Genomic DNA, 250,611 nt, shown 5'->3' with positions numbered 1-250,611 from the left:
CGGTGGGTAGCCTCCTGTCCCTGTCCTGCCAGTCTGTCCCGTACTTTGCCTCCCCCTCATCTGGGAAGGCGTGTTCTTCATCGTGTTCCCCCCCCTCCCCATTCTCCCCCTCCTCCCCATTCTCCCCCTCCTCCCCCTCCTCCCCATTCTCCCCCTCCTCCCCATTCTCCCCCTCCTCCCCATTCTCCCCCTCCTCCCCATTCTCCCCCTCCTCCCCATTCTCCCCCTCCTCCCCATTCTCCCCCTCCTCCCCATTCTCCCCCTCCTCCCCATTCTCCCCCTCCTCCCCATTCTCCCCCTCCTCCTCCTCCAGCACATCGCCCCTCTGCTGGGCTGTGTTGTGCAGGACGCAGCAGACCACAACGATGCAGCCGACCCTCTCCGACGGGTACTGGGGGGCACCTCCAGAGTGGTCCAGGCACCTGAAGCGCATCTTCAGCAGCCCAAAGCTCCTCTCTATCACACCCCTGGTCGCACAATAGGCATCGTTGTAGCGGTTCTCCGCGTCAGTCTGTGGCCTCCACATAGGTGTCATCAGCCTTGACCGCAATGGGTAACCCCTGTCACCCTAACCAGTCCCTCAGCTGGGGGTGGCGTCCCTCGAACATGGCGGGGATGAACAATTGTGCCAATACGAATGAGTCATGTACACTGCCCGGGTACCGGGTGCAGACGCGCAGGATCCTCATGCGGTGGTCGCAGACCACCTGTACGATGATGGAGTGGGTCCCCTTACTGTTCGTGAACACGGCCCTGTTACCCGCAGGTGGCCGCACGGCGACGTGCATCCCATCGATCGCCCCCTGGACCATGGGTATCCTGGCCATGGCAGCGAAGCCCACTGCCTGGGCACCCTGGCTGGCCCAGTCCACAGGGAACTGGATGTAGCGGTCACAATGTTGTACTGGGCGTCTGTCACTGCCCGGATGCACTGGTGCACCGATGCCTGCGAGATGCCGGACAGGTCCCCACTAGGTGACTGGAACGACCCCGTGGCGAAGAAGTTCAGGGCCACCGTCACCTTGGCGGCCTGTAGCCACCTGAGTTGGCCACTTCCCGACTTAAAATGGAGAACCGCAAAGGCTGAAGGGAAATTCAGCCAACACAGGCAAAGACTAGCAAATACAGGAATCATGTGTATTAAGACCTGTAAGGAACCAGACAGCACTGAAACCAGCAGCAATTTGCATAGTAATGTAGCAGCCATCTACATATTAATGAGCGATCCCCGGGAACAAGCGAAACATTTTAAGGTAAACAAAGCCAAGCCAGACTCCTCGGCGCCAGCAGGAGCCAACACAAAAGAGGTTAACGGACATTTAAAGACCGCCCATCGATCAGGGAACAGCTCCAGTATTGGAGAAATCGAACCAAGCGATTGGAACAAAGTCCAATCACCTAGAACCAGGTACGGGGTCCGCCCCGAGGGGCGGGAAGCCCCTGGGGACTATAAAGCAAAGCCCCCAAGTTCAAATCGTCCTTCTTGGCAGGGTCACTCAGCAGCGAATCAACCCTCGAGAGTGAACTGCCCAAGCTGCCTCCAAGCAAGTAAGTCTCAAGTCACCGCTCGCTATGGGATAGGCGCTCCTCGCTACCAGTCCATTCCAGCTTCGAATCCCGCAGACTCAGACCTGAACGAAAGGCCATTTGTTCCCCTGACCTGGTGGGCCAGTCCGAAGCTACGTATAGGCCTGTTAGTTATAGAGATAGTTTATTAAGTAGAGTTTATGCATGAGTAGCGATTTACTGTGTATAATAAATGTGTTTTGATTTGAATATTACGAATTGGGGTGTTGAGTTATTGATCATTACTTGAACTTGAACCTCGTGGCGGTATCATAAAGATACCTGGCGACGCTCGAGCAAAGGTTATAAAACAGAGCCAATTGAACCAACCAAAAGTTAGCAACAGGCCACGGGGAGAGGGTATCCTCCCCCAGTGCCACGCGGTGCCAGGTGCGCCATCAGGTGGCAGATATGGCTGACTGTTTCCCGGCTCCTCTGGAGTCTCCTCCTGCGTGCCCTGTCTGTTGGGGTCCTGGTGGGACATGCGGCGCCCTAACACACGGGGCCTCATCGAGCGTCTCCGTCGCCGTGGCACCAGCACCTCCTCCTCCTCATCGTCCTGTCGGGCGGGCGACTCTCCAGCCTGGGCAGCTGCCACCTGCGCCTCTGCGGCAGCCTCCCCTGCCTCCCTGGCACGCTCCTGCTCCAGCTCCCGCAGGGCTACATGCAGGACAGCGGCCCCCCGCCACGGCGGCCAACATCACTGGGTGATGCCCAAACATAACGGTCTGCAGGGGGTGGGGGTAGATGACATGTCATCATTGCCCATACCCCCCTCCGCAGCCCGGTGCCATGGGCTGCATGGTCGCCACTGTTGCCAGCTGGCACCTGGCCAGGCAAACCCCCCTTCCCCCCCCCCGACACTGCCCCCGACACCGCCTCGCACCCCTGGCCCTAGGTGGCCTCGGCCCCTCCAAACCCCCCCCCCCCCAGCTACGGCCGAGCCGTCTTGACATCTGTGGTGGTCCCCCCACGCCGACCCCTACCACCTCCTTCGTCGTAAAAAGGATGTTTGATTTACGCTGGTGTGAACTGCGGTCACGTTGCTGAGACCTTGGCCCAGGGACAACCACGTTGCACCGATTCTGACGATTCTGCGGCCCAATTCCCGTTGCCGTGGTTTTCCCCGGGTCGGAGTATCGGAGTCCCGGCGTCGGAGCGACTCCCCCCCCGCGGCGATTCTCTGACCCCGCGCGGCTCCGGAGAATCCCGGCCCATGTCTAACTTCAGCAATATCTGGGTTTTGTTTGTGTGAATGAGACGAGTGATTGAGATAGATTGCGTTTTAAACATCGAGAGCAAGTGTGTGCGAATAAATAACCGTCTTGATTTTTAAAATCACCACGAAGCCTGCTGAGGAATTTATTTTAAATGAAGTGAAATCACTCTGAGGGTCACCGAGCTCACACACAAACTCCCTGATTACTGTCTGCTAGGGACCACACACATTCTGATAAACAACGCGTCCACATTCTCAGAAACAAGCCCCAGGAACAAGCTGGCGAGTGACTTAGGATAAACACCCCCCTGTTAAGGTGAAAGGAAATCTCTGGTTGATCCCAGTCTGGCCCTCTGGGGAAACCCAGATCTGATAACACTTGCTGGTGAACTAGTTTCCTGCCCGGGGTCGACTCAATCACTGTGCCACACAGGGGCTGTTTAGCACAGGGCTAAATCGCTGGCTTTGAAAGCAGACCAAGGCAGGCCAGCAGCACGGTTCAATTCCCGTACCAGCCTCCCCAAACAGGCGCCGGAATGTGGCGACTAGGGGCTTTTCACAATTACTTCATTTGAAGCCTACTTGTGACAATAAGCGATATATTTTTTTAAATTGTCTCCTGCCATCATCTCTGCAACGTGCCATAAGTAATACTTCACCAGGAGGTAATTACTTGTATAGAATCCCTACAATGCAGAAGGAGGCCATTCAGCCCGTCAAGTCTGCAAAGACCTCTCTGAAAGATCACTCCTCCACAACCCCACCCAACCCTGGGCATCATCTGGGTGAGAACCTCCTTCTGCAACACAATCTTTCTAATCCATCCATCCACTCCCAAAGCTTACCACACTGCTCGTCAATCTCCGCTCCCTCCCTGCGGAAACCAATTGGCAATTACAAAACAACCGGGGACAAGATTGAAACTCCCTGCTTCAACATGTGGAAGCAACTGACTCAGTCTGAAACACAGACCACATTTTCAACACACCCTGCATTGCACTTCCAAGCCTGTTCCAATAGGACAACACCCTTGCAACAATTGAGAAGCAGCTTGGGGAGTTCAACACTCTGAATGATGGGAACTGCACTATCTCTGCGTGTTCAGACAGAGCCTTACTGAAGCAAACATATTGCCCAACAGTAACCTACTCACACTGTGGAAATACTGCACTGTCAGAGGGTCAGTGCTGAGGGAGTGCTGCACTATCAGAGGGTCAGTACTGAAGGAGTGCTGCACTGTCAGAGGGTCAGTACTGAGGGAGTGCTGCACTGTCAGAGGGTCAGTACTGAGGGAGGGCTGCACTGTCAGAGGGTCAGTACTGAGGGAGTGCCGCACTGTCAGAGGGTCAGTACTGAGGGAGTGCCGCACTGTCAGAGGGTCAGTACTGAGGGAGTGCCGCACTGTCAGAGGGTCAGTACTGAGGGAGTGCTGCACTGTCAGAGGGTCAGTACTGAGGGAGTGCCGCACTGTCAGAGGGTCAGTACTGAGGGAGTGCCGCACTGTCAGAGGGTCAGTACTGAGGGAGTGCTTCACTGTCAGAGGGTCAGTACTGAGGGAGTGCTGCACTGTCAGAGGGTCAGTACTGAGGGATGCTTCACTGTCAGAGGGTCAGTACTGAGGGAGTGCTGCACTGTCAGAGGGTCAGTACTGAGGGAGTGCCGCACTGTCAGAGGGTCAGTACTGAGGGAGTGCTGCACTGTCAGAGGGTCAGTACTGAGGGAGTGCTGCACTGTTAGAGGGTCAGTACTGAGAATTAAAAAATTTAGGGCAGCACGGTAGCCTTCTGGTTAGCACAATTGCTTCACAGCTCCAGGGTCCCAGGTTCGATTCCGGCTTGGGTCACTGTCTGTGCGGAGTCTGCACGTCCTCCCCGTGTGTGCGTGGGTTTCCTCTGGGTGCTCCGGTTTCCTCCCACAGTCCAAAGATGTGCAGGTTAGGTGGATTGGCCATGATAAATTGCCCTTAGTGTCCAAAATTGCCCTTGGTGTTGGGTGGGGTTACTGGGTTATGGGGATAGGGTAGAGGTGTTGACTTTGGGTAGGGTGCTCTTTCCAAGAGCCGGTGCAGACTCGATGGGCCGAATGGCCTCCTTCTGCACTGTAATTTCTATGAGGGAGTGCTGCACTGTCAGAGGGTCAGTACAGAGGGAGTGCTGCATTGTCAGAGGGTCAGTACTGAGGGAGTGCTGCACTGTCAGAGGGTCAGTACTGAGGGAGTGCTGCACTGTCAGAGGGTCAGTACTGAGGGAGTGCTGCACTGTCAGAGGGTCAGTACTGAGGGAGTGCTGCACTGTCAGAGGGTCAGTACTGAGGGACTGCTACACTGTCAGAGGGTCAGTACTGAGGGAGTGCTGCACTGTCAGAGGGTCAGTACTGAGGGAGTGCTGCACTGTCAGAGGGTCAGTGCTGAGGGAGTGCTGCACTGTCAGAGGGTCAGTACTGAGGGAGTGCCGCACTGTCAGAGGGTCAGTACTGAGGGAGTGCTGCACTGTTAGAGGGTCAGTACTGAGGGAGTGCTGCACTGTCAGAGGGTCAGTACTGAGGGAGTGCTGCACTGTCAGAGGGTCAGTACTGAGGGAGTGCTGCACTGTCAGAGGGTCAGTACTGAGGGAGTGCCGCACTGTTAGAGGGTCAGTACTGAGGGAGTGCCGCACTGTCAGAGGGTCAGTACTGAGGGAGTGCTGCACTGTCAGAGGGTCAGTACTGAGGGAGTGCTGCACTGTCAGAGTGTCAGTACTGAGGGAGTGCTGCACTGTCAGAGGGTCAGTACTGAGGGAGTGCCGCACTGTCAGAGGGTCAGTACTGAGGGAGTGCCGCACTGTCAGAGGGACAGTACTGAGGGAGTGTCACACTGTCAGAGGGTCAGTACTGAGGGAATGCCGCACTGTCAGAGAGTCAGTACTGAGGGAGTGCTGCACTGTCAGAGGGTCAGTACTGAGGGAGTGCTGCACTGTCAGAGGGTCAGTACTGAGGGAGTGCTGCACTGTCAGAGGGCCGGTACTGAGGGAGTGCTGCACTGTCAGAGGGCCGGTACTGAGGGAGTGCTGCACTGTCATAGGGTCAGTACTGAGGGAGTGCCGCACTGTCAGAGGGTCAGTGCTGAGGGAGTGCTGCACTGTCAGAGGGTCAGTACTGAGGGAGTGCTGCACTGTCAGAGGGTCAGTACTGAGGGAGTACCGCACTGTCAGAGGGTCAGTACTGAGGGAGTGCCGCACTGTCAGAGGGACAGTACTGAGGGAGTGCTGCACTGTCAGAGGGTCAGTACTGAGGGAATGCCGCACTGTCAGAGAGTCAGTACTGAGGGAGTGCTGCACTGTCAGAGGGCCGGTACTGAGGGAGTGCTGCACTGTCAGAGAGTCAGTCCTGAGGGAGTGCTGCACTGTCAGAGGGTCAGTACTGAGGGAGTGCCGCACTGTCAGAGGGTCAGTGCTGAGGGAGTGACGCACTGGTCTGCCATTCTGATATATGTTAAATGACTGTAACTATAATTTAAAAGTGGACTCCTGCCTTGTCATTTTATTTGCCTCCAATATTTCAATTGTAAATTATTGTACGAATTGCCGGCTGCGTCGCCCCGGATTTTTCAGGTGAGCTTGGAGGTCTCTATGAGGTGTTTGGGAAACGCCCATAAGTGATCCAAAGCCCTCAGGAAAATCAAGGGAATCACGGCAAACATTTATGTCGACCGTGAAGCGCAGCCTAAATATTTTTGGAACTGCCTGGTCGCCTGACCACTGCTGGCGAGGTTGAGGCAGAACTCAGCCGTCACGAGGGCCTCAGGATCATTCGGACTGTAAAATTTGTTGATTGGGCAGCACCAGTAGTCCCTGTCCTCAAACCAGATGAAACTGTTTGGCTTTGCAGCGATTGTAAATTGATGGTAAATAGGCCCTCTCCATTGGACTTGTGTGCAAAACTAGCTGGGGTTCATTCATTTACAAAGCTTGACATGAGTCATGCATATCTTCAGCTGGAGTTAGACCCTGAGCGCAGACAAAATGTGACCATAAATATCCAGAAGGGCCTGTATGAGTACACCAGATTGCCCTTTGGTGTAGTGTCGGCCTGCGCCATTTTCCAGTGTGTCATGGAACACACTGTGGGTGGCCTGTCATGTCTGGTGGTTTATTTGGATGACTTGTTGGTCATGGGTACAATGGAACGGGAACACGTATTGGTCAGGGGTACGATGGAATGTGAACACGTATTGATCATGGGTACGATGGAATGGGAACACGTATTGGTGATGGGTACGATGGAACGGGAACACTTATTGGTCATGGGTACGATGGAATGGGAACACGTATTGGTCATGGGTAAGATGGAATGGGAACATGTATTGGTCATGGGTAAGGTGGAATGGGAACACGTATTAGTCATGGTACGATGGAATGGGAACACGTATTGGTCATGGGTAAGATGGAATGGGAACATGTATTGGTCATGGGTAAGATGGAATGGGAACAGTATTGGTCATGGGTAAGATGGAATGGGAACATGTATTGGTTATGGGTACGATGGAATGGGAACACGTCTTGGTCATGGGTACGATGGAACGGGAACACTTATTGGTCATGGGTACGATGGAATGGGAACACGTATTGGTCATGGGTACGATGGAATGGGAACACGTATTGGTCATGGGTACGATGGAATGGGAACACGTATTGGTCATGGGTACGATGGAATGGGAACACGTATTGGTCATGGGTACGATGGAATGGGAACACGTATTGGTCATGGGTATGATGGAATGGGAACACGTATTGGTCATGGGTACGATGGAACGGGAATGTGTGAGCAACCTGGACAAAGTTCTCTGCCGCTTTTCAGAATTGGGTGTTTGTTTAAAAAGAGAGAATTGTGTTTCTCGCGCCAGGGAGGTCATTTACTTCGGGTACTGGGCAGACCGGGCTGGACTACCCCCGGTGAAAGAGAAGGTGCGAGCGATCCAACAGGCCCCCACACCAGAGAACACAACTGGGCTGTGTTTGTTCACTGGGCTCATGAATTATTCTGGAAAATTCATCCCTGGATCCGCTACCTCGCTCGGCCCCCCCTGCATGTCCGGCTGAAGAAAAAACACCACAGGAAGAGGCGTTTACTAAAGTGAAGACAAAACTAATGTCATTCGGCTTACTGACACACAACAATCCCGTCACACCACGAGTGATCACGTGCGATACCTCGCCACATGGTACTGCCGCCATTTTGTCACAATGCATGGACATCGGTCGGGAGCGGCCGATTGTCTTCGCCTCCGCTGACCACTGCGGAGAGGAATTACGCCCAAATTGAGAAGGAAAGATTGGCCGTGCTTTTCACAGTCAGAAAGGTCCATCATACATGTGTGGGTGTCGCTTTACAACACTGACGGACCATAAACCGCTGTTGGGGATTCTTCCAGGAGGATAAGCTGGCCCAGCTGTCACGTCAGTGCGTGTCCGGAGATGGGCCCTCTCGTTGGCTGGGTGTGAATATGCTTTCGAGCACCGGCCTGGCACGCAGAACGCGAATGCAGATGCGTTGAGTCGGCGCCAGCTGCGACATGCCCTCCAACTCCCCCCAGAGCCGCCACGTTAAACATCTTCGACATTGTCAGTCACGGCGGCCCAAACACGTGAGTGGACTGAAACAGATCGGTTATTATTTAAGGTCTGCCGTAGTGTGCAGGGGTGAACGTCGGAAAGTGCCCAACAAGGTTAACACTTTTTCGATGACAATATCTGAGTTTAGCAGGAAGGAGACATCCTTTATGCAGGACTGGCTTCCTGCTCCTGCACATTGGACAGCACTTTATATCACACAACCTGCACAATCGACACCCAGGCCTATCAGAAATGAAAAAGCTCACCCGAACCTCCACCTGGAGCTGTGAAGCAACAGTGCTAACCACTGTGCTACCGTGCCGCCCACAAGGCACCTTGTCAAAGGCTTCCTGAAGTCCATGTAAACAACATCCACCGCCCTCCCCTCATCAATCATCTTTGTCACCGCCTCAAAAAACTCAATCAAGTTAGTGAGACACGACCTCCCCTTCACAAAACCGTGCTGTCTATCGCTAATCAGTCCATTTGTTTCCAAATGGGTATAAATCCTGTCCCTGAGAATCCTCTCCAATAATTTACCTACTCCCAACGTGAGGCTCACCGGCCTATAGTTTCCAAGATTATCCCTGCTACCTTTCTTAAACAGCGGGACCACATTAGCTATTCTCCAGTCCTCTGGGATCTCACCTCTAGCCAATGAAGATACAAAGATATCAGTTAGAACTCCAGCAGGAGGGAACGGGTGTGTGAGGGCCCAGAAATCCAGCAGGAGGGAGCGGGAGTGTGAGGGCCCAGAACTCCAGCAGGAGCGAACGGGAGGGTGAGGGCCCCCAGCAGGACGGAACGGGAGTGTGAGGGCCCCCAGCAGGAGGGAACGGGAGTGTGAGTGCCCAGAACTCCAGCAGGAGGGAACGGGAGTGTGAGAGCCCAGAACTCCAGCAGGAGGGAACGGGAGGGTGTGGGCCCAGAACTCCAGTAGGGGGAAACGGGAGTGTGAGGGCCCAGAGCTCCAGCAGGATGGAACGGGAGTGTGAGGGCCCAGAACTCCAGTAGGAGGCAACGGGAGTGTGAGGGGCCAGTCCCCCAGCAGGAGGGAATGGGAGTATGAGGGCCCCCAGCAGGACGGAACGGGAGTGTGAGGGCCCAGAACTCCAGCAGGAGGGAACGGGAGTGTGAAGGCCCAGAACACCAGTAGGGGGGAACGGGAGTGTGAGGGCCCAGAGCTCCAGCAGGAGGACCGGAGGTGTGAGGGCCCAGAACTCCAGCAGGCGGGAACAGGAGTGTGAGGGCCCAGAAGTCCAGCAGGAGGGAACGGGAGTGTGAGGGCCCAGAAGTCCAGCAGGCGGGAACAGGAGTGTGAGGGCCCAGAACTCCAGCAGGAGGGAACGGGAGTGTGAGGGCCCAGAAGTCCAGCAGGAGGGAACGGGAGTGAGGGCCCAGAGCTCCAGCAGGAGGGAACGGGTGTGTGAGGGCCCAGAACTCCAGCAGGAGGGAACAGGAGTGTGAGGGCACAGAACTCTAGCCAGAGGGAACGTGAGTGTGAGGGGCCAGTCCCACAGCAGGAGGGAATGGGAGTATGAGGGCCCCCAGCAGGAGGGAATGGGAGTATGAGGGCCCCCAGCAGGAGGGAATAGGAGTGTGAGGGCCCCCAGCAGGAGGGAATGGGAGTATGAGGGCCCCCAGCAGGAGGGAACGGGAGTGTGAGGGCCCCCAGCAGGAGGGAACGGGAGTGTGAGTGCCCAGAACTCCAGCAGGACGGAACAGGAATGTGAGGGCCCAGAACTCCAGCAGGAGGGAACGGGAGTGTGAGGGCCCAGAACTCCAGCAGGAGGGAACGGTAGTGTGTGGGCCCAGAAATCCAGCAGGAGGGAACGAGAGTGTGAGGGCCCAGAATTCCAGCAGGAGGGAACGGGAGTGAGGGCCCAGAACTCCAGCAGGAGGGAACGGGAGTGTGAGGGTCCAGAACTCCAGCAGGAGGGAACAGGAGTGTGAGGGCCCAGAACTCCAGCAGGAGGGAACGGTAGTGTGTGGGCCCAGAAATCCAGCAGGAGGGAATGAGAGTGTGAGGGCCCAGAATTCCAGCAGGAGGGAACGGGAGTGAGGGCCCAGAACTCCAGCAGGAGGGAACGGGAGTGTGAGGGTCCAGAACTCCAGCAGGAGGGAACGGGAGTGAGGGTCCAGAACTCCAGCAGGAGGGAACGGGAGTGCGAGGGCCCAGAACTCCAGCACGAGGGAACGGGAGTGCGAGGGCCCAGAACTCCAGCACGAGGGAACGGGAGTGTGAGAGCCCCCAGCAGGGAGGGAATGGGAATGTGAGGGTCCAGAACTCCAGCAGGAGGGAACGGGATTGCGAGGGCCCAGAACTCCAGCAGGAGGGAACGGGGGGGCGAGCGCCCCCAGCAGGGGGGGAATGGGAATGTGAGGGCCCAGAACTCCAGCAGGAGGGAATGGGAGTGTGAGGGCCCCCAGCAGGGGGGGAACGGGAATGTTAGGGCACAGAACTCCAGCAGGGGGGAACGAGAGTGTGAGGGCCCAGAACTCCAGCAGGAGGGAACGGGGGTGTGAGGGCCCCCATCAGGAGGGAACGGGAGTGTGAGGGTCCAGAACTACAGCAGGAGGGAAGGGGTGTTCGAGGGCCCAGATCTCCAGCAGGTGGGAACGGAAGTGTGAGGACCCAGAACTCCAGCAGGAGGGGATGGGTGTGTGAGGGCCCAGAACTCCAGCAGGAGGGAGTGGGAGTGTGAGGGCCCAGAAATCCAGCAGGAGGGAACGGGAGTGTGAGGGCCCAGAACTCCAGCAGGAGGGAACGGGAGTGTCAGGGCCCCGATCTCCAGCAGGAGGAAATGGGAGTGTGAGGGCCCAGATCTCCAGCAGGTGGGAACGGGAGTGGGAGAGCCACCAGCAGGAGAGAACGGGAGTCTGATAGCCTAGAACTCCAGCAGGAGGGAACGGGAGTGAGGGCCCAGAACTCCAGCAGGAGGGAGCGGGAGTGTGGGAGTCCCCAGCAGGAGGGAACGGGAGTCTGAGAGCCTAGAACTCCAGCAGGAGGGAACGGGAGTGTGAAGGCCCAGACCTCCAGCAGGAGGGAGCGGGAGTGTGAGGGCCCAGAACTCCAGCAGGTGGGAACGGGAGTGTGGGAGCCCCCAGCAGGAGGGAACGGGAGTCTGAGAGCCTAGAACTCCAGCAGGAGGGAACGGGAGTGTGAAGGCCCAGACCTCCAGCAGGAGGGAGCGGGAGTTTGAGGGCCCAGAAATCCAGCAGGAGCGAACGGGAGTGTGAGGGCCCAGAACACCAGCATGAGGGAACGGGAGTGTGAGGGCCCCCAGCAGGAGGAAACAAGATTGTGAATGCCCAGAACTCCAGCAGGAGGGAACAGGAGTGCGAGGGCCCAGAACTGTAGCAGGAGGGAACGGGAGTGTGAGAGCCTCCAGCAGGAGGGAACGGGTATGTGAGGGCCCAGAACTCCAGCAGGAGGGAACGGGAGTGCGAGGGACCAGAACTCCAGCAGGAGGGAACGGGAGTGTGAGCGCCCCCAGCAGGGAGGGAACGGGAGTCTGTGGGCCCCCAGTACGGGGGGAACGGGAATGTGAGGGTCCAGAACTCCAGCAGGAGGGAACGGGAGTGCGAGGGCCCAGCACTCCAGCAGGAGGGAACGGGGGGGTGAGCGCCCCCAGCAGTGGGAGAACGGGAATGTGAGGGCCCAGAACTCCAGCAGGAGGGAATGGGAGTGTGAGGGACCACAGCAGGGGGGGAACGAGAATGTGAGGGCCCAGAACTCCAGCAGGACGGAACGAGAGTGTGAGGGCCCAGAACTCCAGCAGGAGGGAACGGGGGTGTGAGGGCCCCCAGCAGGAGGGAATGGGAGTGTGAGGGTCCAGAACTTCAGCAGGAGGGAAGGGGAGTTTGAGGGCCCCCAGCAGAAGGGAACCGGAGTGTGAGGGCCTTGAGCTCCAGCAGGAGGGAACGGGAGTGAGGGCCCAGAACTCCAGCAGGAAGGAACGGGAGTGTGAGAGCCCCCAGCAGGAGGGAACGGGAGTGTGAGGGTCCAGAACTCCAGCAGGGAACGGGAGTGAGGACCCTGTACTCCAGCAGGAGGGAACGGGAGTGTCAGGGCCCCGATCTCCAGCAGGAGGAAATGGGAGTGTGAGGGCCCAGATCTCCAGCAGGTGGGAACGGGAGTGGGAGAGCCACCAGCAGGAGAGAACGGGAGTCTGAGAGCCTAGAACTCCAGCAGGAGGGAACGGGAGTGTGAAGGCCCAGACCTCCAGCAGGAGGAAACGGGAGTGTGAGGGCCCAGAAATCCAGCAGGAGGGAACGGGAGTGTGAGGGCCCAGATCTCCAGCAGGTGGGAACGGGAGTGTGGGAGCCCCCAGCAGGAGGGAACGGGAGTGAGGGCCCAGACCTCCAGCAGGAGGGAACGGGAGTGAGGGCCCAGAACTCCAGCAGGAGGGAGCGGGAGTGTGGGAGCCCCCAGCAGGAGGGAACGGGAGTCTGAGAGCCTAGAACTCCAGCAGGAGGGAACGGGAGTGTGAAGGCCCAGACCTCCAGCAGGAGGGAACGGGAGTGTGAGGGCCCAGAAATCCAGCAGGAGCGAACGGGAGTGTGAGGGCTCAGAACACCAGCAGGAGGCAACGGGAGTTTGAGGGCCCCCAGCCGGAGGGGACGGGAGTGTGAGGGCCCAGATCTCCAGCAAGAGTGAACGGGAGTGTGAGGGCCCAGAACTCCAGCAGGAGGGAACGGGAGTGTGAGGGCCCCCAGCAGGAGGAAACAAGATTGTGAATGCCCAGAACTCCAGCAGGAGGGAACAGGAGTGCGAGGGCCCAGAACTGTAGCAGGAGGGAACGGGAGTGTGAGAGCCTCCAGCAGGAGGGAACGGGAGTGTGAGAGCCTCCAGCAGGAGGGAACAGGAGTGCGAGGGCCCAGAACTCCAGCAGGAGGGAACGGGAGTGTGAGAGCCCCCAGCAGGAGGGAACGGGTATGTGAGGGCCCAGAACGCCAGCAGGAGGGAACGGGAGTGTGAGAGCCCCCAGCAGGAGGGAACAGGTATGTGAGGGCCCAAAACTCCAGCAGGAGGGAACGGGAGTGTGAGAGCCCCCAGCAGGAGGGAACAGGTATGTGAGGGCCCAGAACTCCAGCAGGAGGGAACAGGAGTATGAGGGCCCCCAGCAGGAGGGAACGGGAGTGTGAGGGCCCCCAGCAGGAAGGAACGCGAGCGTGAGCGCCCAGAACTCCAGCAGGAGCGAATGGGAGTGTGAGGACCCACAGCAGGGGGGGAACGGGAGTGTGAGAGCCCAGAACTCCAGCAGGAGGGAACGGGAGTGTGAGGGCCCCCAGCAGGAGGGAACGGGAGTGTGAGGGCCCCCAGCAGGAGGGAACGGGAGTGTGAGGGCCCCCAGCAGGGGGGAACGGGAGTGTGAGTGCCCAGAACTCCAGCAGGAGGGAACGGGAGAGTGAGGGCCTAGAACTCCAGCAGGAGGGAACGGGAGTGTGAGAGCCCAGAACTCCAGCAGGAGGGAACGGGAGGGTGTGGGCCCAGAACTCCAGCCAGAGGGAATGGGAGTGTGAGGGGCCAGTCCCCCAGCAGGAGGGAACGGGAGTGTGAGGGCCCAGAACTCCAGCAGGCGGGAACTGAAGTGAGAGGGCCCAGAACTCCAGCAGGAGGGAACGGGTGTGTGAGGGACCAGAACTCCAGCAGGAGGGAACGGGAATGTGAGGGCCCAGAACTCCAGCAGGAAGGAACGGGAGTGTGAGAGCCCCCTGCAGGTGGGAACGGGAGTGTGAGGGCCCCCAGCTGGAGGGAACGTGGGCGTGAGTGCCCCCCGCAGGAGGGAACAGGAGTGTGAGGTCCCAGAACTCCAGCAGGATGGAACGGGAGTGTGAGAGTCCCCAGCAGATGGGAACGGGAGTGTGGGGGCCCCCATCTGGAGGGAACGCGAGTGTGAGGGCCCAGAACTCCAGCAGTAGGGAACGGGAGTGTGAGGGCCTTGAACTCCAGCAGGAGGGAACGGGAGTGTGAGAGCCCAGAACTCCAGCAGGAGGGAACGGGAGTGTGAGGGCCCAGAACTCCAGCAGGAGGGAGCGGGAGTGTGGGAGTCCCCAGCAGGAGGGAACGGGAGTCTGAGAGCCTAGAACTCCAGCAGGAGGGAACGGGAGTGTGAAGGCCCAGACCTCCAGCAGGAGGGAGCGGGAGTGTGAGGGCCCAGAACTCCAGCAGGTGGGAACGGGAGTGTGGGAGCCCCCAGCAGGAGGGAACGGGAGTCTGAGAGCCTAGAACTCCAGCAGGAGGGAACGGGAGTGTGAAGGCCCAGACCTCCAGCAGGAGGGAGCGGGAGTTTGAGGGCCCAGAAATCCAGCAGGAGCGAACGGGAGTGTGAGGGCCCAGAACACCAGCATGAGGGAACGGGAGTGTGAGGGCCCCCAGCAGGAGGAAACAAGATTGTGAATGCCCAGAACTCCAGCAGGAGGGAACAGGAGTGCGAGGGCCCAGAACTGTAGCAGGAGGGAACGGGAGTGTGAGAGCCTCCAGCAGGAGGGAACGGGTATGTGAGGGCCCAGAACTCCAGCAGGAGGGAACGGGAGTGCGAGGGACCAGAACTCCAGCAGGAGGGAACGGGAGTGTGAGCGCCCCCAGCAGGGAGGGAACGGGAGTCTGTGGGCCCCCAGTACGGGGGGAACGGGAATGTGAGGGTCCAGAACTCCAGCAGGAGGGAACGGGAGTGCGAGGGCCCAGCACTCCAGCAGGAGGGAACGGGGGGGTGAGCGCCCCCAGCAGTGGGAGAACGGGAATGTGAGGGCCCAGAACTCCAGCAGGAGGGAATGGGAGTGTGAGGGACCACAGCAGGGGGGGAACGAGAATGTGAGGGCCCAGAACTCCAGCAGGACGGAACGAGAGTGTGAGGGCCCAGAACTCCAGCAGGAGGGAACGGGGGTGTGAGGGCCCCCAGCAGGAGGGAATGGGAGTGTGAGGGTCCAGAACTTCAGCAGGAGGGAAGGGGAGTTTGAGGGCCCCCAGCAGAAGGGAACGGGAGTGTGAGGGCCTTGAGCTCCAGCAGGAGGGAACGGGAGTGAGGGCCCAGAACTCCAGCAGGAAGGAACGGGAGTGTGAGAGCCCCCAGCAGGAGGGAACGGGAGTGTGAGGGTCCAGAACTCCAGCAGGGAACGGGAGTGAGGACCCTGTACTCCAGCAGGAGCGAACGGGAGTGTCAGGGCCCCGATCTCCAGCAGGAGGAAATGGGAGTGTGAGGGCCCAGATCTCCAGCAGGTGGGAACGGGAGTGGGAGAGCCACCAGCAGGAGAGAACGGGAGTCTGAGAGCCTAGAACTCCAGCAGGAGGGAACGGGAGTGTGAAGGCCCAGAAATCCAGCAGGAGGGAACGGGAGTGTGAGGGCCCAGATCTCCAGCAGGTGGGAACGGGAGTGTGGGAGCCCCCAGCAGGAGGGAACGGGAGTGAGGGCCCAGACCTCCAGCAGGAGGGAACGGGAGTGAGGGCCCAGAACTCCAGCAGGAGGGAGCGGGAGTGTGGGAGCCCCCAGCAGGAGGGAACGGGAGTCTGAGAGCCTAGAACTCCAGCAGGAGGGAACGGGAGTGTGAAGGCCCAGACCTCCAGCAGGAGGGAACGGGAGTGTGAGGGCCCAGAAATCCAGCAGGAGCGAACGGGAGTGTGAGGGCTCAGAACACCAGCAGGAGGCAACGGGAGTTTGAGGGCCCCCAGCCGGAGGGGACGGGAGTGTGAGGGCCCAGATCTCCAGCAAGAGTGAACGGGAGTGTGAGGGCCCAGAACACCAGCATGAGGGAACGGGAGTGTGAGGGCCCCCAGCAGGAGGAAACAAGATTGTGAATGCCCAGAACTCCAGCAGGAGGGAACAGGAGTGCGAGGGCCCAGAACTGCAGCAGGAGGGAACGGGAGTGTGAGAGCCTCCAGCAGGAGGGAACGGGAGTGTGAGAGCCTCCAGCAGGAGGGAACAGGAGTGCGAGGGCCCAGAACTCCAGCAGGAGGGAACGGGAGTGTGAGAGCCCCCAGCAGGAGGGAACGGGTATGTGAGGGCCCAGAACGCCAGCAGGAGGGAACAGGAGTATGAGGGCCCCCAGCAGGAGGGAACAGGTATGTGAGGGCCCAGAACTCCAGCAGGAGGGAACAGGAGTATGAGGGCCCCCAGCAGGAAGGAACGCGAGCGTGAGTGCCCAGAACTCCAGCAGGAGCGAATGGGAGTGTGAGGACGCACAGCAGGGGGGGAACGGGAGTGAGAGAGCCCAGAACTCCAGCAGGAGGGAACGGGAGTGTGAGGGCCCCCAGCAGGAGGGAACGGGAGTGTGAGGGCCCCCAGCAGGAGGGAACGGGAGTGTGAGGGCCCCCAGCAGGGGGGAACAGGAGTGTGAGTGCCCAGAACTCCAGCAGGAGGGAACGGGAGAGTGAGGGCCTAGAACTCCAGCAGGAGGGAACGGGAGTGTGAGAGCCCAGAACTCCAGCAGGAGGGAACGGGAGGGTGTGGGCCCAGAACTCCAGCCAGAGGGAATGGGAGTGTGAGGGGCCAGTCCCCCAGCAGGAGGGAACGGGAGTGTGAGGGCCCAGAACTCCAGCAGGCGGGAACTGAAGTGAGAGGGCCCAGAACTCCAGCAGGAGGGAACGGGTGTGTGAGGGACCAGAACTCCAGCAGGAGGGAACGGGAATGTGAGGGCCCAGAACTCCAGCAGGAAGGAACGGGAGTGTGAGAGCCCCCTGCAGGTGGGAACGGGAGTGTGAGGGCCCCCAGCTGGAGGGAACGTGGGCGTGAGTGCCCCCCGCAGGAGGGAACAGGAGTGTGAGGTCCCAGAACTCCAGCAGGAGGAAACGGGAGTGTGAGGGCCCAGAAATCCAGCAGGAGGGAACGGGAGTGTGAGGGCCCAGATCTCCAGCAGGTGGGAACGGGAGTGTGGGAGCCCCCAGCAGGAGGGAACGGGAGTGAGGGCCCAGACCTCCAGCAGGAGGGAACGGGAGTGAGGGCCCAGAACTCCAGCAGGAGGGAGCGGGAGTGTGGGAGCCCCCAGCAGGAGGGAACGGGAGTCTGAGAGCCTAGAACTCCAGCAGGAGGGAACGGGAGTGTGAAGGCCCAGACCTCCAGCAGGAGGGAACGGGAGTGTGAGGGCCCAGAAATCCAGCAGGAAGGAACGGGAGTGTGAGAGCCCCAGCAGGTGGGAACGGGAGTGTGGGGGCCCCCATCTGGAGGGAACGCGAGTGTGAGGGCCCAGAACTCCAGCAGTAGGGAACGGGAGTGTGAGGGCCTTGAACTCCAGCAGGAGGGAACGGGAGTGTGAGAGCCCAGAACTCCAGCAGGAGGGAACGGGAGTGCGAGGGCCCAGAACTCCAGCAGGAGGGAACGGGAGTGTGAGGGCCCAGAACTCCAGCAGGAGGGAACGGGAGTGTGAGGGCCCAGGACTCCAGCAGGAGGGAACTGGAGTGTGAGGGCCCAGAACTCCAGCAGGAGGGAGCGGGAGTGTGGGAGTCCCCAGCAGGAGGGAACGGGAGTCTGAGAGCCTAGAACTCCAGCAGGAGGGAACGGGAGTGTGAAGGCCCAGACCTCCAGCAGGATGGGAGCGGGAGTGTGAGGGCCCAGAACTCCAGCAGGTGGGAACGGGAGTGTGGGAGCCCCCAGCAGGAGGGAACGGGAGTCTGAGAGCCTAGAACTCCAGCAGGAGGGAACGGGAGTGTGAAGGCCCAGACCTCCAGCAGGAGGGAGCGGGAGTTTGAGGGCCCAGAAATCCAGCAGGAGCGAACGGGAGTGTGAGGGCCCAGAACACCAGCATGAGGGAACGGGAGTGTGAGGGCCCCCAGCAGGAGGAAACAAGATTGTGAATGCCCAGAACTCCAGCAGGAGGGAACAGGAGTGCGAGGGCCCAGAACTGTAGCAGGAGGGAACGGGAGTGTGAGAGCCTCCAGCAGGAGGGAACGGGTATGTGAGGGCCCAGAACTCCAGCAGGAGGGAACGGGAGTGCGAGGGACCAGAACTCCAGCAGGAGGGAACGGGAGTGTGAGCGCCCCCAGCAGGGAGGGAACGGGAGTCTGTGGGCCCCCAGTACGGGGGGAACGGGAATGTGAGGGTCCAGAACTCCAGCAGGAGGGAACGGGAATGTGAGGGCCCAGAACTCCAGCAGGAGGGAATGGGAGTGTGAGGGACCACAGCAGGGGGGGAACGAGAATGTGAGGGCCCAGAACTCCAGCAGGACGGAACGAGAGTGTGAGGGCCCAGAACTCCAGCAGGAGGGAACGGGGGTGTGAGGGCCCCCAGCAGGAGGGAATGGGAGTGTGAGGGTCCAGAACTTCAGCAGGAGGGAAGGGGAGTTTGTGGGCCCCCAGCAGAAGGGAACGGGAGTGTGAGGGCCTTGAGCTCCAGCAGGAGGGAACGGGAGTGAGTGCCCAGAACTCCAGCAGGAAGGAACGGGAGTGTGAGAGCCCCCAGCAGGAGGGAACGGGAGTGTGAGGGTCCAGAACTCCAGCAGGGAACGGGAGTGAGGACCCTGTACTCCAGCAGGAGGGAACGGGAGTGTCAGGGCCCCGATCTCCAGCAGGAGGAAATGGGAGTGTGAGGGCCCAGATCTCCAGCAGGTGGGAACGGGAGTGGGAGAGCCACCAGCAGGAGAGAACGGGAGTCTGAGAGCCTAGAACTCCAGCAGGAGGGAACGGGAGTGTGAAGGCCCAGACCTCCAGCAGGAGGAAACGGGAGTGTGAGGGCCCAGAAATCCAGCAGGAGGGAACGGGAGTGTGAGGGCCCAGATCTCCAGCAGGTGGGAACGGGAGTGTGGGAGCCCCCAGCAGGAGGGAACGGGAGTGAGGGCCCAGACCTCCAGCAGGAGGGAACGGGAGTGAGGGCCCAGAACTCCAGCAGGAGGGAAGGGGAGTTTGTGGGCCCCCAGCAGGAGGGAACGGGAGTGAGGGCCCAGAACTTCAGCAGGAGGGAAGGGGAGTTTGTGGGCCCCCAGCAGAAGGGAACGGGAGTGTGAGGGCCTTGAGCTCCAGCAGGAGGGAACGGGAGTGAGTGCCCAGAACTCCAGCAGGAAGGAACGGGAGTGTGAGAGCCCCCAGCAGGAGGGAACGGGAGTGTGAGGGTCCAGAACTCCAGCAGGGAACGGGAGTGAGGACCCTGTACTCCAGCAGGAGGGAACGGGAGTGTCAGGGCCCCGATCTCCAGCAGGAGGAAATGGGAGTGTGAGGGCCCAGATCTCCAGCAGGTGGGAACGGGAGTGGGAGAGCCACCAGCAGGAGAGAACGGGAGTCTGAGAGCCTAGAACTCCAGCAGGAGGGAACGGGAGTGTGAAGGCCCAGACCTCCAGCAGGAGGAAACGGGAGTGTGAGGGCCCAGAAATCCAGCAGGAGGGAACGGGAGTGTGAGGGCCCAGATCTCCAGCAGGTGGGAACGGGAGTGTGGGAGCCCCCAGCAGGAGGGAACGGGAGTGAGGGCCCAGACCTCCAGCAGGAGGGAACGGGAGTGAGGGCCCAGAACTCCAGCAGGAGGGAGCGGGAGTGTGGGAGCCCCCAGCAGGAGGGAACGGGAGTCTGAGAGCCTAGAACTCCAGCAGGAGGGAACGGGAGTGTGAAGGCCCAGACCTCCAGCAGGAGGGAACGGGAGTGTGAGGGCCCAGAAATCCAGCAGGAGCGAACGGGAGTGTCAGGGCTCAGAACACCAGCAGGAGGCAACGGGAGTTTGAGGGCCCCCAGCCGGAGGGGACGGGAGTGTGAGGGCCCAGATCTCCAGCAAGAGTGAACGGGAGTGTGAGGGCCCAGAACACCAGCATGAGGGAACGGGAGTGTGAGGGCCCCCAGCAGGAGGAAACAAGATTGTGAATGCCCAGAACTCCAGCAGGAGGGAACAGGAGTGCGAGGGCCCAGAACTGTAGCAGGAGGGAACGGGAGTGTGAGAGCCTCCAGCAGGAGGGAACGGGAGTGTGAGAGCCTCCAGCAGGAGGGAACAGGAGTGCGAGGGCCCAGAACTCCAGCAGGAGGGAACGGGAGTGTGAGAGCCCCCAGCAGGAGGGAACGGGTATGTGAGGGCCCAGAACGCCAGCAGGAGGGAACGGGAGTGTGAGAGCCCCCAGCAGGAGGGAACAGGTATGTGAGGGCCCAAAACTCCAGCAGGAGGGAACGGGAGTGTGAGAGCCCCCAGCAGGAGGGAACAGGTATGTGAGGGCCCAGAACTCCAGCAGGAGGGAACAGGAGTATGAGGGCCCCCAGCAGGAGGGAACGGGAGTGTGAGGGCCCCCAGCAGGAAGGAACGCGAGCGTGAGTGCCCAGAACTCCAGCAGGAGCGAATGGGAGTGTGAGGACCCACAGCAGGGGGGAAACGGGAGTGTGAGAGCCCAGAACTCCAGCAGGAGGGAACGGGAGTGTGAGGGCCCCCAGCAGGAGGGAACGGGAGTGTGAGGGCCCCCAGCAGGAGGGAACGGGAGTGTGAGGGCCCCCAGCAGGGGGGAACAGGAGTGTGAGTGCCCAGAACTCCAGCAGGAGGGAACGGGAGAGTGAGGGCCTAGAACTCCAGCAGGAGGGAACGGGAGTGTGAGAGCCCAGAACTCCAGCAGGAGGGAACGGGAGCGTGTGGGCCCAGAACTCCAGCCAGAGGGAATGGGAGTGTGAGGGGCCAGTCCCCCAGCAGGAGGGAACGGGAGTGTGAGGGCCCAGAACTCCAGCAGGCGGGAACTGAAGTGAGAGGGCCCAGAACTCCAGCAGGAGGGAACGGGTGTGTGAGGGACCAGAACTCCAGCAGGAGGGAACGGGAATGTGATGGCCCAGAACTCCAGCAGGAAGGAACGGGAGTGTGAGAGCCCCCTGCAGGTGGGAACGGGAGTGTGAGGGCCCCCAGCTGGAGGGAACGTGGGCGTGAGTGCCCCCCGCAGGAGGGAACAGGAGTGTGAGGTCCCAGAACTCCAGCAGGAAGGAACGGGAGTGTGAGAGTCCCCAGCAGGTGGGAACGGGAGTGTGGGGGCCCCCATCTGGAGGGAACGCGAGTGTGAGGGCCCAGAACTCCAGCAGTAGGGAACGGGAGTGCGAGGGCCCAGAACTCCAGCAGGAGGGAACGGGAGTGTGAGGGCCCCCAGCAGGAGGGAACGGGAGTGTGAGGGCCCCCAGCAGGAAGGAACGCGAGCGTGAGCGCCCAGAACTCCAGCAGGAGCGAATGGGAGTGTGAGGACCCACAGCAGGGGGGAACGGGAGTGTGAGAGCCCAGAACTCCAGCAGGAGGGAACGGGAGTGTGAGGGCCCCCAGCAGGAGGGAACGGGAGTGTGAGGGGCCCCAGCAGGAGGGAACGGGAGTGTGAGGGCCCCCAGCAGGGGGGAACGGGAGTGTGAGTGCCCAGAACTCCAGCAGGAGGGAACGGGAGAGTGAGGGCCTAGAACTCCAGCAGGAGGGAACGGGAGGGTGTGGGCCCAGAACTCCAGCCAGAGGGAATGGGAGTGTGAGGGGCCAGTCCCCCAGCAGGAGGGAACGGGAGTGTGAGGGCCCAGAACTCCAGCAGGCGGGAACTGAAGTGAGAGGGCCCAGAACTCCAGCAGGAGGGAACGGGTGTGTGAGGGACCAGAACTCCAGCAGGAGGGAACGGGAATGTGAGGGCCCAGAACTCCAGCAGGAAGGAACGGGAGTGTGAGAGCCCCCTGCAGGTGGGAACAGGAGTGTGAGGGCCCCCAGCTGGAGGGAACGTGGGCGTGAGTGCCCCCCGCAGGAGGGAACAGGAGTGTGAGGTCCCAGAACTCCAGCAGGAAGGAACGGGAGTGTGAGAGTCCCCAGCAGGTGGGAACGGGAGTGTGGGGGCCCCCATCTGGAGGGAACGCGAGTGTGAGGGCCCAGCACTCCAGCAGTAGGGAACGGGAGTGTGAGGGCCTTGAACTCCAGCAGGAGGGAACGGGAGTGTGAGAGCCCAGAACTCCAGCAGGAGGGAACGGGAGTGCGAGGGCCCAGAACTCCAGCAGGAGGGAACGGGAGTGTGAGGGCCCAGAACTCCAGCAGGAGGGAACGGGAGTGTGAGGGCCCAGGACTCCAGCAGGAGGGAACGGGAGTCTGAGAGCCTAGAACTCCAGCAGGAGGGAACGGGAGTGTGAAGGCCCAGACCTCCAGCAGGAGGGAGCGGGAGTGTGAGGGCCCAGAACTCCAGCAGGTGGGAACGGGAGTGTGGGAGCCCCCAGCAGGAGGGAACGGGAGTCTGAGAGCCTAGAACTCCAGCAGGAGGGAACGGGAGTGTGAAGGCCCAGACCTCCAGCAGGAGGGAGCGGGAGTTTGAGGGCCCAGAAATCCAGCAGGAGCGAACGGGAGTGTGAGGGCCCAGAACACCAGCATGAGGGAACGGGAGTGTGAGGGCCCCCAGCAGGAGGAAACAAGATTGTGAATGCCCAGAACTCCAGCAGGAGGGAACAGGAGTGCGAGGGCCCAGAACTGTAGCAGGAGGGAACGGGAGTGTGAGAGCCTCCAGCAGGAGGGAACGGGTATGTGAGGGCCCAGAACTCCAGCAGGAGGGAACGGGAGTGCGAGGGACCAGAACTCCAGCAGGAGGGAACGGGAGTGTGAGCGCCCCCAGCAGGGAGGGAACGGGAGTCTGTGGGCCCCCAGTACGGGGGGAACGGGAATGTGAGGGTCCAGAACTCCAGCAGGAGGGAACGGGAGTGCGAGGGCCCAGCACTCCAGCAGGAGGGAACGGGGGGGGTGAGCGCCCCCAGCAGTGGGAGAACGGGAATGTGAGGGCCCAGAACTCCAGCAGGAGGGAATGGGAGTGTGAGGGACCACAGCAGGGGGGGAACGAGAATGTGAGGGCCCAGAACTCCAGCAGGACGGAACGAGAGTGTGAGGGCCCAGAACTCCAGCAGGAGGGAACGGGGGTGTGAGGGCCCCCAGCAGGAGGGAATGGGAGTGTGAGGGTCCAGAACTTCAGCAGGAGGGAAGGGGAGTTTGAGGGCCCCCAGCAGAAGGGAACGGGAGTGTGAGGGCCTTGAGCTCCAGCAGGAGGGAACGGGAGTGAGGGCCCAGAACTCCAGCAGGAAGGAACGGGAGTGTGAGAGCCCCCAGCAGGAGGGAACGGGAGTGTGAGGGTCCAGAACTCCAGCAGGGAACGGGAGTGAGGACCCTGTACTCCAGCAGGAGGGAACGGGAGTGTCAGGGCCCCGATCTCCAGCAGGAGGAAATGGGAGTGTGAGGGCCCAGATCTCCAGCAGGTGGGAACGGGAGTGGGAGAGCCACCAGCAGGAGAGAACGGGAGTCTGAGAGCCTAGAACTCCAGCAGGAGGGAACGGGAGTGTGAAGGCCCAGACCTCCAGCAGGAGGAAACGGGAGTGTGAGGGCCCAGAAATCCAGCAGGAGGGAACGGGAGTGTGAGGGCCCAGATCTCCAGCAGGTGGGAACGGGAGTGTGGGAGCCCCCAGTAGGAGGGAACGGGAGTGAGGGCCCAGACCTCCAGCAGGAGGGAACGGGAGTGAGGGCCCAGAACTCCAGCAGGAGGGAGCGGGAGTGTGGGAGCCCCCAGCAGGAGGGAACGGGAGTCTGAGAGCCTAGAACTCCAGCAGGAGGGAACGGGAGTGTGAAGGCCCAGACCTCCAGCAGGAGGGAACGGGAGTGTGAGGGCCCAGAAATCCAGCAGGAGCGAACGGGAGTGTCAGGGCTCAGAACACCAGCAGGAGGCAACGGGAGTTTGAGGGCCCCCAGCCGGAGGGGACGGGAGTGTGAGGGCCCAGATCTCCAGCAAGAGTGAACGGGAGTGTGAGGGCCCAGAACACCAGCATGAGGGAACGGGAGTGTGAGGGCCCCCAGCAGGAGGAAACAAGATTGTGAATGCCCAGAACTCCAGCAGGAGGGAACAGGAGTGCGAGGGCCCAGAACTGTAGCAGGAGGGAACGGGAGTGTGAGAGCCTCCAGCAGGAGGGAACGGGAGTGTGAGAGCCTCCAGCAGGAGGGAACAGGAGTGCGAGGGCCCAGAACTCCAGCAGGAGGGAACGGGAGTGTGAGAGCCCCCAGCAGGAGGGAACGGGTATGTGAGGGCCCAGAACGCCAGCAGGAGGGAACGGGAGTGTGAGAGCCCCCAGCAGGAGGGAACAGGTATGTGAGGGCCCAAAACTCCAGCAGGAGGGAACGGGAGTGTGAGAGCCCCCAGCAGGAGGGAACAGGTATGTGAGGGCCCAGAACTCCAGCAGGAGGGAACAGGAGTATGAGGGCCCCCAGCAGGAGGGAACGGGAGTGTGAGGGCCCCCAGCAGGAAGGAACGCGAGCGTGAGTGCCCAGAACTCCAGCAGGAGCGAATGGGAGTGTGAGGACCCACAGCAGGGGGGGAACGGGAGTGTGAGAGCCCAGAACTCCAGCAGGAGGGAACGGGAGTGTGAGGGCCCCCAGCAGGAGGGAACGGGAGTGTGAGGGCCCCCAGCAGGAGGGAACGGGAGTGTGAGGGCCCCCAGCAGGGGGGAACAGGAGTGTGAGTGCCCAGAACTCCAGCAGGAGGGAACGAGAGAGTGAGGGCCTAGAACTCCAGCAGGAGGGAACGGGAGTGTGAGAGCCCAGAACTCCAGCAGGAGGGAACGGGAGGGTGTGGGCCCAGAACTCCAGCCAGAGGGAATGGGAGTGTGAGGGGCCAGTCCCCCAGCAGGAGGGAACGGGAGTGTGAGGGCCCAGAACTCCAGCAGGCGGGAACTGAAGTGAGAGGGCCCAGAACTCCAGCAGGAGGGAACGGGTGTGTGAGGGGCAGCACGGTAGCATGGTGGTTAGCACAATTGCTTCACAGCTCCAGGGTCCCAGGTTCGATTCCGGCTTGGGTCACTGTCTGTGCGGAGTTTGCACATCCTCCCCGTGTGTGCGTGGGTTTCCTCCGGGTTCTCCGGTTTCCTCCCACAGTCCAAAGATGTGCGGGTTAGGTGGATTGGCCATGCTAAATTGCCCATAGTGTCCAAAATTGCCCGTAGGGTGGGGTTACTGGGTTATGGGGATTAGGTGGGGTTACTGGGGATAGGGTGGAGGTTTGGACCTTCGGTAGGGTGCTCTTTCCAAGAGCCGGTGCAGACTCGATGGGCCGAATGGCCTCCTTCTGCACTGTAAATTCTATGTCTATGTCTATGTCTAACTCCAGCAGGAGGGAACGGGAATGTGATGGCCCAGAACTCCAGCAGGAAGGAACGGGAGTGTGAGAGCCCCCTGCAGGTGGGAACGGGAGTGTGAGGGCCCCCAGCTGGAGGGAACGTGGGCGTGAGTGCCCCCCGCAGGAGGGAACAGGAGTGTGAGGTCCCAGAACTCCAGCAGGAAGGAACGGGAGTGTGAGAGTCCCCAGCAGGTGGGAACGGGAGTGTGGGGGCCCCCATCTGGAGGGAACGCGAGTGTGAGGGCCCAGAACTCCAGCAGTAGGGAACGGGAGTGCGAGGGCCCAGAACTCCAGCAGGAGGGAACGGGAGTGTGAGGGCCTAGAACTCCAGCAGGAGGGAACGGGAGTGTGAGGGCCCCCAGCAGGAGGGAACGGGAGTGTGAGGGCCCCCAGCAGGAGGGAACGGGAGTGTGAGGGCCCCCAGCAGGGGGGAACAGGAGTGTGAGTGCCCAGAACTCCAGCAGGAGGGAACGGGAGAGTGAGGGCCTAGAACTCCAGCAGGAGGGAACGGGAGTGTGAGAGCCCAGAACTCCAGCAGGAGGGAACGGGAGGGTGTGGGCCCAGAACTCCAGCCAGAGGGAATGGGAGTGTGAGGGGCCAGTCCCCCAGCAGGAGGGAACGGGAGTGTGAGGGCCCAGAACTCCAGCAGGCGGGAACTGAAGTGAGAGGGCCCAGAACTCCAGCAGGAGGGAACGGGTGTGTGAGGGACCAGAACTCCAGCAGGAGGGAACGGGAATGTGATGGCCCAGAACTCCAGCAGGAAGGAACGGGAGTGTGAGAGCCCCCTGCAGGTGGGAACGGGAGTGTGAGGGCCCCCAGCTGGAGGGAACGTGGGCGTGAGTGCCCCCCGCAGGAGGGAACAGGAGTGTGAGGTCCCAGAACTCCAGCAGGAAGGAACGGGAGTGTGAGAGTCCCCAGCAGGTGGGAACGGGAGTGTGGGGGCCCCCATCTGGAGGGAACGCGAGTGTGAGGGCCCAGAACTCCAGCAGTAGGGAACGGGAGTGCGAGGGCCCAGAACTCCAGCAGGAGGGAACGGGAGTGTGAGGGCCCAGGACTCCAGCAGGAGGGAACTGGAGTGTGAGGGCCCAGAACTCCAGCAGGGGGGAACGGGAGTGTGAGGGCCCAGAACTCCAGCAGGAGGGAACGGGAGTGTGAGGGCCCAGGACTCCAGCAGGAGGGAACGGGAGTGTGAGGACCCAGAACCCCAGCAGGAGGGAACGGGAGTGTGAGGGCCCAGAACTCCAGCAGGAGGGAACGGGAGTGTGAGGACCCAGAACTCCAGCAGGAGGGAACGGGAGTGTGAGGGCCCAGAACCCCAGCAGATGGGAACGGGAGTGTGAGGACCCAGAACCCCAGCAGGAGGGAACGGGAGTGTGAGGGCCCAGGACTCCAGCAGGAGGGAACGGGAGTGTGAGGGCCCAGAACTCCAGCAGGAAGGAACGGGAGTGTGAGAGCCCCCTGCAGGTGGGAACGGGAGTGTGAGGGCCCCCAGCTGGAGGGAACGTGGGCGTGAGTGCCCCCCGCAGGAGGGAACAGGAGTGTGAGGTCCCAGAACTCCAGCAGGAAGGAACGGGAGTGTGAGAGTCCCCAGCAGGTGGGAACGGGAGTGTGGGGGCCCCCATCTGGAGGGAACGCGAGTGTGAGGGCCCAGAACTCCAGCAGTAGGGAACGGGAGTGCGAGGGCCCAGAACTCCAGCAGGAGGGAACGGGAGTGTGAGGGCCCAGGACTCCAGCAGGAGGGAACTGGAGTGTGAGGGCCCAGAACTCCAGCAGGGGGGAACGGGAGTGTGAGGGCCCAGAACTCCAGCAGGAGGGAACGGGAGTGTGAGGGCCCAGGACTCCAGCAGGAGGGAACGGGAGTGTGAGGACCCAGAACCCCAGCAGGAGGGAACGGGAGTGTGAGGGCCCAGAACTCCAGCAGGAGGGAACGGGAGTGTGAGGACCCAGAACTCCAGCAGGAGGGAACGGGAGTGTGAGGGCCCAGAACCCCAGCAGATGGGAACGGGAGTGTGAGGACCCAGAACCCCAGCAGGAGGGAACGGGAGTGTGAGGGCCCAGGACTCCAGCAGGAGGGAACGGGAGTGTGAGGGCCCAGATCTCCAGCAGATGGGAACGGGAGTGCGAGGGCCCAGAACTCCAGCAGGAGGGAACGGGAGTGTGAGGGCCCAGAACTCCAGCAGGAGGGAACGGGAGTGTGAGGGCCCAGAACTCCAGCAGGAACAGCGTGCCGCCCTGTGCTACCGTGTTGCCCACGATACAGATACATGTGTCTGGCTCAGCAGGGTTGTGTTTGCGAGGGGCAGCAGACCCTCCCATCGCTGGGCCTCATCCCCCATGGCAATGGCCGGGCTGCCTCGAGCACAGCTTCGTGCCGATTTTGCCCCTCCCTCCCAGGCTCCATGTTCCCAGTTGTTGTGGATTCGGAGTAGCTGACCGTCCGGGACTGTGACCACTGCCCCAGAGAGAAACTGCAACTCTTGTTCACGACACAACCTCCTGTGAGTGTTGGTCACAGACAACAACCCACCTTTTCCCAGCGAAGCGTTCAGCCTTATGAAGGTAAACGGGGAGAGGCACATCCACACAGCCCCAAACCGCCCGGCTTCGAATGGGCCGCGTGAATGTTTAAAAGAGGCTCGAAGAAGCAGAGCTTGCACCTAGCCAGGTTTTTATTCTGTTACCGAACCACCCCACATGCCGCGGCTGGTCTTTTATTGGGCCAAAGACTCTGGACCTGCCTCAGCCTCGCGTTCCCAGGTATTGGCGGGAAAGGGGGCCGCAGTGAGGACCAGCCGGCCGGGGCTATGTCCTGACAGGCAGAATTGGACCAGACAGTTTGGACCCGGTGACATAGTTTACATTTGAACTTCGGAGGCTGTGCGTTCCAGGGACACTAATTGGACAAACACGGTGTAATATGTCCACGGAGGCAGAATTCCTTTTATTTACAAACCCAACAGCTGAACAGCCGTGACCATTCAGTCTGCTGTCTACACCGGGAGTGCATTCACTCTGCTGTCTACACCGGGAGTGCAGAGGATCTGACGCTCCCTGTTATACACAGAAAGGGGTTCCCTGATTGGGCCACTAATGAGGGAACTCGTATTCTAATTGGCCAATCTCAAAGGCCTGGCCTAAGGCATTACACACGGACAGTTTCAAACCAGGATCGAGCTCAGGACCGAGCGATGAAGCAGCACATTGACCACCTCAGACACAGACCAGCTCCCCACACAGCTCCTCCAGAGGTAGCAGCTTCCAGTCAGACAGCCACGGACCAATGAATACGCGGGTGTCGGCCCCTGGGGGGACCCGATGCAGAGATGTAGGAATCCGATATGAAGACCCAGACGTCGGTGAGCAGCCGCCAGTAGTGGCCTGACTGCAGCGACCGACAAGGAAGCGACGTTCGCCGTCCAAATGTGCGCCTTGTTACGGGCCAGGGTTTAGAGAACCCCAAAGTATATCATGGAGTTCACCTGACCCACAACTTTTAATAGATTGTGGTATGGGGAGCACACGGCCCACTCTACAGCAGAAATGGAAAAGTATTCTTTTAAGCAAAACAATGTTTATTCTATGAACTCAAGTTAACCTTTTTGAAACATCGTGAACATCTTAGCAACCATCAATTCAAATACAACCCCCAAAGAATACAACACTAAGTAATGCTTACGCTGTCCTCTTAACATTCAGAAGACTTACAAAAGAAACACCTTTTAACAGAACCACATTAGGTTAAAGTCACTACTGAAAACATTTATAATTCTGAATTCACCAAATGATCAAGAGATAGTCTTTTCATGGCAGAGAGATCAACAGTACACCTGCTCTGTCTGGCTTCAGCTCCCACACTGAAAACAAAACTAAAACACACCCTGCAGCAAACAGCCTAAAAGAAAAGTAAAAAGCTGACAGACAGCCCAGCTCCGCCCACTCTCTGACATCACTGCAGTAGTAAACACCCATTTCTTAAAGGTACTCTCACTACAGATATTTATATACATACCCATTTATAAACACCCATTTCTTAAAGGTACTCTCATATGACACCTCCCCCCAAGAAAAAAAAATAAACCATCAACTTCAAGATGGTTTCATTTTTCACCATTTCACTATCCTTAAAGAAATGCACACAGTAAATATACTTTTTAGTTTCAAAAAACAACACACGCAAACAGGTATAATAATATAGTCCATTTTTTTTCTTCTTCCTGCCACTGAAATCCTTCTCGATTGATAGTCTCTTTGAACAAGAAGGTCTCTGCATGATCCGTCCATTTCTCTACGTCTCGGCATTTCTCTTTAAAGCCAGATACTTTAGTTCAATCTGATCACAGAGTCCCTCGTAATTCTCCAACACAGGAGCATTGGTTATCACAGCTTTCAGGCAGTCAAATGCCTGTTGAAAGTCCGCTGTCCACTGAAATTTTCGACGTTTCTTCAGCAAGTCCATCAGTGGAGCAATCACGTTATAAAAATTTTTCACAAATGATCGATCAAATCCACTCATGCCAAGAACTCGCATTATTTCCCTTCATCTCGAGGGTATCGGAAACTCCTCAATAACTGTTGTTTTCACATCCCGTGTGACCATTCGACCCTGTCCGATTGTATGGCCAAGGAAAGTGACTTGGGCTTTTACAAATTCACTTTAGGCTAGGTTTATCACCAAACCCGCCACCTGAAGTCGATCGAATAACTCCATCAGATGCTTTAAATGTTCTTTCCAAGTCTCGCTAATAATTACCAGATCGTCGATGTACATCACACAATTGGGTAATCCTGAAACAACTTTGTTAGTTAACCGTTAAAATGTGGCTGGGGCGTTTTTCATGCCAAATGGCCTAACTTTGAATTGGTATATACCATCTGGAGTCACAAAAGCTGAAATCTCCTTCGCCTTTTCGGATAAAGGTACCTGCCAGTAACCTTTAATTAAATCCAGTTTGGAAATAAAAGCTGATTGTCCCACTTTCTCAATGCAATCCTCCAAACCTGGGATAGGTTAAGAGTCCATTCTTGTAACTGCATTAACCTTTCTATAGTCCACAGACAACCATTGGGTACCGTCTGGTTTAGGTACCATCACGATGGGTGAGCTCCATTGGCTGCAACCCACTTCAATTATGCCATTTTTCAGCATACTCTCAATCTCTTTGTTAACCTGTGCCAATTTTAAAGGATTAAGTCTGTATGGATGTTGTTTGATTGGAACATCATTTCCCACATCTACATCATGTATAGTCATTTTAGTACTTCCCAATTTATCTCTACAAACTTGCCCATGTGATATCAATAACTCTTTCAGGTCAGTTTGTTTTTCCTCTGGATGGTATCTCAACAATATATCCCAATTTTTAAGAACATCCTCATTTTCCAATTTAATTTGAGGTATGTCAAATTCACAGTCATCTGGATTTGGTTCATCACTTTGAGTTAGAATCATTAAAACGTCCTTTTTCTCTCCTTCCCTTTCAAAGTACCTTTTAAGCATATTCACATGACACACTCGGTGAGTCTTCCTTCTATCTGGTGTTTTCACCACATAATTCACCTCACTTAATTTCCTTTCAATCTGATACGGTCCACAAAACCTAGCTTTTAAAGGTTCACCTCCCACTGGTAACAATACTAAAACTTTATCTCGACAGGCAAAACTACGAACTTTGGATTTCTTGTCCGCTACCCGTTTCATCACATTTTGTGCAACTTTCAAATGTTGTCGAGCCAATTCACCTGCTCTATTTAATCGTTCCCTAAAATTTGACACGTAATCCAATAATGTAATTTCAGATTTCTCACCCACCAATTTTTCCTTAATCAATTTAAGTGGTCCTCTTACCTCATGACCAAAAATGAGTTCAAAAGGACTAAATTTGGTTGACTCATTAGGTGCATCCCTAATTGCAAACAGTACGAATGGAATTCCTTTATCCCAATCCACTGGATAATCTTGACAATAAGCCCTCAACATTGTCTTTAATGTCTGATGCCACCTTTCTAATGCTACCTGCGATTCTGGATGGTATGCAGTTGATTTAAATTGTTTTATTCCTAAGCTATCCATAACTTCTTTGAATAGCCTCAAGGTAAAATTTGATCCTTGATCCAATTGTATTTCTATGGGTAGTCCATATCTAGTAAAGAATTCAAGTAATTCCTCCACAATCTTTTTAGCTGTAATATTACGTACTGGAATGGCCTCTGGAAACCTAGTAGACACATCCATTACCGTCAAAAGATATTGATTCCCACTTTTTGTTTTAGGAAGCGGTCCTACGCAATCAATTAAGACCCTTGTAAAAGGTTCCTCAAATGCTGGAATGGGTATTAAGGGCGCTGGTTTTATCACTGCTTGAGGTTTCCCTATCACTTGACATGTGTGACATGATTGACAAAATTTAACTACATCTTTATGTAGTCCAGGCCAATAAAAATGTTTCTGGATTTTAGCTTGAGTTTTCCTTATTCCCAAATGACCTCCCACTGGTACCTCATGTGCAACTCGCAACACCTCCTTTCTATACCCTACCGGCAATACTACTTGATAAACTTCTGCCAACTTTTTATCCGCCTGCATATGTACAGGTTTCCATTTTCTCATCAAGACATCATTTTTACAGTAATAATACTCTGGTATACATTCAGATTCGTCTTCCGTATATGCTTTCTGATACATCCGTTTTATTTCTACATCTTTCTGTTGTAACTCCGCCAATTTTCCTGAACTAAAAATATCTGCCTCATCCTCCACCTGTTCTTGGTTGTTTTCAACCATCTGATCAAAAATCGTTTCTGATAATTGCACTTCAACTTCATCTTCACTCTTTGATTTCTCCTCTTGTCTTAACCTGTGACTTTGCGATCTTGTTACTACACAATCCGGAAAAATCTCAGGATATTCGTCCTTCAACACTTCAGTTGTCTGATTTTCCACTGGCTTATCAACCACAGTAGGCATCACTCCCACCTGCGATCCAGCTATATCATTACCCAAGACAAACTGTATTCCTGGACAAGATAATTTCTCTATTACTCCTACTACCACTTCACCACTCTTCACTGGACTTTCCAACCTTGCCTTCTCACCCTGAATTCCGCATATACCACCTTTTTTGGCAATATTCTTCCCAAACTACATTACTCCTCATCTCTTACCATTAAAGATTGACTAGCTCCTGTATCTCTTAAAATTGTGACTTCTTTACCTGCTCCTCCTGATACACATGAGTAAACTTTACCCACACAAGTAAATTCTTTAAAGACATCTGGCACCTTCTTATCAATCACCTCTTGATCAGGCTGTACAATTGTTTGCACCTCCTTCGCTTCACTTGGGCTTTCCTTTACCACTTTAACAAACCCCACTGTCTTATCCTGTTTTACCACATCAGCCTTCCCAGTGCTTTTCTTCAACCACCAACACTGACTTTACATGGCCTAGTTTATTACAGTGAAAACATTTGAAACTTTTCATTTCTTTTCCACCCTCCTGGATTTCTTTTTTAATCTGAGGCACACTCTCTTTATTGTCTCCCATCAGATCACCTTTCCCTTTACCACTTGAGTATTTCTCATGTCCCCAGTTTCTGTCCCTCACCGGCTGAAACTGATGTCGGAAACCAAGCTTTGATTTATGAACTAATTCATAATCATCTGCCATCTCTGCTGCTAATCTCGCAGTTTTAACCCTCTGCTCTTCCACGTGAGTTCTCACTACATCAGGAATTGAATTTTTAAACTCCTCCAAAAGTATAATTTCTCTGAGTGCTTCATAGGTTTGGTGTATTTTCAAAGCCCTTATCCACCTATAAAAATCACTCTGTTTGAGCCTTTCAAACTCCATGTATGTTTGACCAAATTCTTTCCTTAAATTTCTAAACCTTTGACTGTCGGCTTCAGGCACTAATTCAGATGCACCTAAGATGGATTTTTTCACCTCCTCATACGTTCCAGATACCTCCTCTGGTAGTGATGCAAACACTTCACTCGCTCTACCTACCAGCTTTGTTTGAATCAGTAATACCCACATGCCCTGTGGCCATTGCATTTGTTTAGCCACCTACTCAAATTAAATGAAAAAGGCTTCTACCTCCTTCTCATCAAACCTTGGCAATGCTTGGACATATTTAAATAGATCCCCACCAAGCATTCGACGCTTTCTCACTATCCTCATCAGTATCATCCAACTGTATGTTTCCCTTTACGTCTACCAATTTTAACTGACTGTCATGTTTCATGGCCATTTTCTGAAGTTCAAACTCTCTCTCTTTATCTTTTTCCCTGATCTGTATCGCCCTTTCTCTTTCTGTTTGTTCTGTTAGGGTTATTCTTTTCTGTTTTCCTTTCTTCTCTTTCTTTTTCCCCTCTCTCTCTTCCTCTTTCTCTTTCTTTTTCCTCTCGCTCTCTTTCGTATTCCAGCCGCTTCAATTCTTTCTCATGTTCCATTTGTTTAATTTGCAACTGAATTTTTGCTATTTTCAATGAGTCAAACTGTATCTCAGGCAACTTTAATGCTTAGCCACCACCATAATGACCTCACCTTTTTGCATTTTGTCAGGTAATGTTAACCTTTTGGCCAAATCTAACAGTCTGTTTTTAGTCTCTGTCCGTAAGGTACTGCGTGTGACCGTCTCCACCCACAAAAACTTCAGAGTCTCTGAAAGAGCCATTGTCCACAACACACTCCCCACTTAAACTGGAATACCACACCTGAACAGCAACCACAATATGCTCACCCCTCACTGTCTTTAGGTTTACTAAGCCAATCCGATAGATAGACTTTTATCCCGGATGAGCCCCAAATTTGTTATGGGCCAGGGCTTAGAGAACCCCAAAGTGTAGCATGGAGTTCACCTGACCCACAACTTTTACTAGATTGTGGTATGGGGAGCACACGGCCCACTCTACAGGTGTGGCACAGCAGAAATGGAAAAGTATTCTTTTAAGCAAAACAGTGTTTATTCTATGAACTCAAGTTAACCTTTTTGAAACATACAGTGAACATCTTAGCAACCATGAATTCAAATACAACCCCCAAAGAATACAACACTAAGTGCATTCAAATGGTCATTGGATAGACATATGGACGATAAGGGAATAGTGTAGATGGGCTTTAGAGTGGTTTCACAGGTCGGCGCAACATCGAGGGCCGAAGGGCCTGTACTGTGCTGTAATGTTCTATGTTCTAATGCTTACGCTGTCCTTTGAACATCCAGAAGACTTACAAAAGAAACACCTTTTAACAGAAGCACACCAGGTTAAAGTCACTTCTGAAAACATTTATAATTCCGAATTCACAAAATGATCAAGAGATAGTCTTTTCATGGCAGAGAGATCAACAGTACACCTGCTCTGTCTGGCTTCAGCTCCCACTATGAAAACAAAACTAAAACACACCCTGCAGCAAACAGTCTAAAAGAAAAGTAAAAAGCTGACAGACAGCCCAGCTCCACCCATTCTCTGACATCACTGCAGTAGTAAACACCCATTACTTAAAGGTACTCGCACAGGACAGCCTCCTGATCCAGCCACGTAGGCGCAAGACACTCAACCACGGTGAAAAAGAGCAGACATCTTCCTGCTCCATCTTCCCCTGATGGGTCATTGGACATTGGTGGGGGGGAGGGGGGGGGAATGTTACAACTTGCATGAGCTCCATGAGGATGAACCAATTATCCAATACAAGGTGGGGCCCATCAGCGAGTAATGGACTCTAACATAAAGGCTATGCCCAGGTGAGAGCAGAGCTGGAGTGTACGGTGTTTATAGGTGAGAGCGGAGTTGGAGTGCACGGTGTTTATAGGTGAGAGCGGAGTTGGAGTGTACGGTGTTTATAGGTGAGAGCGGAGTTGGAGTGTACGGTGTTTATAGGTGAGAGCGGAGTTGGAGTGTACGGTGTTTATAGGTGAGAGCGGAGTTGGAGTGTACGGTGTTTATAGGTGAGAGCAGAGCTGGAGTGTACGGTGTTTATAGTTGCGAGCGGAGCTGGAGTGTACGGTGTTTATAGGTGAGAGCGGAGTTGGAGTGTACGGTGTTTATAGGTGAGAGCGGAGCTGGAGTGTACGGTGTTTATAGGTGAGAGCAGAGTTGGAGTGTACGGTGTTTATAGGTGAGAGCGGAGTTGGAGTGTACGGTGTTTATAGGTGAGAGCGGAGCTGGAGTGTACGGTGTTTATAGGTGAGAGCGGAGTTGGAGTGTACGGTGTTTATAGGTGAGATCGGAGCTGGAGTGTACGGTGTTTATAGGTGAGAGCTGAGCAGGAGCGTACGGTGTTTATAGGTAAGAGCGGAGATGGAGTGTACGGTGTTTATAGGTGAGAGCGGTGCTGGAGTGTACGGTGTTTATAGGTGAGAGCGGAGTTGGAGTGTACGGTGTTTATAGGTGAGAGCGGAGTTGGAGTGTACGGTGTTTATAGGTGAGAGCGGTGCTGGAGTGTACGGTGTTTATAGGTGAGAGCGGAGTTGGAGTGTACGGTGTTTATAGGTAAGAGCTGAGTTGGAGTGTACGGTGTTTATAGGTGAGAGCGGTGCTGGAGTGTACGGTGTTTATAGGTGAGAGCGGAGATGGAGTGTACGGTGTTTGGAGGTGCGAGCGGAGCTGGAGTGTACGGTGTTTATAGGTGAGAGCGGTGCTGGAGTGTATGGGGTTTATAGGTGAGAGCTGAGTTGGAGTGTACGGTGTTTATAGTTGAGAGCGGAGCTGGAGTGTACGGTGTTTATAGGTAAGAGCAGAGTTGGAGTGTACGGTGTTTATAGGTGAGAGCGGAGCTGGAGTGTACGGTGTTTATAGGCGAGAGCGGAGTTGGAGTGTACGGTGTTTATAGGTGAGAGCTGAGTTGGAGTGTACAGTGTTTATAGGTGAGAGCGGAGCTGGAGTGTACAGTGTTTATAGGTGAGAGCGGAGCTGGAGTGTACGGTGTTTATAGGTGAGAGCGGAGTTGGAGTGTACGGTGTTTATAGGTGAGAGCGGAGTTGGAGTGTACGGTGTTTATAGGTGAGAGCTGAGTTGGAGTGTACGGTGTTTATAGGTGAGAGCGGAGCTGGAGTGTACGGTGTTTATAGGTGAGAGCGGAGTTGGAGTGTACGGTGTTTATAGGTGAGAGCGGAGCTGGAGTGTACGGTGTTTATTGGTGAGAGCGGAGTTGGAGTTTACGGTGTTTATAGGTGAGAGCGGAGTTGGAGTGTACGGTGTTTATTGGTGAGAGCTGAGTTGGAGTGTACGGTGTTTATAGGTGAGGGCTGAGTTGGAGTGTACGGTGTTTATAGGTGAGAGCTGAGTTGGAGTGTACAGTGTTTATAGGTGAGAGATGAGTTGGAGTGTACGGTGTTTATAGGTGAGAGCGGAGTTGGAGTGTACGGTGTTTATAGGTGAGAGCGGAGCTGGAGTGTACGGTGTTTATAGGTGAGAGCGGAGTTGGAGTGTACGGTGTTTATAGGTGAGAGCGGAGTTGGAGTGTACGGTGATTATAGGTGAGAGCGGAGTTGGAGTGTACGGTGTTTATAGGTGAGAGCGGAGCTGGAGTGTACGGTGTTTATAGGTGAGAGTGGAGCTGGAGTGTACGGTGTTTATAGGTGAGAGCGGAGTTGGAGTGTACGGTGTTTATAGGTGAGAGCGGAGTTGGAGTGTACGGTGTTTATAGGTGAGAGCGGAGTTGGAGTGTACGGTGTTTATAGGTGAGAGCTGAGTTGGAGTGTACGGTGTTTCTAGGTGAGAGCGGAGCTGGAGTGTACGGTGTTTATAGGTGAGAGCGGAGCTGGAGTGTACGGTGTTTATAGGTGAGAGCGGAGCTGGAGTGTACGGTGTTTATAGGTGAGAGCGGAGCTGGAGTGTACGGTGTTTATAGGTGAGAGTGGAGCTGGAGTGTACGGTGTTTATAGGTGAGAGCGGAGTTGGAGTGTACGGTGTTTATAGGTGAGAGCGGAGTTGGAGTGTACGGTGTTTATAGGTGAGAGCGGAGTTGGAGTGTACGGTGTTTATAGGTAAGAGCTGAGTTGGAGTGTACGGTGTTTATAGGTGAGAGCGGTGCTGGAGTGTACGGTGTTTATAGGTGAGAGCGGAGTTGGAGTGTACGGTGTTTATAGGTGAGAGCTGAGTTGGAGTGTACGGTGTTTATAGGTGAGAGCGGAGTTGGAGTGTACGGTGTTTATAGGTGAGAGCTGAGTTGGAGTGTACGGTGTTTGGAGGTGCGAGCGGAGCTGGAGTGTACGGTGTTTGTAGGTGAGAGCGGAGCTGGAGTGTACGGTGTTTATAGGTGAGAGCTGAGTTGGAGTGTACGGTGTTTATAGGTGAGAGCTGAGTTGGAGTGTACGGTGTTTGGAGGTGCGAGCGGAGTTGGAGTGTACGGTGTTTATAGGTGAGAGCTGAGTTGGAGTGTACGTTGTTTATAGGTGAGAGCTGAGTTGGAGTGTACGGTGTTTGGAGGTGAGAGCGGAGCTGGAGTGTACGGTGTTTATAGGTAAGAGCTGAGTTGGAGTGTACGGTGTTTATAGGTGAGAGCGGAGCTGGAGTGTACGGTGTTTATAGGTGAGAGCGGAGCTGGAGTGTACGGTGTTTATAGGTGAGAGCGGAGTTGGAGTGTACGGTGATTATAGGTGAGAGCTGAGTTGGAGTGTACGGTGTTTATAGGTGAGAGCGGAGTTGTAGTGTACGGTGTTTATCGGTGAGAGCGGAGTTGGAGTGTACGGTGTTTATAGGTGAGAGCGGAGTTGGAGTGTACGGTGTTTATAGGTGCGAGCGGAGCTGGAGTGTACGGTGTTTAGAGATGAGAGCGGAGTTGGAGTGTACGGTGTTTATAGGTAAGAGCGGAGTTGGAGTGTACGGTGTTTATAGGTGAGAGCGGAGTTGGAGTGTACGGTGTTTATAGGTGAGAGCTGAGTTGGAGTGTACGGTGTTTATAGGTAAGAGCGGAGTTGGAGTGTACGGTGTTTATAGGTGAGAGCGGAGCTGGAGTGTACGGTGTTTATAGGTGAGAGCGGAGTTGGAGTGTACGGTGTTTATAGGTGAGAGCGGAGCTGGAGTGTACGGTGTTTATAGGTGAGAGCTGAGCTGGAGCGTACGGTGTTTATAGGTAAGAGCGGAGATGGAGTGTACGGTGTTTATAGGTGAGAGCGGTGCTGGAGTGTACGGTGTTTATAGGTGAGAGCGGAGTTGGAGTGTACGGTGTTTATAGGTGAGAGCGGAATTGGAGTGTACGGTGTTTATAGGTGAGAGCGGTGCTGGAGTGTACGGTGTTTATAGGTGAGAGCGGAGTTGGAGTGTACGGTGTTTATAGGTAAGAGCTGAGTTGGAGTGTACGGTGTTTATAGGTGAGAGCGGTGCTGGAGTGTACGGTGTTTATAGGTGAGAGCGGAGATGGAGTGTACGGTGTTTGGAGGTGCGAGCGGAGCTGGAGTGTACGGTGTTTATAGGTGAGAGCGGTGCTGGAGTGTATGGGGTTTATAGGTGAGAGCTGAGTTGGAGTGTACGGTGTTTATAGGTGAGAGCGGAGTTGGAGTGTACGGTGTTTATAGGTGAGAGCGGAGTTGGAGTGTACGGTGTTTATAGGTGAGAGCTGAGTTGGAGTGTACGGTGTTTGGAGGTGAGAGCGGAGCTGGAGTGTACGGTGTTTATAGGTAAGAGCTGAGTTGGAGTGTACGGTGTTTATAGGTGAGAGCGGAGCTGGAGTGTACGGTGTTTATAGGTGAGAGCGGAGCTGGAGTGTACGGTGTTTATAGGTGAGAGCGGAGTTGGAGTGTACGGTGATTATAGGTGAGAGCTGAGTTGGAGTGTACGGTGTTTATAGGTGAGAGCGGAGTTGTAGTGTACGGTGTTTATAGGTGAGAGCGGAGTTGGAGTGTACGGTGTTTATAGGTGAGAGCGGAGTTGGAGTGTACGGTGTTTATAGGTGCGAGCGGAGCTGGAGTGTACGGTGTTTAGAGATGAGAGCGGAGTTGGAGTGTACGGTGTTTATAGGTAAGAGCGGAGTTGGAGTGTACGGTGTTTATAGGTGAGAGCGGAGTTGGAGTGTACGGTGTTTATAGGTGAGAGCTGAGTTGGAGTGTACGGTGTTTATAGGTGAGAGCGGAGCTGGAGTGTACGGTGTTTATAGGTGAGAGCGGAGCTGGAGTGTACGGTGTTTATAGGTGAGAGCGGAGTTGGAGTGTACGGTGATTATAGGTGAGAGCTGAGTTGGAGTGTACGGTGTTTATAGGTGAGAGCGGAGTTGTAGTGTACGGTGTTTATAGGTGAGAGCGGAGTTGGAGTGTACGGTGTTTATAGGTGAGAGCGGAGTTGGAGTGTACGGTGTTTATAGGTGCGAGCGGAGCTGGAGTGTACGGTGTTTAGAGATGAGAGCGGAGTTGGAGTGTACGGTGTTTATAGGTAAGAGCGGAGTTGGAGTGTACGGTGTTTATAGGTGAGAGCGGAGTTGGAGTGTACGGTGTTTATAGGTGATAGCTGAGTTGGAGTGTACGGTGTTTATAGGTGAGAGCGGAGCTGGAGTGTACGGTGTTTATAGGTGAGAGCGGAGTTGGAGTGTACGGTGTTTATAGGTGAGAGCGGAGTTGGAGTGTACGGTGTTTATAGGTGAGGGCAGAGCTGGAGTGTACGGTGTTTATAGTTGCGAGCGGAGCTGGAGTGTACGGTGTTTATAGGTGAGAGCGGAGTTGGAGTGTACGGTGTTTATAGGTGAGAGCGGAGCTGGAGTGTACGGTGTTTATAGGTGAGAGCAGAGTTGGAGTGTACGGTGTTTATAGGTGAGAGCGGAGTTGGAGTGTACGGTGTTTATAGGTGAGAGCGGAGCTGGAGTGTACGGTGTTTATAGGTGAGAGCGGAGTTGGAGTGTACGGTGTTTATAGGTGAGAGCGGAGCTGGAGTGTACGGTGTTTATAGGTGAGAGCAGAGCTGGAGCGTACGGTGTTTATAGGTAAGAGCGGAGATGGAGTGTACTGTGTTTATAGGTGAGAGCGGTGCTGGAGTGTACGGTGTTTATAGGTGAGAGCGGAGTTGGAGTGTACGGTGTTTATAGGTGAGAGCGGAATTGGAGTGTACGGTGTTTATAGGTGAGAGCGGTGCTGGAGTGTACGGTGTTTATAGGTGAGAGCGGTGTTGGAGTGTACGGTGTTAATAGGTAAGAGCTGAGTTGGAGTGTACGGTGTTTATAGGTGAGAGCGGTGCTGGAGTGTACGGTGTTTATAGGTGAGAGCGGAGATGGAGTGTACGGTGTTTGGAGGTGCGAGCGGAGCTGGAGTGTACGGTGTTTATAGGTGAGAGCGGTGCTGGAGTGTATGGGGTTTATAGGTGAGAGCTGAGTTGGAGTGTACGGTGTTTATAGTTGAGAGCGGAGCTGGAGTGTACGGTGTTTATAGGTGAGAGCGGAGTTGGAGTGTACGGTGTTTATAGGTGAGAGCGGAGTTGGAGTGTACGGTGTTTATAGGTAAGAGCTGAGTTGGAGTGTACGGTGTTTATTGGTGAGAGCTGAGTTGGAGTGTACGGTGTTTATAGGTGAGAGCGGAGTTGTAGTGTACGGTGTTTATAGGTGCGAGTGGAGCTGGTGTGTACGGTGTTTATAGGTGAGAGCGGAGTTGGAGTGTACGGTGTTTATAGGTGAGAGCGGAGTTGGAGTGTACGGTGTTTATAGGTAAGAGCTGAGTTGGAGTGTACGGTGTTTATTGCTGAGAGCTGAGTTGGAGTGTACGGTGTTTATAGGTGAGAGCGGAGTTGGAGTGTACGGTGTTTATAGGTGCGAGTGGAGCTGGTGTGTACGGTGTTTATAGGTGAGAGCGGAGCTGGAGTGTACGTTGTTTATAGGTGAGAGCAGAGTTGGAGTGTACAGTGTTTATAGGTGAGAGCGGAGTTGGAGTGTACGGTGTTTATAGGTGAGAGCGGAGTTTGAGTGTACAGTGTTTATAGGTGAGAGCTGAGTTGGAGTGTACGGTGTTTATAGGTGCGAGCGGAGCTGGAGTGTACGGTGTTTAGAGATGAGAGCGGAGTTGGAGTGTACGGTGTTTATAGGTAAGAGCTGAGTTGGAGTGTACGGTGTTTATAGGTGAGAGCGGAGTTGGAGTGTACGGTGTTTATAGGTGAGAGCGGAGTTGGAGTGTACGGTGTTTATAGGTGAGAGCGGAGTTGGAGTGTACGGTGTTTATAGGTGAGAGCGGAGTTGGAGTGTGCGGTGTTTATAGGTAAGAGCAGAATTGTAGTGTACGTTGTTTATAGGTGAGAGCGGAGTTGGAGTGTACGGTGTTTATAGGTGAGAGTGGAGTTGTCGTGTACGGTGTTTATAGGTGAGAGCGGAGTTGGAGTGTACGGTGTTTATAGGTGAGAGCGGAGTTGGAGTGTACAGTGTTTCTGGGTGAGAGCTGAGTTGGAGTGTACGTTGTTTATAGGTGCGAGCGGAGCTGGAGTGTACGGTGTTTATAGGTGTGAGCGGAGTTGGAGTGTACGGTGTTTAGAGATTGAAGCGGAGTTGGAGTGTATGGTGTTTATAGGTAAGAGCTGAGTTGGAGTGTACGGTGTTTATAGGTGTGAGCGGATTTGGATTGTACGGTGTTTATAGGTAAGAGCTGAGTGGGAGTGTACGGTGTTTGTAGGTGAGAGCGGAGCTGGAGTGTACAGTGTTTATAGGTGAGAGCGGAGCTGGAGTGTACGGTGTTTATAGGTGAGAGCGGAGTTGGAGTGTACGGTGTTTATAGGTGAGAGCGGAGTTGGAGTGTACGGTGTTTATAGGTGAGAGCTGAGTTGGAGTGTACGGTGTTTATAGGTGAGAGCGGAGCTGGAGTGTACGGTGTTTATAGGTGAGAGCGGAGTTGGAGTGTACGGTGTTTATAGGTGAGAGCGGAGCTGGAGTGTACGGTGTTTATTGGTGAGAGCGGAGTTGGAGTTTACGGTGTTTATAGGTGAGAGCGGAGTTGGAGTGTACGGTGTTTATTGGTGAGAGCTGAGTTGGAGTGTACGGTGTTTATAGGTGAGGGCTGAGTTGGAGTGTACGGTGTTTATAGGTGAGAGCTGAGTTGGAGTGTACAGTGTTTATAGGTGAGAGATGAGTTGGAGTGTACGGTGTTTATAGGTGAGAGCGGAGTTGGAGTGTACGGTGTTTATAGGTGAGAGCGGAGCTGGAGTGTACGGTGTTTATAGGTGAGAGCGGAGTTGGAGTGTACGGTGTTTATAGGTGAGAGCGGAGTTGGAGTGTACGGTGATTATAGGTGAGAGCGGAGTTGGAGTGTACGGTGTTTATAGGTGAGAGCGGAGCTGGAGTGTACGGTGTTTATAGGTGAGAGTGGAGCTGGAGTGTACGGTGTTTATAGGTGAGAGTGGAGCTGGAGTGTACGGTGTTTATAGGTGAGAGCGGAGTTGGAGTGTACGGTGTTTATAGGTGAGAGCGGAGTTGGAGTGTACGGTGTTTATAGGTGAGAGCGGAGTTGGAGTGTACGGTGTTTATAGGTAAGAGCTGAGTTGGAGTGTACGGTGTTTATAGGTGAGAGCGGTGCTGGAGTGTACGGTGTTTATAGGTGAGAGCGGAGTTGGAGTGTACGGTGTTTATAGGTGAGAGCTGAGTTGGAGTGTACGGTGTTTATAGGTGAGAGCGGAGTTGGAGTGTACGGTGGTTATAGGTGAGAGCTGAGTTGGAGTGTACGGTGTTTGGAGGTGCGAGCGGAGCTGGAGTGTACGGTGTTTGTAGGTGAGAGCGGAGCTGGAGTGTACGGTGTTTATAGGTGAGAGCTGAGTTGGAGTGTACGGTGTTTATAGGTGAGAGCTGAGTTGGAGTGTACGGTGTTTGGAGGTGCGAGCGGAGTTGGAGTGTACGGTGTTTATAGGTGAGAGCTGAGTTGGAGTGTACGGTGTTTATAGGTGAGAGCTGAGTTGGAGTGTACGGTGTTTGGAGGTGAGAGCGGAGCTGGAGTGTACGGTGTTTATAGGTAAGAGCTGAGTTGGAGTGTACGGTGTTTATAGGTGAGAGCGGAGCTGGAGTGTACGGTGTTTATAGGTGAGAGCGGAGCTGGAGTGTACGGTGTTTATAGGTGAGAGCGGAGTTGGAGTGTACGGTGATTATAGGTGAGAGCTGAGTTGGAGTGTACGGTGTTTATAGGTGAGAGCGGAGTTGTAGTGTACGGTGTTTATAGGTGAGAGCGGAGTTGGAGTGTACGGTGTTTATAGGTGAGAGCGGAGTTGGAGTGTACGGTGTTTATAGGTGCGAGCGGAGCTGGAGTGTACGGTGTTTAGAGATGAGAGCGGAGTTGGAGTGTACGGTGTTTATAGGTAAGAGCGGAGTTGGAGTGTACGGTGTTTATAGGTGAGAGCGGAGTTGGAGTGTACGGTGTTTATAGGTGAGAGCTGAGTTGGAGTGTACGGTGTTTATAGGTAAGAGCGGAGTTGGAGTGTACGGTGTTTATAGGTGAGAGCGGAGCTGGAGTGTACGGTGTTTATAGGTGAGAGCGGAGTTGGAGTGTACGGTGTTTATAGGTGAGAGCGGAGCTGGAGTGTACGGTGTTTATAGGTGAGAGCTGAGCTGGAGCGTACGGTGTTTATAGGTAAGAGCGGAGATGGAGTGTACGGTGTTTATAGGTGAGAGCGGTGCTGGAGTGTACGGTGTTTATAGGTGAGAGCGGAGTTGGAGTGTACGGTGTTTATAGGTGAGAGCGGAATTGGAGTGTACGGTGTTTATAGGTGAGAGCGGTGCTGGAGTGTACGGTGTTTATAGGTGAGAGCTGAGTTGGAGTGTACGGTGTTTCTAGGTGAGAGCGGAGCTGGAGTGTACGGTGTTTATAGGTGAGAGCGGAGCTGGAGTGTACGGTGTTTATAGGTGAGAGCGGAGCTGGAGTGTACGGTGTTTATAGGTGAGAGCGGAGCTGGAGTGTACGGTGTTTATAGGTGAGAGTGGAGCTGGAGTGTACGGTGTTTATAGGTGAGAGCGGAGTTGGAGTGTACGGTGTTTATAGGTGAGAGCGGAGTTGGAGTGTACGGTGTTTATAGGTGAGAGCGGAGTTGGAGTGTACGGTGTTTATAGGTAAGAGCTGAGTTGGAGTGTACGGTGTTTATAGGTGAGAGCGGTGCTGGAGTGTACGGTGTTTATAGGTGAGAGCGGAGTTGGAGTGTACGGTGTTTATAGGTGAGAGCTGAGTTGGAGTGTACGGTGTTTATAGGTGAGAGCGGAGTTGGAGTGTACGGTGGTTATAGGTGAGAGCTGAGTTGGAGTGTACGGTGTTTGGAGGTGCGAGCGGAGCTGGAGTGTACGGTGTTTGTAGGTGAGAGCGGAGCTGGAGTGTACGGTGTTTATAGGTGAGAGCTGAGTTGGAGTGTACGGTGTTTATAGGTGAGAGCTGAGTTGGAGTGTACGGTGTTTGGAGGTGCGAGCGGAGTTGGAGTGTACGGTGTTTATAGGTGAGAGCTGAGTTGGAGTGTACGGTGTTTATAGGTGAGAGCTGAGTTGGAGTGTACGGTGTTTGGAGGTGAGAGCGGAGCTGGAGTGTACGGTGTTTATAGGTAAGAGCTGAGTTGGAGTGTACGGTGTTTATAGGTGAGAGCGGAGCTGGAGTGTACGGTGTTTATAGGTGAGAGCGGAGCTGGAGTGTACGGTGTTTATAGGTGAGAGCGGAGTTGGAGTGTACGGTGATTATAGGTGAGAGCTGAGTTGGAGTGTACGGTGTTTATAGGTGAGAGCGGAGTTGTAGTGTACGGTGTTTATAGGTGAGAGCGGAGTTGGAGTGTACGGTGTTTATAGGTGAGAGCGGAGTTGGAGTGTACGGTGTTTATAGGTGCGAGCGGAGCTGGAGTGTACGGTGTTTAGAGATGAGAGCGGAGTTGGAGTGTACGGTGTTTATAGGTAAGAGCGGAGTTGGAGTGTACGGTGTTTATAGGTGAGAGCGGAGTTGGAGTGTACGGTGTTTATAGGTGAGAGCTGAGTTGGAGTGTACGGTGTTTATAGGTAAGAGCGGAGTTGGAGTGTACGGTGTTTATAGGTGAGAGCGGAGCTGGAGTGTACGGTGTTTATAGGTGAGAGCGGAGTTGGAGTGTACGGTGTTTATAGGTGAGAGCGGAGCTGGAGTGTACGGTGTTTATAGGTGAGAGCTGAGCTGGAGCGTACGGTGTTTATAGGTAAGAGCGGAGATGGAGTGTACGGTGTTTATAGGTGAGAGCGGTGCTGGAGTGTACGGTGTTTATAGGTGAGAGCGGAGTTGGAGTGTACGGTGTTTATAGGTGAGAGCGGAATTGGAGTGTACGGTGTTTATAGGTGAGAGCGGTGCTGGAGTGTACGGTGTTTATAGGTGAGAGCGGAGTTGGAGTGTCCGGTGTTTATAGGTAAGAGCTGAGTTGGAGTGTACGGTGTTTATAGGTGAGAGCGGTGCTGGAGTGTACGGTGTTTATAGGTGAGAGCGGAGATGGAGTGTACGGTGTTTGGAGGTGCGAGCGGAGCTGGAGTGTACGGTGTTTATAGGTGAGAGCGGTGCTGGAGTGTATGGGGTTTATAGGTGAGAGCTGAGTTGGAGTGTACGGTGTTTATAGGTGAGAGCGGAGTTGGAGTGTACGGTGTTTATAGGTGAGAGCGGAGTTGGAGTGTACGGTGTTTATAGGTGAGAGCTGAGTTGGAGTGTACGGTGTTTGGAGGTGAGAGCGGAGCTGGAGTGTACGGTGTTTATAGGTAAGAGCTGAGTTGGAGTGTACGGTGTTTATAGGTGAGAGCGGAGCTGGAGTGTACGGTGTTTATAGGTGAGAGCGGAGCTGGAGTGTACGGTGTTTATAGGTGAGAGCGGAGTTGGAGTGTACGGTGATTATAGGTGAGAGCTCAGTTGGAGTGTACGGTGTTTATAGGTGAGAGCGGAGTTGTAGTGTACGGTGTTTATAGGTGAGAGCGGAGTTGAAGTGTACGGTGTTTATAGGTGAGAGCGGAGTTGGAGTGTACGGTGTTTATAGGTGCGAGCGGAGCTGGAGTGTACGGTGTTTAGAGATGAGAGCGGAGTTGGAGTGTACGGTGTTTATAGGTAAGAGCGGAGTTGGAGTGTACGGTGTTTATAGGTGAGAGCGGAGTTGGAGTGTACGGTGTTTATAGGTGAGAGCTGAGTTGGAGTGTACGGTGTTTATAGGTAAGAGCGGAGTTGGAGTGCACGGTGTTTATAGGTGAGAGCGGAGCTGGAGTGTACGGTGTTTATAGGTGAGAGCGGAGTTGGAGTGTACGGTGTTTATAGGTGAGAGCGGAGTTGGAGTGTACGGTGTTTATAGGTGAGGGCAGAGCTGGAGTGTACGGTGTTTATAGTTGCGAGCGGAGCTGGAGTGTACGGTGTTTATAGGTGAGAGCGGAGTTGGAGTGTACGGTGTTTATAGGTGAGAGCGGAGCTGGAGTGTACGGTGTTTATAGGTGAGAGCAGAGTTGGAGTGTACGGTGTTTATAGGTGAGAGCGGAGTTGGAGTGTACGGTGTTTATAGGTGAGAGCGGAGCTGGAGTGTACGGTGTTTATAGGTGAGAGCGGAGTTGGAGTGTACGGTGTTTATAGGTGAGAGCGGAGCTGGAGTGTACGGTGTTTATAGGTGAGAGCTGAGCTGGAGCGTACGGTGTTTATAGGTAAGAGCGGAGATGGAGTGTACTGTGTTTATAGGTGAGAGCGGTGCTGGAGTGTACGGTGTTTATAGGTGAGAGCGGAGTTGGAGTGTACGGTGTTTATAGGTGAGAGCGGAATTGGAGTGTACGGTGTTTATAGGTGAGAGCGGTGCTGGAGTGTACGGTGTTTATAGGTGAGAGCGGAGTTGGAGTGTACGGTGTTAATAGGTAAGAGCTGAGTTGGAGTGTACGGTGTTTATAGGTGAGAGCGGTGCTGGAGTGTACGGTGTTTATAGGTGAGAGCGGAGATGGAGTGTACGGTGTTTGGAGGTGCGAGCGGAGCTGGAGTGTACGGTGTTTATAGGTGAGAGCGGTGCTGGAGTGTATGGGGTTTATAGGTGAGAGCTGAGTTGGAGTGTACGGTGTTTATAGTTGAGAGCGGAGCTGGAGTGTACGGTGTTTATAGGTGAGAGCGGAGTTGGAGTGTACGGTGTTTATAGGTGAGAGCGGAGTTGGAGTGTACGGTGTTTATAGGTAAGAGCTGAGTTGGAGTGTACGGTGTTTATTGGTGAGAGCTGAGTTGGAGTGTACGGTGTTTATAGGTGAGAGCGGAGTTGGAGTGTACGGTGTTTATAGGTGCGAGTGGAGCTGGTGTGTACGGTGTTTATAGGTGAGAGCGGAGTTGGAGTGTACGGTGTTTATAGGTGAGAGCGGAGTTGGAGTGTACGGTGTTTATAGGTAAGAGCTGAGTTGGAGTGTACGGTGTTTATTGCTGAGAGCTGAGTTGGAGTGTACGGTGTTTATAGGTGAGAGCGGAGTTGGAGTGTACGGTGTTTATAGGTGCGAGTGGAGCTGGTGTGTACGGTGTTTATAGGTGAGAGCGGAGCTGGAGTGTACGTTGTTTATAGGTGAGAGCGGAGTTGGAGTGTACGGTGTTTATAGGTGAGAGCGGAGTTGGAGTGTACGGTGTTTATAGGTGAGAGCGGAGTTTGAGTGTACAGTGTTTATAGGTGAGAGCTGAGTTGGAGTGTACGGTGTTTATAGGTGCGAGCGGAGCTGGAGTGTACGGTGTTTAGAGATGAGAGCGGAGTTGGAGTGTACGGTGTTTATAGGTAAGAGCTGAGTTGGAGTGTACGGTGTTTATAGGTGAGAGCGGAGTTGGAGTGTACGGTGTTTATAGGTGAGAGCGGAGTTGGAGTGTACGGTGTTTATAGGTGAGAGCGGAGTTGGAGTGTACGGTGTTTATAGGTGAGAGCGGAGTTGGAGTGTGCGGTGTTTATAGGTAAGAGCAGAATTGTAGTGTACGTTGTTTATAGGTGAGAGCGGAGTTGGAGTGTACGGTGTTTATAGGTGAGAGTGGAGTTGTCGTGTACGGTGTTTATAGGTGAGAGCGGAGTTGGAGTGTACGGTGTTTATAGGTGAGAGCGGAGTTGGAGTGTACAGTGTTTCTGGGTGAGAGCTGAGTTGGAGTGTACGTTGTTTATAGGTGCGAGCGGAGCTGGAGTGTACGGTGTTTATAGGTGTGAGCGGAGTTGGAGTGTACGGTGTTTAGAGATTGAAGCGGAGTTGGAGTGTATGGTGTTTATAGGTAAGAGCTGAGTTGGAGTGTACGGTGTTTATAGGTGTGAGCGGAGTTGGATTGTACGGTGTTTATAGGTAAGAGCTGAGTGGGAGTGTACGGTGTTTGTAGGTGAGAGCGGAGTTGGAGTGTACGGTGTTTGTAGGTGAGAGCGGAGATGGAGTGTACGGTGTTTATAGGTGAGAGCTGAGCTGGAGTGTACGGTGTTTATAGGTGAGAGCTGAGTTGGAGTGTACGGTGTTTATAGGTGAGAGCGGAGATGGAGTGTACGGTGTTTGGAGGTGCGAGCGGAGCTGGAGTGTACGGTGTTTAGAGATGAGAGCGGAGTTGGAGTGTATGGTGTTTATAGGTAAGAGCGGAGTTGGAGTGTACGGTGTTTATAGGTAAGAGCGGAGTTGGAGTGTACGGTGTTTATAGTTGAGAGCGGAGTTGGAGTGTACGGTGTTTATAGGTAAGAGCTGAGTTGGAGTGTACGGTGTTTATAGTTGAGAGCGGAGTTGGAGTGTACGGTGTTTATAGGTGAGAGCGGAGCTGGAGTGTACGGTGTTTATAGGTGAGGGCTGAGTTGGAGTGTACGGTGTTTATAGGTGAGAGCTGAGTTGGAGTGTGCAGTGTTTATAGGTGAGAGCGGAGTTGGAGTGTACGGTGTTTATAGGTGAGAGCTGAGTTGGAGTGTACGGTGTTTATAGGTGAGAGCGGAGTTGGATTGTACGGTGTTTATACGTGAGAGCGGAGCTGGAGTGTACGGTGTTTATATGTGAGAGCGGAGTTGGAGTGTACGGTGTTTATAGGTGAGAGCGGAGTTGGAGTGTACGGTGATTATAGGTGAGAGCGGAGTTGGAGTGTATGGTGTTTATAGGTGAGAGCGGAGTTGGAGTGTACGGTGTTTATAGGTGAGAGCGGAGTTGGAGTGTACGGTGATTATAGGTGAGAGCTGAGTTGGAGTGTACGGTGTTTATGGGTGAGAGCGGAGCTGGAGTGTACGGTGTTTATAGGTGAGAGCGGAGCTGGAGTGTACGGTGATTATAGGTGAGAGCGGAGTTGGAGTGTGCGGTGTTTATAGGTAAGAGCAGAATTGTAGTGTACGTTGTTTATAGGTGAGAGCGGAGTTGGAGTGTACGGTGTTTATAGGTGAGAGTGGAGTTGTCGTGTACGGTGTTTATAGGTGAGAGCGGAGTTGGAGTGTACGGTGTTTATAGGTGAGAGCGGAGTTGGAGTGTACGGTGTTTAGAGATTGAAGCGGAGTTGGAGTGTACGGTGTTTATAGGTGAGAGCGGAGTTGGAGTGTACGGTGTTTATAGGTGAGAGCGGAGCAGGAGTGTACGGTGTTTATAGGTGAGAGCGGAGTTGGAGTGTACGGTGTTGATAGGTGAGAGCGGAGTTGGAGTGTACGGTGTTTATAGGTGAGAGCGGAGCTGGAGTGTACGGTGTTTATAGGTGAGAGCTGAGTTGGAGTGTACGGTGTTTATAGGTGAGAGCGGTGCTGGAGTGTACGGTGTTTATAGGTGCGAGCGGAGTTGGAGTGTACGGTGTTTATAGGTGCGAGCGGAGTTGGAGTGTACGGTGTTTATAGGTGAGAGCTGAGTTGGAGTGTACGGTGTTTATAGTTGCGAGCGGAGTTGGAGTGTACGGTGTTTATAGGTGCGAGCGGAGTTGGAGTGTACGGTGTTTATAGGTGAGAGCTGAGTTGGAGTGTACGGTCTTTATAGTTGCGAGCGGAGCTGGAGTGTACGGTGTTTATAGTGAGAGCGGAGTTGGAGTGTATGGTGTTTATAGGTGAGAGCGTAGTTGGAGTGTACGGTGTTTATAGGTGAGAGCTGAGTTGGAGTGTACGGTGTTTATAGTTGCGAGCGGAGCTGGAGTGTACGGTGTTTATAGTGAGAGCGGAGTTGGAGTGTACGGTGTTAATAGGTGAGAGCGGAGTTGAAGTGTACGGTGTTTATAGTGAGAGCGGAGTTGGAGTGTACGGTGTTTATAGGTGAGAGCGGAGCTGGAGTGTACGGTGTTTATAGTGAGAGCGGAGTTGGAGTGTACGGTGTTTATAGGTGCGAGCGAAGCTGGAGTGTACGGTGTTTATAGGTGAGAGCGGAGCTGGAGTGTACGGTGTTTATAGGTGAGAGCGGAGTTGGAATGTACGGTGTTTATAGGTGAGAGCGGAGCTGGAGTGTACGGTGTTTATAGATGAGAGCGGAGTTGGAATGTACGGTGTTTATAGGTGAGAGCGGAGCTGGAGTGTACGGTGTTTATAGGTGAGAGCGGAGTTGGAGTGTACGGTGTTTATAGGTAAGAGCTGAGTTGGAGTGTACGGTGTTTATAGGTGAGAGCGGAGCTGGAGTGTACGGTGTTTATAGGTGAGAGCGGAGTTGGAGTGTACGGTGTTTATAGGTGAGAGCGGAGTTGGAGTGTACGGTGTTTATAGGTGAGAGCGGTGCTGGAGTGTACGGTGTTTATAGGTGAGAGCGGAGTTGGAGTGTACGGTGTTTATAGGTGAGAGTGGAGCTGGAGTGTACGGTGTTTATAGGTGAGAGCGGAGTTGGAGTGTACGGTGTTTATAGGTGCGAGCGGAGTTGGAGTGTACGGTGTTTATAGGTGAGAGCGGAGTTGGAGTGTACGGTGTTTATAGGTGCGAGCGGAGCTGGAGTGTACGGTGTTTAGAGATGAGAGCGGAGTTGGAGTGTACGGTGTTTATAGGTGAGAGCTGAGTTGGAGTGTACGGTGTTTCTAGGTGAGAGCTGAGTTGGAGTGTACGGTGTTTATAGGTGAGAGCGGAGTTGGAGTGTACGGTGTTTATAGGTGCGAGCGGAGTTGGAGTGTACGGTGTTTATAGGTGAGAGCGGAGTTGGAGTGTACGGTGTTTATAGGTGCGAGCGGAGCTGGAGTGTACGGTGTTTAGAGATGAGAGCGGAGTTGGTGTGTACGGTGTTTATAGGTGAGAGCGGAGTTGGAGTGTACGGTGTTTATAGGTGAGAGCGGAGTTGGAGTGTACGGTGTTGATTGGTGAGAGCGGAGTTGGAGTGTACGGTGTTTATAGGTGAGAGCGGAGCAGGAGTGTACGGTGTTTATAGGTGAGAGCGGAGTTGGAGTGTACGGTGTTTATAGGTGAGAGCGGAGTTGGAGTGTACGGTGTTTATAGGTAAGAGCGGAGTTGGAGTGTACGGTGTTTATAGTTGCGAGCGGAGCTGGAGTGTACGGTGTTTATAGGTGAGAGCTGAGTTGGAGTGTACGGTGTTTATAGGTGAGAGCGGAGTTGGAGTGTACGGTGTTTATAGGTGAGAGCGGAGCTGGAGTGTACGGTGTTGATAGGTGAGAGCTGAGTTGGAGTGTACGGTGTTTATAGGTGAGAGCGGAGTTGGAGTGTACGGTGTTTATAGGTGAGAGCGGAGTTGGAGTGTACGGTGTTTGGAGGTGCGAGCGGAGCTGGAGTGTACGGTGTTTATAGGTGAGAGCTGAGTTGGAGTGTACGGTGTTTGTAGGTGAGAGCGGAGTTGGAGTGTACGGTGTTTATAGGTGAGAGCGGAGCTGGAGTGTACAGTGTTTATAGTTGCGAGCGGAGCTGGAGTGTACGGTGTTTATAGGTGAGAGCGGAGTTGGAGTGTACGGTGTTGATAGGTGAGAGCGGAGTTGGAGTGTACGGTGTTTATAGGTGCGAGTGGAGCTGTTGTGTACGGTGTTTATAGGTGAGAGCAGATTTGTAGTGTACGTTGTTTATAGGTGCGAGCGGAGTTGGAGTGTACGGTGTTTATAGGTGAGAGCGGAGTTGGAGTGTACGGTGTTTATAGGTGAGAGCGGAGTTGTCGTGTACGGTGTTTATAGGTGAGAGCGGAGTTGGAGTGTACGGTGTTTATAGGTGAGAGCGGAGTTGGAGTGTACAGTGTTTATAGGTGAGAGCTGAGTTGGAGTGTACGGTGTTTATAGGTGCGAGCGGAGCTGGAGTGTACGGTGTTTAGAGATTGAAGCGGAGTTGGAGTGTATGGTGTTTATAGGTAAGAGCTGAGTTGGAGTGTACGGTGTTTATAGGTGAGAGCGGAGCTGGAGTGTACGGTGTTTATAGGTGAGAGCGGAGTTGGAGTATACGGTGTTCATAGGTGAGAGCGGAGCTGGAGTGTACGGTGTTTATAGGTGAGAGCGGACTTGGATGTGTACTGTGTTTATAGGTGAGAGCGGAGTTGGAGTGTACGGTGTTTATAGGTGAGAGCGGAGCTGGAGTGTATGGTGTTATTAGGTGAGAGCGGAGTTGGAGTGTACGGTGTTTATAGGTGAGAGCGGAGCTGGAGTGTACGGTGTTTATAGGTGCGAGCGGAGCTGGAGTGTACGGTGTTTATAGGTGAGAGCGGAGTTGGAGTGTACGGTGTTTATAGGTGAGAGTGGAGCTGGAGTGTACGGTGTTTATAGGTGAGAGCTGAGTTGGAGTGTACGGTGTTTATAGGTGAGAGCGGAGTTGGAGTGTACGGTGTTTATAGGTGAGAGTGGAGCTGGTGTGTACGGTGTTTATAGGTGAGAGCGGAGCTGGAGTGTACGGTGTTTATAGGTGAGAACGGGTTAGGAGTGTACGGTGTTTATAGGTGAGAGCGGAGTTGTAGTGTACGGTGTTTATAGGTGAGAGCGGAGCTGGAGTGTACAGTGTTTATAGTTGCGAGCGGAGCTGGAGTGTACGGTGTTTATAGGTGAGAGCGGAGTTGGAGTGTACGGTGTTGATAGGTGAGAGCGGAGTTGGAGTGTACGGTGTTTATAGGTGCGAGTGGAGCTGTTGTGTACGGTGTTTATAGGTGAGAGCAGATTTGTAGTGTACGTTGTTTATAGGTGCGAGCGGAGTTGGAGTGTACGGTGTTTATAGGTGAGAGCGGAGTTGGAGTGTACGGTGTTTATAGGTGAGAGCGGAGTTGTCGTGTACGGTGTTTATAGGTGAGAGCGGAGTTGGAGTGTACGGTGTTTATAGGTGAGAGCGGAGTTGGAGTGTACAGTGTTTATAGGTGAGAGCTGAGTTGGAGTGTACGGTGTTTATAGGTGCGAGCGGAGCTGGAGTGTACGGTGTTTAGAGATTGAAGCGGAGTTGGAGTGTATGGTGTTTATAGGTAAGAGCTGAGTTGGAGTGTACGGTGTTTATAGGTGAGAGCGGAGCTGGAGTGTACGGTGTTTATAGGTGAGAGCGGAGTTGGAGTATACGGTGTTCATAGGTGAGAGCGGAGCTGGAGTGTACGGTGTTTATAGGTGAGAGCGGACTTGGATGTGTACTGTGTTTATAGGTGAGAGCGGAGTTGGAGTGTACGGTGTTTATAGGTGAGAGCGGAGCTGGAGTGTATGGTGTTATTAGGTGAGAGCGGAGTTGGAGTGTACGGTGTTTATAGGTGAGAGCGGAGCTGGAGTGTACGGTGTTTATAGGTGCGAGCGGAGCTGGAGTGTACGGTGTTTATAGGTGAGAGCGGAGTTGGAGTGTACGGTGTTTATAGGTGAGAGTGGAGCTGGAGTGTACGGTGTTTATAGGTGAGAGCTGAGTTGGAGTGTACGGTGTTTATAGGTGAGAGCGGAGTTGGAGTGTACGGTGTTTATAGGTGAGAGTGGAGCTGGTGTGTACGGTGTTTATAGGTGAGAGCGGAGCTGGAGTGTACGGTGTTTATAGGTGAGAACGGGTTAGGAGTGTACGGTGTTTATAGGTGAGAGCGGAGTTGTAGTGTACGGTGTTTATAGGTGAGAGCGGAGTTAGAGTGTACGGTGTTTATAGGTGAGAGCGGAGTTTGAGTGTACAGTGTTTATAGGTGAGAGCTGAGTTGGAGTGTACGGTGTTTATAGGTGCGAGCGGAGCTGGAGTGTACGGTGTTTAGAGATGAGAGCGGAGTTGGAGTGTACGGTGTTTATAGGTAAGAGCTGAGTTGGTGTGTACGGTGTTTATAGGTGAGAGCGGAGTTGGAGTGTACGGTGTTTATAGGTGAGAGCGGAGTTGGAGTGTACGGTGTTTATAGGTGAGAGCGGAGTTGGAGTGTACGGTGTTTATAGGTAAGAGCTGAGTTGGAGTGTACGGTGTTTATAGGTGAGAGCTGAGTTGGAGTGTACGGTGTTTATAGGTGAGAGCGGAGTTGGAGTGTACGGTGTTTATAGGTGCGAGTGGAGCTGGTCTGTACGGTGTTTATAGGTGAGAGCGGAGCTGGAGTGTACGTTGTTTATAGGTGAGAGCGGAGTTGGAGTGTACGGTGTTTATAGGTGAGAGCGGAGTTGGAGTGTACGGTGTTTATAGGTGAGAGCGGAGTTTGAGTGTACAGTGTTTATAGGTGAGAGCTGAGTTGGAGTGTACGGTGTTTATAGGTGCGAGCGGAGCTGGAGTGTACGGTGTTTAGAGATGAGAGCGGAGTTGGAGTGTACGGTGTTTATAGGTAAGAGCTGAGTTGGAGTGTACGGTGTTTATAGGTGAGAGCGGAGTTGGAGTGTTCGGTGTTTATAGGTGAGAGCGGAGTTGGAGTGTACGGTGTTTATAGGTGAGAGCGGAGTTGGAGTGTACGGTGTTTATAGGTGAGAGCGGAGTTGGAGTGTACGGTGTTTATAGGTAAGAGCAGAATTGTAGTGTACGTTGTTTATAGGTGAGAGCGGAGTTGGAGTGTACGGTGTTTATAGGTGAGAGCGGAGTTGTCGTGTACGGTGTTTATAGGTGAGAGCGGTGTTGGAGTGTACGGTGTTTATAGGTGAGAGCGGAGTTGGAGTGTACAGTGTTTATAGGTGAGAGCTGAGTTGGAGTGTACGGTGTTTATAGGTGCGAGCGGAGCTGGAGTGTACGGTGTTTAGAGATTGAAGCGGAGTTGGAGTGTATGGTGTTTATAGGTAAGAGCTGAGTTGGAGTGTACGGTGTTTATAGGTGTGAGCGGAGTTGGAGTGTACGGTGTTTATAGGTAAGAATTGAGTGGGAGTGTACGGTGTTTGTACGTGAGAGCGGAGTTGGAGTGTACGGTGTTTGTAGGTGAGAGCGGAGTTGGAGTGTACGGTGTTTATTGGTGAGAGCGGAGTTGGAGTGTACGGTGTTTATAGGTGAGAGTGGAGTTGGAGTGTACGGTGTTTATAGGTGAGGGCTGAGTTGGAGTGTACGGTGTTTATAGGTGAGAGCGGAGTTGGAGTGTACGGTGTTTATTGGTGAGAGCGGTGCTGGAGTGTACGGTGTTTATAGGTAAGAGCTGAGTTGGAGTGTACGGTGTTTATAGGTGAGAGCGGAGTTGGAGTGTACGGTGTTTATAGGTGAGAGCGGAGCAGGAGTGTACGGTGTTTATGGGTGAGAGCGGAGTTGGAGTGTACGGTGTTGATAGGTGAGAGCGGAGTTGGAGTGTACGGTGTTTATAGGTGAGAGCGGAGCTGGAGTGTACGGTGTTTATAGGTGAGAGCTGAGTTGGAGTGTACGGTGTTTATAGGTGAGAGCGGTGCTGGAGTGTACGGTGTTTATAGGTGCGAGCGGAGTTGGAGTGTACGGTGTTTATAGGTGCGAGCGGAGTTGGAGTGTACGGTGTTTATAGGTGAGAGCTGAGTTGGAGTGTACGGTGTTTATAGTTGCGAGCGGAGTTGGAGTGTACGGTGTTTATAGGTGCGAGCGGAGTTGGAGTGTACGGTGTTTATAGGTGAGAGCTGAGTTGGAGTGTACGGTCTTTATAGTTGCGAGCGGAGCTGGAGTGTACGGTGTTTATAGTGAGAGCGGAGTTGGAGTGTACGGTGTTTATAGGTGAGAGCGTAGTTGGAGTGTACGGTGTTTATAGGTGAGAGCTGAGTTGGAGTGTACGGTGTTTATAGTTGCGAGCGGAGCTGGAGTGTACGGTGTTTATAGTGAGAGCGGAGTTGGAGTGTACGGTGTTTATAGGTGAGAGCGGAGTTGAAGTGTACGGTGTTTATAGTGAGAGCGGAGTTGGAGTGTACGGTGTTTATAGGTGAGAGCGGAGCTGGAGTGTACGGTGTTTATAGTGAGAGCGGAGTTGGAGTGTACGGTGTTTATAGGTGCGAGCGAAGCTGGAGTGTACGGTGTTTATAGGTGAGAGCGGAGCTGGAGTGTACGGTGTTTATAGGTGAGAGCGGAGTTGGAATGTACGGTGTTTATAGGTGAGAGCGGAGCTGGAGTGTACGGTGTTTATAGATGAGAGCGGAGTTGGAATGTACGGTGTTTATAGGTGAGAGCGGAGCTGGAGTGTACGGTGTTTATAGGTGAGAGCGGAGTTGGAGTGTACGGTGTTTATAGGTAAGAGCTGAGTTGGAGTGTACGGTGTTTATAGGTGAGAGCGGAGCTGGAGTGTACGGTGTTTATAGGTGAGAGCGGAGTTGGAGTGTACGGTGTTTATAGGTGAGAGCGGAGTTGGAGTGTACGGTGTTTATAGGTGAGAGCGGTGCTGGAGTGTACGGTGTTTATAGGTGAGAGCGGAGTTGGAGTGTACGGTGTTTATAGGTGAGAGTGGAGCTGGAGTGTACGGTGTTTATAGGTGAGAGCGGAGTTGGAGTGTACGGTGTTTATAGGTGCGAGCGGAGTTGGAGTGTACGGTGTTTATAGGTGAGAGCGGAGTTGGAGTGTACGGTGTTTATAGGTGCGAGCGGAGCTGGAGTGTACGGTGTTTAGAGATGAGAGCGGAGTTGGAGTGTACGGTGTTTATAGGTGAGAGCTGAGTTGGAGTGTACGGTGTTTCTAGGTGAGAGCTGAGTTGGAGTGTACGGTGTTTATAGGTGAGAGCGGAGTTGGAGTGTACGGTGTTTATAGGTGCGAGCGGAGTTGGAGTGTACGGTGTTTATAGGTGAGAGCGGAGTTGGAGTGTACGGTGTTTATAGGTGCGAGCGGAGCTGGAGTGTACGGTGTTTAGAGATGAGAGCGGAGTTGGTGTGTACGGTGTTTATAGGTGAGAGCGGAGTTGGAGTGTACGGTGTTTATAGGTGAGAGCGGAGTTGGAGTGTACGGTGTTGATTGGTGAGAGCGGAGTTGGAGTGTACGGTGTTTATAGTTGCGAGCGGAGCTGGAGTGTACGGTGTTTATAGGTGAGAGCTGAGTTGGAGTGTACGGTGTTTATAGGTGAGAGCGGAGTTGGAGTGTACGGTGTTTATAGGTGAGAGCGGAGCTGGAGTGTACGGTGTTGATAGGTGAGAGCTGAGTTGGAGTGTACGGTGTTTATAGGTGAGAGCGGAGTTGGAGTGTACGGTGTTTATAGGTGAGAGCGGAGTTGGAGTGTACGGTGTTTGGAGGTGCGAGCGGAGCTGGAGTGTACGGTGTTTATAGGTGAGAGCTGAGTTGGAGTGTACGGTGTTTGTAGGTGAGAGCGGAGTTGGAGTGTACGGTGTTTATAGGTGAGAGCGGAGCTGGAGTGTACAGTGTTTATAGTTGCGAGCGGAGCTGGAGTGTACGGTGTTTATAGGTGAGAGCGGAGTTGGAGTGTACGGTGTTGATAGGTGAGAGCGGAGTTGGAGTGTACGGTGTTTATAGGTGCGAGTGGAGCTGTTGTGTACGGTGTTTATAGGTGAGAGCAGATTTGTAGTGTACGTTGTTTATAGGTGCGAGCGGAGTTGGAGTGTACGGTGTTTATAGGTGAGAGCGGAGTTGGAGTGTACGGTGTTTATAGGTGAGAGCGGAGTTGTCGTGTACGGTGTTTATAGGTGAGAGCGGAGTTGGAGTGTACGGTGTTTATAGGTGAGAGCGGAGTTGGAGTGTACAGTGTTTATAGGTGAGAGCTGAGTTGGAGTGTACGGTGTTTATAGGTGCGAGCGGAGCTGGAGTGTACGGTGTTTAGAGATTGAAGCGGAGTTGGAGTGTATGGTGTTTATAGGTAAGAGCTGAGTTGGAGTGTACGGTGTTTATAGGTGAGAGCGGAGCTGGAGTGTACGGTGTTTATAGGTGAGAGCGGAGTTGGAGTATACGGTGTTCATAGGTGAGAGCGGAGCTGGAGTGTACGGTGTTTATAGGTGAGAGCGGACTTGGATGTGTACGGTGTTTATAGGTGAGAGCGGAGTTGGAGTGTACGGTGTTTATAGGTGAGAGCGGAGCTGGAGTGTATGGTGTTATTAGGTGAGAGCGGAGTTGGAGTGTACGGTGTTTATAGGTGAGAGCGGAGCTGGAGTGTACGGTGTTTATAGGTGCGAGCGGAGCTGGAGTGTACGGTGTTTATAGGTGAGAGCGGAGTTGGAGTGTACGGTGTTTATAGGTGAGAGTGGAGCTGGAGTGTACGGTGTTTATAGGTGAGAGCTGAGTTGGAGTGTACGGTGTTTATAGGTGAGAGCGGAGTTGGAGTGTACGGTGTTTATAGGTGAGAGTGGAGCTGGTGTGTACGGTGTTTATAGGTGAGAGCGGAGCTGGAGTGTACGGTGTTTATAGGTGAGAACGGGTTAGGAGTGTACGGTGTTTATAGGTGAGAGCGGAGTTGTAGTGTACGGTGTTTATAGGTGAGAGCGGAGTTAGAGTGTACGGTGTTTATAGGTGAGAGCGGAGTTTGAGTGTACAGTGTTTATAGGTGAGAGCTGAGTTGGAGTGTACGGTGTTTATAGGTGCGAGCGGAGCTGGAGTGTACGGTGTTTAGAGATGAGAGCGGAGTTGGAGTGTACGGTGTTTATAGGTAAGAGCTGAGTTGGTGTGTACGGTGTTTATAGGTGAGAGCGGAGTTGGAGTGTACGGTGTTTATAGGTGAGAGCGGAGTTGGAGTGTACGGTGTTTATAGGTGAGAGCGGAGTTGGAGTGTACGGTGTTTATAGGTAAGAGCTGAGTTGGAGTGTACGGTGTTTATAGGTGAGAGCTGAGTTGGAGTGTACGGTGTTTATAGGTGAGAGCGGAGTTGGAGTGTACGGTGTTTATAGGTGCGAGTGGAGCTGGTCTGTACGGTGTTTATAGGTGAGAGCGGAGCTGGAGTGTACGTTGTTTATAGGTGAGAGCGGAGTTGGAGTGTACGGTGTTTATAGGTGAGAGCGGAGTTGGAGTGTACGGTGTTTATAGGTGAGAGCGGAGTTTGAGTGTACAGTGTTTATAGGTGAGAGCTGAGTTGGAGTGTACGGTGTTTATAGGTGCGAGCGGAGCTGGAGTGTACGGTGTTTAGAGATGAGAGCGGAGTTGGAGTGTACGGTGTTTATAGGTAAGAGCTGAGTTGGAGTGTACGGTGTTTATAGGTGAGAGCGGAGTTGGAGTGTTCGGTGTTTATAGGTGAGAGCGGAGTTGGAGTGTACGGTGTTTATAGGTGAGAGCGGAGTTGGAGTGTACGGTGTTTATAGGTGAGAGCGGAGTTGGAGTGTACGGTGTTTATAGGTAAGAGCAGAATTGTAGTGTACGTTGTTTATAGGTGAGAGCGGAGTTGGAGTGTACGGTGTTTATAGGTGAGAGCGGAGTTGTCGTGTACGGTGTTTATAGGTGAGAGCGGTGTTGGAGTGTACGGTGTTTATAGGTGAGAGCGGAGTTGGAGTGTACAGTGTTTATAGGTGAGAGCTGAGTTGGAGTGTACGGTGTTTATAGGTGCGAGCGGAGCTGGAGTGTACGGTGTTTAGAGATTGAAGCGGAGTTGGAGTGTATGGTGTTTATAGGTAAGAGCTGAGTTGGAGTGTACGGTGTTTATAGGTGTGAGCGGAGTTGGAGTGTACGGTGTTTATAGGTAAGAGCTGAGTGGGAGTGTACGGTGTTTGTACGTGAGAGCGGAGTTGGAGTGTACGGTGTTTGTAGGTGAGAGCGGAGTTGGAGTGTACGGTGTTTATAGGTAAGAGCTGAGTTGGAGTGTACGGTGTTTGTAGGTGAGAGCGGAGTTGGAGTGTACGGTGTTTATAGGTGAGAGCGGAGCTGGAGTGTACAGTGTTTATAGTTGCGAGCGGAGCTGGAGTGTACGGTGTTTATAGGTGAGAGCGGAGTTGGAGTGTACAGTGTTTATAGTTGCGAGCGGAGCTGGAGTGTACGGTGTTGATAGGTGAGAGCGGAGTTGGAGTGTACGGTGTTTATAGGTGCGAGTGGAGCTGGTGTGTACGGTGTTTATAGGTGAGAGCGGAGCTGGAGTGTACGGTGTTTATAGGTGAGAGCGGAGTTGGAGTGTACGGTGTTTATAGGTAAGAGCAGAATTGTAGTGTACGTTGTTTATAGGTGAGAGCGGAGTTGGAGTGTACGGTGTTTATAGGTGAGAGCGGAGTTGTCGTGTACGGTGTTTATAGGTGAGAGCGGAGTTGGAGTGTACGGTGTTTATTGGTGAGAGCGGAGTTGGAGTGTACAGTGTTTATAGGTGAGAGCTGAGTTGGAGTGTACGGTGTTTATAGGTGCGAGCGGAGCTGGAGTGTACGGTGTTTAGAGATTGAAGCGGAGTTGGAGTGTATGGTGTTTATAGGTGAGAGCGGAGTTGGAGTGTACGGTGTTTATAGGTGAGAGCGGAGTTGTAGTGTACGGTGTTTATAGGTGAGAGCGGAGTTGGAGTGTACGGTGTTTATAGGTGAGAGCGGAGTTGGAGTGTACGGTGTTTATAGGTGAGAGTGGAGCTGGAGTGTACGGTGTTTATAGGTGAGAGCGGAGTTGGAGTGTACGGTGTTTATAGGTGCGAGCGGAGTTGGAGTGTACGGTGTTTATAGGTGAGAGCGGAGTTGGAGTGTACGGTGTTTATAGGTGCGAGCGGAGCTGGAGTGTACGGTGTTTAGAGATGAGAGCGGAGTTGGAGTGTACGGTGTTTATAGGTGAGAGCTGAGTTGGAGTGTACGGTGTTTCTAGGTGAGAGCTGAGTTGGAGTGTACGGTGTTTATAGGTGAGAGCGGAGTTGGAGTGTACGGTGTTTATAGGTGCGAGCGGAGTTGGAGTGTACGGTGTTTATAGGTGAGAGCGGAGTTGGAGTGTACGGTGTTTATAGGTGCGAGCGGAGCTGGAGTGTACGGTGTTTAGAGATGAGAGCGGAGTTGGTGTGTACGGTGTTTATAGGTGAGAGCGGAGTTGGAGTGTACGGTGTTTATAGGTGAGAGCGGAGTTGGAGTGTACGGTGTTGATTGGTGAGAGCGGAGTTGGAGTGTACGGTGTTTATAGGTGAGAGCGGAGCAGGAGTGTACGGTGTTTATAGGTGAGAGCGGAGTTGGAGTGTACGGTGTTTATAGGTGAGAGCGGAGTTGTCGTGTACGGTGTTTATAGGTGAGAGCGGAGTTGGAGTGTACGGTGTTTATAGGTGAGAGCGGAGTTGGAGTGTACAGTGTTTATAGGTGAGAGCTGAGTTGGAGTGTACGGTGTTTATAGGTGCGAGTGGAGCTGGAGTGTACGGTGTTTAGAGATTGAAGCGGAGTTGGAGTGTATGGTGTTTATAGGTAAGAGCTGAGTTGGAGTGTACGGTGTTTATAGGTGAGAGCGGAGCTGGAGTGTACGGTGTTTATAGGTGAGAGCGGAGTTGGAGTATACGGTGTTCATAGGTGAGAGCGGAGCTGGAGTGTACGGTGTTTATAGGTGAGAGCGGACTTGGATGTGTACGGTGTTTATAGGTGAGAGCGGAGTTGGAGTGTACGGTGTTTATAGGTGAGAGCGGAGCTGGAGTGTATGGTGTTATTAGGTGAGAGCGGAGTTGGAGTGTACGGTGTTTATAGGTGAGAGCGGAGCTGGAGTGTACGGTGTTTATAGGTGCGAGCGGAGCTGGAGTGTACGGTGTTTATAGGTGAGAGCGGAGTTGGAGTGTACGGTGTTTATAGGTGAGAGTGGAGCTGGAGTGTACGGTGTTTATAGGTGAGAGCTGAGTTGGAGTGTACGGTGTTTATAGGTGAGAGCGGAGTTGGAGTGTACGGTGTTTATAGGTGAGAGTGGAGCTGGTGTGTACGGTGTTTATAGGTGAGAGCGGAGCTGGAGTGTACGGTGTTTATAGGTGAGAACGGGTTAGGAGTGTACGGTGTTTATAGGTGAGAGCGGAGTTGTAGTGTACGGTGTTTATAGGTGAGAGCGGAGTTAGAGTGTACGGTGTTTATAGGTGAGAGCGGAGTTTGAGTGTACAGTGTTTATAGGTGAGAGCTGAGTTGGAGTGTACGGTGTTTATAGGTGCGAGCGGAGCTGGAGTGTACGGTGTTTAGAGATGAGAGCGGAGTTGGAGTGTACGGTGTTTATAGGTAAGAGCTGAGTTGGTGTGTACGGTGTTTATAGGTGAGAGCGGAGTTGGAGTGTACGGTGTTTATAGGTGAGAGCGGAGTTGGAGTGTACGGTGTTTATAGGTGAGAGCGGAGTTGGAGTGTACGGTGTTTATAGGTAAGAGCTGAGTTGGAGTGTACGGTGTTTATAGGTGAGAGCTGAGTTGGAGTGTACGGTGTTTATAGGTGAGAGCGGAGTTGGAGTGTACGGTGTTTATAGGTGCGAGTGGAGCTGGTCTGTACGGTGTTTATAGGTGAGAGCGGAGCTGGAGTGTACGTTGTTTATAGGTGAGAGCGGAGTTGGAGTGTACGGTGTTTATAGGTGAGAGCGGAGTTGGAGTGTACGGTGTTTATAGGTGAGAGCGGAGTTTGAGTGTACAGTGTTTATAGGTGAGAGCTGAGTTGGAGTGTACGGTGTTTATAGGTGCGAGCGGAGCTGGAGTGTACGGTGTTTAGAGATGAGAGCGGAGTTGGAGTGTACGGTGTTTATAGGTAAGAGCTGAGTTGGAGTGTACGGTGTTTATAGGTGAGAGCGGAGTTGGAGTGTTCGGTGTTTATAGGTGAGAGCGGAGTTGGAGTGTACGGTGTTTATAGGTGAGAGCGGAGTTGGAGTGTACGGTGTTTATAGGTGAGAGCGGAGTTGGAGTGTACGGTGTTTATAGGTAAGAGCAGAATTGTAGTGTACGTTGTTTATAGGTGAGAGCGGAGTTGGAGTGTACGGTGTTTATAGGTGAGAGCGGAGTTGTCGTGTACGGTGTTTATAGGTGAGAGCGGTGTTGGAGTGTACGGTGTTTATAGGTGAGAGCGGAGTTGGAGTGTACAGTGTTTATAGGTGAGAGCTGAGTTGGAGTGTACGGTGTTTATAGGTGCGAGCGGAGCTGGAGTGTACGGTGTTTAGAGATTGAAGCGGAGTTGGAGTGTATGGTGTTTATAGGTAAGAGCTGAGTTGGAGTGTACGGTGTTTATAGGTGTGAGCGGAGTTGGAGTGTACGGTGTTTATAGGTAAGAGCTGAGTGGGAGTGTACGGTGTTTGTACGTGAGAGCGGAGTTGGAGTGTACGGTGTTTGTAGGTGAGAGCGGAGTTGGAGTGTACGGTGTTTATAGGTAAGAGCTGAGTTGGAGTGTACGGTGTTTGTAGGTGAGAGCGGAGTTGGAGTGTACGGTGTTTATAGGTGAGAGCGGAGCTGGAGTGTACAGTGTTTATAGTTGCGAGCGGAGCTGGAGTGTACGGTGTTTATAGGTGAGAGCGGAGTTGGAGTGTACAGTGTTTATAGTTGCGAGCGGAGCTGGAGTGTACGGTGTTGATAGGTGAGAGCGGAGTTGGAGTGTACGGTGTTTATAGGTGCGAGTGGAGCTGGTGTGTACGGTGTTTATAGGTGAGAGCGGAGCTGGAGTGTACGGTGTTTATAGGTGAGAGCGGAGTTGGAGTGTACGGTGTTTATAGGTAAGAGCAGAATTGTAGTGTACGTTGTTTATAGGTGAGAGCGGAGTTGGAGTGTACGGTGTTTATAGGTGAGAGCGGAGTTGTCGTGTACGGTGTTTATAGGTGAGAGCGGAGTTGGAGTGTACGGTGTTTATTGGTGAGAGCGGAGTTGGAGTGTACAGTGTTTATAGGTGAGAGCTGAGTTGGAGTGTACGGTGTTTATAGGTGCGAGCGGAGCTGGAGTGTACGGTGTTTAGAGATTGAAGCGGAGTTGGAGTGTATGGTGTTTATAGGTGAGAGCGGAGTTGGAGTGTACGGTGTTTATAGGTGAGAGCGGAGTTGTAGTGTACGGTGTTTATAGGTGAGAGCGGAGTTGGAGTGTACGGTGTTTATAGGTGAGAGCGGAGTTGGAGTGTACGGTGTTTATAGGTGAGAGTGGAGCTGGAGTGTACGGTGTTTATAGGTGAGAGCGGAGTTGGAGTGTACGGTGTTTATAGGTGCGAGCGGAGTTGGAGTGTACGGTGTTTATAGGTGAGAGCGGAGTTGGAGTGTACGGTGTTTATAGGTGCGAGCGGAGCTGGAGTGTACGGTGTTTAGAGATGAGAGCGGAGTTGGAGTGTACGGTGTTTATAGGTGAGAGCTGAGTTGGAGTGTACGGTGTTTCTAGGTGAGAGCTGAGTTGGAGTGTACGGTGTTTATAGGTGAGAGCGGAGTTGGAGTGTACGGTGTTTATAGGTGCGAGCGGAGTTGGAGTGTACGGTGTTTATAGGTGAGAGCGGAGTTGGAGTGTACGGTGTTTATAGGTGCGAGCGGAGCTGGAGTGTACGGTGTTTAGAGATGAGAGCGGAGTTGGTGTGTACGGTGTTTATAGGTGAGAGCGGAGTTGGAGTGTACGGTGTTTATAGGTGAGAGCGGAGTTGGAGTGTACGGTGTTGATTGGTGAGAGCGGAGTTGGAGTGTACGGTGTTTATAGGTGAGAGCGGAGCAGGAGTGTACGGTGTTTATAGGTGAGAGCGGAGTTGGAGTGTACGGTGTTTATAGGTGAGAGCGGAGTTGGAGTGTACGGTGTTTATAGGTAAGAGCGGAGTTGGAGTGTACGGTGTTTATAGTTGCGAGCGGAGCTGGAGTGTACGGTGTTTATAGGTGAGAGCTGAGTTGGAGTGTACGGTGTTTATAGGTGAGAGCGGAGTTGGAGTGTACGGTGTTTATAGGTGAGAGCGGAGCTGGAGTGTACGGTGTTGATAGGTGAGAGCTGAGTTGGAGTGTACGGTGTTTATAGGTGAGAGCGGAGTTGGAGTGTACGGTGTTTATAGGTGAGAGCGGAGTTGGAGTGTACGGTGTTTGGAGGTGCGAGCGGAGCTGGAGTGTACGGTGTTTATAGGTGAGAGCTGAGTTGGAGTGTACGGTGTTTGTAGGTGAGAGCGGAGTTGGAGTGTACGGTGTTTATAGGTGAGAGCGGAGCTGGAGTGTACAGTGTTTATAGTTGCGAGCGGAGCTGGAGTGTACGGTGTTTATAGGTGAGAGCGGAGTTGGAGTGTACGGTGTTGATAGGTGAGAGCGGAGTTGGAGTGTACGGTGTTTATAGGTGCGAGTGGAGCTGTTGTGTACGGTGTTTATAGGTGAGAGCAGATTTGTAGTGTACGTTGTTTATAGGTGCGAGCGGAGTTGGAGTGTACGGTGTTTATAGGTGAGAGCGGAGTTGGAGTGTACGGTGTTTATAGGTGAGAGCGGAGTTGTCGTGTACGGTGTTTATAGGTGAGAGCGGAGTTGGAGTGTACGGTGTTTATAGGTGAGAGCGGAGTTGGAGTGTACAGTGTTTATAGGTGAGAGCTGAGTTGGAGTGTACGGTGTTTATAGGTGCGAGCGGAGCTGGAGTGTACGGTGTTTAGAGATTGAAGCGGAGTTGGAGTGTATGGTGTTTATAGGTAAGAGCTGAGTTGGAGTGTACGGTGTTTATAGGTGAGAGCGGAGCTGGAGTGTACGGTGTTTATAGGTGAGAGCGGAGTTGGAGTATACGGTGTTCATAGGTGAGAGCGGAGCTGGAGTGTACGGTGTTTATAGGTGAGAGCGGACTTGGATGTGTACGGTGTTTATAGGTGAGAGCGGAGTTGGAGTGTACGGTGTTTATAGGTGAGAGCGGAGCTGGAGTGTATGGTGTTATTAGGTGAGAGCGGAGTTGGAGTGTACGGTGTTTATAGGTGAGAGCGGAGCTGGAGTGTACGGTGTTTATAGGTGCGAGCGGAGCTGGAGTGTACGGTGTTTATAGGTGAGAGCGGAGTTGGAGTGTACGGTGTTTATAGGTGAGAGTGGAGCTGGAGTGTACGGTGTTTATAGGTGAGAGCTGAGTTGGAGTGTACGGTGTTTATAGGTGAGAGCGGAGTTGGAGTGTACGGTGTTTATAGGTGAGAGTGGAGCTGGTGTGTACGGTGTTTATAGGTGAGAGCGGAGCTGGAGTGTACGGTGTTTATAGGTGAGAACGGGTTAGGAGTGTACGGTGTTTATAGGTGAGAGCGGAGTTGTAGTGTACGGTGTTTATAGGTGAGAGCGGAGTTAGAGTGTACGGTGTTTATAGGTGAGAGCGGAGTTTGAGTGTACAGTGTTTATAGGTGAGAGCTGAGTTGGAGTGTACGGTGTTTATAGGTGCGAGCGGAGCTGGAGTGTACGGTGTTTAGAGATGAGAGCGGAGTTGGAGTGTACGGTGTTTATAGGTAAGAGCTGAGTTGGTGTGTACGGTGTTTATAGGTGAGAGCGGAGTTGGAGTGTACGGTGTTTATAGGTGAGAGCGGAGTTGGAGTGTACGGTGTTTATAGGTGAGAGCGGAGTTGGAGTGTACGGTGTTTATAGGTAAGAGCTGAGTTGGAGTGTACGGTGTTTATAGGTGAGAGCTGAGTTGGAGTGTACGGTGTTTATAGGTGAGAGCGGAGTTGGAGTGTACGGTGTTTATAGGTGCGAGTGGAGCTGGTCTGTACGGTGTTTATAGGTGAGAGCGGAGCTGGAGTGTACGTTGTTTATAGGTGAGAGCGGAGTTGGAGTGTACGGTGTTTATAGGTGAGAGCGGAGTTGGAGTGTACGGTGTTTATAGGTGAGAGCGGAGTTTGAGTGTACAGTGTTTATAGGTGAGAGCTGAGTTGGAGTGTACGGTGTTTATAGGTGAGAGCGGAGTTGGAGTGTACGGTGTTTATAGGTAAGAGCTGAGTTGGAGTGTACGGTGTTTATAGGTGAGAGCGGAGTTGGAGTGTTCGGTGTTTATAGGTGAGAGCGGAGTTGGAGTGTACGGTGTTTATAGGTGAGAGCGGAGTTGGAGTGTACGGTGTTTATAGGTGAGAGCGGAGTTGGAGTGTACGGTGTTTATAGGTAAGAGCAGAATTGTAGTGTACGTTGTTTATAGGTGAGAGCGGAGTTGGAGTGTACGGTGTTTATAGGTGAGAGCGGAGTTGTCGTGTACGGTGTTTATAGGTGAGAGCGGAGTTGGAGTGTACGGTGTTTATAGGTGAGAGCGGAGTTGGAGTGTACAGTGTTTATAGGTGAGAGCTGAGTTGGAGTGTACGGTGTTTATAGGTGCGAGCGGAGCTGGAGTGTACGGTGTTTAGAGATTGAAGCGGAGTTGGAGTGTATGGAGTTTATAGGTAAGAGCTGAGTTGGAGTGTACGGTGTTTATAGGTGTGAGCGGAGTTGGAGTGTACGGTGTTTATAGGTAAGAGCTGAGTGGGAGTGTACGGTGTTTGTACGTGAGAGCGGAGTTGGAGTGTACGGTGTTTGTAGGTGAGAGCGGAGTTGGAGTGTACGGTGTTTATAGGTAAGAGCTGAGTTGGAGTGTACGGTGTTTGTAGGTGAGAGCGGAGTTGGAGTGTACGGTGTTTATAGGTGAGAGCGGAGCTGGAGTGTACAGTGTTTATAGTTGCGAGCGGAGCTGGAGTGTACGGTGTTTATAGGTGAGAGCGGAGTTGGAGTGTACAGTGTTTATAGTTGCGAGCGGAGCTGGAGTGTACGGTGTTGATAGGTGAGAGCGGAGTTGGAGTGTACGGTGTTTATAGGTGCGAGTGGAGCTGGTGTGTACGGTGTTTATAGGTGAGAGCGGAGCTGGAGTGTACGGTGTTTATAGGTGAGAGCGGAGTTGGAGTGTACGGTGTTTATAGGTAAGAGCAGAATTGTAGTGTACGTTGTTTATAGGTGAGAGCGGAGTTGGAGTGTACGGTGTTTATAGGTGAGAGCGGAGTTGTCGTGTACGGTGTTTATAGGTGAGAGCGGAGTTGGAGTGTACGGTGTTTATTGGTGAGAGCGGAGTTGGAGTGTACAGTGTTTATAGGTGAGAGCTGAGTTGGAGTGTACGGTGTTTATAGGTGCGAGCGGAGCTGGAGTGTACGGTGTTTAGAGATTGAAGCGGAGTTGGAGTGTATGGTGTTTATAGGTGAGAGCGGAGTTGGAGTGTACGGTGTTTATAGGTGAGAGCGGAGTTGTAGTGTACGGTGTTTATAGGTGAGAGCGGAGTTGGAGTGTACGGTGTTTATAGGTGAGAGCGGAGTTGGAGTGTACGGTGTTTATAGGTGAGAGCGGAGTTTGAGTGTACAGTGTTTATAGGTGAGAGCTGAGTTGAAGTGTACGGTGTTTATAGGTGCGAGCGGAGCTGGAGTGTACGGTGTTTAGAGATGAGAGCGGAGTTGGAGTGTACGGTGTTTATAGGTAAGAGCTGAGTTGGTGTGTACGGTGTTTATAGGTGAGAGCGGAGTTGGAGTGTACGGGGTTTATAGGTGAGAGCGGAGTTGGAGTGTACGGTGTTTATAGGTGAGAGCGGAGTTGGAGTGTACGGTGTTTATAGGTAAGAGCTGAGTTGGAGTATACGGTGTTTATAGGTGAGAGCTGAGTTGGAGTGTACGGTGTTTATAGGTGAGAGCGGAGTTGGAGTGTACGGTGTTTATAGGTGCGAGTGGAGCTGGTGTGTACGGTGTTTATAGGTGAGAGCGGAGCTGGAGTGTACGTTGTTTATAGGTGAGAGCGGAGTTGGAGTGTACGGTGTTTATAGGTGAGAGCGGAGTTGTAGTGTACGGTGTTTATAGGTGAGAGCGGAGTTGGAGTGTACGGTGTTTATAGGTGAGAGCGGAGTTTGAGTGTACAGTGTTTATAGGGGAGAGCTGAGTTGGAGTGTACGGTGTTTATAGGTGCGAGCGGAGCTGGAGTGTACGGTGTTTAGAGATGAGAGCGGAGTTGGAGTGTACGGTGTTTATAGGTAAGAGCTGAGTTGGAGTCTACCGTGTTTATAGGTGAGAGCGGAGTTGGAGTGTACGGTGTTTATAGGTGAGAGCGGAGTTGGAGTGTACGGTGTTTATAGGTGAGAGCGGAGTTGGAGTGTACGGTGTTTATAGGTAAGAGCTGAGTTGGAGTGTCCGGTGTTTATAGGTGAGAGCGGAGCTGGAGTGTACGGTGTTTATAGGTGGGAGCGGAGTTGGAATGTACGGTGTTTATAGGTGTGAGCGGAGTTGGAGTGTACGGTGTTTATAGGTGAGAGCGGAGTTGGAGTGTACGGTGTTTATAGGTGAGAGCGGAGTTGGAGTGTACGGTGTTTAGAGATGAGAGCGGAGTTGTCGTGTACGGTGTTTATAGGTGAGAGCGGTGTTGGAGTGTACGGTGTTTATAGGTGAGAGCGGAGTTGGAGTGTACAGTGTTTATAGGTGAGAGCTGAGTTGGAGTGTACGGTGTTTATAGGTGCGAGCGGAGCTGGAGTGTACGGTGTTTAGAGATTGAAGCGGAGTTGGAGTGTATGGTGTTTATAGGTAAGAGCTGAGTTGGAGTGTACGGTGTTTATAGGTGTGAGCGGAGTTGGAGTGTACGGTGTTTATAGGTAAGAGCTGAGTGGGAGTGTACGGTGTTTGTACGTGAGAGCGGAGTTGGAGTGTACGGTGTTTGTAGGTGAGAGCGGAGTTGGAGTGTACGGTGTTTATAGGTAAGAGCTGAGTTGGAGTGTACGGTGTTTGTAGGTGAGAGCGGAGTTGGAGTGTACGGTGTTTATAGGTGAGAGCGGAGCTGGAGTGTACAGTGTTTATAGTTGCGAGCGGAGCTGGAGTGTACGGTGTTTATAGGTGAGAGCGGAGTTGGAGTGTACAGTGTTTATAGTTGCGAGCGGAGCTGGAGTGTACGGTGTTGATAGGTGAGAGCGGAGTTGGAGTGTACGGTGTTTATAGGTGCGAGTGGAGCTGGTGTGTACGGTGTTTATAGGTGAGAGCGGAGCTGGAGTGTACGGTGTTTATAGGTGAGAGCGGAGTTGGAGTGTACGGTGTTTATAGGTAAGAGCAGAATTGTAGTGTACGTTGTTTATAGGTGAGAGCGGAGTTGGAGTGTACGGTGTTTATAGGTGAGAGCGGAGTTGTCGTGTACGGTGTTTATAGGTGAGAGCGGAGTTGGAGTGTACGGTGTTTATTGGTGAGAGCGGAGTTGGAGTGTACAGTGTTTATAGGTGAGAGCTGAGTTGGAGTGTACGGTGTTTATAGGTGCGAGCGGAGCTGGAGTGTACGGTGTTTAGAGATTGAAGCGGAGTTGGAGTGTATGGTGTTTATAGGTGAGAGCGGAGTTGGAGTGTACGGTGTTTATAGGTGAGAGCGGAGTTGTAGTGTACGGTGTTTATAGGTGAGAGCGGAGTTGGAGTGTACGGTGTTTATAGGTGAGAGCGGAGTTGGAGTGTACGGTGTTTATAGGTGAGAGTGGAGCTGGAGTGTACGGTGTTTATAGGTGAGAGCGGAGTTGGAGTGTACGGTGTTTATAGGTGCGAGCGGAGTTGGAGTGTACGGTGTTTATAGGTGAGAGCGGAGTTGGAGTGTACGGTGTTTATAGGTGCGAGCGGAGCTGGAGTGTACGGTGTTTAGAGATGAGAGCGGAGTTGGAGTGTACGGTGTTTATAGGTGAGAGCTGAGTTGGAGTGTACGGTGTTTCTAGGTGAGAGCTGAGTTGGAGTGTACGGTGTTTATAGGTGAGAGCGGAGTTGGAGTGTACGGTGTTTATAGGTGCGAGCGGAGTTGGAGTGTACGGTGTTTATAGGTGAGAGCGGAGTTGGAGTGTACGGTGTTTATAGGTGCGAGCGGAGCTGGAGTGTACGGTGTTTAGAGATGAGAGCGGAGTTGGTGTGTACGGTGTTTATAGGTGAGAGCGGAGTTGGAGTGTACGGTGTTTATAGGTGAGAGCGGAGTTGGAGTGTACGGTGTTGATTGGTGAGAGCGGAGTTGGAGTGTACGGTGTTTATAGGTGAGAGCGGAGCAGGAGTGTACGGTGTTTATAGGTGAGAGCGGAGTTGGAGTGTACGGTGTTTATAGGTGAGAGCGGAGTTGGAGTGTACGGTGTTTATAGGTAAGAGCGGAGTTGGAGTGTACGGTGTTTATAGTTGCGAGCGGAGCTGGAGTGTACGGTGTTTATAGGTGAGAGCTGAGTTGGAGTGTACGGTGTTTATAGGTGAGAGCGGAGTTGGAGTGTACGGTGTTTATAGGTGAGAGCGGAGCTGGAGTGTACGGTGTTGATAGGTGAGAGCTGAGTTGGAGTGTACGGTGTTTATAGGTGAGAGCGGAGTTGGAGTGTACGGTGTTTATAGGTGAGAGCGGAGTTGGAGTGTACGGTGTTTGGAGGTGCGAGCGGAGCTGGAGTGTACGGTGTTTATAGGTGAGAGCTGAGTTGGAGTGTACGGTGTTTGTAGGTGAGAGCGGAGTTGGAGTGTACGGTGTTTATAGGTGAGAGCGGAGCTGGAGTGTACAGTGTTTATAGTTGCGAGCGGAGCTGGAGTGTACGGTGTTTATAGGTGAGAGCGGAGTTGTCGTGTACGGTGTTTATAGGTGAGAGCGGAGTTGGAGTGTACGGTGTTTATTGGTGAGAGCGGAGTTGGAGTGTACAGTGTTTATAGGTGAGAGCTGAGTTGGAGTGTACGGTGTTTATAGGTGCGAGCGGAGCTGGAGTGTACGGTGTTTAGAGATTGAAGCGGAGTTGGAGTGTATGGTGTTTATAGGTGAGAGCGGAGTTGGAGTGTACGGTGTTTATAGGTGAGAGCGGAGTTGTAGTGTACGGTGTTTATAGGTGAGAGCGGAGTTGGAGTGTACGGTGTTTATAGGTGAGAGCGGAGTTGGAGTGTACGGTGTTTATAGGTGAGAGCGGAGTTTGAGTGTACAGTGTTTATAGGTGAGAGCTGAGTTGAAGTGTACGGTGTTTATAGGTGCGAGCGGAGCTGGAGTGTACGGTGTTTAGAGATGAGAGCGGAGTTGGAGTGTACGGTGTTTATAGGTAAGAGCTGAGTTGGTGTGTACGGTGTTTATAGGTGAGAGCGGAGTTGGAGTGTACGGGGTTTATAGGTGAGAGCGGAGTTGGAGTGTACGGTGTTTATAGGTGAGAGCGGAGTTGGAGTGTACGGTGTTTATAGGTAAGAGCTGAGTTGGAGTATACGGTGTTTATAGGTGAGAGCTGAGTTGGAGTGTACGGTGTTTATAGGTGAGAGCGGAGTTGGAGTGTACGGTGTTTATAGGTGCGAGTGGAGCTGGTGTGTACGGTGTTTATAGGTGAGAGCGGAGCTGGAGTGTACGTTGTTTATAGGTGAGAGCGGAGTTGGAGTGTACGGTGTTTATAGGTGAGAGCGGAGTTGTAGTGTACGGTGTTTATAGGTGAGAGCGGAGTTGGAGTGTACGGTGTTTATAGGTGAGAGCGGAGTTTGAGTGTACAGTGTTTATAGGGGAGAGCTGAGTTGGAGTGTACGGTGTTTATAGGTGCGAGCGGAGCTGGAGTGTACGGTGTTTAGAGATGAGAGCGGAGTTGGAGTGTACGGTGTTTATAGGTAAGAGCTGAGTTGGAGTCTACCGTGTTTATAGGTGAGAGCGGAGTTGGAGTGTACGGTGTTTATAGGTGAGAGCGGAGTTGGAGTGTACGGTGTTTATAGGTGAGAGCGGAGTTGGAGTGTACGGTGTTTATAGGTAAGAGCTGAGTTGGAGTGTCCGGTGTTTATAGGTGAGAGCGGAGCTGGAGTGTACGGTGTTTATAGGTGGGAGCGGAGTTGGAATGTACGGTGTTTATAGGTGTGAGCGGAGTTGGAGTGTACGGTGTTTATAGGTGAGAGCGGAGTTGGAGTGTACGGTGTTTATAGGTGAGAGCGGAGTTGGAGTGTACGGTGTTTATAGGTGAGAGCTGAGTTGGAGTTTACGGTGTTTATAGGTGAGAGCGGAGTTGGAGTGTACGGTGTTTATAGGTGAGAGCGGAGTTGGAGTGTACGGTGTTTATAGGTGAGAGCGGAGCTGGAGTGTACGGTGTTTATAGGTGAGAGCTGAGTTGGAGTGTACGGTGTTTATAGGTGAGAGCGGAGTTGGAGTGTACGGTGTTTATAGGTGAGAGCGGAGTTGGAGTGTACGGTGTTTATAGGTGAGAGCGGAGTTGGAGTGTACGGTGTTTCTAGGTGAGAGCGGAGTTGGAGTGTACGGTGTATATAGGTGAGAGCGGAGTTGGAGTGTACGGTGTTTATAGGTGAGAGCGGAGTTGGAGTGTACGGTATTTATAGGTGAGAGCGGAGTTGGAGTGTACGGTGTTTTTAGGTGAGAGCGGAGTTGGAGTGTACGGTGTTTATAGGTGAGAGCGGAGTTGGAGTGTACGGTGTTTGTAGGTGAGAGCGGAGTTGGAGTGTACGGTGTTTATAGGTGAGAGCGGAGTTGGAGTGTACGGTGTTTATTGGTGAGAGCGGTGCTGGAGTGTACGGTGTTTATAGGTGAGAGCTGAGTTGGAGTTTACGGTGTTTATAGGTGAGAGCGGAGTTGGAGTGTACGGTGTTTATAGGTGAGAGCGGAGTTGGAGTGTACGGTGTTTATAGGTGAGAGCGGAGCTGGAGTGTACGGTGTTTATAGGTGAGAGCTGAGTTGGAGTGTACGGTGTTTATAGGTGAGAGCGGAGTTGGAGTGTACGGTGTTTATAGGTGAGAGCGGAGTTGGAGTGTACGGTGTTTATAGGTGAGAGCGGAGTTGGAGTGTACGGTGTTTCTAGGTGAGAGCGGAGTTGGAGTGTACGGTGTATATAGGTGAGAGCGGAGTTGGAGTGTACGGTGTTTATAGGTGAGAGCGGAGTTGGAGTGTACGGTATTTATAGGTGAGAGCGGAGTTGGAGTGTACGGTGTTTTTAGGTGAGAGCGGAGTTGGAGTGTACGGTGTTTATAGGTGAGAGCGGAGTTGGAGTGTACGGTGTTTGTAGGTGAGAGCGGAGTTGGAGTGTACGGTGTTTATATGTGCGAGCTGAGTTGGAGTGTACGGTGTTTATAGGTGAGAGCGGAGTTGGAGTGTACGGTGTTTATAGGTGAGAGCGGAGTTGGAGTGTACAGTGTTTATAGGTGAGAGCAGAGTTGGAGTGTACAGTGTTTATATGTGAGAGCAGAGTTGGAGTGTACGGTGTTTATAGGTGAGAGCGGAGGTGGAATGTACGGTGGTTATAGTTTACTTTGTAATAAAACCAGTTTTCGTTACGCCCCCTGTTTGGAAATTGCCGATGCGAAATGACCCTTTACAAAGTGGTGGTGAGCTGACCTATTGACCTATTGAACTGTTGCAGTTCATGTGGTGTAGGTATATCTCCCGCGCTGTTAGAGAGGGGGTTATAGGATTTTGACCCAGCGACAGTGTCACAATTCCAGCTGATATAATAACCGGACAAGGCAGATCCCATGATGGAACCCGACTTCAAAGATAACTTCTAAAAAAAAAAGTAAGGGCAGGAACGGCAGGATTCGGGAACCATGGATGACCAGGGAAATTGAGAATCTTGTCAGAAAGAATAAAGATGCATATGTGAGGTACAGGCAACTAAAAACAGATAAAGCACTTGAGGAATACAAGAAAAGTAGGAAAGAGCTCAAACAAGGAATTAGGAGGGCAAAAAGGGGTCACAAAATGTCCTTGGCAGACAGGATTAAGGAGAATCCCAAGGCATTTCATACGTATATTAGGAACAAGAGGGTAGCTAGAGAAAGAGTTGGTCCATTCAAGGCCAAAGGAGGGAAATTATGTGTAGAACCAAAGGAAGTAGGTGAGGTCCTTAATGAGTATTTTGCATCAGTATTCACAAAGGAGAGGGACACGTTGATTGGTGGTGTCTTAGAGGGTTGTGTTATTATGAGGGAGGAAGTGTTGGGTGTGTTAAAAAGCATTGAGGTAGACAAATCCCCAGGGCCAGATGGCATCTACCCCAGATTACCGAGGGAGACAAGAGATGAAATCGCTGGGCCTCTGACAGAAATCTGTGTGTCCTCATTGGCCACAGGCGAGATCCCAGAGGATTGGAGGATAGCCAATGTTGTCCCGTTATTTAAGAAGGAATGCAAGGATAATCCGGGTAATTATAGACCAGTGAGCTTGACGTCAGTGATAGTGAAATTGTTGGAAAAGATTCTCAGAGATGGGGGTCGGAGAACCCCCGGGGGAAGTTCGAAACCCGCACCGCCACCCCGATGTCGGCTGCCGTATTCTCTGGCAGCGTTTTTCGGGTGGCGGTGGTATTCCCACCATGTCGGTCGGGGGGCGTTGACAGCGGCCCCCGCCCCCGGCGATTCTCCAGGCCCCGATGGGCCGAGCGGCCGTCCATTTTTGGCCTGTCCCGCCGTCGTGAGTTACTTACCTCACGCACGGCGGGACCTGGCAGGTAAGTGTGCGGGGCCATCCTGGGGGGTTGCGGGGGGATCCAACCCCGGGGAATGGCCCCCACGGTGGCCTGGCCTGCGATCGGGGCCCACTGCTCTGTGGGCGGGCTTGTTACCCTGGGGCACTTCGCCCTTCCGCGCCGGGCCCCTGTAGGGCTCCACCATATTGCCCGGGGGCCGGCGCGGAGAAGAGAACCCCACGCGCATGCACAAAAATACGCCGGTCGGTCCGCGCATGGCCGGACTCGCTAACCTAGCCGCCTAGAAAGGAGATGGCCGGGATCCTGCCTTCTGGGGACTAAATCGCCACTCCGGTGGGAAAACCAGCTCCAACCACTCCGCCGTCAAGGACCCCCCAAGGTGAGGAATTCTGACCTTTCTAAGGGGGTAGGTTTCCGCCAGAGGGGTTGGCGCCGCTCCAGCCGGCGCCGAAGGGACGCCGTGATTCCGCGCATGCGCAGACCGGCCGGCATATTTTCACGTATGCGCGGGGGGTTCTCTTCTCCGCACCGGCCCCCGGGCAATATGTTAGAGCCCGACAGGGGCCCGGCGTGGAGGAAAGAATGCCCCCACGGAACAAGCCCGCCCGCAAATCGGTGGGCCCCGATCGCGGGCCAGGCCACTGTGGCGGCCTCCACAAGGTTGCATCTCCCCGCGCCCCCCCCCCCCCCCCGAGGACCGCCCCCGCACACTCACCTGCCGAGTGTGAGGTGAGTAATTCACACCGACGGGACTGGCCGAAACTGGCCGGCCGCTCGGCCCATCGGGGCCCGGAGAATTGCCGGGGGGCCGCTGTCAACGGCTCCTGACCGGCGTGGCGGGAATCCCACCGCCGCCCGAAAAACTGCTGCCGGCGTCGGGGCGGTGGGGCGGGATTCGCGCCTCCCACCGGGGATTCTCCGACCCGGCGGGGGGTCGGAGAAGCCCGCCCGAGAATTCCTCACCTTGGGGGGCCGTTGACGCCGGAGTCGTTGGCGTCGGTTTTCCCGCCGGCGTGAGGACTTACACCCCAGAAGGGAGGATTCCGCCCAGGATCTCTGCACATTTGGAGGTGAATGGTCTGACTAGCGACAGACAGCACGGTTTTGTACGAGGGAGGTCATGTCTCAGTAATTTGATTGAATTTTTTGAGCAGGTGACAAAAAATGATTGACGAGGGAAGGGCTGTGGATGTCGTCTACATGGACTTTAGTAAAGCATTTGATACGGTCCCTCATGGCTGGCTGGTGCAAAAGATTAGATCACATGGGGTCGGGGTGAACGAGCTGGATGGATCCAGATCGGGCTGGGCCATAGAAGGCAGAGGGTAGCAGTGGAAGGGTGTTTTTCCGAATGGAGAACTGTAACTAGTGGTGTTCCGCAGGGATCAGTACTGGGACCTCTGCCCTTTGCAATATATATAAATGACTTGGAAGAAAATGTCGCTGGTCTGATTAGCAAGTTTGCGGATTATACGAAGATTGCAGGAGTTGCGGATAGTGATGAAGATTGTCAAAGAATACAACAGGATATAGATAGGCTGCAAAATTGGGCAGAGAAATGGCAGATGGAGTTTAACCCGGACAAATGCTAGTTGATGCATTTTGGTAAATTCAATTCAGGTGGGAGCTATAAAATAAACGGCAGAACCATCAGGAGCAGAGACACAGAGAGATCTGGGTGTGCAGGTCCTCAGATCCTTAAAAGTGGCAGCACAGGTGGAACTGGTGGTAAAGAAAGCATGTGGCATGCTTGCCTTCATAGGACGGGGTATCGAGTATAAAAGCTTGAACATTATGTTACAATTATATAGAACGTTGGTTAGGCCACATTTGGAATACTGTGTCCAATTCTGGTCACCGCACTACCAGAAGGACGTGGAGGCTTTGGAGAGACAGAAAAGGTTTACCAGGATGTTGCCTGGTATGGAGGGTATTAGCTATGAGGAGAGATTGAATAAACTGGGATTGTTCTCCCTGGAGAGACGGAGGCTGAGGGACGACCTGATAGAAGTTTATAAAATTATGAGGGGTATAGATAGAGTGTGTGGTGATATGCATCACTGTATAAACACAAGGGGATAATGTAAATACACTACAACTAAGTAAACACTAGAGGGAGCACCGGAGATATCATGACATGCAGACATACAGCTGATGAACACACAGAATAGGACATGACCAATGGGCAGTCAAGACACCCAGAGGTGACACTACCACAAGGGGGCAATATATAAAAGGACAGGGCACACATGCTCTGTCTCTTTCCACAGGCGACACTTAGAGAGTAGGACAGGGGCAGATCAGAAGCATCACACCCACCACGTGGCTTAGAGCAGACTGGTTAGTTAGACTGAGTTACTATAGCAAGATTAGCAGGAGAGTCGAACTCATAGAGAACTGTGCTAATGGTTCAATAAATCACATTGAACTTACTTCAAAGTCTGGAGTATCTTTTGGTCAAAGCTGCATCGGGTTGCAGCCTGTGTTATCCCAGAGTACATAACACAACAGGGTGAACAGTTGGAGGCTTTTTCCCAGGGTGGAAATGACAATTACAAGGGGGCACAAGTTCACGGTGAGGGGGGAAAGGTTCAGTGGAGATGTGAGGGGGAAGTTTTTTACACAGAGGGTGGTGGTGGCCTGGAATGCACGGCCCAGTGAGGTGGTTGGGGCAGATACGTTAGCGACCTTTCAGACTTATCTGGATAGACACATGAACAGACCGGGTAGAGAAGGATGCAGGCGGTTGGTTTGATAGGACACGTGATCGGCGCAGGCTTGGAGGGCCGAAGGGCCTGTTCCTGTGCTGTATTGTTCTTTGTTCTTTGTTTTATTCAGAAACGTGGAGGGCAGCTACTGAACACAGTCACAGGAGTCTGCTGCAGAATTTTTAACAAAATAGTTAAACATTCATTAAACAAGAAAAGATGGTCACTATTACACAACTCATTCACCCAATTGTATATCTTTACTGATATTTGAGATTTGTGAGCATGGCACAGTTCCAAATCCATCTTGTACTTTAATGTACTCAGTAAGTACACAGTCCACATAAAGCCACCAGACAACATGTGAACAGACACACCACACTCTGAAACCAGAGACAGGTGAAAATGAAAGACATTAAATGAAAATCGCTTATTGTCACAAGTAGGCTTCAAATGAAGTAACTGAAAAGCCCCTAGTCGCCACATTCCGGCGCCTGTTCGGGGAGGCTGGTACGGGAATTGAACCGTGCTGCTGGCCTGCCTTGGTCTGCTTTAAAAGCCAGCGATTTAGCCCTGTGCTAAACCAGCCCCGCAACTATCAGATACTGAGCCATGCGAAAGAACAGCTTCACAGCCTCGTGGAAAAGAGTTACAAGGCCGTTGTCTCCTCCTTGGGTCTCCTGCTGTCTCACGGGCCTATCTTGCTTCATGCAGATTTCTCAGTTTAAGAGTGAAACCATCGTCTGCTCCTCACTCTGAGTTTCGCTGGAGAGGATCTGTAGGTCATCCCTGTCCCTGTCGGACCTGCCCATTGGGACATTTCCCTGTCCCTCCCTGGTTTTTGGAACCTTCTTGAGTTTAGGACTTGCTCTCTGTCCCTTTTCAAGTCCTGCCTGTTCTGAAACTTTCTGTGGAATGCTGTTTGCAACTGACCTGAGACTGCCGCTCTGTCTCTGTGCGTTCCCCTATCTAGACCCTATTGCCCGGAAACTGCGTTTTTTTCTCTCTCCTTGTTAAAACTTCCCCTGAAGTACTTTGAGGTTTGTAAAACCTGATTAAAATTGTAGGTGGACGAATATCTCCAGACCTGCTGCCTCCAGATTGAAACTAGCCCCTGGTTTCACCCTTTAACCCACAGAAAGAGAAATATAAATTAAACTTAAACTTAAAATTGTAGCGTATTCCCAGCACCCGTGTACAAATACAATTCACTTTGTCCAATGTCTATAACACCCTTTCCCCTCGATAAAAAGAGAGATTCACAATGGTAACCCTTTCTTTTCAATGACCTTACACCCATTTCACACAAGCCAAACATCTAACTAAACAACTCATTACATCAGACAAATAAACCTCTCATTTCACAACTGTCATTTTTTATAATTACAAAGGTTTAAGCAAAGCAAACATAACTTTACCAATCAAACATGTGCATCAGCGGATAATCAGAACCCAACTCTTATATTTATTTGTTCTCTTGTCCCCAGACTTTGAAGCAGCAAAGAATGTTTCATTAAGGCCCCTTTCCGTTAACTGGAGGAGTAATTTCATTCTCGAACTCATTCCCCAAACCCAGATGTCTGTCGGGCTGGCTTCTCCAGCCGTGTCCGCCCGGTGATTGGAGAATCCCTCCCGAGGTGAATGGACTTCCCCATTCTCCGGGTCTCGCCCGTAGCCTTGGGTGCGATGGTGTTTCCCGCGCTCATCGAAATCCTTCTTCAATGTTCTGAGGGTCTCTGCCTCCACCCCCCTTTCAGGCAGCGAGTTCCAGACTCTCACCCTCCTCTCCCTCCTCCCCCCCTCCTCACCCTCCTCTCCCTCCTCCCCCCTCTCCCACTCTGCCTCCTCCCCCAGCTCCCCAACCTCCCCCTCCTCCCCCACCAATCCCTCCTCCTCTCCTCCCCCCTCCCGCTCCTCTGTCCATCTTTCCCTCCCCTCCTCCACCTCCCCCTCCACCCCACCCCCTCCTCCCCACCTCCCCTCCTCCCCCACCTCTCTCCTCCCCCTCCCCTCCTCCCCTCCTCCCCCACCTCCCCCTCCGCCCCCTCCTCCCGCACCTCTCCCTCCTCCCCACCTCCCCCACCTTCCCCACCTCTCTCCTCCCCCTCCGCTCCTCCCCACCTCCCCCTCCGCCCCCTCCTCCCCCACCTCCCCCTCCTCCCCCACATCCCCTCCTCCCCTTCCCTCCTCCCCTCCTCTCCCTCCTCTCCCTCCCCTCCTGCTCTCCTCCCCACCTCCCCCTCCTCCCCACCTCTCTCCTTCCCCTCCCCTCCTCTCCCAACTCCCTCCTCTCCCCTCTCCCCCTCCGCCTCATCCCCTCCTCCCCACCTCCCCCTCCGCCCCCTCCTCCCGCACCTCTCCCTCCTCCCCCTCCTCCCAACCTCTCCCTCCTCCCCCTCCTCCCAACCTCTCCCTCCTCCCCCTCCTCCCAACCTCTCCCTCCTCCCCACCTCCCCCTTCTTCCCCAACTCCCCCACCTCTTTCCTCCCCCTCCCCTCCTCTCCCACCTCCCCCTCCATCCCCTCCTCTCCCACCTCCCCCTCCTCTCCCACCTCCCCCTCCATCCCCTCCTCTCCCACCTCCCCCTCTATCCCCTCCTCCACACCTCCCCCTCCTCCCCCACCTCTCTCCTTCCCCTCCCCTCCTCTCCCAACTCCCTCCTCTCCCCTCTCCCCCTCCGCCTCCTCCCCACCTCCCTCTCCTCCCCTCCTCTCCCACCTCCCCCTCCTCTCCCTCCTCTCCCTCCTCCCCCACCTCCCCCTCCTCTCCCCCTCCCCCATCTCTCTCTCTCCTCCCCCTCATCTCTCCCATCCTCCTTCACCTTTCCCTCCTCTCCTCCCTTCCTTCCCCTCCTCTCCTCCCCTCACCTCTCTCTCTTGTAGACCTAGTCCCCCACCTCCACTCTCTTTGACTTCCCTTCCCTCCTCCCCTTCCCTCCACTCCCCTCCCCTCCACTCCCCTTACCTCCATTCCCCTTCCCTCCTCTCCCCTTCCCTCCTTTCCCCTTCCCTCCCCTTCCCTCCTTTCCCCTTCCCTCCCCTACCCTCCACTCCCCTTCACTCCACTCCCCTTCCCTCCCCTCCCCTTCCCTCCTCTCCCCTTCCCTCTACTCCCCTTCCCTCCCCTCCCCTTCCCTCCACTCCCCTTCCCTCCCCTCCCCTTCCCTCCTCTCCCCTTCCCTCCTCTCCCATTCCCTCCCTCCCCTTCCCTCCACCCCTTCCCTCCTCTCCCCTTCCCTCCACTCCCCTTCCCTCCCCTCCCCTTCCCTCCACTCCCCTTCTCTCCTCTCCCCTTCCCTCCAGTCCCCTTCCCTCCCCTCCCCTTCCCTCCACTCCCCTTTCCTCCACTCCCCTTCCCTCCACTCCCCTTCCCTCCACTCCCCTTCCCTCCACTCCTCTCCGCTGACGTTCTATCTCCCTTCTTCCCTGTCGTGTTAGGTATACTAGTCTAATACTGGCTGCAACTGGATGCAGCTTAGATCAGAAAGATACTCCAGACCTTGAAGTTAGTTCAATCAGGTTTATTGAACTAATAGCACAGTTAGCACAGTTCTCTGTGAGTTCGACTCTCTGCTAACTTAAGTGTGGTTACTCTGTCTGTTAAAATCTCCCATCACGACCACCCTATTGCTCCTACATTTTTCTATAATCTGTCTACATATTTGTGCCTCTACTTCACGCTCGCTTTTGGGAGGCCTGTAGTAAAGTCCCAACAATGTTACTGCACCCTTCCTATTTCTTAGCTCTATCCATATTGCCTCAGTGCTCGAATCCTCCATTGTGCCCTCCTTAATCACAGCTGTGATATCATCTCTGACCAGTAATGCAACTCCTCCACCCCTTTTACCTCCCTCTCTATCCCTCCTGAAGCATCTATACCCTGGGATATTTAGTTGCCAATCTTGCCCTTCCCTCAACTAAGTCTCAGTAATACCAATAACATCATATTCCCAGGTACTAATCCAAGCCCTAAGTTTATCTGCCTTACCTGCTACACTTCTCACATTGAAACAAATGCACCTCAGACCACCTGTCCCTTTGCGTTCATCATCTCTTCCCTGTCTACTCTTCCCCTTAGTCACATTGAGTTTATTATCTAGTACCTGGCTTTAGTTGCTGCTCCATGATGCGATGAAATATCTCCGATGCCGAGACGATGCCGAACGGCATACGGTTATTGCAGTACCTGCCAAACGGTGTGTTGAAGGTGCAGAGCCTTCTGCTGGACTCATCCAGCTGGATTTGCCAGAATCCATGTGACGCATCTAACTTGGTGAAAAAACGTTTGTGTGCCATCTCACTGGTGAGTTCCTCCCGCTTCGGGATGGGGTAGTGTTCACACATTATATTCTGGTTGAGATCCTTGGGATCAATGCAGATGCGCAGGTCTCCCGAAGGCTTTTTAACACATACCATCGAGCTGACCCAGTCAGTCGGTTCGGTTACCTTGGAAATGATCCCCTGCTGCTGCAGCTCCGTGAGCTGTTCCTTCAGGCGCTCCTTCAGCGGAGCCGGGACCCGGCGTGGTGCATGGACCACTGGCTTGGCATCAGGTCGCAGTAGGGTCTTGTACCGATATGGTAAAGTGCCCATCCCGTCAAATACATCTGGATACCGAGCGAGGATGTCGTCAATGCCAGCTTGAAGATCCACGTTGGAGGATGGCGTTGAATAATCCCGCTGCACCAGGTTTAGCTTTTTGCAGGCATGCGCGCCCAGTGGGGATGCCCTGTCCAGCTTGACAATTTCAAAACGTAACCGTGCATGGGTACTCTGGTTGGAGACGAGTAGATGGCAGGATCCCAGTGCCGTGATGGCATTTCTGTTATAGTCCGGGAGCCTGCAGGCTGCTGGAAGGATCTTGGGGGGCTTCTTGATGCGTTTGAAATCTGCCTGAGAGAGGAGGTTGGCAGAAGCACCTGTTGTCCAGCTTAAACTGGATGGAGCAGTGGTTGACCTGCATCACCGCACGCCATTCGCCCTCCGAATCCACAGCGAGGATGGACAGAATGCGAGATGAGTTAGGTGTGGCATGTTCACGGTGGTAATGATGCCCACTCGGTAGGCGGACTCCAGGCACTCGTTCTCTGGATCCGTTGTGCTGCCAGGATCAGAATCCTGTAATCGTTGTTGCACACTCTGAACGCGCCGTCGTCGGAATTGGGAGCGCTGGCCCCTGACTGGTGGTGCAGACCTGCACAAGGCTGCATAGTGTCCAGGCTTCCCGCAGTTTAAACATCGCCTGCCTCTTGCAGGGCAGTGTCCCTTTAAGTGGGCATTGCCGCAGTTCGGGCACGGCATGACGTTAGCGTCGTGACTGGTTGTACGTCGTCGCACATGCGCAGTGCGGGTGTCGGCCGCTTCGTTATCCTGTTTGCATCGCGCATGCGTGGGGCTCCGGGAAAAGCGCGCGAGATGGCCGCTGTCTTCAATGCTGAGGCGCTGATCCGGGAGATGGCCTGCACACTCTCTGCCTCGTGGGAGGCAGGTTTCTCATTTCCAGCCGATTTGTACTGGGAATACCGATTTTTTGCATGCTCATGCACTGTGCATGTTTCAATCGCGACTGGGAGGGTCACGTGCTTGATTTTTAAGATCAGAGGATCAGAGTGAACTCCAAACGCGATTTGGTCTCTGATCATGGAGTCAGCAATATCACCAAAGTTACAGGACAGCACTAGCAGGCGGAGGTTAGTTAAGAAGGAGTTGAAAGATTCATCTTTACCTTGTAGACGCTGTTTGAATATGTAGCGCTCGAAGATTTCATTGGTGTCCACTTCACAGTGACTGTCAAACTTGTCCAGGATGGTCTGAAACTTTGTCTTGTCCTGGCCTTCGGTGAAGTTAAACGAGTTGAAGAGTTCGATGGCTTGATCACCCGCTGTTGAGAGGAGAAGCGCGATCTTCCTTGCATCAGACGCACCCTCGAGGCCTGAGGCTTCGATGTACAGCAGAAACTTTTGCTTGAATATCCGCCAGTTGGTACTGAGATTACCGGAGGTCCTGAACTGGTGTATCAGAGGGCTGAGTGGTGTCAGTGGAACCAACACTGATTGCTGCCCCAGGGTATAACCTTTGTGAAATCTGCTGCCACTTTGTCAGGTACAGTGTCTGATATGAAGCCAGGTTGCTGGTTGCTAAGACCTAAAGCCACCTTAAATTAGTAGTCTCCTGGTATCATGTCGTGTTAGGTACACTGGTCTAACACTGGCTGCAACTGGATGCAGCTTAGATCAGAAAGATACTCCAGACCTTGAAGTTAGTTCAATCTGATTTATTGAACTAATAGCACAGTTAGCACAGTTCTCTGTGAGTTCGACTCTCTGCTAACTTAAGTGTGGTTACTCTGGCTGACTGAACCAGACTAGCTCTTAGCCACGCGGTGGAGGTGTGAGATTGTAACAACGCCCTTGACTGACTCTCTAGATGTTCATCAGTGGAAAGAGGCGGAGTGCGAGTGCCTCGTGTCTTTTTAGTCAGATCCCACCCCTGAGTGTCCTGCCTGCTCATTGGTCATGTCCTGTTCTCTGTGTCCATTAGCTGCCTGTCTGTATATCAGTACGTGTGTGTCTGCGTATCAGGACATTCCCCCTCTTCCTTTTGCCTGCTGTCTCTCCACCTCTAACTCCGGTTTTCTTTGTTTTATCTTTTTCCTTCTGTTCTGCATTCATTCTCTCGCTTTCTGTTTCATTCACCCTCTCTCTCTCTGCCTTGCTCGCTATCTCTCTCTTTCCCTCTCTCCCTCTTCCCTGGTGTATCAGAGGGCTGAGTGGTGTCAATGGAACCGTCACTGATTGCTGCCCCAGGGTATAACCTTTGTGAAATCTGCTGCCACTTTGTCAGGTACAGTGTCTGATATGAAGCCAGGTTGCTGGTTGCTAAGATTCGTTTTGCTGTTGGTGATTCCAGTTCCTCCGAGAGCCTCGCGAGCAGGTTAATGAGAGAGGAGCTTCAGCACAAACGCACTTGCAGACACCGAGAGAGTGGGGTTCAGAGCGGGAGGCTGACATTACACCAATACCATGCAGCGCTGCACAAATCAATTCCAACAACTCAGAGAGCGGACGAAACGCACAAATGGCCTGGTTAACACAGGGGTCAGCACGGCTCAGAGAGAGCGGGACACACAGAGGTGAGTCAGCAGTCCCACCGTTATGATTGCTAAAGGCTGTCAGGTTTGGTGCATCCAGTTTGTTAAAGAACACAAACTCTGCTTTCCCAGCACCACCAGCAACTTCGCGGCCTGAGCTCGATCAGAGTGACTCGCTTCTGTTAGAGATTCGGGAGAAAATACAAAGCTGCAGACAACATACTGGACACAAACACTTCTGGGAACCTCTGAGGCAGTGCTGCACTGTCAGAGGGTCAGTACTGAGGGAGTGCTGCATTGTCAGAGGGTCAGTGCTGAGGGAGTGCTGCACTGTCAGTGGGTCAGTACTGAGGGAGTGCTGCACTGTCAGAGGGTCAGTACTGAGGGAGTGCTGCATTGTCAGAGGGTCAGTGCTGAGGGAGTGCTGCACTGTCAGAGGGTCAGTACTGAGGGAGTGCTGCACTGTCAGAGGGTCAGTACTGAGGGAGTGCCGCACTGTCAGAGGGTCAGTACTGAGGGAGTGCCGCACTGTCAGAGGGTCAGTACTGAGGGAGTGCTGCACTGTCAGAGGGTCAGTACTGAGGGAGTGCTGCACTGTCAGAGGGTCAGTACTGAGGGAGTGCTGCACTGTCAGAGGGTCAGTACTGAGGAAGTGCTGCACTGTCAGAGGGTCAGTGCTGAGGGAGTGCCGCACTGTCAGAGGGTCAGTACTGAGGGAGTGCTGCACTGTCAGTGGGTCAGTACTGAGGAGGTGCTGCACTGTCAGAGGGTCAGTACTGAGGGAGTGCTGCACTGTCAGAGGGTCAGTACTGAGGGAGTGTTGCACTGTCAGAGGGTCAGTACTGAGGGAGTGCCGCACTGTCAGAGGGTCAGTACTGAGGGAGTGCTGCACTGTCAGAGGGTCAGTACTGAGGGAGTGCTGCACTGTCAGAGGGTCAGTACTGAGGGAGTGCTGCACTGTCAGAGGGTCAGTGCTGAGGGAGTGCCGCACTGTCAGAGGGTCAGTACTGAGGGAGTGCTGCACTGTCAGTGGGTCAGTACTGAGGGAGTGCTGCACTGTCAGAGGGTCAGTACTGAGGGAGTGCTGCACTGTCAGAGGGTCTGTACTGAGGGAGTGCTGCACTGTCAGAGGGTCAGTACTGAGGGAGTGCTGCATTGTCAGAGGGTCAGTACTGAGGGAGTGCTGCACTGTCAGAGGGTCAGTGCTGAGGGAGTGCCGCACTGTCACAGGGTCAGTACTGAGGGAGTGCCGCACTGTCAGTGGGTCAGTACTGAGGGAGTGCCGCACTGTCAGAAGGTCAGTACTCAGGGAGTGCTGCACTGTCAGAGGGTCAGTACTGAGGGAGTGCTGCATTGTCAGAGGGTCAGTACTGAGGGAGTGCTGCATTGTCAGAGGGTCAGTACTGAGGGAGTGCTGCACTGTCAGAGGGTCAGTACTGATGGAGTGCTGCATTGTCAGAGGGTCAGTACTGAGGGAGTGCTGCACTGTCAGAGGGTCAGTACTGAGGGAGTGCCGCACTGTCAGAGGGTCAGTACTGAGGGAATGCCGCACTGTCAGAGGGTCAGTACTGAGGGAGTGCTGCAATGTCAGAGGGTCAGTACTGAGGGAGCGCTGCAATGTCAGAGGGTCAGTACTGAGGGAGTGCTGCACTGTCAGAGGGTCAGTACTGAGGGAGTGCCGCACTGTCAGAGGGTCAGTACTGAGGGAGTGCCGCACTGTCAGAGGGTCAGTACTGAGGGAGTGCTGCAATGTCAGAGGGTCAGTACTGAGGGAGCTCTGCAATGTCAGAGGGTCAGTACTGAGGGAGCGCTGCAATGTCAGAGGGTCAGTACTGAGGGAGTGCTGCACTGTCAGAGGGTCAGTGCTGAGGGAGTGCTGCACTGTCAGAGCGTCAGTACTGATGGAGCGCTGCACTGTCAGAGGGTCAGTACTGAGGGAGTGCTGCAATGTCAGAGGGTCAGTACTGAGGGAGTGCTGCACTGTCAGAGGGTCAGTACTGATGGAGTGCTGCACTGTCAATTGGTCAGTACTGAGGGAGTGCTGCACTGTCAGAGGATCAGTACTGAGGGAGTGCTGCTCTGTCAGAGGCTCAGTACTGAGGGAGTTCCGCACTGTCAGACGGTCAGTACTGAGGGAGTGCTGCACTGTCAGAGGGTCAGTACTGAGGGAGTGCTGCACTCTCAGAGGGTCAGTACTGAGGGAGTGCTGCACTGTCTGAGGATCAGGACTGAATGAGTGCTGCACTGCCAGAGCGTCAGTACTGAGGGAGTGTTGCACTGTCAGAGGGTCAGTACTGAGGGAGTGCTGCACTGTCAGAGGGTCAGTGCTGAGGGAATGCTGCACTGTTAGAGGGTCAGTGCTGAGGGAGTGCTGCACTGTTAGAGGGTCAGTGCTGAGGGAGTGCCGCACTGTCAGAGGGTCAGTACTGAGTGAGTGCCGCACTGTCAGAGGGTCAGTACTGAGGGAGTGCTGCACTGTCAGAAGGGTCAACACTGAGGGAGTGCTGCACTGTCAGAGGGTCAGAACTGTGGGAGTGCTGCACTGTCAGAGGGTCAGTATTGTGGGAGTGCCACCCTCTTAGAGGGTCAGTACTGAGAGGGTGCTGAACTGTCAATGTGTCAGTACTGAGGGAGTGCTGCACTGTCAGAGGGTCAGTACTGAGGGAGTGCTGCACTTTCAGAGGGTCAGTACAGAGGGAGTGCTGCACTGTCAGAGGGTCAGTACTGAGGGAGTGCTGCACTGTCTGAGGGTCAGTACTGAGGGAGTGCTTCACTGTCTGAGGGTCAGTACTGAGGGAGTCCTGCACAGTCAGAGTGTCAGTACTGAGGAAGTGCTGCACTGTCAGAGGGTCAGTATTGAGGGAGTTCTGCACCGTTAGAAGGTCAGTACTGAAGGAGTGCTGCACTGTCAGAGGGTCAGTACTGAGGGAGTGTTGCACTCTGAGAGGGTCAGTACTGAGGGAGTGCTGCACTGTCTGAGGATCAGGACTGAGTGAGTGCTGCACTGTTAGAGCGTTAGTACTGAGGGAGTGCCGCACTGTCAGAGTGTCAGTACTGAGGGAGTGCTTCACAGTCAGAGAGTCAGTTCTGAGGGAGTGCTGCACTGTAAGAGGGTCAGTACTGAGGGAGTGCCGCACTGTTAAAGCGTCGGTACTGTGGGAATGCTGCACAGTCAGAGTGTCAGTACTGAGGTAGTGCTGCACTGTCAGAGGGTCAGTACTGAAGGAGTTCTGCACCGTTAGAAGGTCAGTACTGAGGGAGTGCTGCACTGTCAAAGGGTCAGTACTGAGGGAGTGCCGCACTGTCAGAGGGTCAGTACTGAGGGATTGCTGCGCTGTCAGAGGGTCAGTACTGAGGGACTGCAGCACTGTCAGAGGGTTAGTACTGAGGGAGTGTTGCACTCTGAGAGGGTCAGTACTGAGGGTGTGCTGCACTGTCAGAACGTCAGTACTGAGGGAGTGCCGCACTGTCAGACTGTCAGTACTGAGGGAGTGTTGCACTCTCAGAGGGTCAGTACTGAGTGAGTGCTGCACTGTCAGAACGTCAGTACTGAGGGAGTGCTGCACTGTCAGAACGTCAGTACTGAGGGAGTGCCGCACTGTCAGACTGTCAGTACTGAGGGAGTGCTGCACTCTCAGAGGATCAGTTGTGAGTGAGTGCTGCACTGTCAGAGGGTCAGCACTGAGGGAGTGCAGCTCTTTCAGAGGGGCAGTACTGAGGGAGTGCTGCACTGTCAGAGGGTCAGTACTGAGTGAGTGCCGCACTGTCAGAGGGTCAGTACTGAGGGAGTGCTGCACTGTCAGAAGAGTCAGAACTGAGGGAGTGCTGCACTGTCAGAGGGTCAGTATTGTGGGAGTGCCACCCTCTTAGAGGGTCAGTACTGAGAGGGTGCTGAACTGTCAATGTGTCAGTACTGAGGGAGTGCTGCACTGTCGGAGGTTCAGTACTGAGGGAGTGCTGCACTTTCAGAGGGTCAGTACTGAGGGAGTGCTGCACTGTCAGAGGGTCAGTACAGAGGGAGTGCTGCACTGTCAGAGGGTCAGTACTGAGGGAGTGCTGCACTGTCAGAGGGTCAGTACTGAGTGAGTGCCGCACTGTCAGAGGGTCAGTACTGAGGGAGTGCTGCACTGTCAGAGGGTCAGTATTGTGGGAGTGCCACCCTCTTAGAGGGTCAGTACTGAGAGGGTGCTGAACTGTCAATGTGTCAGTACTGAGGGAGTGCTGCACTGTCGGAGGTTCAGTACTGAGGGAGTGCTGCACTTTCAGAGGGTCAGTACTGAGGGAGTGCTGCACTGTCAGAGGGTCAGTACAGAGGGAGTGCTGCACTGTCAGAGGGTCAGTACTGAGGGAGTGCTGCACTGTCTGAGGGTCAGTACTGAATGAGTGCTTCACTGTCTGAGGGTCAGTACTGAGGGAGTCCTGCACAGTCAGAGTGTCAGTACTGAGGAAGTGCTGCACTGTCAGAGGGTCAGTATTGAGGGAGTTCTGCACCGTTAGAAGGTCAGTACTGAAGGAGTGCTGCACTGTCAGAGGGTCAGTACTGAGGGAGTGCTGCACTGTCTGAGGATCAGGACTGAGTGAGTGCTGCACTGTTAGAGCGTCAGTACTGAGGGAGTGCTGCACTGTCAGAGTGTCAGTACTGAGGGAGTGCTTCACAGTCAGAGAGTCAGTTCTGAGGGAGTGCTGCACTGTAAGAGGGTCAGTACTGAGGGAGTGCCGCACTGTTAAAGCGTCGGTACTGTGGGAATGCTGCAAAGTCAGAGTGTCAGTACTGAGGAAGTGCTGCACTGTCAGAGGGTCAGTACTGAAGGAGTTCTGCACCGTTAGAAGGTCAGTACTGAGGGAGTGCTGCACTGTCAAAGGGTCAGTACTGAGGGAGTGCCGCACTGTCAGAGGGTCAGGCCTGAGGGAGTGCTGCACTGTCAGAGGGTCAGTACTGAGGGAGTGCCGCACTGTCAGAGGGTCAGTACTGAGGGATTGCTGCGCTGTCAGAGGGTCAGTACTGAGGGAGTGCCGCACAGTCAGAGGGTCAGGCCTGAGGGAGTGCTGCACTGTCAGAGGGTCAGTACTGAGGGACTGCAGCACTGTCAGAGGGTTAGTACTGAGGGAGTGCTGCACTGTCAGAAGGTCAGTACTGAGGGAGTGCTGCATGTCAGAGGGTCAGTACTGAGGGAGTGCTGCACTGTCAGAGGGTTAGTACTGAGGGAGTGCTGCACTGTCAGAGGGTCAGTACTGAGGGAGTGCTGCACTGTCAGAGGGTCAGTACTGAGGGACTGCAGCACTGTCAGAGGGTTAGTACTGAGGAGTGCTGCACTGTCAGAGGGTCAGTACTGAGGGAGCGCTGCACTGTCAGAGAATCAGTACTGAGGGAGTGTTGCACTCTGAGAGGGTCAGTACTGAGTGAGTGCTGCACTGTCAGAACGTCAGTACTGAGGGAGCGCTGCACTGTCAGAGAATCAGTACTGAGGGAGTGTTGCACTCTCAGAGGGTCAGTACTGAGGGAGTGCCGCACTGTCAGAACGTCAGTACTGAGGGAGTGCTGCACTCTCAGAGGATCAGTTGTGAGTGAGTGCTGCACTGTCAGAGGGTCAGCACTGAGGGAGTGCTGCACTGTCAGAGGGGCAGTACTGAGGGAGTGCCGCACTGTCAGAGCGTCGGTACTGTGGGAATGCTGCACTGTCAGAGGGTCAGTACTGAGTGAGTGCCGCACTGTCAGAGGGTCAGTACTGAGGGAGTGCTGCACTGTCAGAAGGGTCAACACTGAGGGAGTGCTGCACTGTCAGAGGGTCAGAACTGAGGGAGTGCTGCACTGTCAGAGGGTCAGTATTGTGGGAGTGCCACCCTCTTAGAGGGTCAGTACTGAGAGGGTGCTGAACTGTCAATGTGTCAGTACTGAGGGAGTGCTGCACTGTTGGAGGTTCAGTACTGAGGGAGTGCTGCACTGTCAGAGGGTCAGTACAGAGGGAGTTCTGCACTGTCAGAGGGTCAGTTCTGAGGGAGTGCTGCACTGTCTGAGGGTCAGTACTGAGGGAGTGCTTCACTGTCTGAGGGTCAGTACTGAGGGAGTCCTGCACAGTCAGAGTGTCAGTACTGAGGAAGTGCTGCACTGTCAGAGGGTCAGTATTGAGGGAGTTCTGCACCGTTAGAAGGTCAGTACTGAAGGAGTGCTGCACAGTCAGAGGGTCAGTACTGAGGGAGTGTTGCACTCTGAGAGGGTCAGTACTGAGGGAGTGCTGCACTGTCTGAGGATCAGGACTGAGTGAGTGCTGCACTGTTAGAGCGTCAGTACTGAGGGAGTGCCGCACTGTCAGAGTGTCAGTACTGAGGGAGTGCTGCACTGTCAGAGGGTCAGTACTGAGGGAGTGCTGCACTGTCAGAGGGTCAGTGCTGAGGGAGTGCCGCACTGTCAGAGGGTCAGTACTGAGGAAGTGCTGCACTGTCAGAGGGTCAGTACTGAAGGAGTTCTGCACCGTTAGAAGGTCAGTAATGAGGGAGTGTCGCACTGTCAGAGGGTCAGTACTGAGGGAGTGCTGCACTGTCAAAGGGTCAGTACTGAGGGAGTGCCGCACTGTCAGAGGGTCAGTACTGAGGGATTGCTGCGCAGTCAGAGGGTCAGTACTGAGGGAGTGCCGCACAGTCAGAGGGTCAGGCCTGAGGGAGTGCTGCACTGTCAGAGGGTCAGTACTGAGGGACTGCAGCACTGTCAATTGGTCAGTACTGAGGGAGTGCTGCACTGTCAGAGGGTCAGTACTGAGGGAGTGCTGCACTGTCCGAGGGTCAGTACTGAAGGAGTTCTGCACTGTCAGAACGTCAGTACTGAGGGAGTGCCGCACTGTCAGACTGTCTGTACTGAGGGAGTGCTGCACTGTCAGAGGGGCAGTACTGAGGGAGTGCCGCACTGTCAGAGCGTCGGTACTGTGGGAATGCTGCACTGTCAGAGGGTCAGTACTGAAGGAGTTCTGCACCGTTAGAGGGTCAGTACTCGGAGTGCTGCACTATCAGAGGAACAGTGCTGAGGGAGTGCTGCACTGTCAGAGGGTCAGTACTGAGGGAGTTCCGCACCGTTAAGAGGTTCAGTACTGAAGGAGTGCTGCACTATCAGAGGTTCAGTACTGAGGGAGCGCTGCACTGTCAGAGGATCAGTACTGAGGGAGTGTTGCACTCTAAGAGGGTCAGTACTGAGGGAGTGCTGCACTGTCTGAGGATCAGGACTGACTGAGTGCTGCACTGTCAGAGCGTCAGTACTGAGGGAGTGCCGCACTGTCAGAGTGTCAGTACTGAGGGAGTGCTGCACTGTCAGAGGGTCAGTACTGAGGGAGTGCTGCACTGTCAGAGGGTCAGTGCTGAGGGAATGCTGCACTGGTAGAGGGTCAATGCTGAGGGAGTGCTGCACTGTCTGAGGGTCAGTACTGAGGGAGTGCTGCACTGTCAGAGGGTCAGTACTGAGGGAGTCCTGCACAGTCAGTGTGTCAGTACTGAGGGACTGCCGCACTGTCAGCTGGTCAGTACTGAGGGAGTGCTGCACTATCAGAGGTTCAGTACTGAGGGAGCGCTGCACTGTCAGAGGATCAGTACTGAGGGAGTGTTGCACTCTCAGAGGGTCAGTACTGAGGGAGTGCTGCACTGTCTGAGGATCAGGACTGACTGAGTGCTGCACTGTCAGAGCGTCAGTACTGAGGGAGTGTTGCACTGTCAGAGGGTCAGTGCTGAGGGAATGCTGCACTGGTAGAGGGTCAGTGCTGAGGAGGTGCTGCACTGTCTGAGGGTCAGTACTGAGGGAGTGCTGCACTGTCAGAGGGTCAGTACTGAGGGAGTCCTGCACAGTCAGTGTGTCAGTACTGAGGGAGTGCTGCATTGTCAGAGGGTCAGTACTGAGCGAGTGCTGCACTGTCAGAACGTCAGTACTGAGGGAGTGCTGCACTCTCAGAGGATCAGTTGTGAGTGAGTGCTGCACTGTCAGAGGGTCAGCACTGAGGGAGTGCTGCACTGTCAGAGGGGCAGTACTGAGGGAGTGCCGCACTGTCAGAGCGTCGGTACTGTGGGAATGCTGCACTGTCAGAGGGTCAGTACTGAGTGAGTGCCGCACTGTCAGAGGGTCAGTACTGAGGGAGTGCTGCACTGTCAGAAGGGTCAACACTGAGGGAGTGCTGCACTGTCAGAGGGTCAGAACTGAGGGAGTGCTGCACTGTCAGAGGGTCAGTATTGTGGGAGTGCCACCCTCTTAGAGGGTCAGTACTGAGAGGGTGCTGAACTGTCAATGTGTCAGTACTGAGGGAGTGCTGCACTGTTGGAGGTTCAGTACTGAGGGAGTGCTGCACTGTCAGAGGGTCAGTACAGAGGGAGTTCTGCACTGTCAGAGGGTCAGTTCTGAGGGAGTGCTGCACTGTCTGAGGGTCAGTACTGAGGGAGTGCTTCACTGTCTGAGGGTCAGTACTGAGGGAGTCCTGCACAGTCAGAGTGTCAGTACTGAGGAAGTGCTGCACTGTCAGAGGGTCAGTATTGAGGGAGTTCTGCACCGTTAGAAGGTCAGTACTGAAGGAGTGCTGCACAGTCAGAGGGTCAGTACTGAGGGAGTGTTGCACTCTGAGAGGGTCAGTACTGAGGGAGTGCTGCACTGTCTGAGGATCAGGACTGAGTGAGTGCTGCACTGTTAGAGCGTCAGTACTGAGGGAGTGCCGCACTGTCAGAGTGTCAGTACTGAGGGAGTGCTGCACTGTCAGAGGGTCAGTACTGAGGGAGTGCTGCACTGTCAGAGGGTCAGTGCTGAGGGAGTGCCGCACTGTCAGAGGGTCAGTACTGAGGAAGTGCTGCACTGTCAGAGGGTCAGTACTGATGGAGTTCTGCACCGTTAGAAGGTCAGTAATGAGGGAGTGTCGCACTGTCAGAGGGTCAGTACTGAGGGAGTGCTGCACTGTCAAAGGGTCAGTACTGAGGGAGTGCCGCACTGTCAGAGGGTCAGTACTGAGGGATTGCTGCGCAGTCAGAGGGTCAGTACTGAGGGAGTGCCGCACAGTCAGAGGGTCAGGCCTGAGGGAGTGCTGCACTGTCAGAGGGTCAGTACTGAGGGACTGCAGCACTGTCAATTGGTCAGTACTGAGGGAGTGCTGCACTGTCAGAGGGTCAGTACTGAGGGAGTGCTGCACTGTCCGAGGGTCAGTACTGAAGGAGTTCTGCACTGTCAGAACGTCAGTACTGAGGGAGTGCCGCACTGTCAGACTGTCTGTACTGAGGGAGTGCTGCACTGTCAGAGGGGCAGTACTGAGGGAGTGACGCACTGTCAGAGCGTCGGTACTGTGGGAATGCTGCACTGTCAGAGGGTCAGTACTGAAGGAGTTCTGCACCGTTAGAAGGTCAGTACTGAGGGAGTACTGCACTGTCAGAGGGTCAGTACTGAAGGAGTTCTGCACCGTTAGAGGGTCAGTACTCGGAGTGCTGCACTATCAGAGGAACAGTGCTGAGGGAGTGCTGCACTGTCAGAGGGTCAGTACTGAGGGAGTTCCGCACCGTTAAGAGGTTCAGTACTGAAGGAGTGCTGCACTATCAGAGGTTCAGTACTGAGGGAGCGCTGCACTGTCAGAGGATCAGTACTGAGGGAGTGTTGCACTCTAAGAGGGTCAGTACTGAGGGAGTGCTGCACTGTCTGAGGATCAGGACTGACTGAGTGCTGCACTGTCAGAGCGTCAGTACTGAGGGAGTGTTGCACTGTCAGAGGGTCAGTGCTGAGGGAATGCTGCACTGGTAGAGGGTCAGTGCTGAGGGAGTGCTGCACTGTCTGAAGGTCAGTACTGAGGGAGTGCTGCACTGTCAGAGGGTCAGTACTGAGGGAGTCCTGCACAGTCAGTGTGTCAGTACTGAGGGACTGCCGCACTGTCAGCTGGTCAGTACTGAGGGAGTGCTGCACTATCAGAGGTTCAGTACTGAGGGAGCGCTGCACTGTCAGAGGATCAGTACTGAGGGAGTGTTGCACTCTCAGAGGGTCAGTACTGAGGGAGTGCTGCACTGTCTGAGGATCAGGACTGACTGAGTGCTGCACTGTCAGAGCGTCAGTACTGAGGGAGTGTTGCACTGTCAGAGGGTCAGTGCTGAGGGAATGCTGCACTGGTAGAGGGTCAGTGCTGAGGAGGTGCTGCACTGTCTGAGGGTCAGTACTGAGGGAGTGCTGCACTTTCAGAGGGTCAGTACTGAGGGAGTCCTGCACAGTCAGTGTGTCAGTACTGAGGGAGTGCTGCATTGTCAGAGGGTCAGTACTGAGCGAGTGCTGCACTGTCAGAGGGTCAGTACTGAGGGAGTGCTGCACTGTCAGAGGGTCAGTTCTGAGGGAGTGCTGCAATGTCAGAGGGTCAGTTCTGAGGGAGTGCTGCACTGTCGGAGGTTCAGTACTGAGGGAGTTCCGCAAATTGAGAGGTTCAGTACTGAGGGAGTGCCGCACTGTCAGTGAGTCAGAACTGAGGGTGTGCTGCACTGTCAGCTGGTCAGTACTGAGGGAGTGCCGCACTGTCAACTGGTCAGTACTGAGGGAGTGCTGCACTGTCAGAGGGTCAGTACTGAGGGAGTGCCGCACTGTCAGAGGTTCAGTACTGAGCGGTTGCTGCACTGTCAGAGGGTCAGTACTGAGAGGGGTGCCGCACTGTCAGAGGGTCAGTACTGAGGGAGCCGCACTGTCAGGGGGTCAGTACTGAGGGAGTGCAGCACTGTCAGAGGGTCAGTACTGAGGGAGTGCTGCACTGTCAGAGGGTCAGTGCTGAGGGAATGTTGCACTGGTAGAGGGTCAGTACTGAGGGAGTGCCGCACTGTAAGAGGGTCAGTACTGAGGGATTGCTGCGCTGTCAGAGGGTCAGTACTGAGGGAGTTCTGCACTGCCAGAGGATCAGTACTGAGGGAGTCCTTCACAGTCAGTGTGTCAGTACTGAGGGAGTGCTGCACTGTCAGAGGGTCAGTACTGAGGGAGTGCTGCACTGTCAGAGGGTCAGTACTGAGGGAGTGCCGCACTGTCAGTGGGTCAGTTCTGAGCGGTTGCTGCACTGTCAGAGGGTCAGTACTAAGGGAGTGCTGCACTGTCAGAGGGTCAGTACTGAGGGAGTGCTGCACTGTCAGAGGGTCAGTACTGAGGGAGTGCTGCACTTTCAAGGGTCGGTACTGAGGGAGTGGTGCACTGTCAGATGGTCAGTACTGAGGGAGTGCCGCACTGTCAGAGGGTCAGTACTGAGGGAGTGCTGCACTGACAGAGGGTCAGCACTGAGGGAGTGCTGCACTGTCAGAGGGTCAGTAGTGAGGGAGTGCCGCACTGTCGGAGGTTCTGTACTGAGGGAGTGCTGCACCTTGAAGGGTTCAGTACTGAGGGAGTGCTGCACTGTCGGAAGGTCAGTACTGAGGGAGTGCCGCACTGTCAGAGGGTCAGTACTGAGGGATCACTGAACTTTAAGAGGGCCAGTACTGAGGGAGTGCTGCACTGTCAGAGGGTCAGTACTGAGGGAGTTCTGCACCGTTAGAAGGTCAGCACTGAAGGAGTACTGCACTGTCAAAGGGTCAGTACTGAGGTAGTGCCGCATTGTCAGAGTGTCAGTACTGAGGGAGTGCTGCACTTTCAGAGGGTCAGTACTGAGGGAGTGCTGCACTCTCAGTGGGTCAGTACTGAGGGAGTGCAGCACTGTCAGAGGGTCAGTACTGAGGGAGTGCTGCACTGTCAGAGGGTCAGTACTGAGGGAGTGCCGCACTGTCGGAGGTTCAGTGCTGAGGGAGACCTGCACTTCCAGATTGTCAGTATTGAGGGAGTTCCGCACCTTGCGAGGTTCAGTACTGAGGGAGTGCTGCACTGTCGGAAGGTCAGTACTGAGGGAGTGCCGCACTGTCAGAGGTCAGTACTGAGGGAGTGCTGCACTGTCCGAGGGTCAGTACTGAGAGAGTGCTGCACTTTCAGAAGGTCAGTACTGAGGGAGTGCTGCACTGTCCGAGGGTCAGTACTGAGAGAGTGCTGCACTGTCAGAGGGTTGGTACTGAGGGAGTGCCGCACTGTCAGAGGGTCGGTACTGAGGGAGTGCCGCACTGTCAAAGGGTCAGTGCTGAGGGAGTGCCGCACTGTCAGAGGGTCAGTACTGAGGGAGTGCTGCACTCTCAGTGGGTCAGTACTGAGGGAGTGCCGCACTGTCAGAGGGTCAGTACTGAGGGAGTGCCGCACTGTCAGAGGGTCAGTACTGAGTGAGTGCCGCACTGTCAGAGGGTCAGTACTGAGGGAGGGCCGCACTGTCAGAGGGTCAGTACTGAGGGAGTGCAGCACTGTCTGAGGGTCAGTACTGAGGGAGTGCTGCACTGTCAGAGGGTCAGTACTGAGGGAGTGCTGCACTGTCAGAGGGTCAGTACTGAGGGAGTGCTGCACCGTCAGAGGGTCAGAACTGAGGGAGTGCTGCACTGTCAGAGGGTCAGTGCTGAGGGAGTGCCGCACTGTCAGAGGGTCAGTACTGAGGGAGTGCTGCACTCTCAGTGGGTCAGTACTGAGGGAGTGCCGCACTGTCAGAGGGTCAGTACTGAGGGAGTGCTGCACTGTCAGAAGGTTGGTACTGAGGGAGTGCCGCACTGTCAGGGGGTCGGTACTGAGGGAGTGCCGCACTGTCAAAGGGTCAGTGCTGAGGGAGTGCCGCACTGTTAGAGGGTCAGTACTGAGGGAGTGCTGCACTCTCAGTGGGTCAGTACTGAGGGAGTGCCGCACTGTCAGAGGGTCAGTACTGAGGGAGTGCTGCACTGTCAGAGGGTCAGTACTGAGGGAGTGCTGCACTGTCAGAGGGTCAGTACTGAGGGAGTGCAGCACTGTCTGAGGGTCAGTACTGAGGGAGTCCTGCACAGTCAGTGTGTCAGTACTGAGGGAGTGCTGCACCGTCAGTGGGTCAGAACTGAGGGAGTGCTGCACTGTCAGAGGGTCAGTTCTGAGGGAGTGCTGCACTGTCGGAGGTTCAGTACTGAGGGAGTGCTGCACTTTCAGAGGTTCAGTACTGAGGGAGTTCCGCAGCTTGAGAGGTTCAGTACTGAGGGAGTGCCGCACTGTCAACTGGTCAATACAGAGGGAGTGCCGCACTGTCAGTGGGTCAGTGCAGAGTGGTTGCTGCACTGTCAGAGGGTCAGTACTGAGGGAGTGCCGCACTGTCAGAGGGTCAGTACTGAGGGAGTGCTGCACTTTCAGAGGGTCAGTACTGAGGGAGTGCTGCAGTGTCAGAGGGTCAGTACTGAGGGAGTGCTGCACTCTCAGTGGGTCAGTACTGAGGGAATGCCGCACTGTCAGAGGGTCAGTACTGAGGGACTGCTGCACTGTCAGAGGGTTAGTACTGAGGGAGTGCTGCACTGTTAGAGGGTCAGTACTGAGGGACTGCTGCACTGTCAGAGGGTCACTACTGAGCGTGTGCTGCACTGTCAGAGGGTCAGTACTGAGGAAGTGCTGGAATGTCTGAGTGTCAGTACTGAGGGAGTTCTGCAACGTTAGAAGGTCAGGACTGAGGGAGTACTGCACTGTCAAAGGGTCAGTACTGAGGGAGTGCCGCATTATCAGAGGGTCAGCACTGAGGGAGTGCTGCACTGTCAGAGGGTCAGTACTGAGGGAGTGCTGCACTGTCAATTGGTCAGTACTGAGGGACTGCTGCACTGTCAGAGGATCAGTACTGAGGGAGTGCTGCACTGTCAGAGGGTCAGTACTGAGGGACAGCCGCACTGTCAGCTGGTCAGTACTGAGGGAGCGCTGCACTCTCATAGGGTCAGTACTGAGGGAGTGCTGCACTGTCTGAGGATCAGGACTGAATGAGTGCTGCACTGTCAGAGCGTCAGTGCTGAGGGAGTGTTGCACTGTCAGAGGGTCAGTACTGAGGGAGTGCTGCACTGTCAGAGGGTCAGTACTGAGGGAGTGCTGCACTGTCAGAGGGTCAGTACTGAGGGAGTGCTGCACTGTCAGAGGGTCAGTACTGAGGGAGTGCTGCACTGTCAGAGGGTCAGTACTGAGGGAGTGCTGCACTGTCAGAGGGTCAGTACTGAGGGAGTGCTGCACTGTCTGATGGTCAGTACTGAGGGAGTGCTGCACTGTCAATGGGTCAGTACTGAGGGAGTGCTGCACTGTCGGAGGGTCAGTACTGAGGGAGTGCTGCACTGTCAGAGGGTCAGTTCTGAGGGAGTGCTGCACTGTCGGAGGGTCAGTACTGAGGGAGTGCTGCACTGTCAGAGCGTCAGTTCTGAGGGAGTGCTGCACCGTCAGAGGGTCAGTACTGAGGGAGTGCCGCACTGTCGGAGGTTCAGTACTGAGGGAGTGCTGCACTTTCAGAGGGTCAGTACTGTGGGAGTTCCACACTGTCAGAGGGTCAGTACTGAGGGAGTGCTGCACTCTCGGAAGGTCAGTACTGAGGGAGTGCCGCACTGTCAGAGGGTCAGTATTGAGGGATCACTGCACTTTCAGAGGGTCAGTACTGAGGGAGTGCTACACTGTCAGAGGGTCAGTACTGAGGGAGTGCCGCATTATCAGAGGGTCAGCACTCAGGGAGTGCTGCACTGTCAGAGGGTCAGTACTGAGGGAGTGCTGCACTGTCAATTGGTCAGTACTGAGGGACTGCTGCACTGTCAGAGGATCAGTACTGAGGGAGTGCTGCACTGTCAGAGGGTCAGTACTGAGGGACAGCCGCACTGTCAGCTGGTCAGTACTGAGGGAGCGCTGCACTCTCAGAGGGTCAGTACTGAGGGAGTGCTGCACTGTCTGAGGATCAGGACTGAATGAGTGCTGCACTGTCAGAGCGTCAGTACTGAGGGAGTGTTGCACTGTCAGAGGGTCAGTACTGAGGGAGTGCTGCACTGGTAGAGGGTCAGTGCTGAGGGAGTGCTGCACTGTCAGAGGGTCAGTACTGAGGGAGTGCTGCACTGTCAGAGGGTCAGTACTGAGGGAGTGCTGCACTGTCAGAGGGTCAGTACTGAGGGAGTGCTGCACTGTCAGAGGGTCAGTACTGAGGGAGTGCTGCACTGTCTGATGGTCAGTACTGAGGGAGTGCTGCACTGTCAATGGGTCAGTACTGAGGGAGTGCTGCACTGTCGGAGGGTCAGTACTGAGGGAGTGCTGCACTGTCAGAGGGTCAGTTCTGAGGGAGTGCTGCACTGTCGGAGGGTCAGTACTGAGGGAGTGCTGCACTGTCAGAGGGTCGGTACTGAGGGAGTGCCGCACTGTCAAAGAGTCAGTGCTGAAGGAGTGCCGCACTGTCAACTGGTCAATACAGAGGGAGTGCTGCACTGTCAGAGGGTCAGTACTGAGGGAGTGCTGCACTGTCAGAGGGTCAGTACTGAGGGAGTGCCGCACTGTCAGAGGGTCAGTACTGAGGGATCACTGCACTTTCAGAGGGTCAGTACTGAGGGAGTGCTGCACTGTCAGAGGGTCAGTACTGAGGGAGCCGCTCTGTCATAGGGTCAGTACTGAGGGAGTGCTGCACTTTCAGAGGGTCAGTACTGAGGGAGTGCTGCAGTGTCAGAGGGTCAGTACTGAGAGAGTGCTGCACTCTCAGTGGGTCAGTACTGAGGGAGTGCTGCACTTTCAGAGGGTCAGTACTGAGGGAGTGCCGCACTGTCAGAGGGTCAGTACTGAGGGAGTGCTGCAATGTCAGAGGGTCAGTACTGAGGGAGTGCCGCACTGTCAGAGGGTCAGTACTGAGGGAGTGCTGCACTGTCAGAGGGTCTGAACAGAGGGAGTGCCGCACTGTCAACTGGTCAGTACTGAGGGAGTGCTGCAGTGTCAGAGGGTCAGTACTGAGGAAGTGGTGCACTGTCAGAGGGTCAGTACTGAGGGAGTGCAGCACTGTCTGAGGATCAGGACTGAGTGAGTGCTGCACTGTAGGAGCGTCAGTACTGAGGGAGTGTTGCACTGTCAGAGGGTCAGTTCTGAGGGAGTGCTGCACTGTCAGAGGGTCAAAACTGAGGGAGTGCTGCATTGTCAGAGGGTCAGTACTGAGGGAGTCCTGCACAGTCAGTGTGTCAGTACTGAGGGAGTGCTGCACTGTCAGAGGGTCAGTTCTAAGGGAGTGCTGCACTGTCAGAGGGTCAGTACTGAGGGAGTGCTGCACTGTCAGAGGGTCAGTACTGAGGGAGTGCTGCACTCTCAGTGGGTCAGTACTGAGGGAATGCTGCACTGTCAGAGTGTCAGTACTGATGGAGTGCTGCACCGTCAGAGGGTCAGTACTGAGGGATCACTGCACTTTCAGAGGGTCAGTACTGAGGGAGTGCTGCACTGTCAGAGGGTTAGTACTGAGGGAGTGCTGCACTCTCAGTGGGTCAGTACTGAGGAGTGCCGCACTGTCAGAGTGTCAGTACTGAGGGAGTGCTGCACTGTCTGAGGATCAGGACTGAGTGAGTGCTGCACTGTCAGAGCGTCAGTACTGAGAGAGTGTTGCACTGTCAGAGGGTCAGTACTGAGGAGTGCTGCACTGTCAGAGGGTCAGTGCTGAGGGAGTGCCGCACTGTCAGAGGGTCAGTACTGAGGGAGTGCTGCACTGTCTGATGGTCAGTACTGAGGGAGTGCTGCACTGTCAATGGGTCAGTACTGAGGGAGTGCCGCACTGTCAGAGGGTCAGTACTGAGGGAGTGCTGCACTGTCAATGGGTCAGTACTGAGGAAGTGCTGCACTGTCAATGGGTCAGTACTGAGGGACTTCTGCACCGTTTGAAGGTCAGTACTGAGGGAGTACTGCACTGTCAAAGGGCCAGTACTGAGGGAGTGCCGCACTATCAGAGGGTCAGTACTGAGGGAGTGCTGCACTGTCAATGGGTCAGTACTGAGGGAGTGCCGCACTGTCAGAGGGTTAGTACTGAGGGAGTGCTGCACTGTCAAAGGGTAAGTACTGAGGGAGTGCCGCACTGTCAGAGGGTCAGTACTGAGGGATCGCTGCGCTGTCAGAGGGTCAGCAGTGAGGGAGTGCTGCACTGTCAGAGGGTCAGTACTGAGGGAGTGCTGCACTGTCAATTGGTCAGTACTGAGGGACGGCTGTACTGTCAGAGGATCAGTACTGAGGGAGTGCTGCACTGTCAGAGGGTCAGTACTGAGGGACTGCCGCACTGTCAGCTGGTCAGTACTGAGGGAGTGCTGCACTATTAGAGGGTCAGTACTGAGGGAGTACTGCACTATCAGAGGTTCAGTACTGAGGGAGTGCTGCACTGTCAGAGGGTCGGTACTGAGGGAGTGCCGCACTCTCAGAGGGTCAGTACTGAGGGAGTGCTGCACTGTCGGAAGGTCAGTACTGAGGGTGTGCCGCACTGTCAGAGGGTTAGTACTGAGGGATCACTGCACTTTCAGAGGGTCAGTACTGAGGGAATGCTGCACTGTCAGAGGGTCAGTACTGAGGGAGTGCTGCACTTTCAGAGGGTCAGTACTGAGGGAGTGCTGCACTGTCAGAGGGTCGGTACTGAGGGAGTGCCGCACTCTCAGAGGGTCAGTACTGAGGGAGTGCTGCACTGTCTGAGGATCAGGACTGAGTGAGTGCTGCACTGTCAGAGCGTCAGTACTGAGGGAGTGTTGCACTGTCAGAGGGTCAGTACTGAGGGAGTGCCGCACTGTCAGAGGGTCAGTGCTGAGGGAAGGCTGCACTGGTAGAGGGTCAGTGCTGAGGGAGTGCTGCACTGTCTGATGGTCAGTACTGAGGGAGTGCTGCACTGTCAATGGGTCAGTACTGAGGGAGTGCTGCACTGTCAATGGGTCAGTATTGAGGGAGTGCCGCACTGTCAGAGGGTCAGTACTGAGGGAGTGCTGCACTGTCAATGTCTCAGTACTGAGGGAGTGCTGCACTGTCGGAGGGTCAGTACTGAGGGAGTGCTGCACTGTTAGAGGGTCAAAACTGAGGTAGTGCTGCACTGTCAGAGGGTCAGTACTGAGGGAGTGCCGCACTGTCAACTGGTCAGTACTGAGCGTGTGCTGCACTGTCAGAGGGTCAGTACTGAGGAAGTGCTGCACTGTCAGAGGGTCAGTACTGAGGGAGCGCTGCAATGTCTGAGGGTCAGTACTGAGGCAGTCCTGCACAGTCAGAGTGTCAGTACTGAGGGACTTCTGCACCGTTAGAAGGTCAGTACTGAGGGAGTACTGCACTGTCAAAGGGTCAGTACTGAGGGAGTGGCGCACTGTCAGAGGGTCAGTACTGAGGGAGTGCTGCACTGTCAATGGGTCAGTACTGAGGGAGTACCGCACTGTCAGAGGGTCAGTACGGAGGGAGTGCCGCACTGTCAGAGGGTCAGTACTGAGGGTGTGCTGCACTGTCAATTGATCAGTACTGAGGGACTGCTGCACTGTCAGAGGGTCAGTACTGAGGGATTACTGCACTATCAGAGGTTCAGTACTGAGGGAGTGCTGCACTGTCTGTGGATCAGGACTGAGGGAGTGCTGCACTGGTAGAGGGTCAGTACTGAGGGAGTGCTGCACTGTCAGAGGGTCAGTACTGAGGGAGTGCTGCACTGTCAGAGGGTCAGTACTGAGGGAGTGCTGCACTGTCAGAGGGTCAGTACTGAGGGATCGCTGCGCTGTCAGAGGGTCAGCACTGAGGGAGTGCTGCACTGTCAGAGGGTCAGTACGGAGGGAGTGCTGCACTGTCAATTGGTAAGTACTCAGGGAGTGCTGCACTGTCAGAGGATCAGTACTGAGGGAGTGCTGCACTGTCAGAGGGTCAGTACTGAAGGAGTGCTGCACTATTAGAGGGTCAGTACTGAGGGATTACTGCACTATCAGAGGTTCAGTACTGAGGGAGCGCTGCACTCTCAGAGGGTCAGTACTGAGGGAGTGCTGCACTGTCTGTGGATCAGGACTGAGTGAGTGCTGCACTGTCAGAGCGTCAGTACTGAGGAGTGCTGCACTGTCAGAGGGTCAGTGCTGAGGGAGTACCGCACTGTCAGAGGGTCAGTACTGAGGGAGTGCCGCACTGTCAGAGGGTCAGTGCTGAGGGAGTGCTGCACTGTCTGATGGTCACTACTGAGGGAGTGCTGCACTGTCAATGGGTCAGTACTGAGGGAGTGCTGCACTGTCAATGGGTCAGTACTGTGGGAGTGCTGCACTGTCGGAGGTTCAGTACTGAGGGAGTTCCGCAACGTGAGAGGTTCAGTACTGAGGGAGTTCCACACTGTCAGAGGGTCGGTACTGAGGGAGTTCCGCACTGTCAGAGGGTCAGTACTGAGGGAGTGCTGCACTTTCAGAGGGTCAGTACTGAGGGAGTGCTGCACTGTCAGAGGGTCGGTACTGAGGGAGTGCCGCACTGCCAAAGGGTCAGTGCTGAGGGAGTGCCGCACTGTCAGAGGGTCAGTACTGAGGGAGTGCCGCACTGTCAGAGGGTCAGTACTGAGGGAGTGCTGCACTCTCAGTGGGTCAGTCCTGTGGGAGTGCTGCACTGTTAGAGGGTCAAAACTGAGGTAGTGCTGCACTGTCAGAGGGTCAGTACTGAGGGAGTGCCGCACTGTCAACTGGTCAGTACTGAGGAAGTCCTGCACTGTCAGAGGGTCAGTACTGAGGGAGCGCTGCAATGTCTGAGGGTCAGTACTGAGGCAGTCCTGCACAGTCAGAGTGTCAGTACTGAGGAAGTGCTGCACTGTCAGTGGGTCAGTACTGAGGGACTTCTGCACCGTTAGAAGGTCAGTACTGAGGGAGTACTGCACTGTCAAAGGGCCAGTACTGAGGGAGTGCTGCACTGTCAGAGGGTCAGTACTGAGGGAGTGCTGCACTGTCAATGGGTCAATACTGAGGGAGTGCCGCACTGTCAGAGGGTCAGTACTGAGGGAGTGCTGCACTGTCAAAGGGTCAGTACTGAGGGAGTGCCGCACTGTCAGAGGGTCAGTACTGAGGGATCGCTGCGCTGTCAGAGGGTCAGCACTGAGGGAGTGCTGCACTGTCAGAGGGTCAGTACTGAGGGAGTGCTGCACTGTCAATGTCTCAGTACTGAGGGAGTGCTGCACTGTCTGAGGATCAGGACTGAGTGAGTGCTGCACTGTCAGAGCGTCAGTACTGAGGGAGTGTTGCACTGTCAGAGGGTCAGTACTGAGGGAGTGCTGCACTGTCAGAGGGTCAGTGCTGAGGGAAGGATGCACTGGTAGAGGGTCAGTGCTGAGGGAGTGCTGCACTGTCTGATGGTCAGTACTGAGGGAGTGCTGCACTGTCAATGGGTCAGTACTGAGGGAGTGCTGCACTGTCAATGGGTCAGTATTGAGGGAGTGCCGCACTGTCAGAGGGTCAGTACTGAGGGAGTGCTGCACTGTCAATGTCTCAGTACTGATGGAGTGCTGCACCGTCAGAGGGTCAGTACTGAGGGATCACTGCACTTTCAGAGGGTCAGTACTGAGGGAGTGCTGCACTGTCAGAGGGTCAGTACTGAGGGAGTGCCGCACTGCCAGAGGGTCAGTACTGAGGGAGTGCTGCACTGTCAGAGGGTTAGTACTGAGGGAGTGCTGCACTCTCAGTCGGTCAGTACTGAGGGAGTGCCGCACTGTCAGAGTGTCAGTACTGAGGGAGTGCTGCACTGTCAGAGGGTTAGTACTGAGGGAGTGCTGCACTGTTAGAGGGTCAGAACTGAGGTAGTGCTGCACTGTCAGTGGGTCAGTACTGAGGGAGTGCCGCACTGCCAGAGGGTCAGTTCTAAGGGAGTGCTGCACTGTCAGAGGGTCAGTACTGAGGGAGTGCTGCACTGTCAGAGGGTCAGTACTGAGGGAGTGCTGCACTCTCAGTGGGTCAGTACTGAGGGAATGCTGCACTGTCAGAGTGTCAGTACTGATGGAGTGCTGCACCGTCAGAGGGTCAGTACTGAGGGATCACTGCACTTTCAGAGGGTCAGTACTGAGGGAATGCTGCACTGTCAGAGGGTTAGTACTGAGGGAGTGCTGCACTCTCAGTGGGTCAGTACTGAGGAGTGCCGCACTGTCAGAGTGTCAGTACTGAGGGAGTGCTGCACTGTCTGAGGATCAGGACTGAGTGAGTGCTGCACTGTCAGAGCGTCAGTACTGAGAGAGTGTTGCACTGTCAGAGGGTCAGTACTGAGGAGTGCTGCACTGTCAGAGGGTCAGTGCTGAGGGAGTGCCGCACTGTCAGAGGGTCAGTACTGAGGGAGTGCTGCACTGTCTGATGGTCAGTACTGAGGGAGTGCTGCACTGTCAATGGGTCAGTACTGAGGGAGTGCCGCACTGTCAGAGGGTCAGTACTGAGGGAGTGCTGCACTGTCAATGGGTCAGTACTGAGGAAGTGCTGCACTGTCAATGGGTCAGTACTGAGGGACTTCTGCACCGTTTGAAGGTCAGTACTGAGGGAGTACTGCACTGTCAAAGGGCCAGTACTGAGGGAGTGCCGCACTATCAGAGGGTCAGTACTGAGGGAGTGCTGCACTGTCAATGGGTCAGTACTGAGGGAGTGCCGCACTGTCAGAGGGTTAGTACTGAGGGAGTGCTGCACTGTCAAAGGGTAAGTACTGAGGGAGTGCCGCACTGTCAGAGGGTCAGTACTGAGGGATCGCTGCGCTGTCAGAGGGTCAGCAGTGAGGGAGTGCTGCACTGTCAGAGGGTCAGTACAGAGGGAGTGCTGCACTGTCAATTGGTCAGTACTGAGGGACGGCTGTACTGTCAGAGGATCAGTACTGAGGGAGTGCTGCACTGTCAGAGGGTCAGTACTGAGGGACTGCCGCACTGTCAGCTGGTCAGTACTGAGGGAGTGCTGCACTATTAGAGGGTCAGTACTGAGGGAGTACTGCACTATCAGAGGTTCAGTACTGAGGGAGTGCTGCACTGTCAGAGGGTCGGTACTGAGGGAGTGCCGCACTCTCAGAGGGTCAGTACTGAGGGAGTGCTGCACTGTCGGAAGGTCAGTACTGAGGGTGTGCCGCACTGTCAGAGGGTTAGTACTGAGGGATCACTGCACTTTCAGAGGGTCAGTACTGAGGGAATGCTGCACTGTCAGAGGGTCAGTACTGAGGGAGTGCTGCACTTTCAGAGGGTCAGTACTGAGGGAGTGCTGCACTGTCAGAGGGTCGGTACTGAGGGAGTGCCGCACTCTCAGAGGGTCAGTACTGAGGGAGTGCTGCACTGTCTGAGGATCAGGACTGAGTGAGTGCTGCACTGTCAGAGCGTCAGTACTGAGGGAGTGTTGCACTGTCAGAGGGTCAGTACTGAGGGAGTGCCGCACTGTCAGAGGGTCAGTGCTGAGGGAAGGCTGCACTGGTAGAGGGTCAGTGCTGAGGGAGTGCTGCACTGTCTGATGGTCAGTACTGAGGGAGTGCTGCACTGTCAATGGGTCAGTACTGAGGGAGTGCTGCACTGTCAATGGGTCAGTATTGAGGGAGTGCCGCACTGTCAGAGGGTCAGTACTGAGGGAGTGCTGCACTGTCAATGTCTCAGTACTGAGGGAGTGCTGCACTGTCGGAGGGTCAGTACTGAGGGAGTGCTGCACTGTTAGAGGGTCAAAACTGAGGTAGTGCTGCACTGTCAGAGGGTCAGTACTGAGGGAGTGCCGCACTGTCAACTGGTCAGTACTGAGCGTGTGCTGCACTGTCAGAGGGTCAGTACTGAGGAAGTGCTGCACTGTCAGAGGGTCAGTACTGAGGGACCGCTGCAATGTCTGAGGGTCAGTACTGAGGCAGTCCTGCACAGTCAGAGTGTCAGTACTGAGGAAGTGCTGCACTGTCAGTGGGTCAGTACTGAGGGACTTCTGCACCGTTAGAAGGTCAGTACTGAGGGAGTACTGCACTGTCAAAGGGTCAGTACTGAGGGAGTGGCGCACTGTCAGAGGGTCAGTACTGAGGGAGTGCTGCACTGTCAATGGGTCAGTACTGAGGGAGTACCGCACTGTCAGAGGGTCAGTACGGAGGGAGTGCCGCACTGTCAGAGGTTCAGTACTGAGGGAGTGCTGCACTGTCTGTGGATCAGGACTGAGGGAGTGCTGCACTGGTAGAGGGTCAGTACTGAGGGAGTGCTGCACTGTCAGAGGGTCAGTACTGAGGGAGTGCTGCACTGTCAGAGGGTCAGTACTGAGGGAGTGCTGCACTGTCAGAGGGTCAGTACTGAGGGATCGCTGCGCTGTCAGAGGGTCAGCACTGAGGGAGTGCTGCACTGTCAGAGGGTCAGTACGGAGGGAGTGCTGCACTGTCAATTGGTAAGTACTCAGGGAGTGCTGCACTGTCAGAGGATCAGTACTGAGGGAGTGCTGCACTGTCAGAGGGTCAGTACTGAAGGAGTGCTGCACTATTAGAGGGTCAGTACTGAGGGATTACTGCACTATCAGAGGTTCAGTACTGAGGGAGCGCTGCACTCTCAGAGGGTCAGTACTGAGGGAGTGCTGCACTGTCTGTGGATCAGGACTGAGTGAGTGCTGCACTGTCAGAGCGTCAGTACTGAGGAGTGCTGCACTGTCAGAGGGTCAGTGCTGAGGGAGTACCGCACTGTCAGAGGGTCAGTACTGAGGGAGTGCCGCACTGTCAGAGGGTCAGTGCTGAGGGAGTGCTGCACTGTCTGATGGTCACTACTGAGGGAGTGCTGCACTGTCAATGGGTCAGTACTGAGGGAGTGCTGCACTGTCAATGGGTCAGTACTGTGGGAGTGCTGCACTGTCGGAGGTTCAGTACTGAGGGAGTTCCGCAACGTGAGAGGTTCAGTACTGAGGGAGTTCCACACTGTCAGAGGGTCGGTACTGAGGGAGTTCCGCACTGTCAGAGGGTCAGTACTGAGGGAGTGCTGCACTTTCAGAGGGTCAGTACTGAGGGAGTGCTGCACTGTCAGAGGGTCGGTACTGAGGGAGTGCCGCACTGCCAAAGGGTCAGTGCTGAGGGAGTGCCGCACTGTCAGAGGGTCAGTACTGAGGGAGTGCCGCACTGTCAGAGGGTCAGTACTGAGGGAGTGCTGCACTCTCAGTGGGTCAGTCCTGTGGGAGTGCTGCACTGTTAGAGGGTCAAAACTGAGGTAGTGCTGCACTGTCAGAGGGTCAGTACTGAGGGAGTGCCGCACTGTCAACTGGTCAGTACTGAGGAAGTCCTGCACTGTCAGAGGGTCAGTACTGAGGGAGCGCTGCAATGTCTGAGGGTCAGTACTGAGGCAGTCCTGCACAGTCAGAGTGTCAGTACTGAGGAAGTGCTGCACTGTCAGTGGGTCAGTACTGAGGGACTTCTGCACCGTTAGAAGGTCAGTACTGAGGGAGTACTGCACTGTCAAAGGGCCAGTACTGAGGGAGTGCTGCACTGTCAGAGGGTCAGTACTGAGGGAGTGCTGCACTGTCAATGGGTCAATACTGAGGGAGTGCCGCACTGTCAGAGGGTCAGTACTGAGGGAGTGCTGCACTGTCAAAGGGTCAGTACTGAGGGAGTGCCGCACTGTCAGAGGGTCAGTACTGAGGGATCGCTGCGCTGTCAGAGGGTCAGCACTGAGGGAGTGCTGCACTGTCAGAGGGTCAGTACTGAGGGAGTGCTGCACTGTCAATTGGACAGTACTGAGGGACTGCTGTACTGTCAGAGGATCAGTACTGAGGGAGTGCTGCACTGTCAGAGGGTCAGTACTGAGGGACTGCCGCACTGTCAGCTGGTCAGTACTGAGGGAGTGCTGCACTATCAGAGGGTCAGTACTGAGGGAGTACTGCACTATCAGAGGTTCAGTACTGAGGGAGTTCCACACTGTCAGAGGGTCAGTACTGAGGGAGTGCTGCACTGTCTGAGGATCAGGACTGAGTGAGTGCTGCACTGTCAGAGCGTCAGTACTGAGGGAGTGTTGCACTGTCAGAGGGTCAGTACTGAGGGAGTGCTGCACTGTCAGAGGGTCAGTGCTGAGGGAAGGATGCACTGGTAGAGGGTCAGTGCTGAGGGAGTCCTGCACTGTCTGATGGTCAGTACTGAGGGAGTGCTGCACTGTCAATGGGTCAGTACTGAGGGAGTGCTGCACTGTCAATGGGTCAGTATTGAGGGAGTGCCGCACTGTCAGAGGGTCAGTACTGAGGGAGTGCTGCACTGTCAATGTCTCAGTACTGATGGAGTGCTGCACCGTCAGAGGGTCAGTACTGAGGGATCACTGCACTTTCAGAGGGTCAGTACTGAGGGAGTGCTGCACTGTCAGAGGGTCAGTACTGAGGGAGTGCCGCACTGCCAGAGGGTCAGTACTGAGGGAGTGCTGCACTGTCAGAGGGTTAGTACTGAGGGAGTGCTGCACTCTCAGTCGGTCAGTACTGAGGGAGTGCCGCACTGTCAGAGTGTCAGTACTGAGGGAGTGCTGCACTGTCAGAGGGTTAGTACTGAGGGAGTGCTGCACTGTTAGAGGGTCAGAACTGAGGTAGTGCTGCACTGTCAGTGGGTCAGTACTGAGGGAGTGCCGCACTGTCAACTGGTCAGTACTGAGCGTGTGCTGCACTGTCAGAGGGTCAGTACTGAGGGAGTTCTGCACTGTCAGAGGGTCAGTACTGAGGGAGTGCCGCATTGTCAGAGGGTCAGTACTGAGGGAGTGCTGCACTGTCAGAGGGTCAGCACTGAGGGAGTGCTGCACTGTCAATGGGTCAGTTCTGAGGGAGTGCTGCACTGTCAGAGGGTCAGAACTGAGGGAGTGCTGCACTGTCTGAGGGTCAGTATTGTGGGAGTGCCACCCTCTCAGAGGGTCAGTATTGAGAGGGTGCTGCACTGTCAATGGGTCAGTACTGTGGGAGTGCTGCACTGACGGAGGTTCAGTACTGAGGGAGTGCTGCACTGTCAGAGGGTCAGTGCTGAGGGAGTTCCGCAACGTGAGAGGTTCAGTACTGAGGGAGTGCCGCACTGTCAAATGGTCAATACTGAGGGAGTGCTGCACTGTCAGAGGGTCAGTACTGAGGGAGTGCTGCACTGTCAGAGGGTCAGTACTGAGGGAGTGCCGCACTGTCGGAGGTTCAGTACTGAGGGAGTGCTGCACTTCCAGAGGGTCAGTACTGAGGGAGTTCCACACTGTCAGAGGGTCAGTACTGAGGGAGTGCTGCACTGTCAGAGGGTCGGTACTGAGGGAGTTCCGCACTGTCAGAGGGTCAGTACTGAGGGAGTGCTGCACTTTCAGAGGGTCAGTACTGAGCGAGTGCTGCACTGTCAGAGGGTCTGTACTGAGGGAGTGCCGCACTGTCAAAGGGTCAGTGCTGAGTGAGTACCGCACTGTCAGAGGGTCAGTACTGAGGGAGTGCCGCACTGTCAGAGGGTCAGTACTGAGGGAGTGCTGCACTCTCAGTGGGTCAGTCCTGTGGGAGTGCTGCACTGTTAGTGGGTCAAAACTGAGGTAGTGCTGCACTGTCAGAGGGTCAGTACTGAGGGAGTGCAGCACTGTCAACTGGTCAGTACTGAGCGTGTGCTGCACTGTCAGAGGGTCAGTACTGAGGAAGTCCTGCACTGTCAGAGGGTCAGTACTGAGGGAGCGCTGCAATGTCTGAGGGTCAGTACTGAGGCAGTCCTGCACAGTCAGAGTGTCAGTACTGAGGGAGTACTGCACTGTCAAAGGGCCAGTACTGAGGGAGTGCCGCACTGTCAGAGGGTCAGTACTGAGGGAGTGCTGCACTGTCAATGGGTCAGTACTGAGGGAGTGCCGCACTGTCAGAGGGTCAGTACTGAGGGAGTGCTGCACTGTCAAAGGGTCAGTACTGAGGGAGTGCCGCACTGTCAGATGGTCAGTACTGAGGGATCGCTGCGCTGTCAGAGGGTCAGCACTGAGGGAGTGCTGCACTGTCAGAGGGTCAGTACTGAGGGAGTGCTGCACTGTCAGAGGGTCAGTACTGAGGGAGTGCTGCACTGTCAATTGGTCAGTACTGAGGGACTGCTGTACTGTCAGAGGATCAGTACTGAGTGAGTGCTGCACTGTCAGAGGGTCAGTACTGAGGGACTGCCGCACTGTCAGCTGGTCAGTACTGAGGGACTGCTGTACTGTCAGAGGATCAGTACTGAGGGAGTGCTGCACTGTCAGAGGGTCAGTACTGAGGGACTGCCGCACTGTCAGCTGGTCAGTACTGAGGGAGTGCTGCACTATTAGAGGGTCAGTACTGAGGGAGTACTGCACTGTCAGAGGGTCAGTACTGAGGGAGTGCTGCACTGTCAGATGGTAAGTACTGAGGGAGCCGCTCTGTCAGAGGGTCAGTACTGAGGGAGTGCTGCACTGTCAGAGGGTCAGTACTGAGGTAGTGCCGCACTGTCAGATTGTCAGTACTGAGGGAGTGCTGCACTGTCAGAGGGTTAGTACTGAGGGAGTGCTGCACTGTTAGAGGGTCAGAACTGAGGTAGTGCTGCACTGTCAGAGGGTCAGTACTGAGGGAGTGCCGCACTGTCAACTGGTCAGTACTGAGCGTGTGCTGCGCCGTCAGAGGGTCAGTACTGAGGGAGTTCTGCACTGTCAAAGGGTCAGTACTGAGGGAGTGCCGCACTGTCAACTGGTCAGTACTGAGCGTGTGCTGCGCTGTCAGAGGGTCAGTACTGAGGGAGTTCTGCACTGTCAGAGGGTCAGTACTGAGGGAGCGCTGCACTGTCAGAGGGTCAGTACTGAGGGAGTGTCGCACTGTCAGAGGGTCAGTGCTGAGGGAAGGCTGCACTGGTAGAGGGTCAGTGCTGAGGGAGTGCTGCACTGTCTGATGGTCAGTACTGAGGGACTGCTGCACTGTCAATGGGTCAGTACTGAGGGAGTGCCGCACTGTCAGAGGGTCAGTACTGAATGAGTGCTGCACTGTCTGAGGATCAGGACTGAGTGAGTGCTGCACTGTCAGAGCGTCAGTACTGAGGGAGTGCTGCACTGTCAATGGGTCAGTACTGAGGGAGTGCCGTACTGTCAGAGGGTCACTACTGAGGGAGTGCTGCACTGTCAATGGGTCAGTTCTGTGGGAGTGCTGCACTGTCAGAGGGTCAGAACTGAGGGAGTGCTGCACTGTCTGAGGGTCAGTATTGTGGGAGTGCCACCCTCTCAGAGGGTCAGTATTGAGAGGGTGCTGCACTGTCAATGGGTCAGTACTGTGGGAGTGCTGCACTGACGGAGGTTCAGTACTGAGGGAGTTCGGCAACGTGAGAGGTTCAGTACTGAGGGAGTGCCGCACTGTCAAATGGTCAATACTGAGGGAGTGCCGCACTGTCGGAGGTTCAGTACTGAGGGAGTGCTGCACTGTCAGAGGGTCAGTACTGAGGGAGTGCTGCACTGTCGGAAGATCAGTACTGAGGGAGTGCCGCACTGTCAGAGGGTCAGTACTGAGGGATCACTGCACTTTCAGAGGGTCAGTACTGAGGGAGTGCTACACTGTCAGAGGGTCGGTACTGAGGGAGTTCCGCACTGTCAGAGGGTCAGTACTGAGGGAGTGCTGCACTGTCAGAGGGTCAGTACTGAGGGAGTGCTGCACTGTCAGAGGGTCAGTACTGAGGGAGTTCCGCACTGTCAGAGGGTCAGTACTGAGGGAGTGCTGCACTGTCAGAGGGTCAGTACTGAGGGAGTGCCGCACTGTCAGAGGGTCAGTGCTGAGGGAGTGCTGCACTGTCTGATGGTCACTACTGAGGGAGTGCTGCACTGTCAATGGGTCAGTACTGAGGGAGTGCTGCACTGTCAATGGGTCAGTACTGTGGGAGTGCTGCACTGTCGGAGGTTCAGTACTGAGGGAGTTCCGCAACGTGAGAGGTTCAGTACTGAGGGAGTTCCACACTGTCAGAGGGTCGGTACTGAGGGAGTTCCGCACTGTCAGAGGGTCAGTACTGAGGGAGTGCTGCACTTTCAGAGGGTCAGTACTGAGGGAGTGCTGCACTGTCAGAGGGTCGGTACTGAGGGAGTGCCGCACTGCCAAAGGGTCAGTGCTGAGGGAGTGCCGCACTGTCAGAGGGTCAGTACTGAGGGAGTGCCGCACTGTCAGAGGGTCAGTACTGAGGGAGTGCTGCACTCTCAGTGGGTCAGTCCTGTGGGAGTGCTGCACTGTTAGAGGGTCAAAACTGAGGTAGTGCTGCACTGTCAGAGGGTCAGTACTGAGGGAGTGCCGCACTGTCAACTGGTCAGTACTGAGGAAGTCCTGCACTGTCAGAGGGTCAGTACTGAGGGAGCGCTGCAATGTCTGAGGGTCAGTACTGAGGCAGTCCTGCACAGTCAGAGTGTCAGTACTGAGGAAGTGCTGCACTGTCAGTGGGTCAGTACTGAGGGACTTCTGCACCGTTAGAAGGTCAGTACTGAGGGAGTACTGCACTGTCAAAGGGCCAGTACTGAGGGAGTGCTGCACTGTCAGAGGGTCAGTACTGAGGGAGTGCTGCACTGTCAATGGGTCAATACTGAGGGAGTGCCGCACTGTCAGAGGGTCAGTACTGAGGGAGTGCTGCACTGTCAAAGGGTCAGTACTGAGGGAGTGCCGCACTGTCAGAGGGTCAGTACTGAGGGATCGCTGCGCTGTCAGAGGGTCAGCACTGAGGGAGTGCTGCACTGTCAGAGGGTCAGTACTGAGGGAGTGCTGCACTGTCAATTGGACAGTACTGAGGGACTGCTGTACTGTCAGAGGATCAGTACTGAGGGAGTGCTGCACTGTCAGAGGGTCAGTACTGAGGGACTGCCGCACTGTCAGCTGGTCAGTACTGAGGGAGTGCTGCACTATCAGAGGGTCAGTACTGAGGGAGTACTGCACTATCAGAGGTTCAGTACTGAGTGAGTTCCACACTGTCAGAGGGTCAGTACTGAGGGAGTGCTGCACTGTCTGAGGATCAGGACTGAGTGAGTGCTGCACTGTCAGAGCGTCAGTACTGAGGGAGTGTTGCACTGTCAGAGGGTCAGTACTGAGGGAGTGCTGCACTGTCAGAGGGTCAGTGCTGAGGGAAGGATGCACTGGTAGAGGGTCAGTGCTGAGGGAGTGCTGCACTGTCTGATGGTCAGTACTGAGGGAGTGCTGCACTGTCAATGGGTCAGTACTGAGGGAGTGCTGCACTGTCAATGGGTCAGTATTGAGGGAGTGCCGCACTGTCAGAGGGTCAGTACTGAGGGAGTGCTGCACTGTCAATGTCTCAGTACTGATGGAGTGCTGCACCGTCAGAGGGTCAGTACTGAGGGATCACTGCACTTTCAGAGGGTCAGTACTGAGGGAGTGCTGCACTGTCAGAGGGTCAGTACTGAGGGAGTGCCGCACTGCCAGAGGGTCAGTACTGAGGGAGTGCTGCACTGTCAGAGGGTTAGTACTGAGGGAGTGCTGCACTCTCAGTCGGTCAGTACTGAGGGAGTGCCGCACTGTCAGAGTGTCAGTACTGAGGGAGTGCTGCACTGTCAGAGGGTTAGTACTGAGGGAGTGCTGCACTGTTAGAGGGTCAGAACTGAGGTAGTGCTGCACTGTCAGTGGGTCAGTACTGAGGGAGTGCCGCACTGTCAACTGGTCAGTACTGAGCGTGTGCTGCACTGTCAGAGGGTCAGTACTGAGGGAGTTCTGCACTGTCAGAGGGTCAGTACTGAGGGAGTGCCGCATTGTCAGAGGGTCAGTACTGAGGGAGTGCTGCACTGTCAGAGGGTCAGCACTGAGGGAGTGCTGCACTGTCAATGGGTCAGTTCTGAGGGAGTGCTGCACTGTCAGAGGGTCAGAACTGAGGGAGTGCTGCACTGTCTGAGGGTCAGTATTGTGGGAGTGCCACCCTCTCATAGGGTCAGTATTGAGAGGGTGCTGCACTGTCAATGGGTCAGTACTGTGGGAGTGCTGCACTGACGGAGGTTCAGTACTGAGGGAGTGCTGCACTGTCAGAGGGTCAGTGCTGAGGGAGTTCCGCAACGTGAGAGGTTCAGTACTGAGGGAGTGCCGCACTGTCAAATGGTCAATACTGAGGGAGTGCTGCACTGTCAGAGGGTCAGTACTGAGGGAGTGCTGCACTGTCAGAGGGTCAGTACTGAGGGAGTGCCGCACTGTCGGAGGTTCAGTACTGAGGGAGTGCTGCACTTCCAGAGGGTCAGTACTGAGGGAGTTCCACACTGTCAGAGGGTCAGTACTGAGGGAGTGCTGCACTGTCAGAGGGTCGGTACTGAGGGAGTTCCGCACTGTCAGAGGGTCAGTACTGAGGGAGTGCTGCACTTTCAGAGGGTCAGTACTGAGCGAGTGCTGCACTGTCAGAGGGTCTGTACTGAGGGAGTGCCGCACTGTCAAAGGGTCAGTGCTGAGTGAGTACCGCACTGTCAGAGGGTCAGTACTGAGGGAGTGCCGCACTGTCAGAGGGTCAGTACTGAGGGAGTGCTGCACTCTCAGTGGGTCAGTCCTGTGGGAGTGCTGCACTGTTAGAGGGTCAAAACTGAGGTAGTGCTGCACTGTCAGAGGGTCAGTACTGAGGGAGTGCAGCACTGTCAACTGGTCAGTACTGAGCGTGTGCTGCACTGTCAGAGGGTCAGTACTGAGGAAGTCCTGCACTGTCAGAGGGTCAGTACTGAGGGAGCGCTGCAATGTCTGAGGGTCAGTACTGAGGCAGTCCTGCACAGTCAGAGTGTCAGTACTGAGGGAGTACTGCACTGTCAAAGGGCCAGTACTGAGGGAGTGCCGCACTGTCAGAGGGTCAGTACTGAGGGAGTGCTGCACTGTCAATGGGTCAGTACTGAGGGAGTGCCGCACTGTCAGAGGGTCAGTACTGAGGGAGTGCTGCACTGTCAAAGGGTCAGTACTGAGGGAGTGCCGCACTGTCAGAGGGTCAGTACTGAGGGATCGCTGCGCTGTCAGAGGGTCAGCACTGAGGGAGTGCTGCACTGTCAGAGGGTCAGTACTGAGGGAGTGCTGCACTGTCAGAGGGTCAGTACTGAGGGAGTGCTGCACTGTCAATTGGTCAGTACTGAGGGACTGCTGTACTGTCAGAGGATCAGTACTGAGTGAGTGCTGCACTGTCAGAGGGTCAGTACTGAGGGACTGCCGCACTGTCAGCTGGTCAGTACTGAGGGAGTGCTGCACTGTCAGAGGATCAGTACTGAGTGAGTGCTGCACTGTCAGAGGGTCAGTACTGAGGGACTGCTGTACTGTCAGAGGATCAGTACTGAGTGAGTGCTGCACTGTCAGAGGGTCAGTACTGAGGGACTGCCGCACTGTCAGCTGGTCAGTACTGAGGGAGTGCTGCACTATTAGAGGGTCAGTACTGAGGGAGTACTGCACTGTCAGAGGGTCAGTACTGAGGGAGTGCTGCACTGTCAGATGGTAAGTACTGAGGGAGCCGCTCTGTCAGAGGGTCAGTACTGAGGGAGTGCTGCACTGTCAGAGGGTCAGTACTGAGGTAGTGCCGCACTGTCAGATTGTCAGTACTGAGGGAGTGCTGCACTGTCAGAGGGTTAGTACTGAGGGAGTGCTGCACTGTTAGAGGGTCAGAACTGAGGTAGTGCTGCACTGTCAGAGGGTCAGTACTGAGGGAGTGCCGCACTGTCAACTGGTCAGTACTGAGCGTGTGCTGCGCCGTCAGAGGGTCAGTACTGAGGGAGTTCTGCACTGTCAAAGGGTCAGTACTGAGGGAGTGCCGCACTGTCAACTGGTCAGTACTGAGCGTGTGCTGCGCTGTCAGAGGGTCAGTACTGAGGGAGTGCTGCACTGTCAGAGGGTCAGTACTGAGGGAGCGCTGCACTGTCAGAGGGTCAGTACTGAGGGAGTGTCGCACTGTCAGAGGGTCAGTGCTGAGGGAAGGCTGCACTGGTAGAGGGTCAGTGCTGAGGGAGTGCTGCACTGTCTGATGGTCAGTACTGAGGGACTGCTGCACTGTCAATGGGTCAGTACTGAGGGAGTGCCGCACTGTCAGAGGGTCAGTACTGAATGAGTGCTGCACTGTCTGAGGATCAGGACTGAGTGAGTGCTGCACTGTCAGAGCGTCAGTACTGAGGGAGTGCTGCACTGTCAATGGGTCAGTACTGAGGGAGTGCCGTACTGTCAGAGGGTCACTACTGAGGGAGTGCTGCACTGTCAATGGGTCAGTTCTGAGGGAGTGCTGCACTGTCAGAGGGTCAGAACTGAGGGAGTGCTGCACTGTCTGAGGGTCAGTATTGTGGGAGTGCCACCCTCTCAGAGGGTCAGTATTGAGAGGGTGCTGCACTGTCAATGGGTCAGTACTGTGGGAGTGCTGCACTGACGGAGGTTCAGTACTGAGGGAGTTCGGCAACGTGAGAGGTTCAGTACTGAGGGAGTGCCGCACTGTCAAATGGTCAATACTGAGGGAGTGCCGCACTGTCGGAGGTTCAGTACTGAGGGAGTGCTGCACTGTCAGAGGGTCAGTACTGAGGGAGTGCTGCACTGTCGGAAGATCAGTACTGAGGGAGTGCCGCACTGTCAGAGGGTCAGTACTGAGGGATCACTGCACTTTCAGAGGGTCAGTACTGAGGGAGTGCTACACTGTCAGAGGGTCGGTACTGAGGGAGTTCCGCACTGTCAGAGGGTCAGTACTCAGGGAGTGCTGCACTGTCAGAGGGTCAGTACTGAGGGAGTGCTGCACTGTCAGAGGGTCAGTACTGAGGGAGTTCCGCACTGTCAGAGGGTCAGTACTGAGGGAGTGCTGCACTGTCAGAGGGTCAGTACTGAGGGAGTGCTGCACTTTCAGAGGGTCAGTACTGAGGGAGTGCTGCACTGTCGGAGGGTCAGTACTGAGGGAGTGCTGCACTGTCAGAGGGTCAGTTCTGAGGGAGTGCTGCACCGTCAGATGGTCAGTACTGAGGGAGTGCCGCACTGTCGGAGGTTCAGTACTGAGGGAGTGCTGCACTTTCAGAGGGTCAGTACTGTGGGAGTTCCACACTGTCAGAGGGTCAGTACTGAGGGAGTGCTGCACTCTCGGAAGGTCAGTACTGAGGGAGTGCCGCACTGTCAGAGGGTCAGTACTGAGGGATCACTGCACTTTCAGAGGGTCAGTACTGAGGGAGTGCTAAACTGTCAGAGGGTCGATACTGAGGGAGTTCCGCACTGTCAGAGGGTCAGTACTGAGGGAGTGCTGCACTTTCAGAGGGTCAGTGCTGAGGGAGTGCTGCACTGTCAGAGGGTCGGTACTGAGGGAGTGCCGCACTGTCAAAGAGTCAGTGCTGAGGGAGTGCCGCACTGTCAACTGGTCAATACAGAGGGAGTGCTGCACTGTCAGAGGGTCAGTACTGAGGGAGTGCTGCACTGTCAGAGGGTCAGTACTGAGGGAGTGCCGCACTGTCAGACGGTCAGTACTGAGGGATCACTGCACTTTCAGAGGGTCAGTACTGAGGGAGTGCTGCACTGTCAGAGGGTCAGTACTGAGGGAGCCGCTCTGTCATAGGGTCAGTACTGAGGGAGTGCTGCACTTTCAGAGGGTCAGTACTGAGGGAGTGCTGCAGTGTCAGAGGGTCAGTACTGAGAGAGTGCTGTACTCTCAGTGGGTCAGTACTGAGGGAGTGCTGCACTTTCAGAGGGTCAGTACTGAGGGAGTGCCGCACTGTCAGAGGGTCAGTACTGAGGGAGTGCTGCAATGTCAGAGGGTCAGTACTGAGGGAGTGCCGCACTGTCAGAGGGTCAGTACTGAGGGAGTGCTGCACTGTCAGAGGGTCTGAACAGAGGGAGTGCCGCACTGTCAACTGGTCAGTACTGAGGGAGTGCTGCAGTGTCAGAGGGTCAGTACTGAGGAAGTGCTGCACTGTCAGAGGGTCAGTACTGAGGGAGTGCAGCACTGTCTGAGGATCAGGACTGAGTGAGTGCTGCACTGTAGGAGCGTCAGTACTGAGGGAGTGTTGCACTGTCAGAGGGTCAGTTCTGAGGGAGTGCTGCACTGTCAGAGGGTCAAAACTGAGGGAGTGCTGCACTGTCAGAGGGTCAGTACTGAGGTAGTCCTGCACAGTCAGTGTGTCAGTACTGAGGGAGTGCTGCACTGTCAGAGGGTCAGTTCTAAGGGAGTGCTGCATTGTCAGAGGGTCAGTACTGAGGGAGTGCTGCACTGTCAGAGGGTCAGTACTGAGGGAGTGCTGCACTCTCAGTGGGTCGGTACTGAGGGATCACTGCACTTTCAGAGGGTCAGTACTGAGGGAGTGCTGCACTGTCAGAGGGTTAGTACTGAGGGAGTGCTGCACTCTCAGTGGGTCAGTACTGAGGAGTGCCGCACTGTCAGAGTGTCAGTACTGAGGGAGTGCTGCACTGTCTGAGGATCAGGACTGAGTGAGTGCTGCACTGTCAGAGCGTCAGTACTGAGAGAGTGTTGCACTGTCAGAGGGTCAGTACTGAGGAGTGCTGCACTGTCAGAGGGTCAGTACTGAGGGAGTGCTGCACTGTCAGAGGGTCGGTACTGAGGGAGTGCCGCACTGTCAAAGAGTCAGTGCTGAGGGAGTGCCGCACTGTCAACTGGTCAATACAGAGGGAGTGCTGCACTGTCAGAGGGTCAGTACTGAGGGAGTGCTGCACTGTCAGAGGGTCAGTACTGAGGGAGTGCCGCTCTGTCAGAGGGTCAGTACTGAGGGATCACTGCACTTTCAGAGGGTCAGTACTGAGGGAGTGCTGCACTGTCAGAGGGTCAGTACTGAGGGAGCCGCTCTGTCATAGGGTCAGTACTGAGGGAGTGCTGCACTTTCAGAGGGTCAGTACTGAGGGAGTGCTGCAGTGTCAGAGGGTCAGTACTGAGAGAGTGCTGCACTCTCAGTGGGTCAGTACTGAGGGAGTGCTGCACTTTCAGAGGGTCAGTACTGAGGGAGTGCCGCACTGTCAGAGGGTCAGTACTGAGGGAGTGCTGCAATGTCAGAGGGTCAGTACTGAGGGAGTGCCGCACTGTCAGAGGGTCAGTACTGAGGGAGTGCTACACTGTCAGAGGGTCTGAACAGAGGGAGTGCCGCACTGTCAACTGGTCAGTACTGAGGGAGTGCTGCAGTGTCAGAGGGTCAGTACTGAGGAAGTGCTGCACTGTCAGAGGGTCAGTTCTGAGGGAGTGCTGCACTGTCAGAGGGTCAAAACTGAGGGAGTGCTGCACTGTCAGAGGGTCAGTACTGAGGGAGTCCTGCACAGTCAGTGTGTCAGTACTGAGGGAGTGCTGCACTGTCAGAGGGTCAGTTCTAAGGGAGTGCTGCACTGTCAGAGGGTCAGTACTGAGGGACTGCTGCACTGTCAGAGGGTCAGTACTGAGGGAGTGCTGCACTCTCAGTGGGTCAGTACTGAGGGAGTGCTGCACTCTCAGTGGGTCAGTACTGAGGAGTGCCGCACTGTCAGAGTGTCAGTACTGAGGGAGTGCTGCACTGTCTGATGGTCAGTACTGAGGGAGTGCTGCACTGTCAATGGGTCAGTACTGAGGGAGTGCCGCACTGTCAGAGGGTCAGTACTGAGGGAGTGCTGCACTGTCAATGGGTCAGTACTGAGGAAGTGCTGCACTGTCAATGGGTCAGTACTGAGGGACTTCTGCACCGTTTGAAGGTCAGTACTGAGGGAGTACTGCACTGTCAAAGGGCCAGTACTGAGGGAGTGCCGCACTGTCAGAGGGTCAGTACTGAGGGAGTGCTGCACTGTCAATGGGTCAGTACTGAGGGAGTGCCGCACTGTCAGAGGGTTAGTACTGAGGGAGTGCTGCACTGTCAAAGGGTAAGTACTGAGGGAGTGCCGCACTGTCAGAGGGTCAGTACTGAGGGATCGCTGCGCTGTCAGAGGGTCAGCAGTGAGGGAGTGCTGCACTGTCAGAGGGTCAGTACTGAGGGAGTGCTGCACTGTCAATTGGTCAGTACTGAGGGACTGCTGTACTGTCAGAGGATCAGTACTGAGGGAGTGCTGCACTGTCAGAGGGTCAGTACTGAGGGACTGCCGCACTGTCAGCTGGTCAGTACTGAGGGAGTGCTGCACTATTAGAGGGTCAGTACTGAGGGAGTACTGCACTATCAGAGGTTCAGTACTGAGGGAGTTCCACACTGTCAGAGGGTCAGTACTGAGGGAGTGCTGCACTGTCGGAAGGTCAGTACTGAGGGTGTGCCGCACTGTCAGAGGGTCAGTACTGAGGGATCACTGCACTTTCAGAGGGTCAGTACTGAGGGAATGCTGCACTGTCAGAGGGTCAGTACTGAGGGAGTGCTGCACTTTCAGAGGGTCAGTACTGAGGGAGTGCTGCACTGTCAGAGGGTCGGTACTGAGGGAGTGCCGCACTCTCAGAGGGTCAGTACTGAGGGAGTGCTGCACTGTCTGAGGATCAGGACTGAGTGAGTGCTGCACTGTCAGAGCGTCAGTACTGAGGGAGTGCCACACTGTCAGAGGGTCAGTGCTGAGGGAAGGCTGCACTGGTAGAGGGTCAGTGCTGAGGGAGTGCTGCACTGTCTGATGGTCAGTACTGAGGGAGTGCTGCACTGTCAATGGGTCAGTACTGAGGGAGTGCTGCACTGTCAATGGGTCTGTATTGAGGGAGTGCCGCACTGTCAGAGGGTCAGTACTGAGGGAGTGCTGCACTGTCACAGGGTCAGTACTGAGGGAGTGCTGCACTGTTAGAGGGTCAAAACTGAGGTAGTGCTGCACTGTCAGAGGGTCAGTACTGAGGGAGTGCCGCACTGTCAACTGGTCAGTACTGAGCGTGTGCTGCACTGTCAGAGGGTCAGTACTGAGGAAGTGCTGCACTGTCAGAGGGTCAGTACTGAGGGAACGCTGCAATGTCTGAGGGTCAGTACTGAGGCAGTCCTGCACAGTCAGAGTGTCAGTACTGAGGAAGTGCTGCACTGTCAGTGGGTCAGTACTGAGGGACTTCTGCACCGTTAGAAGGTCAGTACTGAGGGAGTACTGCACTGTCAAAGGGTCAGTACTGAGGGAGTGGCGCACTGTCAGAGGGTCAGTACTGAGGGAGTGCTGCACTGTCAATGGGTCAGTACTGAGGGAGTGCCGCACTGTCAGAGGGTCAGCACTGAGGGAGTGCTGCACTGTCAGAGGGTCAGTACGGAGGGAGTGCCGCACTGTCAGAGGGTCAGTACTGAGGGAGTGCTGCACTGTCAATTGGTCAGTACTGAGGGACTGCTGCACTGTCAGAGGGTCAGTACTGAGGGATTACTGCACTATCAGAGGTTCAGTACTGAGGGAGTGCTGCACAATTAGAGGGTCAGTACTGAGGGATTACTGCACTATCAGAGGTTCAGTACTGAGGGAGCGCTGCACTCTCAGAGGGTCAGTACTGAGGGAGTGCTGCACTGTCTGTGGATCAGGACTGAGTGAGTGCTGCTCTTTCAGAGCGTCAGTACTGAGGGAGTGTTGCACTGTCAGAGGGTCAGTGCTGAGGGAGTGCTGCACTGGTAGAGGGTCAGTACTGAGGGAGTGCTGCACTGTCAGAGGGTTAGTACTGAGGGAGTGCTGCACTGTCAGAGGGTCAGTACTGAGGGAGTGCTGCACTGTCAGAGGGTCAGTACTGAGGGATCGCTGCGCTGTCAGAGGGTCAGCACTGAGGGAGTGCTGCACTGTCAGAGGGTCAGTACGGAGGGAGTGCTGCACTGTCAATTGGTCAGTACTCAGGGAGTGCTGCACTGTCAGAGGATCAGTACTGAGGGAGTGCTGCACTGTCAGAGGGTCAGTACTGAAGGAGTGCTGCACTATTAGAGGGTCAGTACTGAGGGTTTACTGCACTATCAGAGGTTCAGTACTGAGGGAGCGCTGCACTCTCAGAGGGTCAGTACTGAGGGAGTGCTGCACTGTCTGTCGATCAGGACTGAGTGAGTGCTGCACTGTCAGAGCGTCAGTACTGAGGAGTGCTGCACTGTCAGAGGGTCAGTGCTGAGGGAGTACCGCACTGTCAGAGGGTCAGTACTGAGGGAGTGCCGCACTGTCAGAGGGTCAGTGCTGAGGGAGTGCTGCACTGTCTGATGGTCACTACTGAGGGAGTGCTGCACTGTCAATGGGTCAGTACTGAGGGAGTGCTGCACTGTCAATGGGTCAGTACTATGGGAGTGCTGCACTTTCGGAGGTTCAGTACTGAGGGAGTTCCGCAACGTGAGAGGTTCACTACTGAGGGAGTTCCACACTGTCAGAGGGTCAGTACTGAGGGAGTGCCGCACTGTCAGAGGGTCAGTACTGAGGGATCACTGCACTTTCAGAGGGTCAGTACTGAGGGAGTGCTACACTGTCAGAGGGTCGGTACTGAGGGAGTTCCGCACTGTCAGAGGGTCAGTACTGAGGGAGTGCTGCACTTTCAGAGGGTCAGTACTGAGGGAGTGCTGCACTGTCAGAGGGTCGGTACTGAGGGAGTGCCGCACTGCCAAAGGGTCAGTGCTGAGGGAGTGCCGCACTGTCAGAGGGTCAGTACTGAGGGAGTGCCGCACTGTCAGAGGGTCAGTACTGAGGGAGTGCTGCACTCTCAGTGGGTCAGTCCTGTGGGAGTGCTGCACTGTTAGAGGGTCAAAACTGAGGTAGTGCTGCACTGTCAGAGGGTCAGTACTGAGGGAGTGCCGCACTGTCAACTGGTCAGTACTGAGGAAGTCCTGCACTGTCAGAGGGTCAGTACTGAGGGAGCGCTGCAATGTCTGAGGGTCAGTACTGAGGCAGTCCTGCACAGTCAGAGTGTCAGTACTGAGGAAGTGCTGCACTGTCAGTGGGTCAGTACTGAGGGACTTCTGCACCGTTAGAAGGTCAGTATTGAGGGAGTACTGCACTGTCAAAGGGCCAGTACTGAGGGAGTGCCGCACTGTCAGAGGGTCAGTACTGAGGGAGTGCTGCACTGTCAATGGGTCAATACTGAGGGAGTGCCGCACTGTCAGAGGGTCAGTACTGAGGGAGTGCTGCACTGTCAAAGGGTCAGTACTGAGGGAGTGCCGCACTGTCAGAGGGTCAGTACTGAGGGATCGCTGCGCTGTCAGAGGGTCAGCACTGAGGGAGTGCTGCACTGTCAGAGGGTCAGTACTGAGGGAGTGCTGCACTGTCAATTGGACAGTACTGAGGGACTGCTGTACTGTCAGAGGATCAGTACTGAGGGAGTGCTGCACTGTCAGAGGGTCAGTACTGAGGGACTGCCGCACTGTCAGCTGGTCAGTACTGAGGGAGTGCTGCACTATCAGAGGGTCAGTACTGAGGGAGTACTGCACTATCAGAGGTTCAGTACTGAGGGAGTTCCACACTGTCAGAGGGTCAGTACTGAGGGAGTGCTGCACTGTCAGAGGGTCAGTACTGAGGGAGTGCTGCACTGTCAGAGGGTCAGTGCTGAGGGAAGGATGCACTGGTAGAGGGTCACTGCTGAGGGAGTGCTGCACTGTCTGATGGTCAGTACTGAGGGAGTGCTGCACTGTCAATGGGTCAGTACTGAGGGAGTGCTGCACTGTCAATGGGTCAGTATTGAGGGAGTGCCGCACTGTCAGAGGGTCAGTACTGAGGGAGTGCTGCACTGTCAATGTCTCAGTACTAATGGAGTGCTGCACCGTCAGAGGGTCAGTACTGAGGGATCACTGCACTGTCAGAGGGTCAGTACTGAGGGAGTGCCGCACTGTCAGAGGGTCAGTTCTGAGGGAGTGCTGCACTGTCAGAGGGTCAAAACTGAGGGAGTGCTGCACTGTCAGAGGGTCAGTACTGAGGGAGTCCTGCACAGTCAGTGTGTCAGTACTGAGGGAGTGCTGCACTGTCAGAGGGTCAGTTCTAAGGGAGTGCTGCACTGTCAGAGGGTCAGTACTGAGGGAGTGCTGCACTGTCAGAGGGTCAGTACTGAGGGAGTGCTGCACTCTCAGTGGGTCAGTACTGAGGGAGTGCTGCACTCTCAGTGGGTCAGTACTGAGGAGTGCCGCACTGTCAGAGTGTCAGTACTGAGGGAGTGCTGCACTGTCTGAGGATCAGGACTGAGTGAGTGCTGCACTGTCAGAGCGTCAGTACTGAGGGAGTGCTGCACTGTCTGATGGTCAGTACTGAGGGAGTGCTGCACTGTCAATGGGTCAGTACTGAGGGAGTGCCGCACTGTCAGAGGGTCAGTACTGAGGGAGTGCTGCACTGTCAATGGGTCAGTACTGAGGAAGTGCTGCACTGTCAATGGGTCAGTACTGAGGGACTTCTGCACCGTTTGAAGGTCAGTACTGAGGGAGTACTGCACTGTCAAAGGGCCAGTACTGAGGGAGTGCCGCACTGTCAGAGGGTCAGTACTGAGGGAGTGCTGCACTGTCAATGGGTCAGTACTGAGGGAGTGCCGCACTGTCAGAGGGTTAGTACTGAGGGAGTGCTGCACTGTCAAAGGGTAAGTACTGAGGGAGTGCCGCACTGTCAGAGGGTCAGTACTGAGGGATCGCTGCGCTGTCAGAGGGTCAGCAGTGAGGGAGTGCTGCACTGTCAGAGGGTCAGTACTGAGGGAGTGCTGCACTGTCAATTGGTCAGTACTGAGGGACTGCTGTACTGTCAGAGGATCAGTACTGAGGGAGTGCTGCACTGTCAGAGGGTCAGTACTGAGGGACTGCCGCACTGTCAGCTGGTCAGTACTGAGGGAGTGCTGCACTATTAGAGGGTCAGTACTGAGGGAGTACTGCACTATCAGAGGTTCAGTACTGAGGGAGTTCCACACTGTCAGAGGGTCAGTACTGAGGGAGTGCTGCACTGTCGGAAGGTCAGTACTGAGGGTGTGCCGCACTGTCAGAGGGTCAGTACTGAGGGATCACTGCACTTTCAGAGGGTCAGTACTGAGGGAATGCTGCACTGTCAGAGGGTCAGTACTGAGGGAGTGCTGCACTTTCAGAGGGTCAGTACTGAGGGAGTGCTGCACTGTCAGAGGGTCGGTACTGAGGGAGTGCCGCACTCTCAGAGGGTCAGTACTGAGGGAGTGCTGCACTGTCTGAGGATCAGGACTGAGTGAGTGCTGCACTGTCAGAGCGTCAGTACTGAGGGAGTGCCGCACTGTCAGAGGGTCAGTGCTGAGGGAAGGCTGCACTGTCTGATGGTCAGTACTGAGGGAGTGCTGCACTGTCAATGGGTCAGTACTGAGGGAGTGCTGCACTGTCAATGGGTCAGTATTGAGGGAGTGCCGCACTGTCAGAGGGTCAGAACTGAGGGAGTGCTGCACTGTCACAGGGTCAGTACTGAGGGAGTGCTGCACTGTTAGAGGGTCAAAACTGAGGTAGTGCTGCACTGTCAGAGGGTCAGTACTGAGGGAGTGCCGCACTGTCAACTGGTCAGTACTGAGCGTGTGCTGCACTGTCAGAGGGTCAGTACTGAGGAAGTGCTGCACTGTCAGAGGGTCAGTACTGAGGGAGCGCTGCAATGTCTGAGGGTCAGTACTGAGGCAGTCCTGCACAGTCAGAGTGTCAGTACTGAGGAAGTGCTGCACTGTCAGTGGGTCAGTACTGAGGGACTTCTGCACCGTTAGAAGGTCAGTACTGAGGGAGTACTGCACTGTCAAAGGGTCAGTACTGAGGGAGTGGCGCACTGTCAGAGGGTCAGTACTGAGGGAGTGCTGCACTGTCAATGGGTCAGTACTGAGGGAGTGCCGCACTGTCAGAGGGTCAGCACTGAGGGAGTGCTGCACTGTCAGAGGGTCAGTACGGAGGGAGTGCCGCACTGTCAGAGGGTCAGTACTGAGGGAGTGCTGCACTGTCAATTGGTCAGTACTGAGGGACTGCTGCACTGTCAGAGGGTCAGTACTGAGGGATTACTGCACTATCAGAGGTTCAGTACTGAGGGAGTGCTGCACAATTAGAGGGTCAGTACTGAGGGATTACTGCACTATCAGAGGTTCAGTACTGAGGGAGCGCTGCACTCTCAGAGGGTCAGTACTGAGGGAGTGCTGCACTGTCTGTGGATCAGGACTGAGTGAGTGCTGCTCTGTCAGAGCGTCAGTACTGAGGGAGTGTTGCACTGTCAGAGGGTCAGTGCTGAGGGAGTGCTGCACTGGTAGAGGGTCAGTACTGAGGGAGTGCTGCACTGTCAGAGGGTTAGTACTGAGGGAGTGCTGCACTGTCAGAGGGTCAGTACTGAGGGAGTGCTGCACTGTCAGAGGGTCAGTACTGAGGGATCGCTGCGCTGTCAGAGGGTCAGCACTGAGGGAGTGCTGCACTGTCAGAGGGTCAGTACGGAGGGAGTGCTGCACTGTCAATTGGTCAGTACTCAGGGAGTGCTGCACTGTCAGAGGATCAGTACTGAGGGAGTGCTGCACTGTCAGAGGGTCAGTACTGAAGGAGTGCTGCACTATTAGAGGGTCAGTACTGAGGGATTACTGCACTATCAGAGGTTCAGTACTGAGGGAGCGCTGCACTCTCAGAGGGTCAGTACTGAGGGAGTGCTGCACTGTCTGTGGATCAGGACTGAGTGAGTGCTGCACTGTCAGAGCGTCAGTACTGAGGAGTGCTGCACTGTCAGAGGGTCAGTGCTGAGGGAGTACCGCACTGTCAGAGGGTCAGTACTGAGGGAGTGCCGCACTGTCAGATGGTCAGTGCTGAGGGAGTGCTGCACTGTCTGATGGTCACTACTGAGGGAGTGCTGCACTGTCAATGGGTCAGTACTGAGGGAGTGCTGCACTGTCAATGGGTCAGTACTATGGGAGTGCTGCACTGTCGGAGGTTCAGTACTGAGGGAGTTCCGCAACGTGAGAGGTTCAGTACTGAGGGAGTTCCACACTGTCAGAGGGTCAGTACTGAGGGAGTGCCGCACTGTCAGAGGGTCAGTACTGAGGGATCACTGCACTTTCAGAGGGTCAGTACTGAGGGAGTGCTACACTGTCAGAGGGTCGGTACTGAGGGAGTTCCGCACTGTCAGAGGGTCAGTACTGAGGGAGTGCTGCACTTTCAGAGGGTCAGTACTGAGGGAGTGCTGCACTGTCAGAGGGTCGGTACTGAGGGAGTGCCGCACTGCCAAAGGGTCAGTGCTGAGGGAGTGCCGCACTGTCAGAGGGTCAGTACTGAGGGAGTGCCGCACTGTCAGAGGGTCAGTACTGAGGGAGTGCTGCACTCTCAGTGGGTCAGTCCTGTGGGAGTGCTGCACTGTTAGAGGGTCAAAACTGAGGTAGTGCTGCACTGTCAGAGGGTCAGTACTGAGGGAGTGCCGCACTGTCAACTGGTCAGTACTGAGGAAGTCCTGCACTGTCAGAGGGTCAGTACTGAGGGAGCGCTGCAATGTCTGAGGGTCAGTACTGAGGCAGTCCTGCACAGTCAGAGTGTCAGTACTGAGGAAGTGCTGCACTGTCAGTGGGTCAGTACTGAGGGACTTCTGCACCGTTAGAAGGTCAGTATTGAGGGAGTACTGCACTGTCAAAGGGCCAGTACTGAGGGAGTGCCGCACTGTCAGAGGGTCAGTACTGAGGGAGTGCTGCACTGTCAATGGGTCAATACTGAGGGAGTGCCGCACTGTCAGAGGGTCAGTACTGAGGGAGTGCTGCACTGTCAAAGGGTCAGTACTGAGGGAGTGCCGCACTGTCAGAGGGTCAGTACTGAGGGATCGCTGCGCTGTCAGAGGGTCAGCACTGAAGGAGTGCTGCACTGTCAGAGGGTCAGTACTGAGGGAGTGCTGCACTGTCAATTGGACAGTACTGAGGGACTGCTGTACTGTCAGAGGATCAGTACTGAGGGAGTGCTGCACTGTCAGAGGGTCAGTACTGAGGGACTGCCGCACTGTCAGCTGGTCAGTACTGAGGGAGTGCTGCACTATCAGAGGGTCAGTACTGAGGGAGTACTGCACTATCAGAGGTTCAGTACTGAGGGAGTTCCACACTGTCAGAGGGTCAGTACTGAGGGAGTGCTGCACTGTCTGAGGATCAGGACTGAGTGAGTGCTGCACTGTCAGAGCGTCAGTACTGAGGGAGTGTTGCACTGTCAGAGGGTCAGTACTGAGGGAGTGCTGCACTGTCAGAGGGTCAGTGCTGAGGGAAGGATGCACTGGTAGAGGGTCACTGCTGAGGGAGTGCTGCACTGTCTGATGGTCAGTACTGAGGGAGTGCTGCACTGTCAATGGGTCAGTACTGAGGGAGTGCTGCACTGTCAATGGGTCAGTATTGAGGGAGTGCCGCACTGTCAGAGGGTCAGTACTGAGGGAGTGCTGCACTGTCAATGTCTCAGTACTAATGGAGTGCTGCACCGTCAGAGGGTCAGTACTGAGGGATCACTGCACTGTCAGAGGGTCAGTACTGAGGGAGTGCCGCACTGCCAGAGGGTCAGTTCTGAGGGAGTGCTGCACTGTCAGAGGGTTAGTACTGAGGGAGTGCTGCACTCTCAGTGGGTCAGTACTGAGGGAGTGCCGCACTGTCAGAGTGTCAGTACTGAGGGAGTGCTGCACTGTCAGAGGGTTAGTACTGAGGGAGTGCTGCACTGTTAGAGGGTCAGAACTGAGGTAGTGCTGCACTGTCAGAGGGTCAGTACTGAGGGAGTTCTGCACTGTTAGAGGGTCAGAACTGAGGTAGTGCTGCACTGTCAACTGGTCAGTACTGAGCGTGTGCTGCACTGTCAGAGGGTCAGTACTGAGGGAGTTCTGCACTGTCAGAGGTTCAGTACTGAGGGAGCGCTGCACTCTCAGAGGGTCAGTACTGAGGGAGTGCCGCACTGTCAGAGGGTCAGTACTGAGGGAGTGCTGCACTGTCAGAGGGTCAGTACTGAGGGAGTGTCGCACTGTCAGAGGGTCAGTACTGAGGGAGTGCCACACTGTCAGAGGGTCAGTACTGAGGGAGTGCCACACTGTCAGAGGGTCAGTACTGAGGGAAGGCTGCACTGGTAGAGTGTCAGTGCTGAGGGAGTGCTGCACTGTCTGATGGTCAGTGCTGAGGGAAGTCTGCACTGTCAGAGGGTCAGTACTGAGGGAGTGCTGCACTGTCTGATGGTCAGTACTGAGGGAGTGCTGCACTGTCAATGGGTCTGTACTGAGGGAGTGCCGCACTGTCAGAGGGTCAGTACTGAGGGAGTGCTGCACTGTCAATGGGTCAGTACTGAGGGAGTGCCGCACTGTCAGAGGGTCAGTACTGAGGGAGTGCTGCACTGTCTGAGGGTCAGTATTGTGGGAGTGCCACCCTCTCAGAGGGTCAGTACTGAGGGAGTGCTGCACTGTCAGAGGGTCAGTACTGAGGGAGTGCCGCACTGTCGGAGGTTCAGTACTGAGGGAGTGCTGCACTTTCAGAGGGTCAGTACTGAGGGAGTTCCACACTGTCAGAGGGTCAGTACTGAGGGAGTGCTGCACTGTCGGAAGATCAGTACTGAGGGAGTGCCGCACTGTCAGAGAGTCAGTACTGAGGGATCACTGCACTTTCAGAGGGTCAGTACTGAGGGAGTGCTGCACTGTCAGAGGGTCAGTACTGAGGGAGTGCTGCACTTTCAGAGGGTCAGTACTGAGCGAGTGCTGCACTGTCAGAGGGTCTGTACTGAGGGAGTGCCGCACTGTCAAAGGGTCAGTGCTGAGTGAGTACCGCACTGTCAGAGGGTCAGTACTGAGGGAGTGCCGCACTGTCAGAGAGTCAGTACTGAGGGAGTGCTGCACTCTCAGTGGGTCAGTCCTGTGGGAGTGCTGCACTGTTAGAGGGTCAAAACTGAGATAGTGCTGCACTGTCAGAGGGTCAGTACTGAGGGAGTGCCGCACTGTCAACTGGTCAGTACTGAGCGTGTGCTGCACTGTCAGAGGGTCAGTACTGAGGAAGTCCTGCACTGTCAGAGGGTCAGTACTGAGGGAGCGCTGCAATGTCTGAGGGTCAGTACTGAGGCAGTCCTGCACAGTCAGAGTGTCAGTACTGAGGAAGTGCTGCACTGTCAGTGGGTCAGTACTGAGGGACTTCTGCACCGTTAGAAGGTCAGTACTGAGGGAGTACTGCACTGTCAAAGGGCCAGTACTGAGGGAGTGCCGCACTGTCAGAGGGTCAGTACTGAGGGAGTGCTGCACTGTCAATGGGTCAGTCCTGAGGGAGTACCGCACTGTCAGAGGGTCAGTACTGAGGGAGTGCTGCACTGTCAAAGGGTCAGTACTGAGGGAGTGCCGCACTGTCAGAGGGTCAGTACTGAGGGATCGCTGCGCTGTCAGAGGGTCAGCACTGAGGGAGTGCTGCACTGTCAGAGGGTCAGTACTGAGGGAGTGCTGCACTGTCAGAGGGTCAGTACTGAGGGAGTGCTGCACTGTCAATTGGTCAGTACTGAGGGACTGCTGTACTGTCAGAGGATCAGTACTGAGTGAGTGCTGCACTGTCAGAGGGTCAGTACTGAGGGACTGCCGCACTGTCAGCTGGTCAGTACTGAGGGACTGCTGTACTGTCAGAGGATCAGTACTGAGGGAGTGCTGCACTGTCAGAGGGTCAGTACTGAGGGACTGCCGCACTGTCAGCTGGTCAGTACTGAGGGAGTGCTGCACTATTAGAGGGTCAGTACTGAGGGAGTACTGCACTGTCAGAGGGTCAGTACTGAGGGAGTGCTGCACTGTCAGATGGTAAGTACTGAGGGAGCCGCTCTGTCAGAGGGTCAGTACTGAGGGAGTGCTGCACTGTCAGAGGGTTAGTACTGAGGGAGTGCTGCACTCTCAGTGGGTCAGTACTGAGGGAGTGCTGCACTGTCAGAGGGTCAGTGCTGAGGGAAGGATGCACTGGAAGAGGGTCAGTGCTGAGGGAGTGCTGCACTGTCTGATGGTCATACTGAGGGAGTGCTGCACTGTCAATGGGTCAGTACTGAGGGAGTGCTGCACTGTCAATGGGTCAGTATTGAGGGAGTGCCGCACTGTCAGAGGGTCAGTACTGAGGGAGTGCTGCACTGTCAATGTCTCAGTACTGATGGAGTGCTGCACCGTCAGAGGGTCAGTACTGAGGGATCACTGCACTTTCAGAGGGTCAGTACTGAGGGAGTGCTGAACTGTCAGAGGGTCAGTACTGAGGGAGTGCCGCACTGCCAGAGGGTCAGTACTGAGGGAGTGCTGCACTGTCAGAGGGTTAGTACTGAGGGAGTGCTGCACTCTCAGTGGGTCAGTACTGAGGGAGTGCCGCACTGTCAGAGTGTCAGTACTGAGGGAGTGCTGCACTGTCAGAGGGTCAGTACTGAGGGAGTGCTGCACTGTTAGAGGGTCAGAACTGAGGTAGTGCTGCACTGTCAGAGGGTCAGTACTGAGGGAGTGCCGCACTGTCAACTGGTCAGTACTGAGCGTGTGCTGCACTGTCAGAGGGTCAGTACTGAGGGAGTTCTGCACTGTCAGAGGTTCAGTACTGAGGGAGCGCTGCACTCTCAGAGGGTCAGTACTGAGGGAGTGCCGCACTGTCAGAGGGTCAGTACTGAGGGAGTGCCGCACTGTCAGAGGGTCAGTACTGAGGGAGTGCTGCACTGTCAGAGGGTCAGCACTGAGGGAGTGCTGCACTGTCAGAGGGTCAGTACTGAGGGAGTGCTGCACTGTCAGAGGGTCAGTACTGAGGTAGTGCCGCACTGTCAGAGTGTCAGTACTGAGGGAGTGCTGCACTGTCAGAGGGTTAGTACTGAGGGAGTGCTGCACTGTTAGAGGGTCAGTACTGAGGGAGTGCTGCACTGTCTGATGGTCAGTACTGAGGGAGTGCCGCACTGTCAGAGGGTCAGTACTGAGGGAGTGCTGCACTGTCAATGGGTCAGTACTGAGGGAGTGCCGCACTGTCAGAGGGTCAGTACTGAGGGAGTGCTGCACTGTCTGAGGGTCAGTATTGTGGGAGTGCCACCCTCTCAGAGGGTCAGTACTGAGGGAGTGCTGCACTGTCAATGGGTCAGTGCTGAGGGAGTTCCGCAACGTGAGAGGTTCAGTACTGAGGGAGTGCCGCACTGTCAAATGGTCAATACTGAGGGAGTGCTGCACTGTCAGAGGGTCAGTACTGAGGGAGTGCTGCACTGTCAGAGGGTCAGTACTGAGGGAGTGCCGCACTGTCGGAGGTTCAGTACTGAGGGAGTGCTGCACTTTCAGAGGGTCAGTACTGAGGGAGTTCCACACTGTCAGAGGGTCAGTACTGAGGGAGTGCTGCACTGTCGGAAGATCAGTTCTGAGGGAGTGCCGCACTGTCAGAGAGTCAGTACTGAGGGATCACTGCACTTTCAGAGGGTCAGTACTGAGGGAGTGCTGCACTGTCAGAGGGTCGGTACTGAGGGAGTTCCGCACTGTCAGAGGGTCAGTACTGAGGGAGTGCTGCACTTTCAGAGGGTCAGTACTGAGCGAGTGCTGCACTGTCAGAGGGTCTGTACTGAGGGAGTGCCGCACTGTCAAAGGGTCAGTGCTGAGTGAGTACCGCACTGTCAGAGGGTCAGTACTGAGGGAGTGCCGCACTGTCAGAGGGTCAGTACTGAGGGAGTGCTGCACTCTCAGTGGGTCAGTCCTGTGGGAGTGCTGCACTGTTAGAGGGTCAAAACTGAGGTAGTGCTGCACTGTCAGAGGGTCAGTACTGAGGGAGTGCCGCACTGTCAACTGGTCAGTACTGAGCGTGTGCTGCACTGTCAGAGGGTCAGTACTGAGGAAGTCCTGCACTGTCAGAGGGTCAGTACTGAGGGAGCGCTGCAATGTCTGAGGGTCAGTACTGAGGCAGTCCTGCACAGTCAGAGTGTCAGTACTGAGGAAGTGCTGCACTGTCAGTGGGTCAGTACTGAGGGACTTCTGCACCGTTAGAAGGTCAGTACTGAGGGAGTACTGCACTGTCAAAGGGCCAGTACTGAGGGAGTGCCGCACTGTCAGAGGGTCAGTACTGAGGGAGTGCTGCACTGTCAATGGGTCAGTACTGAGGGAGTGCCGCACTGTCAGAGGGTCAGTACTGAGGGAGTGCTGCACTGTCAAAGGGTCAGTACTGAGGGAGTGCCGCACTGTCAGCTGGTCAGTACTGAGGGAGTGCTGCACTATTAGAGGGTCAGTACTGAGGGAGTACTGCACTGTCAGAGGGTCAGTACTGAGGGAGTGCTGCACTGTCAGATGGTAAGTACTGAGGGAGCCGCTCTGTCAGAGGGTCAGTACTGAGGGAGTGCTGCACTGTCAGAGGGTTAGTACTGAGGGAGTGCTGCACTCTCAGTGGGTCAGTACTGAGGGAGTGCTGCACTGTCAGAGGGTTAGTACTGAGGGAGTGCTGCACTGTCAGAGGGTCAGTACTGAGGTAGTGCCGCACTGTCAGAGTGTCAGTACTGAGGGAGTGCTGCACTGTCAGAGGGTTAGTACTGAGGGAGTGCTGCACGGTTAGAGGGTCAGAACTGAGGTAGTGCTGCACTGTCAGAGGGTCAGTACTGAGGGAGTGCCGCACTGTCAACTGGTCAGTACTGAGCGTGTGCTGCACTGTCAGAGGGTCAGTACTGAGGAAGTGCTGCACTGTCAGAGGGTCAGTACTGAGGGAGCGCTGCAATGTCTGAGGGTCAGTACTGAGGCAGTCCTGCACAGTCAGAGTGTCAGTACTGAGGAAGTGCTGCACTGTCAGTGGGTCAGTACTGAGGGACTTCTGCACCGTTAGAAGGTCAGTACTGAGGGAGTACTGCACTGTCAAAGGGCCAGTACTGAGGGAGTGCCGCACTGTCAGAGGGTCAGTACTGAGGGAGTGCTGCACTGTCAATGGGTCAGTACTGAGGGAGTGCCGCACTGTCAGAGGGTCAGTACTGAGGGAGTGCTGCACTGTCAAAGGGTCAGTACTGAGGGAGTGCCGCACTGTCAGAGGGTCAGTACTGAGGGATCGCTGCGCTGTCAGAGGGTCAGCACTGAGGGAGTGCTGCACTGTCAGAGGGTCAGTACTGAGGGAGTGCTGCACTGTCAGAGGGTCAGTACTGAGGGAGTGCTGCACTGTCAATTGGTCAGTACTGAGGGACTGCTGTACTGTCAGAGGATCAGTACTGAGGGAGTGCTGCACTGTCAGAGGGTCAGTACTGAGGGACTGCCGCACTGTCAGCTGGTCAGTACTGAGGGAGTGCTGCACTATTAGAGGGTCTGTACTGAGGGAGTACTGCACTGTCAGAGGGTCAGTACTGAGGGAGTGCTGCACTGTCAGATGGTAAGTACTGAGGGAGCCGCTCTGTCAGAGGGTCAGTACTGAGGGAGTGCTGCACTGTCAGAGGGTTAGTACTGAGGGAGTGCTGCACTCTCAGTGGGTCAGTACTGAGGGAGTGCTGCACTGTCAGAGGGTCAGTGCTGAGGGAAGGATGCACTGGTAGAGGGTCAGTGCTGAGGGAGTGCTGCACTGTCTGATGGTCAGTACTGAGGGAGTGCTGCACTGTCAATGGGTTTGTACTGAGGGAGTGCTGCACTGTCAATGGGTCAGTATTGAGGGAGTGCCGCACTGTCAGAGGGTCAGTACTGAGGGAGTGCTGCACTGTCAATGTCTCAGTACTGATGGAGTGCTGCACCGTCAGAGGGTCAGTACTGAGGGATCACTGCACTTTCAGAGGGTCAGTACTGAGGGAGTGCTGCACTGTCAGAGGGTCAGTACTGAGGGAGTGCCGCACTGCCAGAGGGTCAGTACTGAGGGAGTGCTGCACTGTCAGAGGGTTAGTACTGAGGGAGTGCTGCACTCTCAGTGGGTCAGTACTGAGGGAGTGCCGCACTGTCAGAGTGTCAGTACTGAGGGAGTGCTGCACTGTCAGAGGGTTAGTACTGAGGGAGTGCTGCACTGTTAGAGGGTCAGAACTGAGGTAGTGCTGCACTGTCAGAGGTTCAGTACTGAGGGAGTGCCGCACTGTCAGAGGTTCAGTACTGAGGGAGCGCTGCACTCTCAGAGGGTCAGTACTGAGGGAGTGCCGCACTGTCAGAGGGTCAGTACTGAGGGAGTTCTGCACTGTCAGAGGTTCAGTACTGAGGGAGCGCTGCACTGTCAGAGGGTCAGTACTGAGGGAGTGCCGCACTGTCAGAGGGTCAGTACTGAGGGAGTGCCGCACTGTCAGAGGGTCAGTACTGAGGGAGCGCTGCACTGTCAGAGGGTCAGTGCTGAGGGAAGGCTGCACTGGTAGAGTGTCAGTGCTGAGGGAGTGCTGCACTGTCTGATGATCAGTACTGAGGGAGTGCTGCACTGTCAATGGGTCTGTACTGAGGGAGTGCCGCACTGTCAGAGGGTCAGTACTGAGGGAGTGCTGCACTGTCAATGGGTCAGTACTGAGGGAGTGCCGCACTGTCAGAGGGTCAGTACTGAGGGAGTGCTGCACTGTCAATGGGTCAGTGCTGAGGGAGTTCCGCAACGTGAGAGGTTCAGTACTGAGGGAGTGCCGCACTGTCAAATGGTCAATACTGAGGGAGTGCTGCACTGTCAGAGGGTCAGTACTGAGGGAGTGCTGCACTGTCAGAGGGTCAGTACTGAGGGAGTGCCGCACTGTCGGAGGTTCAGTACTGAGGGAGTGCTGCACTTTCAGAGGGTCAGTACTGAGGGAGTTCCACACTGTCAGAGGGTCAGTACTGAGGGAGTGCTGCACTGTCGGAAGATCAGTACTGAGGGAGTGCCGCACTGTCAGAGAGTCAGTACTGAGGGATCACTGCACTTTCAGAGGGTCAGTACTGAGGGAGTGCTGCACTGTCAGAGGGTCGGTACTGAGGGAGTTCCGCACTGTCAGAGGGTCAGTACTGAGGGAGTGCTGCACTTTCAGATGGTCAGTACTGAGCGAGTGCTGCACTGTCAGAGGGTCGGTACTGAGGGAGTGCCGCACTGTCAAAGGGTCAGTGCTGAGTGAGTACCGCACTGTCAGAGGGTCAGTACTGAGGGAGTGCCGCACTGTCAGAGGGTCAGTACTGAGGGAGTGCTGCACTCTCAGTGGGTCAGTCCTGTGGGAGTGCTGCACTGTTAGAGGGTCAAAACTGAGGTAGTGCTGCACTGTCAGAGGGTCAGTACTGAGGGAGTGCCGCACTGTCAACTGGTCAGTACTGAGCGTGTGCTGCACTGTCAGAGGGTCAGTACTGAGGAAGTCCTGCACTGTCAGAGGGTCAGTACTGAGGGAGCGCTGCAATGTCTGAGGGTCAGTACTGAGGCAGTCCTGCACAGTCAGAGTGTCAGTACTGAGGAAGTGCTGCACTGTCAGTGGGTCAGAACTGAGGGACTTCTGCACCGTTAGAAGGTCAGTACTGAGGGAGTACTGCACTGTCAAAGGGCCAGTACTGAGGGAGTGCCGCACTGTCAGAGGGTCAGTACTGAGGGAGTGCTGCACTGTCAATGGGTCAGTACTGAGGGAGTGCCGCACTGTCAGAGGGTCAGTACTGAGGGAGTGCTGCACTGTCAAAGGGTCAGTACTGAGGGAGTGCCGCACTGTCAGAGGGTCAGTACTGAGGGATCGCTGCGCTGTCAGAGGGTCAGCACTGAGGGAGTGCTGCACTGTCAGAGGGTCAGTACTGAGGGAGTGCTGCACTGTCAGAGGGTCAGTACTGAGGGAGTGCTGCACTGTCAATTGGTCAGTACTGAGGGACTGCTGTACTGTCAGAGGATCAGTACTGAGTGAGTGCTGCACTGTCAGAGGGTCAGTACTGAGGGACTGCCGCACTGTCAGCTGGTCAGTACTGAGGGACTGCTGTACTGTCAGAGGATCAGTACTGAGGGAGTGCTGCACTGTCAGAGGGTCAGTACTGAGGGACTGCCGCACTGTCAGCTGGTCAGTACTGAGGGAGTGCTGCACTATTAGAGGGTCAGTACTGAGGGAGTACTGCACTGTCAGAGGGTCAGTACTGAGGGAGTGCTGCACTGTCAGATGGTAAGTACTGAGGGAGCCGCTCTGTCAGAGGGTCAGTACTGAGGGAGTGCTGCACTGTCAGAGGGTTAGTACTGAGGGAGTGCTGCACTCTCAGTGGGTCAGTACTGAGGGAGTGCTGCACTGTCAGAGGGTTAGTACTGAGGGAGTGCTGCACTGTCAGAGGGTCAGTACTGAGGTAGTGCCGCACTGTCAGAGTGTCAGTACTGAGGGAGTGCTGCACTGTCAGAGGGTTAGTACTGAGGGAGTGCTGCACTGTTAGAGGGTCAGAACTGAGGTAGTGCTGCACTGTCAGAGGGTCAGTACTGAGGGAGTGCCGCACTGTCAACTGGTCAGTACTGAGCGTGTGCTGCGCTGTCAGAGGGTCAGTACTGAGGGAGTTCTGCACTGTCAAAGGGTCAGTACTGAGGGAGTGCTGCACTGTCAGAGGGTCAGTACTGAGGGAGTTCTGCGCTGTCAGAGGGTCAGTACTGAGGGAGTTCTGCACTGTCAGAGGGTCAGTACTGAGGGACTGCTGCACTGTCAGAAGATCAGTACTGAGGGAGTGCTGCACTGTCAGAGGGTCAGTACTGAGGGAGTGCCGCACTGTCAACTGGTCAGTACTGAGCGTGTGCTGCGCTGTCAGAGGGTCAGTACTGAGGGAGTTCTGCACTGTCAGAGGGTCAGTACTGAGGGACTGCTGCACTGTCAGAAGATCAGTACTGAGGGAGTGCTGCACTGTCAGAGGGTCAGTACTGAGGGAGTGCTGCACTATTAGAGGTTCAGTACTGAGGGAGCGCTGCACTCTCAGAGGGTCAGTGCTGAGGGAGTGCTGCACTGTCTGATGGTCAGTACTGAGGGACTGCTGCACTGTCAATGGGTCAGTACTGAGGGAGTGCCGCACTGTCAGAGGGTCAGTACTGAATGAGTGCTGCAATGTCTGAGGATCAGGACTGAGTGAGTGCTGCACTGTCAATGGGTCAGTTCTGAGGGAGTGCTGCACTGTCAGAGGGTCAGAACTGAGGGAGTGCTGCACTGTCTGAGGGTCAGTATTGTGGGAGTGCCACCCTCTCAGAGGGTCAGTATTGAGAGGGTGCTGCACTGTCAATGGGTCAGTACTGTGGGAGTGCTGCACTGACGGAGGTTCAGTACTGAGGGAGTTCGGCAACGTGAGAGGTTCAGTACTGAGGGAGTGCCGCACTGTCAAATGGTCAATACTGAGGGAGTGCCGCACTGTCGGAGGTTCAGTCCTGAGGGAGTGCTGCACTGTCAGAGGGTCAGTACTGAGGGAGTGCTGCACTGTCGGAAGATCAGTACTGAGGGAGTGCCGCACTGTCAGAGGGTCAGTACTGAGGGATCACTGCACTTTCAGAGGGTCAGTACTGAGGGAGTGCTGCACTGTCAGAGGGTCAGTACTGAGGGAGTGCTGCACTGTCAGAGGGTCAGTACTGAGGGAGTTCCGCACTGTCAGAGGGTCAGTACTGAGGGAGTGCTGCACTGTCAGAGGGTCAGTACTGAGGGAGTGCTGCACTTTCAGAGGGTCAGTACTGAGGGAGTGCTGCACTGTCAGAGGGTTGGTACTGATGGAGTGCCGCACTGTCAAAGGGTCAGTGCTGAGGAAGTGCTGCACTGTCAGAGGGTCAGTACTGAGGGAGCGCTGCAATGTCTGAGGGTCAGTACTGAGGCAGTCCTGCACAGTCAGAGTGTCAGTACTGAGGAAGTGCTGCACTGTCAGTGGGTCAGTACTGAGGGAGCGCTGCACTGTCAGAGGGGCAGTACTGAGGGAGTGCTGCACTATTAGATGGTCAGTACTGAGGGATCACTGCACTTTCAGAGGGTCAGTACTGAGGGAATGCTGCACTGTCAGAGGGTCAGTACTGAGGGAGTGCTGCACTTTCAGAGGGTCAGTACTGAGGGAGTGCTGCACTGTCAGAGGGTCGGTACTGAGGGAGTGCCGCACTCTCAGAGGGTCAGTACTGAGGGAGTGCTGCACTGTCTGAGGATCAGGACTGAGTGAGTGCTGCACTGTCAGAGCGTCAGTACTGAGGGAGTGTTGCACTGTCAGAAGGTCAGTACTGAGGGAGTGCTGCACTGTCAGAGGGTCAGTGCTGAGGGAAGGCTGCACTGTCAGAGGGTCAGTACTGAGGGAGTGCTGCACTGTCTGATGGTCAGTACTGAGGGAGTGCTGCACTGTCAATGGGTCAGTACTGAGGGAGTGCTGCACTGTCAATGGGTCAGTATTGAGGGAGTGCCGCACTGTCAGAGGGTCAGTACTGAGGGAGTGCTGCACTGTCAATGGGTCAGTATTGAGGGAGTGCCGCACTGTCAGAGGGTCAGTACTGAGGGAGTGCTGCACTGTCGGAGGGTCAGTACTGAGGGAGTGCTGCACTGTCAGAGGGTCAGTTCTGAGGGAGTGCTGCACTGTCAGAGGGTCAGAACTGAGGGAGTGCTGCACTGTCTGAGGGTCAGTATTGTGGGAGTGCTGCACTGTCGGAGGTTCAGTACTGAGGGAGTGCCGCACTGTCAACTGGTCAATACTGAGGGAGTGCTGCACTCTCAGTGGGTCAGTACTGAGGGAGTGCTGCACTTTCAGAGGGTCAGTACTGAGTGAGTTCCACACTGTCAGAGGGTCAGTACTGAGGGAGTGCCGCACTGTCAGAGGGTCAGTACTGAGGGATCACTGCACTTTCAGAGGGTCAGTACTGAGGGAGTGCTGAACTGTCAGAGGGTCAGTACTGAGGGAGTGCTGCACTTTCAGAGGGTCAGTACTGAGGGAGTGCTGCACTGTCAGAGGGTCGGTACTGAGGGAGTGCCGCACTGTCAAAGGGTCACTGCTGAGGGAGTGCCGCACTGTCAGAGGGTCAGTACTGAGGGAGTGCCGCACAGTCAGAGTGTCAGTACTGAGGGAGTGCTGCACTGTCAGTGAGTCAGAACTGAGGGTGTGCTGCACTGTCAGAGGGTCAGTACTGAGGGAGTGCCGCGCTGTCAGAGTGTCAGTTCTGAGGGAGTGCTGCACTGTCAGAGGGTCTGTAATGAGGGAGTGCTGCACTGTCAGAGGGTCAGTACTGAGGGAGTGCTGCACTGTCAGAGGGACAGTACTGAGGGAGTGCTGCACTGTCAGAGGGTCAGTACTGAGGGAGTGCCGCGCTGTCAGAGGGCCGGTACTGAGGGAGTGCCGCACTGTCAGAGGGTTAGTACTGCGGGAGTGCCGCACTGTCAGAGGGTCAGTACTGAGGGAATGCTGCACTATTAGAGGGTCAGTACTGAGGGAGTGCTGCACTGTCATGGGTCAGTACTGTGGGAGTGCCGCACTGTGAGAGGGACAGTACTGAGGGAGTGCCGCACTGTCAGAGGTTCAGTACTGAGGGAGCGCTGCACTCTCAGAGGGTCAGTACTGAGGGAGTGCCGCACTGTCAACTGGTCAGTACTGAGCGTGTGCTGCACTGTCAGAGGGTCAGTACTGAGGGAGTTCTGCACTGTCAGAGGTTCAGTACTGAGGGAGCGCTGCACTGTCAGAGGGTCAGTACTGAGGGAGTGCCGCACTGTCAGAGGGTCAGTACTGAGGGAGTGCCGCACTGTCAGAGGGTCAGTACTGAGGGAGTGCTGCACTGTCAGAGGGTCAGTGCTGAGGGAAGGCTGCACTGGTAGAGTGTCAGTGCTGAGGGAGTGCTGCACTGTCTGATGATCAGTACTGAGGGAGTGCTGCACTGTCAATGGGTCTGTACTGAGGGAGTGCCGCACTGTCAGAGGGTCAGTACTGAGGGAGTGCTGCACTGTCAATGGGTCAGTACTGAGGGAGTGCCGCACTGTCAGAGGGTCAGTACTGAGGGAGTGCTGCACTGTCAATGGGTCAGTGCTGAGGGAGTTCCGCAACGTGAGAGGTTCAGTACTGAGGGAGTGCCGCACTGTCAAATGGTCAATACTGAGGGAGTGCTGCACTGTCAGAGGGTCAGTACTGAGGGAGTGCTGCACTGTCAGAGGGTCAGTACTGAGGGAGTGCCGCACTGTCGGAGGTTCAGTACTGAGGGAGTGCTGCACTTTCAGAGGGTCAGTACTGAGGGAGTTCCACACTGTCAGAGGGTCAGTACTGAGGGAGTGCTGCACTGTCGGAAGATCAGTACTGAGGGAGTGCCGCACTGTCAGAGAGTCAGTACTGAGGGATCACTGCACTTTCAGAGGGTCAGTACTGAGGGAGTGCTGCACTGTCAGAGGGTCGGTACTGAGGGAGTTCCGCACTGTCAGAGGGTCAGTACTGAGGGAGTGCTGCACTTTCAGAGGGTCAGTACTGAGCGAGTGCTGCACTGTCAGAGGGTCGGTACTGAGGGAGTGCCGCACTGTCAAAGGGTCAGTGCTGAGTGAGTACCGCACTGTCAGAGGGTCAGTACTGAGGGAGTGCCGCACTGTCAGAGGGTCAGTACTGAGGGAGTGCTGCACTCTCAGTGGGTCAGTCCTGTGGGAGTGCTGCACTGTTAGAGGGTCAAAACTGAGGTAGTGCTGCACTGTCAGAGGGTCAGTACTGAGGGAGTGCCGCACTGTCAACTGGTCAGTACTGAGCGTGTGCTGCACTGTCAGAGGGTCAGTACTGAGGAAGTCCTGCACTGTCAGAGGGTCAGTACTGAGGGAGCGCTGCAATGTCTGAGGGTCAGTACTGAGGCAGTCCTGCACAGTCAGAGTGTCAGTACTGAGGAAGTGCTGCACTGTCAGTGGGTCAGTACTGAGGGACTTCTGCACCGTTAGAAGGTCAGTACTGAGGGAGTACTGCACTGTCAAAGGGCCAGTACTGAGGGAGTGCCGCACTGTCAGAGGGTCAGTACTGAGGGAGTGCTGCACTGTCAATGGGTCAGTACTGAGGGAGTGCCGCACTGTCAGAGGGTCAGTACTGAGGGAGTGCTGCACTGTCAAAGGGTCAGTACTGAGGGAGTGCTGCACTGTCAATTGGTCAGTACTGAGGGACTGCTGTACTGTCAGAGGATCAGTACTGAGTGAGTGCTGCACTGTCAGAGGGTCAGTACTGAGGGACTGCCGCACTGTCAGCTGGTCAGTACTGAGGGACTGCTGTACTGTCAGAGGATCAGTACTGAGGGAGTGCTGCACTGTCAGAGGGTCAGTACTGAGGGACTGCCGCACTGTCAGCTGGTCAGTACTGAGGGAGTGCTGCACTATTAGAGGGTCAGTACTGAGGGAGTACTGCACTGTCAGAGGGTCAGTACTGAGGGAGTGCTGCGCTGTCAGATGGTAAGTACTGAGGGAGCCGCTCTGTCAGAGGGTCAGTACTGAGGGAGTGCTGCACTGTCAGAGGGTTAGTACTGAGGGAGTGCTGCACTCTCAGTGGGTCAGTACTGAGGGAGTGCTGCACTGTCAGAGGGTTAGTACTGAGGGAGTGCTGCACTGTCAGAGGGTCAGTACTGAGGTAGTGCCGCACTGTCAGAGTGTCAGTACTGAGGGAGTGCTGCACTGTCAGAGGGTTAGTACTGAGGGAGTGCTGCACTGTTAGAGGGTCAGAACTGAGGTAGTGCTGCACTGTCAGAGGGTCAGTACTGAGGGAGTGCCGCACTGTCAACTGGTCAGTACTGAGCGTGTGCTGCGCTGTCAGAGGGTCAGTACTGAGGGAGTTCTGCACTGTCAAAGGGTCAGTACTGAGGGAGTGCTGCACTGTCAGAGGGTCAGTACTGAGGGAGTTCTGCGCTGTCAGAGGTTCAGTACTGAGGGAGTTCTGCACTGTCAGAGGGTCAGTACTGAGGGACTGCTGCACTGTCAGAAGATCAGTACTGAGGGAGTGCTGCACTGTCAGAGGGTCAGTACTGAGGGAGTGCCGCACTGTCAACTGGTCAGTACTGAGCGTGTGCTGCGCTGTCAGAGGGTCAGTACTGAGGGAGTTCTGCACTGTCAGAGGGTCAGTACTGAGGGACTGCTGCACTGTCAGAAGATCAGTACTGAGGGAGTGCTGCACTGTCAGAGGGTCAGTACTGAGGGAGTGCTGCACTATTAGAGGTTCAGTACTGAGGGAGCGCTGCACTCTCAGAGGGTCAGTGCTGAGGGAGTGCTGCACTGTCTGATGGTTATTACTGAGGGACTGCTGCACTGTCAGTGGGTCAGTACTGAGGGAGTGCCGCACTGTCAGAGGGTCAGTACTGAATGAGTGCTGCAATGTCTGAGGATCAGGACTGAGTGAGTGCTGCACTGTCAATGGGTCAGTTCTGAGGGAGTGCTGCACTGTCAGAGGGTCAGAACTGAGGGAGTGCTGCACTGTCTGAGGGTCAGTATTGTGGGAGTGCCACCCTCTCAGAGGGTCAGTATTGAGAGGGTGCTGCACTGTCAATGGGTCAGTACTGTGGGAGTGCTGCACTGACGGAAGTTCAGTACTGAGGGAGTTCGGCAACGTGAGAGGTTCAGTACTGAGGGAGTGCCGCACTGTCAAATGGTCAATACTGAGGGAGTGCCGCACTGTCGGAGGTTCAGTCCTGAGGGAGTGCTGCACTGTCAGAGGGTCAGTACTGAGGGAGTGCTGCACTGTCGGAAGATCAGTACTGAGGGAGTGCCGCACTGTCAGAGGGTCAGTACTGAGGGATCACTGCACTTTCAGAGGGTCAGTACTGAGGGAGTGCTACACTGTCAGAGGGTCGGTACTGAGGGAGTTCCGCACTGTCAGAGGGTCAGTACTGAGGGAGTGCTGCACTGTCAGAGGGTCAGTACTGAGGGAGTGCTGCACTGTCAGAGGGTCAGTACTGAGGGAGTTCCGCACTGTCAGAGGGTCAGTACTGAGGGAGTGCTGCACTGTCAGAGGGTCAGTACTGAGGGAGTGCTGCACTTTCAGAGGGTCAGTACTGAGGGAGTGCTGCACTGTCAGAGGGTTGGTACTGATGGAGTGCCGCACTGTCAAAGGGTCAGTGCTGAGGAAGTGCTGCACTGTCAGAGGGTCAGTACTGAGGGAGCGCTGCAATGTCTGAGGGTCAGTACTGAGGCAGTCCTGCACAGTCAGAGTGTCAGTACTGAGGAAGTGATTCACTGTCAGTGGGTCAGTACTGAGGGAGCGCTGCACTGTCAGAGGGGCAGTACTGAGGGAGTGCTGCACTATTAGAGGGTCAGTACTGAGGGATCACTGCACTTTCAGAGGGTCAGTACTGAGGGAATGCTGCACTGTCAGAGGGTCAGTACTGAGGGAGTGCTGCACTTTCAGAGGGTCAGTACTGAGGGAGTGCTGCACTGTCAGAGGGTCGGTACTGAGGGAGTGCCGCACTCTCAGAGGGTCAGTACTGAGGGAGTGCTGCACTGTCTGAGGATCAGGACTGAGTGAGTGCTGCACTGTCAGAGCGTCAGTACTGAGGGAGTGTTGCACTGTCAGAAGGTCAGTACTGAGGGAGTGCTGCACTGTCAGAGGGTCAGTGCTGAGGGAAGGCTGCACTGTCAGAGGGTCAGTACTGAGGGAGTGCTGCACTGTCTGATGGTCAGTACTGAGGGAGTGCTGCACTGTCAATGGGTCAGTACTGAGGGAGTGCTGCACTGTCAATGGGTCAGTATTGAGGGAGTGCCGCACTGTCAGAGGGTCAGTACTGAGGGAGTGCTGCACTGTCAATGGGTCAGTATTGAGGGAGTGCCGCACTGTCAGAGGGTCAGTACTGAGGGAGTGCTGCACTGTCGGAGGGTCAGTACTGAGGGAGTGCTGCACTGTCAGAGGGTCAGTTCTGAGGGAGTGCTGCACTGTCAGAGGGTCAGAACTGAGGGAGTGCTGCACTGTCTGAGGGTCAGTATTGTGGGAGTGCTGCACTGTCGGAGGTTCAGTACTGAGGGAGTGCCGCACTGTCAACTGGTCAATACTGAGGGAGTGCTGCACTCTCAGTGGGTCAGTACTGAGGGAGTGCTGCACTTTCAGAGGGTCAGTACTGAGTGAGTTCCACACTGTCAGAGGGTCAGTACTGAGGGAGTGCCGCACTGTCAGAGGGTCAGTACTGAGGGATCACTGCACTTTCAGAGGGTCAGTACTGAGGGAGTGCTGAACTGTCAGAGGGTCAGTACTGAGGGAGTGCTGCACTTTCAGAGGGTCAGTACTGAGGGAGTGCTGCACTGTCAGAGGGTCGGTACTGAGGGAGTGCCGCACTGTCAAAGGGTCAGTGCTGAGGGAGTGCCGCACTGTCAGAGGGTCAGTACTGAGGGAGTGCCGCACTGTCTGAGGGTCAGTAATGAGGGAGTCCAGCACAGTCAGAGTGTCAGTACTGAGGGAGTGCTGCACTGTCAGTGAGTCAGAACTGAGGGTGTGCTGCACTGTCAGAGGGTCAGTACTGAGGGAGTGCCGCGCTGTCAGAGTGTCAGTTCTGAGGGAGTGCTGCACTGTCAGAGGGTCTGTAATGAGGGAGTGCTGCACTGTCAGAGGGTCAGTACTGAGGGAGTGCTGCACTGTCAGAGGGTCAGTACTGAGGGAGTGCTGCACTGTCAGAGGGTCAGTACTGAGGGAGTGCCGCGCTGTCAGAGGGCCGGTACTGAGGGAGTGCCGCACTGTCAGAGGGTTAGTACTGCGGGAGTGCCGCACTGTCAGAGGGTCAGTACTGAGGGAATGCTGCACTATTAGAGGGTCAGTACTGAGGGAGTGCTGCACTGTCATGGGTCAGTACTGTGGGAGTGCCGCACTGTGAGAGGGACAGTACTGAGGGAGTGTCGCACTGTCAGAGGGTCAGTACTGAGGGAGTGCCGCAATGTCAACTGGTCAGTACTGAGGGAGTGCTGCACTGTCAGAGGGTAAGTATTGAGGGAGTGCTGCACTGTCAGAGGGTCAGTACTGAGGGAGTGCCGCACTGTCAGCGGGTCAGTACTGAGGGAGTGCTGCACTCTCAGAGGGTCAGTACTGAGGGAGTGCCACACCGTCAGAGGGTCAGTACTGAGGGAGTGCTGCACTCTCAGAGGGTCAGTACTGAGGGAGTGCTGCCCTGTCAGAGGGTCAGTACTGAGGGAGTGTCGCACTGTCAGAGGGTCAGTACTGAGGGAGTGCCGCAATGTCAACTGGTCAGTACTGAGGGAGTGCTGCACTGTCAGAGGGTCAGTACTGAGGAAGTGCTGCACTGTCAGAGGGTCAATACTGAGGCAGTGCTGCACTGTCAGAGGGTCAGTACTGAGGGAGTGCTGCACTGTCAGAGGGTCAGTACTGAGGGAGTGCTGCACTGTTAAAGGGTCAGTACTGAGGGAGTTCTGCACCGTTAGAAGGTCAGTACTGAGGGTGTGCTGCACAGTCAGAGTGTCAGTAATGAGGAAGTGCTGCACTGTCAAAGGGTCTGTACTGAGGAATGCCGCACTGTCAGAGGGTCAGTACTGAGGGAGTGCCGCACTGTCAGAAGGTCAGAACTGAGGGAGTGCTGCACTGTCAGAGGGTCAGTACTGAGGGAGTGCTGCACTGTCAGAGGGTCAGTACTGAGGAAGTGCTGCACTGTCAGAGGGTCAATACTGAGGCAGTGCTGCACTGTCAGAGGGTCAGTACTGAGGGAGTGCTGCACTGTCAGAGGGTCAGTACTGAGGGAGTGCTGCACTGTTAAAGGGTCAGTACTGAGGGAGTTCTGCACCGTTAGAAGGTCAGTACTGAGGGTGTGCTGCACAGTCAGAGTGTCAGTAATGAGGAAGTGCTGCACTGTCAAAGGGTCTGTACTGAGGAATGCCGCACTGTCAGAGGGTCAGTACTGAGGGAGTGCCGCACTGTCAGAAGGTCAGAACTGAGGGAGTGCTGCACTGTCAGCTGGCCAGTACTGAGGGAGTGCTGCACTGTTTGAGGGTCAGTACTGAGGGAGTGCTGCACTGTCAGCTGGCTAGTACTGAGGGAGTGCTACACTTTCAGAGGGTCAGTACTGAGGGAGTTCCACACTGTCAGAGGGTCAGTACTGAGGGAGTGCTGCACTGTCGGAAGGTCAGTACTGAGGGAGTGCAGCACTGTCAGAGGGTCAGTACTGAGGGAGTGCTGCACTTTCAGAGGGTCAGTACTGAGGGAGTGCTGCACTGTCAGAGGGTCGTTACTGAGGGAGTGCCGCACTGTCAAAGGGTCAGCGCTTAGGTAGTGCCGCACTGTCAGAGGGTCAGTACTGAGGGAGTGCCGCACTGTCAGAGGGTCAGTACTGAGGGGGTGCTGCACTCTCAGTGGGTCAGTCCTGTGGGAGTGCTGCACTGTCAGAGGGTCAAAACTGAGGTAGTGCTGCACTGTCAGAGGGTCAGTACTGAGGGAGTGCCGCACTGTCAACTGGTCAGTACTGAGGGAGTGCCGCACTGTCAGAGGGTCAGTACTGAGGGAGCGCTGCAATGTCTGAGGGTCAGTACTGAGGCAGTCCTGCACAGTCAGAGTGTCAGTACTGAGGAAGTGCTGCACTGTCAGTGGGTCAGTACTGAGGGACTTCTGCACCGTTAGAAGGTCAGTACTGAGGGAGTACTGCACTGTCAAAGGGTCAGTACTGAGGGAGTGCCGCACTGTCAGAGGGTCAGTACTGAGGGAGTGCTGCACTGTCAATGGGTCAGTACTGAGGGAGTGCCGCACTGTCAGAGGGTCAGTACTGAGGGAGTGCTGCACTGTCAAAGGGTCAGTACTGAGGGAGTGCCGCACTGTCAGAGGATCAGTACTGAGGGATCGCTGCGCTGTCAGAGGGTCAGCACTGAGGGAGTGCTGCACTGTCAGAGGGTCAGCACTGAGGGAGTGCTGCACTGTCAATTGGTCAGTACTGAGGGACTGCTGTACTGTCAGAGGATCAGTACTGAGGGACTGCTGTACTGTCAGAGGATCAGTACTGAGGGAGTGCTGCACTGTCAGCTGGTCAGTACTGAGAGAGTGCTGCACTATTAGAGGGTCAGTACTGAGGGATCACTGCACTTTCAGAGGGTCAGTACTGAGGGAATGCTGCACTGTCAGAGGGTCAGTACTGAGGGAGTGCTGCACTGTCAGAGGGTCGGTACTGAGGGAGTGCCGCACTCTCAGAGGGTCAGTACTGAGGGAGTGCTGCACTGTCTGAGGATCAGGACTGAGGGAGTGCTGCACTGTCAGAGGGTCAGTGCTGAGGGAAGGCTGCACTGGTAGAGGGTTAGTGCTGAGGGAGTGCTGCACTGTCAGAGGGTCAGTGCTGAGGGAGTTCTGCACTGTCAATGGGTCAGTATTGAGGGAGTGCCGCACTGTCATAGGGTCAGTACTGAGGGAGTGCTGCACTGTCAATGTCTCAGTACTGAGGGAGTGCTGCACTGTCGGAGGGTCAGTACTGAGGGAGTGCTGCACTGTCAGAGGGTCAGTACTGAGGGAGTGCCGCACTGTCAGAGGGTCAGTACTGAGGGAGTGCTGCACTCTCAGAGGGTCAGTACTGAGGGAGTGCCGCACCGTCAGAGGGTCAGTACTGAGGGAGTGCTGCACTCTCAGAGGGTCAGTACTGAGGGAGTGCCGCACCATCAGAGGGTCAGTACTGAGGGAGTGCTGCACTGTCAGAGGGTCAGAACTGAGGGAGTGCCGCACTGTCAACTGGTCAGTACTGAGGGAGTGCTGCACTGTCAGAGGGTCAGTACTGAGGGAGTGCTGCACTGTCAGAGGGTCAGTACTGAGTGAGTGCTGCACAGTCAGAGTGTCAGTAATGAGGAAGTGCTGCACTGTCAAAGGGTCAGTACTGAGGAATGCCGCACTGTCAGAGGGTCAGTACTGAGGGAGTGCTGCACTGTCAGAGGGTCAGTACTGAGGGAGTGCCGCACTGTCAGAGGGTCAGAACTGAGGGAGTGCTGCACTGTCATCTGGCCAGTACTGTGGGAGTGCTGCACTGTCAGAGGGTCAGTACTGAGGGATTGCTGCACTGTCAGCTGGCCAGTACTGAGGGAGTGCTACACTTTCAGAGGGTCAGTACTGAGGGAGTGCTGCACTGTCAGAGGGTCAGTGCTGAGGGAATGCTGCACTGTCAGAGGGTCAGTTCTGAGGGAGTGCTGCACTGTCAGAGGGTCAAAACTGAGGGAGTGCTGCACTGTCAGAGGGTCAGTACTGAGGGAGTCCTGCACAGTCAGTGTGTCAGTACTGAGGGAGTGCTGCACTGTCAGAGGGTCAGTTCTAAGGGAGTGCTGCACTGTCAGGGGGTCAGTAATGAGGGAGTGCTGCACTGTCAGAGGGTCAGTACTGAGGGAATGCTGCACTGTCAGAGGGTCAGTACTGAGGGAGTGCTGCACTGTCAGAGGATCAGTACTGAGGGAGTGCAGCACTGTCTGAAGGTCAGTACTGAGGGAGTCCTGCACAGTCAGTGTGTCAGTACTGAGGGAGTGCTGCACTGTCAGAGGGTCAGTTCTGACGGAGTGCTGCCCTTTCAGAGGGTCAGTAATAAGGGAGTGCTGCACTGTCAGAGGGTCAGTACTGAGGGAGCCGCTCTGTCAGATGGTCAGTACTGAGGGAGTGCTGCACTGTCAGAGGGTCAGAACTGAGGGAGTGCTGCACTGTCAGAGACTCAGTACTGAGGGAGTCCTGCACAGTCAGTGTGTCAGTACTGAGGGAGTGCTGCACTGTCAGAGGGTCAGCTCTGAGGGAGTGCTGCACTGTCGGAGGTTCAGTACTGAGGGAGTTCCGCAACTTGAGAGGTTCAGTCCTGAGGGAGTGTCGCACTGTCAACTGGTCAATACAGAGGGAGTGCCGCACTGTCAGTGGGTCAGTGCAGAGCAGTTTCTGCACTGTCAGAGGGTCAGTACTGAGGGAGTGCTGCACTGTCAGAGGGTCAGTACTGAGGGAGTGCCGCACTGTCAGAGGGTCAGTACTGAGGGATCACTGCACTTTCAGAGGGTCAGTACTGAGGGAGTGCTGCACTGTCAGAGGGTCAGTACTGAGGGAGCCGCTCTGTCAGAGGGTCAGTACTGAGGGAGTGCTGCACTTTCAGAGGGTCAGTACTGAGGGAGTGCTGCACTGTCAGAGGGTCAGTCCTGAGGGAGTGCTGCACTCTCAGTGGGTCAGTACTGAGGGAGTGCCGCACTGTCAGAGTGTCAGTACTGAGGGAGTGCTGCACTGTCAGAGGGTTAGTACTGAGGGAGTGCTGCACTGTCAGAGGGTCAGTACTGAGGGAGTGCCCCACTGTCAATTGGTCGGTACTGAGGGTGTGCTGCACTGTCAGAGGGTTAGTACTGAGGGAGTGCCGCACTGTCAGAGGGTCAGTACTGAGGAAGTGCTGCACTGTCAGAGGATCAGTACTGAGGGAGTGCTGCACTGTCTGAGGTTCAGTACTGAGTGACTTCTGCACCGTTAGAAGGTCAGTACTGAGGGTCTGCCTCACTGTCAGTGAGTCAGAACTGAGGGTGTGCTGCACTGTCAGAGGGTCATAACTGAGGGAGTGCTGCACTGTCAGAGGGTCTGTACTGAGGGAGTGCCGCACTGTCAAAGGGCCTGTACTGAGGGAGTGCTGCACTGTCAGAGGGTTAGTACTGCGGGAGTGCCGCACTGTCAGAGGGTCAGTACTGAGTGAATGCTGCACTATTAGAGGGTCAGTACTGAGGGAGTACTGCACTGTCAGGGGGTCAGTACTGAGGGAGTGCCGCACTGTCAGAGGGTCAGTACTGAGGGAATGCTGCACTATTAGAGGGTCAGTACTGTCGCATTTCTATTAGAAATCTAGTGCTAGGAAACAGACAGTTGACAGTAACTTTGCAATTTAAAAAAAAAGTATTTAAAAAAAAAAGACAAATTTTAATTTTAATTAATTGACGCAATGTCAGTTAGAGGGGTGCTGTGCTCTGACTGTGAGATGTGGCAGGTCCGGGAGGCTTCCAGCGTCCCGGATGGCTTCATCTGCAGAAAGTGCACCCAACTGCAGCTCCTCACAGACCGCATGGTTCGGTTGGAGCAGCAATTGGATGCACTTAGGAGCATGCAGGTGGCGGAAAGCAGTTATGTAAATGTGGTCACACCTAAGGTGCAGGCAGAGAAATGGGTGACCACCAGAAAGGGCAGGCAGTCAGTGCAGGAATCCCCTGTGGTTGTCCCCCTCTCGAACAGATACTGTCGGGGGGGATAGCCTATCAGGGGAAAACAGCAGCAGCCAGAGCAGTGGCACCACGGCTGGCTCTGATGTTCAGAAGGGAGGGTCAAAGCGCAGAAGAGTAATAGTAATAGGGGACTCTATAGTCAGGGGCACAGATAGGCGCTTCTGTGGACGTGAAAGAGACTCCAGGATGGTATGTTGCCTCCCTGGTGCCAGGGTCCAGGATGTCTCCGAACGGGTAGAGGGAATCCTGAAGGGGGAGGGCAAACAGGCAGAGGTCGTTGTACATATTGGTACTAACGACATAGGCAGGAAGGGGCATGAGGTCCTGCAGCAGGAGTTCAGGGAGCTAGGCAGAAAGTTAAAAGACAGGACCTCGAGGGTTGTAATCTCGGGATTACTCCCTGTGCCACGTGCCAGTGAGGCTAGAAATAGGAAGATAGAGCAGACAAACACGTGGCTAAACAGCTGGTGTAGGAGGGAGGGTTTCCATTATCTGGACCACTGGGAGCTCTTCCGGGGCAGGTGTGACCTGTATAAGATGGACGGGTTGCATCTAAACCGGAGAGGCATAAATATCCTGGCCGCGAGGTTTGCTAGTGTCACACGGGAGGGTTTAAACTAGTATGGCAGGGGGGTGGGCACGGGAGCAATAGGTCAGAAGGTGAGAGCATTGAGGGAGAACTAGGGAATAGAGACAGTGTGGCTCTGAGGCAGAGCAGACGGGGAGAAGTTGCTGAACACAGTGGGTCTGGTGGCCTGAAGTGCATATGTTTTAATGCAAGGAGCATTACGGGTAAGGCAGATGAACTTAGAGCTTGGATTACTACTTGGAACTATGATGTTGTTGCCATTACAGAGACCTGGTTGAGGGAAAGGCAGGATTGGCAGCTAAACGTTCCAGGATTTAGATGTTTCAGGCAGGATAGAGGGGGATGTAAAAGGGGAGGCGGAGTTGCGCTACTTGTTCGGGAGAATATCACAGCTATACTGCGAGAGGACACCTCAGAGGGCAGTGAGGCTATATGGGTAGAGATCAGGAATAAGAAGGGTGCAGTCACAATGTTGGGGGTATACTACAGGCCTCCCAACAGCCAGCGGGAGATAGAGGAGCAGATAGGTAGACAGATTTTGGAAAAGAGTAAAAACAACAGGGTTGTGGTGATGGGAGACTTCAACTTCCCCAATATTGACTGGGACTCACTTAGTGCCAGGGGCTTAGACGGGGCAGACTTTGTAAGGAGCATCCAGGAGGGCTTCTTAAAACAATATGTAAACAGTCCAACTAGGGAAGGGGCGGTACTGGACCTTTTATTGGGGAATGAGCCCGGCCAGGTGGTAGATGTTTCAGTAGGGGAGCATTTCGGTAACAGTGACCACAATTCAGTAAGTTTTAAAGTACTGGTGGACAAGGATAAGAGTGGTCCGAGGATGAATGTGCTAAATTGGGGGAAGGCTAATTATAACAATATTAGGCGGGAACTGAAGAACATAGATTGGGGGCGGATGTTTGAGGGCAAATCAACATCTGACATGTGGGAGGCTTTCAAGTGTCAGTTGAAAGGAATACAGGACAGGCATGTTCCTGTGAGGAAGAAAGATAAATACGGCAATTTTCGGGAACCTTGGATGACGAGTGATATTGTAGGCCTCGTCAAAAAGAAAAAGGAGGCATTTGTCAGGGCTAAAAGGCTGGGAACAGACGAAGCCTGTGTGGCATATAAGGAAAGTAGGAAGGAACTTAAGCAAGGAGTCAGGAGGGCTAGAAGGGGTCATGAAAAGTCATTGGCAAATAGGGTTAAGGAAAATCCCAAGGCTTTTTACACGTACATAAAAAGCAAGAGGGTAGCCAGGGAAAGGGTTGGCCCACTGAAGGATAGGCAAGGGAATCTATGTGTGGAGCCAGAGGAAATGGGCGAGGTACTAAATGAATACTTTGCATCAGTATTCACCAAAGAGAAGGAATTGGTAGATGTTGAGTCTGGAGAAGGGGGTGTAGATAGCCTGGGTCACATTGTGATCCAAAAAGACGAGGTGTTGGGTGTCTTAAAAAATATTAAGGTAGATAAGTCCCCAGGGCCGGATGGGATCTACCCCAGAATACTGAAGGAGGCTGGAGAGGAAATTGCTGAGGCCTTGACAGAAATCTTTGGATCCTCGCTGTCTTCAGGGGATGTCCCGGAGGACTGGGGAATAGCCAATGTTGTTCCTCTGTTTAAGAAGGGTAGCAAGGATAATCCCGGGAACTACAGGCCGGTGAGCCTTACTTCAGTGGTAGGGAAATTACTGGAGAGAATTCTTCGAGACAGGATCTACTCCCATTTGGAAGCAAATGGACGTATTAGTGAGAGGCAGCACGGTTTTGTGAAGGGGAGGTCGTGTCTCACTAACTTGATAGAGTTTTTCGAGGAGGTCACTAAGATGATTGATGCAGGTAGGGCAGTAGATGTTGTCTATATGGACTTCAGTAAGGCCTTTGACAAGGTCCCTCATGGTAGACTAGTACAAAAGGTGAAGTCACACGGGATCAGGGGTGAACTGGCAAGGTGGATACAGAACTGGCTAGGCCATAGAAGGCAGAGGGTAGCAATGGAGGGATGCTTTTCTAATTGGAGGGCTGTGACCAGTGGTGTTCCACAGGGATCAGTGCTGGGACCTTTGCTCTTTGTAGTATATATAAATGATTTGGAGGAAAATGTAACTGGTCTGATTAGTAAGTTTGCAGACGACACAAAGGTTGGTGGAATTGCGGATAGCGATGAGGACTGTCTGAGGATACAGCAGGATTTAGATTGTCTGGAGACTTGGGCGGAGAGATGGCAGATGGAGTTTAATCTGGACAAATGTGAGGTAATGCATTTTGGAAGGGCTAATGCAGGTAGGGAATATACAGTGAATGGTAGAACCCTCAAGAGTATTGAAAGTCAAAGAGATCTAGGAGTACAGGTCCACAGGTCATTGAAAGGGGCAACACAGGTGGAGAAGGTAGTCAAGAAGGCATACGGCATGCTTGCCTTCATTGGCCGGGGCATTGAGTATAAGAATTGGCAAGTCATGTTGCAGCTGTATAGAACCTTAGTTATGCCACACTTGGAGTATAGTGTTCAATTCTGGTCGCCACACTACCAGAAGGATGTGGAGGCTTTAGAGAGGGTGCAGAAGAGATTTACCAGAATGTTGCCTGGAATGGAGGGCATAAGCTATGAGGAGCGATTGAATAAACTCGGTTTGTTCTCACTGGAACGAAGGAGGTTGAGGGGCGACCTGATAGAGGTATACAAAATTATGAGGGGCATAGACAGAGTGGATAGTCAGAGGTTTTTCCCCAGGGTAGAGGGGTCAATTACTAGGGGGCATAGGTTTAAGGTGAGAGGGGCAAGGTTTAGAGTAGATGCACGAGGCAAGTTTTTTACGCAGAGGGTAGTGGGTGCCTGGAACTCACTACCGGAGGAGGTAGTGGAAGCAGGGACGATAGGGACATTTAAGGGGCATCTTGACAAATATATGAATAGGATGGGAATAGAAGGATACGGACCCAGGAAGTGTAGAAGATTGTAGTTTAGTCGGGCAGCATGGTCGGCACGGGCTTGGAGGGCCGAAGGGCCTGTTCCTGTGCTGTACATTTCTTTGTTCTTTGTTCTTTGTTCTTTGGAGTACTGCAATGTCAGGGGGTCAGTACTGTGGGAGTGCCGCACTGTCAGAGGGACAGTACTGAGGGAGTGCCGCACTGTCAGAGGGTCAATACTGAGGGAGTACTGCACTGTCAGAGGGTCAGTACTGAGGGAGTGCTGCACTGTCAGAGGGTCAGAACTGAGGGAGTGCTGCACTGTCAGAGGGTCAGTACTGAGGGAGTGCTGCACTGTCAGAGGGTCGGTACTGAGGGAGTGCCGCACTGTCAGCGGGTCAGTATTGTGGGAGTGCCGCACTGTCAGAGGGTCAGTACTGAGGGAGTGCTGCACTGTCAGAGGGTCAGTATTGTGGGAGTGCCGCAGTGCTGAGAGGACACAAGTGACACACTGAATTGTAAGGTGGATAATTTACAAAACCTTGAGGCCTTGGCAAGTGGAGGACTCCGGGACAGTCTGTCCAACGCTTGACTTCAGAATGGACTAATCACATTCTGAGAAATCAGTATGGTGTCACCGGGCAAGAGGTAGTTGATTGGTTTGAAGTTTTTGCAGAGAGCGAGGAGTTAGCTGGTAGTCAGAGAGGCGGCAGGGCCTGTGTTGAGGCAGAGCACAGCGTGGGTTCTGTATATAGGGATCGAGGCTCGAGCTGACACTGACCTTGGAACAGTCGTCAGTGGATCAGAATGCACAGAGTGTGAAAGAAAAGTGACATCAGAGCAAAGTCATCAATTAATTGGTCAGTGGATGTCTCCTGTTGTGTCAAGTAGCTTGATTAATTCACTACTTTTAGAAAAACTGTGTAAATAACTGGATTTTTGAAAAAGATACAGGTTTTACATAGCCACGAGGTACCAAGCGTTTCGGCACAGGTGAAGGAATTGGTTGTTGAGTAAGGGTCAGTAATTCTACTTTCAAGTTTCCAGTTTGTCGTAAATAGGCTGGAAGTCAGCTTGTGGTATGACAGGGCAGGTTGTTTGCGTGCAATGTGCATCCTGTGGCACGTGGGGAGTCACCAGCACTTCACTTAGCCTGAGACACTCATGTGCAGCAAGTGTCACCAGCTACCAAAACCTGAGTCCTGGATTACCTGTCAGCCTTTGACTGATCTATTACCCAGGGGAATGCCTTGGTCGATCAGGGTCTAGCTGCCTGGTTTAAATTTCATACAATGTTTGGCAATTATCCATCAGTCACTATCAACTGGTGGGTTTTCCATGGCACCACCTCTACCAATCAGAGGCTGCTTCCCAACCCATCAGCATTCTCTTCTCATGCAGTATAAATTGTTGTTTTCTCTCTCGCTGGTATTCTTGTGCTACCCTGTTGAGTGGAAGATGGAAAGCTTCGATGTGTAGCTTTTTTCAGCAATGGTGAATTTAAATTGCCCGGCCTGTGTGGTGGATTTTTAACTCAAGCCTCTTTAGATTTCTTCTGGATTATAAAATGGTCACATGGCTGGTTTAGCACACTGGGCTAAATCGCTGGCTTTGAAAGCAGACCAAGGCAGGCCAGCAGCACGGTTCATTTCCCGTACCAGCCTCCCTGAACAGGCGCTGGCATGTGGCGACGAGGGTTTTTTCACAGTAACTTCATTTGAAGCCTACTTGTTTCATTTCACATTAACCCCCCTGCGATCGCTCCCTTTGTTGCATATTACATTGACAGGTATGAACAAGTCACTGTATTTCTGTGCTCCCCTGGTAATTGTGATCACTGCCCCCACAGAGCTTGTTCCTGGATCCTGGACCCTATGGGGGATTGGTACTTCCGATGGCTCATCCTGACCACCATCCCTGCTGCCTACAACTGGATCATTCTGGTCAGCAGGTGAGAGTCACCCAAAACCTTCAACAAGAGCGAACGCAAGCTGGGCTCAGGGCCTAGCGGCAACACTGCCCCATTCTGGGTGGCAAAACTTGCTTTGGGAATAATTGGATAGATGAGAGTCACAGAATAAAGCCATTCAGGCCATCGCTTCTGCACCGGCCCCCTGCCAGAGAAACGCACCCAGTGACACTGTCTGTTCTCATTCCACAATCCTGCAAGAGTTTTCCCTTCCGGTCTTTATTCAATTTCCTTTTGGAAGCAAATTAAAAGCGAGTTTAACACAGATAAATGTGAGGTTGCAGTTTGGTGGGAGGAATAGAGAAGGCCACTTATTATTTGGAAAGTTTGAGTCTGAGTGTGTTGGGGGACAAAGAGATCACAGTTTACAAACACCCCGATCACTAAACGTGGCCTCACAGGTTAGCAAGGTCATAAAAAACTTCCAGACGGATAGAATTGAAAAATAGTGAAGTTATATTAAACTTGTATCAAACATTTGTTACACCCACACTTAGAGAGCTGAGTGATGCCTGGTCACCACATTATAAAAAGGAAAGAGGACCGAGCGGATTCACAAGCGTGACAGCAGGAATGGGTGTAAACATCAGGAGGGAATGACCGCTGACTTTCTTTACACTTGAATAAAAAAGGCCGAGGAATCGAGGTATTTAAAATTGAGGTTTTGATAACGTCATTGGAGAGAGAATGTTTCCTGTTATGGGTAAGACCCATAACTCGAGGCCATCGGTATAAGATGGTCACCAAGAAATGCAACAGAGAATTCAGAAAAACATTCCTTACTCAAAGAGTGGTGAGAATGTGGAACTCATCCACACAGGGAGTATTAAAGTGAGTATTATTGATGCCTTCAATGGGGAGTTCAATGAGCTTTTGAGAAGAAGTGAATTGAGGGTCACAATGATAGATTTAGGTGAGGAAAGATGAGAGGATGCTTGAGTGGGGCGTAAACATCAGCATGGACTGGACGGGCCGAATGGCCTGTTTGTGTCTGTATATCCTATGCAAGCGACTGTTCATTTTGTCCCAAATTATCATTTCAAGAAGCTTCTCAACACTAACTTTAAACTGATAAGACCATTCGGCCCATCGAGTCCACTCCGCCATTCAATCATGGCTGATTTCAACTCCATTTACCCGCTCTCTCTCCATAGCCCTTAATTCCTCGAGAAATCAAGAATTTATCAACTTCTGTCTTAAAGACACTCAACGTCCCGGCCTCCACCGCCCTCTGTGGCAATGAATTCCACAGACCCACCACTCTCTGGCTGAAGAAATTTCTCCTCATCTCTGTTCTAAAGTGACTCCCTTTTATTCTAAGGCTGTGCCCCCGGGTCCTAGTCTCCCCTGCTAATGGAAACAACTTCCCTACGTCCACCCTATCTAAGCTACCACATACCCCGACGGGCGCCGTGCCGATCACGCCGGCACGGCGGAGAATTGCGTCCCGGCGTCGAGGCAGCGTGGCGTGATTCGCGCGGCGCGCCGCCGATTCTCCGACCCGGCGGGGGGGTCGGAGAATCCCGCCCCCTATCTGTGAGAATCTTTTCCAACAATTTCACTATCACTGACGTCAGGCTCACTGGTCTATAATTACCCGGATTATCCTTGCACCCCTTCTTAATTAACGGTACAACATTGGCTATCCTCCAATCCTCTGGGATCTCACCAATGGCCAATGAGGACACATGGATTTTTGTCAGTGGCACAGCAATTTCATCTCTTGTCTCCCTCAGAAATCTGGGGTAGATGCCATCTGGCCCTGGGGATTTGTCTACCTTAATGCTTTTTAACACACCCAACACTTCCTCCTTTGTAATAACGACCTGTTCTAAAGTGTTTACAAATCCCTCAGGTACACCACCAATCAACGTGCCCTTCTCCTTTGTGAATACTCATTGAGGACCTCACCCACATCCTCTGGTTCGATACATAATTTCCCTCCTTTGTCCTTGAGTGGACCAACTCTTTCTCGAGTTACCCTCTTGTTCCTAATATACGTATAAAATGCCTTGGGATTCTCCTTAATCCTGTCTGCCAAGGACATTTTGTGACCCCTTTTTGCCCTCCTAACTCCCGTCTTGAGCTCTTTTCTACTTTCCTTGTATTCCTCAAGTGCTTTATCTGTTTTTAGTTACCTGTACCTCACATATGCATCTTTTTTTCTTTTTGTCTAGACTCACATTTTCTCTGGTCATCCATGGTTACCAAATCCTGCCTTTCCTGTCCTTCCTTTTTATCGGCACATGCCTGTCCTGCACTCCCATCAACTGCTCCTTAAAAGACTCCCACAGGCCAAATGTGGATTTACCCTCAAACAGACTCTCCCAAACAACAACCTCCAAATCCTGCCTAATCTGGTTGTAGTTAGCCTTCCCCCAAATTAGCACCTTAACCCGAGGACAACACTCAACCTTTTCCGTGAGTATCCGAAAGCTTACCGAATTGTGGTCACTGCTCGCCACATGTTCCCCCACTGCAACTTTAATGACCTGGCCGGGCTCGTTCCCTAGTACCAGGTCCAATATAGCCCCCTCTCTAGTCGGACTATCCACATATTATTCCAAAAAACCTTCTCGGACACACTTCACAAATTCCTCACCATCCAGACCCCTAGCCCGAAGGGATTTCCAGTCAATATGAGGAAAATGCTGGAGTTTATTAAAAAGAATGTGATAACAGGACGCTTAGAAAATATTAACGGGATTAGACAAAGTCAACATGGATTTATGAAAGCGAAATCACGTTTGACAAACCTACTGGAGTTTTTCAGGACGTAACTAGTAGAATAGATAAGGGCGAATGAGTGGATGTGGTATATTTGGATTTTCGGAAAGCTTTTGGCAAAGTTCCCTATAAGGTTAGTGTGTGAAATTAAAGCACATGGGATTGGGGTGGATGGAGAACTGCTTAGCAGACAGGGAACAGAGAGTGGGATTAAATGGGTGACAGGCAGCGACTTGTGGGGCCCCAGAGAGATCTGGGGCGTCATTCTCCGCCGGCGGGAGTCTCCGTTTTGCCGGCGCCCGGGGGTTTCCCGACGGCGTGGGGCTGCCCCACAATGGGAAACCCCATTGACCGGCCGGTGTTACGGAGACTCCCGGGGGGTGCCCCCATGGTGCCCCCATGGTGGCCTGGCCCGCGATCGGGGCCCACCGATCCCGGTCGGTGAGAAATGTGGCGGGGCGGGGAGGAGAATTTCGCCCCAGTACTTGGACTCCAGCTTTTCACAATATACTTCAATGATTTGGACAAGGGAACCAATTATTTCCAAGTGTGTTGATGATACAAAACTAGGTGGGAATGTTAATGGTGAGGAGGATGTTAAGAGGCTTCAAAGCAATTTTAGAAGTTGAGTGAGTTGGCAGATACATGGATACATATAGATACAGAGAAGATAGGAGCAGGAGGAGGCCTTTTGGCCCTTCGAGCCTGCTCCGCCATTCACGTCATGGCTGTTACATGCAACTCAATAGCCTAATCCTGCTTTCTCCCCATAGCCTTTGATCCCATTCTCCCCAAGTGCAATATCCAGCCGCCTCTTGAATACATTCAAATTTTTAGCATCAACTACTTCCTGTGGTAATGAATTCCACAGGCTCACCACTCTTTGTGTGAAGAAATGTCTCCTTGGGCGAAATTCTCCGTAATCGGCGTGAGGTCCGCCGACAGGCGCCAAAAACGGCACAAATCAGTCCGGCATCGCGCCGCCCCAAAGGAATCTCGCCCCTTATCTCTGTCCGAAATGGTTTACCTTGAATCCTCAGACTGTGACTCCTGGGGCGAGATTCTCCGACCCCCGCCGGGCCGTAGAATCGCCGGGGGCTGGCGTGAATCCCGCCCCCACTGATTGCCGAATTCTCCGGCACCGGAGATTCGGCGGGGGCGGGAATCGCGCCGTGCTGGTTGGCGGCCCCCCCCCCGGCGGTTCTCCGGCCCGGATGGGCCGAAGTCCCGCTGCTAGAATGCCTGTCCCGCCGGCGTGGATTAAACCACCTCTCTTACCGGCGGGACAAGGCGGCGCGGGTGAGCTCCGGGTCCTGGGGGCGGCGCGGGGCGATCTGGCCCCGGGGGGTGCCCCCACGGTGGCCTGGTCCGCGATCGGGGCCCACCGATCCATGGGCGGGCCTGTGCCGTGGGGGCACTCTTTTCCTTCCGCCTACGCCATGGTCTCCACTATGGCGGAGGCGGAAGAGACCCCCTGCACTGCGCATGCGCGGGGATGCCGTGAGCGGCCGCTGACGCTCCCGCGCATGTGCGGCCCGGAGATGTCATTTCCGCGCCAGCTGGCGGGGCACCAAAGGCCTTTCCCGCCAGCTGGCGGGGCGGAAATAAGTCCGGCGCGGGCCTAGCCCCTTAAGGTTGGGGCTCGGCCCCTCAAGATGCGGAGGATTCCGCACCTTTGGGGCGGCGCGATGCCCGACTGATTTGCGCCGTTTTGGGTGCCGGTCGGCGGACATCGCGCCGATACCGAAGAATTTCGCCCCTGATTCTGGACACACCCATCGTTAGTAACATCTTCCCTGCATCTACCCTGTCCAGTCCTGTTAGAATTTTATAAGTCTCTATGAGTTCCCCCTCATTCTTCTGAACCCCAGCGAGAACAATCCCAACCTAGTCAATCTCTCCTCGTATGACAGTCCCGCCATCCCTGGAATCAGTCTGGTAAACCTTCGCTGCACTCCCTCGAGAGCAAGAACATCCTTCCTCAGAGAAGGAGACCAAAACTGCCCACAATACTCCAGGTGTGGCCTCACCAAGGTCCTGTACAATTGCAGCAACACATCCCTGCTCCTGTACTCGAAACCTCTCGCAATGGAGGCCAACATACCATTAGCCTTCTTTATCGCCTGCTGCACCTTCATGCTTACCTTCAGCGAATGGTGCACAAGGACACCCAGGTCCCGCTGCACACTCCCCTCTCCCAATTTACAACCATTCAGGTAGTAATCTGCCTTCTTGTTTTTGCTTCCAAAGTGAATAACCTCACACTTATCCGAATTATACTGCATCTGCCATTGATTTGCCCACTCGCCCAACCTGTCCAGATCTTGCTGTAGGAGCCCCGCATCCTCGTCACAATTCACCCTCCCACCTAACTTGGTATCATCTGCAAACTTTGAGATGTTAATTGTGACTCAATTACTCGGGGTCACGATTTCAAGGTGAGAGGGGGAAAGTTTAAGGGAGATGTGTGTGGAAAGTTCTTTACGCAGAGGGTGGTGGGTGCCTGGAACACATTGCTGGCGGAGGTGGTAGAGGCGGGCACGATAGCATCATTTAAGATGCGTAAAGAACTTTCCACGCATATCTCCCTTCAACTTTTCCCCTCTCACCTTGAACTCGTGACTCCTTGTAATTGAGTCCCGCACTCTGGGGAAAAAGCTTCTTGCTATCCACTGTCTATACCTCTCATAATTTTGTGGACCTCAATGAGGTCCCCCCTCAACCTCCGTCTTTCTAATGAAAATAATCCTAATCTACTCAACCTTTCTTCATAGCTAGCACCCTCCATACCAGGCAACATCCTGGTGAACCTCCTCTGCACCCTCTCTGAAGCATCCACATCCTTCTGGTATCCTTTTGATACATGAATGGGCCTGGAGCAGAGGGATACAGATCCTCAGAAAATAGGCGACAGTTTTAGATAGAGGATCTGGATCGGCGCAGGCTGGGAGGGCCGAAGGGCCTGTTCCTGTGCTGGAATTTTTCTTTGTTCTTCTTTGTTCTAAATGTTTCGCTATAAAATCTGTGATAATGGATTCAAGCATTTTCCCCACTACCGATATTAGGCTTACTGGTCGATAATTCCCTGCTTTCTCTCTACCTCCCTTTTGGAATATTGGAGTGACGTGAGCTACCCTCCAATCTGCAGAGACAGTTCCAGAGTCGATAGAATCCCGGAAGATAATAATAATCACTTATTGTCACAAGTAGGCTTCAATGAAGTTACTGTGAAAAGCCCCTAGTCGCCACATTCCGGCGCCTGTTCGGGGAGGCTGGTACGGGAATTGAACCCGTGCTGCTGGCATTGTTTTGTATTACAAGCCAGCACGGTAGCACAAGTGGCTAGCACTGTGGCTTCACAGCACCAGGGTCCCAGGTTCGATTCCCGGCTTGGGTCACTGTCTGTGCGGAGTCTGCACGTCCTCCCCGTGTGTGCGTGGGTTTCCTCCGGGTGCTCCGGTTTCCTCCCACAGTCCAAAGATGTGCAGGTTAGGTGGATTGGCCATGATCAATTGCCCTTAGAGACCAAAAAGGTTAGGAGGGGTTATTGGGTTACGGGGATAGGGTGGAAGTGAGGGCTTAAGTGGGTCAGTGCAGACTCAATGGGCCGAATGGCCTCCTTCTGCACTGTATGTTCTATTTAGCCCACTGTGCTAAACCAGCCCCTATGACCACCAATACATCCACTATTCCCAGAGCCACCTCCTGAAGCACTCTGGGATGCAGATTCTCAGGCCCTGGGGATTTATCCGCCTTCAATCCCATCAGTTTTCCCAGCACCATTTCTCTACTAATGTTGATCTCCCTCAGTTCTTCCCTCTCATTAAACCTTTCATTCTCCAACATTTCTGGGATCTGATTTGTGTCCTCATTTGTGAAGCCAGAACCAAAGTATGTATTCAATTGCTCAGCCATTTCTTTGTCCCTTATTATGCATTCCCCTGTTTCTGTCTGTAGGGGGCCTACATTTCTCTTTACCAATCTCTTTCTCTTCACATCTCTGCAGAAACTCTTGGTGTCAGTCTTTATATTCCCTGCAAGCTTCCTTTCGGACTGCACTTTCCCCATAATCAATCCCTTTGTCCTTCTTTGCTGAATTCTAAACTGCTCCCAAACCTCAGACCTATTATGTTTCTTGGCCAATCTGTCTGCTTCTTCCTTGGATCGGATGCTATTTCTAATTTCCTTTGTAAGCCATGGATTGGTCCTCTTACCCCCTTTGCTTTTGTGCCAGACAGGAATGAACAGTTGCTGTAGTTCCTCCATGCGTTCCTTGAATGTTTGCCATTGTCTATCCACTGTCATCCCTTTAGGTAACTCTCCCCAATCTATCAAGGCCAACTCATGCCTCGTATCCTCATAGTTCCCGTTATTAAGATTCAGCACCCTAGTTTCCGATGCAGCATAATGTGGATAAATGTGAAGTTAACCTCTTTGGACAGAGAAACAGAATAGCAGAGTGTTATTTAAATGGTGAATGATTGGAAAATGTTGATGTACAGAGGGACCTGGGTGTCCTTGTACACTTGTCACTGAAAGCAAGCACACAGATACAGTAAGCGGTTAGGAAGATAAATAGTATGTTGAGTACATAGAACATAGAACGGTACAGTACAGGCCCTTCGGCCCACGATGTTGTGCCGAACTAGTCTGAAACTAAGATCAAATCAACCTACTCCCAATCATTCTGGTGCCCTCCATGTGCCTGTCCAATAACCGCTTGAAAGTTCCTAAAGTGTCCGACTCCACTACCATAGCTGAGAGTGCGTTCCACGCCCCAACCACTCTCTGAGTAAAGAACCTACCTCGGACATCCCTCCTATATCTTCCACCATGAACCTTATAGTTATGCCCCCTTGTAACAGCTACATCCACCCGAGGAAAAAGTCGCTGAACGTCCACTCTATCTATCCCTCTCTTCATCTATACACCTCAATTACATTACCTCTCATCCTCCTTCGCTCCAATGAGAAAAGCCCTAGCTCCCTCAACCTTTCCTCATAAGATCTAGCCTCCAATCCAGGCAGCATCCTGGTAAATCTCGTTTGCACCCGTTCCAATGCTTCCACATCCTTCCTATAATGAGGTGACCAGAACTGCACACAATACTCCAAATGTGGTCTAACCAAGGTCTTGTACAGTTGCAGCATAACCCCGCGGCTCTTAAACTCAATCCCCCTGTTAATAAACGCTAACACACTATAGGCTTTCTTCACGGCTCTATTCACTTGGGTGGCAACTTTCAGAGATCTATGGACATGAACTCCGAGATCTCTCTGCTCCTCCACATTCCTCAGAACCCTGCCATTAACCCTGTAATCCGCATTCAAATTTGTCCTACCAAAATGAATCCCCTCACACTTACCAGGGTTAAACTCCATCTGCCACTTTTCAGCCCAGCTCTGCATCCTATCAATGTCTCTTTGCAGCCTACAACAGCCCTCCACATTATCCACTACTCCACCAATCTTGGTGTCATCAGCAAATTTACTAACCAACCTTCAACTCCATCATCCAAGTCATTGATAAAAATCACAAATAGCAGCGGACCCAGCACTGATCCCTGTGGTACACCGCTGGTAACTGGTCTCCAGGATGAAAATTTACCATCTACCACCACCCTGTGTCTTCTATGTGATAGCCAGTTACTGATCTAATCGGCCAAATTTCCCTCTATGCCATGCCTCCTTACTTTCTGCATGATCCGACCATGGGGCACCTTATCAAACGCCTTACTAAAATCCATATATATGACATCAACTGCTCTACCTTCATCTATGTACTTAGTTACCTCCTCAAAGAATACAATCAAACTTGTGAGGCAAGACTTACCCCTCACAAATCCGTGCTGACTATCCTGGATTAAGCTGCATCTTTCCAAATGATCATAAATCCTATCCCTCAGGACCCTTTCCAATAATTTACCTCTGACCGAAGTGAGACTAACCGGCCTATAATTCCCAGGGTTATACCTATTCCCTTTCTTGAACAAGGGGACAACATTTGCCTCTCTCCAGTCTTCTGGCAGTATTCCTGTAGACAGTGAGGACATAAAGATCAAAGCCAAATGCTCTGCAATCTCATCCCTCGCCTCCCAAAGAATCCTAGGATATATCCCATCAGGCCCAGGGGACTTATCTATCCTCAGGCTTCTCAAAATTTCTAACACATCTTCCTTCCGAATATCTACCTCCTCCAGCCTACCAGCCCGTATCGCACTATCCTCCTCAACAACATGGCCCCTCTCCTTTGTGAACACTGTAAGAAAAGTATTCATTTAGGGTCTCTCCTATATCTTCAGACTCCATGCACACGTTCCCACTCCTGTCCTTGACCGGCCCTAACTTCACCTTGGTCATTCTTTTATTCCTCAAACAAATGTAAAAAGCCTTGGGGGTTTCCTTGATCCTACCCCCCAAGGACTTCTCATGCCCCCTCCTAGCTCTCCTAAGCCCCGTCTTGAGCTCCCTCCTAGCTATCTTGTATCCCTCAAGTGCCCGAACTGAACCTTGTTTTCTCATCCTTACATAAGCCCCCTTCTTCCTCTTGACAAGACATTCAACCTCTTTTGTAAACCATGGCTCCTTCCCTCGTACCGGAGCTAGGGTGTCTGACTGCAGCTGTACAGGGAATTGTGAGACCACAGCGGGAGTAATGTGCGCAGTTTTGGCCTCTATATCTGAGAAATTATATTCTTTCCATCGAGAGAGTGCAGCAAAGGTTCACCAGACTGAATTCTGGGATGGCAGGATTGTTGTACGAGGAGAGACTGGGCCTGTATTCACTGGAGAGAATGGGAGGGGATCTCATTGAAAGGTATAAAATTCTGACAGAGCTGGAAAGACTGGCGCTGTTTCCTCTGGGCTGGGAGATCTGGAAACAAGGGATCGTGTAGCACAGTGGTTAGCACTGTTGCTTCACAGTGCCAGGGTCCCGGGTTCGATTCCCTGCTGGGTCACTGCCTGTGCGGAGTCTGCACGTTCTCCCCGTGTCTGCGTGGGTTTTCTCTGGGAGCTCCGGTTTCCTCCCACAAGTCCTGAAAGACATGGGCGGGATTCTCTGACCCCCCGCCGGGTCGGAGAATCGCCGGGGGCTGGCGTGAATCCCGCCCCCGCCAGTTGCCGAATTCTCTGGCACCGGAGATTCGGCGGGGGCGGGAATCGCGCCGCGCCGGTTGGTGGTCCCCCCTCCGGCGATTCTCCGGCCCGGATGGGCCGAAGTCCCGCTGCTGGAATGCCTGTCCCGCCGGCGTGGATTAAACCACTTCTCTTACCGGCGGGACAGGGTGGCGCGGGCGGGCTCCGGGGTCCTGGGGGGGCGGCGCGGGGCGATCTGGCCCCGGGGGGTGCCCCCACGGTGGCCTGGTCCGCGATCGGGGCCCACCGATCCGCGGGCGGGCCTGTGCCGTGGGGGCACTCTTTTCCTTCCGCCTTCGCCATGGTCTCCACAATGGCGGAGGCGGAAGAGACCCCCTCCACTGCGCATGTGCAGGGATGCCGTGAGCGGCCGCTAACGCTCCCGCGCATGCACCGCCCGGAGATGTCATTTCCGCGCCAGCTGGCGGGGCACCAAAGGCCTTTCCCGCCACCTGGTGGGGCGGAAATCAGTCCGGCGCGGGCCTAGCCCCTTAAGGTTAGGGCTCAGCCGCTCAAGATGCGGAGGATTCCGCACCTTTGGGGCGGCGCGATGCCGGACTGATTTGTGCCGTTTTTGGCGCCGGTCGGCGGACATCGCGCCGATTACGGAAAATTTCGCCCATGCTGTTAGGTGAATTGGACATTTTGAATTCTCCCTCTGTGACCAGAACAGGCGCCGGAATGTGGCGACGAGGGGATTTCCACAGTAACTTCATTGCAGTTTTAATGTCAGCCTACTTGTGGCAATGAGATTATTATTATTATTGGATACATGGTAGAAAGGTTTCTCTGTGTCAAGGTATGTGGGGAGAGAGAGTGTGGTGTTGAGACTGAGGGTCAACCATGATCATATTGAGGTGGAGCAGACTCGAGGGGCTGAATGGCCTCCTCCTGATCCTATTTTTTGAGTTATTAATGTTTAAGAACTTTCTCTGATGTTGGGTGTAGTCCAGTCGGTCTCATTAAGGTATTTGTTGTCTTTGGGAGTTCAACAGTGAGTATTTATAAACCTTCACCGTCACAGTAAAGGCCCAAGCAGGGTCTGTCTCCGTGCTTGCTCCTACACATGGCTCTGTCCAACACTGCTAGGTACGGATGTGTTCTGTTACGGTGTGTTCTGTGGGCGGGACTATACTCAGTCACGCACTAACCCTTTATGTGCCAGACCCTTATAACTCCAAGAACTAGCACGAGAGGCAATGTGGAGAAGAGCTGGGAAGAGACGGGGCAAGAGATAGATAGAGAGAGATAGAAAGGGATAGTGATAGAGAGAGAGAGAGAAAGGGATAGTGATAGAGAGAGAGAAAGAGATAGTGATAGAGGGAGAGAGAAAGGGATAGTGATAGAGAGAGAGAAAGGGGTAGTGATAGAGAGAGAGAGAAAGAGATAGTGATAGAGAGAGAGAGAAAGGGATAGTGATAGAGAGAGAAAGAGATAGTGATAGAGGGAGAGAGAAAGGGACAGTGATAGAGAGAGAGAAAGGGATAGTGATCGAGAGAGAGAGAAAGAGATAGTGATAGAGAGAGAGAGAAAGGGATAGTGATAGAGAGAGAGAGAAAGGGATATTTTGTGAGGGCCAGGAAGAATCCAGCATGAGTTTTAAGGATACAAAGTAATAACATTTATTTACAATAACATATATATATAACCATGATGAGGAGATGCCGGCGTTGGACTGGGGTGAGCACAGTACGAAGTCTTACAATACCAGGTTAAAGTCCAACAGGTTTGTTTCGATGTCACTAGCTTTCGGAGCGCTGCTCCTTCCTCAGGTGAATGCAGAGGTCTGTTCCAGAAACATATATATAGACAGAGTCAAAGATGCCAAACAATGCTTGGAATGCGAGCATTAGCAGGTGATTAAATCTTTACAGATCCAGAGATGGGGTAACCCCAGGTTAAAGAGGTGTGAATTGTACCAAGCCAGGACAGTTGGTAGGATTTCGCAGGCCAGACGGTGGGGGATGAATGTAATGCGACATGAATCCCAGGTCCCGGTTGAGGCCGCACTCATGTGTGCGGAACTTGGCTATAAGTTTCTGCTCGGCGATTCTGCGTTGTCGCGGGTCCTGAAGGCCGCCTTGGAGAACGCTTACCCGGAGATTAGAGGTTGAATGCCCTTGACTGCTGAAGTGTTCCCCGACTGGAAGGGAACATTCCTGCCTGGTGATTGTTGCGCGATGTCCGTTCATTTGTTGTCGCAGCGTCTGCATGGTCTCGCCAATGTACCACGCTTCGGGACATCCTTTCCTGCAGCGTATGAGGTAGACAACGTTGGCCGAGTCGCACGAGTATGTACCGCGTACCTGGTGGGTGGTGTTCTCACGTGTAATAGTGGTATCCATGTCGATGATCTGGCACGTCTTGCAGAGATTGCCATGGCAGGGTTGTGTGGTGTCGTGGTCACTGTTCTGAAGACTGGGTAGTTTGCTGCAAACAATGGTTCGTTTGAGGTTGCGCGGTTGTTTGAAGGCAAGTAGTGGGGGGGTGGGGATGACCTTGGCAAGATGTTCATCGTCATCAATGACGTGTTGAAGGCTGTGAAGAAGATGTCATAGTTTCTCCGCTCCGGGGAAGTACTGGACGACGAAGGGTATTCTGTCGGTTGTGTCCCATGTTTGTCTTCTGAGGAGGTCGGTCCGGTTTTTCGCTGTGGCGCGTTGGAACTATCGACCGATGAGTCGAGCGCCATATCCCGTTCGTACAAGGGCATCTTTCAACGTCTGTAGATGTCTGTTACGCTCCTCCTCGTCTGAGCAGATCCTGTGTATACGGAGCGCTTGTCCATAGGGGATGGCTTCTTTAATGTGTTTAGGGTGGAAGCTGGAGAAGTGGAGCATCGTGAGGTTATCCGTGGGTTTGCGGTAAAGCGAAGTGCTGAGGTGACCGTCCTTGATGGAGACGAGTGTGTTCAAGAATGCAACTGATTTTGGAGAGTAGTCCATGGTGAGTCTGATGGTTGGATGGAACTTATTAATGTCATCGTGTAGTCGTTTCAGTGATTCTTCGCCGTGGGTCCAAAGGAAAAAAATGTCATCGATGTATCTGGTGTATAACGTCGGTTGAAGGTCCTGTGCGGTGAGGAGGTCTTGTTCAAACTTGTGCATGAAGATGTTGGCGTATTGGGGTGCGAATTTGATCCCCATGGCTGTTCCGTGCGTCTGGATGAAGAACTTGTTGTCGAAGGTGAAGACGTTGTGATCCAGAATGAAGCGGATGAGTTGCAGAATTGCGTCTGGAGATTGGCTATTGTCGGTGTTGAGTACTGAGGCTGTTGCAGCAATGCCGTCGTCATGGGGGATGCTGGTGTAGAGTGCCGAGACGTCCATTGTGACGAGGAATGTTCCTGGTTCAACTGGTCCATGGGTGCTGAGTTTCTGTAGGAAGTCCGTCGTGTCGCAACAGAAGCTGGGTGTACCTTGTACGATGGGTTTCAAGATGCCCTCGATGTAGCTAGAGAGGTTCTCACACAGGGTCCCATTGCCTGAAACGATAGGGCGGCCTGGTGTGTTGGCCTTATGTATTTTCGGGAGGCAGTAGAGATCTCCAATGCGGGGAGTACGTGGGATGAGAGCACGTAGGGTGCTCTGAAGATCTGGATCCAAGGTCTTGATCAGTCTGTTAAGTTGGCGGATGTGTTCCTTGGTCGGATCTGCGGGTAACTGTCTGTAGTGTTCTTGGTTGTTCAGTTGTCGGTATACTTCTTTGCAGTAGTCCGTTCTGTTCAGTATGACGGTGGCCCCTCCTTTGTCTGCTGGTTTGATGACGATGCTGCGGTTGGTCTTGAGAGCGCGGATGGCATTGCGTTGTGCTTGGGTGACGTTCGGGGCTGTCTTGTGAATGCGACTGATGAATCTGGCATTGACGCGACGCCTGACGGCTTGAGCATACATGTCGAGTCTAGGGCAGCGGCCTTCCGGAGGGGTCCAATTCGACTCTTTCCTCTTCGGTTGCCGCGCCGCAGATCTCTCGGTCTGCTGTTCCGGTTCATTGATAGTCTGCTTGGGTTCGCTGTTGGCCTCTTGGGGTCTGTGGAAGAATTCCCGGAAGAATTCAGAATTCCAAAATCAAATTTTATATATATATATATATATATAACAGCAGCAGTAACTTCCCTTGCTACATTCTCCTTCCTGCTGGTTCCTGAACTGGCCAGCTTTATTTATACTAGGAGTTTACTAGTGGTTTCTCCGCCCCCCCCTCATTGGGGAAGCTCATACTCCCACAGGATTGTGGGATAGTCATTAGTCCCCAGCCAATGAATGGTAAGTAGGCAGGTTATAACATCCCCTCCCCCCCAAAGTCCAAGGAATCCACCGAAGACCCTGGCGAAGGAGGGCGTCGGACTCGTTTTGCCACAGGCCGGACACCATTTGCACGCGGCGCTGGATCAGGCGGCGTGTAACGAGACGGAGACCGGCGCTTCCGTGATAAACGGCACAACGGTTGTACATCCACGGCCCGTGGACCCGAGGATTCCCCCTCTGATGCATCCTGTGTCTCCGTCTCGGAGTCAGAGTCTGCTGCCTCCGTCATGTCAGCGTCTCTATCTCCATTCGGTCCCGTAACGACCTGCGCAGGCTTCGAGTGAGGCACCAGTGGAAGATTGTGAGGACTACCTTCCCTTGTTTCTGGTCTCTGCGGCTGTAGAAATGAGCTCCGGGGGCGGGGAATCTTTTGAGGGGATGGTCTTCTGGACCAAACGTGGTCTACATGTTTGCGCTGGAGACGACCCTGGGCTTGCACCTGGTAAGATATAGGGCCCGTTTGGCGAAAGATTACACCAGGAACCCATTGGGCACCACCAGCAAAATTCCGAACGAACACTGGGTCACCGGGCGCAAACTGCCGAATCGGACGATGCCGAGAAAATCCCTGTCCCTGACGTTCTTGTGTGCGGCGTACTTTTGCGCCAATGTCCGGGAAAACCATACTAAGGCGGGTGCGAAGTCTCCGGCCCATTAGGAGTTCTGCGGGAGCTACCCCAGTCACTGCATGGGGGGTGGTCCTATACGTAAACAAAAAGCGAGCCAGTCTCGTGTCCATTGATCCGGAAGACTGCTTCTTTAGGCCTCTTTTGAATGTCTGCACTGCGCGCTCTGCCAACCCATTGGAAGCCGGATGGTAAGGGGCAGTGCGGATATGGCGTATGCCGTTCATCTTCGTGAACCTCGCAAACTCCTCACTCGTGAATGGAGTGCCGTTATCCGTGACCAGCACCTCGGGGAGGCCATGCGTACTAACCGACAAACGCATCTTTTCAATTGTTGCGCAGGACGTTGTCCCCTGCATCTTATGCACCTCTAGCCATTTACACTGGGTGTCAATTAATAGAAGGAACATGGATCCCTGAAAAGGGCCGGCGAAATCTGCATGCAAGCGTGCCCAAGGCCGCCCTGGCCATTCCCAGTGATGTAGGGGCGCGGCCGGCGGAAGCTCCTGATGCTCCTGGCAAATGGAGCAGTTTTGGGCCACCTTCTCAATGTCGGTGTCGAGGCCTGGCCACCAGACCTGGATGATCATTGTGCAAGTCTGTTAGTATCAGCTCCTGGTCTTTTTCCGGGACAATCACACGCGTCCCCCACAAGAGGATGCCGTCTTCCACGCTGAATTCTGACAGCTTGGAGGAAAATGCCCGCAACTCGCCTGGGAGCTGTCTGTGCTGCCCACCATACAGGACTATGTGCCGAACCTTTGACAGGACTGGCTCCGTCTGGGTCCACTCACGGATCTGTGATGCCGTGACAGGCAAGGTGTCCATAAAATTTAGGGTTGCAACCACCTCACCGGTCGTGGGGGTCGACATGGGGCCGGTCGATAAAGGCAATCGGCTCAGTGCGTCGGCATTTGCTATCTGCGTACCTGGTTTGTGCTCCAGAGAATACTCGTATGCAGCGAGCAACAAAGCCCAGCGCTGGATCCGTGCAGAAGCAATGGGCGGTATTGGCTTATCCTCTCTGAAAAGTCCCAGCAGAGGCTTATGATCAGTCACGATAGTGAAATGGCGGCCATACACGTACCGGTGGAAGCGTTTCACTGCAAAAACCACTGCCAGGCCCTCCTTCTCGATCTGCGCGTACTTTTTCTCCGCTGCAGTCAATGTGCGGGAGGCGAAAGCTATCGGTCGCTCGGCCCCGTTCTCCATCTTGTGGGACAGGACGGCCCCAATACCATACGGGGATGCATCACATGTGACGCGCAAAGGCTTTCCAGGATCATAGTGGGTTAGTAACCCAGACGACGACAATTGTTGCTTTACCCGCCGGAAAGCGGTTTCTTGCGGCTGACCCCAAACCCAGGTGTGATTTTTCTTTCGCAGAAGGTGCAAAGGGGCCAGCGTAGTTGCCAGATTGGGGAGGAACTTCCCGTAATAGTTTACGAGACCGAGAAAAGAACGAAGATGCGAAGTGTCAGTCGGGGCGGGGGCATGTTGAATTGCACGCACCTTCTCTGCGACGGGGTGCAAACCTTTGCGGTCCACCCGATAACCTAGGTAGACTACTTCCTTTGCCTGAAATACGCACTTTGTCCGACATAAACGGACTCCAGCCTCTGAAAGGCGTCTAAGGACAGCCTCCAGATTTTCCAAATGTTCCTGCTCCGACGTCCCTGTAATCAAAATGTCATCTAAGTAGACAGCAACACGCGGTAAACCTCTCAAAATGCCCTCCATAACACGTTGAAAAATTGCGCAGGCAGAGGATACTCCAAGGGGCAACAGTGTATATTCATACAGGCCCCGGTGTGTGTTAATTGTTACATATGGTCGGGAGGCAGAGTCCAGCTCCAACTGCAGGTAGACGTGACTCATATCTAATTTTGTGAACGAGAGTCCACCTGCAAGCTTCGCGTAGAGATCCTCTATGCGAGGCATTGGATATCGGTCGAGTCGGGAAGCCGTATTCACTGTAAGTTTATAGTCGCCACACAAGCGAACTGTGGCATCTGGCTTCATTACAGGTACAATTGGTGCTGCCCAGTCAGCAAAACGGACGAGCCTGATAATACCCAAACTCTCCAAACGAGTGAGCTCCCCTTCTACCTTCTCGAGCAAGGCGTAAGGCACTGGGCGCGCCCGGAAATAGCGCGGCGTGGCTCCTGGTTCAACTTGGATACGGGCTATAGCCCCTTTTATTTTCCCCAAACCGGGCTGGAATACATCTGGGTATCATCCTAGCACCTCAGTCAACCCTTCAGAAACTGTTTGGAGGATGTGCTGCCATTGCAACCGCAAATGGCGCAACCAGTCCCGACCCAACAGGCTGGGCCCATGGCCACGCACTACGATAAGTGGGAAACGCCCCTCCTGGTGTCCATAAACAACAGGGGTCATTGTAGTTCCTGCAATGTCCAGTGGTTCCCCCGTGTAGGTGGCCAACCTGGCCTGTGAGTCGGTTAATGTAAGGGTCTGTATACCCTGCTAGATGCGGTCGAATGTCCTCTGGGCGATCACGGAGACCGCTGCACCAGTATCCAACTCTATCTCCAGCGGGTGACCATTGACCTGTACTGTCACCTTAATGGGGGCCACACGGGGAGCTGCCACACAGTGCAGCTGCAGGCAGTCGTCCTCCGTCTCCACGTCCTCAGGAGTGGTCGCCGCAGGTTCATCCACATGGAAGGTACAGCCCCTGGGCTGGTCCAAGTTACGGCCCCTGGGCTGTTCCCAGTTTTGGTCGGAACGACAGCGCCTCTGGCGCCCCCAGGACCGCCGTCCGCGACGGGGTCAGTGCCTACAAGTCTGACACGGACATGGCTCCTCATCCATTGGTTCTGGAGAAGGCTCCCTTCGGGGAGGAATGTCCGACGGCCACTGGCGTCGGTCCGGACGTTGCCTCGCCCAAGGTACCGCAGGAGTGCGGGGGGACGTTTTCAGACGGAAGGGGTTGCGCCCCAAGGCATGCACTTCCATTCCCTGCCGCTCCTGCACTCCTCGCTCTGCGCTCTCTCGGGACAATACTATTTGAATGGCCTGTTGAAAAGTCAATGTTGGCTCAGCTGACAACTTTCTCTGGGTGGCCGCATTGTTAATCCCGCAAACCAAACGGTCGCGTAACATTTCTGACAAGGTCTCACCATAGTCACAGTACTCCGCAATCCTGCGTAGCCTGGATAGAAAATCGGCAAGGGGTTCTCCAGGGGTCCTCTCAGCGGTATTAAACTGGTAACGCTGGACTATCGTGGACGGGGTTGGGTTAAAATGTTGCCCCTTTATATTCACAAGTTCATCAAACATTTTGGTGTCCGGCGCAGCTGGGTACGTAAGGCTCCTAATCACCCCAAACGTATGCGGGCCGCAGGCGGTGAGCAATATGACCACCTGGCGCTCGTTTTCGGTGATATTGTTTGCCCGGAAATAGTAACGCATCCGTTGTGTGTACTGGTTCCAGCTTTCCAGCGCAGCATCAAAAACATCCAAACGTCCGTACAGAGGCATGGTATAATAGAAAACAACTTCCAACCTGTATCCAACAAAAATCCAGGGAAGTGGCTTCAGCAGTGTAGACAGCTATTCACTTTAACCCTCGTCGCCAGTTTTGTGAGGGCCACGAAGAATCCAGCACGAGTTTTAAGGATACAAAGTAATAAGATTTATTTACAATAACATATATACATAACAGTAGCAGTAACTTCCCTTGCTACATACTCCTTCCTGCTGGTTCCAAACTGGCCAGCTTTATTTATACTTGGAGTTTACTAATGGTTTCTCCGCCCCCCTCATTGGGGAAGCTCATACTCCCACAGGATTGTGGGATTGTCATTAGTCCCCAGCCAATGGTAAGTAGGCAGGTTATAACAGGATAGTGATAGAGAGAGAGAGAGAGAAAGATAGTGATAGAGAGAGAGAGAAAGGGATAGTGGTAGAGAGAGAAAAAGGGATAGTGCTAGAGAAAGAGAGAGAGGGATAATGATAGGGACAGAGAAAGGGATAGTGATAGAGAGCGAGAGAAAGCGATAGTCACAGAGGGAGAGAAAGGGATAGTGCTAGAGAAAGAGAGAGAGGGATAATGATAGAGACAGAGAAAGGGATAGTGATAGAGAGAGAGAGAAAGCGATAGTCACAGAGGGAGAGAAAGGGATAGTGCTGGAGAAAGAGAGAGATGGATAATGATAGAGACAGAGAAAGGGATAGTGATAGAGAGAGAGAGAGATAAAGGGACAGGGACAGAGAGAGAAAAAGGGATTGTGACAGCGAAGGAGAGAGGGGGAAAATGATAGACAGAGAAAGAGATAGTGATAGAGAGAGAGAGAGGGGTAGAGATGGCGAGAGAGAGTAAGGGATAGTGATAGAGAGAAAAAGGGATAGTGAGAGCGAGAGTGAGAAAGCGATAGCGACAGGGAGAGAGCGAAAGGGATAGTGATCATGGAACAGACAATGATAGAGAGTGACAGAGTGCGAGGCAGAGAAAGGGATAGTCTTCTGTGACGATCACTTGCGACCGAGTGTTCACAGAAGGAACTCTGTCTCACTGGTCATGGGTCCGGTGGGTTCTTGCACGGCCGATCAGCCAATCCCAGAGCCACATCTTCGGCCGCGCACTTGGCAGGTGTTTCCGGGAGGTGGGATTGGTCCAGATCGCTGGTATTCCTTTCTCAGCCTCCTTTTCCAGGCCTCCTCTTGCTGTCGGGCGTCTTCGAAGAATTGTGGCTCTTCAACCAGGAGGCGCCTCCAAGTAGACCTCTTTTGAGGACAGATCTCCCAGCTGTTGACGTCTATGTTCATTTCTTGATAAGCCTTCAGGGTGTCTTTGAAGCATTTTCTTTGTCCTCCCCCTGTTCAGGATCCTTCCTTGAGCTGGATGTTGGGAGTCTGACATCATTAACGCATGGCTGGCCCAGCAGAGTTGGTTCCGGGTGATCGTGGCCTCGATGCTGCTGCTCTTGCCTCGGACAGTATTGATGGTACCTCTCAGGGCCCGGAGCTGGTCTCTGTATATAGTCCACATTTCTGAGCTGTGTAGAAGGGTTGGGAGGACGACTGGCTCGTACACGAGGAGCTTGGTGTCAGCATGATTGTTGTGGTCGTCAAAGACTCTCATCCTGACCGGCCGGAAGGAGGTGCCTGCCGATTGGACACGATGTGGGATCTCTGCATCAATGTCAACTCTCAGAGGAGAGGTGGTTCCCCAGGAATGGGGACATTTCACGTCGGGGAGGACTTCTCCATTGATTTTGATGGAGGGAGAGACCGGATCTTGCCCTGGGGGCGGGCTGGTGAAGGACTTGAGTTTTCTTGAGGTGGAGGCTGAGACCGATATTTTGGTTTACTTCCGCGAAGGTGTCAGGCACAGTTTGGAGATTCTTACCGGAGAGAGTGGAGGTGGCGATGTCATCCACAGACTCAAGTTCCACGAGTGATGTCAGTGTTCTTTTATTCTTGTATTTCAACTGGTTGAAGTTGATAAGTATTCCATCCACCCTGCAGGCGATGTCCACTGCACTGGGAGGCTTGTTCTTGACAAGGTGAAGGATGCGAATGATGAAGATGGAGTAAAGGGTGGGGGTGAAGACACTTCCCTGTTTGACTCCAGTCTTGACTTTGAAGGTTTCCATTAGTGAGGACTGTCGGCGACTCCTTGTTGTGGAGGAGTCCCAGGATGTTGCTGAATTTCTCTGGACAGCCGGCCTTTGATGGGGTTTTCCACAGCACGTCCCGATTGACTGAGTCATAAGCCTTGGTCAGATCGATGAAGGTCATGTAGAGTGGACAGCACGGTAGCACAGTGGTTAGCCCTGTTGCTTCACAGCTCCAGGGCCCCAGGTTCGATTCCCCGCTGTCTGTGCGGAGTCTGCACGTTCTCCCCGTGTCTGCGTGGGTTTCCTCCGGGCGCTCCGGTTTCCTCCCACAAGTCCCGAAAGACGAGCTGTTAGGTGAATTGGACATTCTGAATGCTCCCTCTGTGTACCCGAACAGGCGTCGGAGTGTGGTGACTGGGGGCTTTTCACAGTAACTTCATTGCAGTGTTAATGTAAGCCTACTTGTAACAATAATAATAATTATTATTTGATGTTGCCCCTGGAATTTCTCTTGAAGTTGCCAAGCCGTGACAATCATGTCCGCTGTTCCACGATTTTGCCGGATCCACACTGGCTTTCCAGAAGGATTTCTTCAGAGACTGGGAGAAGACGGCGAGCGAGGATGCGGCTGATGACCTGCAGGATTCCCTCTCCAGTAGAAGGTGTAACCACCACCATCTTCCCTCAGCTGCCCTTCCCCTGCTCAGTCCTGAAGGAAACAGCTCTCCTTCTGAGAGCGAGGTGACTGAATCAAAGTCCATGTCCTACGTGCCGGTCTGAAGCTTCCCCCCGATCTCATGGTTCAATCCCCATCACCTCTCGACATTCTCCTCAGGGCCTGTCTGCGGGGGGGGGGGGGGGGCTGCTGGTTGCCTCTAGGCAGACGCCTGGCGTGGGACATCGTTTAACGTGGGGTTGCCATTGCACATCGACAGGCACACGGTCCTTGACAGAGGGTAGGTTCAGTTCCAGTGGCGAGGGAACCTTGAGATCTCCCGGCTGATGAAGCTTCGTCTCTCATCGCAGGCACCACACGGGCGCCCTCCACCTGAGCCGCTGCTGAGGAACCGTTTTGTCTGGTTCCTCCCCTCTGACCTTACCGTCATGTGTGACCCTGATATGACTCCCTGCGGCATTGCTCTGGGGATGAACTGAACATTCAAGTCTCTCCACTGAGGCAAGGTGGCAATAATCGGATAGTGAAAGAGAGAGAGAAAGTGATAGAGAGTGACGGAGAGGGAGAGGAAGAGAGACAGACAGAGGACAATGATCCAACAAGCAGCAGTGATAAACAATGAAAATATTGTTGGACAGTCAGAGAAAGGAGGCAAAGGTGAGCTCTGGTGTGGGTTCTGGGTGAATGGTGCCAGAACCGTTCCACCTTGTTTTGACACAATTGATGCCTGTGTGGTTTGCTCACTCCTGGTTCTAATTGGTTTTCAGGTGCAGTTTCCATGATCTTCAGCACAATTACCTGTCCGTGTGGCTTCCTCTGGATTACCTGTCCGATCTCACCTACCTGCTCAATATTCTGGTCAGGTTCAACACAGGTGAGTCCGTGCACAGCTTTCCATATTATTTTTTTGGATAGGATAAGATAAAAACAGTAGCCCCTCAGGTAGCTGGGACCATGTGGAATGGGCGGGTCAATGGGTCAAAAACTGACCATTCCAACTCACCCTCCTGAAGTGTGGCTCTCTCTCTCTCTCTCAACAATGACTTCCATCGTGTATCACCTTAACACAGTAACTCACAGGCATCAGATAACAACTGACATTGGGCCACATAGAGAGATAGTGGAGAGGTCTGGGGCGGGGTTCTCCGACCCCCCGCCGGGTCGGAGAATCGCCGGGGGGGGGCGGCGTGAATCCCACCCCCGCCAGCTGCCGAATTCTCCAGCACCGGAGATTCGGCGGGGGCAGGAATCGTGCCACGCCGGTCGGCGCCCCCCCCCCCCCCGGCGATTCTCCGGCCCGCGATGGGCCGAAGTCCCGCTGCTGTAATGCCAGTCCCGTCGGCGTGAATCAAACCACCTCCCTTACGGCGGGACTGGCGGCGCGGGCGGGCTCCGGGGTCCTGGGGGGGCCCGGGGCGATCTGGCCCTGGGATGTTCCCCACAGTGGCCTGGCCCGTGATCGGGGCCCACCGATCAGCGGGCGGGCCTGTGCCGTGGGGGCACTCTTTTACTACGCGTAGGCCATAGCCTCCGCGATGGCCGACGCGGAGGTGAGACCCCCCCCTGTGCATGCGCGGGGATGACGTCAGCAGCCGCTGACGCTCCCGCGCATGCGCGGACTTCCGCCGCCCGGCGGAGCCCCTTCGGCCCCGGCTGGCATGGCGCCAAAGGCCTTCCACACCAGCCGGCGGGACGGCAACCACTCCGGCGCGGGCCTAGCCCCTCACGGTGAGGGCTTGGCCCCTAAAGGTGCGGAGAAATCCCGACGCCGGTGTGGTTCCCGCCACTCCATCCCGCCGGGACCCCCGCCCCGCCGGGTACGGGAGAATCCCGCCCCTGGTCACAGAGGGAGAGTTTAAAGAGGAAGGGATCTGGAGTCATCGTGAGTTTTGAGAGGAATTTCAGAACTTAGCGTCTGAGCAGCTGAAACCATGCCTGCCAATTGTTACAATCCCAGTTGATGTCGTAATTGGACGGGCAGATCCCAGATTGGAATCCTGGCTCAAAGGAGCTTTACTTTTGTTTAGTAAACATTGATGAACAAAGTTCCAGGACTGCCAGTTAGCTTTTAACAACAATAAATACATTAATTGAGCATGAGAAGTTTGACGATAATACAGTACTCATTCACTCCCTTCACAAATGTACACAGATTTTAAGGATAACACAGGTTAAAAAATATATCTTATGCTATAATGGTTTCAGTAAGCACCCAGCCCCTGAAAACCAAAATGAAAATCACTTATTGTCACAAGTCGGCTTCAAGTGAAGTTACTGTGAAAAGCCCCTAGTCGCCACATTCCGGCACCTGTTCGGGGAGGCTGGTACGGGAATTGAACCGTGCTGCTGGCCTGCCTTGGTCTGCTTTCAAAGCCAGCGATTTAACCCTGTGCTAAACCAGCCCCTCGAGAGTTGTTCACTCCCAAATTAATAAGCTCCTTCTGCCTGGGCCCTGTTAAACAAAAAACACCACTCATCCCTATAGATGACCCTGGTTGCTAAGCAACAGTTTATTCTTTCTCAAAGCTCTTGTTTACTTTTCACATTGTAAACTCTCTAAACATAACAGGGTTACCATTTAAAATTAAACCCAAAATTCCCCCATACATGCAAATACCTTTGTTCAACATGAATCTAACTAAAGTTTTCCCCTTTCCTACACATGAACACTAAATTAAACTCACTTAAATCTATATAACACAGTGGCACAGTGGTTAGCACTGCTGCCTCTCGGTGCTGGGTTCGATTCCGGCTTGGGTCACTGTCTCTGCGGAGTCTGCACGTCCTCCCCGTGTCTGCGTGGGTTTCCTCCGGGTGCTCCGGTTTCCTCCCACAGTACAAAGATGTGCAGGTTAGGTGGATTGGCCGTGATAAATTGCCCTTAGTGTCCGCAAGATTATGGTAGGTTCCTGGGTTATGGGGATAGCGTGGGGCACCGAGGTAGGGTGCTCTTTCCAAGGGCCGATGCAGATTCCATGGGCCGAATGGCCTTCTGCACGGTAGGAATTCTACGCTTTTGGTACCTTGTTTCTAACATCCAACAAGGCAAACGAGGATCACTGAAAACTACCCCTGCTTCCTGACACAATGATGGAGCAATTAAAACTGCTGAAGATCACAAGAGCAGAGTTAGAGGAGTACTGAGACCTCGGAGGGATGTGCGGCAGGAGGGCATTCCAGAGATAGGGAGGGAGTGAGGCTGGGGCATTCCAGAGATAGGGAGGGAGTGAGGCTGGGGCATTCCAGAGATAGGGAGGGAGTGAGGCTGTGGGATCACAGAGATAGGGAGGGAGTGAGGCTGTGGGATCACAGAGATAGGGAGGGAGTGAGGCTGTGGGATCACAGAGATAGGGAGGGAGTGAGGCTGAGGGATCACAGAGATAGGGAGGGGGTGAGGCTGTGGGATTACAGAGATAGGGAGGGAGTGAGGCTGGGGCATTCCAGAGATAGGGAGGGAGTGAGGCTGTGGGATTACAAAGATAGGGAGGGAGTGAGGCTGTGGGATCACAGAGATAGGGAGGGAGTGAGGCTGTGGGATTACAGAGATAGGGAGGGAGTGAGGCTGTGGGATTACAGAGATAGGGAGGGAGTGAGGCTGTGGGATTACAGAGATAGGGAGGGAGTGAGGCTGTGGGATCACAGAGATAGGGAGGGAGTGAGGCTGGGGCATTGCAGAGATAGGGAGGGTTTGAGGCTGTGGGATCACAGAGATAGGGAGGGAGTGAGGCTGTGGCATTACAGAGATAGGAAGGGAGTGAGGCTGTGGGATTACAGAGATAGGGAGGGAGTGAGGCCGGGGCATTGCAGAGATAGGGAGGGTTTGAGGCTGTGGGATCACAGAGATAGGGATGGAGTGAGGCTGTGGCATTACAGAGATAGGAAGGGAGTGAGGCTGTGGGATCACAGAGATAGGGAGGGAGTGAGGCTGTGGGATTACAGAGATAGGGAGGGAGTGAGGCTGTGGGATTGCAGAGATAGGGAGGGAGTGAGGCTGTGGGATCACAGAGATAGGGAGGGAGTGAGGCTGTGGGATTACAGAGATAGGGAGGGGGTGAGGCTGTGGGATTGCAGAGATAGGGAGGGAGTGAGGCTGTGGGATTACAGAGATAAGGAGGGAGTGAGGCCGCGGGATTACAGAGATAGGGAGGGAGTGAGGCTGTGGGATTACAGATATAGGAGGGAGTGAGGCTGTGGGATTACAGAGATAGGGAGGGAGTGAGGCTGTGGGATTACAGAGATAGGGAGGGAGTGAGGCTGTGGTATTACAGAGATAGGGAGGGAGTGAGGCTGTGGGATTACAGAGATAGGGAGGGAGTGAGGCCGGGGCATTGCAGAGATAGGGAGGGAGTGAGGCTGTGGGATTACAGAGATAGGGAGGGAGTGAGGCTGTGGGATTACAGAGATAGGGAGGGAGTGAGGCTGTGGGGTTACAGAGATAGGGAGGGAGTGAGGCTGTGGGATTACAGAGATAGGGAGGGAGTGAGGCTGTGGCATTACAGAGATAGGGAGGGAGTGAGGCCGGGGCATTGCAGAGATAGGGAGGGAGTGACGCTGTGGGACTTCCGAGATAGGGAGGGAGTGAGGCTGTGGCATTACAGAGATAGGGAGGGAGTGAGGCTGTGGGATCACAGAGATAGGGAGGGAGTGAGGCTGTGGGATTACAGAGATAGGGAGGGAGTGAGGCTGTGGCATTACAGAGATAGGGAGGGAGTGAGGCCGGGGTATTGCAGAGATAGGGAGGGAGTGAGGCTGTGGGATTTCCGAGATAGGGAGGGAGTGAGGCTGTGGCATTACAGAGATAGGGAGTGAGTGAGGCCGCGGGATCACAGAGATAGGGAGGGAGTGAGGCTGTGGGATTACAGAGATAGGGAGGGAGTGAGGCTGTGGGATTACAGAGATAGGGAGGGAGTGAGGCTGTGGGATCACAGAGATAGGGAGGGAGTGAGGCCGCGGGATTACAGAGATAGGGAGGGGGTGAGGCTGTGGGATCACAGAGATAGGGAGGGAGTGAGGCTGTGGGATTACTGAGATAGGGAGGGAGTGAGGCTGTGGGATTACAGAGATAGGGAGGGGGTGAGGCAACGGGATCACAGAGATAGGGAGGGAGTGAGGCTGTGGGATTACAGAGATAGGGAGGGAGTGAGCCTGTGGGATTACAGAGATAGGGAGGGGGTGAGGCTGTGGGATTACAGAGATAGGGAGGGAGTGAGGCCGCGGGATTACAGAGATAGGGAGGGGGTGAGGCAACGGGATCACAGAGATAGGGAGGCAGTGAGGCTGTGGGATTACAGAGATAGGGAGGGAGTGAGGCAACGGGATTACAGAGATAGGGAGGGAGTGAGGCTGTGGCATTACAGAGATAGGGAGGGAGTGAGGCTGTGGGGTTACAGAGATAGGGAGGGAGTGAGGCTGTGGCATTACAGAGATAGGGAGGGGGTGAGGCTGTGGGATTACAGAGATAGGGAGGGAGTGAGGCTGTGGGATTACAGAGATAGGGAGGGAGTGAGGCTGTGGGATTACAGAGATAGGGAGGGAGTGAGGCTGTGGGATTACAGAGATAGGGAGGGAGTGAGGCTGTGGGATCACAGAGATAGGGAGGGAGTGAGGCTGTGGGATCACAGAGATAGGGAGGGGGTGAGGCTGGGGCATTACAGAGATAGGGAGCGAGTGAGGCTGTGGGATTACAGAGATAGGGAGGGAGTGAGGCTGGGGCATTACAGAGATAGGGAGGGAGTGAGGCTGTGGGATCACAGAGATAGGGAGGGAGTGAGGCTGTGGGATCACAGAGATAGGGAGGGGGTGAGGCTGGGGCATTACAGAGATAGGGAGCGAGTGAGGCTGGGGCATTACAGAGATAGGGAGGGAGTGAGGCTGTGGGATTACAGAGATAGGGAGCGAGTGAGGCTGGGGCATTACAGAGATAGGGAGGGAGTGAGGCTGTGGGATTACAGAGATAGGGAGGGAGTGAGGCTGTGGGATTACAGAGATAGGGAGGGAGTGCGGCTGTGGGATTACAGAGATAGGGAGGGAGTGAGGCTGTGGGATCACAGAGATAGGGAGGGAGTGAGGCTGTGGGATTACAGAGATAGGGAGGGAGTGAGGCTGGGGCATTACAGAGATAGGGAGGGAGTGAGGCTGTGGGATTACAGAGATAGGGAGGGAGTGAGGCTGTGGGATTACAGAGATAGGGAGGGAGTGAGGCTGTGGCATTACAGAGATAGGGAGGGAGTGAGGCTGGGGCATTACAGAGATAGGGAGGGAGTGAGGCTGTGGCATTACAGAGATAGGGAGGGAGTGAGGCTGGGGCATTACAGAGATAGGGAGGGAGTGAGGCTGTGGGATTACAGAGATAGGGAGGGAGTGAGGCTGTGGGATCACAGAGATAGGGAGGGAGTGAGGCTGTGGGATTACAGAGATAGGGAGGGAGTGAGGCTGTGGGGTTACAGAGATAGGGAGGGAGTGCGGCCGCGGGATTACAGAGATAGGGAGGGAGTGAGGCTGTGGCATTACAGAGATAGGGAGGGACTGAGGCAACGGGATTACAGAGATAGGGAGGGAGTGAGGCTGTGGGATTACAGAGATAGGGAGGGACTGAGGCAACGGGATTACAGAGATAGGGAGGGAGTGAGGCTGTGGGATTACAGAGATAGGGAGGGAGTGAGGCTGTGGCATTACAGAGATAGGGAGGGACTGAGGCAACGGGATTACAGAGATAGGGAGGGGGTGAGGCCGCGGGATTACAGAGATAGGGAGGGGCTGAGGTTGTGATGGGATTGTAAAACAGGATGAGAATTTTCAAATGAAGATTTTGCCTAACGAGGTCAGTGACGACAGGGGCATGGGACTTGGTGTGTTTTTGGATTGAGGACAGCAAAATTTTGGATTAACTGACGTTTGCAAAGACCAGATGATGTGATGGGTCGAAACCGAGAACAACGCTTTCAAGATTTATGTTTGTACCTGGGGGAGGCAGAATGTGGGGTCAGAGCACAACCAGATCTGAGTGAGTGACAGATCAGTCTCGAGGGGCCGAATGGACTCCTCCTGCTTTCTAATTTGCATGTTGAGATGTCTGTTAACTTTCCTCGATGTTGGAGTGAGTCTGGAATTTCTCTCCTGCAGGATATCTGGAACAGGGTTTGCTGGTTACAGACCGTTGGCAAATTGCTGGAAGATACGCTCGGAGTCATGGTTTCAAGCTGGATCTGCTCTCGCTCGTGCCCACTGACTTCCTCTACCTTCACTTCAGCATCCACAGCCCGGCACTCAGATTGAACAGACTGCTCCAGGTGCAGAGTCTCTCGGAGTTCTTCCAACGCCTGGAGACACGGGCTTCTTATCCCAACATCTTCCGGGTCATCCGTATCCTGATATTCATGGTGACCAGTATTCATTGGAATGCATGTGCCTACTTCACCCTGTCCAGGCACATTGGGTTCGGTCGAGACCCTTGGGTCTACCCCAATATCTCGGACACCAACAATGCCCGTTTGAGCCGCCAGTATCTCTACAGTTTCTACTTTTCTACCTTGATCCTCAGCACGATTGGCAACACTCCAGTCCCTGTACGAGAGGAAGAATATTTGTTTGTGATGGCCGATTTTCTCATCGCTGTGCTGGTGTTTGCAAGTATCGTGGGGAGCATGGAATCCATTGTATCCAATCTGGACCAATCGGGCCGCAGCGTCTTCCCTGACCACCAGCTGATTGGTGATTACCTCAGGTCCCAGCGAGTGGACCGCAAGCTGCAGGAACGGGTCACCAGGTGGACTCAGCATCTGCGACTCTACAAGAAGTTGACCAATGAGAGGCAGGTTCTGCAGATGCTCCCAGACCGGCTGCGGGCTGAGGTGGCAGTCAGTGTCCATCTGCAGACCCTGAGGAAAGTTCAGCTCTTCCAATCCTGTGAGCTGGGCATGTTGCAGCAGTTGGTGTTAAAATTGCAGCCGCAAGTCTTCAGCCCTGGAGACTATGTGTGTCGTAAGGGTGACGTAGGCAGGGAGATGTATATTATACAGGACGGTCGCCTCGCAGTGGTCGCTGATGATGGGGTGACGCAATTTGCCATCCTTGAGGTTGGGAACTATTTTGGAGAAATCAGCATTCTCAACATTGCAGGTAACAGTCTGCACGTCCATAATTTATAGGAGCAGAATTGAGCCATTCGGCCCATCGAGTCACATTGTTCAACGTGGACCCTATCTCCCACCTTCCCAAGTCACAACACTTGTGGTCAAGTCCCAAACCAGATACTGAGGACTCGATTGTTACCACACCCTGGGCTAGTGCATGGTCCATTCCAGACCCCCACACCCCGGAGACCCAACATAAGTGAATTGACCAATAATTTGTATATAATTTGCAAACTCTTTGGCCCCTTGACTGCTCGATAAATTATAGCTACCAGGTTTGTAAGTTAAAGTCAATAACTGTTTATTTACAGCAGGAACAATATTGAAATAGGCACTAATTATAACAGGATAATAGCCAGCCAATCTACAACTGCCCCATTTTACTGCCCCGCTCTCGACCCAAACATACACAAGACAGACACACACAGAGGGAGGGGAAGGGGTAAAAATAAATGGAATTAAAATGAAATGAGATATGAGTGTCCTTGCTTTCAGTGTCGAGGATGTTGCAACGGGTTGTACTCCCAGGAGGCTTCGGGATCAAACCCACAAATGTATGGTTAGAGGTAATCTTCTGGCAGTTGTATTCAGCCAGTACTCCCTGACAATAGAATTTCCTCTGGAGAGGCACTTTAACTTTTACCAACCTGGGCCTTCGCTCCAACGAACTGCAACAGGCCTCTTCTTACTTATTTCCAGCTCCACCAGAATGACCGACAGCCTTATCGAGATAAGAACAGAGTTCCCCACATGTGAATATAAAGGGTTTTTAAACAACTGACCCTGCCATCAGCTGGTGAATTTCCCTGCAGTTCAGTCTGGCTATGGAGAGAGAAAGGTCTTTACTTTGGATCTTCGGAAATCATACATTAAATGAGAGAGACACCAGGGCTGTGACCCTCCAGCTTCTGATCAAAACAAAAGTAAAAGCGAAAGCACAATTATATCATAGAATTTACAGTGCAGAAGGAGGCTATTCGGCCCATCGAGTCTGCACCGGCTCTTGGAAAGAGCACCCTACCCAAGGTCAACACCTCCACCCTATCCTCATAACCCAGTAATCCCACCCAACACTAAGGGCAATTTTGGACACTAAGGGCAATTTATCATGGCCAGTCCACCTAACCTGCACATCTTTGGATTGTGGGAGGAAACCGGAGCACCCGGAGGAAAGCCACGCACACACAGGGAGGATGTGCAGACTCCGCACAGACAGTCACCCAACCCGGAATCGAACCTGGGACCCTGGAGCTGTAAAGCAATTGTGCTATCCACAATGCTACCGTGCTGCCCTAAGTTACATAGAGGAAGAAACCTCCTTCCGCAATGTAAATTCTACAATTCAATAATTCTATGAATAAAGATTATTATAATTTTAATAATCGGAATAGTACATTGGCCGACAGCCAAGTCCATCAATATGTGTCCCAAATATTCCAGGAATCTGCTGATCTGAAACATAAATAGCACTTTGCAACCTGCCTTGCCTGAGGTTCATAGGTCAATCCTCAGTTTACCAGCCACTCAAATTAAATGGGAAGTTCACTTGAAAGGCACAGGTGCATTAATTGTCCACATGCAAAAATCGAGTCAGCAAAATAAAAAGGAAATTAAAAGGAGGAAAGGGGAAGAGGTCGAGATTGAACACGAGGATCCTTAATCGATGCAGCCGCCAATTTACCCTGCCGGGCGCAATGGGTGAATCAAGCGAGAGCCCCAAGTGGGGCTTCACGCCGGGCGCTGGGCCGGTCGGGATTCAACCAACACTCTCCACAGGCGCGATCCAGAACAACGTATTAAAACAAATGTCACCAGCCGACCGGGAGTCAAGACCGCGCCAAGGCTGCATTTAGCACTGCTTTCCGCAAACATGGACCAGGCATGAAGGCAACTCAGAGGGTCTTACAGACCATTAGAGACCCCCGGTGATGGGGGACACAATCAATCCCAGTGGACTACCGAGGGAGTGCCGCACTGTCAGAGGGTCAGTACTGAGGGAGTGCTGCACTGTCAGAGGGTCAGTACTGAGGGAGTGCCGCACTGTCAGAGGGTCAGTACTGAGGGAGTGCCGCACTGTCAGAGGGTCAGTACTGAGGGAGTGCCGCACTGTCAGAGGGTCAGTACTGAGGGAGTGCCGCACTGTCAGAGGGTCAGTACTGAGGGAGTGCTGCACTGTCAGAGGGTCAGTACTGAGGGAGTGCCGCACTGTCAGAGGGTCAGTACTGAGGGAGTGCCGCACTGTCAGAGGGTCAGTACTGAGGGAATGCCGCACTGTCAGAGGGTCAGTACTGAGGGAGTGCCGCACTGTCAGAGGGTCAGTACTGAGGGAGTGCCGCACTGTCAGAGGGTCAGTACTGAGGGAGTGCCGCACTGTCAGAGGGTCAGTACTGAGGGAGTGCCGCACTGTCAGAGGGTCAGTACTGAGGGAGTGCTGCACTGTCAGAGGGTCAGTACTGAGGGAGCGCCGCACTGTCAGAGGGTCAGTACTGAGGGAGCGCTGCACTGTCAGAGGGTCAGTACTGAGGGAGTGCCGCACTGTCAGAGGGTCAGTACTGAGGGAGTGCTACACTGTCAGAGGGTCAGTACTGAGGGAGTGCTGCACTGTCAGAGGGTCAGTACTGAGGGAGTGCCGCACTGTCAGAGGGTCAGTACTGAGGGAGTGCCGCACTGTCAGAGGGTCAGTACTGAGGGAGTGCCGCACTGTCAGAGGGTCAGTACTGAGGGAGTGCCGCACTGTCAGAGGGTCAGTACTGAGGGAGTGCCGCACTGTCAGAGGGTCAGGACTGAGGGAGTGCCGCACTGTCAGAGGGTCAGTACTGAGGGAGTGCCGCACTGTCAGAGGGTCAGTACTGAGGGAGTGCTGCACTGTCAGAGGGTCAGTACTGAGGGAGCACCGCACTGTCAGAGGGTCAGTACTGAGGGAGTGCCGCACTGTCAGAGGGTCAGTACTGAGGGAGTGCTGCACTGTCAGAGGGTCAGTACTGAGGGAGCACCGCACTGTCAGAGGGTCAGTACTGAGGGAGTGCTGCACTGTCAGAGGGTCAGTACTGAGGGAGCACCGCACTGTCAGAGGGTCAGTACTGAGGGAGTGCCGCACTGTCAGAGGGTCAGTACTGAGGGAGTGCTGCACTGTCAGAGGGTCAGTACTGAGGGAGTGCCGCACTGTCAGAGGGTCAGTACTGAGGGAGTGCCGCACTGTCAGAGGGTCAGTACTGAGGGAGTGCTGCACTGTTTGAGGATCAGTACTGAGGGAGTGCTGCACTCTCAGAGGGTCAGTACTGAGGGAGTGCCGCACTGTTTGAGGATCAGTACTGAGGGAGTGCTGCACTGTTTGAGGATCAGTACTGAGGGAGTGCTGCACTGTCAGAGGGTCAGTACTGAGGGTGCTGCACTGTCAGAGGGTCAGTACTGAGGGAGTGCTGCACTCTCAGAGGGTCAGTACTGAGGGAGTGCCGCACTGTCAGAGGGTCAGTACTGAGGGAGTGCCGCACTGTCAGAGGGTCAGTACTGAGGGCGTGCCGCACTGTCAGAGGGTCAGTACTGAGGGAGTGCCGCACTGTCAGAGGGTCAGTACTGAGGGAGTGCTGCACTGTCAGAGGGTCAGTACTGAGGGAGTGCCGCACTGTCAGAGGGTCAGTACTGAGGGACTGCTGCACTGTCAAAGGGTCAGTACTGAGGGAGCGCCGCACTGTCAGAGGGTCAGTACTGAGGGAGTGCTGCACTGTCAGAGGGTCAGTGCCGAGTGAGTGCTGCACTGTCAGAGGGTCAGTACTGAGGGAGTGCCGCACTGTCAGAGGGTCAGTACTGAGGGAGTGCCGCACTGTCAGAGGGTCAGTACTGAGGGAGTGCCGCACTGTCAGAGGGTCAGTACTGAGGGAGCGCCGCACTGTCAGAGGGTCAGTACTGAGGGAGTGCTGCACTGTCAGAGGGTCAGTACTGAGGGAGTGCTGCACTGTCAGTGGGTCAGTACTGAGGGAGTGCTGCACTGTCAGAGGGTCAGTACTGAGGGAGTGCTGCACTGTCAGTGGGTCAGTACTGAGGGAGTGCTGCACTGTCAGAGGGTCAGTACTGAGGGAGTGCTGCACTGTCAGGGGGTCAGTACTGAGGGAGTGCCGCACTGTCAGAGGGTCAGTACTGAGGGAGTGCCGCACTGTCAGAGGGTCAGTACTGAGGGAAAGTTTGTGCTGGGCAGTGAATGGATCAAGGCCTTTGTTTCAATCCTGCCCCTGATCACATGTTGTTTGTGTATTTTCTATTTGTCTCCGAAGGCAGCAGGTTTGGGAGCCGCCGCACTGCGAACATTCGGAGTATCGGATACTCGGATCTCTTTGCCCTGGGGAAGGATGATCTCTCCGAGGTGCTGCGGGAGTTCCCAGAGGCGAAGGATGTGCTGGAGGGGAGAGGCCGGGAGATGTTGCTGAAGATGGGGATGTTGGACGAGGCCGTCACACACTCTGAATTGGAAGAGATGGACGTGCAGGGCCGTGTGGAATGGCTGGAGTCTGCCCTCGACTTGCTGCAGACCAGATTGGCTCGCCTGATTGCCGAGCTGCCCTCCAATGTCAGAAAGATCAACCTTCGCCTCAACTACCTGGAAAATGAGTTGAGTGAGAGGCTGGACCCTGATGAGGACTCCAAGAGTGACGGGACGGAGAGGGTCCCAGGTTGACCCAGGCCTAGCCCGGGTCCCCGGGCCTAGATCAGGCCCCAGCCGCAGGCCCATTCCAATGTGCAGGGTTTGGGGCCATATATCCGTAAATAGGCAGTCAACTATTCGCAAGTAGTTTTAAGGTAGTTTATTGGGAAATAAGGTGTGGTGTTGGGTGTTCTAACACACAGAAGAGCCAACACAGTTGCATATGGTACAACGCTTGTTTATTTAAACTCACTATTTACAACTTGGTCTTTGCACTCTGCACGTGGGGGGCTCCCTGCTTGTGGTGTTTCAACAGCTCTTTCATGCTTCCTTCTCCCCAGACCTACTGACCTCCAGGTGTCGTGCTCGTGCTTTTTATGTGGTTGGTGTTCTTGTCTGTGATTGGTTGTGGTGTTGTGTACTCTGATTTGCCTGTTAGTGTGTCCATCATGATGTGTGTGTTTGAATATCATGACATCCCCCCTTTTTACAAAGATATGTGCCTACGTGGTAATAAATATGATCGTGACGTGAGTGCATCTAAGAGTGTGTGTGTGTCGTGTGCAGCATGTGTCTATGACGGAACTATGTACATGGGGCGATGTCGAGTGCGTCACATGAATCCAGTTGTACCATAACATAACAGAAATGCGAACGAGAGAAGAAGAAAAAAAATTTTGAACAGTTGTCCAGTCAGACGACATCTGGAACGATAAACAACAACAGGTTATCATGTAAAATTGTCCAACTTATTAAACATATGAACTGTATTATAAGTCCATTCTAATGGGTTTGCGACGAATTCGGGTTGACCGCCTTAAGGGTGGATCAAGAACCACCGGCTGCTGTGCAGGCATGGCCATGGGTGGCGATGGAAAGGGCGTGATGTGCGGCAGCTCCACAAAGTCATCCTCGGAAGCCTGTTGAGGATCTGGCGTGTTGTGTGGCTGTGAACGTGGAAGTCGGCGAAGGGCGCGCCGATTGCGGCGACGCACGGAACCATCTGGCATGCGAACCAGGAACGAGCGGGGAGCCACTTGTCGGAGGACTTCGGCCGGTGCTGACCAGCCACCATACGGTTGATGGACGCGTACTTTGTCTCCGGAGGACAGGGGGGGCAGGTCCGTCGCTCGTGTGTCGTACCGACCTTTCTGGCGATCACGCTGCAGTTGCATGTCCCGAAGAACCGCCTCATGGTCTGTTGTCGGTGCCAGGACGGAAGGTACCGTCGTCCTGAGGGAGCGACCCATTAGTAGCTGCGCTGGCGAGAGGCCCGTGGATAACGGGGCCGATCGATAGGCCAGCAAGGCAAGGTTAAAGTCCGATCCGGCATCAGCCGCCTTGCACAGGAGCCGCTTTGCGATGTGGACACCCTTTTCAGCCTTCCCGTTCGATTGTGGATGCAGAGGGCTGGATGTCACATGAGTGAAACCATATGCTGCGGCAAAGGACGACCATTCACGGCTGGCAAAACAAGGTCCATTGTCTGACATGACAGTCCTTGGAATGCCATGGCGAGCAAACGTTTCCTTGCAGGCCCCAATGACTGCGGACGACGTCAGATCATGGAGAGGCATGACTTCCGGGTAGTTTGAGAAGTAGTCTATAATAACAATGTAATCTCTGCCGAGCGCGTGAAATAGGTCAACACCCACCTTCGCCCAGGGGGACGTCACCATCTCGTGTGGTAGAAGTGTTTCCGGAGGTTGCGCCGGCTGAAACCTCTGACAGGTTGTGCAGTTGAGCACCATGTTGGCTATGTCTTCATTAATACCCGGCCAATATACCGCCGCCCGGGCCCTTCGTCTGCATTTTTCGACACCCAAGTGGCCTTCGTGTAGTTGACGAAGAATCATCTGGCGCACACTGTGTGGAATGACGATCCTATGCGATTTCATAAGGACCCCGTCTATATTGGTGAGATCATCTCGCACATTGTAAAACTGGGGGCACTGCCCTTTTAGCCACCCTTCCGTCATGTGGCGCATCACTCGCTGCAGCAGAGGGTCAGTCGCCGTCTCTGCGCGTATGTGGGCCAGACAAGGATCATCAGCTGGCATATTTGCTGCTGTCAGAGTCACGTGTGCCTCAATTTGACGCACGAACCCCTCCGCATCTGGTGGTGTGCTCACTGCTCGGGAAAGAGTGTCCGCCACTATGAGTTCCTTCCCCGGAGTGTAGATCAGTTCAAAATCGTACCTCCTGAGTTTGAGTAAGATGCGCTGGAGGCGAGGAGTCATGTCGTTCAGGTCTTTGTTAATGATGTTGACCAGGGGGCGGTGGTCAGTTTCGACCGTGAATCGTGGCAGGCCATACACATAGTCGTGGAACTTGTCCAGTCCAGTTAACAAGCCCAGGCATTCTTTTTCGATTTGCGCGTAGCGCTGTTCGGTAGGGGTCATGGCTCGTGAGGCATACGCAACCGGGGCCCATGATGACGTGCTGTCTTTTTGCAGGAGTACCGCTCCAATACCAGATTGGCTGGCGTCTGTTGAGATCTTTGTAGGGCGAGTCGCGTCAAAGAAGGCCAGCACTGGTGCCGTGACCAGTTTGTGCTTGAGCTCCTCCCATTCCTGCTGATGCGACTGGTGCCAGTTGAATTCCGTCGATTTTTTTACGAGATGGCGCATGTTTGTTGTATGAGAAGCCAGGTTGGGAATGAACTTCCCAAGGAAGTTGACCATGCCCAGGAATCTTAAGACAGCCTTCTTGTCAGCCGGTCGTGGCATGGCTGTGATGGCGCTAACCTTGTCTGCATCGGGACGGACCCCGGACCTTGAGATGTGGTCCCCGAGGAATTTCAGCTCCGTCTGGCCGAAAGCACACTTCGCACGGTTGAGACGCAGGCCATTTTGCCGTATGCGGGTGAAGACACGTCGAAGACGATGCATGTGTTCCTGCGGAGTGGTGGACCAAATGATGATATCGTCCACATATACACGTACCCCTTCGATGCCTTCCATCATCTGCTCCATAATGCGGTGGAATACTTCAGATGCCGAAATGATGCCGAATGGCATCCGGTTGTAGCAGAATCTGCCAAAAGGGGTGTTGAATGTGCATAGTCTTCGGCTGGCCGGGTCCAGTTGGATCTGCCAGAATCCTTTGGACGCATCCAATTTAGTGAATATGTTGGCTCGCGCCATCTCGCTGGTGAGGTCTTCTCGTTTTGGGATGGGATAGTGTTCCCGCATGATGTTGTTGTTCAGATCTTTTGGATCTATACATATACGGAGCTCGCCAGAGGGCTTCTTTACACAGACCATGGAGCTGACCCATGGCGTGGGCTCCGTGACCTTGGATAGGACCCCTTGGTCCTGAAGAATCTGCAGTTGTGCCTTGAGGCGGTCTTTGAGAGGCGCAGGAACCCTGCGAGGTGCGTGAACGACAGGGATGGCGTCCGGTCTGAGTCGAATCTTGTACGTATGTGGCAATGTCCCCATGCCTTCAAAAACCTCCTGGTTGTGAGCGAGGAGGGAATGGAGATTCGCGTGGAACTCAGCATCCGGGAAGTCGGATATCTCATCTGGAGAGAGAGACATGATGCGCTGTACCAGGTGAAGGACCTTACACGCTTGTGCGCCCAGTAACGAGTCCTTTGATGAGCCCACAACTTCGAAGGGGAGTGTGGCCGTGTACCCCTTGTGAGTCACCTGTAGCTGGCAAGATCCTACGGACGGGATAACGTTCCCGTTATAGTCAACCATCTTAAGCCGGGATGGTGTGATGAGTGGTTTGACCTTCATGGCCTGGACTGCAGAGTAAGCAATCAGGTTGGCGGATGCGCCGGTGTCCAGACGGAAGGCGACGCGCGATCGGTTGACCGTCAGGGTGGCACACCACTCATCGTCTGGATTGATGGCATTGACCTTGTTGACATCAATGACGGCAACTCTGAAGTCATCCTGGTCATCTGCATCACTTAACTGGAAGTCTTGATGCGTGGGCTGGACGGTCCTGACTCGTGTGCGAGGTTGTCGAGGATGCGCCGGATCCATGGGTTGAGCCGCACGACAGCGGGCTGCGTAGTGGCCTATCATGGCACATCTGTTGCACTGTTGGTATTTTGCAGGACATTGCCCTTTTAAGTGTAGACCTCCACACTTGCTGCACGTCATGACGTCACGGCGTTCGTTGCGCCACTGCGCATGCGCAGTGCGATCTTGCGGTGGGCGCGCCTGCGCAGTGCGTCCCTCGTTGTGGCCGTTATTCTTGGCGCGCACCTGCGCGGGAGACCGCGAAAAGCGCGGGAAGCGGCCGCTGTCGTCCGGGCCGTGGGGCGGGAAGAAATCGACGGCCTGGATGCGTTCAACGTCGTGGGCGGCCTGGCTTGCCGATTCGACGGCTGGGGACCCCCTCCGTGCCAACTCGGACGCCTGAAATCGGGCAAAACGGCAGGCAGCATTCTCATGGAGGACACAGGCTTCCACAGCAGACGCTAAGGTGAGGCTCTTTATTTTAAGAAGCTGCTGGCGTAGGCCACTGGAGGCAACGCCAAAAACAATCTGGTCCCTGATCATGGACTCTGTGGTGGTGCCGTAACCGCAGGACTGCGCCAGAATCCGGAGGTGCGTCAAAAAGGGTTGAAAAAGCTCCTCCTTACCTTGCAGGCGTTGCTGAAAGATGTATCTTTCGAAAGTTTCGTTTACTTCAGTTTGAAAGTGCTGGTCCATTTTGAGGATGACCGTGTCATATTTGGCCTGGTTTTCGCCTTCCTCGAACACCAGTGAATTAAAGACATCATTTGGGTGGGGGCCTGCGTAGAAGAGGAGCATTGCAATCTTCGAATCATCCGAGACATTCTGTTTTTCGGTGGCACGGATGTACAGGTCAAATCGCTGCCTGTAGAGCTTCCAGTTGGTGCCTAGGTTCCCCGTGACTTGCATCGGCTGCGGTTTGCCGGTGTGGTCCATGTCCAGAATGGCAGGTTGGTAGGCAGGTATCGATCCACTCCTGTACCATGTGGTGTTGGGTGTTCTAACACACAGAAGAGCCAACACAGTTGCATATGGTACAACGCTTGTTTATTTAAACTCACTATTTACAACTTGGTCTTTGCACTCTGCACGTGGGGGGCTCCCTGCTTGTGGTGTTTCAACAGCTCTTTCATGCTTCCTTCTCCCCAGACCTACTGACCTCCAGGTGTCGTGCTCGTGCTTTTTATGTGGTTGGTGTTCTTGTCTGTGATTGGTTGTGGTGTTGTGTACTCTGATTTGCCTGTTAGTGTGTCCATCATGATGTGTGTGTTTGAATATCATGACATAAGGGTTGAGATAGGATGCTTTAATTCATTCAACAGGAAAAGTACAAGAGAAGTGACAGCTGAGAGTGTTTTTTACTGAACTGTGGACAAACAGTTAGTACAAAGATTGCTGATTTCATCTTCTGCATCATCCATGTTGGGTAGATGTTGGAAACACTGCAACCCATCCCTTGCGGTGTGTGTCCTCTCTGTCTCTTCAAGACAGTACAGCTGAGAAGAGTCACCTGACTTGGTGGGGGGGCCAATGGGAATTGAAAGTGAGGTGGTCACCTCAGAGGGTGCATCCCACTCTTGGGAAGAACATATCTAGCAGGCGTGTCGTAAGCGTGTAGGCCTGTGTCCAAGGCAGCCAGAGCTGTAATACCTCCTGTACCGAGTTCCTCTTTATTAAGCCTTCTTGCTCCAGGCAAAGTTTGAAGTTTATTGACAACGACGGATGTGGGCCAGAAGGCAGTCCATATTGGCGATGAGGATGATAGCGATTGGATGGCGTAGATTCCCTGTGACCAGCAGATTGAATTGAAGTTTGGAGATGAGGGATACCCAATTGTGGATCACTACACTCAGAGAGAATTGTTAAATTAGAGCCAGACCCTGAGAGGCCGAGCAGGTGATAATCACGGTGCGACCGGTGAGTGAAGAGGTTCGGAGACTTAGAGACAATTAAAATGAAGAGAGGTTAGCCTTCAGGAGCAACAGAAGCAGAAATAAAGGACGGGAGAGTTTGGAGTAAAACAAAGCAATACCCAGCTGGAAGAAAGTTGTGGACTAGTTTTAAAAAGAGACAACAGAGGCGGGGATTTGCTGCCGGGGAACGGGTTTTGAAGCTAAAAAGAAGAAAAGGGGAAGAAGAGCCTCAGGGGGCAGATCCAACAATCAGAACAGGGCCTGCAGGTGTCTGAGGAGAGAGACACCTGCTCTGAGGGGCCGGGGAGAGAGACCCCTGTTCTGAGGGTCCGGGGAGAGAGACCCCTGCAATGAGGGTCCGGGAGACCCCTGCATTGAGGGTCCGGGAGAGAGGCTCCTGCACTGAGGGTCTGGGAGACCCCTGCACTGAGGGACTGAGGGAGTTTGGGGAGAGGGACTCCGGCACTGAGGGAGTTTGGGGAGAGGGTCTCCGGCACTGAGGGAGTTTGGGGAGAGGGACTCCGGCACTGAGGGACTGAGGGAGTTTGGGGAGTGGGTCTCCGGCACTGAGGGAGTTTGGGGAGAGGGTATCCGGTACTGAGGGAGTTTGGGAAGAGGGACTCTGGCACTGAGGGAGTTTGGGGAGTGGGACTCTGGCACTGAGGGACTGAGGGAGTTTGGGAAATGGGACTCTGGCACTGAGGGACTGAGGGAGTTTGGGGAGAGGGACTCTGGCACTGAGGGAGTTTGGGGAGTGGGACTCTGGCACTGAGTGACTGAGGGAGTTTGGGAAGTGGGACTCTGGCACTGAGGGACTAAGGGAGTTTGGGAGTGGGACTCTGGCACTGAGGGACTGAGGTAGTTTGGGGAGAGGGACTCTGGCACTGAGGGACTGAGGTAGTTTGGGGAGAGAGACTCTGGCACTGAGGGAGTTTGGGAAGTGGGACTCTGGCACTGAGGGACTAAGGGAGTTTGGGAGTGGGACTCTGGCACTGAGGGACTGAGGGAGTTTGGGGAGAGGGACTCTGGCACTGAGGGACTGAGGTAGTTTGGGGAGAGGGACTCTGGCACTGAGGGACTGAGGTAGTTTGGGGAGAGAGACTCTGGCACTGAGGGACTAAGGGAGTTTGGGAGTGGGACTCTGGCACTGAGGGACTGAGGGAGTTTGGGGAGAGGGACTCTGGCACTGAGGGACTGAGGGAGTTTGGGGAGAGGGTCTCCGGCACTGAGGGACTGAGGGAGTTTGGGGAGAGGGACTCCGGCACTGAGGAACTGTGGGAGTTTGGGGAGAGGGACTCCGGCACTGAGGGACTGAGGGAGTTTGGGGAGAGGGACTCCGGCATTGAGGGACTGAGGGAGTTTGGGGACAGGGACTCTGGCACTGAGGGACTGAGGGAGTTTGGGGAGAGGGACTCTGGCACTGAGGGACTGAGGGAGTTTAGGGAGAGGGACTCTGACACTGAGGGACTGAGGGAGTTTAGGGAGAGGGACTCCAGCACTGAGGGACTGAGGGAGTTTGGGGAGAGGAGCTCCGGCACTGAGGGAGTTTTGGGAGAGGGACTCTGGCACTGAGGGACTGAGGGAGTTTGGGGGAGGGACTCTGGCACTGAGGGACTGAGGGAGTTTGGGGAGAGGGACTCTGACACTGAGGGACTGAGGGAGTTTCGGGAGAGGGACTCTGGCACTGAGGGACTGAGGGAGTTTGGGGAGAGGGACTCTGGCACTGAGGGACTGAGGGAGTTTGAGGAGAGGGACTCCGACACTGAGGGACTGAGGGAGTTTGGGGAGAGGGACTCCGGCACTCAGGGAGTTTGGGGAGAGGGACTCCGGCATTGAGGGAGTTTGGGGACAGGGACTCCGGCACTGAGGGACTGAGGGAGTTTGGGGAGAGGGACTCCGATACTGAGGGACTGAGGGAGTTTGGGGAGAGGGACTCCGGCACTCAGGGAGTTTGGGGAGAGGGACTCCGGCACTGAGGGAGTTTGGGGACAGGGACTCCGACACTGAGGGACTGAGGGAGTTTGGGGAGAGGGTCTCTGGCACTGAGGGAATTTGGGGAGAGGGTCTCTGGCACTGAGGGACTGAGGGAGTTTGGGGAGAGGGACTCTGGCACTGAGGGAGTTTGGGGAGAGGGACTCTGGCACTGAGGGAGTTTGGGGCGAGGGACTCTGGCACTGAGGGACTGAGGGAGTTTGGGGAGAGGGACCCCGGCTCTGAGGGACTGAGGGAGTTTGGGGAGAGGGTCTCCGGCACTGAGGGAGTTTGGGGAGAGGGTATCCGGTACTGAGGGAGTTTGGGAAGAGGGACTCTGGCACTGAGGGAGTTTGGGGAGTGGGACTCTGGCACTGAGGGACTGAGGGAGTTTGGGAAATGGGACTCTGGCACTGAGGGACTGAGGGAGTTTGGGGAGAGGGACTCTGGCACTGAGGGAGTTTGGGGAGTGGGACTCTGGCACTGAGTGACTGAGGGAGTTTGGGAAGTGGGACTCTGGCACTGAGGGACTAAGGGAGTTTGGGAGTGGGACTCTGGCACTGAGGGACTGAGGTAGTTTGGGGAGAGGGACTCTGGCACTGAGGGACTGAGGTAGTTTGGGGAGAGAGACTCTGGCACTGAGGGAGTTTGGGAAGTGGGACTCTGGCACTGAGGGACTAAGGGAGTTTGGGAGTGGGACTCTGGCACTGAGGGACTGAGGGAGTTTGGGGAGAGGGACTCTGGCACTGAGGGACTGAGGTAGTTTGGGGAGAGGGACTCTGGCACTGAGGGACTGAGGTAGTTTGGGGAGAGAGACTCTGGCACTGAGGGACTAAGGGAGTTTGGGAGTGGGACTCTGGCACTGAGGGACTGAGGGAGTTTGGGGAGAGGGACTCTGGCACTGAGGGACTGAGGGAGTTTGGGGAGAGGGTCTCCGGCACTGAGGGACTGAGGGAGTTTGGGGAGAGGGACTCCGGCACTGAGGAACTGTGGGAGTTTGGGGAGAGGGACTCCGGCACTGAGGGACTGAGGGAGTTTGGGGAGAGGGACTCCGGCATTGAGGGACTGAGGGAGTTTGGGGACAGGGACTCTGGCACTGAGGGACTGAGGGAGTTTGGGGAGAGGGACTCTGGCACTGAGGGACTGAGGGAGTTTAGGGAGAGGGACTCTGACACTGAGGGACTGAGGGAGTTTAGGGAGAGGGACTCCAGCACTGAGGGACTGAGGGAGTTTGGGGAGAGGAGCTCCGGCACTGAGGGAGTTTTGGGAGAGGGACTCTGGCACTGAGGGACTGAGGGAGTTTGGGGGAGGGACTCTGGCACTGAGGGACTGAGGGAGTTTGGGGAGAGGGACTCTGACACTGAGGGACTGAGGGAGTTTCGGGAGAGGGACTCTGGCACTGAGGGACTGAGGGAGTTTGGGGAGAGGGACTCTGGCACTGAGGGACTGAGGGAGTTTGAGGAGAGGGACTCCGACACTGAGGGACTGAGGGAGTTTGGGGAGAGGGACTCCGGCACTCAGGGAGTTTGGGGAGAGGGACTCCGGCATTGAGGGAGTTTGGGGACAGGGACTCCGGCACTGAGGGACTGAGGGAGTTTGGGGAGAGGGACTCCGATACTGAGGGACTGAGGGAGTTTGGGGAGAGGGACTCCGGCACTCAGGGAGTTTGGGGAGAGGGACTCCGGCACTGAGGGAGTTTGGGGACAGGGACTCCGACACTGAGGGACTGAGGGAGTTTGGGGAGAGGGTCTCTGGCACTGAGGGAATTTGGGGAGAGGGTCTCTGGCACTGAGGGACTGAGGGAGTTTGGGGAGAGGGACTCTGGCACTGAGGGAGTTTGGGGAGAGGGACTCTGGCACTGAGGGAGTTTGGGGCGAGGGACTCTGGCACTGAGGGACTGAGGGAGTTTGGGGAGAGGGACCCCGGCTCTGAGGGACTGAGGGAGTTTGGGGAGAGGGACTCCGGCACTGAGGGACTGAGGGAGTTTGGGGAGAGGGACTCTGGCACTGAGGGAGTTTGGGGAGAGGGACTCTGGCACTGAGGGAGTTTGGGGCGAGGGACTCTGGCACTGAGGGACTGAGGGAGTTTGGGGAGAGGGACCCCGGCTCTGAGGGACTGAGGGAGTTTGGGGAGAGGGTCTCCGGCACTGAGGGAGTTTGGGGAGAGGGACTCCGGCACTGAGGGACTGAGGGAGTTTGGGGAGTGGGTCACCGGCACTGAGGGAGTTTGGGGAGAGGGTATCCGGTACTGAGGGAGTTTGGGAAGAGGGACTCTGGCACTGAGGGAGTTTGGGGAGTGGGACTCTGGCACTGAGTGACTGAGGGAGTTTGGGAAGTGGGACTCTGGCACTGAGGGACTAAGGGAGTTTGGGAGTGGGACTCTGGCACTGAGGGACTGAGGTAGTTTGGGGAGAGGGACTCTGGCACTGAGGGACTGAGGTAGTTTGGGGAGAGAGACTCTGGCACTGAGGGAGTTTGGGAAGTGGGACTCTGGCACTGAGGGACTAAGGGAGTTTGGGAGTGGGACTCTGGCACTGAGGGACTGAGGGAGTTTGGGGAGAGGGACTCTGGCACTGAGGGACTGAGGTAGTTTGGGGAGAGGGACTCTGGCACTGAGGGACTGAGGTAGTTTGGGGAGAGAGACTCTGGCACTGAGGGACTAAGGGAGTTTGGGAGTGGGACTCTGGCACTGAGGGACTGAGGGAGTTTGGGGAGAGGGACTCTGGCACTGAGGGACTGAGGGAGTTTGGGGAGAGGGTCTCCGGCACTGAGGGACTGAGGGAGTTTGGGGAGAGGGACTCCGGCACTGAGGAACTGTGGGAGTTTGGGGAGAGGGACTCCGGCACTGAGGGACTGAGGGAGTTTGGGGAGAGGGACTCCGGCATTGAGGGACTGAGGGTGTTTGGGGACAGGGACTCTGGCACTGAGGGACTGAGGGAGTTTGGGGAGAGGGACTCTGGCACTGAGGGACTGAGGGAGTTTAGGGAGAGGGACTCTGACACTGAGGGACTGAGGGAGTTTAGGGAGAGGGACTCCAGCACTGAGGGACTGAGGGAGTTTGGGGAGAGGAGCTCCGGCACTGAGGGAGTTTTGGGAGAGGGACTCTGGCACTGAGGGACTGAGGGAGTTTGGGGGAGGGACTCTGGCACTGAGGGACTGAGGGAGTTTGGGGAGAGGGACTCTGACACTGAGGGACTGAGGGAGTTTCGGGAGAGGGACTCTGGCACTGAGGGACTGAGGGAGTTTGGGGAGAGGGACTCTGGCACTGAGGAACTGAGGGAGTTTGCGGAGAGGGACTCCGACACTGAGGGACTGAGGGAGTTTGGGGAGAGGGACTCCGGCACTCAGGGAGTTTGGGGAGAAGGACTCCGGCATTGAGGGAGTTTGGGGACAGGGACTCCGGCACTGAGGGACTGAGGGAGTTTGGGGAGAGGGACTCCGATACTGAGGGACTGAGGGAGTTTGGGGAGAGGGACTCCGGCACTCAGGGAGTTTGGGGAGAGGGACTCCGGCACTGAGGGAGTTTGGGGACAGGGACTCCGACACTGAGGGACTGAGGGAGTTTGGGGAGAGGGTCTCTGGCACTGAGGGAATTTGGGGAGAGGGTCTCTGGCACTGAGGGACTGAGGGAGTTTGGGGAGAGGGACTCTGGCACTGAGGGAGTTTGGGGAGAGGGACTCTGGCACTGAGGGAGTTTGGGGCGAGGGACTCTGGCACTGAGGGACTGAGGGAGTTTGGGGAGAGGGACCCCGGCTCTGAGGGACTGAGGGAGTTTGGGGAGAGGGACTCCGGCACTGAGGGACTGAGGGAGTTTGGGGAGAGGGACTCCGGCACTGAGGGACTGAGGGAGTTTGGGGAGAGGGACTCTGGCACTGAGGGACTGAGGGAGTTTGGGGAGAGGGACTCCGGCACTGAGGGACTGAGGGAGTTTGGGGAGAGGGACTCCGGCACTGAGGAACTGTGGGAGTTTGGGGAGAGGGACTCCGGCACTGAGGGACTGAGGGAGTTTGGGGAGAGGGACTCCGGCATTGAGGGACTGAGGGAGTTTGGGGACAGGGACTCTGGCACTGAGGGACTGAGGGAGTTTGGGGAGAGGGACTCTGGCACTGAGGGACTGAGGGAGTTTAGGGAGAGGGACTCTGACACTGAGGGACTGAGGGAGTTTAGGGAGAGGGACTCCAGCACTGAGGGACTGAGGGAGTTTGGGGAGAGGAGCTCCGGCACTGAGGGAGTTTTGGGAGAGGGACTCTGGCACTGAGGGACTGAGGGAGTTTGGGGGGAGGGACTCTGGCACTGAGGGACTGAGGGAGTTTGGGGAGAGGGACTCTGACACTGAGGGACTGAGGGAGTTTCGGGAGAGGGACTCTGGCACTGAGGGACTGAGGGAGTTTGGGGAGAGGACTCTGGCACTGAGGGACTGAGGGAGTTTGAGGAGAGGGACTCCGACACTGAGGGACTGAGGGAGTTTGGGGAGAGGGACTCCGGCATTGAGGGAGTTTGGGGACAGGGACTCCGGCACTGAGGGACTGAGGGAGTTTGGGGAGAGGGACTCCGACACTGAGGGACTGAGGGAGTTTGGGGAGAGGGACTCCGGCACTCAGGGAGTTTGGGGAGAGGGACTCCGGCACTGAGGGAGTTTGGGGACAGAGACTCCGACACTGAGGGACTGAGGGAGTTTGGGGAGAGGGTCTCTGGCACTGAGGGAATTTGGGGAGAGGGTCTCTGGCACTGAGGGACTGAGGGAGTTTGGGGAGAGGGACTCTGGCACTGAGGGAGTTTGGGGAGAGGGACTCTGGCACTGAGGGAGTTTGGGGAGAGGGACTCTGGCACTGAGGGACTGAGGGAGTTTGGGGAGAGGGACTCCGGCTCTGAGGGACTGAGGGAGTTTGGGGAGAGGGACTCCGGCACTGAGGGACTGAGGGAGTTTGGGGAGAGGGACTCCGGCACTGAGGGACTGAGGGAGTTTGGGGAGAGGGACTCTGGCACTGAGGGACTGAGGGAGTTTGGGGAGAGGGACTCCGGCACTGAGGGAGTTTGGGGAGAGGGACTCTGGCACTGAGGGACTGAGGGAGTTTGGGGAGAGGGACTCTGGCTCTGAGGGACTGAGGGAGTTTGGGGAGAGGGACTCCGGCACTGAGGGACTGAGGGAATTTGGGGAGTGGGTCTCCGGCACTGAGGGAATTTGGGGAGAGGGACTCTGGCACTGAGGGACTGAGGGAGTTTTGGGAGAGGGACTCTGGCACTGAGGGACTGAGGGAGTTTGCGGAGAGGGACTCCGGCACTGAGGGACTGAGGGAGTTTGGGGACAGGGACTCTGGCACTGAGGGACTGAGGGAGTTTGGGGAGAGGGACTCCGGCACTGAGGGACTGAGGGAGTTTGGGGAGAGGGACTCTGGCACTGAGGGACTGAGGGAGTTTAGGGAGAGGGTCTCTGACACTGAGGGACTGAGGGAGTTTGGGGAGAGGGACTCCGGCACTGAGGGACTGAGGGGGTTTGGGGAGAGGGACTCTGGCACTGAGGGACTGATGGAGTTTGGGGAGAGGGACTCTGACACTGAGGGAGTTTGGGGAGAGGGACTCCGGCACTGAGGGACTGAGGGGTTTTGGGGAGAGGGACTCCGGCACTGAGGGACTGAGGGAGTTTGGGGAGAGGGACCCCGGCTCTGAGGGACTGAGGGAGTTTGGGGAGAGGGACTCCGGCACTGAGGGACTGAGGGAGTTTGGGGAGAGGGACTCTGGCACTGAGGGAGTTTGGGGAGAGGGACTCTGGCACTGAGGGAGTTTGGGGCGAGGGACTCTGGCACTGAGGGACTGAGGGAGTTTGGGGAGAGGGACCCCGGCTCTGAGGGACTGAGGGAGTTTGGGGAGAGGGTCTCCGGCACTGAGGGAGTTTGGGGAGAGGGACTCCGGCACTGAGGGACTGAGGGAGTTTGGGGAATGGGTCACCGGCACTGAGGGAGTTTGGGGAGAGGGTATCCGGTACTGAGGGAGTTTGGGAAGAGGGACTCTGGCACTGAGGGAGTTTGGGGAGTGGGACTCTGGCACTGAGTGACTGAGGGAGTTTGGGAAGTGGGACTCTGGCACTGAGGGACTAAGGGAGTTTGGGAGTGGGACTCTGGCACTGAGGGACTGAGGTAGTTTGGGGAGAGGGACTCTGGCACTGAGGGACTGAGGTAGTTTGGGGAGAGAGACTCTGGCACTGAGGGAGTTTGGGAAGTGGGACTCTGGCACTGAGGGACTAAGGGAGTTTGGGAGTGGGACTCTGGCACTGAGGGACTGAGGGAGTTTGGGGAGAGGGACTCTGGCACTGAGGGACTGAGGTAGTTTGGGGAGAGGGACTCTGGCACTGAGGGACTGAGGTAGTTTGGGGAGAGAGACTCTGGCACTGAGGGACTAAGGGAGTTTGGGAGTGGGACTCTGGCACTGAGGGACTGAGGGAGTTTGGGGAGAGGGACTCCGGCACTGAGGGACTGAGGGAGTTTGGGGAGAGGGACTCTGGCACTGAGGGAGTTTGGGGAGAGGGACTCTGGCACTGAGGGAGTTTGGGGCGAGGGACTCTGGCACTGAGGGACTGAGGGAGTTTGGGGAGAGGGACCCCGGCTCTGAGGGACTGAGGGAGTTTGGGGAGAGGGTCTCCGGCACTGAGGGAGTTTGGGGAGAGGGACTCCGGCACTGAGGGACTGAGGGAGTTTGGGGAATGGGTCACCGGCACTGAGGGAGTTTGGGGAGAGGGTATCCGGTACTGAGGGAGTTTGGGAAGAGGGACTCTGGCACTGAGGGAGTTTGGGGAGTGGGACTCTGGCACTGAGTGACTGAGGGAGTTTGGGAAGTGGGACTCTGGCACTGAGGGACTAAGGGAGTTTGGGAGTGGGACTCTGGCACTGAGGGACTGAGGTAGTTTGGGGAGAGGGACTCTGGCACTGAGGGACTGAGGTAGTTTGGGGAGAGAGACTCTGGCACTGAGGGAGTTTGGGAAGTGGGACTCTGGCACTGAGGGACTAAGGGAGTTTGGGAGTGGGACTCTGGCACTGAGGGACTGAGGGAGTTTGGGGAGAGGGACTCTGGCACTGAGGGACTGAGGTAGTTTGGGGAGAGGGACTCTGGCACTGAGGGACTGAGGTAGTTTGGGGAGAGAGACTCTGGCACTGAGGGACTAAGGGAGTTTGGGAGTGGGACTCTGGCACTGAGGGACTGAGGGAGTTTGGGGAGAGGGACTCTGGCACTGAGGGACTGAGGGAGTTTGGGGAGAGGGTCTCCGGCACTGAGGGACTGAGGGAGTTTGGGGAGAGGGACTCCGGCACTGAGGAACTGTGGGAGTTTGGGGAGAGGGACTCCGGCACTGAGGGACTGAGGGAGTTTGGGGAGAGGGACTCCGGCATTGAGGGACTGAGGGAGTTTGGGGACAGGGACTCTGGCACTGAGGGACTGAGGGAGTTTGGGGAGAGGGACTCTGGCACTGAGGGACTGAGGGAGTTTAGGGAGAGGGACTCTGACACTGAGGGACTGAGGGAGTTTAGGGAGAGGGACTCCAGCACTGAGGGACTGAGGGAGTTTGGGGAGAGGAGCTCCGGCACTGAGGGAGTTTTGGGAGAGGGACTCTGGCACTGAGGGACTGAGGGAGTTTGGGGGAGGGACTCTGGCACTGAGGGACTGAGGGAGTTTGGGGAGAGGGACTCTGACACTGAGGGACTGAGGGAGTTTCGGGAGAGGGACTCTGGCACTGAGGGACTGAGGGAGTTTGGGGAGAGGGACTCTGGCACTGAGGAACTGAGGGAGTTTGCGGAGAGGGACTCCGACACTGAGGGACTGAGGGAGTTTGGGGAGAGGGACTCCGGCACTCAGGGAGTTTGGGGAGAGGGACTCCGGCATTGAGGGAGTTTGGGGACAGGGACTCCGGCACTGAGGGACTGAGGGAGTTTGGGGAGAGGGACTCCGATACTGAGGGACTGAGGGAGTTTGGGGAGAGGGACTCCGGCACTCAGGGAGTTTGGGGAGAGGGACTCCGGCACTGAGGGAGTTTGGGGACAGGGACTCCGACACTGAGGGACTGAGGGAGTTTGGGGAGAGGGTCTCTGGCACTGAGGGAATTTGGGGAGAGGGTCTCTGGCACTGAGGGACTGAGGGAGTTTGGGGAGAGGGACTCTGGCACTGAGGGAGTTTGGGGAGAGGGACTCTGGCACTGAGGGAGTTTGGGGCGAGGGACTCTGGCACTGAGGGACTGAGGGAGTTTGGGGAGAGGGACCCCGGCTCTGAGGGACTGAGGGAGTTTGGGGAGAGGGACTCCGGCACTGAGGGACTGAGGGAGTTTGGGGAGAGGGACTCCGGCACTGAGGGACTGAGGGAGTTTGGGGAGAGGGACTCTGGCACTGAGGGACTGAGGGAGTTTGGGGAGAGGGACTCCGGCACTGAGGGACTGAGGGAGTTTGGGGAGAGGGACTCCGGCACTGAGGAACTGTGGGAGTTTGGGGAGAGGGACTCCGGCACTGAGGGACTGAGGGAGTTTGGGGAGAGGGACTCCGGCATTGAGGGACTGAGGGAGTTTGGGGACAGGGACTCTGGCACTGAGGGACTGAGGGAGTTTGGGGAGAGGGACTCTGGCACTGAGGGACTGAGGGAGTTTAGGGAGAGGGACTCTGACACTGAGGGACTGAGGGAGTTTAGGGAGAGGGACTCCAGCACTGAGGGACTGAGGGAGTTTGGGGAGAGGAGCTCCGGCACTGAGGGAGTTTTGGGAGAGGGACTCTGGCACTGAGGGACTGAGGGAGTTTGGGGGGAGGGACTCTGGCACTGAGGGACTGAGGGAGTTTGGGGAGAGGGACTCTGACACTGAGGGACTGAGGGAGTTTCGGGAGAGGGACTCTGGCACTGAGGGACTGAGGGAGTTTGGGGAGAGGACTCTGGCACTGAGGGACTGAGGGAGTTTGAGGAGAGGGACTCCGACACTGAGGGACTGAGGGAGTTTGGGGAGAGGGACTCCGGCATTGAGGGAGTTTGGGGACAGGGACTCCGGCACTGAGGGACTGAGGGAGTTTGGGGAGAGGGACTCCGACACTGAGGGACTGAGGGAGTTTGGGGAGAGGGACTCCGGCACTCAGGGAGTTTGGGGAGAGGGACTCCGGCACTGAGGGAGTTTGGGGACAGAGACTCCGACACTGAGGGACTGAGGGAGTTTGGGGAGAGGGTCTCTGGCACTGAGGGAATTTGGGGAGAGGGTCTCTGGCACTGAGGGACTGAGGGAGTTTGGGGAGAGGGACTCTGGCACTGAGGGAGTTTGGGGAGAGGGACTCTGGCACTGAGGGAGTTTGGGGAGAGGGACTCTGGCACTGAGGGACTGAGGGAGTTTGGGGAGAGGGACTCCGGCTCTGAGGGACTGAGGGAGTTTGGGGAGAGGGACTCCGGCACTGAGGGACTGAGGGAGTTTGGGGAGAGGGACACCGGCACTGAGGGACTGAGGGAGTTTGGGGAGAGGGACTCTGGCACTGAGGGACTGAGGGAGTTTGGGGAGAGGGACTCCGGCACTGAGGGAGTTTGGGGAGAGGGACTCTGGCACTGAGGGACTGAGGGAGTTTGGGGAGAGGGACTCTGGCTCTGAGGGACTGAGGGAGTTTGGGGAGAGGGACTCCGGCACTGAGGGACTGAGGGAATTTGGGGAGTGGGTCTCCGGCACTGAGGGAATTTGGGGAGAGGGACTCTGGCACTGAGGGACTGAGGGAGTTTTGGGAGAGGGACTCTGGCACTGAGGGACTGAGGGAGTTTGCGGAGAGGGACTCCGGCACTGAGGGACTGAGGGAGTTTGGGGACAGGGACTCTGGCACTGAGGGACTGAGGGAGTTTGGGGAGAGGGACTCCGGCACTGAGGGACTGAGGGAGTTTGGGGAGAGGGACTCTGGCACTGAGGGACTGAGGGAGTTTAGGGAGAGGGTCTCCGACACTGAGGGACTGAGGGAGTTTGGGGAGAGGGACTCCGGCACTGAGGGACTGAGGGGGTTTGGGGAGAGGGACTCTGGCACTGAGGGACTGATGGAGTTTGGGGAGAGGGACTCTGACACTGAGGGAGTTTGGGGAGAGGGACTCCGGCACTGAGGGACTGAGGGGTTTTGGGGAGAGGGACTCCGACACTGAGGGACTGAGGGGGTTTGGGGAGAGGGACTCTGGCACTGAGGGACTGAGGGGTTTTGGGGAGAGGGACTCCGGCACTGAGGGACTGATGGAGTTTGGGGAGAGGGACTCTGACACTGAGGGAGTTTGGGGAGAGGGACTCCGGCACTGAGGGACTGAGGGGTTTTGGGGAGAGGGACTCCGGCACTGAGCGACTGAGGGAGTTTGGGGAGAGGGACTCCGGCACTGAGGGACTGAGGGGTTTTGGGGAGAGGGACTCCGGCACTGAGGGACTGAGGGGGTTTGGGTAGAGGGACTCTGGCACTGAGGGCCTGATGGAGTTTGGGGAGACGGACTCTGACACTGAGGGAGTTTGGGGAGAGGGACTCCGGCACAGAGGGACTGAGGGGTTTTGGGGAGAGGGACTCCGACACTGAGGGACTGAGTGAGTTTGGGGAGAGGGACTCTGGCACTGAGGAACTGAGGGAGTTTGGGGAGGGACTCCGGCACTGAGGGACTGAGGGAGTTTGGGGAGGGACTCCGGCACTGAGGGACTGAGGGAGTTTGGGGACAGGGACTCCGGCACTGAGGGACTGAGGGAGTTTGGGGACAGGGACTCTGGCACTGAGGGGCTGAGGGAGTTTGGGGAGAGGGACTCCGGCACTGAGGGAGTTTGGGGAGAGGGACTCCGGCACTGAGGGAGTTTGGGGAGAGGGACTTCGGCACTGAGGGACTGAGGGAGTTTGGGGGAGGGACTCTGGCACTGAGGGACTGAGGGAGTTTGGGGAGAGGGACTCCAGCACTGAGGGACTGAGGGAGTTTGGGGAGAGGGACTCCGGCACTGAGGGAGTTTGGGGAGAGGGACTCCGGCACTGAGGGAGTTTGGGGAGAGGGACTCTGGCACTGAGGGACTGAGGGAGTTTGGGGAGAGGGACTCTGACACTGAGGGACTGAGGGAGCTTGGGGAGTGTGCCTCCGGCACTGAGGGACTGAGGGAGTTTGGGTAGGGACTCCGGCACTGAGGGAGTTTGGGGAGAGGGACTCCGGCACTGAGGGAGTTTGGGGAGAGGGACTCTGACACTGAGGGAGTTTGGGGAGAGGGACCCTGGCACTGAGGGTCTGAGGGACTGAGGGAGCTTGGGGAGTGGGCCTCCGGCACTGAGGGACTGAGGGAGTTTGGGGAGAGGGACTACGGCACTGAGGGACTGAGGGAGTTTGGGGAGGGACTCCGGCACTGAGGGACTGAGGGTGTTTAGGGAGAGGGACTCTGGCACTGAGGGACTGAGGGAGTGTGGTGAGAGGGACTCCGGCACTGAGGGACTGAGGGAGTTTGGGGAGAGGGACTCTGGCACTGAGGGACTGAGGGAGTTTGGGGAGAGGGACTCCGGCACTGAGGGAGTTTGGGGAGAGGGACTCTGGCACTGAGGGACTGAGGGAGTTTGGGGAGAGGGACTCTGGCTCTGAGGGACTGAGGGAGTTTGGGGAGAGGGACTCCGGCACTGAGGGACTGAGGGAATTTGGGGAGTGGGTCTCCGGCACTGAGGGAATTTGGGGAGAGGGACTCTGGCACTGAGGGACTGAGGGAGTTTTGGGAGAGGGACTCTGGCACTGAGGGACTGAGGGAGTTTGCGGAGAGGGACTCCGGCACTGAGGGACTGAGGGAGTTTGGGGACAGGGACTCTGGCACTGAGGGACTGAGGGAGTTTGGGGAGAGGGACTCCGGCACTGAGGGACTGAGGGAGTTTGGGGAGAGGGACTCTGGCACTGAGGGACTGAGGGAGTTTGGGGAGAGGGACTCCGGCACTGAGGGACTGAGGGGGTTTGGGGAGAGGGACTCTGGCACTGAGGGACTGATGGAGTTTGGGGAGAGGGACTCTGACACTGAGGGAGTTTGGGGAGAGGGACTCCGGCACTGAGGGACTGAGGGGTTTTGGGGAGAGGGACTCCGGCACTGAGCGACTGAGGGAGTTTGGGGAGAGGGACTCCGGCACTGAGGGACTGAGGGGTTTTGGGGAGAGGGACTCCGGCACTGAGGGACTGAGGGGGTTTGGGTAGAGGGACTCTGGCACTGAGGGCCTGATGGAGTTTGGGGAGAGGGACTCTGACACTGAGGGAGTTTGGGGAGAGGGACTCCGGCACTGAGGGACTGAGGGGTTTTGGGGAGAGGGACTCCGACACTGAGGGACTGAGTGAGTTTGGGGAGAGGGACTCTGGCACTGAGGAACTGAGGGAGTTTGGGGAGGGACTCCGGCACTGAGGGACTGAGGGTGTTTGGGGAGGGACTCCGGCACTGAGGGACTGAGGGAGTTTGGGGACAGGGACTCCGGCACTGAGGGACTGAGGGAGTTTGGGGACAGGGACTCTGGCACTGAGGGGCTGAGGGAGTTTGGGGAGAGGGACTCCGGCACTGAGGGAGTTTGGGGAGAGGGACTCCGGCACTGAGGGAGTTTGGGGAGAGGGACTTCGGCACTGAGGGACTGAGGGAGTTTGGGGGAGGGACTCTGGCACTGAGGGACTGAGGGAGTTTGGGGAGAGGGACTCCAGCACTGAGGGACTGAGGGAGTTTGGGGAGAGTGACTCCGGCACTGAGGGAGTTTGGGGAGAGGGACTCCGGCACTGAGGGAGTTTGGGGAGAGGGACTCTGGCACTGAGGGACTGAGGGAGTTTGGGGAGAGGGGCTCTGACACTGAGGGACTGAGGGAGCTTGGGGAGTGTGCCTCCGGCACTGAGGGACTGAGGGAGTTTGGGTAGGGACTCCGGCACTGAGGGAGTTTGGGGAGAGGGACTCCGGCACTGAGGGACTGAGGGAGTTTGGGGAGAGGGACTCTGACACTGAGGGAGTTTGGGGAGAGGGACCCTGGCACTGAGGGTCTGAGGGACTGAGGGAGCTTGGGGAGTGGGCCTCCGGCACTGAGGGACTGAGGGAGTTTGGGGAGAGGGACTCCGGCACTGAGGGACTGAGGGAGTTTGGGGAGGGACTCCGGCACTGAGGGACTGAGGGTGTTTAGGGAGAGGGACTCTGGCACTGAGGGACTGAGGGAGTGTGGTGAGAGGGACTCTGGCTCTGAGGGACTGAGGGGTTTTGGGGAGAAGGACTCTGACACTGAGGGACTGAGGGAGTTTGGGGAGAGGGACTCCGGCATGAGGGACTGAGGGAGTTTGGGAGTGGGACTCCGACACTGAGGGACTGAGGGAGTTTGGGGAGAGGGACTCTGGCACTGAGGGACTGAGGGAGTTTGGGGAGAGGAACTCTGACACTGAGGAAGTTTGGGGAGAGGGACTCTGGCACTGAGGGACTGAGGGAGTTTGGGGAGAGGGACTCCGGCACTGAGGGACTGAGGGGTTTTGGGGAGAGGGACTCCGACACTGAGGGACTGAGGGAGTTTGGGGAGAGGGACTCTGGCACTGAGGGACTGAGGGAGTTTGGGGAGAGGGACTCTGGCACTGAGGGACTGAGGGAGTTTGGGGAGAGGGACTCCGGCATTGAGGGACTGAGGGAGTTTGGGGACAGGGACTCTGGCACTGAGGGACTGAGGGAGTTTGGGGAGAGGGACTCTGGCACTGAGGGACTGAGGGAGTTTAGGGAGAGGGACTCTGGCACTGAGGGACTGAGGTAGTTTGGGGAGAGGGACTCTGGCACTGAGGGACTGAGGTAGTTTGGGGAGAGAGACTCTGGCACTGAGGGACTAAGGGAGTTTGGGAGTGGGACTCTGGCACTGAGGGACTGAGGGAGTTTGGGGAGAGGGACTCTGGCACTGAGGGACTGAGGGAGTTTGGGGAGAGGGTCTCCGGCACTGAGGGACTGAGGGAGTTTGGGGAGAGGGACTCCGGCACTGAGGAACTGTGGGAGTTTGGGGAGAGGGACTCCGGCACTGAGGGACTGAGGGAGTTTGGGGAGAGGGACTCCGGCATTGAGGGACTGAGGGAGTTTGGGGACAGGGACTCTGGCACTGAGGGACTGGGGGAGTTTGGGGAGAGGGACTCTGGCACTGAGGGACTGAGGGAGTTTAGGGAGAGGGACTCTGACACTGAGGGACTGAGGGAGTTTAGGGAGAGGGACTCCAGCACTGAGGGACTGAGGGAGTTTGGGGAGAGGAGCTCCGGCACTGAGGGAGTTTTGGGAGAGGGACTCTGGCACTGAGGGACTGAGGGAGTTTGGGGGAGGGACTCTGGCACTGAGGGACTGAGGGAGTTTGGGGAGAGGGACTCTGACACTGAGGGACTGAGGGAGTTTCGGGAGAGGGACTCTGGCACTGAGGGACTGAGGGAGTTTGGGGAGAGGGACTCTGGCACTGAGGGACTGAGGGAGTTTGAGGAGAGGAACTCCGACACTGAGGGACTGAGGGAGTTTGGGGAGAGGGACTCCGGCACTCAGGGAGTTTGGGGAGAGGGACTCCGGCATTGAGGGAGTTTGGGGACAGGGACTCCGGCACTGAGGGACTGAGGGAGTTTGGGGAGAGGGACTCCGATACTGAGGGACTGAGGGAGTTTGGGGAGAGGGACTCCGGCACTCAGGGAGTTTGGGGAGAGAGACTCCGGCACTGAGGGAGTTTGGGGACAGGGACTTCGACACTGAGGGACTGAGGGAGTTTGGGGAGAGGGTCTCTGGCACTGAGGGAATTTGGGGAGATGGTCTCTGGCACTGAGGGACTGAGGGAGTTTGGGGAGAGGGACTCTGGCACTGAGGGAGTTTGGGGAGAGGGACTCTGGCACTGAGGGAGTTTGGGGCGAGGGACTCTGGCACTGAGGGACTGAGGGAGTTTGGGGAGAGGGACTCTGGCTCTGAGGGACTGAGGGAGTTTGGGGAGAGGGACTCCGGCACTGAGGGACTGAGGGAATTTGGGGAGTGGGTCTCCGGCACTGAGGGAATTTGGGGAGAGGGACTCTGGCACTGAGGGACTGAGGGAGTTTTGGGAGAGGGACTCTGGCACTGAGGGACTGAGGGAGTTTGCGGAGAGGGACTCCGGCACTGAGGGACAGAGGGAGTTTGGGGACAGGGACTCTGGCACTGAGGGAGTGAGGGAGTTTGGGGAGAGGGACTCCGGCACTGAGGGACTGAGGGAGTTTGGGGAGAGGGACTCTGGCACTGAGGGACTGAGGGAGTTTAGGGAGAGGGTCTCCGACACTGAGGGACTGAGGGAGTTTGGGGAGAGGGACTCCGGCACTGAGGGACTGAGGGGGTTTGGGGAGAGGGACTCTGGCACTGAGGGACTGATGGAGTTTGGGGAGAGGGACTCTGACACTGAGGGAGTTTGGGGAGAGGGACTCCGGCACTGAGGGACTGAGGGGTTTTGGGGAGAGGGACTCCGACACTGAGGGACTGAGGGGGTTTGGGGAGAGGGACTCTGGCACTGAGGGACTGAGGGGTTTTGGGGAGAGGGACTCCGGCACTGAGGGACTGATGGAGTTTGGGGAGAGGGACTCTGACACTGAGGGAGTTTGGGGAGAGGGACTCCGGCACTGAGGGACTGAGGGGTTTTGGGGAGAGGGACTCCGGCACTGAGCGACTGAGGGAGTTTGGGGAGAGGGACTCCGGCACTGAGGGACTGAGGGGTTTTGGGGAGAGGGACTCCGGCACTGAGGGACTGAGGGGGTTTGGGTAGAGGGACTCTGGCACTGAGGGACTGATGGAGTTTGAGGAGAGGGACTCTGACACTGAGGGAGTTTGGGGAGAGGGACTCCGGCACTGAGGGACTGAGGGGTTTTGGGGAGAGGGACTCCGACACTGAGGGACTGAGTGAGTTTGGGGAGAGGGACTCTGGCACTGAGGGACTGAGGGATTTTGGGGGAGGGACTCCGGCACTGAGGAACTGAGGGAGTTTGGGGAGGGACTCTGGCACTGAGGGACTGAGGGAGTTTGGGGAGGGACTCCGGCACTGAGGGACTGAGGGAGTTTGGGGACAGGGACTCCGGCACTGAGGGACTGAGGGAGTTTGGGGACAGGGACTCTGGCACTGAGGGGCTGAGGGAGTTTGGGGAGAGGGACTCCGGCACTGAGGGAGTTTGGGGAGAGGGACTCCGGCACTGAGGGAGTTTGGGGAGAGGGACTTCGGCACTGAGGGACTGAGGGAGTTTGGGGGAGGGACTCTGGCACTGAGGGACTGAGGGAGTTTGGGGAGAGGGACTCCAGCACTGAGGGACTGAGGGAGTTTGGGGAGAGGGACTCCGGCACTGAGGGAGTTTGGGGAGAGAGACTCCGGCACTGAGGGAGTTTGGGGAGAGGGACTCTGGCACTGAGGGACTGAGGGAGTTTGGGGAGAGGGACTCTGACACTGAGGGACTGAGGGAGCTTGGGGAGTGTGCCTCCGGCACTGAGGGACTGAGGGAGTTTGGGTAGGGACTCCGGCACTGAGGGAGTTTGGGGAGAGGGACTCCGGCACTGAGGGACTGAGGGAGTTTGGGGAGAGGGACTCTGACACTGAGGGAGTTTGGGGAGAGGGACCCTGGCACTGAGGGTCTGAGGGACTGAGGGAGCTTGGGGAGTGGGCCTCCGGCACTGAGGGACTGAGGGAGTTTGGGGAGAGGGACTCCGGCACTGAGGGACTGAGGGAGTTTGGGGAGGGACTCCGGCACTGAGGGACTGAGGGTGTTTAGGGAGAGGGACTCTGGCACTGAGGGACTGAGGGAGTGTGGTGAGAGGGACTCTGGCTCTGAGGGACTGAGGGGTTTTGGGGAGAAGGACTCTGACACTGAGGGACTGAGGGAGTTTGGGGAGAGGGACTCCGGCATGAGGGACTGAGGGAGTTTGGGAGTGGGACTCCGACACTGAGGGACTGAGGGAGTTTGGGGAGAGGGACTCTGGCACTGAGGGACTGAGGGAGTTTGGGGAGAGGAACTCTGACACTGAGGAAGTTTGGGGAGAGGGACTCTGGCACTGAGGGACTGAGGGAGTTTGGGGAGAGGGACTCCGGCACTGAGGGACTGAGGGGTTTTGGGGAGAGGGACTCCGACACTGAGGGACTGAGGGAGTTTGGGGAGAGGGTCTCTGGCACTGAGGGACTGAGGGAGTTTGGGGAGAGGGACTCCGGCACTGAGGGACTGAGGGGTTTTGGGGAGAGGGACTCCGGCACTGAGGGACTGAGGGGGTTTGGGTAGAGGGACTCTGGCACTGAGGGACTGATGGAGTTTGAGGAGAGGGACTCTGACACTGAGGGAGTTTGGGGAGAGGGACTCCGGCACTGAGGGACTGAGGGGTTTTGGGGAGAGGGACTCCGACACTGAGGGACTGAGTGAGTTTGGGGAGAGGGACTCTGGCACTGAGGGACTGAGGGATTTTGGGGGAGGGACTCCGGCACTGAGGAACTGAGGGAGTTTGGGGAGGGACTCTGGCACTGAGGGACTGAGGGAGTTTGGGGAGGGACTCCGGCACTGAGGGACTGAGGGAGTTTGGGGACAGGGACTCCGGCACTGAGGGACTGAGGGAGTTTGGGGACAGGGACTCTGGCACTGAGGGGCTGAGGGAGTTTGGGGAGAGGGACTCCGGCACTGAGGGAGTTTGGGGAGAGGGACTCCGGCACTGAGGGAGTTTGGGGAGAGGGACTTCGGCACTGAGGGACTGAGGGAGTTTGGGGGAGGGACTCTGGCACTGAGGGACTGAGGGAGTTTGGGGAGAGGGACTCCAGCACTGAGGGACTGAGGGAGTTTGGGGAGAGGGACTCCGGCACTGAGGGAGTTTGGGGAGAGAGACTCCGGCACTGAGGGAGTTTGGGGAGAGGGACTCTGGCACTGAGGGACTGAGGGAGTTTGGGGAGAGGGACTCTGACACTGAGGGACTGAGGGAGCTTGGGGAGTGTGCCTCCGGCACTGAGGGACTGAGGGAGTTTGGGTAGGGACTCCGGCACTGAGGGAGTTTGGGGAGAGGGACTCCGGCACTGAGGGACTGAGGGAGTTTGGGGAGAGGGACTCTGACACTGAGGGAGTTTGGGGAGAGGGACCCTGGCACTGAGGGTCTGAGGGACTGAGGGAGCTTGGGGAGTGGGCCTCCGGCACTGAGGGACTGAGGGAGTTTGGGGAGAGGGACTCCGGCACTGAGGGACTGAGGGAGTTTGGGGAGGGACTCCGGCACTGAGGGACTGAGGGTGTTTAGGGAGAGGGACTCTGGCACTGAGGGACTGAGGGAGTGTGGTGAGAGGGACTCTGGCTCTGAGGGACTGAGGGGTTTTGGGGAGAAGGACTCTGACACTGAGGGACTGAGGGAGTTTGGGGAGAGGGACTCCGGCATGAGGGACTGAGGGAGTTTGGGAGTGGGACTCCGACACTGAGGGACTGAGGGAGTTTGGGGAGAGGGACTCTGGCACTGAGGGACTGAGGGAGTTTGGGGAGAGGAACTCTGACACTGAGGAAGTTTGGGGAGAGGGACTCTGGCACTGAGGGACTGAGGGAGTTTGGGGAGAGGGACTCCGGCACTGAGGGACTGAGGGGTTTTGGGGAGAGGGACTCCGACACTGAGGGACTGAGGGAGTTTGGGGAGAGGGTCTCTGGCACTGAGGGACTGAGGGAGTTTGGGGAGAGGGACTCTGGCACTGAGGGACTGAGGGAGTTTGGGGAGAGGGACTCCGGCATTGAGGGACTGAGGGAGTTTGGGGACAGGGACTCTGGCACTGAGGGACTGAGGGAGTTTGGGGAGAGGGACTCTGGCACTGAGGGACTGAGGGAGTTTAGGGAGAGGGACTCTGGCACTGAGGGACTGAGGTAGTTTGGGGAGAGGGACTCTGGCACTGAGGGACTGAGGTAGTTTGGGGAGAGAGACTCTGGCACTGAGGGACTAAGGGAGTTTGGGAGTGGGACTCTGGCACTGAGGGACTGAGGGAGTTTGGGGAGAGGGACTCTGGCACTGAGGGACTGAGGGAGTTTGGGGAGAGGGTCTCCGGCACTGAGGGACTGAGGGAGCTTGGGGAGAGGGACTCTGGCACTGAGGAACTGTGGGAGTTTGGGGAGAGGGACTCCGGCACTGAGGGACTGAGGGAGTTTGGGGAGAGGGACTCCGGCATTGAGGGACTGAGGGAGTTTGGGGACAGGGACTCTGGCACTGAGGGACTGAGGGAGTTTGGGGAGAGGGACTCTGGCACTGAGGGACTGAGGGAGTTTAGGGAGAGGGACTCTGACACTGAGGGACTGAGGGAGTTTAGGGAGAGGGACTCCAGCACTGAGGGACTGAGGGAGTTTGGGGAGAGGAGCTCCGGCACTGAGGGAGTTTTGGGAGAGGGACTCTGGCACTGAGGGACTGAGGGAGTTTGGGGGAGGGACTCTGGCACTGAGGGACTGAGGGAGTTTGGGGAGAGGGACTCTGACACTGAGGGACTGAGGGAGTTTCGGGAGAGGGACTCTGGCACTGAGGGACTGAGGGAGTTTGGGGAGAGGGACTCTGGCACTGAGGGACTGAGGGAGTTTGAGGAGAGGGACTCCGACACTGAGGGACTGAGGGAGTTTGGGGAGAGGGACTCCGGCACTCAGGGAGTTTGGGGAGAGGGACTCCGGCATTGAGGGAGTTTGGGGACAGGGACTCCGGCACTGAGGGACTGAGGGAGTTTGGGGAGAGGGACTCCGATACTGAGGGACTGAGGGAGTTTGGGGAGAGGGACTCCGGCACTCAGGGAGTTTGGGGAGAGGGACTCCGGCACTGAGGGAGTTTGGGGACAGGGACTCCGACACTGAGGGACTGAGGGAGTTTGGGGAGAGGGTCTCTGGCACTGAGGGAATTTGGGGAGAGGGTCTCTGGCACTGAGGGACTGAGGGAGTTTGGGGAGAGGGACTCTGGCACTGAGGGAGTTTGGGGAGAGGGACTCTGGCACTGAGGGAGTTTGGGGCGAGGGACTCTGGCACTGAGGGACTGAGGGAGTTTGGGGAGAGGGACCCCGGCTCTGAGGGACTGAGGGAGTTTGGGGAGAGGGACTCCGGCACTGAGGGACTGAGGGAGTTTGGGGAGAGGGACTCCGGCACTGAGGGACTGAGGGAGTTTGGGGAGAGGGACTCTGGCACTGAGGGACTGAGGGAGTTTGGGGAGAGGGACTCCGGCACTGAGGGACTGAGGGAGTTTGGGGAGAGGGACTCCGGCACTGAGGAACTGTGGGAGTTTGGGGAGAGGGACTCCGGCACTGAGGGACTGAGGGAGTTTGGGGAGAGGGACTCCGGCATTGAGGGACTGAGGGAGTTTGGGGACAGGGACTCTGGCACTGAGGGACTGAGGGAGTTTGGGGAGAGGGACTCTGGCACTGAGGGACTGAGGGAGTTTAGGGAGAGGGACTCTGACACTGAGGGACTGAGGGAGTTTAGGGAGAGGGGCTCCAGCACTGAGGGACTGAGGGAGTTTGGGGAGAGGAGCTCCGGCACTGAGGGAGTTTTGGGAGAGGGACTCTGGCACTGAGGGACTGAGGGAGTTTGGGGGGAGGGACTCTGGCACTGAGGGACTGAGGGAGTTTGGGGAGAGGGACTCTGACACTGAGGGAGTTTCGGGAGAGGGACTCTGGCACTGAGGGACTGAGGGAGTTTGGGGAGAGGACTCTGGCACTGAGGGACTGAGGGAGTTTGAGGAGAGGGACTCCGACACTGAGGGACTGAGGGAGTTTGGGGAGAGGGACTCCGGCACTCAGAGAGTTTGGGGAGAGGGACTCCGGCATTGAGGGAGTTTGGGGACAGGGACTCCGGCACTGAGGGACTGAGGGAGTTTGGGGAGAGGGACTCCGACACTGAGGGACTGAGGGAGTTTGGGGAGAGGGACTCCGGCACTCAGGGAGTTTGGGGAGAGGGACTCCGGCACTGAGGGAGTTTGGGGACAGAGACTCCGACACTGAGGGACTGAGGGAGTTTGGGGAGAGGGTCTCTGGCACTGAGGGAATTTGGGGAGAGGGTCTCCGGCACTGAGGGACTGAGGGAGTTTGGGGAGAGGGACTCTGGCACTGAGGGAGTTTGGGGAGAGGGACTCTGGCACTGAGGGAGTTTGGGGAGAGGGACTCTGGCACTGAGGGACTGAGGGAGTTTGGGGAGAGGGACTCCGGCTCTGAGGGACTGAGGGAGTTTGGGGAGAGGGACTCCGGCACTGAGGGACTGAGGGAGTTTGGGGAGAGGGACTCCGGCACTGAGGGACTGAGGGAGTTTGGGGAGAGGGACTCTGGCACTGAGGGACTGAGGGAGTTTGGGGAGTGGGACTCCGGCACTGAGGGAGTTTGGGGAGAGGGACTCTGGCACTGAGGGACTGAGGGAGTTTGGGGAGAGGGACTCTGGCTCTGAGGGACTGAGGGAGTTTGGGGAGAGGGACTCCGGCACTGAGGGACTGAGGGAATTTGGGGAGTGGGTCTCCGGCACTGAGGGAATTTGGGGAGAGGGACTCTGGCACTGAGGGACTGAGGGAGTTTTGGGAGAGGGACTCTGGCACTGAGGGACTGAGGGAGTTTGCGGAGAGGGACTCCGGCACTGAGGGACTGAGGGAGTTTGGGGACAGGGACTCTGGCACTGAGGGACTGAGGGAGTTTGGGGAGAGGGACTCCGGCACTGAGGGACTGAGGGAGTTTGGGGAGAGGGACTCTGGCACTGAGGGACTGAGGGAGTTTAGGGAGAGGGTCTCCGACACTGAGGGACTGAGGGAGTTTGGGGAGAGGGACTCCGGCACTGAGGGACTGAGGGGGTTTGGGGAGAGGGACTCTGGCACTGAGGGACTGATGGAGTTTGGGGAGAGGGACTCTGACACTGAGGGAGTTTGGGGAGAGGGACTCCGGCACTGAGGGACTGAGGGGTTTTGGGGAGAGGGACTCCGACACTGAGGGACTGAGGGGGTTTGGGGAGAGGGACTCTGGCACTGAGGGACTGAGGGGTTTTGGGGAGAGGGACTCCGGCACTGAGGGACTGATGGAGTTTGGGGAGAGGGACTCTGACACTGAGGGAGTTTGGGGAGAGGGACTCCGGCACTGAGGGACTGAGGGGTTTTGGGGAGAGGGACTCCGGCACTGAGCGACTGAGGGAGTTTGGGGAGAGGGACTCCGGCACTGAGGGACTGAGGGGTTTTGGGGAGAGGGACTCCGGCACTGAGGGACTGAGGGGGTTTGGGTAGAGGGACTCTGGCACTGAGGGACTGATGGAGTTTGGGGAGAGGGACTCTGACACTGAGGGAGTTTGGGGAGAGGGACTCCGGCACTGAGGGACTGAGGGGTTTTGGGGAGAGGGACTCCGACACTGAGGGACTGAGTGAGTTTGGGGCGAGGGACTCTGGCACTGAGGGACTGAGGGAGTTTGGGGAGAGGGACTCCGGCACTGAGGAACTGAGGGAGTTTGGGGAGGGACTCCGGCACTGAGGGACTGAGGGAGTTTGGGGAGGGACTCCGGCACTGAGGGACTGAGGGAGTTTGGGGACAGGGACTCCGGCACTGAGGGACTGAGGGAGTTTGGGGACAGGGACTCTGGCACTGAGGGGCTGAGGGAGTTTGGGGAGAGGGACTCCGGCACTGAGGGAGTTTGGGGAGAGGGACTCCGGCACTGAGGGAGTTTGGGGAGAGGGACTTCGGCACTGAGGGACTGAGGGAGTTTGGGGGAGGGACTCTGGCACTGAGGGACTGAGGGAGTTTGGGGAGAGGGACTCCAGCACTGAGGGACTGAGGGAGTTTGGGGAGAGGGACTCCGGCACTGAGGGAGTTTGGGGAGAGGGACTCCGGCACTGAGGGAGTTTGGGGAGAGGGACTCTGGCACTGAGGGACTGAGGGAGTTTGGGGAGAGGGACTCTGACACTGAGGGACTGAGGGAGCTTGGGGAGTGTGCCTCCGGCACTGAGGGACTGAGGGAGTTTGGGTAGGGACTCCGGCACTGAGGGAGTTTGGGGAGAGGGACTCCGGCACTGAGGGACTGAGGGAGTTTGGGGAGAGGGACTCTGACACTGAGGGAGTTTGGGGAGAGGGACCCTGGCACTGAGGGTCTGAGGGACTGAGGGAGCTTGGGGAGTGGGCCTCCGGCACTGAGGGACTGAGGGAGTTTGGGGAGTGGGACTCCGGCACTGAGGGACTGAGGGAGTTTGTGGAGGGACTCCGGCACTGAGGGACTGAGGGTGTTTAGGGAGAGGGACTCTGGCACTGAGGGACTGAGGGAGTGTGGTGAGAGGGACTCTGGCTCTGAGGGACTGAGGGGTTTTGGGGAGAAGGACTCTGACACTGAGGGACTGAGGGAGTTTGGGGAGAGGGACTCCGGCATGAGGGACTGAGGGAGTTTGGGAGTGGGACTCCGACACTGAGGGACTGAGGGAGTTTGGGGAGAGGGACTCTGGCACTGAGGGACTGAGGGAGTTTGGGGAGAGGAACTCTGACACTGAGGAAGTTTGGGGAGAGGGACTCTGGCACTGAGGGACTGAGGGAGTTTGGGGAGAGGGACTCCGGCACTGAGGGACTGAGGGGTTTTGGGGAGAGGGACTCCGACACTGAGGGACTGAGGGAGTTTGGGGAGAGGGTCTCTGACACTGAGGGACTGAGGGAGTTTGGGGAGAGGGACTCTGGCACTGAGGGACTGAGGGAGTTTGGGGAGAGGGACTCCGGCATTGAGGGACTGAGGGAGTTTGGGGACAGGGACTCTGGCACTGAGGGACTGAGGGAGTTTGGGGAGAGGGACTCTGGCACTGAGGGACTGAGGGAGTTTAGGGAGAGGGACTCTGGCACTGAGGGACTGAGGTAGTTTGGGGAGAGGGACTCTGGCACTGAGGGACTGAGGTAGTTTGGGGAGAGAGACTCTGGCACTGAGGGACTAAGGGAGTTTGGGAGTGGGACTCTGGCACTGAGGGACTGAGGGAGTTTGGGGAGAGGGACTCTGGCACTGAGGGACTGAGGGAGTTTGGGGAGAGGGTCTCCGGCACTGAGGGACTGAGGGAGTTTGGGGAGAGGGACTCTGGCACTGAGGAACTGTGGGAGTTTGGGGAGAGGGACTCCGGCACTGAGGGACTGAGGGAGTTTGGGGAGAGGGACTCCGGCATTGAGGGACTGAGGGAGTTTGGGGACAGGGACTCTGGCACTGAGGGACTGAGGGAGTTTGGGGAGAGGGACTCTGGCACTGAGGGACTGAGGGAGTTTAGGGAGAGGGACTCTGACACTGAGGGACTGAGGGAGTTTAGGGAGAGGGACTCCAGCACTGAGGGACTGAGGGAGTTTGGGGAGAGGAGCTCCGGCACTGAGGGAGTTTTGGGAGAGGGACTCTGGCACTGAGGGACTGAGGGAGTTTGGGGGAGGGACTCTGGCACTGAGGGACTGAGGGAGTTTGGGGAGAGGGACTCTGACACTGAGGGACTGAGGGAGTTTCGGGAGAGGGACTCTGGCACTGAGGGACTGAGGGAGTTTGGGGAGAGGGACTCTGGCACTGAGGGACTGAGGGAGTTTGAGGAGAGGGACTCCGACACTGAGGGACTGAGGGAGTTTGGGGAGAGGGACTCCGGCACTCAGGGAGTTTGGGGAGAGGGACTCCGGCATTGAGGGAGTTTGGGGACAGGGACTCCGGCACTGAGGGACTGAGGGAGTTTGGGGAGAGGGACTCCGATACTGAGGGACTGAGGGAGTTTGGGGAGAGGGACTCCGGCACTCAGGGAGTTTGGGGAGAGGGACTCCGGCACTGAGGGAGTTTGGGGACAGGGACTCCGACACTGAGGGACTGAGGGAGTTTGGGGAGAGGGTCTCTGGCACTGAGGGAATTTGGGGAGAGGGTCTCTGGCACTGAGGGACTGAGGGAGTTTGGGGAGAGGGACTCTGGCACTGAGGGAGTTTGGGGAGAGGGACTCTGGCACTGAGGGAGTTTGGGGCGAGGGACTCTGGCACTGAGGGACTGAGGGAGTTTGGGGAGAGGGACCCCGGCTCTGAGGGACTGAGGGAGTTTGGGGAGAGGGACTCCGGCACTGAGGGACTGAGGGAGTTTGGGGAGAGGGACTCCGGCACTGAGGGACTGAGGGAGTTTGGGGAGAGGGACTCTGGCACTGAGGGACTGAGGGAGTTTGGGGAGAGGGACTCCGGCACTGAGGGACTGAGGGAGTTTGGGGAGAGGGACTCCGGCACTGAGGAACTGTGGGAGTTTGGGGAGAGGGACTCCGGCACTGAGGGACTGAGGGAGTTTGGGGAGAGGGACTCCGGCATTGAGGGACTGAGGGAGTTTGGGGACAGGGACTCTGGCACTGAGGGACTGAGGGAGTTTGGGGAGAGGGACTCTGGCACTGAGGGACTGAGGGAGTTTAGGGAGAGGGACTCTGACACTGAGGGACTGAGGGAGTTTAGGGAGAGGGACTCCAGCATTGAGGGACTGAGGGAGTTTGGGGAGAGGAGCTCCGGCACTGAGGGAGTTTTGGGAGAGGGACTCTGGCACTGAGGGACTGAGGGAGTTTGGGGGGAGGGACTCTGGCACTGAGGGACTGAGGGAGTTTGGGGAGAGGGACTCTGACACTGAGGGAGTTTCGGGAGAGGGACTCTGGCACTGAGGGACTGAGGGAGTTTGGGGAGAGGACTCTGGCACTGAGGGACTGAGGGAGTTTGAGGAGAGGGACTCCGACACTGAGGGACTGAGGGAGTTTGGGGAGAGGGACTCCGGCACTCAGAGAGTTTGGGGAGAGGGACAACCGGCATTGAGGGAGTTTGGGGACCGGGACTCCGGCACTGAGGGACTGAGGGAGTTTGGGGAGAGGGACTCCGACACTGAGGGACTGAGGGAGTTTGGGGAGAGGGACTCCGGCACTCAGGGAGTTTGGGGAGAGGGACTCCGGCACTGAGGGAGTTTGGGGACAGAGACTCCGACACTGAGGGACTGAGGGAGTTTGGGGAGAGGGTCTCTGGCACTGAGGGAATTTGGGGAGAGGGTCTCTGGCACTGAGGGACTGAGGGAGTTTGGGGAGAGGGACTCTGGCACTGAGGGAGTTTGGGGAGAGGGACTCTGGCACTGAGGGAGTTTGGGGAGAGGGACTCTGGCACTGAGGGACTGAGGGAGTTTGGGGAGAGGGACTCCGGCTCTGAGGGACTGAGGGAGTTTGGGGAGAGGGACTCCGGCACTGAGGGACTGAGGGAGTTTGGGGAGAGGGACTCCGGCACTGAGGGACTGAGGGAGTTTGGGGAGAGGGACTCTGGCACTGAGGGACTGAGGGAGTTTGGGGAGTGGGACTCCGGCACTGAGGGAGTTTGGGGAGAGGGACTCTGGCACTGAGGGACTGAGGGAGTTTGGGGAGAGGGACTCTGGCTCTGAGGGACTGAGGGAGTTTGAGGAGAGGGACTCCGGCACTGAGGGACTGAGGGAATTTGGGGAGTGGGTCTCCGGCACTGAGGGAATTTGGGGAGAGGGACTCTGGCACTGAGGGACTGAGGGAGTTTTGGGAGAGGGACTCTGGCACTGAGGGACTGAGGGAGTTTGCGGAGAGGGACTCCGGCACTGAGGGACTGAGGGAGTTTGGGGACAGGGACTCTGGCACTGAGGGACTGAGGGAGTTTGGGGAGAGGGACTCCGGCACTGAGGGACTGAGGGAGTTTGGGGAGAGGGACTCTGGCACTGAGGGACTGAGGGAGTTTAGGGAGAGGGTCTCCGACACTGAGGGACTGAGGGAGTTTGGGGAGAGGGACTCCGGCACTGAGGGACTGAGGGGGTTTGGGGAGAGGGACTCTGGCACTGAGGGACTGATGGAGTTTGGGGAGAGGGACTCTGACACTGAGGGAGTTTGGGGAGAGGGACTCCGGCACTGAGGGACTGAGGGGTTTTGGGGAGAGGGACTCCGACACTGAGGGACTGAGGGGGTTTGGGGAGAGGGACTCTGGCACTGAGGGACTGAGGGGTTTTGGGGAGAGGGACTCCGGCACTGAGGGACTGATGGAGTTTGGGGAGAGGGACTCTGACACTGAGGGAGTTTGGGGAGAGGGACTCCGGCACTGAGGGCCTGAGGGGTTTTGGGGAGAGGGACTCCGGCACTGAGCGACTGAGGGAGTTTGGGGAGAGGGACTCCGGCACTGAGGGACTGAGGGGTTTTGGGGAGAGGGACTCCGGCACTGAGGGACTGAGGGGGTTTGGGTAGAGGGACTCTGGCACTGAGGGACTGATGGAGTTTGGGGTGAGGGACTCTGACACTGAGGGAGTTTGGGGAGAGGGACTCCGGCACTGAGGGACTGAGGGGTTTTGGGGAGAGGGACTCCGACACTGAGGGACTGAGTGAGTTTGGGGAGAGGGACTCTGGCACTGAGGGACTGAGGGAGTTTGGGGAGAGGGACTCCGGCACTGAGGAACTGAGGGAGTTTGGGGAGGGACTCCGGCACTGAGGGACTGAGGGAGTTTGGGGAGGGACTCCGGCACTGAGGGACTGAGGGAGTTTGGGGACAGGGACTCCGGCACTGAGGGACTGAGGGAGTTTGGGGACAGGGACTCTGGCACTGAGGGGCTGAGGGAGTTTGGGGAGAGGGACTCCGGCACTGAGGGAGTTTGGGGAGAGGGACTCCGGCACTGAGGGAGTTTGGGGAGAGGGACTTCGGCACTGAGGGACTGAGGGAGTTTGGGGGAGGGACTCTGGCACTGAGGGACTGAGGGAGTTTGGGGAGAGGGACTCCAGCACTGAGGGACTGAGGGAGTTTGGGGAGAGGGACTCCGGCACTGAGGGAGTTTGGGGAGAGGGACTCCGGCACTGAGGGAGTTTGGGGAGAGGGACTCTGGCACTGAGGGACTGAGGGAGTTTGGGGAGAGGGACTCTGACACTGAGGGACTGAGGGAGCTTGGGGAGTGTGCCTCCGGCACTGAGGGACTGAGGGAGTTTGGGTAGGGACTCCGGCACTGAGGGAGTTTGGGGAGAGGGACTCCGGCACTGAGGGACTGAGGGAGTTTGGGGAGAGGGACTCTGACACTGAGGGAGTTTGGGGAGAGGGACCCTGGCACTGAGGGTCTGAGGGACTGAGGGAGCTTGGGGAGTGGGCCTCCGGCACTGAGGGACTGAGGGAGTTTGGGGAGAGGGACTCCGGCACTGAGGGACTGAGGGAGTTTGGGGAGGGACTCCGGCACTGAGGGACTGAGGGTGTTTAGGGAGAGGGACTCTGGCACTAAGGGACTGAGGGAGTGTGGTGAGAGGGACTCTGGCTCTGAGGGACTGAGGGGTTTTGGGGAGAAGGACTCTGACACTGAGGGACTGAGGGAGTTTGGGGAGAGGGACTCCGGCATGAGGGACTGAGGGAGTTTGGGAGTGGGACTCCGACACTGAGGGACTGAGGGAGTTTGGGGAGAGGGACTCTGGCACTGAGGGACTGAGGGAGTTTGGGGAGAGGAACTCTGACACTGAGGAAGTTTGGAGAGAGGGACTCTGGCACTGAGGGACTGAGGGAGTTTGGGGAGAGGGACTCCGGCACTGAGGGACTGAGGGGTTTTGGGGAGAGGGACTCCGACACTGAGGGACTGAGGGAGTTTGGGGAGAGGGACTCTGGCACTGAGGGACTGAGGGAGTTTGGGGAGAGGGACTCTGGCACTGAGGGACTGAGGGAGTTTGGGGAGAGGGACTCTGACACTGAGGGAGTTTGGGGAGAGGGACTCTGGCACTGAGGGACTGAGGGAGTTTGGGGAGAGGGACTCCGGCACTGAGGGACTGAGGGGTTTTGGGGAGAGGGCCTCCGACACTGAGGGACTGAGGGAGTTTGGGGAGAGGGACTCTGACACTGAGGGAGTGAGGGGGTTTGGGGAGAGGGACTCCGGCATGAGGGACTGAGGGAGCTTGGGGAGTGGGACTCCGACACTGAGGGACTGAGGGAGTTTGGGGAGAGGGACTCTGGCACTGAGGGACTGAGGGAGTTTGGGGAGAGGGACTCTGACACTGAGGGAGTTTGGGGAGAGGGACTCTGGCACTGAGGGACTGAGGGAGTTTGGGGAGAGGGACTCCGGCACTGAGGGACTGAGGGGTTTTGGGGAGAGGGACTCCGACACTGAGGGACTGATGGAGTTTGGGGAGAGGGACTCTGACACTGAGTGAGTGAGGGGGTTTGGGGAGAGGGACTCTGGCACTGAGGGACTGAGGGAGTTTGGGGAGAGGGACTCCGGCATGAGGGACTGAGGGAGTTTGGGGAAAGGGACTCTGACACTGAGGGACTGAGGGAGTTTGGGGAGAGGGACTCTGACACTGAGGGAGTGAGGGGGTTTGGGGAGAGGGACTCCGGCACTGAGGGAGTTTGGGGCTGGACTCCGGCACTGAGGGACTGAGGGGTTTTGGGGAGAGGGACTCCGACACTGAGGGACTGAGGGAGTTTGGGGAGAGGGACTCTGGCACTGAGGGACTGAGGGAGTTTGGGAAGAGGGACTCCGACACTGAGGGACTGAGGGAGTTTGGGGAGAGGGACTCTGGCACTGAGGGACTGAGGGAGTTTGGGAAGAGGGACTCCGACACTGAGGGACTGAGGGAGTTTGGGGAGAGGGTCTCCGGCACTGAGGGACAGAGGGAGTTTGGGAAGAGGGACTCCGACACTGAGGGACTGAGGGAGTTTGGGGAGAGGGACTCCGGCACTGAGGGACAGAGGGAGTTTGGGGAGAGGGTCTCCGGCATGAGGGACTGAGGGAGTTTGGGGAGTGGGACTCCGACACTGAGGGACTGAGGGAGTTTGGGAAGAGGGACTCCGACACTGAGGAACTGAGGGAGTTTGGGGAGGGACTCCGGCACTGAGGGACTGAGAGAGTTTGGGGACAGGGACTCCGGCACTGAGGGACTGAGGGAGTTTGGGGACAGGGACTCTGGCACTGAGGGACTGAGGGAGTTTGGGGACAGGGACTCCGGCACTGAGGGGCTGAGGGAGTTTGGGGAGAGGGACTCCGGCACTGAGGGAGTTTGGGGAGAGGGACTCCGGCACTGAGGAACTGAGGGAGTTTGGGGAGAGGGACTTCGGCACTGAGGGACTGAGGGAGTTTGGGGGAGGGACTCTGGCACTGAGGGACTGAGGGAGTTTGGGGAGAGGGACTCCAGCACTGAGGGACTGAGGGAGTTTGGGGAGAGGGACTCCGGCACTGAGGGAGTTTGTGGAGAGGGACTCCGGCAGTGAGGGTGTTTGGGGAGAGGGACTCTGGCACTGAGGGACTGAGGGAGTTTGGGGAGGGACTCCGGCACTGAGGGAGTTTGGGGAGAGGGACTCTGGCACTGAGGGGCTGAGGGAGTTTGGGGAGAGGGACTCCGGCACTGAGGGAGTTTGGGGAGAGGGACTCCGGCACTGAGGAACTGAGGGAGTTTGGGGAGAGGGACTTCGGCACTGAGGGACTGAGGGAGTTTGGGGGAGGGACTCTGGCACTGAGGGACTGAGGGAGTTTGGGGAGAGGGACTCCAGCACTGAGGGACTGAGGGAGTTTGGGGAGAGGGACTCTGGCACTGAGGGACTGAGGGAGTTTGGGGAGGGACTCCGGCACTGAGGGAGTTTGGGGAGAGGGACTCCGGCACTGAGGGACTCAGCGAGTTTGGGGAGAGGGACCCTGACACTGAGGGAATGAGGGACTGAGGGAGTTTGGGGAGTGTGCCTCCGGCACTGAGGGACTGAGGGAGTTTGGGGAGAGGGACTCTGACACTGAGGGAGTTTGGGGAGAGGGACCCTGGCACTGAGGGACTGAGGGACTGAGGGAGCTTGGGGAGTGGGCCTCCGGCACTGAGGGACTGAGGGAGTTTGGGGAGAGGGACTCCGGCACTGAGGGACTGAGGGAGTTTGGGGAGGGACTCCGGCACTGAGGGACTGAGGGTGTTTAGGGAGAGGGACTCTGGCACTGAGGGACTGAGGGAGTTTGGTGAGAGGGGCTCTGGCTCTGAGGGACTGAGGGGTTTTGGGGAGAAGGACTCTGACACTGAGGGACATGAGGGAGTTTGGGGAGAGGGACTCCGGCATAAGGGACTGAGGGAGTATGGGAGTGGGACTCTGGCACTGAGGGACTGAGGGAGTTTAGGGAGAGGGACTCCAGCACTGAGGGACTGAGGGAGTTTGGGGAGAGGGACTCTGACACTGAGGGAGTTTGGGGAGAGGGACTCTGGCACTGAGGGACTGAGGGAGTTTGGGGAGAGGGACTCCGGCACTGAGGGACTGAGGGGTTTTGGGGAGAGGTACTCCGACACTGAGGGACTGAGGGAGTTTGGGGAGAGGGACTCTGACACTGAGGGAGTGAGGGGGTTTGGGGAGAGGGACTCTGGCACTGAGGGACTGAGGGAGTTTGGGGAGAGGGACTCCGGCATGAGGGACTGAGGGAGTTTGGGGAAAGGGACTCTGACACTGTGGGACTGAGGGGGTTTGGGGAGAGGGACTCCGACACTGAGGGTGTTTGGGGAGTGTGCCTCCGGCACTGAGGGACTGAGGGAGTTTGGGGAGAGGGACTCTGGCACTGAGGGACTGAGGGGTTTTGGGGAGAAGGACTCTGCACTGAGAGACTGAGGGAGTTTGGGGAGAGGGACTCTGACACTGAGGGACTGAGGGGTTTTTGGGAGAGGGACTCCGACACTGAGGGACTGAGGGAGTTTGGGGAGAGGGACTCTGGCACTGAGGGACTGAGGGAGTTTGGGGAGAGGGACTCTGACACTGAGGGAGTTTGGGGAGAGGGACTCTGGCACTGAGGGACTGAGGGAGTTTGGGGAGAGGGACTCCGGCACTGAGGGACTGAGGGGTTTTGGGGAGAGGGACTCCGACACTGAGGGACTGAGGGAGTTTGGGGAGAGGGACTCTGACACTGAGGGAGTGAGGGGGTTTGGGGAGAGGGACTCTGGCACTGAGGGACTGAGAGAGTTTGGGGAGAGGGACTCCGGCACTGAGGGAGTTTGGGGAGAGGGACTCCGGCTTGAGGGACTGAGGGAGTTTGGGGAAAGGGACTCTGACACTGAGGGACTGAGGGAGTTTGGGGAGAGGGACTCTGACACTGTGGGACTGAGGGGGTTTGGGGAGAGGGACTCCGGCACTGAGGGACTGAGGGAGTTTGGGGCTGGACTCCGGCACTGAGGGACTGAGGGAGTTTGGGGAGAGGGACTCTGGCACTGAGGGACTGAGGGAGTTTGGGAAGAGGGACTCCGACACTGAGGGACTGAGGGAGTTTGAGGAGAGGGACTCTGGCACTGAGGGACTGAGGGGTTTTGGGGAGAGGGACTCCGACACTGAGGGACTGAGGGAGTTTGGGGAGAGGGACTCTGGCACTGAGGGACTGAGGGAGTTTGGGGAGAGGGACTCTGACACTGAGGGACTGAGGGGTTTTGGGGAGAGGGACTCCGACACTGAGGGACTGAGGGAGTTTGGGGTGAGGGACTCCGACACTGAGGGACTGAGGGGTTTTGGGGAGAGGGACTCCGACACTGAGGGACTGAGGGAGTTTGGGGAGAGGGACTCTGGCACTGAGGGACTGAGGGAGTTTGGGGAGAGGGACTCTGGCACTGAGGGACTGAGGGGTTTTGTGGAGAGGGACTCCGACACTGAGGGACTGAGGGGTTTTGGGGAGAGGGACTCCGACACTGAGGGACTGACGTTCTGGAGTTTTGGGAGGAAAGAAAGTTCTTCATTGGGTAAAAGAACAAAGAAGAATTTATGGATTTTGAAGATAAACATCGTTCCCGAGATACACCAGTGACATTGTCAAAAATCATCGATATTGGAAAAAGGAGAGAAAAACTGAGTTAATAGACAATGATGAGATGTGTGTGAGTGTGTGTTAAGAGGGAAAGGCGTATGAGTTGAGAGTGATGGTTATCTGAATGTCAGTTGAGAGTAATGGGTGTTTAAGTGTGAATTGAGAGTGATGGGCTGTGTGTGTTAGTTGAGAGTGATGGGGTGTGAGTGTGAGTTCAGAGTGATGGGGTGTGAGTGTGAGTTGAGAGTGATGGGGTGTGAGTGTGAGTTCAGAGTGATGGGGTGTGAGTGTGAGTTGAGAGTGATGGGGTGTGAGTGTGAGTTGAGAGTGATGGGGTGTGAGTGTGAGTTGAGAGTGATGGGTGTGTGAGTGTGAGTTGAGAGTGATGCGTTTGTAAGTGTGAGTTGAGAGTGATGGGGTGTGAGTTGAGGGTGGTGGGTGTGTGAGTGTGAGTTTAGAGTGATGAGTATGTAATGGTTGTGAGTTGAGAGTGATGGTGTGTGAGTGTGAGTTGAGAGTGATGGGGTGTGAGTGTGAGTTGAGAGTGATGGGGTGTGAGTGTGAGTTGAGAGTGATGAGTCTGTAATGGGTGTGAGTTGAGAGTGATGGGTGTGTAAGTGTGAGTTGAGAGTGATTCGTTTGTAAGTGTGAGTTGAGAGTGATGGGGTGTGAGTGTGAGATGAGAGTGATGGGTGCATGAGTTGAGCGCGATGTGGTGTGAGTTGAGAGTGATGGGGTGTGTGTGTGAGTTGAGAGTGATGGGGTGTGAGTGTGAGTTGAGACTGATGGGTGTGTGAGTGTGAGTTCAGAGTGATGAGTATGTAATAGGTGTGAGTTGAGAGTGATGGGTGTGTAAGTGTGAGTTGGGAGTGATGCGTTTGTAAGTGTGAGTTGAGAGTGATGGGGTGTGAGTGTGAGTTGAGAGTGATGGGGGTGTGAGTGTGAGTTCAGAGTGATGAGTATGTAATAGGTGTGAGCTGAGAGTGATAGCTGTGCAAGTGTGAGTTGAGAGTGATGCGTTTGTAAGTGTGAGTTGAGAGTGATGGGGTGTGAGTGTGAGTTTAGAGTGATGGGGTGTGAGTGCGAGTTTAGAGTATTGAGTATGTAATGGGTGTGAGTTAAGAGTGATGGGTGCGTGAGTTGAGAGTGATGGGGTGTGAGTGTGAGTTGAGAGTGATGGGGTGTGAGTTGAGAGTGATGGGGGTGTGAGTGTGAGTTCAGAGTGATGAGTATGTAATAGGTGTGAGCCGAGAGTGATAGCTGTGCAAGTGTGAGTTGAGAGTGATGCGTTTGTAAGTGTGAGTTGAGAGTGATGGGGTGTGAGTGTGAGTTGAGAGTGATGGGGTGTGAGTGTGAGTTTCGAATGATGGGGTGTGAGTGTGAGTTTAGAGTGATGAGTATGTAATGGGTGTGAGTTGAGAGTGATGGGGTGTGAGTTTGAGTTGAGAGTGATGGGGTGTGAGTGTGAGTTGAGAATGATGAGTGTATGAGAGTGCGTTAAGAGTGATGGGGTGTGAGTGTGAGTTGAGAGTGATGGGGTGTGAGTGTGAGTTGAGAGTGATGGGGTGTGAGTGTGAGTTGAGAATGATGAGTGTATGAGAGTGCGTTAAGAGTGATGGGGGTGTGGACATCCGGTTGCGGCGGTGCCTAGGTAGGTCGCACGTTCGGCAGCTCCCGCCGGGAACGGACTTTTGGGCTCTCTAGAGGGGCTCCAACGGCAATTGTTCGACGGCTTCCAGTGTGGGAAGGTGACAGCAAGGTCCCCCCGACATTATATGGATCGGACCAGGAGTGTAGCGTGTCATGATATTCAAACACACACATCATGATGGACACACCAACAGACAAATCAGAACACACAACACCACAACCAATCACACACAAAGACAGGAACCATATAAAAGCACGAACACGACACCTGGTGGACAGTAGGTCTGGGGACAAGGACACGGACATGACCTGTTTTAACATCACAAACAGGGAATCCCCACGTGCAGAGTATCAAGACAAAACTGTACATAGAAGGTTTAAATAAAATAGCGTTGTACCATATACAACTGTGTTGGCTCATCTGTGTGTCAGAACGCCCAACACCACAGAGCGGTGAAAAAAGGGATCTTGGAGCAGCGGAAAGTCCGAGGGAGGAAAAGCAAGATGGCGGCGGGTGGAGACCAAGCAGCGTGGGCGGAGTGGTCGCTGGAGCAGCAGGAGTTTATTAAACGCTGCTTTGCGGAGCTGAGGACAGAAATGCTGGCGCCAATGAAGGCGGCGATCGAGAAGCTAGTGGAGACCCAGAAGGCCCAAGGGGCGGCGATCCGGGAGGTGCGGCAAAAAGCCTCAGAGAACGAGGACGAGATCTTGGGCCTGGCGGTGAAGGTGGAGGCGCACGAGGCGCTGCACAAGAGGTGGCAGGAAAAATTCGAGGACCTGGAGAATAGGTCGAGGAGGAAGAATCTTCGGATTCTGGGTCTCCCTGAAGGAGTGGAGGGGCCCGATGCCGGGGTATATATGAGCACGATGCTCAATTCCCTGATGGGCGCAGGAGCCTTCCCGAGGCCCCTGGAGCTAGACGGGGCTCATCGGGTCCTGGCGAGGAGATCCAAAGCCAACGAGCCGCCAAGGGCTGTAGTGGTGAGGTTTCACCGCTTTATGGACAGAGAGTGTGTCCTGAGATGGGCCAAAAAAGAACAGAGCAGCAGGTGGGAGAACACGGAGATCCGAATTTACCAGGACTGGAGTGCGGAGGTGGCTAAGAAGAGAGCTGGTTTCAACCGGGCTAAGGCGGTGCTCCATCGGAAGGGGGTGAAGTTCGGGATGCTGCAGCCAGCGCGATTGTGGGTCACGTTCCAAGATCAGCACCACTATTTTGAAACGCCTGATGAGGCATGGAACTTTATACAGACTGAAAAGTTGGACTCAAATTGAGGGTTTGTTGTGGAGGGATGTTTACTGTGTTTACTGAGTTTGGGGAATGTTCTTGTGGGGATGGGTGAATGGATTTGATGTGGGGGCTGTGGGAGAGTGTGGGCGTCGGTGTTGGAGGGGCAGGGCCCCGCGGAGGAAGAGGGGGGGTGGAGGCCCGGGGATGGGGAGTTGGGGTAAGGCCGCTAAAAGGAGCTGCGCCAGAGGGGGCGGGGCCGGCTCAGGAAGGCGCTGGCTTTTTCCCGCGTTAGGGAAGGATGGGGGTGGGGCCGGGGGGGAAGGGCGATGCTGGAGAGGAGCGCACACTGACTGCCAAGGGGGGGGGGGATTCTCACACTGGGGGGGTCGATGGAATGGCGGGAGAGGCCGGGTTCAGCAGGAGTCAGCTGACTTACGTCAGTGTCATGGGGGGAGCAAAATGGCTACATGAGGATCTAGCGGGGGGAGGAGGGAGGGGGAGGGGGGAACAGGGTTGCTGCTGCATTGGCCATAGGGGAGCTGGAAGTAGGAGAGATAGTCGGGCGGGGGTAGTCGGGGCGGGGGTCCGCCGCCTGGGGGACGGGAGGGTGCGGGAGGCGCGGGCACGTGGCTGGCCTAGAAAAGGAGATGGCTAGTCGGCAGGGGGGCGGGGGCGTGATGAGTTTGTAATGGGTGTGCGTTGACAGGGATGGGGTGTGAGTGTAATGGGTGTGAGTTGAGAGTGATGGGGGTGTGAGTGTAATGGGTGTGAGTTCAGAGTGATGGGTGTGTAAGTGTGAGTTGAGAGTGACGAGTGTGAGTTTAGAGTGATCGGTGTGTAAGTGTGATTTGAGAGTGATGGGGGTGTGAGGAGAGTGATGAGTGTGTAATGGGTGTGAGATGAGAGTGATGGGTGTGTGAGTAGCGAGTGATGGGTGTAATGGGTGTGAGTTGAGAGTGATGGGGTTGAGTTGAGAGTGATGGGTGTGTGAGTGTGGGTTGAGAGTGGTGTGGGTGTGAGTGAGAGTTGAGAGTGATTGGGGTGTGAGTGTGAGTTGAGAGTGATGGGTGTGTAATGGGTGTGAGTTGAGAGTGATGGAGGGTGAGTTGAGCATGATGAGTGTGTAATGGGTGTGATGTGAGAGTGATGGATGTGTAATGGGTATGAGTTGAGAGGGATGGGATGTGAGTGTGAGTTGAAAGTGCTGGGTGTGTGAGTGTGAGTTGAGAGTGATGGGGGGTGAGTATAATGGGTGCGAGTTGAGAGTGATGGGATGTGCGAGTGTGAGTTGAAAGTTGTGTGTGTAAGTGTGAGCTAATAGTGCTGGGGGTGAGTTGAATGATGGGGGTGTGAGTGTGAGTTGAGAGTAATGGGTGCATAAGTGTGAGCTAAGAGTGATGGGGGTGAGTTGAGAGTAATGAGTGTGTAATGGGTGTGAGGTGAGTCTGATGGGTGTGTAATGGGTCTGAGTTGGTAGCGATGGGGTGTGGGTGGGAGTTGAAAGTGCTGGGTATTTGAGTGTGAGTTGAGAGTGATGGGGTGTGTGAGTGTGAGTTGAAGGTTATGGGTGTGTAAGTGTGTGCTAAGAGTGATGGTGGTAAGTTGAGTGATGGGGGTTTGATTGTGAGATGAGAGTGATGGGTGTGTGAGTTGAGAGTGATGGGTGTGTGAGTGTACGTTGAGAGTGATGGGGGTGTGAGTGTGAGTTGAGAGTGATGGGTGTGAGTTGAGAGTTATTGGTGTGTGAGTTGAGAGTGATGGGTGTGTGAGTGTACGTTGAGAGTGATGGGGGTGTGAGTGTGAGTTGAGAGTGATGGGTGTGAGTTGAGAGTTATTGGTGTGTGAGTGTGAGTTGAGAGTGATGGAGTGTGGGGGTGAGTTGAGAGTGATGAGTGTGTAATGGGTGTGAAATGAGAGTGATGGGTGTGTAATGGGTGTGAAATGAGAGTGATGGGTGTGTAATGGGTGTGAGTTGAGAGGGATGGGGTGTGAGTGTGAGTTGAAAGCGCTGGGTGTGTGAGTTGAGAGTGATGGGGATGTAAGGGTGAGTTGAGAGTGATGGTGTGTGTGTGTGATTAGAGGGATGGGTGTGTGAGCGTGATTGAGAGTGATGCGGTGTGAGTGTGAGTTGAGTGATGGTGTGCGAGTGTGAGTTGAGAGTAATGGGGGTATGATTGTGAGTTCAGAGTGACGGGAGTGTGAGTTCAGAGTGATGGGGTGTGAGAGTGAGTTGAGAGTGATGTGTGTGTTAGTGTGAGTTGAGAGTGATTGGTGTGTGATTTGAGAGTGATGGGGGTGTGGGGGTGAGTTGATAGTGATGTATGTGTTAGTGTGAATTGAGAGTGTTGGGTGTGTTTGTGAGTTGAGAGTGATGGGGGTGTGAGTGTGAGTTGAGAGTGATAGGAGTGAGTTGAGAGTGATGGGGTGTGACTTTAGAGGGATGGGTGAGTAAGTGTGAGTTGAGAGTGATGGGGGTGTGAGTGTTGAGTTGAGAGTGATGGTGTGTGAATGTGAGTTGAGAGTGATGGGGGTGTGAGTGTGAGTTGAGAGTGATTGGTGTGTGAATCTGAGTTGAGAGTGATGGGTGTGTTAGTGTTAGTTGAGAGTGATGGGTGCGTGAGTGTGAGTTGAGAGTGATGTGCGTGTTAGTGTGAATTGAGAGTGTCGGGAGTGTGAGTGAGAGCTGAGAGTGATGCGGTGTGAGTGTGAGTTGAGAGTGATGGGGGTTTGAGTGTGAGTTGAGAGTGACAGTAGTGTGAGTTGAGAGCGATGGGGTGTGAGTTGAGATTGATGGGTGTGTAAGTGTGAGTTGAGAGTGATGGGGTGTGAGTTGAGAGTGATGGGTGTGTGAGTGTGAGTTGAGAGTGATGTGTGTGTTAGTATGAATTGAGCGTGTTGGGGGGTGTGAGTGTGCGTTGAGAGTGATGTATGTGTTAGTGTTAATTGAGAGTGTTGGGGGTGTGAGTGTGAGTTGAGAGTGATGTGGTGTGATTGTGAGTTAAGAGTGATGGGGTGTGAGTGTGAGTTGAGAGTGATAGGAGTGTGAGATGAGAGTGATGGGGTGTGACTTGAGAGGGATGGGTGTGTAAGTGTGAGTTGAGAGTGATGGTGTGTGAGTGTGAGTTGAGAGTAATGGGTGTGTGGATCTGAGTTGAGAGTGATGGGGGTGTGAGTGTGAGTTGAGAGTGATGGTGTGTGAGTGTGAGTTGAGACTGATGGGTGTGTGAATCTGAGTTGAGAGTGATGGGTGTGTTAGTGTGAGATGAGAGTGATGTGCGTGTTAGTGTGAGTTGAGAGTGATGTGCGTGTTAGTGTGAGTTGAGAGTGTTGGGGGTGTGAGAGTGAGTTGAGAGTGATGTGTGTGTTAGTGTGAGTTGAGAGTGATTGGTGTGTGATTTGAGAGTGATGGGGGTGTGGGTGTGAGTTGATAGTGATGTATGTGTTAGTGTGAATTAAGAGTGTTGGGTGTGTTTGTGAGTTGAGAGTGATGGGGGTGTGAGTGTGAGTTGAGAGTGATAGGAGTGAGTTGAGAGTGATGGGGTGTGACCTTCGAGGGATGGGTGAGTAAGTGTGAGTTGAGAGTGATGGGGGTGTGAGTGTTGAGTTGAGAGTGATGGTGTGTGAGTGTGAGTTGAGAGTGATTGGTGTGTGAATCTGAGTTGAGATTGATGGGTGTGTTAGTGTTAGTTGAGAGTGATGGGTGCGTGAGTGTGAGTTGAGAGTGATGTGCGTGTTAGTGTGAATTGAGAGTGTCGGGAGTGTGAGTGTGAGCTGAGAGTGATGCGGTGTGAGTGTGAGTTGAGAGTGATGGGGGTTTGAGTGTGAGTTGAGAGTGATAGTAGTGTGAGTTGAGAGTGATGGGGTGTGAGTTGAGATTGATGGGTGTGTAAGTGTGAGTTGAGAGTGATGGGGTGTGAGTTGAGAGTGATGGGTGTGTGAGTGTGAGTTGAGAGTGATTGGTGTGTGAGATGAGAGTGATGGGGATGTGAGTGTGTGTTGAGAGTGATGTGTGTGTTAGTATGAATAGAGAGTGTTGGGGGGTGTGAGTTGAGAGTGATGTATGTGTTAGTGTTAATTGAGAGTGTTGGGGGTGTGAGTGTGAGTTGAGAGTGATGTGGTGTGAGTTGAGAGTGATGTGTGTGTGAGTGTGAGTTGAGAGTGATGGGGGTGTGAGTGTGAGTTGAGAGTGATGTGGTGTGATTGTGAGTTAAGAGTGATGGGGGTGTGAGTGTGAGTTGAGAGTATTGTGTGTGTTAGTGTGAATAGAGAGTGTTGGGGGTGTGAGTGTGAGTTGAGAGTGATGTGGTGTGATTGTGAGTTAAGAGTGATGGGGGTGTGAGTGTGAGTTGAGTGTGATTGGGGTGCGAGTGTGAGTTGAGAGTAATGTGTGTGTTAGTGTGAATAGAGAGTGTTGGGGGTGTGAGTGTGAGTTGAGAGTGATGTGGTGTGATTGTGAGTTAAGAGTGATGGGGGTGTGAGTGTGAGTTGAGTGTGATTGGGGTGTGAGTGTGAGTTGAGAGTGATGTGGTGTGATTGTGAGTTAAGAGTGATGGGGGTGTGAGTGTGAGTTGAGAGTGATAGGAGTGTGAGATGAGAGTGATGGGGTGTGACATGAGAGGGATGGGTGTGTAAGTGTGAGTTGAGAATGATGGTGTGTGAGTGTGAGTTGAGAGTAATGGGTGTGTGAATCTGAGTTGAGAGTGATGGGGGTGTGAGTGTGAGTTGAGAGTGATGGTGTGTGAGTGTGAGTTGAGAGTAATGGGTGTGTGAATCTGAGTTGAGAGTGATGGGTGTGTTAGTGTGAATTGTGAGTGTTGGGGGTGTGAGTGTGAGTTGAGATTGATGTGTGTGTTAGTGTGAATTGAGAGTGATGGGTGTGTGAGTGTGATATGAGAGTGATTGGTGTGGGAGTTGAGAGTGTTGGGGGTGTGAGTTGAGAGTGATGTGGTGTGAGTGTGAGTTGAGAGTGATGGGTGTGTGAGTGTGATATGAGAGTGATTGGTGTGGGAGTTGAGAGTGATGGGAGTGTGAGTGTGAGTTGAGAGTGATGTGTGTGTTAGTGTGAATTGAGAGTGTTGGGGGTGTGAGTGTGAGTTGAGAGTGATGTGCATGTTAGTGTGAATCGAGAGTGTTGGGGGTGTGAGTGTGAGTTGAGAGTGATGTGGTGTGAGTTGAGAGTGATGGGTGTGTGAGAGTGAGTTGAGAGTGATTGGTGTGTGAGTTGAGAGTGATGGGGGTGTGAGTGTGAGTTGAGAGTAATGTGTGTGTTAGTGTGAATAGAGAGTGTTGGGGGTGTGAGTGTGAGCTGAGAGTGATGCGGTGTGAGTGCGAGTTGAGAGTGATGGGGGTGTGAGTGTGAGTTGAGAGTGATGTGGTGTGAGTGTGAGTTGAGAGTGATTGGTGTGTGAGTTGAAAGTGATGGGGGTGTGAGTGTGAGTTGAAAGTGATGTGTGTTAGTGTGAATTGAGAGTGGGGGTGTGTGTGCGAGTTGAGAGTGATGGGGGAGTGAGTGTGCATTGAGAGTGATAGGAGTGTGAGTTGAGAGTGATGGGGTGTGACTTCAGAGTGATGGGTGTGTAAGTGTGAGTTCAGAGTGATGGGGGTGTGAGTGTGAGTTGAGATTGATGGTGTGTGAGTTGAGAGTAATGGGTGTGTGAATCTGAGTTGAGAGTGATGGGTGTGTTAGTGTGAGTTGAGAGTGATGTGTGCGTGAGTGTGAGTGGAGAGTGATGTGGTGTGTGTGCGAGTTGAGAGTGATGGGCGTGTGAGTGTGAGTTGAGAGTGATAGGAGGGTGAGTTGAGAGTGATGGGGAGTGAGTTGAGAGTGATTGGTGTGTAAGTGTGAGTTGAGAGTGATGGGGGGGTGTGTGAGAGTTGAGAGTGATGGTGTGTGAGTTGAGAGTGATGGGTGTGTGAATTTGAGTTGAGAGTGATGGATGTGTTAGTGTGAGTTGAGAGTGATGGCTGTGTGAGTGTCAGTTGAGAGTGTTGGGGGTGTGAGAGTGAGTTGAGAATGATGTGTGTGTTAGTGTGAGTTGAGAGTGATGTGGTGTGAGTTGAGAGTGATGGGTGTGTGAGTGTGAGTTGAGAGTGATTGGTGTGTGAGTTGAGAGTGATGGGGATGTGAGTTGAGAGTGATGTATGTGTTAGTGTTAATTGAGAGTGTTGGGGGTGTGAGTGTGAGTTGAGAGTGATGGGGTGTGACTTGAGAGGGATCGGTGTGTAAGTGCGAGTTGAGAGTGATGGTGTGTGAGTGTGAGTTGAGAGTAATGGGTGTGTGAATCTGAGTTGAGATTGATTGGGGTGTGAGTGTGAGTTTAGAATGATGGTGTATGAGTGTGAGTTGAGAGTAATGGGTGTGTGAATCTGAGTTGAGAGTGATGGGTGTGTTAGTGTGAGTTGAGAGTGATGGGTGTGTGAGTGTGAGTTGTGAGTGATGTGTGTTAGAGTGAATTGTGAGTGTTGGGGGTGTGAGTGTGAGTTGAGAGTGATAGGAGTGAGTTGAGAGTGATGGGGTGTGACCTTCGAGGGATGGGTGAGTAAGTGTGAGTTGAGAGTGATGGGGGTGTGAGTGTTGAGTTGAGAGTGATGGTGTGTGAGTGTGAGTTGAGAGTGATTGGTGTGTGAATCTGAGTTGAGATTGATGGGTGTGTTAGTGTTAGTTGAGAGTGATGGGTGCGTGAGTGTGAGTTGAGAGTGATGTGCGTGTTAGTGTGAATTGAGAGTGTCGGGAGTGTGAGTGTGAGCTGAGAGTGATGCGGTGTGAGTGTGAGTTGAGAGTGATGGGGGTTTGAGTGTGAGTTGAGAGTGATAGTAGTGTGAGTTGAGAGTGATGGGGTGTGAGTTGAGATTGATGGGTGTGTAAGTGTGAGTTGAGAGTGATGGGGTGTGAGTTGAGAGTGATGGGTGTGTGAGTGTGAGTTGAGAGTGATTGGTGTGTGAGATGAGAGTGATGGGGATGTGAGTGTGTGTTGAGAGTGATGTGTGTGTTAGTATGAATAGAGAGTGTTGGGGGGTGTGAGTTGAGAGTGATGTATGTGTTAGTGTTAATTGAGAGTGTTGGGGGTGTGAGTGTGAGTTGAGAGTGATGTGGTGTGAGTTGAGAGTGATGTGTGTGTGAGTGTGAGTTGAGAGTGATGGGGGTGTGAGTGTGAGTTGAGAGTGATGTGGTGTGATTGTGAGTTAAGAGTGATGGGGGTGTGAGTGTGAGTTGAGAGTATTGTGTGTGTTAGTGTGAATAGAGAGTGTTGGGGGTGTGAGTGTGAGTTGAGAGTGATGTGGTGTGATTGTGAGTTAAGAGTGATGGGGGTGTGAGTGTGAGTTGAGTGTGATTGGGGTGCGAGTGTGAGTTGAGAGTAATGTGTGTGTTAGTGTGAATAGAGAGTGTTGGGGGTGTGAGTGTGAGTTGAGAGTGATGTGGTGTGATTGTGAGTTAAGAGTGATGGGGGTGTGAGTGTGAGTTGAGTGTGATTGGGGTGTGAGTGTGAGTTGAGAGTGATGTGGTGTGATTGTGAGTTAAGAGTGATGGGGGTGTGAGTGTGAGTTGAGAGTGATAGGAGTGTGAGATGAGAGTGATGGGGTGTGACATGAGAGGGATGGGTGTGTAAGTGTGAGTTGAGAATGATGGTGTGTGAGTGTGAGTTGAGAGTAATGGGTGTGTGAATCTGAGTTGAGAGTGATGGGGGTGTGAGTGTGAGTTGAGAGTGATGGTGTGTGAGTGTGAGTTGAGAGTAATGGGTGTGTGAATCTGAGTTGAGAGTGATGGGTGTGTTAGTGTGAATTGTGAGTGTTGGGGGTGTGAGTGTGAGTTGAGATTGATGTGTGTGTTAGTGTGAATTGAGAGTGATGGGTGTGTGAGTGTGATATGAGAGTGATTGGTGTGGGAGTTGAGAGTGTTGGGGGTGTGAGTTGAGAGTGATGTGGTGTGAGTGTGAGTTGAGAGTGATGGGTGTGTGAGTGTGATATGAGAGTGATTGGTGTGGGAGTTGAGAGTGATGGGAGTGTGAGTGTGAGTTGAGAGTGATGTGTGTGTTAGTGTGAATTGAGAGTGTTGGGGGTGTGAGTGTGAGTTGAGAGTGATGTGCATGTTAGTGTGAATCGAGAGTGTTGGGGGTGTGAGTGTGAGTTGAGAGTGATGTGGTGTGAGTTGAGAGTGATGGGTGTGTGAGAGTGAGTTGAGAGTGATTGGTGTGTGAGTTGAGAGTGATGGGGGTGTGAGTGTGAGTTGAGAGTAATGTGTGTGTTAGTGTGAATAGAGAGTGTTGGGGGTGTGAGTGTGAGCTGAGAGTGATGCGGTGTGAGTGCGAGTTGAGAGTGATGGGGGTGTGAGTGTGAGTTGAGAGTGATGTGGTGTGAGTGTGAGTTGAGAGTGATTGGTGTGTGAGTTGAAAGTGATGGGGGTGTGAGTGTGAGTTGAAAGTGATGTGTGTTAGTGTGAATTGAGAGTGGGGGTGTGTGTGCGAGTTGAGAGTGATGGGGGAGTGAGTGTGCATTGAGAGTGATAGGAGTGTGAGTTGAGAGTGATGGGGTGTGACTTCAGAGTGATGGGTGTGTAAGTGTGAGTTCAGAGTGATGGGGGTGTGAGTGTGAGTTGAGATTGATGGTGTGTGAGTTGAGAGTAATGGGTGTGTGAATCTGAGTTGAGAGTGATGGGTGTGTTAGTGTGAGTTGAGAGTGATGTGTGCGTGAGTGTGAGTGGAGAGTGATGTGGTGTGTGTGCGAGTTGAGAGTGATGGGCGTGTGAGTGTGAGTTGAGAGTGATAGGAGGGTGAGTTGAGAGTGATGGGGAGTGAGTTGAGAGTGATTGGTGTGTAAGTGTGAGTTGAGAGTGATGGGGGGGTGTGTGAGAGTTGAGAGTGATGGTGTGTGAGTTGAGAGTGATGGGTGTGTGAATTTGAGTTGAGAGTGATGGATGTGTTAGTGTGAGTTGAGAGTGATGGCTGTGTGAGTGTCAGTTGAGAGTGTTGGGGGTGTGAGAGTGAGTTGAGAATGATGTGTGTGTTAGTGTGAGTTGAGAGTGATGTGGTGTGAGTTGAGAGTGATGGGTGTGTGAGTGTGAGTTGAGAGTGATTGGTGTGTGAGTTGAGAGTGATGGGGATGTGAGTTGAGAGTGATGTATGTGTTAGTGTTAATTGAGAGTGTTGGGGGTGTGAGTGTGAGTTGAGAGTGATGGGGTGTGACTTGAGAGGGATCGGTGTGTAAGTGCGAGTTGAGAGTGATGGTGTGTGAGTGTGAGTTGAGAGTAATGGGTGTGTGAATCTGAGTTGAGATTGATTGGGGTGTGAGTGTGAGTTTAGAATGATGGTGTATGAGTGTGAGTTGAGAGTAATGGGTGTGTGAATCTGAGTTGAGAGTGATGGGTGTGTTAGTGTGAGTTGAGAGTGATGGGTGTGTGAGTGTGAGTTGTGAGTGATGTGTGTTAGAGTGAATTGTGAGTGTTGGGGGTGTGAGTGTGAGTTGAGAGTGGTGTGTGTGTTAGTACGAATTGAGAGTGTTGGGGGTGTGAGTTGAGAGTGATGTGGTGTGAGTGTGAGTTGAGAGTGATGGAGTGTGAGTGTGAGTTGAGAGTAATGGGTGTGTGAATCTGAGTTGAGAGTGATGGGTGTGTTAGTGTTAGTTGAGAGTGATGGGTGCGTGAGTGTGAGTTGAGAGTGATGTGCGTGTTAGTGTGAATTGAGAGTGTCGGGAGTGTGAGTGTGAGCTGAGAGTGATGCGGTGTGAGTTGAGAGTGATGGGGGTTTGAGTGTGAGTTGAGAGTGATAGTAGTGTGAGTTGAGAGTGATGGGGTGTGAGTTGAGAGTGGTGGGTGTGTAAGTGTGAGTTGAGAGTGATGGGGTGTGAGTGTTGAGTTGAGAGTGATGGTGTGTGAGTGTGAGTTGAGAGTAATGGGTGTGTGAATCTGAGTTCAGAGTGATGGGTACGTTAGTGTGAGTTGAGAGTGATGAGTGCGTGAGTGTGAGTTGAGAGTGATGTGTGTGTTAGTGTGAATAGAGAGTGTTGGGGTGTGAGTGTGAGTTGAGAGTGATGGGGTGTGTGTGTGAGTTAAGAGTGATGGGGTTGTGAGTGTGAGTTGAGAGTGATAGGAGTGTGAGTTGAGAGTGATGGGGTGTGACTTGAGAGGGATGGGCGTGTGAGTGTGAGTTGGGAGTGATGGTGTGTGAGTGTGAGTTGAGAGTAATGTGTGTGTGAATCTGAGTTGAGAGTGACGGGTGTATTAGTGTGAGTTGAGAGTGATGGGTGTGTGAGTGTGAGTTGAGAGTGATGTGTGTGTTAGTGTGAATTGAGAGTTTTGGGGGTGTGTGTGAGTTGAGAGTGATGGGGGTGTGAGTGTGAGTTGAGAGTGATGGTGTGTGAGTTGAGATTAATGGGTGTGTGAATCTGAGTTGAGAGTGATGGGTGTGTTCGTGTGAGTTGAGAGTGATGGGTGCGTGATTGTGAGTTGAGAGTGATGTGTGTGTTAGTGTGAGTTGAGAGTGATTGGTGTGTGAGATGAGAGTGTTAGGAGTGTGACTGTGAGTTGAGAGTGATGTGGTGTGTGTGCGAGTTGAGAGTGATGGGCGTGTGAGTTGAGAGTGATGGGGTGTGAGTTGAGAGTGATGGGTGTGTAAGTGTGAGTTGAGAGTGATGGGGGGGTGAGTGTGAGTTGAGAGTGATGGTGTGTGAGTTGAGAGTGATGGGTGTGTGAATCTGAGTTGAGAGTGATGGATGTGTTAGTGTGAGTTGAGAGTGATGGGTGCGTGAGTTGAGAGTGTTGGGGGTGTGAGAGTGAGTTGAGAGTGATGTGTGTGTTAGTGTGAGTTGAGAGTGATTGGTGTGTGATTTAAGAGTGATGGGGGTGTGGGTGTGAGTTGATAGTGATGTATGTGTTAGTGTGAATTGAGAGTGTTGGGTGTGTTTGTGAGTTGAGAGTGATGGGGGTGTGAGTGTGAGTTGAGAGTGATAGGAGTGAGTTGAGAGTGATGGGGTGTGACTTTAGAGGGATGGGTGAGTAAGTGTGAGTTGAGAGTGATGGGGGTGTGAGTGTTGAGTTGAGAGTGATGGTGTGTGAGTGTGAGTTGAGAGTAATGGGTGTGTGAATCTGAGTTGAGAGTGATGGGTGTGTTAGTGTTAGTTGAGAGTGATGGGTGTGTGAGTGTGAGTTGGGAGTGATTGGTGTGTGAGTTGAGAGTGATGGGGGTGTGAGTGTGAGTTGAGAGTGATGTGTGTGTTAGTGTGAATATAGAGTGTTGGGGGTGTGAGTGTGATTTGAGAGTGATGTGGTGTGATTGTGAGTTAAGAGTGATGGGGGTGTGAGTGTGAGTTGAGAGTGATAGGAGTGTGAGATGAGAGTGATGGGGTGTGACTTGAGAGGGATGGGTGTGTAAGTGTGAGTTGAGAGTGATGGTGTGTGAGTGTGAGTTGAGTGTAATGGGTGTGTGGATCTGAGTTGAGAGTGATGGGGGTGTGAGTGTGAGTTGAGAGTGATGGTGTGTGAGCGTGAGTTGAGAGTGATGGTGTGTGAGTGTGAGTTGAGACTGATGGGTGTGTGAATCTGAGTTGAGAGTGATGGATGTGTTAGTGTGCGTTGAGAGTGATGGGTGCGTGAGTGTGAGTTGAGCGTGTTGGGGGTGTGAGAGTGAGTTGAGAGTGATGTGTGTGTTAGTGTGAGTTGAGCGTGATTGGTGTGTGATTTGAGAGTGATGGGGGTGTGGGGGTGAGTTGATAGTGATGTATGTGTTAGTGTGTATTGTTAGTGATGTATGTGTTAGTGTGAATTGAGAGTATTGAGTGTGTTTGTGAGTTGAGAGTGATGGGGGTGTGAGTGTGAGTTGAGAGTGATAGGAGTGAGATGAGAGTGATGGGGTATGACTTTAGAGGGATGGGTGAGTAAGTGTGAGTTGAGAGTGATGGGGGTGTGAGTGTTGAGTTGAGAGTGATGGTGTGTGAGTGTGAGTTGAGAGTGATGGGTGCGTGAGTGTGAGTTGAGAGTGATGTGCGTGTTAGTGTGAATTGAGAGTGTCGGGAGTGTGAGTATGAGCTGAGAGTGATGCGGTGTGAGTGTGAGTTGAGAGTGATGGGGGTTTGAGTGTGAGTTGAGAGTGATAGTAGTGTGAGTTGAGAGTAATGGGGTGTGAGTTGAGATTGATGGGTGTGTGAGTGTGAGTTGAGAGTGATGGGGTGTGAGTTGAGAGTGATGGGTGTGTGAGTGTGAGTTGAGAGTGATTGGTGTGTGAGATGAGAGTGATGGGGATGTGAGTGTGTGTTGAGAGTGATGTGTGTGTTAGTATGAATTGAGAGTGTTGGGGGGTGTGAGTGTGAGTTGAGAGTGATGTATGTGTGAGTGTTAATTGAGAGTGTTCGGAGTGTGAGTGTGAGTTGAGAGTGATGTGGTGTGAGTTGAGAGTGATGTGTGTGTGAGTGTGAGTTAAGAGTGATTGGTGTGTGAGTTGAGAGTGATGGGGGTGTGAGTGTGAGTTGAGAGTGATGTGTGTGTTAGTGTGAATATAGAGTGTTGGGGGTGTGAGTGTGAGTTGAGAGTGATGTGGTGTGATTGTGAGTTAAGAGTGATGGGGGTGTGAGTGTGAGTTGAGAGTGATAGGAGTGTGAGATGAGAGTGATGGTGTGTGACTTGAGAGGGATGGGTGTGTATGTGTGAGTTGAGAGTGACAGTGTGTGAGTGTGAGTTGAGAGTAATGGGTGTGTGAATCTGAGTTGAGATTGATGGGGGTGTGAGTGTGAGTTTAGAGTGATGGTGTGTGAGTGTGAGTTGAGAGTAATGGGTGTGTGAATCTGAGTTGAGAGTGATGGGTGTGTTAGTGTGAGTTGAGAGTGATGGGTGTGTGAGTGTGAGTTGTGAGTGATGTGTGTGTTAGTGTGAATTGTGAGTGTTGGGGGTGTGAGTGTGAGTTGAGAGTGATGTGTGTGTTCGTGCGAATTGAGAGTGTTGGGGGTGTGAGTTGAGAGTGATGGGTGTGTGAGTGTGAGTTGAGAGTGATGGGGGTGTGAGTGTGTATTGATAGTGATGTATGTGTTAGTGTGAATTGAGAGTGTTGGGTGTGTTTGTGAGTTGAGAGTGATGGGGTTGTGAGTGTGAGTTGAGAGTGATAGGAGTGAGTTGAGAGTGATGGGGTGTGATTTTAGAGGAATGGATGAGTAAGTGTGAGTTGAGAGTGATGGGGGTGTGAGTGTTGAGTTGAGAGTGATGGTGTGTGAGTGTGAGTTGAGAGTAATGGGAAGTGAGTGTGAGTTGAGAATGATGTGCATGTTAGTGTGAATTGAGAGTGTCGGGAGTGTGAGTGCGAGCTGAGAGTGATGCGGTGTGAGTGTGAGTTGAGAGTGATGGGGGTTTGAGTGTGAGTTGAGAGTGATGGGGGTGTGAGTGTGAGTTGAGAGTGATGGTGTGTGAGTTGAGAGTAATGGGTGTGTGAATCTGAGTTGAGAGTGATGGGTGTGTTAGTGTGAGTTGAGATTGATGGGTGCGTGATTGTGAGTTGAGAGTGATGTGTGTGTTAGTGTGAGTTGAGAGTGATTGGTGTGTGAGATGAGAGTGTTAGGGGTGTGATTGTGAGTTGAGTGTGATGTGGTGTTTGTGCGAGTTGAGAGTGATGGGCGTGTGAGTGTGAGTTGAGAGTGATAGGAGTGTGAGTTGAGAGTGATGGGGTGTGAGTTTAGAGTAATGGGTGTATAAGTGTGAGTTGAGAGTGATGGGGGTGAGTGTGAGTTGAGACTGATGGTGTGTGAGTTGAGAGTGATGGGTGTGTGAATCTGAGTTGAGAGTGATGGATGTGTTAGTGTGAGTTGAGAGTGATGGGTGCGTGAGTGTGAGTTGAGAGTGTTGGGGGTGTGAGAGTGAGTTGAGAGTGATGTGTGTGTTAGTGTGAGTTGAGAGTGATTGGTGTGTGATTTGAGAGTGATGGGGGTGTGGGTGTGAGTTGATAGTGATGTATGTGTTAGTGTGAATTGAGAGTGTTGGGTGTGTTTGTGAGTTGAGAGTGATGGGGGTGTGAGTGTGAGTTGAGAGTGATAGGAGTGAGTTGAGAGTGATGGGGGGTGACTTTAGAGGGATGGGTGAGTAAGTGTGAGTTGAGAGTGATGGGGGTGTGAGTGTTGAGTTGAGAGTGGTGGTGTGTGAGTGTGAGTTGAGAGTGATTGGTGTGTGAATCTGTGTTGAGAGTGATGGGTGTGTTAGTGTTAGTTGAGAGTAATGGGTGCGTGAGTGTGAGTTGAGAGTGATGTGCGTGTTAGTGTGAATTGAGAGTGTCGGGAGTATGAGTGTGAGCTGAGAGTGATGCGGTGTGAGTATGAGTTGAGAGTGATGGGGGTTTGAGTGTGAGTTGAGAGTGATGGGGTGTGAGGTGAGATTGATGGGTGTGTAAGTGTGAGTTGAGAGTGATGGGGTGTGAGTTGAAGGTGATGGGTGTGTGAGTGTGAGTTGAGAGTGATTGGTGTGTGAGTTGAGAGTGATGGGAATGTGAGTGTGTGTTAGTATGAATTGAGAGTGTTGGGGGGGTGAGTGTGAGTTGAGAGTGATGTATGTGTTAGTGTTAATTGAGAGTGTTGGGGGTGTGAGTGTGAGTTGAGAGTGATGTGGTGTAAGTTGAGAGTGATGTGAGTGTGAGTGTGAGTTAAGAGTGATTGGTGTGTGAGTTGAGAGTGATGGGGGTGTGAGTGTGAGTTGAGAGTGATGTGTGTGTTAGTGTGAATATAGAGTGTTGGGGGTGTGAGTGTGAGTTGAGAGTGAAATGGTGTGATTGTGAGTTAAGAGTGATGGGGGTGTGAGTGTGAGTTGAGAGTGATAGGAGTGTGAAATGAGAGTGATGGGGTGTGACTTGAGAGGGATGGGTGTGTAAGTGTGAGTTGAGAGTGATGCTGTGTGAGTGTGAGTTGAGAGTAATGGGTGTGTGAATCTGAGTTGAGAGTGATGGGGGTGTGAGTGTCAGTTGAGAGTGATGGTGTGTGAGTGTGAGTTGAGAGTAATGGGTGTGTGAATCTGAGTTGAGAGTGATGGGTGTGTTAGTGTGAGTTGAGAGTGATGGGTATGTGAGTGTGAGTTGTGAGTGATGTGTGTGTTAGTGTGAATTGTGAGTGTTGGGGGTTTGAGTGTGAGTTGAGAGTGATAGTAGTGTGAGTTGAGAGTGATGGGGTGTGAGGTGAGAGTGATGGGTGTGTAAGTGTGAGTTGAGAGTGATGGGGGGTGAGTGTGAGTTGAGAGTGATGGTGTGTGAGTTGAGAGTGATGGGTGTGTGAGTGTGAGTTGAGAGTGATGGGGTGTGAGTTGAGAGTGATGGGTGTGTGAGTGTGAGTTGAGAGTGATTGGTGTGTGAGATGAGAGTGATGGGGATGTGAGTGTGTGTTGAGAGTGATGTGTGTGTT

The 250,611-nt window shown here is 54.6% G+C and overlaps 1 protein-coding gene across 1 annotated transcript; it reads left to right on the top strand.

Moving 5' to 3' along the window:
* The first annotated feature begins 7,274 nt into the window (after positions 1-7,274).
* On the top strand, positions 7,275-191,939 carry cnga4 (cyclic nucleotide gated channel subunit alpha 4). The gene is made up of 5 exons (XM_072475925.1): positions 7,275-7,561; positions 157,962-158,063; positions 179,906-180,012; positions 186,261-187,256; positions 191,539-191,939. Exons 1-5 carry the CDS (start codon positions 7,275-7,277, stop codon positions 191,937-191,939), a joined length of 1,893 nt encoding a protein of 630 aa, XP_072332026.1.
* Positions 191,940-250,611: the final 58,672 nt, after the last annotated feature.

This window comes from Scyliorhinus torazame, chromosome 15 (genome assembly GCF_047496885.1).
Source record: "Scyliorhinus torazame isolate Kashiwa2021f chromosome 15, sScyTor2.1, whole genome shotgun sequence".
Taxonomy (NCBI): Eukaryota; Metazoa; Chordata; class Chondrichthyes; order Carcharhiniformes; family Scyliorhinidae; genus Scyliorhinus; species Scyliorhinus torazame.
The sequence above is the reverse complement of the archived record's forward strand: the minus strand, read 5'-3'. Positions and strand labels throughout refer to the sequence as shown.

Bases quoted from the DNA above. Each gene is read 5' to 3' on its own strand.
- cnga4 (XM_072475925.1), top strand. From the start codon at position 7,275: ATGGGAACATGTATTGGTTATGGGTACGATGGAATGGGAACACGTCTT. The intron at 7,562-157,961 runs GTACGATGGAAC...CTGCCCCCACAG, and splicing joins GGAACACGTATTGGTCATGG to AGCTTGTTCCTGGATCCTGG. The intron at 158,064-179,905 runs GTGAGAGTCACC...ATTGGTTTTCAG, and splicing joins TGGATCATTCTGGTCAGCAG to GTGCAGTTTCCATGATCTTC.